We start from the raw sequence: 288,358 nt of genomic DNA on the forward strand, positions 1-288,358 counted from the left end.
GGTTGGTAGGACATGTTCTGAGGCATCAAGGGATCACAAATTTAGCATTGGAGAGCAGCGTGGAGGGTAAAAATCGTAGAGGGAGACTACGAGATGAATACACTAAGCAGATTCAGAAGGATGTAGGTTGCAGTAGGTACCTGGAGATGAAGAAGCTTGCACAGGATAGAGTTGCATTGAGAGCTGCATCCTAACTGATCTTCCTCGAATTCGGCTTCTACCAGTTATTTTCATTCTTCTGTAAAGAATTCGTGTTAGTAATTTGCAAAGATGACATATTAACTGATAGTTCGGTAACTGTCACACCTATCAGCGACTGCTTTCTTTGGAAGTGGAATTCTTCTTGAAGTTTCAGGGTAGTCCACCTGTCTCATTCATCTTGCATACCAGATGGAATAGTTTTGTCGTGGACGGTTCTCCCAAAGCTATCAGCAGTTCTGGTAGAATGTTGTCTACTCGCGGGGCCTTTTTTTTAGAAATTGGTCTTTCAGTGCTCTGTCAAATTGTTCGCGTAGTATCATATCCCCCATCTCATCTTCATCTACGTCCTCTACCGTTTCTATAACGTTGCCTTCACGTTCATCTCCCGTGTGTGGACCTTCTACATTCTCCTTCTAAATCTCAGCTTTCCCTTTTTTCCTTAAGACTGGTTTTCCATCTGAGCTCTTGATATTCATACAGCCCTTTCCTTCAAATGCCTCTTCAGCTTACTTGTAGGTGATATTTCTCTTTCCTCCAGTTAAATATCTTTCTAAAACCTTACATTTGTCCTCCAGCCATTCCTGCTCAGCCATTTTGCACTTCTTGTCCATCTCATTTATTACATTCCAGCACGGCCATTTCCGTCGATATTCGTTATAGTGATCTAACTCGTTTGCTATCTTCATCAGGTTCATTTTTAATCAATCAAATTACAATTTTAAAGTGTCAGCATACAGCAGTAGTAAAGACTGCAGCATTTATGCTAATGCGTGGTGTCTCTTCTTTGGGACCTATTCGAAAGAACAGACATCACGCGGAATCAACAGCTATGATACATATTGCGGCGGCGCGGTTCTCTCCGTCTCTTTACGACCGACCTGCACCTACTTGTGAACATTGTCTCAGCATATCATCAGTAGGGAAGCCGAGTGAAACCTATTGTACTTCGACGTGAACCAGGCTGCAATTAAAGTCACTAATCTACGTTTCGGGAGAAAGTTTTCACACGAAATGAAAGGTTGGAAATTTTGTCCTAAATTAATATATTCCGAAACTTAGGTGAACAAGTATCACTGCCAAGCCCGTGCTAGTCTTAACACAGTCACTCACAATCCCTTTCACTCACGTTAGCAAGTTTATGATGTTGCATTTCCCGAAAACGTAATAGCTACAAAAATACTGATTGTTTTTGATTGAGAATGCTCGCCAAATATTAAGTCTGTCGGTACCAAATGCAGTCACAGTTTTTAGCCACCAACCTGCTCAATACGCCACGCGGAATATGTCTTTTCTCGTCACAAAATTCACTTAAAAATTCCGAAATTTCTACACGCCCATCGGAATAATTATGCAGTCACTTCACCACACTTTTGATGTATGAAACACTGCTAGATCGGGCAACTTGTCGTTTCCATAGGAACTACTACTACACACGTCCGAACTGTTTCATGGCTAGGCTCCGACTCCTCTCTAAATACTCTGTCTTCTCTACTAGCAGAGATAGGCGCGCGAAGAATACTGCTTTACCATCGGTCAGTTTACTCAACAGCCAATAGCAAAACAACATTCTCCCGCGTCAGTCCGCGCTTTTCATCAATAACCAATCGCAAAATAGTAAACCTAACGACTGCACTTTTTACCGACGTAACTATCTAATATGCTGAAGTTTTGTTTATGCGTAAAGTTAGTTCAAAATGGTTCTAATGGCTCTGAGCACTATGGGACTTGACGTCTGAGAACATCAGTCCCCTAGAACTTAGAACTACTTAAACCTAACTAACCTAAGGACATCACACACATCCATGCCCGAGGCAGGATTCGAACCTGCGACCGTAACGGTCGCGCGATACCAGACTGTAGCGCCTAGAACCGCTTTTTTTTATTTTTTTTCCTTTTTTTTGTTATAAAATGGAACTAAAAAACAAGTGCCACCGCCACTTTTAATCCTATAACAAAAAAGTTTGGGCCACTTCAGGCGTTGGCTCCTGACTAAACCTACCCCAGAGAGCTGCCTATATACCAGGGGAAATATGGGAAATCAAGGTTAGGGCTATCCTGACAAACAAAACAAAATCTTCCTTTTTCTGAATTTTATTTTAATTTTTTTTGCTTCATATTTATTTATTTAATTTTTATTTTATTTTTTTATTTTTTTGTGTGTAATTAATCAGAGGCCTTCTGCGTCCCGCTGGTAATATGTTGGGTCACGTCTTCTCGAAATTGATGTGTTCCGTTCAATTGTTCAGAAACGTTCATTGGTTCAAATAGGAAACCTTCTCTCTTGGCTTAACACATTCCAGCTGCGAGGCGGCTCGTGGAAAGCACTCCCAAGGAAGTTCGAGAAAAATTGTCTGTATTTTGGGTGACGGACAACGACATAATGACGGTCATTGAGGTATGTCCAAAAATCTAGTACAGAGTCTACAGTTTGTCCAAATAAGTAGTGAATGGCATGTCCGCGAATCCAATTCACAGCATTGGTCTTTGTCCGAGGAAAACATTCACGTTCCGGAAATAATAATGAAAGGGGAGTAATCTGATCCGGAATGTCCCGCGTTAGAAAAGCCACAATACGTCGAACCAAGTGCCAAACCTCCGCCGCCGGTCCGCAAAAAAACCGATGTTCATCATTGTCTGGCACTCCATACGTGGAGCATAGAGGTGATTGGGCGAGGTGGATACGATGAAGGCGAAATTGGTTGATTTGCTTACCATTGACAGTTAGGTACCAGACAGATTGAACATTCGTGTCAAGGTAACAGGCGAACACCGCGCGCCATACATGACGCCAGTCAACCTGGGGGAACTTTTGTTCAATCGGGTTAGGTGGACGACCTAATTGGAGGACATTGTATACTGCCTTTGTCTTGAGTAAAAGCTGTCTTGGTAAGGTGAGGCGTAGATAACTGAGTTCCAGAAAGAAGTACCGGATATAATGGAACTGGGCCGGAACATCCGAGATCATCACTGGGGCTGACAGTGAGACCGGCGAGTATGCCGACAGGAGGAGACCAGTGAGGCTCGTTGGGCAACGTGTCCATACCGTCATCAGGGAGCTGACAAACAGGGCGCGAGCTCTATCCGGCACGTGAAACAGACCTATCCCACCTCGTTCACGGGGAAGAGTAAGGGTTGCATAGTTAACTTTGAACAACAGCCCAGAGCTGACGAAAGATGCCATCGCTGCCAACATGCGACGTGCCACAGTAAGCGGGAAAGGTAGAACTTGTGCTACATGGGGAACTCGGGATGCGATATATATATTGACATAACGAGCTCGTTGGAGAATATCTAGGGATGGAAGGCGATGGTCCATAAGACCTGCTCTGATCATTAAAAGGAGGCGTCGGCAGTTGATGGTGGCTGAACGCCGGAGATCGGATGAAAAATATATTCCCAAACAACGAATGGTATCAACGATGGTGAGAGGTGTAACGCACTCCACGGGAAGTCCCGTGCCAATGAACATTACTTGTGACTTACGTACGTTTAAAGAGCTACCCGACGCCTCACCATAAGTCGCTACCCACGTCAAAACAGCTCGAACCTCGTCGGCATTACGTAAACAGATGACTACATCGTCAGCATAGGCCGTGCAACAGAATCGGTAGCGATCTATGGACAACCCTACCAAACGTTGTCTTAGTCCACATAGCAAGGATTCCAAGGAAAAGGCGTACAAAATTGCTGATAGGGGGCAACCTTAACGTACAGATCGACCTATTATTATCGGTGGAGTGAGTCTGCCATTGTACATAATCCTGGATGAGGCACCCCGCAGAAGGCGCATCGCTACCGTGATAACGGCGACTGGGAAACCCATATGGTGGAGAACGGCCGTAAGGAACGAATGGTCAACCCTATCAAAAGCTTGACTAAAGTCCAAAGACGCAAGTGCCCCAGAGAGGCGTTGTGCCTGGGTAACGGCGATCATATCCCTGTAGCGGCATAAAGCCGTGCGAATACACTCCTGGAAATTGAAATAAGAACACCGTGAATTCATTGTCCCAGGAAGGGGAAACTTTATTGACACATTCCTGGGGTCAGATACATCACATGATCACACTGACAGAACCACAGGCACATAGACACAGGCAACAGAGCATGCACAATGTCGGCACTAGTACAGTGTATATCCACCTTTCGCAGCAATGCAGGCTGCTATTCTCCCATGGAGACGATCGTAGAGATGCTGGATGTAGTCCTGTGGAACGGCTTGCCATGCCATTTCCACCTGGCGCCTCAGTTGGACCAGCGTTCGTGCTGGACGTGCAGACCCCGTGAGACGACGCTTCATCCAGTCCCAAACATGCTCAATGGGGGACAGATCCGGAGATCTTGCTGGCCAGGGTAGTTGACTTACACCTTCTAGAGCACGTTGGGTGGCACGGGATACATGCGGACGTGCATTGTTGCCGGGTGTTGGCCCTGTGTGCCTCGGTCGTATGCAGTCCTGATTGTGGCGCTCACCTGCACGGCGCCAAACACGCATACGACCATCATTGGCACCAAGGCAGAAGCGACTCTCATCGCTGAAGACGACACGTCTCCATTCGTCCCTCCATTCACGCCTGTCGCGACACCACTGGAGGCGGGCTGCACGATGTTGGGGCGTGAGCGGAAGACGGCCTAACGGTGTGCGGGACCGTAGCCCAGCTTCATGGAGACGGTTGCGAATGGTCCTCGCCGATACCCCAGGAGCAACAGTGTCCCTAATTTGCTGGGAAGTGGCGGTGCGGTCCCCTACGGCACTGCGTAGGATCCTACGGTCTTGGCGTGCATCCGTGCGTCGCTGCGGTCCGGTCCCAGGTCGACGGGCACGTGCACCTTCCGCCGACCACTGGCGACAACATCGATGTACTGTGGAGACCTCACGCCCCACGTGTTGAGCAATTCGGCGGTACGTCCACCCGGCCTCCCGCATGCCCACTATACGCCCTCGCTCAAAGTCCGTCAACTGCACATACGGTTCACGTCCACGCTGTCGCGGCATGCTACCAGTGTTAAAGACTGCGATGGAGCTCCGTATGCCACGGCAAACTGGCTGACACTGACGGCGGCAGTGCACAAATGCTGCGCAGCTAGCGCCATTCGACGGCCAACACCGCGGTTCCTGGTGTGTCCGCTGTGCCGTGCGTGTGATCATTGCTTGTACAGCCCTCTCGCAGTGTCCGGAGCAAGTATGGTGGGTCTGACACACCGGTGTCAATGTGTTCTTTTTTCCATTTCCAGGAGTGTATTATTATCTCCTCCCAAAGATGCTTGGTCTGGCGACACAACATATCGGGCAACGTTTTTAAGTCGTGCTGCCAAAAGGCGAGTGAAGATTTTCATATAACTGTTAAGGAGGGTGAGGGGCCGATAATCACTGATATTGTTGCCACCGTGCGGTTTATGTACAGGAATAATAATTCCTTCCATGAAAGCGTCCGGCACGGGTACTTCCGGAGACATCAGTCCCCGACAGATGGAGGTGAAGGTGGACTCTAACAAATCACGGAAGGTGCGATAAAATTCGAGGGGAAGACCGTCGGGTCCTGGGGAGCGATTGATGGTTCCTGCCCGGATCGCATCGCGGACTTCCTCATCAGTCACCTCCGACATCAAGTCAATCGCCGCATCTCCTGGGATACCACCGAAGTTGAGCTGTGAGACTTCCTCGATCAACTCTGGGGAATGTGGAATTGCGGCGTAGAGCTGCCGGTAGTGGGCGTGAAGCACATTCCCTATTGCAGATTGGGTTACGTAGCGACGCCCTTCTTGATCCGTTAGGGCGTGAATCAATTTTCGGCGTCGATTTTGTCGTTCTTGGATGATATGGTACATCGACGGATGTTCATGAGGCATGCGATCAGCAGTACGAGATCGTACTATCGCTCCTTCCAAATGCCGTCGCATGAGATTGGAGATTTGGGCCTTAGCTTGGTTCATCCTTGTATGGCGCTCAGGGGAGGCTGGCATCGTGGAGCATTCTCGTAGGATCCTGTAGTAAAAGTCCATAGTGCTCTTCCTCCAGGCGACAACATTTTTGCCATACCGGATTAAAGTTTTTCGAAGAGCAGGTTTTGCACACTGGATCCACCAGGGTATGGTAGACGGATACGTGGGTCGGCGTCTATTACATGTAATCCAAGTGTCTTCTATTAGAAGTCGACAGTCAGGTGAATTAAGAAGTGCCGTGTTCAGTTTCCATAAACCACGTCCGTGCCATACTGCCTGTCTTGTGAGAACAACATCACAGAAGTAAGCCTCATGGTCTGAGAAAGCAACAGGACAGATTTCAGCCTGTCGAGTGTGTTGAATTAGGGATCGCGAGATGTAGATGCGATCCAGTCGGCTAGAGGAGTGCGCAGTGTAGTACGTAAAGCCCAAAAGATCACCGTGAACATGTCTCCACGTGTCGACAAATTGTAGCCGCGTGACGACTGTTTCCAGAGCTGCGCATGGTGAGTGACGCGGCAATTGATCCTGAGGTCGCTGGGTGCAGTTGAAGTCTCCACCCATGACCCAGTCATCGTGTGGTCCCATAAAAAGGGGTGTGACTTCATTCGCGAAGAAGGCATTGCGTTCACGACGGTAGCTGGAGCCCGACGGCGCATAAATGTTAACGATGCGTACACCAAAGAGAGTAAGGGCCATACCTCTGCCGCTGGGGAGGTATAGGACATCTTCGGCAGGAAGACCTTCGCGTAAGATGATGGCAACACCACTACCGGTGTCCGAAGCGGGAGAAAGATGCACCGTGAAGCCATGTGGTGGTGAAAAATCGGCGACATGCACTTCCTGAAAAAGCGCAATATCTATGTCAGCATCATAAATCATATCGCGGAGGAGCGCTAGTTTGTGGGGCGCACGAATGGTCGCGAGGTTAATCGTTGCGACACGATATTGCTGGTGTTGGAGTCCCACAGGCACAGGTGGGGCTTCTTCTTCAGGAGCGAGAGGTCGTCGATCTTGCCGGTCCGCTGAAGAGGCTGCTATTGTGGAGAGTTTGCGGGCGCGGGCGCAACCGATGGGGGTGCCCCATCATCAGCAGCGTCCACCCCAGTCCCTTCGATCTCCACGTCGTCTGCCCAGGAGACTGATACTGCGGTAGGGCATCGGCTGTGCACGTCATCCACGTGGAGAGGAGACGTAGTTTTCGTCTCATCAGATAGGCTTTCTTCAACGTCGACCTGTGGGGGCGACGGCGTCAGTAAGGAGGGGTGTTCGTAGCCAGTGGTCGCCTGTGGCGGGTCTTTCGCATCAGACTTTTGGTCATCAAAGAGCGGTTTGTCGTCCATCTTCGGGTCTGCATCCCTGGTATCCATCCGTAGAATGGATTCATCAGGGGGTGTACGGCTACGTTTCTTTCTCTTTCGTGTCGACCCTTGTTTTCTAACATGTCGTTCAGAGTCCGATTGCGGGTGGCTGTCGTCTGACTCTGGACCAGTCTGAAGGAAAGCAGAAGTAGGTACCACTCCCGGATCAACGTCCATGTCAGTAGCATTTTCAGTCACAGTGCTGCGATGATTCGGCAGGTTAGGATCTGGCGTCTGGGGCACCTCAGAAGGAATCTCAGGAGCGGTTGCATCTACCTGATCAGACGACGTCAACGGAGCAGGAAGACTCTGTGTAGACGTGCTACCTTCCTGGGCAACCTTGGCGTATGTGACAGGGATCTGAGTCATCACCGCTGGGGACGCTTCCTCGCCGACCGGCGTCTGGATCAGGCGGCGTCGCATGCAGGCGGATCGGACGTGGCCTTCTTGTCCACAACCCGCACATGTTCGGGGTTGGCCGTCGTACATGACAATGGCTCGCACCCCGCCAATGGTCAGGTATGATGGAATATGTTTTTTCAGTTCAATTTTGACCTGACGCACACCATTAAGGACATGGTAGGTCGTGAAGGTTTGCCATTTTTCCTCTACGTAACCGGTGACGTTACCGTATGGTTGTAACGCAGAGACAACTTCGTCCTTCGGCACTTCAAAAGGTAGTTCAAACACCCTAATCGTGCGTTGACCGTACTCTGCGAGTTCAAGTGTTACAGCTCCGACGTGGCCATCAGAGAATTTGAACTTAAGTCCATTGGCATGGCGGCGAATAACATCTTCACACACCTCGGTGTTTGTCATTTTAATATGAACGACACTACTCGTGATCGAAAAATGGATTCCGATAACGTGGTTAGGATCTAAACGAACTTCTTCACGTATGAACGTTTCAACTTCATGTGCACGAGGTCGCGCATGTTCAGCTGGGAAGGAAACTTTAAGGGTCGCACGGCGGTAAGCGCTCGACATGTTCACGGTGGACGGACACAAGCCTTAAAGCTACGACGCGGAAGTAAACAACGCCTGCAGTGGAGCACTGGCCGGCGCGCGGGGCCGTCCGCACGCTGCCACGGCTGAGAGCCGACTGTGTCCTGAATTAACTTTCCCTTTACCATTAACTTACTTTACAAATCTATTCTGTAAAAATCCCCTTTGTCCACATCCATACTTCTTCGAAATGTTTCCGCACTAAATCCCACTACATAACTCTTTAAACAATTATCTTCGTATTACCCGTAAACCACACTTACGCATCACTCTTACTGCCAAAAAACACATTTATAACATTTTACATACAGATAAAGACATAATAACGCTTTATGAAAATACTACAACAGTTTATGAAAAACATTCTATTACTTTAATGCACTCTAGTGGGCACAATCGAAACTAAAATCACAGTCACCCTATCCAGTATTGTCCTCTATCGGCTGATACATAAACTACGTGCGCGTCCAGTCTCGCGTCACCATCTGTCACTATCCAGCTCTGATGTACATCTCCCACTTAACCGCCTCCAAAGCAGGATCGGTATACGGCGCTACGCCTCAATATTAAGTAAATTGTCAGACGTTTTTAATACGTCGAACACTAAATATTCCCTATGGGCGGTAAGGTTCTTGGCGACAATTTGGATATGAAGGTTTGTGTCATACGCTGGACTAGTGCAGATGACCATCGTCGGGGAGCATTGGCGTAACGGTAGACGTCACGTTCTTCCAATGTTTTGGAGAGGCATAATGGTGTCACTCCTGGCTCCATGGATTGGGGAGCCAACGTGTAAGACTCCGAGCCACAGCTGGTGGTAGTTGTGAGAACTACGACGGTAGAGCAGTACGACCCCTATACAGGGTGGTCCATTAATAGTGACCGGACCAAATATTTCACGAAATAAGCATCAAACGAAAAAACTACAAACAGAACTTGTCTAGCTTGAAAGGGGAAACCAGATGGCGCCATGGTTGGCCCGCTAGATGGCGCTGCCATAGGTCAAACGTAGTACGTAAAGAAATATGAATGTTTTAGTTGGACCACTTATTTCGTTTTGTGATATATGGCGCTGTAATGGTCACTAAGGTATAAGTACGTGTTATCACGTAACATTCCGCCAGTGCGCACGGTATTTACTTCGTGATACGCAACCCGTGTTAAAATGGACCGTTTACCAATTGCGGAAAAGGTCGATATCGTGTTGATGTATGGCTATTGTGATCAAAATGCCCAACGGGCGTGTGCTATGTATGCTGCTCAGTATCCTGGACGACATCATCCAAGTGTCTGGACCGTTCGCCGGATAGTTACGTTATTTAAGGAAACGGGAAGTGTTCAGCCACATGCGTAACGTCAACCACGACCTGCGGAAAATCCACGATGGCTGCAACAGCGATAACTTGGCTGGTTAATGTATGGTGCGGCATTATGGAAGGAAGGATCATTGGACCCCATTTTATCGATGGCAATCTAAATGGTGCGATGTATGCTGATTTCCTACGTAATGTTCTAGCGATGTTACTACAAGATGTTTCACTGCATGACAGAATGGCGATGTACTTCCAACATGATGGATGTCCGGCACATAGCGGTTGAAGCGGTATTGAATAGCATATTTCATGACAGGTGAATTGGTCGTCGAAGCACCATACCATGGCCCGCACGTTCACCGGATCTGACGTCCCCGGATATCTTTCTGTGGGAAAAGTTGAAGGATATTTGCTATCGTGATCCACCGACAACGCCTGACAACATGCGTCAGCGCATTGTCAATGCATGTGCGAACATTACGGAAGGCGAACTACTCGCTGTTGAGAGGAATGTCCCCACACGTATTACCAAATGCATTGAGGTTGACGGACATCATTTTGAGCATTTATTGCATTAATGTGGTATTTACAGCTAATCGTGCTGTAACAGCATGCGTTTTCAGCAATGATAAAGTTCACAAAGGTACAAGTATCACATGGGAACAACCGAAATAAAATGTTCAAACGTACTTACGTTCTGTATTGTAATTTAAAAAACCTACCTGTTACCAACTGTTCGTCTAAAATTTTGAGCCATATGTTTGTGACTATTACAGCGCGATCAATCACAAAGCGAAAAAAAGTGGTTGAACTAAAACATTCATATTTCTTTACGTACTACACGTATATGTAATAAAAAATGGGGGTTCCTATTTAAAAAACGCAGTTGATATCAGTTTGACCTGTGGCAGCGCCATCTAGCGGCCAACCATAGCTCCATCTGGTTTCCCCCTTCAAGCTACACAAGTTTCGTTCTTTGTAGTTTTTTCGTTTGACGCTTATTTCGTGAGATATTTGGCCCGGTCACGATCAATGGACCACCCTGTATATCAGGCCAATTCGGACATTCAATCTGTCCCAGAGCCAGTATCCAGCATATCGAGGGCAGTCACAACAGTTGTCAGCCTGCTTGCCTCCAGGAAAGGATATAAGGGCCTCATGATACCCTTCCCAGCCGAATCCCTGTACGCATCCACACCAGAGGAGGTGCAACGCCATACTGATGACGGAACTCGTACAGGTAAGTTATTTCTAAATTTGACTCGATTTTTTAAACATGGAAATAATATTTTCTCTTAATCCGTGAAGTTTATTTCGTTTTGTTCTCCCTTCTAGGTTCCTTAACTTTTTTTGAGGCAGTGTACTTCCGAAACATTTTTACTTTGACTATATCGACCAACCTTGCTTTCTCGACAGCACAATTCAGACTCCTCTTGCTGTACTTTGTCGTTCCCCAACTTGAGGTTGAATAACTCATTATCTTCCTTTATACCACTCCAAATCACCTTCTTCTAAGCTTCGTTTAAACTTAAGCCGTTTTCTGGTGTTGTGTGCTGTCCATTTGTTTGAGTAGGTCTTTGAAGTTATCGTCATATCAGGCCACAAGTTTGTCCTCGTACCTTTACCCTTGACGCCTTGCTTTGTTATTACTCTTCCGAACTTTTCGTTGGCAGCTGTCATTGATTCTTTGACGTATAAGTTGAAAAACAGCGTTGATAAGCTTCCACTCCACGTTACACTGAGGTAAAAAAAGTCATAGGATACCTCCTAGTATCGTGTCGAACCGCCTTCCACCCGACTTAGTGCACAAATTCCACATGCCACGGACTCAGTCACTGGAAGTCCCCTGAAGGAATATAGAGCCATGCTGTCTCTGTAACCGTCCATAATCGAGACAGTGCTGTCGGTGCAGCATTTTGTGCACAAACTGACTTCCCGATTATGTGTGCGATCTGGGTGGCGAAATCATTCGTTCGAATTGCCCAAAATGTCCTTCAAACCAGTCGCTAAAAACTATGTCCCTGTGACATCATGCAGTTTCATCCATAAGAATTTCATCGCCGTTTGGGAACAAGAATACATCGGTCCCTGCGAATTGTCTTCAAGTAGCCAAAAGTAACTATTTCCACTCAATTATCGGTTCGGTTGAAGGAGAGGACCCACTCCATTCCATGTAAACACATTTCACACCATTATGGAGCCACCACCAGCTTGTGTAGTGCCTTGTTGAGAACTTGGGTCTGCAGTCTGGAACCGCGAGACCGCTACGGTCACAGGTTCGAATCCTGCCTCGGGCTTGGACGTGAGTGATGTCCTTAGGTTAGTTAGGTTTAAGTAGTTCTAAGTTCTAGGGGACTAATGACCTCAGACGTTGAGCCCCATAGTTCTCAGAGCCATTTGAACCATTTGAACCAGAACTTGGGTCCATGGCTCTGCGTCACTCTCGAACGCTACCATCAGCTCTTACCTACTGAAATCGGGATTTATCTGAAAAGACCACGCTTTTCCAGTCGTCTAGTGTCCAACTGATACGGTCAAGAGACGCTCCGCAGGCAATGTCGTACTGTTTAGCAAATCCACTCGCGTCGGTCAGCTGCTTCCTATAGCCTATTAACGCAAAATTTCGGATACGTTCGACGTACGTCCACACAGGGTTCTGTGCTTATTTCACGCAGTGTTGCATGTCTGTTAGTACTGATAACTCTACGCTAACGCCGTTGCTCTCGGTCGTTAAGTGAAGACCGTCACCACTGCGTTGTTTGTGGCGAGAGGCAATGCCTGAAATGTCGTATTCTCGGCACCCTCTTGACACTTTGGATCTCGGAAAATTGAATTCCGTAACGATTTCTGATGGAATGCCCCATGCGTCTAACTCCTGCTGCCACTCCGCGTTCACAGCCTGTTAATTCCCGTCGTGCAGCCATAATCACATGGGAAACCTTTCCACGTGAATCACCTGAGTACAGACGACAGCTCCGCCAATGGTCTGCCCCCTTATACACTACTGGCCATTAAAATTGCTACACCACGAAGATGACGTGCTACAGACGCGAAATTTAACTGACAGGAAGAAGATGCTGTGATATGCAAATGATTAGCTTTTCAGAGCATTCACACAACGTTGGCGCCGCTGGCGACACCTACAACCTGCTGACACGAGGAAAGTTTCCAACCGATTTCTCATACACAAACAGCAGTTGACCGGCGTTGCCTGGTGAAACATTGTTGTGATGCCTCGTGTAAGGAGGAGAAATGCGTACCATCACGTTTCCGACTTTGATAAAGGTCAGATTGTAGCCTATCCCGATTGCGATTTATCGTATCGCGACATTGCTGCTCGCGTTGGTCGAGATCCAATGACTGTTAGCAGAATATGGAATCGGTGGGTTCAGGAAGGTAATACGGAACGCCGTGCTGGATCCCAACGGCCTCGTAACAGTAGCAGTCGAGATGACAGGCATCTTATCCGCATGGCTGTAACGGATCGTGCAGCCACGTCTCGATTCCCGAGTCAACAGATGGGGACGTTTGCAAGACAACAACCATCTGCACGAACAGTTCGACGACGTTTGCAGCAGCATGGACTATCAGCTCCGAGACCATGCCTGCGGTTACCCTTGACGCTGCATCACAGACAGGAACGCCTGCGATGGTGTACTCCACGACGAACCTGGGTGCACGAATGGCAAAACGTCATTTTTTCGGATGAATCCAGGTTCTGTTTACAGCATCATGATGGTCGCATCCATGTTTGGCGACATCACGGTGAATGCACATTGGAAGCGTGTATTCGTCATCGCCATACTGGCGTATCACCCAGTGTGATGGTATGGGGTGCCATTGCTTACACGTCTCGGTCACCTCTTGTTCGCATTAACGGCACTTTGAACAGTGGACGTTACATTTCAGATGTGTTACGATCCGTGGCTCTACCCTTCATTCGATCCCTGCGAAACCCTACATTTCAGCAGGATAATGCACGACCGCATGTTGCAGGTCCTGTACGGGCCTTTCTAGATACAAAAAATGTTGGACTGCTGCCCTGGCCAGCACATTCTCCAGATCTCTCACCAACTGAAAACGTCTGGTCAATGGTGGCCGAGCAACTGGCTCGTCACAATACGCCAGTCACTACTCTTGATGATCTGTGGTATCGTGTTGAAGCTGCACGGGCGGCTGTACCTGTACGCGCCATCCAAGCTTTGTTTGACTCAATGCCCAGGAGTATCAAGGCCGTTATTACGGCCAGAGGTGGTTGTTCTGGGTACTGATTTCTCAGGATCTATGTACCCAAACTGGGTGAAAATGTAATCACATGTCAGTTCTAGTAGAATATATGTGTCCAATGAATACCCGTTTATCATCTGCATTTCGTCTTCGTGTAGCAATTTTAATGGGCAGTAGTGTACCTTGTGTAGGCGATACTTTTGCCATCTGTATATGTGCATATCGCTATCCCATGACCGTAGTCAAGTCACTGTGGATCGTTATTGGCCTTCCACTTACTTTACCCAAATCTGGGGTGGGTAGAGATTGTACATTATTTGTCTGACAGTACCTTGTCAACAATAGCTTATAAATCGAAAAAATCTTATTTCACCTCACACTATCAATGACTTCCTCTATGTCCGTAAACACTGGAAAGATATCCTTATGATTCTACAATCTGCCTTCCATTACTAAGCGCAGAATCGGAACTATTTCTTTGGTAACGTTTCCTTTCCTGAAGTCAAACTGATCTTTTTCCGGAACGTCTTCAGGTTCAATTCCTAGTCCTCTGTACGTTATTTTCGCTGGCTGCTCGTAAGTATCACTTTTCACTTCAATGGTCTGATCGTTTCCACGTTAACTTGCATGTGCCTTCCTCTTTGATTCGATAGGACTACTACTTCTGGATATTGACATATCATATAGTATATTTCAATTTTCAAAACAAAGCTACAGTTGCCAACAATTATTCTTATATTTTGTTTCCGTGTCAAGAAGATGCGACACATTGAAAAATTAATCATAAAATTCTTCTACTTAATTTGTAAGTATTTATTTCAGTAGATAAAGCGCATTTGAAAAGACAGTTTCCCAGGCATGCATTCATTTATTATTCAAGCGCCTCCGGAGCGTTGTCATCCTTACAGAAATTCTATCTGTGGAAAGTACATGATTCCTTTAGACAAACAAACATACAGAAAAATTCCTTTAGAGCGTGTAGATGCTTGGTACACCTAATACGTTGAGCTGACAAAAGATATTGGATACTTCCTAATATCTTGTCGGACGTCCTGTTACTCGGCATATTGCAGCAACTGGACGCGTCATGGGCTCAATAGGTCTTTGGAAGTCCCCTGCAAAAATATTGAGCCATGTTGCCTCTATAGCCGCCCATAATTGTGAGTGTTGCCGATGCAGGATTTGGTGCACGAACTGACCTCACGATTACGTCCCATGTTCGATGGTATTCATGCCGGGCGATCTGCGTGGCCAAATCATTCGCTCGAGCTGTCTAGAATGATCTTCGAACCAATCACAAACAGCTCGGTGACATGTCACATTAGCATTAACGCTAATTACATCATCGTTTGGAAACATGAAGCCCATGGTTGGATGCAAATCGTCTCCAAGTAACCAAACCATTTCCAGTCATATATGGATTCAATTGGACCAGAGAAAACAGTCCCCTCCAGTAAACGCAGCCCGTTCAAATGGTTCAAATGGCTCTGAGCACTATGGGACTTAACATCTGTGGTCATCAGTCCCCTAGAACTTAGAACTACTTAAACCTAACTAACCTAACATCACTAACCTAACATCACACACATCCATGCCCGAGGCAGGATTCGAACCTGCGACCGTAGCAGTCGCGCGGTTCCGGACTGCGCGCCTAGAACCGCTAGACCACCGCGGCCGGCAAACGCAGCCCGTATCATTATGGAGTTACCACTAGCTTGAGCAGTGCCTTGTTGAGAACTTGACTCCCTGGCTTCGAGGGGTATGCGCCACAATCGAACGCTACTATCAGCTCTTACCATCTTAAATTGGGACCCGTCTGACCAGGCCACCTTTTCCCAGTCGTCTAGGGTCGAACCGATATGGTCAAGAGCACAAGAGAGGCGCTATAACCGATGTCTTGCTGTTAGCAAAGGCACTCGCATCAGTTTGCTGCCGTAGCCTATGAACGTCAGATTTCGCCGCACTGTCCTAACGCATACGATTTCTGCGGAAATATGATGAGGTTTTGCTTGTCTGTTAGCACTGACAAATCTACGCTAACGTCGCTGTTCTCGGTCGTTAAATGAAGCCCGTCACCTACTGCGTTATTCGTGGTGAGAGGTAATGTCAGAAATTTGGTATTTTCGGCACACTCTGTGGATTTCGGAATGTTGAATTCCCGTGTATCTAGGTCCAACTATCATTCTGCGTTCAGAGTCTATTAATTCCCGTTGTGCTACCATAATTAATCGGAAATCTTTTCACATGAATCACGTGAGTGCAAACGACAGCTCCGCCATTGCACTGCCCTTTTACACCTGGTGTACGCGATACTCCCGCCACCTGTATTCGTGCATATCGCTATCCCACGACTTTTGTCGCCTCTGTGTAATCTTACTGTTTGGCTTTACATGGAATGGCAACAAAATTTCCTTCTCACGATATTTACAGACCGGGAGTACTGTTTATAACAGAGTGCGCTCATACTCAAAGACGATATTATTCGTTCAAAAAATATCACAGTGCAAACAGACATTTCACTTTTCTTTTGTTGAGCTTTGTCACCAACGAACTGGTTAAATTTCACTAAACTGCGTCTTTTTCATTTGGCTCAGCGCTATCAGGCGCACGTCTTTCAGTATCCGGCTGTTTTAGCCCGATAACACCAAGATGCTTTTTATCAGTAGTTACCAGCCTATCGTACGACTTATTCGTTTTACACGATAACCTGACCCGGATCTCAGGTGCAGCTGTATAAGAGCGATTTCTGCAGTCGTGTACGTTCAAAGAGAATAAACACGACCTGCAGAAAACGCCTTGATTAAGACTGCAAGTGTACTGAAGGTGAGTGCTGATGTTAAGAGTGTTGTTCATTCGAGTTTTGTTTGTCATCTTACTTGCAAACTTGTATCTATCCATTAATTTGCCTAACTATTGTATTGAATCACGAAAAAGATTGGTTGAACAACATGTCGCCTTCATTCTCGTTGTGGATTCGGTAGACGCTTTTGGCGAACGGTCACCGTAACCATCTTGGCTCCCATGCACGCCTCAAGGACCAATCCGTATCCCCACATGTCACCATGTCTACGCTTCTGTTTCTCACAACTTACCTCGATTCTCGCAACAGGGTCACTTAGACAAACGTATCCAACCTACACTCCTGGAAATGGAAAAAAGAACACATTGACACCGGTGTGTCAGACCCACCATACTTGCTCCGGACACTGCGAGAGGGCTGTACAAGCAATGATCACACGCACGGCACAGCGGACACACCAGGAACCGCGGTGTTGGCCGTCGAATGGCGCTGGCTGCGCAGCATTTGTGCACCGCCGCCGTCAGTGTCAGCCAGTTTGCCGTGGCATACGGAGCTCCATCGCAGTCTTTAACACTGGTAGCATGCCGCGACAGCGTGGACGTGAACCGTATGTGCAGTTGACGGACTTTGAGCGAGGGCGTATAGTGGGCATGCGGGAGGCCGGGTGGACGTACCGCCGAATTGCTCAACACGTGGGGCGTGAAGTCTCCACAGTACATCGATGTTGTCGCCAGTGGTCGGCGGAAGATGCACGTGCCCGTCGACCTGGGACCGGACCGCAGCGACGCACGGATGCACGCCAAGACCGTAGGATCCTACGCAGTGCCGTAGGGGACCGCACCGCCACTTCCCAGCAAATTAGGGACACTGTTGCTCCTGGGGTATCGGCGAGGACCTTTCGCAACCGTCTCCATGAAGCTGGGCTACGGTCCCGCACACCGTTAGGCCGTCTTCCGCTCACGCCCCAACATCGTGCAGCCCGCCTCCAGTGGTGTCGCGACAGGCGTGAATGGAGGGACGAATGGAGACGTGTCGTCTTCAGCGATGAGAGTCGCTTCTGCCTTGGTGCCAATGATGGTCGTATGCGTGTTTGGCGCCGTGCAGGTGAGCGCCACAATCAGGACTGCATACGACCGAGGCACACAGGGCCAACACCCGGCATCATGGTGTGGGGAGCGATCTCCTACACTGGCCGTACACCACTGGTGATCGTCGAGGGGACACTGAATAGTGCACGGTACATCCAAACCGTCATCGAACCCATCGTTCTACCATTCCTAGACCGGCAAGGGAACTTGCTGTTCCAACAGGACAATGCACGTCCGCATGTATCCCGTGCCACCCAACGTGCTCTAGAAGGTGTAAGTCAACTACCCTGGCCAGCAAGATCTCCGGATCTGTCCCCCATTGAGCATGTTTGGGACTGGATGAAGCGTCGTCTCACGCGGTCTGCACGTCCAGCACGAACGCTGGTCCAACTGAGGCGCCAGGTGGAAATGGCATGGCAAGCCGTTCCACAGGACTACATCCAGCATCTCTACGATCGTCTCCATGGGAGAATAGCAGCCTGCATTGCTGCGAAAGGTGGATATACACTGTACTAGCGCCGACATTGTGCATGCTCTGTTGCCTGTGTCTATGTGCCTGTGGTTCTGTCAGTGTGATCATGTGATGTATCTGACCCCAGGAATGTGTCAATAAAGTTTCCCCTTCCTGGGACAATGAATTCACGGTGTTCTTATTTCAATTTCCAGGAGTGTATTTAATGCAACAATCACTCGCTCTTGAATAACAGTACATTGCCAATGGCGGCTCGTGATTTCATATTCTGGGTGTTCAGAAATTGTTATATTCAGGTACATGTAAGAGTGTGAAATAAATAGCATCTGCTGTATAACTGTTACGCTTATCAACATATTTATACAATTACAGCCACTGTCAATAATAATAATATAAATAATAGTATCTGCGTCATACCAGTCGCGTATGCGCAAAAGCTCCTTCAAACCAGCACAGCTTAAAGTGTGCTTGCGACCCTGATGCCAAGTTTCACGGAATCTAGAGGAGTAGCAATGTGGAATAGTGCGGTAGATTTAGTGCCGTGTACTTGAGGTTACTGCATCATACTAAGGAATATTACTGGTTAGACGTTACTAACGTCATTAAAAGGCCAATTTTTTTTTTTACAAACAAAAAGGATTTGCACAAGACAACTTGAAGATTCCTGGCTTCACTGTTTTAATGCCATAGTTCACTAGTTGTTGAAAATCTAGCGTTATCAGTGCATCTTCATTTCTCTTTATCCAATCGACCGAGAGACAAAACCTAATATTGCTTGAGAATGTCCTTTGTAGCTGCAGAAGTATATATATATATATATATATATATATATATATATATATATATATATATAAAATCACAGAAAGTTTTGCATCACCTCGGTTCCGAGGGCTCCGGATCCTGTAGAGAAAATTGGAACAGAGATCAACATAAACATCATTTCTGCCCTTTTTATTCCTCGCGAAAACCACACATTGCATGTCGTACCACCAAACAGCGAGACCTACAGATTGTTCCACTCCTCAGTGGCAATTCGACGTAGATCCCTCAGAGTGGTTGGTGGGTTACATCATCCATGAAAGTCCTTTTCAATCTATCCCAGGCGTGTTCAATAGGAACATGTCTGGAGAACATGCTGGCCACTCTAGTCGAGCGATGTCATTATCCTGAAGGATTTCATTCACAAGATGTGCACGATGGGGGCGCGAATTGTCGTCCATGAAGAAGAATGCCTCACCAATGTGCTGCCGATATGGTTGCACTATCGGTCGGAAGATGGCATTCACGTATCGTACAGCCGTTATGGCACCCTCCATGACCATCAGCGGCGTACATCTGCCCCACATAATGCCACTCCAAAACAGCAGGGACCCTCCACCTTGCTGCACTCGCTGGACAGTATAAGGCATTTAACCTGACCGGGTTGCCTCCAAACACGTCTTCGACGATTGTCTGGTTGGAGGCATATGCGGCACTCGTAGGTGAAGAGATCATGATGCCAATCCTGAGCGGTCGATTCGGCACGTTTTAGGGTCCATCTATCCCGCGCTGCACGGTGTCGTGGTTGCAAAGATGGACCTCGCCATGGACGTCGGGAGTGAAGTTGCCTATCATGCAGCCTATTGGGCACATTTTGCGTTGTAACACGACGTCCTGTGACTGCACGAAAAGCATTAAACATGGTGGCGTTGCTGCCAGGGTTCCTCCAAGCCATATCCGTAGGTAGCGGTCATCCATTGAAGTAGTAGCCCTTGGGTGGCCTGAGCGAGACATGTCATCGACAGTTCCTGTCTCTCTGTATCTTCTCCATGTCCGAACAACATCGCTTTGGTTCACTCCGAGACGCCTGGACACCTCCCTTGTTGAGAGTCATTCCTGATACAAAGTAACAATGCGGACGCAATGGAACCGCGTTATTGACCGTCTAGACATGGTTGAACTATAGACGAGCCGTGTACCTCCTTCCTGGTAGAATTCAAAAAAGTTTCATTCTTTTATTTTCCCCAGTTACCAAAACTCCCTAATATATATATATATATATATATATATATATATATATATATATATATATATATATATATATATATATATATGGTACATGTATTCTTAGGAACAAAAATAATATACAAAAAACAATGTCATCTATTTTAAAACTTAAGTATAATACCGCAGAAACAAACCTGAACTTTTATTCCATTTCTTTGTGTTTTGCTTTTGACTTGGCAATTTTAAGACATCCTTACTATTCCATAAATATTCGTGCATTTCGGAATAATGAAGATCATAATTTTCAAGGCAGAGAAGAATACTTTCAACAGTATCAACTGAAATTTTATTTCTCTCGTCCGTCTACTGTACTTCCATCAAAGAAAATGTTCTTTGCACGCTACTATTGTCTACTGGTATAGAAAAAAGGTACTTGCACATGTTTTTCCAGTATGGAGACTGTAATCAAAAGTTGGAATGGTTGGACTATAGTGATTTGGTTAATAAAAGTGCATCATTCTTTAATTTTCAAATATTCCAGCAACTTTTACAGCTTTCCATTTATGTATTTTTTACATATTCATACACAAAAACACCAACTATTTTTAATGGTATTGTCCACAGTTTCAAATAATCAGTCACGTTTTTTTTTATAAATTTTTGCTACTACTTCATGAAAGATGTGAATTTGTTTTTTTTTTTTTTTTTTGGAGATTACTCCATTTTCTTTGCATTTAGTTAACACTGTTTTACCTTTAGAAGGTAAAAATTGAAATTTCAATTTTTCCATTGCGATTTCTCTGTTGATGTAATAACATTTCTATATGACTTCCTCTTTCCTCCTGTTTTTAATACTTGGAAATGAAAGGTGCTATATTGCTATGAAGAAACCTAAGACAGACCTCACTGAGAGAATATCTGAAGAGGTCTGGTACAAAGGTGCTTTTTCTTCTGATTAAAAAAAAAGGAAAAGATTTTAAGGCGCCGAACTACTTTATAATAGGCTCGATTGCTGGTAACATTAACATCCATCTCGTTTTAGAATGTGAAAGGGGAGTTTTATGTTCTATATTAACAAATTCACACAAACTGTTTAGCCTTTCATCCTGACAGTGAATATGTCAAAACAATTAAACAATTTTTGAATTATTTTATCATTGTCACATGATAATTAGTTTTCAACACGTTACCTTCCATTCAGAAGGTTGTTGCACACAGCGACTGTTCTATTGACTTGTAAATAATAGATTTCAGCTATCAGTCATCAATTTGATATTTTATTGGCAGATCTAGTTTTCAGCTAGAAACTAGCCATTCTCAATGCACTATCATTTTTGAGCAATGCATGTAATGCCTGTTGGTCGGGTTTCATCCACACTTCATTGAATACTCATTGAGAATGGGTAGTTTCTAGCTGAAATCTAGATCTGCCAATAAAAAAATCAAAAGGACGACTGATAGCTGAAATATATTATTTACAGGTGATAATAAGTTAGCTGCTGTTTGTAATGGGTTGCGTAGTATATGAGCAGGGCATCAAGTTATTTCAACATCTGCTCCAGTTTCTAGTTTTAGTTTATTATATACGTTATTAGTACCATGTCTCTCTTGTCCTCAAAAATTGTTGTTAGCACTGCCTCCCCAAATCCAATGCATTTCTTCACATTAATTTTTAAATCATTTAATATCTGTCCACAAATATTGACCATCATATTTGGGGTGTCTCATCTTAAACTTCCCAGTTAATGTACGTTTGTGTCTATGTTGGTAAAATATTGAATCAAATGTGAATTTTTCGTTTTTATGGTTATTTGCGTCGGTCCTAATAATATAAAACGAGCAGCTTTGAAGTTCACTACGAATGAGATCAACTGAATGAGGTGCAAGAACTTGCTTAATCGAACATGTTTTTGTTCCGACTGAGGCACACTGAGTGGCAATTTTTGTTTCATTAAATATTTTTGGTATTAACATATTAAGGCTGTCTGTAGAAGTAAAAGACTGATGTTTACTGGCCACGTGGTACGCAAAACACTTCTTCTTTCCAACGTGATCCTTTGTATCTGTGGTTCCTCCATGACTGATACTTAAACATGTTTTACAAGTTTGCAGAAGGTTTCATATTCTGTTGTGCTTTTTGTTAATAATGGAATATTCCTCGCTATATCTGTCGAAAATTTTGCACTTTCCTTTTAAATTTGGGACATGGCTGGAAAAGACAGCAATAACCCGAACCTCTGCGCGTACGATTGCAGAATAAGTGTTGCGAGAGCATCACTGTGAGAAACATGGCCCGATGCGAGTCTAGTAGAGAGGTTGCTATCTGTTCGACAGTGCAGACATTGTTAACAATGAAAAAGGCGATAAACCGGGACATTTGAACGTCTCAGAAAATGTAGCCAGGCACCGGGACTTGTAATTCAAAACACATGAATTACCAATTAATTTGGACATATGGCGACCCCAAGCAAACCATTCAACACCACTAAACTACTGTAAATGAAACATCAGAAGAGACAAGTTATTGTAACAGGAATTAGTGTTTCCACCGACAAATACAATACACTCCTGGAAATGGAAGAAAGAACACATTGACACCGGTGTGTCAGACCCACCATACTTGCTCCGGACACTGCGAGAGGGCTGTACAAGCAATGATCACACGCACGGCACAGCGGACACACCAGGAACCGCGGTGTTGGCCGTCGAATGGCGCTAGCTGCGCAGCATTTGTGCACCGCCGCCGTCAGTGTCAGCCAGTTTGCCGTGGCATACGGAGCTCCATCGCAGTCTTTAACACTGGTAGCATGCCGCGACAGCGTGGACGTGAACCGTATGTGCAGTTGACGGACTTTGAGCGAGGGCGTATAGTGGGCATGCGGGAGGCCGGGTGGACGTACCGCCGAATTGCTCAACACGTGGGGCGTGAGGTCTCCACAGTACATCGATGTTGTCGCCAGTGGTCTGCGGAAGGTGCACGTGCCCGTCGACCTGGGACCGGACCGCAGCGACGCACGGATGCACGCCAAGACCGTAGGATCCTACGCAGTGCCGTAGGGGACCGCACCGCCACTTCCCAGCAAATTAGGGACACTGTTGCTCCTGGGGTATCGGCGGGGACCATTCGCAACCGTCTCCATGAAGCTGGGCTACGGTCCCGCACACCGTTAGGCCGTCTTCCGCTCACGCCCCAACATCGTGCAGCCCGCCTCCAGTGGTGTCGCGACAGGCGTGAATGGAGGGACGAATGGAGACGTGTCGTCTTCAGCGATGAGAGTCGCTTCTGCCTTGGTGCCAATGATGGTCGTATGCGTGTTTGGCGCCGTGCAGGTGAGCGCCACAATCAGGACTGCATACGACCGAGGCACACAGGGCCAACACCCGGCATCATGGTGTGGGGAGCGATCTCCTACACTGGCCGTACACCACTGGTGATCGTCGAGGGGACACTGAATAGTGCACGGTACATCCAAACCGTCATCGAACCCATCGTTCTACCATTCCTAGACCGGCAAGGGAACTTGCTGTTCCAACAGGACAATGCACGTCCGCATGTATCCCGTGCCACCCAACGTGCTCTAGAAGGTGTAAGTCAACTACACTGGCCAGCAAGATCTCTGGATCTGTCCCCCATTGAGCATGTTTGGGACTGGATGAAGCGTCGTCTCACGCGGTCTGCACGTCCAGCACGAACGCTGGTCCAACTGAGGCGCCAGGTGGAAATGGCATGGCAAGCCGTTCCACAGGACTACATCCAGCATCTCTACGATCGTCTCCATGGGAGAATAGCAGCCTGCATTGCTGCGAAAGGTGGATATACACTGTACTAGTGCCGACATTGTGCATGCTCTGTTGCCTGTGTCTATGTGCCTGTGGTTCTGTCAGTGTGATCATGTGATGTATCTGACCCCAGGAATGTGTCAATAAAGTTTCCCCTTCCTGGGACAATGAATTCACGGTGTTCTTATTTCAATTTCCAGGAGTGTATTATAGAATCAGTATTCAGAGCATAAAAAACAGAAAAAAATCCGAAGTAAAGTCAGGAGCAATATAAACATGGTACAAAGCGTGTCCAGCCAGTCAGCTGCGATGTCAACGGTGCCTACTCTTTGCCTATATAGGTTCACTATGTGAGTGAATGACTATGCCACCTAGTGATAACGAGTTCTGTATTACACAGGAATTCATAAATAGAAACAAATCAGTCAGTTGTACAGAAAAATACTTTCATTGTCCAATATGTAGCCATATAACTCATCATATATAGAATAATACCTACAAGACAAAGAGTATCTGTTTGTACATAAATGATGTCTAATCATATCTAGTGAAGGCGGGTCTGGAGACGCCACGAACACCTGCGGGGTGCCAACCTGACTACTGAGCGCCATATGGCCCGACAAACGGGAGTGATGTTCCGAGGTCCCATTTATTTTCATAGCAGGACCCCTTTGGTTGTCATCCGCAGCAACCTTACAGCACCGCCATTCTGAGCATACATTTCAGCAAGATAATGCCATTCTGCACACGGTGTGAATTTCCAGTGCTTGTCCTCATGCTTGCCAAACTCTACCTTGGCTAGCAAGGTTGCCATATCCCCCCCACCCCCCCCCCCCCGCCCCCCACACGCACACAACTGAAAACGTTTGGAGAATATGCGCAGGGCCCTTCAACCAGATTGGGATTTTGACGATCTAAAGTTCAAATTGGAGATAATTTGGCACGGAATCCCTCACGAGGATATCGAACAACTTTATCAAGTAATGTCAATGTGAACAGCTGCTTGCATATGCGCGAGAAGTGGAACAATGCGTTATTGATCTGCTCAATTTATGAAGTTCTTTCCATTGAATAAATCATCCATTTTTTCTGAATCTGTAATAATTTATTTGTCAGTACATGTACAACACATGTGCCGATTTTTGTCCCATTCGGCCAGTCGTTTGTTTTGTCTTACATGACACGTAATGCACCCTGACGGTACCGTCAGGTCTCGCTGGCTGTAACTTTGTACATGTACCATCATCAGGCATGTAAGTGATAAGAGATTCTACTCTACTTGGGATGTAAATTGACCGCCAGTGTGCATGAAACTTCGTGCTCAATGTCGTTGCCTGACCTGGTAGTGTATATAATAGGCGTAAACAGCATCAGATGGCGAGTGATCACCATGAAGGATACGGAGATGCCTCTTGTTCGTGTGAGGCACCGTTATCAACCACTCTGAGTTTCAAATGAGCCTAATCATGGGTCTCCATTGGGTGCCTGGTCGAATTGTGCAATATCTAGTTTTGTGGAGCATTCGGATGTCACGGTGGCCCGATACTAGACTGCATGGATCGTGAGGACAGACGTACTCGACGCTAAGGTTTCAGTCGACCACATCTGACTACAACAAGGGAGAACAGCTATACTGTGCACCAACCACATAGCGCATTGTAATCAGAGAACAAGTAATTCGAGAACAAGTAATAGATTCAGACGTACTCGACGCTAAGGTTTCAGTCGACCACATCTGACTACAACAAGGGAGAACAGCTATACTGTGCACCAACCACATAGCGCATTGTAATCAGAGAACAAGTAATTCGAGAACAAGTAATAGATTCAGACGTACTCGACGCTAAGGTTTCAGTCGACCACATCTGACTACAACAAGGGAGAACAGCTATACTGTGCACCAACCACATAGCGCATTGTAATCAGAGAACAAGTAATTCGAGAACAAGTAATAGATTCCCTGTAACGTTCTGTGTCGTCCCACACCATTGATCGGAGACTAGCAGCAGACAGACTAGTGAATTACCATTGTCTGCATAGGCTGCCGTTATCACCACAACAGAAACAGCTGGGTTTAGGGTAGTACCGTGCCTAGCAGTCATGGATTGTTGTTGAATAGCGTTGCATTGTGTTTAACGATGAATCGTGGTGCCATACTTCCCTCGATTACTGTCGTGAATCAGCGTGGTAGCGACGCGTAGAGAGGATCTATTCTTCCTATGGTTTGAAGAGGAACAGCAGTGGTACTCCTGACGTCATGCTGTGGGAAGCCGTTGAATATGATTTCAGATCATGACTAGTAGTCACTGACGGAACTCTCATAGCGCAACAATATGTCAAAGACATCCTCTGTCCTAATGTGCCACTTGTCACGCATAAAATCAATGCATGGGTGCATATTTTTACGTGTCTTTATGATGCTCAGCTACTGCCCAGCCCAGCATGATCCGCAGAGTAGGAGGACATGAAAGTGAGATGGGGAGGAGGAGATGGCCAGTCAGTTGGGGAGCAGGGATGTACAGAGAGAGAGAGGTGTAGGAAGAGTTGGGCAGACGGAGGAGAGCGAGGTGTGGGAGATGGGTAGAATATAGAGAGTATTGGTCAGGAAGCGGGGGAGGAGATGGAGAGAGGGATTCTGCAGGAGGAAATGGAGAGAAAAAGGAGGGGAGAGGAGACAGTCATAGAGAGGGGGGAGAAGAGATGGACAGAGCTAGGGGGAGGAGAAAATGAACAGACGGGCAGAGAAAGAGATATACCGAGAAAGGGGAGTAGGATCGCGAGAGAGAGAGAGAGGGGTGAGGGGGAGACTTTTGTAATATATGAGTCGTACAGGTACATGAGCGAAGACGTGGCTAAAAGGATAGTACATATCAGATAAAAGCGATGCTATCGCAGTAACTACGGTGTTAGCTTGAACTAGCAACTGCAAACAGCACATGGGAAGTCGACCACTCCGTTGTGAGGAGGCACTATTAGGTAGTGGACGGGCGGCCATAGTGTGGCAACGTTGTTGTGCCACGAGTCACAATGGAACAGTATCTCTAGAGCAGTTGTTCAAGACATTGTTCAGAATGTTCTGAAGAACAGAAATATGTGTGCAAAATTTGCCCCATTACACCCTGACTGCAGAATGAAAACACCGATACGTGAGCGCCTGCCACGATTTGACTAAAACGAAATACGTGAATAAAATCAACGCGGTTGGCGAGGCTTTATGTTATCAATAAGAACCAACCACAATAGACAAAGTGCAGAAATTGACATGAACTGTCAACGCTTTGACAATGTAACCAACAATGAACCCAGTGTGACGCACAGTATGAACAACATCAGACATAAGGACTTCTCCGGCAGTTCCAAACGGTTGTATGAACGTTCTGTGTCTTTTACTCTAGTAGGAGGAGACTATTCAGAACACCTGAAGCATCCAAACGACAAGCTTAAGTTATCTTCATTTTGTATTAATCCAGTCTCGAAATTTTTCGGAATTCCGTAGTATATATATACTGAGGTGACAAACGACACGGGATAGCGACTTGCACATATACAGCTGGTAGCAGTACCGCGCACACAAGGTATAAAAGGGCTGCTCATCGGCGTGGCTATCAGCTGCACTCTGATGACTCCATTGAAAAGGCTTCCAACCTGATTACGGCCGCACTAATGAAATTAACAGACTCTGACCGCGGAGTGACGGTTGGAGCTAGGCGCATGGGACATTCCGTTTCACATATGGTTACAGAATTCAGTATCCTGCGATCATCTGTGCCAAGAGTGTGCTGAGAAAATCGCATTTTAGGCATAACCTCTCACCAAAGAAACGCTCTGACCGACGGCCTTCACTTCGAAAGCGGCGGCGTTTTGCATGGTGGTATCAGTGCTTACAGACAATCAACACTGACTTAAATAACCGGAGAAAGCAATGCAGGACGTACGACGAACGTATCTGTTAGTATAATGAGGCGTAATATGGCGTTATTGAACTATGGCAGCAGACGACCGACGCGAGTGCCTTCGCTAACGGCACGACATCGTCTGCAGCACCTCTCCTGGGCCCGTGACAGTATCAGGTGACTTTAGACGGCCAGAAAAAGCGTGGCCTCGTGAGAGGAGTACCGATTTCAGTTAGTAAGATCTGATAGTAGGGTCTGAGTGTAGTGTAGACCCCACGAAGCCATGGATCCAAGTCGTCAACAAGATACTGAACAGGCTGGTGGTTGCTCCGTGATGGTTTGGGCTGTGTTTACATGGAATGGTCTGGGTCCCGTGGTCCAGCTGAACCGATCATCGCCTGGGAATGGTTACGAACCGCTTCTTCGAGGTCATATGAAGCCATTCGTAGACTTTATGTCCCCAAACAAGGAGGAAATTGTTATGGAAGACAATGCAACATGTCACGGGGCCCCATTTGTTCGCGACTGGTTTGAGGATCACTCTGAACAGTTCGGACGAACAATTTGACCACCCACATCGCCCGACATGGATCCTATAGAACATTTATGCAAGACAATTGAGAGGTCACTTCGTACATAAAATCCTGCACCGGCAGCACTTTCGCAATCATGGATGCCTATGGAGCAGCATGTCTGAATATTTCTGCTGCGTACTTCCAATGACTTGTTGAGTCCATGCTCCATCGAGTTGCTGCACTACGCCAGGCAAACGGAGGTCCGACATAAATGTGCAAGTGTGTGTGATTTCCTACGGGACCAAAATGCCGAGGTCATCGATCCGACACACACACCCATGCCCGCGGGAGGACTCGAACCTCCGGCGGGAGGTGGCGTGCAGTCCGTGACATGGCGCTTCAACCCACACGGCCACTCCGCGCGGCTGGTCCGACACGATATTCGGAGGTATCCCATGACTTTTGTCACTTCGGTGTGTGTGTGTGTGTGTGTGTGTGTGTGTGTGTGTGTGTGTGTGTGTGTGTAGCATATGAAAAAGAGAATCGATGTATGCCTGCAACATGGCATAGAGGCTGTTTCTCGCAAAGAACACCGGACTAAAAATCAGTTATCCCGAGGAGATATCACTTCAATGACGTGTAACAAAGCCTCTAACACTGAAAATAACGTCAATTCGGTGGGGAAGGGAGGCCATAACGTGCTTCTGGTCGTCCGTATACATTTGAAGGCAACTAATAATTATAAGTAAACCGATTGCTGCGTTTCGCCCGCTGTTTCAAACAGCCACAGACGTGTTATTTGGGATTAAGAGGAGTGTCTCATCCGAACAACCGAGGTGTTCGTGAAGTCAGGAACGTATTCAACCCTGTAACACGGCCCTTCTCGTCTTAGCGGACGGGAGCATCTACAACATACTCATGTTTAATGTGGACGTTAAGCTTTTAGGAAGATGAATTAGCAGGAGAGCCGGAAAGGAAAAGATCTGGAATGTAAGCAATGGCACAGGAAACCTTGAAGGGCAGAGGACAAGGAGATTGGCAACCATTGCTGGAGACAAACAGATGATGCACACGTGTATTAACAATGTCAGTGATGTTAACCCTCTGCATCTCATTAAGTCATTTGTACGTTTTATTCATAGATGACACTAGACATTGATGAGTAGCCCACAATTGTCAATATTTTCACTTTCAGGCCATAGGCATTACGCCTGTCCCGTCTTCTTGCGTCTTTGAAGACATTTATTTCCACAGAGAACATATTTTATGACTTGTCGCGGTGATCGCCGGTCTGACAGTCTTTCACATCGTCCTTCTGTTTATCTCTATTTATTTCTTTATTTGTTTACATAATCTAATCATATTTGGTCTTTCAGTCCCTCTCTTACACCGGACCAGGGTTTCATGCATACAGCGCCTTTCTTATATCACAGTTACCCAAGACATAACAATAATTTTAAGAGCAATAAAACGATCTGAGTGTCTGTAGAGACAATTTGAATAAATAGTACTGACCAACAGCTAATAAACGAAAGTTGGTAGGGGTGTTTCTACACCTGAAAGGTGATGTCTGATCAAATTTCGCACTAGTCGCATAAAAATGGCGCTAGTAGGGCCACTGTGAGGATGCAGAACAGGTTTGCTGTAAATACACACTGTAACGGTCGTGAACGTTAGTACCTATGAGACTGGACATGCTGAGTTGATGTTAGTCAAGAAGTCCTTTCAGGCGACAAAGACTCCATTATCATCATCTCACTCAGTCTGAACGAGGTCGTCTAATAAGGCTACGAGAAGCTGGATGTTCCTTCTGCGATACTGCAGAAAGACTATGGAGGAATGTAGCCACTGTACATAACTGATGGCAGCGTTGGTCACGAGAATGAACGGTCGCAAGAAGACCGGGATCCGGACGCCCACGTGGCACTGCCGACAGCAAACACCATCTTGTTCGGCGTATGCCAATGGCGTATCGTACTGCAATTACAGCAGCGATTTCAGCGGCAGTTGGCACTACAGTGACACAACGAACTGTTACAAATCGGTTACTTGAATGACAGCTCGGTGCCAGACGACCTGTAGCGTGTATTCCACTGACTCCGAACCACACCCATTTTCGACGTGAGTGGTGTCGAGTGAGAGCTCATTGGAGGGTATGGTGGAGCTATGTTGCGTTTTCTGATGAAAGCTGAATCTGCTCGTTGCCTCTGATGGGCGTCTGTTGTTTAGAAGGAAACCAGTAGAGGGCCTGAAACCAAGCCCTCTCCGGGCTAGATACGTTGCACCCACATCTGGGGTGCGACTTCATATAATAGCAGGAGCACCCTCATGGTCCTCACGCACTCTGAATGCAAATTTGTAAGTCTGTTTGCTGATTCGACCTGTTGTGCTGCCATTCATGAACAGCATTCCATGGGGTGTTTTCCAACGGGATAACGCTCGCCCCACGCACCGCTGTTGTAACACAACTTTCTCTACAGACTGTCGACATGTTGGTTTGGCCTGCTTCATCACCAGATCTGCCTCCAATTGAGCATATATTTGGCGTCATTGGGCGACAACTCCAGCGTCATTCACAAACAGCATTAAGCGTCTCCGTTTTGACCGACCAAGTGCAACAGGCATGGAACTCCATATCACAAATTGACATCCGGCATCTATGAAACACAAGGCATGCACGTTTGCATGCTTGCTTTCAACACTTAGGCGGTTACACCATTATTAATGTTCCAGAATTTCACATTTGCAATGGCTTTACTCGCGCTTACATTAAGCTGTGATCTTGCAAAGTTAATCACTTAAATATGTTACCTCACGTATTCTCGAACTTTCATTACTTTACATTATTTACTTTTTCGTGTTGAGATTTTTTCTTTAAGTGTATTTTGTAGCCCTATAAATTCTTTTTATATTTCTCACCATTTTGTACACCTATACGTCCTTTTCATATCTGTCTTTATTTTAATTTTCTTATTATTATTATTATTGTTATTACTGCAAGTATTATCATTACTGGAAGCATCAATAGTAGCACTGCCAGTATTATCTGGCTACTGAAAAGGTCATCGAGAAAGTGGGTGAACGATGAAGTAGGGTACAGAGGACTTTCCTCGGCAGGGAACGGGTGTTTTGCCGTGTTATTCAGGCAAAAGCGTTAAGGTCGAGGAGGGATTTGAGGATAGAGTACGCTACTAAGGCAAGAGAGGAAATAGTGTGTGTGGAAATCCCTCCGCTTGTCTGCTCGTAGCCGTATGATAGTGAAACATGATTAAAAAGCTGAATCTCACTGTTATATCGAACACAGGCATTCATAGCCAATTCCAGGTGCTGAGGTTTCCAGAGAAAGTCATTGCAGGATAACATCGCTGTAATCGACAATTGGAAGCATAAGTGTTTGCACAAGTTTCTTTTTCAGATCAAGAAGGAAGATCTTTTTTACGTTTTTTGTAGGGCATGGACAGATTCTGATACCTTTGTGCCGACTGCAATTATGTGCTCAGTTCAATTTTGATTTTCATCTATTATTACTCCTGAACTCTTTGCTGTGGGAGAGAAGTTGATATTGGTCCCATTTAATATTAAAGAAGGTAGGAATTCCCTATATTTCGGGCTAATGAACATAGAATGACCAAATAGTACCGCTTGTGTTTTGGATGGGTTTAGCTTTAACGCTATATTCTATGCTCATTTTGATAATGCATGCAGTTCAAAAACTAGAATTCTTGGTAGGTTTACTGGTCTTGCACTAAGATACAATAGGAGGTCCTCAGTGTACATGTGATATTTGCAACGCTACAAAACTGATGATACAACATTGACTTACAGTGAAGAAAGCATAGGAGCTAATACCGAGCCCTGTGGCCAGACGTCTGGTATGAGCAAAACCACTCCACTGTGAACTTTAGGCTGCTGAGTTTGGCAACTAAAATGCCATAGTCGAAAGTGTCAAAGACTTTGCTAAAGCCTAAGAAGAATCCTGTGCATTCACTGCAAACCTGTGCTCATCTGTTACCTTTATTATGGAAGCCTGATTGGTATTCATCTAGTAGGTTGTTTGTAGTTAAGTACTTTGTTAGCTGCTAGTGGACTACATGTTGTAAGATCGTGTATAGTGCAGGAAGGATGCAAATGGATCGGTAATCATCGTTTATTGATTCAAAGTCTCTGTTTACATATATAAATTTTTTATTTTAACTAATTATATACATCCCTTCACAATTCTTAGTACCTCATTTCAGATGTTTGAATCTTGTTTCTCTGTCATTTGATGAGGGACTAGTTTTCAGTGCCGTGGGTAAGTACATAAGTTGTCATAGTTCCATAAAATTCAAGTTTAACTTCTTTCCTCATTTATTTTGAAAGTTCTGTTTACAGTACCATACTCATACAGGAATTTTACAATTTTTATGTACACCTTTAGCTTATAGATAACTAATTTAATTTCCAAGATATTTAAAACGTTTTACTTTTGCATTATCTTTTAACTTTCCAAAATGGCCAATTTTTAATCATGTGTATCCGTCTCGTCCAAAATCCCTTACTTTCGTCTTCTCAGTGCAGAGCTACATGTTATAATATTGGCACAGTAAGCTCAGCTTGCCATAGCGGTTTCCAGTTTATGCTCATCGTCATAAATAATTACTTGGTCATCAATCAATAAATGCTGTGTGGGTTTCATTATCACACTTCGTTCTTTTCTATTGCAGTTGTTATATTATGAACAGGTTTTCGGTTCAAAGTCTGGCCTTTCTAAAATCACATTGATTCTCTGACAGAAATTCTTCATTTGTTAATATATTTTACTCTTCTACAGATCGTTCTGGTGATATATCGTATCTACGTCATATCCTGACAGAATACAGGTAGAGTCTGGTTTCGCAAACAAGGGACACAGATTGGCGGGATTGGCCCTACAGCTACCAGTATAAATTTTCTGTGTGTGGCGTCTCTCCTTTTTATGTCTTGTCGTTTTTCCCTGCCTTTTTGTTACGTCACAATTTTTGACAGTATGTCTTCCTGAGTTCATTTTGTTACCTTCAGCTTTTTATTTACGAAAGTATATGTGAAGCACATTTATTTCTGAGATCAAAGCAGATGTTATTCTACCAAAGAGTCTCAGTATTTGTCGTCGAGTTTTAGGGTTACATGTTGCAGGATGGGTTATCGAGAAGTGAGTCCAGAACTTGAGGCGATAGCAGTGAAGGAGCTGAATGAGGACCCCAAGAGGAGAGACCAGGACATCCAGCACATCAAGGACTGGCTGAGCAAGCAGCCGCACCTCAGGGCACGCGACGGTGAGTGACGTCACACTGCGGCCAAACTGGCTGCTGCACGGAGGAGAAAGCACGTCTTTAGGTGTCTCCATTACAGGCACGTTGAGCAGCCTACAGTTAATCCCACAACACTGGCCAATGTTCCCCATTTGGAGAATTCTACCCTATTTGTTGGTTGTAGGTCGTGTTCTAAATTTAGAGCATTCTGCCCTGTTTGTTGGTTGTAGAGCATGTTCTAAATTAATTACTGTCGTTGTTCTACACTGAGATAACAAAATTCATGGGATACCTCCTAATATCGTGTCGAATCTACTTTTGCCTGAGTAGTCCAGCAACAGGAGGTGGCATGGACTCAACAATTCGTTGGATGTTCCCTTCAGGAATACTGAGCTATGCTGCGTCTATAGGCGTTCTTAATTTTGTAACTGTTGCCGCTGCACGACTTTGTCCACCAACTGACTTCTCCATCATGTCCCATAAATTTTCGATCGAATTCATGTTGGCCGTCCGGAGTGGCCGTGCGGTTCTAGGCGCTACAGTCTGGAACCGAGCGACCGTTCCGGCCGCAAGTTCGAATCCTGCCTCGGGCATGGATGTGTGTGATGTCCTTAGGTTAGTTAGGTTTAATTAGTTCTAAGTTCTGGGCGACTGATGGCCTCAGAAGTTAAGTCGCATAGTGCTCAGAGCCATTTGAACCATTTTTTGAATTCATGTTGGGCGATCTGGGTGGCCAAACCATTTGCTCGGACTGTCCAGAATGTTTTTCAAACCAGTCGCGAACAGTTATGGCCTGGGACATTACACAGTTTTTTTTGGAATATGAAGTCCGTGAATCGCTGTAAATGGTCAACCAGCTGAACATAGCCAGTTTTAGTCAATGGTCGGTTTAGGTGGACCAGAGGACCCAGTCCATTCCATATAAACACGGCCCACACCATTATGGAGGCACCACCGGCTTGTACAGTGATAGTTGACAATTTGGGTCCATGAGTTCGTAGGGTCTGCACCACACTTGAACCCTACCATCAGCTCTTAGCAACTGAAATCTCCTCTGCAACGGGAAGACGAATCACGTTGAAATTTATATAATATATTTTGATGCCCGCAACCTCTCACGTCAAAACCTATAGCGTACTTCCCGTTGGTCTATAATCATGAGATTTGACAAGAAGCAAGGTTTCAGTGTACAAGTAAAGAAAAAAATCCAAAAATTTTGAATTTGTAATTATATCACAAGGGAAAAAAAATGGCATTTGATATCCGACTGTCCGTCCGTCTGTTAGGTCCTTTTTTCTCAGGAACGGGCTGCCATATAAAGTTGAAATTTATGCCGCATATTAAATTCTACTCTCACTTGGCGCTGTAATGAATGGAAGCTTCTGAGTCAATACAACCAAAAGATAGGTTATTTACGTCACGTATTTTGATACTCTAAAACTCACTCATCAAAACCTAAAGGGTATTTCGCCTTTATCTAGAATCTTGAAATTTGTCGGGAACAAACGTTTTCAGTGCCAGCAAAGGGAAAAAATTAATAATTGTTAAGTTGTAATAATATTATATGAAAAGCATATTTATTTTATCATTTGTTGTCTGACTTCAGGCTTGAAATTAAAACATTCTCAGAAGTCTTGGAATCCCTGGGACCATTGTCTTTGCCAGTATCAATGCCGATAACAGGTAAAAACCGAGGAGATCCTCCATTCACGGAATGGATGAACTATCTGTGTACACTATTATTTTGTACGAAACTCTCACTGCGTGAGTTGGTTTGTTCAAACACGTTTTCAACCAGTTTCTTGCAATGTCACTGACTTCAGGAAACTTATTCTTTAAAAAAAAAAGTACAACTTAATGTTTTGGGCAGATGCCAAAGTGCACCTAGTCGACCCACACGCAGAAAGATAAAACACCGAGTGAATAATGGCCTACAAGATCTGCAAACATTAGGCTCTCGTGCACGTTTGAAACGTCCACTCTCAGCGTGAGACACGTCTTACGTATGAAACTTCTGTATTAAATTTCTTTTCTGCTTCTATTGCTGGATCAAATGGGCAGTTGAAGCTTCTACGTTATTTAAGTCTGAAACAGCTGAGTAAAACCAAACGTACTGAGCCTACTTTCTCTTTACTTATTCTTATCATGTCAACACTGACCCACAATATTCTACCGCAACGCAATCTGACTGCTCAAAAAATATTACAACCTGACATCAAATAATTAATTCAAAAGAATGGCCCTGACTAAAAAGAAATTTTAACAATAACCTATACATTTCATTAAGCACTTACCTCACAAAAATCTTCATTACAAGAACTACTGCAATACAGCGAGCGCCAATACTGCCAGCTAAATATAAGATTCTAACTACTGAAGGCACTACCTTCTAATAGGGATGTGGCTAGAAAAGGAAAGATTTTGTTGCGGCGCAAACAATGTATTTACCTTAATAATGTGGCAACCAGTTCAAAAATCATAAAATATATAAACGTCTGTGACATCCAGTTCTACAAGATTATATAAAAAAGTTACATTTCCATGACGGACACACGTCCAGATCGTCCGTTCGAGCTAACACTTCAAACCTCTAACCTCCATCACCTCTATTCTCTCCCCACATCCATCACTGCTGGCTGTTCACCTCAAATGCCCAACAGTACTTCTATCACTGCTGGCGACTAACTTCCAACCGCCCAACACTACTGGCGATTAACTTCCAACAACGAGTCCGACCAGCCACAGAGTCTCTTACAAAGAAAAACGCAGTCAGAGATCCAATGCAAAGCGCTACACAGCGCTGCCAACACAGAAGCAGCCCACTTACACGTATAGTTCTCCATCCCGTGTCATTCTCTTTCCACGGCGTATACGAGGATTGAAAAATGTTTTCCGAAAAATAGAGGACAGCTAACATGTGTATTTACAGGCAAATTCGTAGATTACAGCCCCACTAGAGGCATGCGGCGTTGCTTTGGTGTTTGTACTACTAATCCACGTTGACTTTATTGCATATATGAGCTTTTAAAGTCCTAATATAAATCCTTGCATCGCTTAAGTTCGATGCAGAATTTTTCTACTGACTAATATTATTGATAAACTTACCTCCCACTGCTTTGCTCACATAAAGCGTATGACCTGCAGAGATTTTTTTGTTTTTTGTTTTTATTTAATCGAATTTTTATTTTGTTCACAAACTGCAGCATCTTCTAAGCTGTTCACCTTAATTAAGTCCCTATAAGCATGGTTTCTCTGATTGAAAAGCAATTCTGGTAACTGTAGTCCACAGTTTTTGTTAATCAAACTTTTTGTATTCTTGTGCAGATATTTCCACAGCAACTTTCATCTCTTAACAAATATTTCTTTATACCTAACCTACAAGTGATATACCAATTTTCATAAATTTACATTTAACGTTTTTTTAAAATTTAATGAAATATTTTCTTAAAAATTTTCATCATCTACTGCACGTCCATAGGGTTTGAATTTTCAGATACACTGAAACACGCATTTTTTTATTATTTCTAACCGAAAATTCACATACCAATTGCCATAGATGTTGCCTTAAAAATCCTTTAGTAGTTCTTTAGCAATTACTTATTTTCAAAAAAACTTTCACCCACTACTTTACACCCTTAGTAGCCGAATTTCCAATAATGCAGAAACACGTGTTTTTTTCTGACTGAGAAACCAAATAGCAGTTTTCGTATTTCTAGCTTCAAAATTCCTTTAATAGCGACATACTTTCAAAAAGTCTTTCATTCACTATTTCAACCCCTTAGGAGTGGAATTTCGGGCAGTCCCTTCTGGAATTATGCCTACAGTATAAGATTCACACCCTCTCCAAACTTCAGGTTTTCATTCCTAGTGGTTTGATCTGAGCAACGATGAGTCAGTGAACCAGTCTCACCCTATTTCTTCCTCTTACGGGCTGAATTTCCAAAAATCTCCAACTTACGTATGTTTTATTTCTAACAGAGAAGCCAAATACAAGTTTTCATAGATTCATCTTCAAAAATACTTGCATAATGAAATATTTCTAGAAAAACTTTCATCCCAGGTTTTACTCCCATAGGGGGTGAATTTCCAAAAAGGATGACACGTTTTTTATTTCTAATTGAGAAATCAAATTTAACTTCTCATAGATTCAGCTTTAAAAAATTGCTTTCATAATGAAACACTTTCATAAAAAATTTCATCTCATATTTCAACCCCGTAGAGGTACAATTTCCGAAACTACTGAAACACGTATTTTTCTTTTATTTGCAACCAGAAAGTCAAATACCGATGTTCATAAAAAGCTTTCACCCACTATTTAACCCCCATAGGATTAAATTTCCAGAAATGCTGAAACATACATTTCTTTACTTCTGACGGAGAAACCAGTTTTGGTAGGTCTAGCTTCAAAATTGCTTTCATACAAACTTTTTCAAAAAGCTCTTCATCCCTTCTTAAATGACGCATAAGATCCACACCATCTCCAAATTTCAAGTTTCTGTCCTTAGCGATTTCGGCTGGGCGATGTTGAGTCAGTCAGTCAAAACACAGCCTTTTATATATAGAAATATCCTGGAGTGTCTATCAATTTCAGCTCATTATAAGTAAACTACACAGATCAAAACTTTTTTCTCATAACATTCTCGCATCTCCCGTGTTCCCAACAGTTTCCTACAGTTTTGTTGGTATCCAGAGTATTGGCGTTCATGACAGGGCTTTTCTTTTCCAGATGACCAGTGGATTTTGACGTTCCTGCGTGGCTGCAAGTTCTCCTTGGAGAAGACGAAGCAGAAGCTGGATATGTTCTATACGCTACGGTCCGCCCTTCCAGATATATTCATCAACCGCGATCCATTTTCACCAAAAGCCCAGAAATATCTATCTTCAGGGTAAGTATCATTGACTACTCGACTTGACCTGTTGTCATGTATTCTATTTTACTGCTGTAGTAAATGCGCTCCATTTAGTATATTTGAATAAAAAAGACTCATTCTACCCCGTATGTCCATACCCAACACTCCAAAAATAAATAATCCGTTTAGTGACCATGACCCATGAACCATGGACCTTGCCGTTGGTGGGGAGACTTGCGTGCCTCAGCGATACAGATAGCCGTACCTTAGGTGCAACCACAACGGAGGGGTATCTGTTGAGAGGCCAGACAAACGTGTGGTTCCTGAAGAGGGTCAGCAGCCTTTTCAGTAGTTGCAGGGACAACAGTCTGGATGATTGACTGATCTGGCCATGTAACACTAACCAAAACAGCCTTGCTGTGCTGGTACTGCGAACGGCTGAAAGCAAGGGGAAACTACGGCCGTAATTTTTCCCGAGGGCATGCAGCTTTACTGTATGGTTAAATGATGATGACGTCCTCTTCGGTAAAACATTCCGGAGGCAAAATAGTCCCCCATTCGGATCTCCGGGCGGGGACTACTCAAGAGGATGTCGTTATCAGGAGAAAGAAAACTGGCGTTCTACGGATCAGAGCGTGGAATGTCAGATCCCTTAATCGGGCAGGTAGGTTAGAAAATTTAAAAAGGGAAATGGATAGGTTAAAGTTAGATATAGTGGGAATTAGTGAAGTTCGGTGGCAGGAGGAATAAGACTTGTGGTCAGGTGACTACAGGGTTATAAACACAGAATCAAATAGGGGTAATGCAGGAGTTGGTCTAATAATGAATACGAAAATAGGAATGCGGGTAAGCTACTACAAACAGCATAGTGAACGCATTATTGTGGCCAAGATAGATACGAAGCCCACGCCTACCACAGTAGTACAAGTTTATATGCCTACTAGCTCTGCAGATGACGAAGAAATTGGTAAAATGTATGATGAAATAAAAGAAATTATTCAGACAGTGAAGGGCGATGAAAATTTAAGTAATGGGTGACTGGAATTCGTCAGTAGGAAAAGGGAGAGAAGGAAACATAGTAGGTGAATATGGATTGGGGGTAACAAACGACAGAGGAAGCCGCCTGGTGGAATTTTGCACGGAGCACAACCTAATCACAGCTAACACTAGGTTCAAGAATCATAAAAGAAGATTGTATACATGGAAGAACCCTGGAGATACTGACAGGTTTCAGATAGGTTATATATTGGTAAGACAGAGATTTAGGAACCAGGTTTTAAATTGTAAGACATTTCCAGGGGCAGACGTGGACTCTGACCACAATCTATTGGTTATGAACTGTAGACCAAAACTGAAGAAACTGTAAAAGGTGGGAATTTGAGGAGATGGAACCTGGATAAACTGACTAAACCAGAGGTAGTACAGAGTTTCAGGGAGAGCATAAGGGAACAATTGGCAGGAATGGGGGAAAGAAATACAGTAGAAGAAGAATGGGTAGCTTTGAGGGATGAAGTGGTGAAGGCAGCAGAGGATCAAGTAGGTAAAACGACGAGGGCTAGTAGAAATCCTTGGGTAACAGAAGAAATATTGAATTTAATTGATGAAAGGAGAAAATATAAAAATGCAGTAAATGAAGCAGGCAAAAAGGAATACAAACGTCTCAAAAATGAGATCGACAGGAAGTATAAAATGGCTAAGCAGGGATTGCTAGAGGACAAATGTAAGGATGTAGAGGCTTGTCTCACTAGGGGTAAGATAGATACTGCCTACAGGAAAATTAAACAGACCTTTGGAGAAAAGAGAACCACTTGTATGAATATCGAGAGCTCTGATGGAAACCCAGTTCTAAGCAAACAAGGAAAAGCAGAAAGGTGGAAGGAGTATATAGAGGGTCTATACAAGTGCGATGTACTTGAGGACAATATTATGGAAATGGAAGAGGATGTAGACGAAGATGAAATGGGAGATATCATACTGCGTGAAGAGTTTGACAGAGCACTGAAAGACCTGAGTCGCAACAAAGCTCCGGGAGTAGACAACATTCCATTAGAACTACTAACAGCGTTGGGAGAGCCAGTCCTGACAAAACGCTACCATCTGGTGAGCAAGATGTATGAGACAGGCGAAATACCCTCAGACTTCAAGAAGAATATAATAATTCCAATCCCTAAGAAAGCAGGTGTTGACAGATGTGAAAATTACCGAACTATCAGTTTAATAAGTCACATCTGCAAAATACTAACACGAATTCTTTACAGACGAATGGAAAAACTGGTAGAAAAAAAATGGTTCAAATGGCTCTGAGCACTATGGGACTCAACTGCTGAGGTCATTAGTCCCCTAGAACTTAGAACTAGTTACACCTAACTAACCTAAGGACATCACAAACATCCATGCCCGAGGCAGGATTCGAACCTGCGACCGTAGCGGTCTTGCGGTTCCAGACTGCAGCGCCTTTAACCGCATGGCCACTTCGGCCGGCCAACTGGTAGAAGCTGACCTCGGGGAAGATCAGTTTGGATTCCGTAAAAATATCGGAACACGTGAGGCAATACTGACCCTACGACTTATCTTAGAAGACAGATTAAAGGAAGGCAAATCTACGTTCCTAGCATTTGTAGACTTAGAGAAAGCTTTTGACAATGTTGACTGGAATACTCTCAAATTCTGGAGGTGGCAGGGGTAAAATACAGGGAGCGAAAAGCTATTTACAATTTGTACAGAAACCAGATGGCAGTTATATAAGAAAAATGGTTCAAATGGCTCTGAGCACTATGGGACTCAACTGCTGAGGTCATTAGTCCCCTAGAACTTAGAACTAGTTAAACCTAACTAACCTAAGGACATCACAAACATCCATGCCCGAGGCAGGATTCGAACCTGCGACCGTAGCGGTCTTGCGGTTCCAGACTGCAGCGCCTTTAACCGCACGGCCACTTCGGCCGGCCGTTATATAAGAGTCGAGGGACATGAAAGGGAAGCAGTGGTTGAGTAAGGAGTGAGACAGGGTTGTAGCCTCTCCACGATGTTATTCAATCTCTATATTGAGCAAGCAATAAAGTAAACAAAAGAAAAGTTCTGAGTAGGTATTAAAATCCATGGAGAAGAAATAAAAACTTTGAGGTTCGCCGATGACATTGTAATTCTGTCAGAGGCAGCAAAGGACTTGGAAGAGCAGCTGAACGGAATGGATAGTGTCTTGAAAGGAGGATATAAGATGAACATCAACAAAAGCAAAACAAGGATAATGGAATGTAGTCGAATTAAGTTGGGTGATGTTGAGGGAATTAGATTAGGAAATGAGACACTTAAAGTAGTAAATGAGTTTTGCTATTTGGGGAGCGACATAACTGATGATGGTCGAAGTAGAGAGGATATAAAATGTAGACTGGCAATGGCAAGGAAAGCATTTCTGAAGAAGAGAAATTTGTTAACATCGAGTATAGATTTAAGTGTCAGGAAGTCGTTTCTGAACCTATTTCTATGGAGTGTAGCCATGTATGGAAGTGAAACGTGGACGATAAATAGTTTGGACAAGAAGAGAATAGAAGCTTTCGAAATGTGGTGCTACAGAAGAATGCTGAAGATTAGATGGGTAGATCACATAATTAATGAGGAGGTATAGGACATGTTCTAAGGCATCAAGGGTTTTAGTATTGGATGGCAGCGTGGAGGGTAAAAATCGTAGAGGGAGACCAAGAGATGAATACACTAAGCAGATTCAGAAGGATGTAGGTTGCAGTAGGTACTGGGAGATGAAGAAGCTTGCACAGGATAGAGTAGCATGGAGAGCTGCATCAAACCAGTCTCAGGACTGAAGATCACAGCAACAACAACAACAACAGTGCCAAATCGATCCATAAAATAAGTAGTTAGTGTACGTAATGCGGCAAGAATCGTATGAAACCGCTAGACAGACGAATGGTCTTCACTAACGCCTGCGGACGAATCGCTGGCGTGAAACGAGAGCTTAAACTGTGCAATATTTTCGCAGCCGAGTGAGATGACGCATTGATTAACACACTTGACTTTGATAACATGGGTTCAGGTACCCGCCAATAACGCTATATTAAGGTGCTTCTTTAAAAATGACACGGCCTATTTACTTCTGAGCCCTCTCCAATCGTAGCTTAGATTACGTGTCTAATGATTTCATCTCCAACGGGGCGTTAAACTCTCATATTCCTCCCTTTTTTTCCTTCCTTACTTTTGTTGACTGTGAAGTGGCTAAGAAATCTATCCTGGCTGGAAGTAAAGCAAGTACGATACTGATTTTGAAGCTATACCAAAAACGACTGAATGCCGTGCAGTACTGATATAAGTGAAGTGACCTATCGTGGCAGTTAAGTTGCTAAACGAATGACAATGGAAAACTGCTGTCGACCTCGACAGAAACATAGCCAAAATAAGAACATGGTTAGTGAAGAAGCCTAAAAAAACTCATCTCATTTGGTTCTGAATGGGTGAGCTGTAACCACAGCAGTAGTCAGTGAGAAGAAAACTGAAAATAGTCTACGGTCAATGTACGTAAACGGCAGATGAAGTTGTCATATAAGTCGTGAAGTACTTTTGACAACCATGAATATACCGGGTGTTTATAATTAAACTTTCAGTATTTAACATGTCATAACAAAGAAACCAATTACCGTACGAAGACCAAACGTGGTAGCATTAATGTCAAGGACATGAGGAAGAGATATAATGCATAATCAACTCAACTGAAACATTTTTAAGGCCGGCCTTGGTGGCCGTGCGGTTCTAGGCACTTCAGTCTGGAACCGCGTGACTGCTACGGTCGCAGGTTCGAATCCTGCCTCGGGCATGGATGTGTGTGATGTCCTTAGGTTAGCTATGTTTAAGTAGTTCTAAGTTCTAGGGGACTAATGACCTCAGATGTTGAGTCCGATAGTGCTCAGAGCCATTTGAAACATTTTTAACGAGCTCCTACGGTATATCATACCCTTACTTATCGGTGCCATTACTGCTACAAAAGAAGCTCAATATGGCGCCCATCAGTGACCAGAAGAGTCTCAAAGCGCAGAACTGCATTCTGCACAGCAGAACGAAGCATGTCCGTAGGTATGTTGGCTACCTCTCTTGATATGCTACGCTTCAGATCAGTACATGTGTGAATGCTCCCCTGGTAAACTCTGTTCTTTTCAAGTATCCCCACAACCAGAAATCACAGTGAGTGAGATCAGATGATCGTGACAGCCAAGCATTTGGAAACGATGGGCTAATAATTGGATCGTTTCCAAATGTACTTCGGAGAAGCAGATGAACTTCAAGAGCGATGTGCGGTGGGGCCCCACCTTGGATTAAAACTCTTCAGTTCAATGGGTCTGGGACCTGTATGGCGGGTATGACATGCTGGCATATCACAGTAGCGCTGGCCAGTCATACTGTGCGTCTTTTGTCCTCGAGCGCCAAACTGTTCAAAAGAGAATGGCCAATAATGGAAGTAACCGTGAAGCCACACCATACGGTGACACGTTCACCATATAGAGGAATTTCATGCACTGTGACTGGAGGTGAAGATCCCCACAGTCGGCCATTCTGTGTGTTCACCTCACCCTTCGGAGAAAAATGAGCTTCGTCTGGCCATAGGATGGTCCAGGGCCAGCCCTCGTCAACTTCAGTCTTTGCGAGGAAGTGGAGGGTGAAGTCAACACGTTGTTGTGAGTCCTGTGGTGCAAGCTGCTGTATGATATGGATCTTGTACGTATACCATTTGAGAATGGTTCGAAGCACCTTCCGTACTGACAAGGGAACCTCCCCATCGCACCCCCCTCACATTTAGTTATAAGTTGGCACAGTGGATAGGCCTTGAAAAAATGAACACAGAACAATCGAGAAAACAGGAAGAAGTTGTGTGGAACTATGGAAAAAATTAGTAAAATATACAAACTGAGTAGTCCATGTCAACATATGCAACATCAAGGACACTGGAAGTCAAGGAGCGCCGTGGTCCCGTGGTTAGCGAGAGCAGCTACGGTACCAGAAGTCCTAGGTTCAAGTCTTCCCTCGAGTGAAAATTTTAATTTTTCATTTTCTGTTTATGTTACAAACTCTTATGTTTTCATCACTTTTTTGGGAGTGAGTATCACATCCACAAGAAAACCTAAATCGGGCAAGGTAGAAGAATCTTTTTACCCATTCGCCAAGTGTACAAGTTAGGTGGGTCGACAACATATTCCTGTCATGTGACGCACATGCCGTCACCAGTGTCGTATAGAATATATCAGACGTGTTTTCCTGTGGAGGAATCGGTTGACCTATGACCTTGCGATCAAATGTTTTCGGTTCCCATTGGATAGGCACGTCCTTTCGTCTACTAATCGCACGGTTTTGCGGTGCGGTCGCAAAACACAGACACTAAACTTATTGCAGTGAACAGAGACGTCAATGAACGAACGGACAAATCATAACTTTGCGAAAATAAAGAAAGTAAAATTTTCAGTTGAGGGAAGACTTGAATCAAGGACCTCTCTTTCTGCAGCTACTCACGCTAACCACGGGACCACGGCGCTCCTGAGCTCATATACTCATTGATGTTGCCTATCTTGCACATGGACTACTCAGTTTGTATATTTCACTAATTTTTTTCACGGTTCCACACAACTTCTTCCTGTTTTCTCGATTGATCTGTGTTCAGTTTTTCAAGGCTTATCCACTGTGCCAACTTATAACTAAATCTGAGGGGGGTGCGATGGGGAGGTTCCCTTGTGAGAACCACGGGACGTTCAACTATTGCGACACACCACGCGCACTGCCAGACGATCGGGAACTGCGCGCAGCGCTGTCTACCATAGTAACAGCGATTTCATCAACCACCTGTGGTGCAACCGGTCATTGGCCTCTTCCCGGAGCGACGCCCAGTTCTCCAGTTGATTCGAACTTCTCCATGATGCTCCGCACAGCAGACGGAGAAAGGGGACCCTTCCAAAATCCTTTCAGCCGGCGATATTCTCGAAGTTGAGCTGCAGCATTACTGTTGTTTTCATAACAGAGCTTCACCGATAATGCCCTGCTCCTTTTGACCAAGCTCATGTTGACACGCCAGCAAGTGCACTGCGACTGGTAATGTGTGTGTAAGATTATGAATCACGATGACTGATCACGGCACCTGGTGGTCATAGTTAGAAGTGGACGGCGGCGTATGGAAATCATGCACCCCATATTCTGGACATTAATGCTGCCATGTTTGTTACTTGTGTTAAATAGGGAAACTTTAATTATAACTACCCGGTACTTCAAGCTCATGCAAACTGGTTACTACACAGACAGCAGAAGGAATGAAGCTGATTCGAATGGAATCGCCTTAGGTAAAGGCACATCAACGTTGCTGAGGATAATGATCGGCGACCCTCTATACGAACAACCAGTCAAATATCCAACAGAGGCACTTACATGTTTATACTTGTTTTATTACCAGAATGGATTCGGGATAGAACATTCAAAACTAAACCCCTATTTTAACCATAAACCATAGTCGTGATAGGTGATAGAAAACTTTCGACTGGTAGTGTAATTAGGTGTTTTGTTATCCACAATATGCAATGACTGAAGATGATCAAATACTCTAAACGAGAAACACAGTTAAAATATAGATCAAAATATAAGTTGTTTCAGGTAGCGGTCACTGTAACGTATCCTTCAGATACAACCGACAAACTGCAGGGACGGATTCCTGACTGGAAATGAAGGAAAAAAGGTCCTATGAACTTCTGTCAGGAACTGGGCGGCGTGCGTGCAACGACAACAAATCGTCCCAGAACACAGTACAGAGCTGCATGGCATCCACGTCACAACAGATGTTCAGAGTGGCTTCCATGGGATTGCAGGTGATATAGATAGCAGCGGTTGTCATGCAGGATACACTTATATATACTTTGTCTTACACTATGTTGGTGGTCCACTTGCCTGGAGCTTGTACTAACGTTATATAAAGATGGTATCTGCTCTTTCAGACGTGTCCGAACGGGGACAGTTGAAAATGTGTGCCCCGACCGGGACTCGAACCCAGGATATCCTGTTTACATGACAGACGCTCTATCCGTCTATGCCACCGAGTGCACAGAGGAAGTGCAACTGCAGGGATTTATCCCCGTGACACCCACACTCCCAACTTAATGTCCACACACTACATTCGTAGTGCCCCTGTCCATTACACTCATTACTCGCGGCAGTCCATGTTACCGAGTCCCCTAAGAGTTCGGGCAATGAGTGTGCATCCGCACATGTCCGAGAGAACAGATACCATCTTGATATAGTTAAGGCTAACCGGCCATTGACCTCCTGTGAAGATGCACACGCATTGCCCGAACTCTTATGCGACTCGGTAAGATTGTCTGCCGTGAGTAATGAGTGTCATGGGCAGGGGCAATACGAATGCAGTTTGCGGACATTAAGTTGGGAATGTGAGTCTCATGGGGAGCGTGCAAGGGATAAATCCCTGCAGTCGCGCTATTCATCTGTGCCCTCGGTGGCTCAGATGGATAGAGCGTCTGCCATGTAAACAGGAGACCCCGGGTTCGACATTTTCAATTCTCCCTGTTGATGTATATCAACGCCTGTCGACAGCTTAAGGTCTTGATTTAATTATCGTTTCATTGTACTAACGTTCGTTTCAATACCCTGCAAATCCAGTCCTCCAAATCTGAAGTACGCACAGGCTGCCATCTCCCTGCACGATCGTCTGTCTGAAAGGACCCATGATAACTCATTGTTGTGAGATGTGGTTGATGTCTACGAGGGTACTTGTTTCGGTACAGCCGTGTTGCCCCTCGACCGTTTCCATATGCTTGGCCGTGCACAAACACAATCTCGGCTTGTTCCCGACAGGAACACCGGACCATTCTACTGCTTACAGTACACTGCGTCAATCACACAGCCTTCAATGCACAAGGAACAAACGGTATGTGGTCAGAGCAATTGTCATTCGTCAGTGCCATTTACAGTGGCAATGATTCATTTCCGGGCACATGTTCATAAGACCTTTTTTCCTCCATTTCAAGACAAGAATACGTCTCTGTAATGTGTCGGTTTTATTCATGTTCACCCCGTGTAGTTACTTAGTGTTGCAGCATTGTCCGCACATCACTCGTCATTAAAAGTAAGACAAAAGGCATTCGAAGCACTAGTAAAAGTATTCTTGCCCTGAGAACCGAAGAACAGCCAATGCAGGTCGCAGCACTGCGACTGGGTGCTCGTTGACCACACAGGAACTTCGGACAAAAACATTAATAACCATCAACGAGACCTCACGTTCTTACCGCAAAACAGCTGCTAAAGCCTTGACAGACAGTTATTGGCATCTTGGAAGACGAGAATGCCCCTAGCGTACTCATCAGGAAGATGTGGAAGATAGTTCAAAACTTCGTCACCGAGAATATTACGAATACATATCTTTGTCCATGTTCAATTCACTGTAATCTGGATGAGTGGGTCCAAGTCATGGTACTAGAATCACTCAAAACTCTTAACACAATCACCTCCAACCTTGAACTACACCCGAAAGACACTATGGTTTGAACATTGGACCGTCGGTGATCTCGACGCCTTGTCATGTGTGATCTCGATTCTTTGGACCACACAACACTCTTTCAGTCAGCTATAGTCCAATTTTGTATGCTGTTAGGCCCATTGAAGATATGTAGCTCTACATGCCGCCGCGACGAATGGCGTCTTGGGAAGTGCCTGACGCCAGATATCCGTTGCATTCGGTTCCCTTCGCAGTGTTCGGTCGAAGACTGGTTGAGATGTATCTGCTTTCGCTGACAGTTACTGAGAAAGCATGATACTTGTCTCCGATCCGTATCGCTTATGACATTTTTATGACCGTTGTTGTTACACTGAATCACTTGGCTGCGAAGGATAAATTTGTTTTAGTCTACGTCAAACATCTACACCTAAATCTGCACTCTGCAAACCACTGCGATGTGCTTGGCAAAGCGTACGTCCCACTGTTCCCGTTATTAGGGCTTTCTCCACCGAGCGAGGTGACGCAGTGGTTAGCACACTGGACTCGCATTCGGGAGGACGACGGTTCAACTCCGTCTCCAGCCATCCTGATTTAGGTTTTCCGTGATTTCCCTAAATCGTTTTAGGCAAATGCCGGGATGGTTCCTTTGAAAGGGCACGGCCGATTTCCTTCCCAATCCTTCCCTAACCCGAGTTTGCGCTCCGTCTCTAATGACCTCGTTGTCGACGGGACGTTAAACACTAACCACCACCACCACCACCGCTTTCTCCCGTTGCATTCACGTATGAAATGCGGAAATAACGGTTGTTTAAATTCATGTATGCATGCAGTAATTATTTTAATCGTATCCTCTCGATATGCAGGAAGTTGTAGTATATTCCTGGAGTCATCATACAAAGCCAATTCTTGAAACTTTGGTATTACAGTTTCTCGGAATAGTTTCCATTTATTTCCAAGAGTATGTCAGTTCAGTTCTTTGAACATTTCGGTGACACTTTCCAGTGGCTCAAACAAATCTGTCACCATCCCTGCTGCCCTTCTCTGTACACGTTCGATATCCCCTGCGAGGCCTGTTTAGTACGGGACCCATACAACTGAGCAGTATTCTACGACGAATCGCGTGAGTGACCTTAGGTAGTCTCCTTTGGGGACTGTTGCGTTTCTCTACTTTTGGGGCAATAAACGGAACACTGCTACCTGCTCTACACACGACTGAGCCTATGTGATCGTTAAATTTCACGTCCCAAATAAGTGCTACACCCAGGTATTTGAATGAGTTTACAGATTATAACTGTGACTCACTGATATTTTATTCATAGTATACTAAGTTTTTACATTTTGTGAAGTGCACAGTTTTACATTTTTGAATATTTAAAGCAAGATACTAATCATTCCACTACTTTGAAATCTTATCATTGTCTAATTGAATGTTTGTACAGCGTCATTCAGACAATACGTCGTTGAAGATAACTGCTCAGCTAGAAAAAGTATAAGGTTTGCTATTAACATTGCTCGCAATGTCATTAACATATAACAGCAACAAAAAGAAACTTAATACACTTCCATGGGGTACATCAGAAGTTACTTCTACATTTTTCGACGACTCTCCATCCAAGGTGACATACTGCCTTTTCCCTACCAAGAAATTTTCAGTCCAGCTACATGTTTCGTCTGATACCCCACATGACTGGCAACTGGAGTAAAATAATAACTGAATCTTTTTATCGACCTCCCAATTCACAAGATACAACTACTGAAAGCTTCAAAGAAAACATGAGTTTGATTTCAAACACGTACCCGACTCATACGATTATAGTTGTTGGTGACTTTAGTTTACCCACGATATGTTAACAAAAATACATGTTTAATTCCGGAGGTACCCATAAAACATCATCCGAAATTGTGCTAAGCACATTCTCTGAAAATTATTTCGAGCAGTTAGTTCATGAGCCCACGCGAATAGTAAACGGTTGTGAAACCACGCTTGACCTCTTAGCAAAAAATAATCCTTAGCTAATAACGAGCATGAAAACAGATACAGGGATTAGTGAACACAGGGTTGTGGTAGCGAAACTGAAAATTGTAACCCCCAAATCCCTCAAAAATAAACGAAAAATATACCTATTCAAAAAAGCAGATAAAAATTCACTTGACGCCTTCCTGAGAGACAATCTCTCCTTCCAAATTAACCATGTAAATGTAGACCAGATTTGACTTCAATTCAATGAAATAGTATCGGCAGCAGTTTTAAGATTTATACCAAATGAATTATCAAACGACGGAGCTGATCCTCTTTGGTACGCAAAACGGGTCAGGATACTTTTGCAGAAACGACGAATAAAACATGCCAAATTCAAACGAACGCAGAATCTTCGACATTGGCGATCTTTTACAGTAGCTCGAAATTTTGCGTGTACTTCAATCCGAGGCGCTTACAATTGTTTCCACACCGAAACTTTGCCTCGAAAAAGTATGCTAGGGGCAAGACAGAATCAATGCCTTCTCTGCGCGATAGCAACGGAGATACTATGGAAGACAGGACTGTCAAAGCAGAGTTATTAAACACAGCCTTCCGAAATTCCTTCATCGAAGAAGACGAAGAAAATATTCCACAATTCTAATCAAGAACAGCTGCCAACATGAGTAACGTAGAAGTAGATATCCTCGGAGTAGTGAAGCAGTTTAAATCACTTAACAAAAGCAAGTCTTCCAGTCCAGATTTTACGCCTGTCAGGTTCCTTCCACAGCATGCTGATAGAACAGCTCCATACTTAACAATCATATACAACAGTTCACTCGACGAAAGATCCTTGCCCAAAGGCTGCGAAGTTACACAGCTCAGACCAATATTCAGGAAAGGTAGTAGAAGTAATCCAGGCCTATATCATTAACGTCGATATGCAGCAAGATTTTGGAAGATATATTGTGTTGGAACATCTAAGAAAACGGTCTATTAACACACAGTCAACACGAATTTAGAAAACATCGTTTTTGTGAAACACAACTAGCTCTTTACTCGCACGAAATGTTTAGTGCTACTGACAAGGGATTTCAAATTGAATCCGTATTTCTGGATTTCCGGAACTATTTTGACACTGTACCACACAAGCGGCTTGTAGTGAAACTGCGTGCTTATGGAATATCATCTCAGTTATGTGACTGGATTCGCGATTACCTGTCAGAGAGGTCACAGTTCGTAGTACTCGTAATTGACGAAAACTCATTGAGTAAAACCGAAGTGTTTTCTGGCGTTCTCCAAGGTAGTGTTATAGGCCCTTTGTTGCTCCTTATCTATACAAACGATTTTGGAGACAATCTGAGCAGCCGTCTTAGGTTGTTTGGAGACGACGGTGTCGTTTATCGACTAGTACAGTTATCAGAAATTGCAAAACGATTTAGAAAAGCTATCTATATCGTACGAAAATTGGCAATTAACCCTAAATAAAGGAAAGTGTGAGGTCATCCAGATGAGTGCTAAAAGGAATCCGATAAACTTCGGTTACACGATAAATAAGTCAAATCTAAACAGTGTAAATTCAGCTAAATACTTAGGAATTAGAATCACGAACAACTTAAATTGGAAGGAACACATAGAAAATGTTGTGGGAAAGGCTAAGCCAAGACTGCGTTTTATTGTCAGGACACTTAGAAAATGTAACAGATCTACTAAAGAGACTGCCTACACTACGCTTGTCCGTCCTCTTTTACAATACTGCTGCGCGTTGTGGCGCCCTTACCAGATGGGACTGACGGAGTTCCTCAAAAAAGTTCAAAAAGGGCAGCACGTTTCGTATTATTGCGAAATATGGAAGAGGGTGTTACTGAAATGATACAGGATTTGGCGAGGACATCATTAAAACAAAGACGTTTTTGGTTGCGGTGGATTTTTTTTTTAATCTGAAATCTTAGTGATAACTTCACACGTGGCAAATTCTGTTTGGTGTGTGTGTGTGTGTGTGTGTGTGTGTGTGTGTGTCTATGTGTGTGTGTGTCGTGCTTTGGAAAATATGGTAATGTACAAATTACATAAGTGTTGGATATATTTTGGAATATTCGAAAAATACAGTCCTGCAACTTCGCAACAAAACCGAGCGGAATTTTCGACGGCACCTACACACCAAGAATATTTCGCCACAGTGGAAGAAAAAATCGAAAACTGATGATTATGTAAAGTGTATCTTGCAAATCATGTGAATAGCCGTCTGATGATGAACTTGCCAGTTCGAAACCGGTTACGGCGCAATTTACCTATAAAAATAGCAGTATTAATAGTGGCTGGTTCCTGTCTTCTTCTTTGTAAGAATTAACTTACATTATTTTGTTGACGCCGAGCTACATAGGGAGAAACCATTACAGTAACAAAATAAGGTAATCGGAGCTCGCACGGAAAGATATAGGTGTGACTGGCAGAGTATCCATGTAGATGTATATGTAGATGACCTTACTTTTGATAACAAGCGCAGGTGTTGCACTGAGTCTAATATTTTTCGGATATCGAGAGATACTGCGTTTACCTGACTGCTTTGATCGTTGGCTTTCAGGATGTCATGTGAGAAAAGTGCGATTAGGTTTTCAGACGTTCATTATTTCCGAAATCCATGCTACTTGGCATTGAGTAGGGCGTTCCTTTCCTGATACCTCATTATTCTTGAGCTCAGAATACGTTCTGAGACCCTACAACAAATGGATGTCAACGATATTGGCCTATGTTAATAGATCGTCAAGACGGCAGCTTCATTCACGGTGTAGTCGTGGGCACGTCCAAATACGAAAGCTTCTTTCTGTCATTCTGTCACGTCTCTACGTCAACCCACTTTACTGCGCAGTATCCAGAGATACAGACCACTTCAATGTCAAGGCTTACGTCAGCGATGTGCCACGTGACCGTATGGTACCAGACCAGCACCATTGACAGCGCTCCAAAATGACCAGTACGCTCTTCTAACGCGGAAATTAACATTTTGTCCAATGTGTTTAGATAGTGGTGCAGGAAGTCGCAACGTAGATCCCATTGGTTGTTTAGATTAGCTCTAGTCACTATAGGACATCCTACCTGTGTGCAATTTCTTATCACTCCTGAGTCTCGCTCTAGTGTGGTGCGTTCCCATTGTCAGGGTAGTGGTGGAGCTGCCTCGGAGATCGCCAGAGGGCCGCCGCGTCATTATCTGGAGGCCCCGCCTCCTGGCCCCTGGATCTCTGTCAGCGGAGGACGTCAGCAGGGTGAACTTCATGAACGCCGATGCGACGCTGCACGAGGACGACGCGACCGTCATCTGCGGGGAGGTCACCATTCAGGATTTCCAGGGGACGACCATGGCCCATTTCGCCTCCTGGACACCTTGGCAGATGAAGCGTATCACCACTTGCTTCCAGGTACCTTTCACACTTTTGCTAATCTAGAACATAATACGAACATCCAGAATGAGATTTTCACTCTGCAGCGGAGTGTGCGCTGATATGAAACTTCCTGGCAGATTCGAGTCTCGCTCCGGCACACAGTTTTAATCTGCCAGGAAGTTTCATAACACGAAAATACCAAAGAAGTTGACTGCAAGCTTGTTGCCTCTCATACAGTCTATTATTTGGTGCTTAGCTTCTTCGGGATTTAGGCTGCTGGTCTGTCACACTGCAACACCAGCAACAATAGTAAAAGACAAAATTTTACATCTTGTGCGTATCCTTTATAGTAGGAGTAATACACCATACAGCATGTAGCACTACCGTATGGCACAGTATGAGGTAACGTGGTTTTCCGGTTTTTTTTTCTTTTTTTAGTCTTCTGACTACTTTCATTTGCCGGACGCATTCCAATCTCTGTCTTTCTCTACAGTTTTTACCCCATAATGCTCCCTCTAGTACCATAGAAGTTATTCCCTGATGTCTCAACAGATGTCTTGTCACCCTGCCCCTCTTTTTGCCAGTGTTTTCCGTTTGTTCCTTTCATCTTCAAGTCTGCGCAGAACCACCTCATCTTTCCTTACCTCATCAGTCCTCCTAATTTTCAACATTCTTCTGTAGCATCACATTTCAAATGTTTCGATTCTCTTCTATTCCCGTTTTCTCCCAGTCCATGTTTCACTACCGTTCAGTGTTGTACTCCAAAGGTACTTCCTCAGGAATTTCTTCCTCAAATTAAGGCCTATGTCTGAAACTAGTAAATTTCTATTGGCTTAGAATACCCTTTTGCCGGTGCTAGCCTGCTTTTTATGTCCTCTTGCTCAGTCCGTCACGTGTTACTTTGCTGCCTAGTAGCAGAACTCCTTAATGTCAAGTAGTTCATGAATACCAATTCTGATGTTAAGTTTCTCGGTATTCTCATTTATGCTATTCCAATTTATGTAGTTCTCAGTACTTTCGTCTTTCTTCGATTCACTCTCAATTAGTACTCTGTTCTCATTAGACTATTCACTCCATTGAATAGAGCCTGTAATTTTTATTTACTTTGACTGAGAAAAGCAATGTCGTCAGCGAATATTATCGCTGATATCCTTTCACCCTGAATTTTACTCCCATTCTTGAACCATTCTTTTATTTCCGTCATTGCCTCTTCGATGTATAGACTCAATAGTAGGAGAGCAAGACTACATCCCTGTCTTACGTCATTTTTAATCTAGCACTTCGTTCCAGGTCTTCTACTGTTATCGTTCGCTCTTAGTTCTTTTACATGCTGTATATTCCCCGTCTTTCCGTACAATTTACCCCTATTTTTCTCAGAATTCCGAACATCTTGCACTATTTTACATTGTCGAAAGCTTTTTCCAGGTCAACAAATCCTATGAACGTTTCTTGAGTTTTCTTCAGTCTTGCTTCCACTATCAACCACAACGGCAGAACAGCCTCTTTGGCGCCTTTACCTTTTCTAAAGCTAGGCTGATGGTCATCTAACTGGTTCTCAACTTTCTTTTCAGTTTTTCTATAGACTGATTTTGTCGGCAACTTGGATGATGCATGAGCTTTTAAGCTGATTGTGCGATAATTCTCGCACTTCTCGCCTCTTGCAATCTCCAGAATCGCATGGGTAAGGTCTTTCCGCAAGCTGCACTTATCTTTAGGCTTATCTATTGGTTTCAACAACAAGTGCACTTTCAAGCCTTAGTACTGATGGTACAGTATAAGAGATTAATCAATTTGAAGCACGAAGTATGCCAATTTGAAGCTCAGTTTCAGTCTTCACGTAACTAAGGGTGGACAAAATAAACCGAACCCAAAACATTTACATAGATCTAGAGACAGGCAACTCAACTTACATCATCCACACCTGGGGCAGATGATGTAAATTAGGTTGCCTTTCGTAAGGTGCATGAAATATTTTCTGGGCCAGTTTTACCTTGCCCACTCCGCAGTATAGCAAATTAGACTGCAGTGGTACTTCAGACTCTATATTCTTTCCTTTTTTGTTCTTGTCTTTACAGGATGGTTACCCGCTGAGAGCCAAAGGACTCCACATGATCAATGTTCCATCGGGCTTCGAGAAACTCTTCTCATTATTTGAACAGTTTTTCAAGGAGAAGATACGGAAAAGGGTATGTATATAGGAAATCATTCCATTTACTCCTGAATGACAACAATAATACATGAAAAACACAAATAAACCTGTTTCACTTCTCAGCTTCCATTTCAGAAGTAACAGGCCAGAAATCTATGCACAGCCTGATAACAACAGACATGTAGTTTTATTTTAATACGTCGACCTTCCTTCGTACGTGAATAATATGCAGGGCGTGCCCGAACGCCACCGAAAGGATAGTTTTCGGGGACATTTTGTGAATATTTCAGTATAAGAGACCTTCGTTCTCTAGGGGTTCGTTACAGAGAAATTGCATTTCGTTTTATTTTTTATGTCATTCCATGTCTATTTTACCTGTAAAGTACTCTGGAGGAAAATTAGCTCTCAAGTGAAATCTGAAAATATAGATTACAGAATATTATAAACATTTATATTCGTAAAAATGCTGGATAATCTTTAGGGAAAAAGATAACAACTAAAAGTGGGAGCAGCTGTAGAAAGTATGCCTACTATAACAAAAAGTTGGTGAAAGACTTTCATTCAGACTGAAATATCAGATATTCGCGTTACAGTTACTGAAATATTCATAGACAGAAAGTTTTTTCACAGCTGCTCAAAGGAAGGTGCATACAATTATTCTGCTTAATATCCACGATGAATCTTTTATTCTTCAGTAACATTTATGCTGCCGTAAAAGCTTCACCTTCATTACATACTTCAGCTGTATCCTCAATTGAAAGCCGAACCCAGATCTTGCACAGTTTAAATTTTTTGCGAAGTTTAATAAGAGCGTGCACTCTGTTGATGAGTGCTGCGTACGCACTGGATACTAACTTTAGGCTGTTACTGAGATATTCTTCGTTCGACAAGAACGTACGGTTCACAAATTTACGCCTTAGTGCAACACAGAGGAGACTTTAAACATTTTGCAGGACAAACATTTTACTTGATCGGTCAGGGCGAAATGGAAATCTCATGGTGATTGAGGCTGAATACAATCGTGAAAAAAGAAAAGAAGACAGCTTTATCGGAGTATGTGGATACAGGAAAAGAGGGTGAACTTGGAATCATATCAGCTGAGTCCTAAAATCACACAAGTAGTAAACGCTGGAAAATCCAAAAATCTATGGACTATCTCGCCACGGTAACCTAATGGTTTGGATCCAAATGCTGAACTGTGAAACAAACTTTAATGCAATTACAGACTTTGTAGGTCAGCTGCTAATGATGAAATATAGTTATAGATAGCCTTCTAGGGATTAAACATCAACAAATTAAAAATTTCTAAATTATATTTTCGCACATTAATTGCAATTTTATGATGTCCACTATTTCAATTATGGCTTGGGGGATTATTTTCGTGTGCAAAGTCTCCAAAGTCGACATCGTAATAGCGGACGCAGTGAACATAATTAAAATCGAATGGTGAAAATTTTATGATTTAGAACCATCAAATCAAAAATTATCACCTGCATTTGTTATTATAAGAGGCAGTGAGCGACGGGTCGGTTAAGCAACGCTGATTGTGATACGTGACTGGAGGAAAAATGGAAGTTAATTTAATAAATTAAGGCCAAAGAAACGACTTAGATAGTGTATCAGAGGAAATTCGCTGTCGGAAAGTATGGCAACACCAAAAAATTATTAACGTAAAGCAGTAAAATTTCAGAAATACATTGGTTTTTAGTGATTAACGTAGAAAAATCACGCGTTAATGCAAGCGTTAGATAAGCCACTACGAGTGTGGCATGCTGGTGCGTTAATAACCAGTGAAATCGCCAGAATGTTCAATGCAAGCATGCAAACATGAATGTATTGCGTTATACAGATGCCGGATATCGCTCCATGCCTATTGCACTTGGTCGGTGAATACACGGACTGTTAATACTATTTGTGAATGCCGCTGGAATTATCGTCCGATGATGTACCATATGTGATCGACTGGTGTCAGATCTGGTGATCGAGGAAGGCAAGGCAACACGTCGACACTCTAGAGCATGTTGGGTTCCAACAGCCGTATGTGGGGGAGCGTTAACCTGTTGGAAAACCACCTTGGAATGCTGTTCTTGAACGGCAGCACTATTTGTCGAATCACCAGTCTGACGTACACATTTGCAGTCAGCGTACGTGGGATAACCACAATAGTGCTCTTGCTGCCATACGAAAAATGGTTCAAATGGCTCTGAGCACTATGGGACTTTACTTCTGCGGTCGTCAGTCCCCTAGAACTTACAACTACTTAAACCTAACTAACCTAAGGCCATCACACACATCCATGCCCGAGGCAGGATTCGAACCTGCGACCGTAGCAGCCGCGTAGTTCCGGCTGAAGCGCCTAGAACGGTTCGGCCACCCCCGCCTGCGCTGTCATACGAAATCGCATCCTAGACCACATCTTCTGGTGCAGGTCCAGTGTGTCTAGCACGCAGACAGGTCCTTTACAGATCCTCAGCTGTCCTCCTAACCAACGCACGGCTATTGGGGGCACCGAGGTAGAACTAGCTTCGTCAGGAAACAAATCGGACCTCCACCTTGTCCTCCAATGAGCTCTCGCTTGACACGACTGAGGTTGCAAATGACTGTGATTTTGGGGCAGTTGAATGTGCGCTACAGGGCGTCTGGCTTGGAGCTGTCCTTGAAGTAATCGATTTTTAACAGTTCCTTGTATTGATAGGCGACTCCATGGAGTGTTGTGTGCACCACGACCAAATAGTGGATAGAATTGGAAGGAAAATCAGCATTGGCCGAATTTTGTTGTTTGATTGTCAGCAAAATCGATTTTCAGTCACTTAGTGACCATCCTCAGTGCTATAATATACAATTAACTTGGTAGGCACTAGTGTCAAGCTATAACCACAAGCTTAGAGCGATCACATATGGTTCAAATGGCTCTGAGCACTATGTGATCGCTCTACGCTTGTGGTTATAGCTTGATACCAGTGCCTACCAATTTTAATTGTATACTATAGCACTGAGGATGGTCACTAAGTGACTGAAAATCGATTTTGCTAACAATAAAACAAGAAAATACGGCCAATGCTGATTTTCCTTCCAGTTCCTTGTATCATCTGGGTGCCAAATGCTGCTCAGATGCAGTACGATGCACCAGATTCATACTCGGAAGATTATCGTCTTTCCTCTCGGCAGTGCCATGTGGCCGACCGGATCCCGGCCTTCTTGCGACAGTGCATTCCCGTGACCACCACCACCAGCAATCATGCACAGTGGCAACATTCATGCCAAGTCTTTCTGTAACGTCGTAGAAGAAACACCCAGCTTCTCGTAGCTCTATTACACAACTTCGATAAAACTCAGTGAGGTGGTGATAATGGCGTCTTTGTCATCCTAAAGGTATTCTTGACGAACATCAAGTCACCATGTCCAGTGTCAAAGGTAACTAGGGCTCACGACCGTTATAGTGGGTATTTAAAGCAAACATGATTTTCATTCTCACAGCGGTGCTGTTAGCGCCACTATTAGGTGACTGGTGGGAAATTTGAATAGATACTATCTTTCAGTTAAAGAAACACGCCTACCGACGTTTGTTTACGTCGCAAAACTCCTTCTTGGTGTTGCGACTTTCTTTCAATCAGTGTATTTCAGTATATGGATGAGATAAAGGACTGTAAAAAATTCAAGACTCTACAGGAAGTTCTATGGCTGAAAGCGAAAAACAGTGGAATAATCTTCGCGAAGGGAGACGTGGTAACCCTGTACTGTATTTTGATTTCGCGAGAATAATGGCAGACATTGGAACTAAGCAATTTAAGCTTTAATGTTCCTCCGCCAATGAAGTTATGCGATCCAAAATGGATCTTTCATTATCCACTTAAGTGTGAGCTGTTCTGAAACTTCTAGTAAAGTTACAGCTGTGCGCTGGACAGTGACTGGAACACGAGTCAGATATCAAGGCAGAGCTCACAACCCGCCCTCACACCTTTACGTCTGCCAGTATCCCTCTCCTGCTTTCCAAACGTCACAGCTCACACGCATGCCTAGGGGGACTAGCACTCCTGCTTGATAGGATAGGTTCTGGGTTCGAATGGTGGTCCGAACTATAGATTTGACCTGCCATAAGGTTTCAGATCCTTAGATCCATTGGCTTGCCTAAGGAAAGGATGGGGAGGGAAAACTGTCATGGCCATTTTAAGGGACCGATCCAGCTATTTTTCTTAAGCGATTATGTAAACCACGAAAAAGCTAAATGGCTGGAGGAAGATTTGAGCTGTGCGAATCCGGAGTATCACTGCGATAGCTTCCTTAGTGATAGGTTTAGATTAAACAAGGTGACAACTTTTAGTGACATAGCTCTACATATACCAAATAAGAAATGAATTATTTACAATATTATTCAAGTTGTGTTGAAATAAATGAAAAATAATTTGCGCAATAAAATTTAAGGAAAATGGTTACCCTCACAGTGTCTACTAAGAAAGTATGACAAAAAGAGCCTTTTTTAGTTAGCTAGCTAATTAGTTTGGTCCCCCACATATCCTTTACACAATGATAATGGCGTATTAACATGTGCTAGACAAAGAAGGAAAATAAATATATGAAGGCGCTCCACTTACTTTATGCTTATCACATATATCTGTAGTAAAGTGTGGCACGAAATAAAATTGTACCTGACTCCCTACCACAGGCTCAGAGATCATTTCTGAAATAAGGATCGTTCCTTTGATTGTTCACAGTCCAAGTTTTTTCAGGAATTTGGTGCTTCGCACAGTTATGCTTAGAGCTTCTTGAATAGCAATCATTAGTGCTACTCATTGCCAAAGCTCCCTGACTAATTTTGAAATCGTATTACATGCAAATTTAAGTCAGAAATAGGCTGCGAATTTACGTAATAACGTGACCTGACTGCAATATTAAGAAAGCATGACCTAGAACAGAGAATTACTTCACGCAACGTACTTAAGGCATGGTTTGACGTAGCAACGAAGTCCACTTTCATTTGGATGGGATCGTCAATCAGCAAAATTGGCGCATTTGAAAAGTCTCTTCACCCTCAAAGGGTATGTGTTGTGCAATGTCCAGTCACGGAATAGTCGGTGTGGTATTCTTTGATGGTACGGTGACTACCGAATGGTACAAGAAGGTTTTGGAAGACGAGTTCATTCCCATTATTCATCGTAACCCTGATTTGGACAAGATACGGTTCATGCAAGCTGGAGCTCGACCCCACCGAAGCAGGTGAGCGTTTCATGTCCTGGAGGAGCACTTTGGGGATCGCATTATTGTTCTGTGGTACTCAGAGGCCACTGTCATGGCCGGCCGCGGTGGTCTCGCGGTTCTAGGCGCTCAGTCCGGAACCGCGCGACTGCTACGGTCGCAGGTTCGAATCCTGCCTCGGGCATGGATGTGTGTGATGTCCTTAGGTTAGTTAGGTTTAAGTAGTTCTAAGTTATAGGGGACTGATGACCTCAGATGTTAAGTCCCATAGTGCTCAGAGCCATTTGAACCATTTGAACCACTGTCATGGGCCTCGATTGGCCGACATATTCTCCTGATCTGAACACATGCGATCCCTTTTTGTGTGAGTATATTACAGACATTGTGTAAAGCAACAACCCCAAAACAATTGCTGAGCTGTAAAGAGCCGTTCAGGAGGTAATCGACAGCACCGATGTTCCGACACTTAAGAGCGTCATGCAGACTTTCTCTATTCGTCTGCGTCACATCATCTCCAATGATGGCAGGCACATCGAACAGGTTATAAGCCAAATCCTAATATCTGTAGTGACGTTCACATGATCAATAAAGTGTGTGCACGCCATAGTTTATAAATAATTTACGTTTCTTTCATATAATTCAGTAATTGTCGCCCAGTATAATGAGCATAGCAAGCAGTTAATTGATTTGTAAGAATCTGCCTAGCCATAACGAGCATCTGAATTTATATGAGAAACATGTAAGCAACGATGCTTATAGTTTCGCTGTATAAAATGGTCGTCTTTTGCCTAGTGTGTTAACATACCTCAAACATATAGACGTTGATGTTGTTGTTCTTGCTGCTGCTGTGGTCCTCAGTCCGAAAAATGGTTTGATGCAGCTCTCCGTGCTACTGTCCCCTAGAAGCCTCTTCATCTCCAAATAACTACTGCAACTTACATTCTTCTGAATCTGTTTTCTGTGTTCATCGCTTCTCCCTCTACGATTTTTACCCCCCACACTTCCCTCCGATACTAAACTGGTGACCCTTACTGTCTCAGAATGTGTCCCACCAACCGATCCCTTCTTCTAGTCAGGCCATAAATTTCTTTTCTCCCCAATCTTATTCAGTACCCCCTCATTAGTTACGTGATCTACCCATCTAACCTTCAACATTCTCCTGTAGCACCACATTTCGAAAGCTTCTATACTCGTCTAAACTGTGTATCGCCCATGTTTGACTTCCATACATGGCTGCAATCCAGACAAATATCTTCAGAAAAGACTTCCTAATACTTAAAACTATATCGCTGGTAACAAATGTCCCTTCTTCAGAAACGCTTTCCTTGCCATTGCTACTCTCTACTTCATCCATCTTCAGTTATTTTGCCGCCCAGATAGCAAAACTCATCTACCACTTGCAGAGTCTCCGTTTCTTAACCTAATTTTCTCAGTATCATTTGATTCAATTCGACTTAATTCCGTTATCCTTGTTTTGCTTTTGTTCATGTTCATCTTACATCCTCCTTTGAAGACATTGTCCGTTCAACTGTTCCTCTAAGTACTTTGAGTCTCCGACAGAATTACAATGTCGTCGAAAAACCTCAAAGTTTTTACTTTTTCTCCCTAAACTTTAATTCCTAGCCCAAATCTTTCTTTAATTCGCTGTACTGCTTGCTGAATGTACGGATTGAATAACATCGAACATATGCTGTAACCCTGTCACACTCCCTTCTCAACCACAGCTTCCGTTTTGTGCCCCTCTACTTTTATAACTGCTTTCTGGTTTATGTACAAGTCGTAAATAGTCTTTCGCTCCCTGTATGTTACCTCCACTACCTTCATAATTTGAAAGAGAGTATTCCAGCCAGCATTGTCAAAAGCTTTCTCTACGTCTACAAATGCCGCAAACGTAAGTTTGCCTTTCCTTTATCTATCTTTTAAGATAAGTCGTGGTATCAGCATACTCACGCATTCCTATATTTCCCCGGAATCAAACTGGTTTTCATCAAGGTCGGCTTCTACCAGTTTTTCTTTTCTTCTGTAAGGAATTCGTGTTAGTAGTTTGCAACCACGACTCATTAAACTTATGGTTCGATAATATTCACACCTGTCAGCACCTGTGTTTTTTGGAATTGAAATTATTACATACTTCTTGAAATCTGAGGGTATATCGCATGTGTCATTCATCTTGCTAACCAGATGGAAGAGTTTCGTGTGGCTGGCTCCCCCAAAGCCACGTAGACACAGTTTCATAGCATTATGAACTGCAACTACGTCAATTCCTAACTTACGTTCTGTTCGGAAAAGCATGCAAAGGAATACGGTGAATACTGTTCTCTGTAGTAGCTGAATAATGTGATGTCGTTCGCCGAAACAATTTAAAAAGAGTAGCTCTCTTTTGTGTCTTTGTGAAAAGGGTGGTCTTCGATCAACAGTGCAGAATCAGTTTTCTATGAATTCGTGCGAATAGTAGGGCATTTAAACTCACCACATCCCTTCCCTATGATCTTCACTCAATCCTTTTCGCCGGTCGTTGTGACCGAGCGGTTCTAGGCACTTCAGTCTGGAACCGAGCGACCGCTACGGTCGCAGGTTCTAATCCTGCCTCGGACATGGATGTGTGTGATGTCCTTATGTTAGTTAGGTTTAAGTAGTTCTAAGTCTAGGGGACTGATGACCTCAGATGTTAAGTCCCATAGTGCTCAGAGCCATTTGAACCATTTATCAATCTTTTTCGGTGTATATACAGGGCATTTCAAAGTCTTTGACTCGAACGTCTTTGCGTGAAAATCTCTACTTCAAACCTAACAATACTAACTAGGAAAATAGGCACGTATCTGAACGTGATTTGAGAGTGAATAACAGACTCTGCGAATGTGTTCAAATTCTTCACAGCCATACCGCATCTTACCATACGCTATAGCCAAATGCCACCACACCTGACTAGAACCCCAACTCACTTTTTACCTTTCAAACACATTCACCTGCGCTCGCAACGAGGCGCGCTCATTTCTGATTGGTTTGTGGAACCGAAAAATGAGACAGTGCTTTCCGACCAACTTACTGAACATGTCAAAGAAAGTTATGCTTGCGGAAATTGATAGCTCAGTACAGAAAGTATATTCGCAGTATAATGGGAGTTAACAACAAGCGAAATAATTTAGTAGTGAAAGTAATAAACCTGACTGGCAAGTTTCAACTAGAGTGAGCAATCTACTTCAATTACCATACCATAAAAAATTTTGCAAAAGTGAACAATAACAACCTTTTAAAGTGCATGAAATCAACATAAATGCACGTGAGAATATCAATTATGTCATTTAATTTTTGTATGTATTTTTTGTAATAGACGATGATGAAGTATCAGAAGTCAAACGGCTGTTTTTACTACATAGCGTCTGTCTTCACAAGTCTCCTTTCTCTTGTTTGTAGATTCTCTTTGCAGTGGTACGGTGACTGAGTAACTTCTCAGTCTTGTCTTTGGCTTTGTTTTGCTGCGCGTGGAAATCTAATTCACTATCTGACAGATGTACTACATTTTGCAGTTGTGATTAACTGCAGTTTACGTAACACAATGAATCAGACAGATATCTTAATTGACTTTTTCTTGGTTGACTTTTGTAGATCTTTGTCCACGCTAATCTGGAGTCTCTTTACAAACATGTGCCGAAGGAAATACTGCCGGAGGAATATGGAGGAGACGCCGGACCGATCGACAAGATACAAAGTAAGTAGGTGGCTTTCCATATGATAAACATTTCCTCTGCTGCAGTCATTTGAAGAAGACTCTGCTTTATTTTTATTACCCAAACAAACTTACGTGCAACACTCCCTGCATACCAACTCTGACATTTTATTTATTGTTTCTTTCTTTGATACTCCGAAATCATGACAGGAAGACGGGAAGAGTGTAATTTACTTAAGATTATTCTTATCATTCTGGAACCAGCTAAGGGCTGCGACTCTGTTGGAAAGTTTATGTTGTTGTGGTCTTCAGTCCTCAGACTGGTTTGATGCAGCTCTCCATGCTACCCTATCCTGTGCAAGCTTCTTCATCTCCCAGTACCTACTGCAACCTACATCCTTCTGAATCTGCTTAGTGTATTGATCTCTTGGTCTCCCTCTACGATTTTTACCCTCCACGCTGCCCTCCAATGCTAAATTTGTGATCCCTTGATGCCTCAAAACATGTCCTACCAACCGATCCCTTCTTCTAGTCAAGTTGTGCCACAAACTTCTCTTCTCTCCAATCCTATTCAATACCTCCTCATTAGTTACGTGATCTACCCACCTTATCTTCAGCATTCTTCTGTAGCACCACATTTCGAAAGCTTCTATTCTCTTCTTGTCCAAACTAGTTATCGTCCATGTCTCACTTCCATACATGGCTACACTCCATACAAATACTTTCAGAAACGACTTCCTGACACCTAAATCTATACTCGATGTTAACAAATTTCTCTTCTTGAGAAACGCTTTCCTTGCCATTGCCAGTCTACATTTTATATCCTCTCTACTTCGACCATCATCGGTTATTTTACTCCCTAAATAGCAAAACTCCTTTACTACTTTAAGTGTCTCATTTCCTAATCTAATTCCCTGAGCATCACCCGACTTAATTTGACTACATTCCATTATCCTCGTTTTGCTTTTGTTGATGTTCATCTTATATCCTCCTTTCAAGACACTGTCCATTCCGTTCAACTGCTCTTCCAAGTCCTTTGCTGTCTCTGACAGAATTACAATGTCATCGGCGAACCTCAAAGTTTTTACTTCTTCTCCATGAATTTTAATACCTACTCCGAATTTTTCTTTTGTTTCCTTTACTGCTTGCTCAATATACAGATTGAATAACATCGGGGAGAGGCTACAACCCTGTCTCACTCCTTTCCCAACCACTGCTTCCCTTTCATGCCCCTCGACTCTTATAACTGCCATCTGGTTTCTGTACAAATTGTAAATAGCCTTTCGCTCCCTGTATTTTACCCCTGCCACCTTCAGAATTTGAAAGAGAGTATTCCAGTCAACATTGTCAAAAGCTTTCTCTAAGTCTACAAATGCTAGAAACGTAGGTTTGCCTTTTCTTAATCTTTCTTCCAAGATAAGTCGTAAGGTCAGTATTGCCTCACGTGTTCCAACATTCCTACGGAATCCAAACTGATCTTCCCCGAGGTCAGCTTCTACCAGTTTTTCCATTCGTCTGTAAAGAATTCGCGTTAGTATTTTGCAGCTGTGACTTATTAAACTGATAGTTCGGTAATTTTCACATCTGTCAACACCTGCTTTCTTTGGGATTGGAATTATTATATTCTTCTTGAAGTCTGAGGGTATTTCGCCTGTCTCATACATCGTGCTCACCAGATGGTAGAGTTTCGTCATGACTGGCTCTCCCGAGGCCATCAGTAGTTCTAGTGGAATGTTGTCTACTCCCGGGGCCTTGTTTCGACTCAGGTCTTTCAGTGCTCTGTCAAACTCTTCACGCAGTATAATATTTCCCATTTCGTCTTCATCTACATCCTCTTCCATTTCCATAATATTGTCCTCAAGAACATCTCCCTTGTATAAACCCTCTATATACTCCTTCCACCTTTCTACCTTCCCTTCTTTGCTTAGAACTGGGTTTCCATCTGAGCTCTTGATATTCATACAAGTGGTGGAAAGTTTATAGGACTACAAATGTTTCAAACTTCACTCACTTACAGAACGAAATGATAGTTTCATTCGAGGCAGTACACATACACACAGGAATTGTGCCCACTAGAAAGGTGTTCAGTAGCATGAAAGTTAACGTTGAGACATCCACTGTTGACACTTGGTTTTCAAATGTACCTTTACAAAGGAAAATCCATAAATACTCCCCCAGTTTAATCGTCGTATCACCGCAGACATGACTGTTTCAGATATTAGTGTCAGTGGCATTGAGAAACATCTGAAATCGTTAAAACTGAGCAATGATTCAGGTCCCGATGGAATCCCTATCAGATTCTATGCAGAATACGCTTCTGAATTAGCCTCACTTTTAACTATAGTCTATCATACATCCCTCGATCGAAAACGGTTGCCCAGTAGTTGGAAGGGGGGACGTTTCTACAAAAAACGTAGTAGAAATAACAGTCATAATTCTAAAATTATTTTCCAATATATTTTACATCAATCTGTTGTAGAATCTTAGACGTATTATGAGCTCAAACATAATGTTTTTTGATCGGAAGGATCTCCTCCGTGTTAACCAGTATGGATTACGGTAACACAAGTCACTTGAAATTCAACTTACGCTTTTCCCGGATGACATCTCTAACAGTATTGATCAAGGTAGTCAGGTACATGCAGTATTTCTTGACTTCCGAAAAATGTTTCACTCACAAATAGACAATATTAACTAAAGTTCGGTCATACTGGGAATCAGACAAAATTTGTTACTTAATTGAGCACTTTTTCGTAAGGAGGGCGCAAAATTTTATCCTGGGTAGACAGTCATAAAGCAGAAGTAATTTCAGGCGTGCTCCAGAAAATTAAGTTGAGAAACTTGTTGTTCATGTTGTACATTAATGAACTTGCAGGCAGAATATTAATAGCGATACCAAACTTTGCAAATGATGCATTTATCTTCAATGAATTACTGCCAGGAGAAGCCTTCACAAATATTCGGACAGTTCTCGATGATGTTTCAAAGCGATGCAGAGAGCAGCAACTTACTTCAAACATGCAGAAATGTAATATTTTACACTTATAAAAATGGAAGAGTTACAGTATCCTAAGATTTCAGTATCAACTAGTCACTATTGGTACAACTCATTGACACCAATACTTGGGAGAAAAAATTCGTAGAGATATTAAATGAAACTGTGAAGTAGGTAAAGCAGGTGGAGTCTACAGAAGAGATTGCTTACTAAACAATCCTGAGACCCATTCTTGAATATTGCTCAAGTGTGTGTGACCAGTATCCAATACTGAACCGACAGAAAGATGGTCAACGCGAATATTCACACGTTTTATGAGGTTTGATTACATTGGGTCACAGCTGTGCGCAGCGACTGTATTAATTTTAAGGAGTAAATGGTGCAGCAATCAGTCGCAAATAATGTTTATTGCATATCCAAATTACGGTCTCTGTGTGGCCATGTTCACTGTTTGTTGGAGTATTTATGTCAGAGGTTGGGTGAGTTTAGACTCTCAACCTTTAGATTAATTTTTTTATCGAAGAAATTCGCCAAACAGTCGTACAAATTGAGAAGTTACTTTATTTTATTTTCGGTACCAGTTTCGGCAGTTCACTAAGCCATCTTCAGTCCCTATATGCAACTCTCAAAAAAATAATTGATTTTGACGTACTGGAAGCACATTTTCCTGGATGTCGTGAATTCTCAGGTGCTTCCTTCGGAGGCTTGATTGCATATGGGGCCTGGAGATAGCATAATGAATTGCCGAAACTGATAGCGAAAATAAAATAACTTATCAATCAGCGCGGCTGTTTGTCGAATTTCTCTGTCAAATATTTGACCAGCCGCTCTACCACGTCCACGGTAGAACAACAGAGACATTTGACATGAATAGTCCACTTGGGGCTATGTGCTGTATGCAGTTATGTGGTTTTAATGTTTTGACTTACATTTCTACACTGAAGATGACCAAACAGTGGCCGAAATATGGATATGTAATAAACATTATTTGCGGCTGATTGCTGTACTGTTTCTTATTTAATTCGCACGTTTGTTTGACCCATATGAAAGAGTTACTAAGTTGAAAAATCTGAACTGGCCGGCGCTTCAAGATGTCAACTATGCCGTAAAACGCTACTTACGAAATATGTAGAAACAATATAAATTAAGGAATCTATTGAGCCTTATATAACGACCACGTAGTGACTGTGAAAAGAAACTTAGCCTAATTACAAAGGCATCCTAGCAATCGCTTTCACCTATTTGTGGGTGTAGAATGCAAATAATATACCGGGTGATCAAAAAGTCGGTATAAATGTGAAAAAATAAACCATGGGATAATGTTGATAGAGAGGTAAAAATTGACACACATGCTTTGAATGACATGGGGTTTTATTAGAACAAAAAAAAAGTATTGCTAGACGCTTGAAAGATCTCTTGGTGATGATCGTGTGCTCAGCTGCCACTTTCGTCATGCTTGGTCTCCCAGGTCCCCAGACCTCAGTCCGTGCGATTATTGGCTTTGGGGTTACCTGAAGTCGCAAGTGTATCGTGATCGATCGACAGCTCTAGGGATGCTGAAAGACAACATCCGACGCCAATGCCTTACCATAACTCCGAACATGCTTTACAGTTCTGTTCACAACATTATTCCTCGACTACAGCTATTGTTGAGGAATGATGGTGGACATATTGAGCATTTCTTGTAAAGAACATCATCTTTGCTTTGTCTTACTTTGTTATGCTAATTATTGTTATTCTGATCAGGTGAAGCGCCATCTGTCGGACATTTTTTGAACTTTTGTATTTTTTTTTGGTTCTAGTAAAACCCCATGTCATTCCAAGCATGTGTGTCAATTTGTACCTCTCTATCTACATTATTCAGTGATTTATTCAGTTTTCAAATCACCTGGTATAAATAAAATAACTTAAAAATTTTGTAAGCTAACATTAATTCCTCGTCCTAAATGAACACAATGATGCCAATAGCTGCTCCTCTTTGCAGGTGAGTGGAGAAGCCGCATCGAGAGGAACGCAGCCTTCTTCAAGGAGGACGACAAATACGGAGTTGACGAGTCGAAGCGGCCCGGAAAGCCCAAGACGCAGACCGACCTGTTCGGTGTCGAGGGATCCTTCCGGCAGCTCGCCGTAGACTGATGGAACGAGATGGGCGCTTCCTGTGTCAATGTCCAACCGTTTACGCTCTGCTATTGCATAAGGAACAGCATGTGGTATATTTCCGGGTTCCTGCCAATGTATGTCTTACAAAACTGTAACATAAATCCTCTTGAAAATATAAGCTTTCCTAAACTCAATGCTATTCTCATTCCTTTACCTGTTGTGCGTTATCATATAAGTGTGTTTTCGTATGTTCATTAGGGAATCGCTTGTATTTGGCAGTGCCCTATTGACTAAGCATCTGTGCAGTATGAACCGGAAATCCCCGACAAAATAAGGGACCAACGGTTTCCTGTGCATCGTAATAACTGTGATTTATTAGGTTTGTTACACCAGTCACTTTTGTTTCGTGAAAATACCTTCACAAAAGTTCATTCGAAATGTTATAGCATGTGATCACCAAACTGTACAATAGCAAAACGTAGAGTGATGCGCGTATCTACAGATTCAAGACTACTGCGATGTGTTTGACGGCGCCGGACTTCGGGTTCGCTCTGTATACGCGGGGTGTTTCTTCTTCCTTTCCCTGTATACTACTCCATTTTCCAATCAGTGAGTTGAGAAGCCGCATCGTGAGGAACGCAGACTTTCTCAACCTCGTACACCCTCCCCCCCCCCCCCCCCTACCACCCAACCAATCTGCTGATATATTTTGTCCCCTTCCTTTTAGTTTGCGTCTTAAACTGGCATGTAAACCTGAATAATCAATGTATCCACAAGCTGACACTCTAATGCGGAGGTCATCCATTACAGACGGTAGCAGAAGCTCAGATTTAGGGAGAACGAAGTAAGGAATAGGCCGCGACATTGCCAAAGGAACCATCGTAGAATTCTAATGAAGCGATTTAGGGAAGCCATGGAAAATCTACATCTAGACAGCTAGACAGTGATCAGATCCACCGTTGTGTGGAATGCGAGTCTGTTATATCACGACTGCGCCACATCGGCCGGTTCAATGCTACATTATTTGCTGCGTCCTGTGCGTGTCAGGAGATTTTCTATCCAGCCTCAAAAGCTAGGTAATATTCCACAGAACGTATTTTTTTAAAGGTTTTGACGCGGCGTTGCATTAAACGTTTAGTCTTAATACCGATTAAGACTTGTTTTTCCATCTGTGGCACAGAGGATATCACGTGCAAAGAGGGCGAATTAAGTTTTGCGTGATCGATGTTCTCGGAATTCCTATTGATTTCCAAAAAGTGATATTATTCCAAGTATAATGTAATTTTTCATCTCAGAATATGTTCCACAAGTCTGCTAGAAATAGATGTGAATCACATACGGCGATAGCTCTGTGGATCAGTTATAGAACTTTTTCTTTTTATTAAACATGTGTGACCCGTGTTCTCTGTTTCAATCACGGGTGGTGCATCTGTGCTCCAGCGGAGTGTGACAGAATCCTTCAGTGGACTGTGTTCACAAATATCCACAGGCATAGCGTAGACTACTCCAGGAAAAGAACGTGTGTATCGCCAGAGAACCACAAACAAGACTGAACGCACACGGTGTGGAGTAAGGGTTTTTGACCAGCGGGCAGTGCCAATGATCTGCTTGCCGCGATGCGGTTTTCCCGACGGCGAACGGTTCACCTTCACCGAGCCCAGCGCTGCGGGCTGCAATTAGCTCCGGGTTAAAAAACTTCCTGTCCGGGATCTGCTTGCTCACGTAATGGCCGCTTCCCGCCGTTACAGGCTCGCAGGTGCGTCACCTTCAGAGTGATCAACAATAGACGTTACGCAAGTTCCACAAGATGTTGGCCTTGTTGGTCGTCCATATATCAGGATAGACACGCTTTCTTCAACGTATAAGGAATTCATTGTTTGATTATCCGTAGGAAACTATGAGGGGTCATCAGCTAGGAATACCCACGTTCCCAAGTGGCACTAAGGTACTGTAAATACTGTTTATAGACATGCACACGTAAGCAAACAACAATTGAAGACGCATATCAACGCTTGTTGATGTTGCCGCTGCCGCGCTTGCGGCTGTGATGGTCTTCTCTCCGAAGACCGGTTTTATGCAGCTGTACACGATAGCCTACCCTGCGCAAGACTCTTGATATGTACATAACAGCTGCAATCTATATCCACTTGAACTTCTTAGCGTATTCGAGTATGACCTCCGTCCACAATTTTACCCCCATACTATTTTCCATTACCCAACAGCTAACTATATGCCGGCCATGGTGGCCGAGCGGTTCTAGGCGCTGCAGTCTGGACCTGCGCGACCGCTACGGTCGCAGGTTCGAATCCTGCCTTGGGCGTGGATGTGTGTGATGTCCTTGGGTTATTTAGGTTTAAGTAGCTCTAAGTTCTAGGGGACTGATGACCTTAGAAGTTAAGTCCCATAGTGCTCAGAGCCACTTGAACCATTTTTTTTTTTTTTTTTTTTTGCTAACTATATGATGCCTCAGAATGTATCCTATCAACACCACTCACTTCTTTTAAGCAAGCATTGCCACAATTTTTTTTTATTCTCCAATTTATTTAGTACGTCATCATTAGTTACTCGATCTACCGATCTAACGCTCAGTATTCTTGTGTAGAAACACATGGTGAAGGCTGTACTTCACCTGTCGGTTACAGATACTTACTTTATTCAGTTACGCACAACTGGCCTATGTTGGCCTCACAGGCCATTCTCGAGGAAGGTAGGAAGGAAGGAAGATAAGAGTTTAACGCCCTGTCACAACCATGTAATTACAGTTCGATCGCACGCTCGCTATAAGTTAAAGGAAATAGGTCGCACCCTTTTAAAGGAATCATCCCGGCATTTGCATGTAGTGATTTAGGGGAACCACGATAAAGCTAAATATTGATAGTTGGTCGCGGATCTGAACCATCGTCCTCCCGAATGCGTGTCCAATGACGTTCTAAAGTGTTGTCTACAAAAAGACAGAACAAAGATGCAGAAAGTTTATAGTGGCTTACTGACGTACAATAAACATCTGTTAAAAGGACAATGTAAAATTCGTAACTACTCGTGTCAACATAAATGCATCCAGTAGTTGTGAAGGCGAGTAGAATGTGCACTGAATACAGTAGTAGTCATCATAGAAACTATTGACATTTATGTGCTCATTTTCGTAGTTGAAAGCCAACTATCAGCTCTGTCCGTACGGGAAACCAATAGAGCAAAGTATACCCACTCAATCCAGGGAATTTAGTATGCGATTTTATTGGGATAGGTTGTGAATCTGAGATCATGTTGACTGAAACATAATTGATATGCTACCTCGTGAAGATTATTGCTACGGGTTTTTCAGTCGTTTCTAATCCATCGGGAGAGAGCCAGTCACTTGTGCACGTAATTGCCTTATCTACTTCCACTACCATGTGATGCAAGTTCTCCCTTCAGGAATATATACAGATGCCGTCCGCATATTATAGTATTTTCGTGGGCGGAAGGATAAGTTTCGAGATGTAGTGTATAAATTATAGCAATTAGGAACTGAACCCTGTGATAGAGCAATATTTAATAATGTCAGGGCAACTATTTTTGTCTTTGAATCTGACTGCAAATTCCTTTTATGAACTTTGCTGGCATTTCCCTATCCCGTTTTGGGTTCAAAATGGCTGTAAGCACTATGTGACTCAACACCTGAGGTCATCAGTCCCATAGATTACTTAAGCCTAACTAACCTGAGGACATCACACACATCCATGGCCGAGGCAGGATTTGAACCTGCGACGGTAGCAGCAGCGCGGTTCCGGACTGAAGCGCCTAGAACCGCTCGGCCACAGCTGACGGCTCCCGTTTTGGGGATAATTTATTTATCTGCACTCAGTCATATGCTTGATAAGTATCCAAGAATGCAGCAAATAATCTTTCTTCAAAAGCTTTAAGTATGCCAGTAGACAACAGGGTTAAGTTATCTACTGTCGCTTTGCCTTTCCTGCAACCAAACTCAGACTGGTAGAGCGTTCTTGACTCCAGCCACCAACTGGAATTTTTTTACTAATCTTTCCAGAGTTTTCCGTTCACAAAATGATAGTGCTATTGGTCTAAAAGATTCGGCAATTGAAGGATCTTCATTGGGCTTCAGTATAGGAATAACATGTGTTTCTCCGTCTGTAATCAGCTCATCCTGGCAACGTGGCTGATTCAATATTTGCAATAAGACAGTTGGGGCTTCCACTGAATAGTGTACGCATTCAACACAAGGACGTTTTTTGGAATCTGCATGCATTTCACCTGGCACACTTCGTGGCGCTGTTTTACCTACAAAGGTTTCCAACACGAAATATTATCTGTTATTACAGCGGAACGTAGTTGTTTACAGCGAGAAGCTTTTACTTTCTTCCATACGTCCGTTATACGAGATCTGTTACCAAGCCAAGAACAGTAAGCTATCGTGGAGGCTTCCTTAAAAAAAAAATACCGCTTAATTTCGGCCTTAATGCGTTTGTGCTTCAAGTAACTATGCAACGTGTGATGTTTCCCGCACTCCGCTAATGCTAGACGCCTTCGACCTATTGGTCTTAAACGTCCTGATTCCACTGAACCGTTGGGAGGTGGTTAGTTCTTATTTTTCCTGTATTCTGTGGAATTAAATATATTGCAGCACTATTTATAATATCCAGGAACGAATAATATTTTTTTCTGAAATTTTGTCTTACGTCCACCCAGTGTAATTTTTTTTAATATAAGTATATTACGATCAACATGCTTTTTCAGATTCGATTTGTTTCTACGTTGTTGCACTACTAAACTACTAAAATTTTACTGAAAATACCCAGTTTCAGTTCAGTCGAAGAGTGACCTGAGCCCAGGGCACGAATTTTCACGCTACAGTAGTTGTCAAATGAGAGACGCCGCACGGAGTGGCCGCGCGGTTTGAGGCGCCATGTCACGGATTGCGCGCCCCTCCCGCCGGTGGTTCGAGTCCTCTCTCGGGCATGGGTATGTGTGTTGTTCTTAGCATACGTTAGTTTAAGTAGTGTGTAAGTCTAAGGACCGATGACCTCAGTAGTGCGATCCCTTAGGAATTCACACACATTTGAAATGAAAAACAAGGCGACCGTAATGTATTATCAACAACTGACCACTTTCATAGTGGTAAATCAATTATTGTTACCGATAGACTATTCAGTATTATTCAATTGTTGCCGTCTATATTTCCTAATAGTTCGGTTCCACGTGCGTCATTCATTTCATACACCCACAAATGTTGATGTGCGTTATTTCCATGTAGCAAGAATGGAAGTGACAACTGTCTGAAGAGATTATTCCAGAAAGATGTGCTTATTCTTCGACAAGGAGGTTTATATATCGACGAAATACAATTGACCTATTCTTGTTTTCACTACCGCAGCAATTCGCTCGACGAGACCTGGCGGAAGTCTTCATGAAAGCGAATCTGTTAGTGGCGAGCTCTCCTCTTCCATCTTCTCGATCGTTTCTTAAAATCTCATTTATCAAAAGCAAATATTTAGCAGTATTTACATAAGTGTGTTCATATATCGATGCCGGCCGGAGTGGCCCATCGGTTCTAGGCGCTACAGTCTGGAACCGTGCGACCGCTACGGTCGCAGGTTCCAATCCTGACTCGGGTATGGATGTGTGTGGTGTCGTTAGGTTAGTTAGGTTTAAGTAGTACTAAGTTCTAGGGGACTGATCACCTCAGACGTTAAGTCTCATAGTGCTCAGGGCAATTTGAACCATATATTGATACATGTGTTGCAGATGTATATGTGACATATCTATATAGACTGGCATGTTAGAGGTTCTAAATGTTAACAAAAGACTGCAGTGTGAACAGGGTGCTGAAGCTATTAATGCGCCTGCAATGTGTCGTAGTATTAAGGACAGGGAGAAGGAAATTTCTATATTGTATTCGGATGCAAAATAATTAAAATATATAGCTTCGAGAGTTGTTTCAAGCGGATAAAATAAGAAAACAAGACGATATGTCACTATTAACTAAATAAAAATGATAGCAGTAAGAAGGAAAGGTAAAAAGTTCTAAAAGTTGTTTGCAACAGCAGAGAAATAACATGGTGTAAAAAATTTACACAATTACACAAAATGTAATCAAAAGATGGACAGAATGAGATTTTTACTCTGCAGCGGAGTGTGCGCTGATATGAAACTTCCTGGCAGATTAAAATTGTGTGCGCCGAACGAGACTCGAACTCGGGAATTTGCCTTTCGCGGGCAAGTGCTCTACCAACTGGGCTACCGAAGCACGACTCACGCCCAGCCCTCACAGCTTTACTTCTGCCAGTATCTCGTCTCCTACCTTCCAAACTTTACACAAGCTCTCCTGCGAACCATGCAGAACTAGCACTCCTGAAAGAAAGGATATTGCGGAGACATGGCTTAGCCACAGCCTGGGGGATGTTTCCAGAATGAGATTTTCACTCTGCAGCGGAGTGTGCGCTGATATGAAACTTCCTGGCAGATTAAAACTGTGTGCGCCGACCGAGACTCGAACTCAGGACCTTTGCCTTTCGCGGGCAAGTGCTTTACCAACTAAGCTACCGAAGCACGACTCACGCCCAGCCCTCACAGCTTTACTTCTGCCAGTATCTCGTCTCCTACCTTCCAAACTTTACACAAGCTCTCCTGCGAACCATACAGAACTAGCACTCCTGAAAGAAAGGATATTGCGGAGACATGGCTTAGCCACAGCCTGGGGGATGTTTCCAGAATGAGAATTTCACTCTGCAGCGGAGTGTGCGCTGATATGAAACTTCCTGGCAGATTAAAGCTTCTGTAAAGTTTGGAAGGTAGGAGACGAGATACTGGCAGAAGTAAAGCTGTGAGGGCTGGGCGTGAGTCGTGCTTCGGTAGCTCAGTTGGTAGAGCACTTGCCCGCGAAAGGCAAAGGTCCCGAGTTCGAGTCTCGGTCGGCGCACACAGTTTTAATCTGCCAGGAAGTTTCATATCAGCGCACACTCCGCTGCAGAGTGAAAATCTCATCCCCCAGGCTGTGGCTAAGCCATGTCTCCGCAATATCCTTTATTTCAGGAGTGCTAGTTCTGCATGGTTCGCAGGAGAGCTTCTGTAAAGTTTGGAAGGTAGGAGACGAGATACTGGCAGAAGTAAAGCTGTGAGGGCTGGACGTTAGTCGTGCTTCGGTAGCTCAGTTGGCGCCGGCACGGTAGCTCAGCGTGTTCGGTGAGAGGGTTACGCGCCCTCTGTAATAAAAAAAACTGAGTTAATCGATCATCAACGACCTTAAACGGATGTCTTACGACGTCCGCCCCGAGCAGACACAACGAACGGAAACGAACAAAATGAGATTTAAAAAAAAAAAAAAAAAGGTTGGTAGAGCACTTGCCCGTGAAAGGCAAAGGTCCCGAGTTCGAGTCTCGGTCGGCGCATACAGTTTTAATCTCCCAGGAAGTTTCAAAAGATGGACAGTTTATAACCTAGTATCATAGATGACATATGGTCTAACGTAAAAATATGCTACCAGCTGTTAAAACGACGTCACATGATGAAGCGAGTAATAGTATGTATGACAGAGTACCTCATAAAATATCTAAAGTTATAAAAGTTTTGAACAGTAGCAGTTTGGTGCAGCAATGAAGTGACAGGGTGCGAGATTTATATACAAAAAAAAAAGAAGTTATGCAGCACTCCAGTTCCCAGAACTCCCGAAGATAGACGCTGACTGTGGATATTGTATCACAGACACAGTTCCTTTGACTGTTCAGAGATGTCACTAAACCCGCCCAAAGATGTAAACAACCATCCATGAGCAGCGCCTATTAGACGGAGGGGGTCCGACAGCCGATCAGTTCCAGTCATTCCACCAGGAAGGAGGTATATGGCTCGTGTTGTCTGCAGTTCAACCATGCCCACACGGCCGTTCGATCGCGTCTGCATTGTTACTTTGTGCCAGGAAGGGCTCTCAACAAAGGAAGTGTCCAGGCGTCTCGGAGTGAACCAAAGCGATGTTGTTCGGACATGGAGGAGATACAGAGAGACTGGAACTGTGGATGACATGCCTCGCTCAGGCCGCTCAAGGGCTACTACTGCAGTGGATGACCGCTACCTACGGATTATGGCTCAGAGGAGCCCTGACAGCAACGCCACCATGTCGAATAATGATTTGTGCATTCACAGGACGTCGTGTTATGACTCAAACGGTGTGCAATAGGCTGCATGATGCGCAACTTCACTCACGACGTCCATATGAGGTCTAACTTTACAACCACGACACCATGCAGTGCGGTACAGATGGGCCCAACAACACGCAGAATGGACCGCTCAGGATTGGCATCACGTTCTCTTCACCGATGAGTGTCGCATATGCCTTCAACCAGACAATCGTCGGAGATGTGTTAGGAGGCAACGCGGTCAGGCTGAATGCCTTAGACACACTGTCCAGCGAGTGCAGCAAGGCGGAGGTTCCCTGCTTTTCGGGGTGTCATTATGTGGGGCCGACGTACGCCACTGGTGGTCATGGAAGGCGCCGTAACGACTGTATGGTACGTGAATGCCATCCTCCGACCGATGGTGCAACCATATCGGCAGCATATTGGCCAGGCATTCGTCTTCATGGTCGACAATTCGCGCACTCATTGTGCACATCTTGTGAATGACTTCCTTCAGAATAACGACTGGAGTGGCCAACTTGTTCTCCAGACATGAAACCTATCGAAAATTGAAACATCCCCTTAGAAAAATTTATAAATGACAGTGCTGGAAAACCTCTACGGTATTTGATTTTCAAACAGCTGAGCAGAACTCAACGTACTCAGACATTTCTCTCTGTACTTATTCTGATCAACACTAAACTGACACACAATATTTTTTTAGCGCAACGCAATCTGACTTTCAATAATCCCTACAAAAGAATGGCCCTGACTAACGATAACCTACACCTTTCATGAATCACTTACCTCACAAAAATCTTCGTTACTCAAACTACTGCAATACAGCGTGCGCCAATACTGCCAGCTAAATAAAAGATTCTAACTACTGAAGGCACTAACTACTGATAGGCATAGTTAGCAAATGAAAGATTTTGATGGAGAAAAACAATGCATTTACCTTAATAGTGTTCAAAAGTCGTAATATATATATCACTTCATAACATCCAGTCTTACAAATTTCCTTTTTCTGACGGACACACGTCCAGATCGTCCGCTCTCAAAACTCTGCCGTCTCTCTCCCCACATCCACCACCGCTGGCGGCTCACCTCCAACTGCGCAACGCTATGCGCTGTTCACATCCAGCTGCCCAACACTACAATAGAGAATATTCCAACAATGCAAACCAGCCACAGACTGCACACAGCACAGATAGTGATTTTCATACAGAGCGCTACGTGGCGTTACCAACATAAAAACCTAAACAGCCTACTTACAAAATGGCTAGGATAGATTTAAAAGGGCTGTTTATGGGCGACATAACCCACCAACCACTCTAAGGGATCTACGCCGAATCGCCTTTGAGGAGTGGAACAATGTGGGCCAACAGCGCCTTGATGAACATGTGGATAGTGTGCCACGACGAACACAGACATGCACCAATGCAAGAGGACGTGCTATTGGGTATTAAAGGTAACAGTATGTACAGCAATGTGTACCACCGCCTCCGAAGGTCTCGCTGTATGGTGGTACAACATGCAATGTGTGAATTTCATGAGCAATAAAGAGGGCAGAAATGATGTTTATGTTGATCTCTATTCCCATTTTCTGTACAGGTTCCGGAACTCTCGGAACTTATTTTAATGGGTATATAACGATCAATACAGAGTGTCCGGAAATTCCTCTTTACAAACTCATAGGTTTTGTAGAGAGGAGTTAGTACAGAATATTTTAAATAGGCATCCATGTCCTTAAACATACCGTTTCCATACTACGGGCGTTTGAACACATGTTTGCTAGGTAGGTATGCAACAGGGTAGTGATGTGGTTATCCACAACGTCCGACTCCATCGCATACCCTTTTCGCCACAGTTACGCAACGGCTTCGAGAAAGGGCTCCCTTCACCGTAAGCAGGCGTGCCTGCCGTGCTCCAAGGAAAAGTTGCACACCCGAACTGGAAAGAGCCGTGCTGCACCACGTTTCCTTTTTGTTTCTACGGTTATTAATGATTGGAGCTGTAAGGCAAATAATGTGCTTGCGTCATGCCTAATGAATTACTTGCAAAAGTCGTCGTGTTGCCAACATGTTTTCAGAATGGTTGTAGCACGGAAACGGTACATTTCAGAACATACGTTCCAATTCGCAATATTACCATAAGTCCCTTCTCTACGCCCTAACAGTTTGTAAGGAATTGCCGAATACCCTGTATAGTATTAAACTATGGTCTGGTTATAATCTAGTATCATGGCCTGAGGTCGTCCAACGTAAAATGTTCCTTCGGTGGCTTAAAAAGCTAGGGGATATCAGCATAGTCCAGTCAGCTTAAAATGGTTAAATGTTAACACATGCGTGATGTTACTAGGTATTAAAATGTAAAGGTAGGTTATTCAGCTGACAAAAACATATTCAAAATCTTCATAACCATGTTCCATATTAATATGTTTTGGTTGCTATTATCAAACCCTAATTAAATTTAAAGTACTTATAACCTATAAAGGTCCGCAGCTCGTGGTCTTGCGGTAGCGTTCTCGCTTCCCTCGCACGGGGCCCCGGGTTCGATTCCCGGCGTGTTCAGGGATTTTTCCTGCCTCGAGATGACTGGATGTGTTTTCATTATCATCATTCATCCCCATTACGGTCGGAGGAAGGCAATGGCAAACCACCTCCGCTAAGACCTTGCCTAGTACGGCGGTGAGGGTCTCCCGCATCGTCCCCTACGCTCCTCGGAGTATGGGACCTCATCGTCATGGTCAACCTAAAAAGTTACAAAAACTGAGGAAGACATATGGCATAGCGGACCTGAAAAACCAGGCTAAGCGACAAGACGGATCTTAACCAGTGGATTTGGTTCAGAAATCAATAACAATCTACGTTCATAATCACCTCTCCATTCATCCTATTTGCACTTTAGTATATTTGGTGCACTTGGCTCTTACATTTTGTAATTTATATTTCAGTCACAGGAACTGGTGCATCAGTGAGGGGAATCTCTTTATTAAGTGCCACTTTTATTTATTGATATCAAATATCCGGGTTTTGCATTATCAACCTGTCCCTCACGAACGTGTACAAAGCTGTAAAAACACAAACTTTCAATAAAAGCACATCGGGTTTGGAGTCTACTGGGGATACGTAGCTCACCATCGGATTGTTCACATTTCCTCATCGGTCAGTCTAAATAGGCATAATGAATAATGCAAAGTGGTTAGTCTCGTAATTGAATTATAGCTATTTTTCAGGTCTCAGAGCATTATAAATGTTGTCGAATGATGTTAGGCCATTACTTTTTTCCCATTTAATGCAATATAATCGTGTATACTTTGAATACTGCACGCACACAGGTATAGAATGTAGTGCCGAATAAATGGAGTGTTCCGAAAATAGTCACTTGTATGGTAATTCACCCGCATTTCAATCACAACCATCTATTCCTGTATTTGCTTATGCAGCCAGATTGCAGAGCAACTGTGCAGAGGCCGACTGGTTAGTGAAAAGCTACTGTTTTGTGTAGCGACTTAACAAGAACGCGCCTGATAGTTAGTTCTTCATGAGAACTTACGGTTATGATTTTACTTTCCCAAATATGACTGTCGGAACCGTACACATTTTCCTTATCAGTCGATGTTCTTTTTCGTTGGCGTATTTTATTTTTCACACAGTTGCATGTCCTGTTTTTTTTTTACTCAGCAGTGTTAGCAAAGAGAACTTGGGACGTATCACAGTAGTATATACTCAGGTATAACGAATGCTGCTCCAGCACGATCCACTTTTAAAGTATTTTCTGGAACACGTTGAATACCACACGAGAGCGACGTTACTGCAGCCGGTTTCGTCGTCATTCTAGAGCTCTGTCTGTATTGTTTACAACCCACGTCATTTAATTTAGTATTATTCCAACAGACATCCGTATCACTGAAACAAATCGTGTTTCTTCGGAAAGGAAATATTCATGCGCGCATTGAAAAATTACCGCACTGAAGTAATTACACTTATAATTGTTGGTTCTACTGGTAGGTCGACAGAATTTCGGATGGTATCCTTCGTAAGAGACTGACAAATCTACTGCAGAGTTGCACCAAACGCATTTGCGAATGCCACATTTTATTTCTAACAGACTGACGGAAAAAAATATCGCAACAGCAACAAGGAGTTGTGGGACATAAACGAAATTTGGTATGCGTGTCTCTATATCTGAGAGGTGATGTCTATTCAAATTTCACCCACATTGCATAAGTGGGGCCTGTTAGCGTCAGTATGAATGTCGCGGAATACCCACCGCACACCCTTTTTACTTTATATGCATTTTATATGGCATAATATTTTAATTAACTTTATATTGCTTATTGTTGCAAGCACGACAGATAAAATACGATTCTCACTATTAGTTTCTGCAGTTGAAAATATTTTAACTTTATGCACTTTGACCTATTATGTGGGGATACGCACAACACTGAAAGATTTACTGCTGTGGACGTACGGTCTTTAATTTGCAAACTATTTTTATACAACACTGATCTGTCTTGTTAGACATGGAACATGGTATCATTATTGTAACTAAAGTGCGCGTCATATATCTTGGCGGCCGAGTTTAGGTTCGTTCTGCGCATCTGACGTCAGAAAACACAGTCAGCCAATGAACAGAGAACGACGTTGCCAGATCTCGACTGCAGTGCAGAGCACGGACGAGTCTATTCAGTTTTAGAAACGTTCAGTCATAAATACAGTAATAGAACAAAAGCAATGTCTTGACAGCAGACTTTCTTTTATAGAAAGTTTGGAAAAACATTCTTTATACCAATTGCTTCATATTCTATTAATTAATTAAACCAAACAAGCAATAAGACTCCTAATTCAGGCGATAGCAAGGAAAGGGGTTTGTTTGAATCTCACAAACTGCTTTTTCGCAATAAAGAACAGCGGTAATTGTTTATTTCCTATTGTACTTCGACGAAGCGTGAGTAATTCATAGTCATACCAACAGCGTTTATAAGTAGTTGCGTGAGGTGTTACGTCCTTATGGAGTTACACTGTTCGATGAGCCGATGTAGCGGAACGGTTAAGGTGTTAGGCTGCCTAGTGAAAGGTTACGAGTTAGTTCCGTTTCAGCCGCGCTCGCGAGTGGCCGCTGTTAACTGTTGCGCTGCACTTCAGTGTTTACATTGCTGTACTTGTGCTTCGCCGAGTGCCGTCCGTCCGTTAATCTCCGTGTTCGTTCCTGTTCCTTGTGATCTGATCGCTCTTTCTGGTCTTGCTGCTGCTACTTGGAATTTCGGTTGTTTAACCGAAATTGCTTCGCTGGATTAACCATGGCTACAAACCTCAGGAAGAATACTCTGGTATTTGCTTTTGACAAAGAATCCCGTCCTGTTCAGCCGACATCCCTGGAAATAGATGACTGGATTACACAGGTAATTGGTCTAAATTCTGAAACCGTTCATACCTGGCAACTGGATCAGGAAAAATACTGTGTTTTTGTCAAGTTAATCAGTGCTTCGACTGTTGATAAAGTGTTACGAAAGTGGGGCTATGAAGTAGATTTTGTGCATAGAAATGGTTACAAAAGTAAGGTTTCCATCTATAGAGCGGACATTCATTACAAAACCGTTCGTGTCTTGAATCTCCCCATTGAAATTGAAAATGATAAGATTAAGGAAGCTCTTTTAAACTACGGAGACGTTAAATCAATTGCAAATGAAAGATGGTCGCCTCGCTTTAAACTGCAGTGTTTTAACGGGGTCCGCTGTGTAGAGATGGACGTTAAGACGAATATTCCGTCTCACATAACTGTTTGTGGGTATAAGGCACAAATTGTTTATACAGGTCAGGAAGCTACATGTCATATATGTAACGAAACCGGCCACTTCAGACAGGAATGTCCGCGGCGAACTGTTGTGCTTAAAAGTAATTTGATACAGCGTCAGAAGCTTACCTTAAATGATCTGTTACCTAAGAATAGCCCAGAACAACTGGTTGACGATGTTAACGCAGCGGGACAAGCTGATGTCTCCCTTCACGATAACAGTCAATTTCCCCCGTTAACAACAAAAGGAAACCCTGTTGCCACTACTCGTGAAACTGAAATGCAACCGAAAAAACGACCTCTGGACATAACTGATAGTTGTTCAGAGGACGAGCTGTCTTGTCCCTCTCCCTCACTTCGCAAGCAAAAACAGTGCGATGAGGAGGCAGAGGAACCTGAAGGCAAAATGCGAATGGAAACTAATGAACAGAAAGATAATACACATACGGTACCAGAAAATGAAAGGGGTGTAAGCAGCATTAATTTGCAAGAAACAACAGGTGCAGTAGCCGATTGCAAAGATCAGAATCTATCTGTTAATAAACAAATTCAGGGAGAGGATGCAAAACTGCAGTCTCCATTTGTTTCCCTCGATCAGAAAGTGAGTGAAATTAATAAACAACGAGGAAGTGGTGGCCAAACTGAAATCACGGTCAACACCTCAGGGCAGGCGCCGGCAACCGAAATTGCTAAAGCGTCTGCTGCTGCTCCAGACAAGCCGCGAAGTAAAATACCGACGCAACCAAATGAGAATGTAGCTCGTAACCAAGGGAAGGGAAAATCCAGTAGGGGCGACCCAAGCCCAAAGAATGTTCAGTCCGAAACGGTTGTACACGAATCACTGGAGGAAAAATCAGAAAGTTCACCAGGAAATCAGTCTGCTTGCGGTACAAGAGAAAACATCAGAAGTAGAAAAAAAACGGGACAGTAACTAATAAACTGATTGAAGTGTTATTCCATGTTCAGCCTTCCGAGAAAACTGTTACAGCTTAACTGAACCCTGAACCACAGTAAACTAAATTAGTTCAACAAAACAACTACATAGTGACAGCACAATGACGCAATCTTATTCTGTCACCACTATAAACATAAATAAAATCACGACCGGTTTGAAATTATCGGCCCTTAAGGAATTTTTGTACGAATCCGCGACTGATATTGCCCTGTTACAAGAAGTTCTAATTTCGGATTTGGTAATTCCCGGTTTTGTCAGTTACATAAATGTGTCTCCCGAAACAAGTGTTGGAACAGCTATTTTGGTAAGGGAAGGGATTACAGTAAGCGAGGTGGAACGACTGGAATCCGGAAGGGGAATAGGACTAAATGTCTATGATGTGACTACCATCAACTTGTACGCCCCTTCAGGAAGTTCTCATCGAGCTGACAGGGCACGATTCTTCAAGGATGACTTGATATACTTGTTAAGGAAATCACCAAGACAGTTATTACTTGGAGGTGATTTTAATTGTGTTTTAAATCGAAAAGATCAGTTACCTAATTTTAATTTCTCAAGTGAACTAAAACAATTAGTTACTGGTTTAGAATTAAAGGATATATGGGAAATCAAATACCCCTCCACTGTTGAGTTCACTTATGTCACGGCAACATCACGTAGCAGGATTGATAGACTATATATTTCTAAAAATCTTGTAACTTCCGTGACAAAAGTAGAAACCATTCCTACGTACTTTTCAGACCATTCAAGTGTCTTAGCTTGCATAAATCTAACAAGACAGCCGGTTCGCCGATTCAAGAATCAGTGGAATTTGAACACTTCCTTGTTAGTTAATCATGATTTAGAAGATCTGATTAGAGAAACATGGGCAATATGCCTGCGAGCCCGTAGTAGATATGCCACTGCTATTGACTGGTGGGTTAAAATGGCAAAGCCAAAGTTGAGGAAAGTTCTTATTCAATACAGTGCACAGAGCGCAAGGGAAATGAAATGCACTATAGAGTATTACTATTCCGTTTTGAGAGATCTATATGATCAAGTCTCAGCAGGTTCCTCACTTCGGATAGCAGACATAAAAAAAGTCAAAGCCAAGTTACTTAATATCAAGAGAAGTCAAATGGAAGGGTTGAAAATAAAATCGAAGGCAAATTCGGTGTCAGCAGATGAAACTACTTCCCTATATCATTTAGTGAAGCATACGAAAAACGGGAGAAGGACTTTTATTGAAGAAATTCGAACAAAACACGGCACGATTCTCAGAACCCAGCAGGATATCATGGACGAGATTTATCGCTATTATTGCGAGCTATATTCTGTACATCAAAGTAGTGATGCTTCCTTGGAAGAATTCCTTGACATCCTAGCCCCACAGCTGACAGAAGATGACAACGAAAATTTTCTCGAGGTTGTCAGTGAAGAAGACGTGTATGAGACTCTGTGCGCCTCGCCACCAAAAAAATCCCCAGGACCGGATGGTCTGCCAGCGGAGTTTTACATCCGTTACTGGCCAATAGTAGGTGCGAAAATCACGGACATTGTAAATGAGGTTATTCAGGGTAAAATGATTCCGGCTGAGTTTAAGGAGAGTAAAATTGTTCTGGTGCCAAAAAATAATGGAAACAAAGATTTAAATAATTTTCGTCCAATTTCACTGCTGAATTCTGATTATAAATTAATAGCTAGAGTAATAAACAAGAGAATTTCATGCCTTACAGATAAAATTATTAGTCAACATCAGAACTGTGCGCAAGGCAGAACCATTTTTCAAAATCTAGCGGAATTCAGGGATATCATTGCAATAACTTCTGTAACAAACATAAAGTGTGCTTTATTGTTTTTAGATTTTTATAAGGCGTTCGATGTAGTAAACCATGAATATCTTCTACGGACATTGAAGAAAATAGGTTTCAACGATAGGGTTATACAGCTGATTAAGAACATAGCAACTGGAATAAATGCTAAAATAGCGGTGAATTGTCAACAATCCAGGCCGATGCAAATACAACGAGGTGTTCCTCAAGGAAGTCCTCTGTCCATGTCGCTCTTCGCAATTTCGCTAGAACCTTTCCTCCGACATGTCCATGCTACATTAAAAGGCTTAACATTATCAGGAAACAAAACAGTTATAAGAGCCTATGCTGACGATATAGGGGTCATTATAAGGAATAATGACGAGGTAACCACGCTAGCAACAGTGATTGATTCGTACTGTAGAGCATCTGGAGCCAATGCAAACGGAAAAAAAAGTAAGATGTTAAATCTCAGAGGTTTTGATAATATCAACGTCGAGTGGGCAAAATTAGTCCGACAACATAAAACACTTGGGATCACCCTGACAGCGTGCCCTATGAAAATGACGGCTTTAAATTGGAAAGTTGCAGCAGATAAAGTGCAAGGAGCCATTGTAGAGAATTTAACTCGATATATGAACCAAGTTCAAAGAACACAGTATATCAACTCATGCATCCTTGCTAAGGCTTATTATACTGCCCAACTGTTTCCAATACCGAGAATGATAGCGAGAAGAATAATGTCCAAAATCACAAAATTTTTGTGGAGAGGTGAAGTGTTCAGAGTACCTGCTAAAGTAGCCACTTTGGATCCTAAAAATGGTGGACTAGGATTAACTGATATAACGGATAAAGCCTCTGCTCTTTTTATCAAAAGGCAAGTTAATTTAATAAGAGACTCGCGAGAAAGCATCACCAGCCAACTTTTCGAGATCATTAAACCTCCAAGCCTGCTTCCCCCGATTGACGTGCAGAATATCAACAGTCGCTTACAGCACGTGAGGATTTTCTATGTTGAGTTTAGTTATGTCAGTGTCGAACTCAGGCAGTCCCGACACTTAACATCGAGAGCCATAATGCGGGAACGAAAGAAAAGCGAAGAAAGAAACAAAATAGAACGACAGTTTCCAAACATTGAGTGGACTGAGATTTGGAAAAACATTAGTTCCAATGTGCTCACGTCTAACATAAAAACGTCATGGTACAAGACAGTTAACAACATAGTTAGCACCAATGAAAGACTGCACGCAATCGGACTCTGTGAAACAAATTTATGTCAACAATGCCATCTAGTTGACACAGTAATTCATCGATATACTTGCAGTGGTCACATGAATAGTTGGAAGTGGATCCGGGAGCAAATAGCTCTGATTACAAGAACATCCCCTGAGTATATATCGCTGTCATTGATACACAGGCCTGAAGCACGCTATTTCCCAGAAGCAAAAAATAACGCTGTGTACTGGTTGCTGGGAAATTTCGTTAACTACGTCCTTAACAAATTAGGATCCGATAGCATCATAGAGTTCAAGGTACACATGCTGTGTGAGTTCCACAAAATTAGAAGCTATTCGAATCACAAGAAAAAGTTCGGTAATATGCTAAAAATTGTATTTGAAAGAATGGGCATTGGTTAATATAAAAAAGAAGACTGTGTTGACAGTGATGTATTGTAGTTACCCTAAGGATACTATTTAAGATTTTACAGTATATTTATGATGTGTGCTTTCTCTACTTCAGAGAGTAGTTTTTTGAAATTTATAAGCTAATGTACAGAACTTATGTGCCATTGATATTGTGTGTCTAATAGTGCCAAACACAAAACATGAAAGGTGCATTATTGGCTTATACTAGAAATTTGTAAATAGACAGTTTTTATAGAAATCTCCTTATCGATTTGTTAAAACCATAAGATTCTATCCGATAAATGTAATATTCAATGGCTGGCACATTGCCCTGTTCATTTTTGCAGTGAAAGACTGATTATATAGATCTGATCACTTCAAATACTTAGATCCAATTAATGTCCAGAAAGTGTAGTTGGAAGGCTAGTCAACTTTATATCTCCTTTCCGCCATTCTCAAGTATTTATGTTTAATTTAATTCTTTCTGGTGATTTAGTCAGTAACACAATCTTCTGTTGTCTTTCCTTAATGTCAGCGCAATGAAATGATCAAACCGCTTTGTTTAAATAACTTCATGTATGTATAACTTAGTATGTATTTACAATGTGTAACATTGTTATTTTTAATAAAGGTTTTATTTAAGAAAAAAAAAAAAAGTTCAAACCTTGAGTGGTGCTTAATATTTTCTTTATTTAAAAACAATATTGGAGTGCCTTACTTCACGATTTTTATTCGTTTGAATGAAATTTCTAGTGCTTTGCCTCTTCATTAACTTTTTCGCTGCTGCAGACACGTGCTCCCCGCATTCCGCGCTGTGCGCGATTTTGTCATCACTGCACTTCTCGCCTGTGCAGACACATGGTGTTCCCACTGCTTTGACACACTTATCATTCGATTTCACAAAAACTATTTGGCCAAAAAATTTGATTTTTACACGCCTTCTTGACTGATACCTACCCCCCATAAATGACTTAATTTGTTTTGATGTGTAGCATTAAATGTAGTAAACCATTGCACGAAATTTTGAAGAGTTTGCAGAGGTAAAGTCCATAGCGTATACTTTCCGTATGGTCGATTTTAGTTGCCACAATGTTGAGAATGAAATGTGGACAAGATACCTAAATTTCATATAATATTTACTGTATAACAATATCTCATTTAATTTAAGTACCACATAGGTGTCGTATGTAATATTGAGAAATATTCCGTCTTTCGCGACTGTAATAAAAGTTTTATTTACACAGGGCGCGTTTGGCTTTATTTTAAAGTGAAAGGTGAAAAGGTATGGCACATACACAATGGTATTCATGTTCTATTTCTTGTTTTTGTTCCACAGTCGCAGTTTTACCAATGGTATTGAAATATATCCCTCTTCTGCAACTGTAATAAGCGACTTATTTAGACCAGATGCGTTTCTCTCTTTTGAAGCATCATAAGAGGACTGTATTTTGTGTCCTCCATTGCCAAGTCACCTTTCGTAGTTTTGTGCTGCGGTAGCACAATATTCAACGTTTGTGTTGGCTCATCAGTGTTTTAGCAAATAAATGCTGTTTGTGTGTGCCACACACAAAATTATATTTGACATAGCTCTGAGCACTTCACTGACAGACGGTATATTCAACCCCTAATGTTTTTGTAAGTCCACAGTTTTGTTTAATGTATTTTGTCTACTTCCTTTTGATTGATTGAAGTGCTTTAAAATAAAGCCAAACGTGCCCAGTGTAAGTAAAACTTTTGTTACAGTCGCGAAAGGTGGAATATTTCTGAATATTACATATGACACTTATGTGGTACTTAAATTAAATGAAATATATAGGTATCTTGTCCACATTTCATTCTCAACATTGTGGCAACTAAAATCGACCATCCGGAAAGTATACTCTATGGACTTTACCTCTGCAAACTCTTCAAAATTTCGTGCAATGGTTTACTATATTTAATGCTGCATGATAACTGCGTTGAACATCGAAACAAAATTAAGTCATTTATGGGGGGAAGGTATCAGTCAAGAAGATAGGTAAAAATCTAATTTTTGAGCCAAATAGTTTTTGTGGAATCGAATGATAAAGAGTGTCAAAGCAGTCGGAACACACTGTGTCTGCACAGGCGAGCAGTGCAGTGACAAAATCGCCCACAGCGCGGAATGCAGGGAGCACGTCTTTGTAGCAGCGAAAGGGTTAATGCGGCCGTGGTGGCTTTACTTCATGAACTGCGCGCTCCCCCCTTAACGTAAGCTTGCGAACTATGCTATACTATGGCGCTGCTTCTCTTGGCGCGTGTGTCGTGTGCAACTGGCAACGCAGCAATCTCCCGCATCTAGGCGGGCATGCGCGAGCCGCCAAGATAAAAGAATTGAATTATAATTATGGAATAAAAAAACGGCCTTCGCTACTTTCATCTCTTGAATGCACTGAAAATTACTCTTATTACCTGTACGGAAGTTACAGTATGTTATGTTCGCTAAACGTAAAAGCTGCAGTGTATTTTATTTTATATATGAACACTATTAACTGCCACGACTAAAATGAGAGCACGAAGCTAAAAAAATGAAATTTGATTTTTATGTTATTAGCCAGAACAGGTTTTGCACAGAAGTCTTTGATCACACACAAGTAAAATTTTATCACTCATGGATTATTTACGTAACTGATAACATAATAGCAGCTGCCCATGTCAACCTGAAAATGACATAATAAAATCCACAATTTCCCTCTGAAGTCTCCAGGAAACAAAGAGATAATTTTAATGTACCGTTACATGCCCGCTATATTGCGGGAAAACTGCTTTCATTCAATTTAATTTGAATTTGCCGCGGCAGCGGTTCCCGCGATAGGTGCACGGCTCTGCGTCATGAAGAATTCCTAATATGCTGAAAATGGCTAGGAATGTGGAACGATATCTTGGGCAAGCTAGCAATAAATTATTACACGTAATAATTTTAACAATTTCTATATTCAAAAAATCAGTATAAATTGAAAGTACACACATTTAACAAATATCAGCCTCCAATGGCGTCTTTCTTGATCAAAGGACAAACGAAGGCTACCTAAGCATTCAAGCGAGCGTCACAGGCTCTTACAACTTTAACGGCTACAAGAAGACAGAGAGAGTAATGTTTTAACCTCCACTATTTATAGGCAATTGACGGTGCATCTTTGTAATTATTTTTAATTATCATTGTCTGCTTCGATAGATACATTCGCCGACCACAGACGTTATTTGTGAAATAAGGATACATAAATATTGCACAAACATAAGAATGAAAAATTGTTATTTCCTTTCATACATAATCTACAACCATTCATACAGTAATGAAATAATAATACAGATAAATGTTTATTTTTTATGTATTATAACGATTTTGTAGATGTCTTGCCAGGAGACGTCACATGAGGATGCGAATCAGGTTTGATTTAAATACACACTGTAACGGCCCTGATCGTTAGTTACCTCCGATATTGGATACAAGAAATTGATATTATTCAAGAATTCCTTTAAGGCGACAAAGACGTCATTATCAACATCTAACTGACTTTGAACGAGGTCGTGTAATAGGGCTACAAGAAGCTAGATACGCCTTCTGCGATACTGCAGAAAGGCTTAACAGAGGTGTAGCCACTATACGTGATTGCTGGCAGTGGTGGTTAGGGTGGTCACAAGAAGATCGGGTTCCGGACGGTCACATGCACTACCGAGAGGGAAGATCATCGTGTACGGCATGTGGCTCTGGCGCACTCTACTGCATCTTCAGCAGCAATTCGAACATCATTTGTCACCACGGTGACACAACGAACTGTTACAAATCGGCTACCTCAAGGACAGCTCTGAGCCAGACGTTCTGTAGCGTGCACTCCACTGACCCCAAACCACCCATTTGCTACGTCATTGGTGTCACGCGAGAGCTCACTGGAGTATGGGGTGGAGGTCTAGTGTCGGCAACTTTCCTTGGCCTGCTCGATCACCAGATCTGTCTCCAGTCGCGCACATTTGGGATGTCATCGGACAACAACTCCAGCGTCATCCACAGCCAGCGTTAACTGTCCCTGTACTGGCCGACCAAGTATAGCAGGGATGGAACTCCACCCCAAAAACTGATATCCGCCACCCGCTCAGCACAATGTATGCCCATTAACATGTTTGCATTCAACATTCTAACGGTTAAATCGGTTACTCATATACCAGCATTTCACAGTTACAATGGCCAATCTCGCGATCACATTTACCTGTGATCTTGCTATATTAATCACTTTAATATGTTACCTAGAAAAATGCATTTTCGAACTTTCGCTACTCTACATTAATAATTTTTTTGTGTTGCGATTTATTTTTCCGTCAGCGTAGTAATATCGTCACATCACTACATTTAAAAAGAATGGTCTTTTCCGAAGAAATACCATTCGTTATAGCGACGTTTTTTGGGTGATAACGAAAACAAAATGACAAGGTTCAAACGCAGTACGATAATTACTTGAACTCTGCTATTACACTCGGTTGCGCTAACGTAGCTGATCGAAGACTGCTGCTCTCGTATGGTGTCCGCAAATCGTGCTCCATTGGCTAGCGTTGCTGCCTCTGGATCACGGGGTCCTGGATTCGATTTCCGGCCGATTGGGGTATTTTTTCAGCTCGGGGACTGGGTGTTTGCGTTGTACGCATCATTTCATCATCACTCGTGAAAGTGGCGTGACTGGACTGTGTAAAGATTAGGAATTTGTACGGGCGCTGATAACCGCGCAGTTGAGCGCCCACAAGCTAAATATCATCATCATCATCTCGTATGGTGTTCAACAGCCACGTAAAACTCTGAATCTTCTCTTCATGAAAATGCTTAAAAAGGGACTCTTACTAGACCAGTGTATGTTACAAGTATGTTTTAAAATCGTGCGAAATACGAGCAAAGTTGTTGCCCGGATTAACGTTCATTGTCCGACCGAAAACTTCCGGGACTGAGTTTGCTCCTGTGTATAAGCGACATCAGCACGTAACTAAGGTTGCAGTTTGAACTGACAACAGTAAACAATAGATGTGCGTTCAACCAGTCAATAGTGGGTATACAACAGATTTGCGTTCGATGAGTCAACTGTGAAAGAGGCAGTGTTAAGTAGTGGACGTGCTACTGTACTGAGTCAACACCGCTGTGTCATGTATCGCAAGAGTGCCACATCCCTAAATCAAGAGTTCAAGACTTTCTCCAGAAAATTTTGAACAACAAAAAGTATGTGCAAAGTTTGGTTCAAATGGTTCAAATGGCTCTGAGCACTATGGGAGGTCATCAGTCCCCTAGAACTTAGAACTACTTAAACCTAAGTAACCTATGGACATCACACACATCCATGCCCGAAGCAGGATTCGAACCTGCGACAGTAGCGGTCGCGCGGTTCCAGACTGAAGCGCCTAGAACCGCTCGGCCACAGCGGCCGGCCCAAAGTTTGGTCCTCACTCATTGACTTCACAGCAAAAATAACTATGCAGTGAAGCCAGGTGCGTTTTATTTGAAATTCAAAATGCGGACAGTTATTACTGCCGACGAGACTTTGTGTTATCGATATGAACCTAGCACAGAAGACAAAATGAAGCAACTCACACGAAGTGTCAAGGCTTGAACATTATAAACGACATTCAAAGCAGTGTGACGAGAGAGTAGAAAAACATCACAAATAAGGACCTTCTTGGCAGTTTCATTTGGCTGTATGAACGTTATATGGCTTGCACTAAGGTAGGGGGAGACTCCGAACACCTAGAGGATTAAACCAACCATATTAACTTTTCTCTGTTTCTTGTAAATAAAATCTCGAACGTATTGGGACAGACGGAATATGCTTCCCTTGTCAGTCTCATGATTTGGTACTGTCTGGCTAGAACCGGGGTACAGCAGCAATACACGGTCTGACAAGGGGACCGCGCCTACACGTCATCCTCGATTTCGTCCAAATTTACGGCATACGCAGGGCGTAGCCAGAAATGAAAGTTGACTTAGAAAAAATACATCACTTTTGGCCCGTATTGGGCGAGGCATGAGCCATATACCCTGATGTCACAGAAAGTTTTGGGATAGCGATATGCACATATTCTATACAGATGGAGGTATTCTCCCGTAAACAACGTACAAGAGGGCGATACATTGGCGGAGCTGTCATTTTTACTCAGGTGATTCATGCGAAAAGATGTCGGACATGATTATGTCCGCACGACGGTAATTAACAGACTTCGAACAAGAAATGGCAGCTGGAGCTAGACGCATGAAACATTGTTGTTGTTGTTGTGGTCTTCAGTCCTGAGACTGGTTTGATGCAGTTCTCGATGCTACTCTATCCTGTGCATGCTTCTTCATCTCCCAGTACCTACTGCAACCCACATCCCTCTGAATCTGCTTACTGTATTCATCTCTTGGTCTCCCTCTACGATTTTTAACCTCCACGCTGCCCTCCAATACTAAATTCGTGATCCCTTGATGCCTCAGAACATGTCCTACCAACCGATCCCTGCTTCTAGTCAACTTGTGCCACAAACTCCTCTTCTCCCTAATTCTATTCAATACCTCTTCATTAATTATGTGATCTACCCATCTAATCTTCAGCATTCTTCTGCAGCACCACAGTTCGAAAGTTTCTATTCTCTTCTTGTCCAAACTATTGATCGTCCATGTTTCACTTCCATACATGGCTACACTCCATACAGATACTTTCAGAAACGACTTCCTGACACTTAAATCTATACTGGATGTTAACAAATTTCTCTTCTTCAGAAACGCTTTCCTTGCCATTGCCAGTCACCATTTTATATCCTCTCTACTTCGACCATCATCAGTTATTTTGCTCCCCAAATAGCAAAACTCATTTACTACTTTAAGTGTCTCATTTCCTAATCTAATTCCCTCAGCATCGCCTGATTTAATTAGACTACATTCCATTATCCTCATTTTGCTTTTGTTGATGTTCATCTTATATCCTCCTTTCAAGACACTGTCCATTCCGTTCAACTGCTCTTCCAAGTCCTTTGCTGTCTCTGACAGAATTACAATGTCATCGGCGAACCTAAAACCTTTTATTTCTTCTCCATAGATTTCAATACCTACTCCGAATTTTTCTTTTGTTTCCTTTACTGCTTGCTCAATATACACATTGAATAACATCGGGAAGAGGCTACAGCCCTGTCTCACTCCCTTCCGAACCACTGCTTCCCTTTCATGTCCCTCGACTCTTATAACTGCCACATGGTTTCTGTACAAATTGTAAATAGCCTTTCGCTCACTGTATTTTAGCCCTGCCACCTTCAGAATTTGAAAGAGAGTATTCCAGTCAACACTGTCAAAAGCTTTCTCTAAGTCTACAAATGCTAGAAACGAAGGTTTACCGTTACTTAATCTATCTTCAAAATAAGTTGTGGGGTCAGTATTGCTTCACGTGTTCCCATATTTATACTGAATACAAACTGATCTTCCACGAGGTCGGCTTCTACCACTTTTTCCATTCGTCTGTAAAGAATTCGCGTTATTATTTTGCAGCTGTGGCTTATTAAACTGAGAGTTCGGTAATTTTCACACCTGTCAACCCCTTCTTTCTTTGGGATTGGAATTATTATATTCTTCTCGAAGTCTGAAGGTATTTCGCCAGTCTCATACACCTCGCTCACCAGATGTAAGAGTTTTGTCAGGACTGGCTCTCCCAAGGCTGTTAGTAGTTCTAATGGAATGTTGTCTACTGCCGGGGCCTTGTTTCGACTCAGGTCTTTCAGTGCTCTCTCAAATTCTTCACCCAGTATCATATCTCCCATTTCATCTTCATCTACATCCTCTTCCATTTCCATAATATTGTCCTCAAGTACATCGCCCTTGTATAGACCCTCTATACACTCCTTCCCACTTTCTGCTTTCCCTTCTTTGCTTAGAATTGGGTCTCCATGTGAGCTTTTGATATTCATACAAGAGGTTCTCTTTTCTACAAAGGTCTCTTTAATTTTCCTGTAGGCAGCATCTATCTCACCCCTAGTGAGATTGGCCTCTACATTCTTACATTTGTCCTCTAGCCTGCTTAGCCATTTTGCACTTCCTGTTCATCTCATTTTTGAGATGTTTGTATTCCTTCTTGCCTGCTTCATTTACTGCATTTTTATATTTTCTCCTTTCATCAATTAAATTCCATACTTCTCCTGTTACCCAAGGATTTCTACTAGCCCTCGTCTTTTTGCCTACTTGATCCTCTGCTGCCTTCACTACTTCACCCCTCAAATCTACCCATTCTTCTTCTACTGTATTTCTTACACCATTTCTGTCAATTGTTCCCTTATGCTCTCCCTGAAACTCTGTACAACCAATGGTTTAGTCAGTTTATCCAGGTCCCATCTCCTTACATTCCCACCTTTTTGCAGTTTCTTCAGTTTTAATCTACAGTTCATAACCAATAGATTGTGGTCAGAGTGCACATCTGCCCCTGGAAATGTCTTACAATTTAAAACGTGGTTCCTACATCTCTGTCTTACCATTATATAATCTATCTGATACCTTCTAGTATCTCCAAGCATTTTCCATGTATACAACCTTCTTTCATGATTTTTGAACCAAGTGTTAGCTATGATTAAGTCAGTCTCTGTGCAAAATTCTACCAGGCGGCTTCCTCTTTCATTTCTTCCCCCCAATCCATATTCATCTACTACGTTTCCTTCTCTCCCTTTTCCTACTATCGAATTCCAGTCACCCATGACTATTAAATTTTCACCTCCCTTGACTATCTGAATAATTTCTTTTATCTCATCACACATTTTATCAATTTCTTCGTCATCTGCAGAGCTAGTTGGCATATAAACTTGTACTACTGCAGTAGGCGTGGGCTTCGTGTCTATCTTGGCCACCATAATGCGTTCACTACGCTGTTTGTAGTAGCTCACCCGCATTCCTATTTTTTTATTCATTATTAAATCTACTCCTGCATTACCGCTATTTGATTTTGTATTTGTAATCCTGTATTCACCAGACCAAAATTCTTGTTCTTCCGGCCACCGAACCTCACTAATTCCCACTATATCTAACTTTAACCTATCCGTTTCCCTTTACAAATTTTCTAACCTACCTGCCCGATTAAGGGATCTGACATTCCACGCTCCGGTCCGTAGAACGCCAGTTTTCTTTCTCTTCATAAGGACGTCCCCGCCCGGAGATCCGAATGAGGGACTATTTTACCTCCGGAATATTTTACCCAAAAGGACGCCATCATCATTTAACCACACAGTAAAACTGCATGCCATCGGGAAAAATTACGGCTGTAGTTTCCACTTGCTTTGAGCGGTTCGCAGTACCAGCACAGCAAGGCCGTTTTGGTTAGTGTTACAAGGCCAGATCAGTCAATCATCCAGACTGTTGCCCTTGCAACTACTGAAAAGGCTGCTGCCCCTCTTCAGGAACCACACGTTTGTCTGGCCTCTCAACAGATACCCCTCCGTTGTGGTGGCACCTATGGTACGGCTATCTGTATCGCTGAGGCACGCAAGCCTCCCCACCAACGGCAAGGTCCATGTTTCATGGGAGGGGGGGACGGACACACATTCCATTTCTGAAATCGTTAGGATAGGAAATTTAATATTCCTAGATCCAGAATGTCAAGAGTGTGCCGAGAATACCAAATTTCAGGCATTACCTTCCACCACGGATAATACAGTGGCCAACGGCCTTTCTTTTAATGACGGGAAGCAACAGCGTTTGCGTAGATTTGTCAAAGTTAAGAGTCAAGGTACACTACCGGAAATAACCGCAGTAATCAATGAGGGACGTACAAAAAACTTATCTGTTAGCATAGCGCGGCCAAATTTGGCTGGAAAACCATGGCCTGATCAGATGAATCGCGATTTCATTTGGTAGGAGCTGCTGGTAGGGTTCGAGTGTGGCGCAAACCTCACGAAGCCGTGGACGCAAATTGTCAAGAAGCCACTGTGCAAGCTGGTGGCGGCTCCATAATGATGTGGGCTGTGTTTACACGTAATGGACTGGACCCTCCGATCCAACTGAACTGTTATTGACTGGAGACAATGTTCATCCGTTCATGGACTTCCTGTTCCCAAACAACCATGGAATTTTTATGGGTGATAATGCACCATGTCACTGGTCGATAATTGTTAGTGATTGGTTTGAAGAACATTCTGAACTACTCGAGTGAGTGATTATGCCACACGGATGCCATCGAACATTTACGGGACATAATCGAGAGGTGAATTCGTGCACAAAATACTGCACCGTCAACACATTTGCATTTACGGATGCCTGTAAAGATATCTTGGATCATTATTTCTGCAGGGGACTTCCAACTTGTTGTGTCCATTCCACATCGAGTTGCTGCACTACACTGCGTAAAAGGAGATCCGTTACTATTTTAGGAGGTATACGATGACTTTTGACACCCCCGTTTATGTTGACGTGATTTCCAGGCAGCGGTTGGCGCAGCGGAAAGAGTAATTCGCAGATCGTAGGGTCGAGTGTCTATAGGAATACTTTTTTATTTGCAAGTTTTACGACATTTATTGTACAAATAAACCGAAATGTACTGTATTTATTAATACTTTCCTAAATTAAATGAAAGGCAAAGGTAAGTTAGGGATGGCAAATAAATTTCCAGGAAGCGATTGTAACTCATAGGTGAGAATCTTTTAAATAAAATTAAATGCTTTTATTCTTCTGCAGCTAATGATTTACACTTTCTGGGATGATATTAATTGTGAAAACAGGGGAAGCAGTAATTTTCTCGGCATCTTGCAATGTTTTAAAGGGCCCGTTTCATAGCTACATTGTTGTTTTAATGTTCCTATTGGAAAGCTGACTTGCTTAACATTCATAAAAGGTTCTTTCTCATCGAACAGTTTGACAGCAAACCGCCATTAACAAACTCCTGTACGCTCGAATTATACTCCTTACTTGGAAAGTTATTTCCCATGTTTTTGTGAATGATGTAAGTACAATTCTTTCATGGATACTGATTTGCAATAGCAAATTTTCCTTTTCATGCCTTGTTTCAAAATATAAATAAATAGAATATAGTGATCATTATTTTTTGTATGGAGCATATATATAATATTAGACCAGAAAATTTTTAAAAAATAATATTTTCGCGTAGGGAGACGACTCCATGGCCATCGTTCTGTAATCTTTCCACTGCGCCAGCCGCTGTCTGGAACCTACACCAAAATAAATGGCAAGATCCGTGCCGAAAATCTTATTTAGGAAAAGCTATTGGTCATGAGGCGTTCCCACTTCTGACACTTCCATTTCCGTTCAAGCCCTGCATTTATCATAAATTCGTACGAAATCTTTGATGATAAACAGGAGCGGTCCCCAGGAAGGCCAAGGAAGACCTCACGAGACATTCAACCAAAGTCATCATATTGCCATCCAGGCTAGACAATATACTCTGCAGATGGAGAGAAGATAATTGAGATCGGCAACCACCGAGTGAAATACTGTCCTGAGAATCTACACTGCGTTGTTGCAAGTGATCATGGAAGTGTAGACTTTAAGAAGTAACAGTGATGGGTGGAATTACCTGCTTTAGCGGAAACGCTGCTGATGTACTGCCCGACGCCAAAGGAATCCAGCAGACTATGGCTGTTGACCGGAATACAATGAGGGCCGTTACCGCAGCCGAGACAACCATCTACAAGTTAAATGCCCAAAAATAAAAGAACAAACGGAGAACAAATTCTGTAGTGCATGTGGTAGATTAGTAGCTGGGTAATTGGCTAAGGATTTAACTTAGGTTTGTAGTAATATATATGTGATTTGTGTGGTCTATTTTAGATTTTCAGATAATAGGCTGTAATTGTGAAGAATAAAGAAATAAATAAAAATAGGTGCCGTCCCTTTGTGAGATGTGCAGTGTCTGCATGGAGAATTGGAAACTGCACGGAGGTCGGCAACACTGCAACTGCCAGCGCTACATGGCACCCTGGGTTACTGCAGTGCTAGTCAACGCACAATTGCCTCAAATCATTTCCGTTCGGCCCTCTTTCCCAGGTTGAAAGCCGGTATCGGTCACACGGCCGGCAGCAGCACCCATTACGTGCCGGAGATAAGGCGCGGTCGCCTATCGATCTCCTGTAGTCATCTTCACTTCTCTGAGCGATAACGCAGGCTCCACTCTAGCTCTTCGGAAGACTGTCGTCAGGTGTGTTTCTGGAGACAGCCTCTGCAGCAAACGGAGGACGCATCACTCAGGACACGCTACAGTAACAGAGAGTGTTTAAGGTGAGTTGCGACTCGTACAATTTGCCTGATAACGGTATAGAGGACTAGATGTTTACGTCTAGTAATGCTTCATGGGATTTTTGTCCATGAAACGATCTTCAGTCTCATGTACCTAGTGATCTCTGCTACAAATGGACGTCTAGCACCAGCAGTCTCAGCATGTCGGTAAAGGTTCTCGTAGTTCGCCTAATTTTAACGTGGCGGTCTCGAAGTGCCAGGTAAACGTGAAAGATAATAGCTGCCGCTCTGCTTCCCCATTAGTGTAGTACATGGGATGTTACGAATTTCAGGAGAAGATCGAAATGAACTGTATCAAAACTGGTGTGAAAAAGGTAGCAGCCCCGCAATGTCAATTCTAACTTTCATAATACTGACAACCTCTCAAGGAAAATGATGATATCTATCGGTATGATGAATGGAAAACACCATTTGAATCACTAGTTATCTTTTATTAATAATGAGTGATTTTCATCTGATTAGCATATCATCTACAGATCTAAACCGGGAAAAGAAAAAATGTGGTCTGACAATACAAACATTACATATGTGTAACACTACAAATAAAACAGATCATCCAAAAGACGCTACAGAATCAGAGAGAGCTCAAGGTGAGTTGCGACTTCCATAGTACGTTTGACCCTAACGTTTAGGTATTTACTTCCACTAAATACGTAAATAACATATTCGTACTTTTGGTATGTAGATGATAAGTACTGCTAATAAATGGAGACAACACTGGTACATAAACAATTCACCAACTGTTAAACAATCGAAACAGAAAACAACAAATCCATCAGTTCCTTACACCTAAAAATAGGCAATGATAATAATCAATATATATCTGAATTTACAGAAAAGCTGCAACTACAGACATTATCTTCAGTAAAAATTCATGCCATACCAGGTTGCATATATGTGCAAACCATACACTTACCGTTGGAAGAATAAGCAATACCAAATGAAATTACATTACTACAACACACATCAAGGACAAAAATTCCATCTAAACGTAGTACTTAAAAGCTACAAAGACCAAAGTCAACATAAATCAGATAACATACATGATGACGAAACACTGAAAAGAGATGAAACACCTAAATCCAAATTGACATATGTACCAGCACCATACGTGGGGAATATATCACACAAAATAAACAGTTTCTTAACGAATACGAAAATACAACTAGCATTTCACACTACCAGTACCTTACGAACGAAGTTGGTATCAGGAAAAAGCGATGGCTTTATCTTTTCTAATTCGGGTGTATACGATATTACCTACGATGACTACTATAGGTTTTAGATCGGACGAACAGTTTCAGTATCAAATTTAAACAATACACTTGAGATTACGAAAGCAACCAGTAAAGTTTATGCCTACACTTAAAAAAATGAAAATCATCGACTAGACATAACAGAAAACGCTCTGGAAAATTCTACATAAGATACCAAAGGGTCAAACCATGAACATTTTGAAAGAACTGGAAAGCTATGTACAGACAAAGATATATCTGAATGACGCCCTAAACGGACAGACGGAACTCAAACAAAAAAATTATCTGGAAAACTTTATTGACACTACAGAAAAAGAAAAGGGATAAACACAACACGATAAACAAAACACAATACACAACATTAACATCACACATCCACATAATGCACAATATCTCCGACAAAAACTGTCTTTGACTGCCTAAGATAATATTAACTTGTAAACATAAAAGTCATTAAAATGATCTGTCATTTGACAACTGACAAAAACTACCACGAAATTTCACCGTTATTCCATAATTCCTTTGCAGAAAGTAAATACGTGTCCAATTAAGAAGACTGCACATGAAAAAACTTGCGCTGCAAGATGATTTATGGACCCCACTACATCTAGATATAAGTATAATATTATAAAATAAAATCTCACAGTACTGTTATAATAGGCGTAGAATAAAATGATGCATAACCGTAATGTCAACACGAACATTTGATAATGGAATATACGACGCAACAAGCTTGTCATGAAGTTATATAATCAACAAGAAATAAGGAATTCGCAGCTAATTTTTTCAAAAGTATAAAGTAGAAAATACCGACAATGGTACTATAAATAACATTAAAACATCACGAACCAAGAGCTGGAAGGGATCGTTTGTCAGTAGTGGTAAGAACGTGACATAAAGCTAAGTAACAACGCGCACAGGATGCGACGCACAAGTCAGTCACCAGTACATTGATTTGAGCTTGGTAATACGCTTCTTCCAGTTCGAGTTTTGATCAGTATGTACACCCAAAAATTCGGAGCATTCTAATCTCCTTATTGTCTCCTGCTCATGAGCTGCAGCAGTTGTTGCTATGATTCAATTCGTTGTACAGAGCTGATTATAGTGCGTTTCCTCAGACTCAAGTAAGACTCGATTTTCAGAGAACCACTAAATAAATCTTCGAAAAACTTCATGAACAGTCTCTTCTGATGCTTTCTTTCTAAACGGATTTATTATAACACTAGTATCATCTGCAAAAAGTACCGATTCTGCTTGTTGAATGTTAAGTGCTTGTTGACACATATAAGGAATAAGAGTGGATTCAAAATTGAACCATGTGGGACTCTTTGTAATTTCTCCCCAGTCTCTAAAATATTTTCCCTTTCCAACATTGTTTGAATTATTCAAGACAACCTTCTTGCTTTACGTTTTTTAAGTATGATTCAATTCCATAAAACTTAAGTTTTTCTAAGAGTATATTGCTTAAGTTTTTAATATTTGGTGGGTGAATGCATAGCCAACGATCTTGCCGCATTAGTTGCACCGGTTCCCGTCAGATCACCGAAGTTAAGCGCTAAAGGGCTGGGCTAGCAGTCGGATGGGCGACCATCCGGTCTGGCAAATGGGGTGCACTCAGCCCTTGTCAGGCAAACTGAGGAGCTGCTTGATTGAAAAGTAGCAGCTCCGTTCTCGTAAACTGACATACGACCGAGAGGGCGATGTGATTACCACGTGCCCCTCCACACCCGCATCCAGAGACACCTGTGGGCTGAGGATGACACTGGGGTCAGTCGGTACCCTTGGGCCTTCATGGTCTGTTCAAGTGGGGTTTAGCTTAGTTTTTAGGGTGGATGGAATCCAAACTGTGATATGCTAAGTAAATTGCTTCTACTTAATTGTGAGACTACTATTCAGTACATTACTTTCGCGAATGTTTTGCAAAAAGATGCCACTAAGGAAACTGATCGATCATTGTTTAAAACGGTCTGCATGTTTTTATCTGATGACTAACTGAAAACCTCAGCTGCCGACAGGTGTTTTTGATATACCTCGATGTGGACAGCTGAAAATGTGTGCCCCGGGATCTCCTGCTTACATGGCAGACGCTGTATCGATCTGAGCCACCGAGGACACAGATGAATAGCGCGACTGCAGGGACTTATCCCTTGCACGCTTCCCGTGAGACTCACATTCCCAACTGTCCACAATTCTACCTATGTATTGTACCTTATAGACATTTGCCCACACACTCATTACTCGCGCACGCTTTGGCTATTCCCGTAAGAGTTTGGGCAACCTGTGCGCATTCGCACAGACGAGGGTCAATGGCTGGGTAGCCTTTAACTATATATACGAAGACAGTAACTTGTTCTCGAAAGAACAGTTACTGTTGATCGCCAAAGCGTGCGCGAGTAATGAGTGTGTGGGCAAATGTCCATAAGGTACAATACATAGGTAGAATTGTGGACAGTTGGGAATGTGAGTCGCACGGGAAGCGTGCAAGGGATATGTTCCTGCAGTCGCGCTACTCATCTGTGTCCTCGGTGGCTCAGATCGATACAGCGTCTGCCATGTAAGCAGGAGATCCCGGGTTCGGGTCCCGGTCGGGGCACACATTTTCAGCTGTCCACAACGAGGTATATCAACAACACGTGTCGGCAGCTGAGGTTTTCTGTTAGTCATCATTTATTCCAGGGAAAAGCTGCACGGTCATCAATAGTAACTGTTCTTTCGAGAACAAGCTACTGTCTTCGTATATATATTTTAATCTGTCTGGGAAACCTCCCTGTGCCAGAGATTACATATGAGGATATTACGTATTTAGTCAGAGCAACTTTTCAGAATTCGGTCTGAGATTCCATCAACATCATATGAGATTTTGTTTTTTAGAATTTTTAACATTTTGTTATTATCACCGAAGAATATTGATGCTACCTCTAGTTGCTTCACGTTTTGTGGAATGACCTTTCTAATAAATTCTTTTGTTCTCAAACTGAACCATTAACCTTATTTTTATTGCTATACTTAGAAAGTGATTTTTGAAAGTACTCGTTGCTTGTGAATTATCAGTCACATTATGTCGTTTAGTTTTACTGTTATGGTATATTCTTCACTGACTGACTGTCCTGTCTCCCGTTTGACAATACCCTATTTACACTGAAGAGCCAAAGAAACTGGTGCACCTGCCTAATATCAAATGTTCAAATGTGTGTGAAATCTTATGGGACTTAACTGCTAAGGTCATCAGTCCCTAAGCTTACACACTACTTAACCTAAATTATCCTAAGGACAAACACACCCATGCCCGAGGGAGGACTCATACCTCCGCCGGCACCAGCCGCACAGTCCATGACTGCAGCCCTCCAGACCGCTCGGCTAATCCCGCGCGGCCTGCCTAATATTGTGTAAGGCCCCTGCGAGCAAGCAGAAGTGCCGCAACACGACTTGGCTTAGCCTCGACTAATGTCTGAAGTAGTTCTGGAGGGAACAGACACCGTGAATCCTGCACGGGTGTCCATAAATCCGTAAGAGTACGAGGGGGTGGAGATCTCTAATGAACAACACGTTGCAAGGCATCCCAGATATACTCAATAAAGTTCATGTCTGGGGAGTTTGGTGGGCAGCGGAAGTGTTTAAACTTAGAAGAGTATTCATGGAGCTACTCTATAGCAATTCTGGACGCGTGGGTGTCGCATTATCCTGTTGGAATTCCTCAAGTCCGTCGGAGCACAATGGACATGAATGGATGCAGGTGATCAGAAGAGATGATTACGTATGGGTCACCTGTCAGAGTCGTATCTAGACATATACGTACGTCCCGTATCACTCCAACTGCACACGCCCCACACCATCAAAGAGCCTCCACCAGCTTTAACAGTCCCTGCTGACATGCAGGGTCTATGGCTGTCTCCATACCCGGACAAGTCCATCCGCTCGATACAATTTGAAACGAGACTAGTGTGACTAGACAATATGTTTCCAGTCATCAACAGTCCAAAGGTGTTGACAGGCCCAGGCGAGGCGTAAAGCTTTGTGTCGTGCAGTCATCAAAGATACACGAGTGAGCCTTCGGCTCCGAAAGCCGATGTTGATGATGTTTCGTTCAATGGTACGCACGCTGTCACTTGTTGATGGCCCAGCACTGAAATGTGCAGCAGTATACGGAAGGGTTGCACTTCTGTCACGTTGAACAATTCTCTTGGTCCCGTTCTTGCAGGATCTTTTTACGGCTCAGAGATGTCGGAGATTTGATGTTTTACCGGATTTCTGATATTCACGGACACTCATGAAATGGTCGTACGGGAAAATCTCCACTTCATCCCTACCTGGCCGGCCGGTGTGGCCGTGCGGTTCTAGGCGCTTCAGTTTGGAACCGCGTGACCGCTACGGTCGCAGGTTCGAATCCTACCTCGGGCATGGATGTGTGTGATGTCCTTAGGTTAGTTAGGTTTAAGTAGTTCTAAGTTGTAGGTGACTGATGACCTCAGATGTTGAGTTCCATAGTGCTCCGAGCCATTTGAGCCATTTTCATCGCCACCTCGGAGATGTTGTGGCCCATCGCTCATACGCTGACTACAACACCACGTTCAAACTCACTTAAATCTTGATAATCTGTCATTGTAGGAGCAGTAACCGATCTAACAACTGCGCCAGATACTCTGTATTATATAGGCGGCTGCAGCGCCGTATTCTGCCTGTTTACACATCTCTGTATTTGAGCCGGCCGGAGTGGCCGTGCGGTTCTAGGCACCACAGTCTGAAACCGCGTGACCGCTACGGTCGCAGGTTCGAATCCTGCCTCGGGAATGGATGTGTGTGATGTCCTTTGGTTAGTTAAGTTTAAGTAGTTCTGAGTCCTAGGGGACTGATGACCACAGCAGTTAAGTCCCATAGTGCTCAGATCCATTTGAACCATCTGTATTTGAATACGCATGCCTACACCAGTTTCTTTGGTGCTTCAGTGTATGTTTTATCTTATTATGCGCATTATCAATTTCTGTAAGGACGTGCATACTTCTGCACATTTTAATGACGTTCCTTATAATTATACGGTATTTTTGTAATACGCAAATAATGTCGGACCTTGACCTATTCTTACCTTCATATAAATTTCACCCTTCCTATTATAAGGTATTTTAATTCCTTTTGTTATCCATGGCTCACTTGTTTTTTAATGAATTTTTTTGATTAATTTTTAAGAAAGCTACTGTCAAATATTGGCAAAAACTCACTGTGAAATAAAATGAATTTGACTATAGCATCTCTTTCTGTGTATACCTCATCCCACACCATCAAGTTTACCATATTTTTAAAACACTACCCCTGTTCTCATTAATAAACCTCACCGCTTGTAAGAATTTGGGTCAGGGCTGTAAGATGCCACATTGTCTATTTCCTGTAATTGTGGCATCCACATAGCAGGAATTTGTATGTACTCCACATCCGTTGTCATATTATCCTAGTACGGATATGTAACAGTAGACTAGTTTAGACACAGATGTTCATATGCATTTTATGAGAAAACATTTATCCTAACCAAAATGCAGTTCTCCGGTACCCTACCAAAATCCGAAATCTGGCATATGTACTCAGTGGTTATAATTGAAGTCTGAGGTCTAATGTGGCCTACAATTATCGTATGGCAGCGAAACTGTGTAGATATGTTAATGCGTTAATGGGAAACCGATTTGAGCTGGAAAACAAATTTCGTGCCATTGTCGCCACCACGTACAAATCTGGCGCTGTACGCTGTTTGTTTGACGGTATGGCATCCACGCTGTCAGCTGACAAGCCAAAACTCAAGTGAACAGTATTGGTAACCAGAAGAGAGACCGAGCACGGACAGTAAATCTGTTTTATGTGAACAGCAGCAGTTATGGTGTTGCATTGAGAGCATCGCCAACTTAAAGGTCTGAGGAGAGGTCCGGCGTCATTAAAAGGTTCAAATAAGATGATAAAGAAATTCGAAAACACGGGTGAGCTTGGTGTGGCATCTGGAAGAGGAATTGTTCTATTCCGTTGGAAGTCATTCACGAGGTTACCATTGCTGTAATTGACCATGCAATGCGTGCCACGAGTGGCGCTAGTTCTCACGAAGTATCACGAGAATTGTCCATGTCATAGTCAATAGAACGCGAAGTTTTGCGGTCTATTTTACGCCAGCACCGGTAAAAGGTCCAGACGGTACAGAAAATGAAACCCCATGATCCGCAGCAACGTCCTGAGTTTGCTCTTCGGTTTCTGACACGAACAGAAGTTGATACGTGGCCGGGCAATATTCTATGGAGTGATGAGGCATATTTTGCACTACAAGGGGCAGTGAATACACAGAAATACCGGATTTGGAGATCTGTTAAACAGCGTGATTTGCACGATGAGTCTCTGCACTCGCCGTATGTTACGGTGCAATGCGGATTCACAAGCATCTTTATTCTCGTTCCGTCCTTCTTTGAAGATGAACTACGTCAAAGCTGAACTGGGTACGTATATGATGTTTGCCCTGTGTCGAATGTTTTTTCGCTACCTTGAATTCTTCGTGCTGTAACTCTACGTAAGTAGTGTTATTGTTCAGCAGGTTACAAAAGTGACACTCGTCGCGCTTTTGTTTGGCAAACACATACACAACAAAATTAAAATAATTTTTATATGCCATACGCAATCGAATCCACCCACTTTTGTAGTGCCCAGTACGTAGCAAAAAGCCAACCGTTCTGAGATTAGCACAGGTGAGATTACTTTAACTATTATTACCAAACTCGGTTAGACTCTAGCGACTGACAGTGACTTTAAGAGTCAATAACATCCACGGTTTACGTGTAAACACAAGGCACCAGCATTATCACTTTCAAACCACGTATACGTAACAGATTCAATTACGTATCGTATTATCAAAACTACTACTTTATTGGCAATTATATTTTTCGCAAATACTCTCAAAAACCACTTTACTTATTATAGCTAAGCTATTCTCTGTAGGAAATCACTGTAATTAATACAAAATAGTACCTTAAATTTAATTAATCCAGTAAAATGTTACGGACTCGTCGGATTATTCTCATATCCTATTACTGATTGCCTAATATAGTGAGACAATTGTTAATATAACTCGGATTTAATTGATTTAATACATTTTGTACGTAATTATTTTTCGAGTCCTGTACTTTAGCTTAAAAATATATATTATCTTTTGTTGACTCAAATATGTGATAAACTTTCTCATTCGGATGCCACTATTACGTAAATAGCGCCTCTCATCTAGAATTCTTAGTACTAAAATATTAACGATAATTTCATTTAATTTTATTTTTTATCTCGCTTTGGATATACTTCCTATTAAATCTGGCCCTTTTTCGCGGTCGTTTGACGTAATTAATTGACAGAGAATGATTAATACCTTTGATTCAAAATTCTGTTACACATCATGCGTACTTATCGTAGCACTGTCCGTGCGGGTGGGAGAGTTTGCGTGTTCCTGTGATGCTGAGAGCTATACCGGTGGTAGCGTGGCTGCTGGCAGGTTCAACCTAGCCGGTCAGGTCTCAGCAGAGGAGCCAGACGAAGTGTGCCTCACAACGACCTACCGTCCCTTCCTCCCTTTCCCTTCCAGTCCCTTCCCTTTCCTTCTTCCCCTCTGTCAGTCTCTTCATTGGTGTAGGAGGCGGGTAATATCGATAGGTAAACACTCACGGCTTCTGTACCGACGAAGCAAGGCACCTGTGATGTGCCTTAAGGGCGTATGTCAGGATACTTCCAGTGGCATATGGCCATTCACTGCATCCCCTCCCTCTTGCCAGTCGTATCGGCCCTACGATCCACTGCCAACCAGAGGCGGAGGACGAGGGAGTGGATCTGCATCTGCGCATCTGCTTGTCCACTTTAAATACCTTCACGCGCAGATGACTCCGGCAAAGTTTCAATGGACTATGAGCTTTGAAAGTCCAGCGGCGATGGAGTACTGATGGTGAGCCAAGGGTTTGGTGTACCTGCTACCAGAGACCCAGTGTGGCTTTCGCCCAAACAGAGACACAGTGGATGCCATATTTGTTGTCAAACAAATGCAAGAGAAAAGCTTAGAGCAACATCGGCCTTTGTTCATGTGCTTTGTAGACCTGGAAAAAGCTTTTGATCGTGTCCCACGGGAAGCTCTCTGGATCATACTAAAGAAAACTGGGTGCCCTGACAAAATTGTCAGTTTGATTCGGCAGTTTCATGAAAACATGATGGCAAAAATCCGCCATGAGGACAAGCTCTCAGAACAGTTTCCCGTGACATGTGGTGTAAAACAAGGCTGTGTTCTGGCTCCCACATTCTTCTCACTTTACTTCGCAGTTGTTATGAGAGACGCGACCAAAGCCTGTAGTAATCAAATTAGTCTCGACACAAGGACAGACAAAAGTGTCTTCAACATCTCTCGCCTCAGAACAAAAAGTCGCGTAACCAAACTATCAGTCTTAGAGATTCTCTACGCGGATGATGTATGCATGATGGCTAATTCTTGCGAAACTCTTCAGACTTACATAAATCTGCTAAATGCCTCCTGCAGAAGATTTGGCTTAGCCATTAGCATCACTAAGACGCAAGTTCTCAAACAGCCACTTAGAGGTCTTAATGCAGATGATTCCAGTATTGAGATAAATAACAAACCCTTGCAAAATGTGTCAAATTTCAAATACCTGGGAAGCCAAATTAGAAGTGACAACAGCCTGACAACTGAAATCGCAGCGCGTATAGCCAGCGCAGCCTCAGCCTTCGGTAAGCTTAATGACCGAGTATGGAAATCACATGATCTCAAACTACAAACAAAAATTGCAGTCTACAAAGCAGTAGTATTATCCACCTTACTCTATGCCTCGGAAACCTGGTGCTGTTACAAAGCTGACATTAAGAAGCTAGATAAATTTCATCTTCGATGTCTGAGATCAATTCTGCGCATCAAATGGGAAGACCGTGTCCCAAACACGGAGATTTTGCGCCGCGTGAAACTGGCTGGTATTGAAGCTTTAATAATGAAACATCAACTGAGATGGAGTGGTCACATAGTACGCATGGATGACAGTAGGCTGCCTAAAGCGGTGTTCTACTCGCAGCTCTCGTGCGGGAAGAGGAGGAAAGGTGGTCAACACCTGCGATATAAAGACACCATTAAACGCCACCTTGCAGCCTGTGGCATTCCAAACAACCGTTGGGAGGAGCTAACATTGCGCCGATCGGAGTGGCGACCAACTGTACATAAGAGCATCGAACAATTCGAGCAAAAGCGTCTAATGAACCTGGATGCTAAAAGCGAGTTCCGAAAATCTCAGCTCAAGCCTGTCTACACGTATACTTACAACTCTGCTGGTCAACTTCACTGTGCTTCATGCAACAGGATATTCAAAGCGAAATTCGGATTCGCGAGCCACATCCGAGCCTAACACAACAAGGACAGAGAAGACTGACGGAGTCGCTGTCGCCGGACACGGCGAGGAGGACATCATCATCATCATCATCACTCGCTGATAGTTTCTCATATGTACAGTTGTGCTCAAAAGTATCCGAACGACCTGAATTGCATTTCGCCTGATTCGCATGCAACCCACATAACGCAGCTGTCTAGCAGCTCCTCTAGTCGCTCCTTGGTACAGTCGTTTGGCTATTGAAAATGGCTCCAACAAGTCACCACTAGAAAACTCCGCTCTGTATCGCAATAATTCAAGATGTAAAGTAATACCACGATACTACAAATATCAGAGAACACCTTATCACAGATAAGACTGCCCTTAAGGCTTGTAAGCTCACATTTAGTGCAATAAATGACATACCTGAAATGTTACCACTCTCATTACTACGTCAGATAGGTAATGCACGTAGTAAGTTCGTCGTATTCATGATTTCCTCTTCAAAGTAACAGACCGTACTTGTTATTTAACACAAAATGGTATTCCAAATTTAAGTTATTCACGAGCAGCTAATTGAGAATATGTATGAACTTCAAATGACACGACGAACCGTCTCGTTCTGCATTTGGATTCAAACCCAGGTCATGCTGACTAAGATTTCGTGACTGACGGAAACTAACTGTCATTCATGACTAGGCATACAGAGAGCGATATACCTCGATTTTAGACAGTATCAGTTAGCAAATATCAACTTTAAATTACATAACGTAAACATTTTTAACGGACGCGAATTCCTACCCAGCATCTATTGTCCCTGTTAACGAACTACGAGAGATGTTAAATATTGCTTCTTCACAAGTAACTTACTTGAAATGCCGTGATGTAAAGCTTTGTGCTGGACAGGGATTCGAACCCAGAACCTAATCGGATTGTTATCGAAGCACATATCGGATTTTCGCGGCAGTAGCTAGATGTTTTAACTGAAATGACGAGACGAAACATTAATTTTTTCCTTCCCAGGACTCCAACCCGGAACCTATCGCTGTTATATATTAGAAAAAACGAACGTTAAATATGGGTTTGTTACATCAGCAGCGACATGTGAGCATGTTTGAACTAGAAATAATATGACGAAGAGTTCTGTGGTGTCACCGCCAGACACCACACTTGCTAGGTGGTAGCCTTTAAATCGGCCGCGGTCCGTTAGTATACGTCGGACCCGCGTGTCGCCACTGTCAGTGATTGCAGACCGAGCGCCACCACACGGCAGGTCTAGAGAGACGTCCTAGCACTCGCCCCAGTTGTACAGCAGACTTTGCTAGCGATGATATACTGACAAATACGCTCTCATTTGCCGAGAAGATAGTTAGCATAGCCTTCAGCTACGTCATTTGCTACGACCTAGCAAGGCGCCATTACCAGTTTATATTGAGATTGTAATTATGTATCATCAAGAGCGATATTCTCCAATTATGGATTAAAGTTAAGTATTCCAGAAGCTATGTACTATTTTTGGCTACTATAATTCCTTTAATTGTTCCAGACCTCACGCCAGTCTGCGTGAGCTTAAACGCGTGCATTTCGGCCTCCTCTAGCAACACGGTGTTGGCTCTTCTGCCAACACATCAAGTTCAATGCTGACTCGGAATCGAACCCCACACATACCGTTTGTTGACTACACACAAAGAGACGTCAGCTACAGAATTTTTCTCCACCAGCAGCTCGGAATAACATCCTTGAACTTAGAGTGATCTCTCAAATAGTTCTGTGTCTCACTGGGAGTCAAAAACGTCAGATATCGTTAGTGCTGACAACGAATGAAAACGCATTAAAAATCAAAATTATTATCCATCAGCAATAGGTGTTCTCATGCTAGAGCTTGATAATACATAATGAAAACTTTAGTGCCGGGCCAGCATTCGAACCCATTCACGCGCAATATGTGGAGATGTTGAGGAATCTGCAGTTTTGAACAAACAACAAATTGTAGTCGAGTTGTATTGTCACGAAGGGATCAAATTCCGCGTTAAGGGCGGTCTGAGTAGCATTCCAAGTTCAGAACCAATTTTATCGACATACAGAAGCTCAAATAAGAGATGGAATAAGGGTCCTGTGACCCTACATAGCGTTTGTTTCGTCACTATAAATAAATAACTAGTATAAGAAAGGTTACTGGTGACAGAGTTCCCACATTTCGCCACTCCTGACTTTATTGTGGTGCAACCTAACGACTACTTGGTAGAGAAGGAATATCATGTTTAATGTGAATTTCGGACCGCAATGCCATTATACCTTCTTCACTTGGCGAAGCCAGAAGAGAATAGAATCTGTCTCTCCCCATTAAAAATCATGTACAGAAGTTGGAATCGAACCCAGACCATCATCATAGGAACCCATCATCAATCCAACACACCACCAAAACATCTTCTGTAGGACTCATTTTTCTTTCATAACACCGTTGCGGGACACTCGATGAGAATTATGACACACAGGCTCCCTGTAGTGGTTTGCAGCATGTTCAGTACATTCATTTACTTGGTTGAGCGAATCGCCATGAACTAGCTGCCTCGGCTACCCAGTGCACACATTCGACTCTATTTTGTAATCACCGAAATAAAATCATGTAACTGCCGCCTACACAGAACTGCCAACAGTGTAGGATGCAGAAATTTAAAGAGGAAGTGTTCCTTTCCATTTTAGCTACTCTATTGCGCTATCTGTTCGTTGAAAACGTCGTGCAGTGCAAAAGAAAAGCTGTAACTGTCTGTCTCTCAGAAGTCTAGATCCGGCCATATGCATTATCTCACAGCACTGTGGAATGCGGAAGATCTGGAAGAACTATTATTGACTTGTGGAGATGCTGTAGGTATATGACAGCTAGTAGCGTCACGGTAAGTGTCACGCACCGTAGGTAAGATGTCGCGAGTTCCATTTCAATCGTTCCTACATTTTTTACAACGCAATTCTGCTGTCTGCTGAAGTTACCAATTTAATGGATCTTTGAACATAATTACCTTCACTTCTCAACACATGTGGAAAAAGGGCTAACTTCTGCGACATTTTGTTCTTCTCAGGTTTAATAGACGGCCAGGCAGCAGATGCATCTCGAAGCTTTTGTATTATGTATGGGGAGAGCGCATCGTGCCAAAATAGTCAGAAAAGCATATTCTACATTAGCTGTCGTCTGGTAGTGGCATTTAATTCTTCTTCAAACCTTGTTTGACAGCTTTAACTCAGAACAAGCTTTCTACATGCATGTAATCAATAAACTGCATGTGCAATGTCAGAGTCTTATAGATCACATCAGAGAATTCGCATATATCATTGATTATTAATTTATCTCTCATGTTTAGTATTGTTTTAACAACACTAAAAGAAACCTTACGAAAATTGTGCACTGTATTAAAATAAATGAAATAAAACTACGCACGATAACCTTACGACGAAAGTCTGTTTTGATAAAACTGAGTATCTGTACACAAGCGTGTCTCTATCGGCACAAATTAGTAAAATACTACTCACTTAGATTTCGATTGGGTCGGTGTTTAATTGGTATGCTGTGTCATACTCAACAGGTATGCAAATGTGGCATTTCATAAATAAAGTTATGTATTCCTAGAGACCCAAAATTTGCTTGTCAGCAGCGGAACGAGGCGTTACCTGTTGTGCAGCATTGTTAGTTTTTCACCATTGCACTATGAGCTGAAAGTATTTTCTTGCGATTTCCTTATCGATGTTTGATCTGACTGCTTGTAGCTCTTTCACGGAAGGGATAAAAACGTTGCACTCAGCGAGACTGGAACTGCGAACCATAAAAGACGCGTTTTCAGAGGTCAGCACGTTACCACAGAGCTAGCGAAGAGGTATGTGTTGCCAATTTCTTTTACGAGGCCAATAGTGTCTAGAACTCGTAAACCCCTATGTAAAGGACGAGTTTAGTTGCGATTTACACATGCAACGACTTTCCTGAGCTGAAAACCGTAAATGTACAATCTTTTGTCACACCTGAAGCGATAATAACTCAGATTATTCAATGGAAATGACAGGAAAAATCAAGTGAACTTTGAGGCTTAATTCCGTGCCCACCAGGAAGTAACTCGTCGATCACAGAGTTGCCAAATATATCTTGCCTTGTTGCCAAATCTCAGTTACAGTACTAGCAGGAAGAAGACGAACCGATGTGATCCTACAGCGGGCTGGGAAGTGACCACAGCTGGCGTTTCAAAGACGCGGCTGCGACGGCTTGGAATACGTAAAGCGTCTGAGTCGCATTTCTGTAACTAGTTACTAATAATACTCAGAACTGACTGCAAACTAAGCATCATAAATCAGTAACTCTCACAGTTGTTTTTATATTTCTTTCGTAACTGTACTCAAACCTAAGAAACTCATTCATGGACGTTTTCGTGCCTAGCCGATAGTCGAGTACACCAAACAAATAAAAATAAAAAACAAATGTGTGTGTGTGTGTGTGTTGTGTGTGTGTGTGTGTGTGCGAGAGAGAGAGAGAGAGAGAGAGAGAGAGAGGGAGAGAGAGAGAGAGAGAGAGAGAGAAATAAAGATAAATAAGAATGAGAGAGAGGGTAATAATTGTTGTATAGAAATTGAATACCGGTATGGAAAGAAATCTTTCATTAAAATAACACGTTCCACAGTATTACAAAGTGTCGTATTCATGATCTATGGAACAAGTATTAATCCAATTTAATCTAATCAATCATATTGATGACTAGCCATGAAGAGTCATGAATTAACGAAATTTTCGCCAATATCAGTAACCAAATCTAAACTTGAAAATAAAAGACGACAGTTTTTGTAATAAACCGGGACTCCTATCAAGACCCTTTCATCCCTGTTAACTAACCACGAAAGATGTCTGATATACCTCCATTCAGAAGTAACAAAGTGTGTATGCATTTAAAGGTGATGTGCATGATGTGAAGTTCTGTGACGGATTTACGAACACAACAAGCAATCAGATTGTTAACTAAGTAAAATCAAATGTTACGTATCGGTTTTTCTTACCAGCTGCTAGGTGTTTGAATCTTAAATAAGGATACAAAGTTTTGTGCCTGAGCGACAATCGAACCGTACTCCTATCGTTCTTCTTTACCGTCCACGAATGTACCTTAAGTATCAATTGCTTACTCACCAACAGTATGATGTGTGTGTGTTTGACCAGAAATTTTTGGCAGCACGTGAACAGACATTAAAAATACATGTTAATTTTCACTAGCAGGTCGGTGTGCACGTGACAGGGCTTGAAATGAAGTTATGAATATTTTTTAACTAACCACGAAATATGTCTGATATACGTCCATTAAGAAGTAACAAATTGTGTATGCATTTAAAGATGAAGTGCATGATGTGCAGTTCTGTGACGGAGATACGAACCCAATCGGATTGTTAACGAAGTAAAATCAAATGTTACGGATCGGTTTTTCTTACCAGCTGATAGGTGTTTACACACACGTATACAATTCAATGATGGCTTGCAGAAAATATAGGCGAAACACGTATGACGCTAAAATTGTGTTTTATTCAGTTGCTGTCAGACGGTCCATAAGTAAAAATTATCAATATCCGTAATACAACTTACTGTGTCGAGCTACCAAGAGAATTTGATGTGTAAAAGTTTTCTCCTGATTTCGTTCCAAAATTTTCTGGAAATTCGCAGCCCCATAAAATAAATCAGAAAAGAAGCCTGCATACCTCTTAGACGAAATACTTACGCAGTGCTATCAGACGAAAAGATCAACCTGACACAAACTGTGGGAAGTTTGTTTTACAACCTTTGTACCTGGATAAAGAGCTTTTCCTATTTGAGATATCTGTGAACGTTGCTGCATAAGACGATTTAAGAAGAAACTAAATTTCTTCAGCTACCCTACTGTTTAAAGAAATCGTCTTAACGGCACTAGATCGTGGTTTGTGAATCGTTTACCGGTCGTACTCTGCCGCATTTCGCTGGTTGGAAGGCAAAAATCGAACTGACAAATTTCACACGAGGAAAAGGGGGACGCAGTGTCTCCCACTGGAAGGTCATGTTGTTTTATTTAAATGATCACAAAATCAGGTAAAACGAACTGTGCCGGCCGCGGTGGCCGAGGGGTTCTAGGCGCTTCAGTCCGGAGCCGCGCTGCTGCTGCAGTCGCAGGTTCGAATCCTGCCTCTGGGCATGGATGTGTGTGATGTCCTTAGGTTAGTTAGGTTTAAGTAGTTCTAAGTTCTAGGGGACTGATGACCTCAGATGTTTAGTCCCATAGTGCTCAGAGCCACTTGAACCATTTTTTTTTTTTTTTCAAACGAACTGTGGAGGTGGTCAGTATAAGCACATTACTGTTGTCAGTATGATGTTGCACCGCCCAGGGCCTGTAATGATAAAGGGCCCGTTTAGGTCAGTCATATTGTATACAGAAGTGGAAGAGAGAGCACCACTGAATTCTACAATCCGTATGCATTGCATACACACAGAAATTACTGTTACAGTGTACTAATGAAGCCCAATGAGTGAATTGCATATTTTACGATGAGAAAGAGCACTGGGAAACAGTCTTCGCTACTTTAGGTTACTTAAACTGGTGTCACTCTGAGCTAGAATTTGTGGTCAGCGACTAAGGGTAAGGACAATGAGTCAGATGCGGGTTTTGCAACTGTGAAATACTTTCCTACATTATAGAAGCGAATATTAAATTTGAACTAATATTCCGAAAATTTTGAACTTGGATAGCTTAGAATGAAAATCTTTCTGTTTATTGCAAAGGAATACAATTGCTTTTATAAAACATTCTCTGTCATACTCAACTCGAAACAGGTCACGTCGACGAACTCATATGGAAAGAACTGACAGCGACATATTTCGGAAGGCAGTAAGATCCCTTGGCTTTTGGTTTGGCAGTATTCGACAGCCATTTCTAGCCGCAAGTAAATGAAGAAAGGCAGCGCGTTTTTGTTATCATGTAACGTCTCCATCAATTACTTTAGTTTTAATGTAATCTACGAGTAATTGCTGATGTTTCATATTAACATGAAAAGGATTCCGTAGACAGGGAAAGAACCTGTTCTTGGGCAACTACTTCCATAATGACCAAAAGGAATTAAATGATCTTCAGGCACATGAGTTCCAGCAGCAGTATGATAGTAATGATAGTAATAAGTACGGTAATAATTGAATTATCCTGTAACTTCATACTTTAGAGTGGATTTTCTCGAAACTAAGATATTTCCTGAATTAGTGAAAATTTCAAAATGGTTTCACATCGAGGCTATGGTGCCTAGAAGAGTCCTTACATAGTGCTGACGTGAGAATAGAATAGCATAATCTCCGCGTCAGAAGCTTCCTTCTACTTAACCATTTAACAGACTCGCATTTTTTTCCAACGTGACTAATTTTGTAAGCTAAGCACATCATCTGCTACAGCACACTCCTGGGGCTGGGAAATGTGGTCTGGTGGAACGAACTACCACAAGTGCAATGCGTGGATACAAGCATTTACTTTTAAGAGGCACAAACAGATTTACTTTATCTCTGGTAACCTCAATAGAAAGACGTTATAATCCAGAATCCGCATTAAACATCACGTTCCTCCATTCCCAACTGGACACAGACGGTCTGCTTTGGTAAATGACGTAGGCGGAGGTCACTGTAAACAGAAATTCTGTCGCCAGTAAACTTACTTACATTACAAAATTTTATTTTATTTGATGAACTGATAGCCATTTAAAGGAACAGGGCTCTTATTTTACTTGTACTTGATTGAACTAGAGACGTTGAAAAATTTGGTGCTGGACTATGATTCGAAATCGTATCTCCTCTTAGTTCAAATGGCTCTGAGCACTATGGGACTTAACATCTATGGTCATCAGTCCCCTAGAACTTAGAACTACTTAAACCTAACTAACCTAAGGACATCACACAACACCCAGCCATCACGAGGCAGAGAAAATCCCTGACCCCGCCGGGAATCGAACCCGGGAACCCGGGCGTGGGAAGCGAGAACGCTTCGTACGACCACGAGATGCGGACTATCTCCTCTTTTGAGGATCTGAATCTCTCGGAACAGCTTAGTTCAATCATTTCGTTCCTTTCTCCAAGACGGCAGTCTTCTCTAGATCACCTCCAAAGGTAAGTATGTGGGTCCGATTACTGACCCAGTACAAAGATATTCATAATTTCATTTCAAGCCCTATCACGTACACACCGGTCTGTTAGTGAAAATTAACGAACATTTTTCATGTCTGTTCATGTGTTGCCAACAATCGCAATAGGTGTCGTTATTTCTAGTCAAACACACACACCTCTTACTATTGGTGAGTAAGCAACTCATACTTAAGCTATATTCGTGGATGCACGGTAGGTGTGAAGTTCGATTGTCGCTTACGCACAAACGTTTGTATCCTAACTTTAGATTCAAACACCTAGCAGCTGGTAAGAAAAACCGATACGTAACATTTGATTTTACTTAGTTAACAATCTGATTGCTTGTTGTGTTCGTAAATCCGTCACAGAACTTCACATCATGCACATCACCTTTAAATGCATACACACTTTGTTACTTCTGAATGGAGGTATATCAGACATCTTTCGTGGTTAGTTAACAGGGATGAAAGGGTCTTGATAGGAGTCCCGGTTTATTACAAAAACTGTCGTCTTTTATTTTCAAGTTTAGATTTGGTTACTGATATTGGCGAAAATTTCGTTAATTCATGACTCTTCATGGCTAGTCATCAATATGATTGATTAGATTAAATTGGATTAATACTTGTTCCATAGATCATGAATACGACACTTCGTAATACTGTGGAACGTGTTATTTTAATGAAAGATTTCTTTCCATACCGGTATTCAATTTCTATACAACAATTATTACCCTCTCTCTCATTCTTATTTATCTTTATTTCTCTCTCTCTCTCTCTCTCTCTCTCTCTCCCTCTCTCTCTCTCTCTCTCTCTCTCTCGCACACACACACACACACACAACACACACACACACACACATTTGTTTTTTATTTTTATTTGTTTGGTGTACTCGACTATCGGCTAGGCACGAAAACGTCCATGAATGAGTTTCTTAGGTTTGAGTACAGTTACGAAAGAAATATAAAAACAACTGTGAGAGTTACTGATTTATGATGCTTAGTTTGCAGTCAGTTCTGAGTATTATTAGTAACTAGTTACAGAAATGCGACTCAGACGCTTTACGTATTCCAAGCCGTCGCAGCCGCGTCTTTGAAACGCCAGCTGTGGTCACTTCCCAGCCCGCTGTAGGATCACATCGGTTCGTCTTCTTCCTGCTAGTACTGTAACTGAGATTTGGCAACAAGGCAAGATATATTTGGCAACTCTGTGATCGACGAGTTACTTCCTGGTGGGCACGGAATTAAGCCTCAAAGTTCACTTGATTTTTCCTGTCATTTCCATTGAATAATCTGAGTTATTATCGCTTCAGGTGTGACAAAAGATTGTACATTTACGGTTTTCAGCTCAGGAAAGTCGTTGCATGTGTAAATCGCAACTAAACTCGTCCTTTACATAGGGGTTTACGAGTTCTAGACACTATTGGCCTCGTAAAAGAAATTGGCAACACATACCTCTTCGCTAGCTCTGTGGTAACGTGCTGACCTCTGAAAACGCGTCTTTTATGGTTCGCAGTTCCAGTCTCGCTGAGTGCAACGTTTTTATCCCTTCCGTGAAAGAGCTACAAGCAGTCAGATCAAACATCGATAAGGAAATCGCAAGAAAATACTTTCAGCTCATAGTGCAATGGTGAAAAACTAACAATGCTGCACAACAGGTAACGCCTCGTTCCGCTGCTGACAAGCAAATTTTGGGTCTCTAGGAATACATAACTTTATTTATGAAATGCCACATTTGCATACCTGTTGAGTATGACACAGCATACCAATTAAACACCGACCCAATCGAAATCTAAGTGAGTAGTATTTTACTAATTTGTGCCGATAGAGACACGCTTGTGTACAGATACTCAGTTTTATCAAAACAGACTTTCGTCGTAAGGTTATCGTGTGTAGTTTTATTTCATTTATTTTAATACAGTGCACAATTTTCGTAAGGTTTCTTTTAGTGTTGTTAAAACAATACTAAACATGAGAGGTAAATTAATAATCAATGACATATGCGAATTCTCTGATGTGATCTATAAGACTCTGACATTGCACATGCAGTTTATTGATTACATGCATGTAGAAAGCTTGTTCTGAGTTAAAGCTGTCAAACAAGGTTTGAAGAAGAATTAAATGCCACTACCAGACGACAGCTAATGTAGAATATGCTTTTCTGACTATTTTGGCACGATGCGCTCTCCCCATATATAATACAAAAGCTTCGAGATGCATCTGCTGCCTGGCCGTCTATTAAACCTGAGAAGAACAAAATGTCGCAGAAGTTAGCCCTTTTTCCACATGTGTTGAGAAGTGAAGGTAATTATGTTCAAAGATCCATTAAATTGGTAACTTCAGCAGACAGCAGAATTGCGTTGTAAAAAATGTAGGAACGAATGAAATGGAACTCGCGACATCTTACCTACGGTGCGTGACACTTACCGTGACGCTACTAGCTGTCATATACCTACAGCATCTCCACAAGTCAATAATAGTTCTTTCAGATCTTCCGCATTCCACAGTGCTGTGAGATAATGCATATGGCCGGATCTAGACTTCTGAGAGACAGACAGTTACAGCTTTTCTTTTGCACTGCACGACGTTTTCAACGAACAGATAGCGAAATAGAGTAGCTAAAATAGAAAGGAACACTTCCTCTTTAAATTTCTGCATCCTACACTGTTGGCAGTTCTGTGTAGGCGGCAGTTACATGATTTTATTTCGGTGATTACAAAATAGTCGAATATAGAGTCGAATGTATGCACTGGGTAGCCGAGGCAGCTAGTTCATGGCGATTCGCTCAACCAAGTAAATGAATGTACTGAACATGCTTCAAACCACTACAGGGAGCCTGTGTGTCATAATTCTCATCGAGTGTCCCGCAACGGTGTTATGAAAGAAAAATGAGTCCTACAGAAGATGTTTTGGTGGTGTGTTGGATTGATGATGGGTTCCTATGATGATGGTCTGGGTTCGATTCCAACTTCTGTACATGATTTTTAATAGGGAGAGACAGATTCTATTCTCTTCTGGCTACGCCAAGTGAAGAAGGTATAATGGCATTGCGGTCCGAAATTCACATTAAACATGATATTCCTTCTCTACCAAGTAGTCGTTAGGTTGCACCACAATAAAGTCAGGAGTGGCGAAATGTGGGAACTCTGTCACCAGTAACCTTTCTTATACTAGTTATTTATTTATAGTGACGAAACAAACGCTATGTAGGGTCGCAGGACCCTTATTCCATCTTTTATTTGAGCTTCTGTATGTCGATAAAATTGGTTCTGAACTTGGAATGCTACTCAGACCGCCCTTAACGCGGAATTTGATCCCTTCGTGACAATACAACTCGACTACAATTTGTTGTTTGTTCAAAACTGCAGATTCCTCAACATCTCCACATATTGCGCGTGAATGGGTTCGAATGCTGGCCCGGCACTAAAGTTTTCATTATGTATTATCAAGCTCTAGCATGAGAACACCTATCTGCTGATGGATAATAATTTTGATTTTTAATGCATTTTCATTCGTTGTCAACACTAACGATATCTGACGTTTTTGACTCCCAGTGAGACACAGAACTATTTGAGAGATCACTCTAAGTTCAAGGATGTTATTCCGAGCTGCTGGTGGAGAAAAATTCTGTAGCTGACGTCTCTTTGTGTGTAGTCAACAAACGGTATGTGTGGGGTTCGATTCCGAGTCAGCACTGAGCTTGATGTGTTGGCAGAAGAGCCAACACCGTGTTGCTAGAGGAGGCCGAAATGCACGCGTTTAAGCTCACGCAGACTGGCGTGAGGTCTGGAACAATTAAAGGAATTATAGTAGCCAAAAATAGTACATAGCGTCTGGAATACTTAACTTTAATCCATAATTGGAGAATATCGCTCTTGATGATACATAATTACAATCTCAATATAAACTGGTAATGGCGCCTTGCTAGGTCGTAGCAAATGACGTAGCTGAAGGCTATGCTAACTATCTTCTCGGCAAATGAGAGCGTATTTGTCAGTATATCATCGCTAGCAAAGTCTGCTGTACAACTGGGGCGAGTGCTAGGACGTCTCTCTAGACCTGCCGTGTGGTGGCGCTCGGTCTGCAATCACTGACAGTGGCGACACGCGGGTCCGACGTATACTAACGGACCGCGGCCGATTTAAAGGCTACCACCTAGCAAGTGTGGTGTCTGGCGGTGACACCACAGAACTCTTCGTCATATTATTTCTAGTTCAAACATGCTCACATGTCGCTGCTGATGTGACAAACCCATATTTAACGTTCGTTTTCTCTAATATATAACAGCAATAGGTTCCGGGTTGGAGTCCTGGGAAGGAAAAAATTAATGTTTCGTCTCGTCATTTCAGTTAAAACATCTAGCTACTGCCGCGAAAATCCGATATGTGCTTCGATAACAATCCGATTAGGTTCTGGGTTCGAATCCCTGTCCAGCACAAAGCTTTACATCACGGCATTTCAAGTAAGTTACTTGTGAAGAAGCAATATTTAACATCTCTCGTAGTTCGTTAACAGGGACAATAGATGCTGGGTAGGAATTCGCGTCCGTTAAAAATGTTTACGTTATGTAATTTAAAGTTGATATTTGCTAACTGATACTGTCTAAAATCGAGGTATATCGCTCTCTGTATGCCTAGTCATGAATGACAGTTAGTTTCCGTCAGTCACGAAATCTTAGTCAGCATGACCTGGGTTTGAATCCAAATGCAGAACGAGACGGTTCGTCGTGTCATTTGAAGTTCATACATATTCTCAATTAGCTGCTCGTGAATAACTTAAATTTGGAATACCATTTTGTGTTAAATAACAAGTACGGTCTGTTACTTTGAAGAGGAAATCATGAATACGACGAACTTACTACGTGCATTACCTATCTGACGTAGTAATGAGAGTGGTAACATTTCAGGTATGTCATTTATTGCACTAAATGTGAGCTTACAAGCCTTAAGGAGGGTCTTATCTGTGACAAGACATAATACAAATTTCCCAACCTATGAGTCGTTAGCGATTGCCAAACAAAATATGAATTACATCGACACCTCCGCTCGGAAATGACAATAAACCTACAACCAACAACCACCAAATAAGCACGAATTCTATCACCTTAGATTCGGCCGGCAGATTTGCTAATACCCTTTCACGGAACTGTAGAACGAACCCCTAAAGTCCAAATAAACTAAATTCCACAGGAATTATTCAGCATCACCAATACACAGCTGTTCTGCACCAGCTTCTAACTCAAGTAGGCGATCTCCCAAATTCATGTAACTGCATTCGTGGCTTAATTAATCAAATTCTAACATGCGGAGTTTCTCGGTTAGGAACGCTACTAAATTTCGCAGATAATACAAATTTTGGAACGAGCTAACTGCCACCTCTCTCAACAGTTACACTTACCGATCCGGGCAAACTGTTTCCCAGTATTATCTCCCGTCGGACGATCTGCTGCGTCGTGTGGCAAAACGGGGACTCAACAAACTGTCTGACAGTGTCACAATCTCCAGGAACCGTATCACAGACAAAATGCAACGGTTTTTTGACTTCACAATAATTTTCACATTGTAGAGAATGGCTCTGTCGGCATCGTATAGCAGATAGATATCTCTGATGGTGGACATCCCTAAACTTTGCCTTTCCCGCTGCCTGGTCTCTGCTTTACTGCACATCTAATGGGTTTTGCAGCTGTTTGTCGATCTGGATATCTACAACATACATACAAAAATGCTGAGACAACAAATAGGACATGATTACATTAAAACCATTCGTATTTCTTCCCTATAACTCACGTGACATAGCTCACATGTGGAGGCGGGAAACGTCTTCCAATGTACGTCAAATATGACGCAGTACAAAAAGGAGTACATCCAGAGGCCCTGTCAGGTGTAACGTAACGTCTGCGTGTTACCAAGGCCTCCCTGTACAGTATGTGATTTACGCTTTGGAAGAGCGCAGCTGCGTGCAAACCACAGTTTTCATGAACTCGCCCAGTGAAAGATCTGCATCATGCAACTTTCCACGAACTTGTTATCACTAGAGGTTTTCCAGATGCATCGCCCACGAGATCACCCGATCTGAATCCAAGTGACTTCTGGTTGTGGGGATATCGAAAAGAACGCGTTCACCAGGGACACTTTCGGTCTCTACCTGATCTGAAGGCCAGTATACAGGAACACGTCGTCTTACGACTGTACTACCTCGTCGACGTCTCCGGTGGTCACATTGAACGAATTGTGTCAGCAACGGTTAATGAGAATATTAACATTATGCCTTTCTCACTTGTTTGAACTTTTTCGCCCACGTCCCGTTCCTAATTCATTACATATGCTAACATTTCTATACGTCTTTCTTGCAATCGCAGCTCCAGATTTCCACCTGGTGACCAAAATTGGACTTCGTTTTTTTCCAGCTTACATCGTTTTCCCATTAATGCATTAGAATATCTACTGAGTTTCGATGCCATACGACAATTACAGCCCACACTGGACTCTGTGAGTAGCTGCACTTTAATTATAACCACCCGGTATTAACTTCGACTGAGTCTGTGCGATTATTGTGCTTCATATATATTTACGGTTGTGAAACTTGGACAATTGGAAGAGAAGAGAGAAGACGGCTAGAGGCCCTGGAGATGTGGTGCTATAGAAGGATGAAGATCAGCTGGAAAGCCTAAGTAACAAATGAAGTGCTTAAAAGAGTACAGGAAACCAGATCTCTGTGGAGGCACATCCGAACAAGAAGAGACAAACTTGTAGGACGCATCCTACGATACAACATCATTGCACCAATAACAGAAAGAGCTAGTGAGGGAAGGAATCGGCGGGGCCGACCAAGGATATCATACATGCAACAGATCACGAATGACGTTGGATGTAACACATACGTGGAAATGAAGAGGAAGGCAGACAGAAGAGACGAATGGCGCTCTGCTGCAAACCAACCTCAAGGTTGAACACTAAAAGAAGAAGAATATATCTACTGCCGGCCGCTGTGGCCGAGCGGTTCTATGCGCTTCAGTCCGGAACCGCGCTGCTGCTGCGGTCGCAGGTTCGAATCCTGCCTCGGGCATGGCTGTGTGTGATGTCCTTAGGTTAGTTAGGTTTAGTAGTTCTAAGTCTAGGAGACTGATGACCTCAGATGTTAAGCCCCATAGTGCTTAGAGCCATTTTAACCGTATATTTACTGCAAAGTAATGAGATGCAGACTAATTCCTGTTGTGAGTACGTCACCATGTATTCAAAAGCTGCATCTGACGTGAACATTCCTTTAGATTGGCTAAACTGTGTAAAACGAAACTGTATTGAAGAGAAATTTGTGTGAACTGGGAATACGAAATTTAAGAACTCGTGGGCTACGGATATTTTGAAGTGTGGCTTTAGCTTTTCTACAAACGAGGTAACTGCCTTGTCACGAGATGAGGCGCACTATATCGTGCGACAGGAGACTTATCTGCTGAAGTCCAGTGCAGATACGTGGCCGTCGTCGCGCCCTTTGTGCTACGTCCTCCGCTGTTATTGTTATATAACTTCTTCTTATCGACCGGCGGGGAAAATCATTAAGACCCTGACTCAGCAAACAACTGAGTACTACTGGACGACGTAGCGCAAGGCTGGCACCTGAGTGACTGCGACTTGCTTCTCCGTAGGGGATACCAGTAACCCACATACGAAAATATGTAAAATTTAATTTTTTTGAAGTCGGCAAAGGTGTTCCTTCCGTGTAACATTTGTACAGGGTGTCCAGAAAAGGACTCCCTGATTTCAAAATTAAATATCTCGAAAACAAAGATCGATAGAGGAATGCAGTAAACGGTATGTTTATTGTGAAAGCTGTAAGAAGTTATACAGCAGTTTGAAATAATAGTTACAAAAGCTGCTAACAGATGGCACTGTAATCGCCATACGTAATGCCTCGTATAAATAGTGATCCGAAGCCCAGAGCGATCAGTTCCACCATTGAAACGTGAAAGGAGGTTAGCGTACCGAAGGAAGAGATTAAAACCATGTACTCCATTGAACAACGCGTTTTTCTGGTGCTAGAGTACCACAGGTAGCAGCAAGAGAGGGGAAGAAAACCAATGTGCACTCCGTGTGCTTACCGGGGGGAGTCATTCCAGATGTGGAAAGGGTCCTTCCGGATGCCATGAAGGGTACAGGGTGCACCCATCTGCAGGTGGTCGCTCATGTCGGCACCAATGATGTGTGTCGCTATGGATCGGACGAAATCCTCTCTGGCTTCCGGCGGCTATCTGATTTGGTGAAGACTGCCAGTCTCGCTAGCGGGATGAAAGCAGAGCTCACCATCTGCAGCATCGTCGACAGGACTGACTGCGAACCTTTGGTACAGAGCCGAGTGGAGGGTCTGAATCAGAGGCTGAGACGGTTCTGCGACCATGTGGGCTGCAGATTCCTCGACTTGCTGCGCCATAGGGTGGTGGGGTTTCGGGTTCCGCTGAATAGGTCAGGAGTCCACTGCACGCAACAAGCGGCTACACGGGTAGCAGGGGTTGTGTGGCGTGGGCTGGGCGGTTTTTTAGGTTAGATGGCCTTGGGCAAGTACAGAAAGGGCAACAGCCTCAACGGGTGCGGGGCAAAGTCAGGACATTCGGGGACCAAGCAGCAATCGGTATTGTAATTGTCAACTGTCGAAGCTGCGTTGGTAAAGTACCGGAACTTCAAGCGCTGATAGAAAGCACCGAAGCTGAAATCGTTATAGGTACAGAAAGCTGGCTGAAGCCAGAGATAAATTCTGCCGAAATTTTTACAAAGGTACAGACGGTGTTTAGAAAGGATAGATTGCATGCAACCGGTGGTGGAGTGTTCGTCGCTGTTAGTAGTAGTTTATCCTGTAGTGAAGTAGAAGTGGATAGTTCCTGTGAATCATTATGGGTGGAGGTTACACTCAACAACCGAGCTAGGTTAATAATTGGCTCCTTTTACCGACCTTCCGACTCAGCAGCATTAGTGGCAGAACAACTGAGAGAAAATTTGGAATACATTTCACATAAATTTTCTCAGCATGTTATAGTCTTAGGTGGAGATTTCAATTTACCAGATATAGACTGGGACACTCAGATGTTTAGGACGGGTGGTAGGGACAGAGCATCGAGTGACATTATACTGAGTGCACTATCCGAAAATTACCTCGAGCAATTAAACAGAGAACGACTCGTGGAGATAACATCTTGGACCTACTGATAACAAACAGACCCGAACTTTTCGACTCTGTGTGTGCAGAACAGGGAATCAGTGATCATAAGGCCGTTGCAGCATCCCTGAATATGGAAGTTAATAGGAATATAAAAAAAGGGAGGAAGGTTTATCTGTTTAGCAAGAGTAATAGAAGGCAGATTTCAGACTACCTAACAGATCAAAACGAAAATTTCTGTTCCGACACTGACAATGTTGAGTGTTTATGGAAAAAGTTCTAGGCAGTAGTAAAATGCGTTTTAGACAGGTACGTGCCGAGTAAAACTGTGAGGGACGGGAAAAACCCAGCGTGGTACAACAACAAAGTTAGGAAACTACTGCGAAAGCAAAGAGAGCTTCACTCCAAGTTTAAACGCAGCCAAAACCTCTCAGACAAACAGAAGCTAAACGATGTTAAAGTTAGCGTAAGGAGAGCTATGCGTGAAGCGTTCAGTGAATTCGAAAGTAAAATTCTATGTACCGACTTGGCAGAAAATCCTAGGAAGTTCTGGTCTTATGTTAAACCAGTAAGTGGCTCTAAACAGCATATCCAGACACTCCGGGATGACGATGGCATTGAAACAGAGGATGACACGCTTAAAGCTGAAATACTAAACACCTTTTTCCAAAGCTGTTTCACAGAGGAAGACCGCACTGCAGTTCCTTCTCTAAATCCTCGCACAAACGAAAAAATGGCTAACATCAAAATAGGTGTCCAAGGAATGGAAAAGCAACTGGAATCACTCAACAGAGGAAAGTCCACTGGACCTGACGGGATACCAATTCGATTCTACACAGAGTACGCGAAAGAACTTGCCCCCCTTCTAACAGCGGTGTACCGCAAGTCTCTAGAGGAATGGAGGGTTCCAAATGATTGGAAAAGAGCACAGGTAGTCCCAGTCTTCAAGAAGGGTCGTCGAGCAGATGCGAAAAACTATAGATCTATATCTGTGACGTCCATCTGTTGTAGAATTTTAGAACATTTTTTTTGCCTGAGTATCATGTCGTTTTTGGAAACCCAGAATCTACTATGTAGGAATCAACATGGATTCCGGAAACAGCGATCGTGTGAGACCCAACTCGCTTTATTTGTTCATGAGACCCAGAAAATATTAGATACAGACTCCCAGGTAGATGCTATTTTCCTTGACTTCCGGAAGGCGTTCGATACAGTTCCGCACTGTCGCCTGATAAACAAAGTAAGAGCCTACGGAATATCAGGCCAGCTGTGTGGCTGGATTGAAGAGTTTTCAGCAAACAGAACATAGCATGTTGTTATCAATGGAGAGACGTCTACAGACGTTAAAGTAACCTCTGGCGTGCCACAGGGGAGTGTTATGGGACCATTGCTTTTCACAAAATATATAAATGACCTAGTAGATAATGTCGGAAGTTCCATGCGGCTTTTCGCGGATGATGGTGTAGTATACAGAGAAGTTGCAGCATTAGAAAATTGTAGCGAAATGCAGGAAGATCTGCAGCGGATAGGCACTTGATGCAGGGAGTGGCAACTGTCCCTTAACATAGACAAATGTAATGTATTGCGAATACATAGAAAGAAGGATCCTTTATTGTATGATTATATGATAGCAGAACAAACACTGGTAGCAGTTACTTCTGTAAAATATCTGGGAGTATGCGTGCGGAACGATTTGAAGTGGAATGATCATATAAAATTAATTGTTGGTAAGGCGGGTACCAGGTTGAGATTCATTGGGAGAGTGCTTAGAAAATGTAGTCCATCAACAAAGGAGGTGGCTTACAAAACACTCGTTCGACCTATACTTGAGTATTGATCATCAGTGTGGGATCCGTACCAGATCGGGTTGACGGAGGAGATAGAGAAAGTCCAAAGAAGAGCGGCGCGTTTCGTTACAGGGTTGTTTGGTAGGCGTGATAGCGTTACGGAGATGTTTAGCAAACTCAAGTGGCAGACTCTGCAAGAGAGGCGCTCTGCATCGCAGTGTAGCTTGCTCGCCAGGTTTTCGAGAGGGTTCGTTTCTGGATGAGGTATCGAATATATTGCTTCCCCCTACTTATACCTTCCGAGGAGATCACGAATGTAAAATTAGAGAGATTAGAGCGCACACGGAGGCTTTCAGACAGTCGTTCTTCCCGCGAACCATACGCGACTGGAACAGGAAAGGGAGGTAATGACAGTGGCACGTAAAGTGCCCTCCGCCACACACCGTTGGGTGGCTTGCGGAGTATAAATGTAGATGTAGATGTAGATGTAGGTTAGTAGAGAGTCCTACGGCAACAAGGCGAAGTTTTCAAGCACGATTTAATGTTCCAAAAGGACCCGATGCGAAAACCATTCGTACGCGCTTCGCAAAATTTCAACGAACAGGCAGCGTAACTGATGATCTAGTGGGGCATGTTGGGCGCAAGCAAACCGCAGTTATGCCTGAAAATATCGCCACAGTTTCTGGAATTATTCAGCGAAATCCAATGTCATCTGTCCGTAGAATTGCATCTGAGACTGGTTTGAAACGTTACAGCACGCAGAAAATACTGAGAAAGAGCCTACACATGTTTCCATTCAAAATTCAAACGCACCAGGCCATACGCGTACGAGCTGTGCAACAAAGGGTTGCCTTTGCTAATCAGATGCTCACAATGATTGACAGTGAAGGATTTGATGTTTGCTGCATCTGGTTTACAGATGAAGCACACTTCCACCTGAATGGATACCTGAATAAGCAGAACTGGTGATTTTGGGGTTCCAAAAAGCTATATTGGTGTGAAGCAAAACCCCTGTATTCTCCTAAAGTTACTGTGTGGGCTGCAGTATGCAGTAGAGGCAATATTGGCCCTCTTTTCATTCGAGAAACGGTCACTGGTGCACGTTACGTTGCAATTTTTGAACAATTTGTCGCCACACAGCAAGCGTTAGAGGATCGACCAGGTACTGGATGGTTTACGCAAGATGGAGCCCGACCACATCGGACCGAACAAGTGTTTCGCTTTCTTGAGGAATACTTCGGGAATCGAGTCATTGCTTTGGAATATCCCAAATTTACTGGTGCAGGCATGGATTGGCCTCCATATTCGCCGGATTTGACTCCCTGTGACTTTTTTTTGTGGGGCACAGTGGAAGACATGGTCTACCCGAAGCATCCCGCCACGCTGGACGAGCTTGAATCGGCGATCTCTGTGGCATGTGAATCCATTTCGGTTGAGACACTACGAAATGTGATGGCGAATTTCATTCTTCGTTTGCGCCACGTCTGTAGTGCCAATGGTGAACATTTTGAAAACATTGTGATGTGATTGTTTGCAAAGATTGTTTTCATACGATTATTTCACTTATGTATGCTGATATGAGCTGTACAGCGTACAGCGCCATCTGTTAGCAGCTTTTGTAACTATTATTTCAAACTGCTGTATAAACTTCTTACAGCTTTCACAATAAACATACCGTTTACTGCATTCCTCTATCGATCTTTGTTTTCGAGATATTTAATTTTGAAATCAGGGAGTCCTTTTCTGGACACCCTGTATGAAATGGCCTATAATATAAAAACGGTCAGTAATGAACTCCTATCACGGCCGTCTCTTCAGGATACGAAATGTTGTTGAACTGCATGCACTCTCTCTCGTAAGCACTGTCGTTGCACACAACACTGTGGTTTCAAGATACGCAGTACACAATCTCTACGGCATCGACACCCCGTGACATCGGGAGAGCAATGTATGATGTCCTACGCAGAAAAGTGGGATCCTAAATTTCTCGTTTGGCGCGCTGAAGTGTTTCTTGAGCAGCCAAAGCAACAGGCAGCTATGCATTGCCTGTGAGGTTGAAAAGTCATATTTGAAAGCTATTTCTCTGAAGACTGTCGAATATCTTACTTACATTACATTTCTTTTTACTTGTCAATATTATCTCGATGGTTCTGACGTTCTTGAATCAACATTGGCCTACTATTGACCGAGTGAATAACTCCTTATAATTCTGTTCTCTTCATTTCTGGTTGGTTTCTCTCGCCCCCTTCCCTAATTGTTTCTACTAGAGTAATGTATCTGCTTTCTAAAATACATGGTGTTCGGAAATTGCCGTTACAGTCATCTGGTACCTGTAGAAGGGAGTGAGTACATAATACTGTATTTTGAATACGAACCCATGTCCAAAACCGCCGTTCAATGATGCTACAGAGCGTCAAAGTTGTAGGCACTGGCGAAGGTAAACGTATGTATATGCACCGTGATACTGGAATGATGTCACAGACTTTTTAGGATGACACGTACTTAAGCATCCCGTCTGATCACCTGCATCCATTCATGTCCATTTTGCATTCCGACGGACTTGGGGACTTCCACCAGGTCAATGCGACATCTCACGCGTCCAGAATTGCTGTAGAGTAGCTCCATGAATACTCTTCTGAGTTTATACACTTCCGCTGGCCACTAAACTCCCCAGACATGAACATTATTGAGCACCTCTAGGATGACTTGCAACGTGCTGTTCAGAAGAGATCTCCATCCCCTGGTACTCTTACGGATTTATGGCCAGTCCTGCAGGATTCACGGTATGAGCTCTCTCCAGCACTACTTTAGACATTCGTCGAGTTCGTGCCAAGTCGTGTTGCGGCACTTCTGCGTGTTCGCGGGGGCCCTGCGCGGTATTAGGCAGGTGTACCAGATTCTTTGGCTCTGCAGTGTAGATACATTTACAGGTGCCGGTGCCTATAGCTTGGAAGACGTTTCCTAACATCTATTCAGAATATTATATGGTCACTCCTCTCTACAAATACTAGACGTTCGTACCGGGAATTTCCAAAGACCCTACATAAGTACTTTCTTTCTTGTTTCTGTTTAGCGTGCCTTGCTCTTCAATGTAGATTTCGTTAAGGCCGACCCTGATGTTAGCAAGCTATTTTTCATACGAACTGACTTTTGTGCTAGGCTTGTTAAATATTCAGTGGAAGTGTCCGAGGAATTTAACACTTTACATTCACACAGGGTCTTACGTTACGCCACATGCCTTGCACAGTTTTTAGCCGTTGAGAAGCCGGTAACTACTACCGCTTTCCTGACTTATAGATGTATCTTTCGTGCCTGCGATTTCACATAGGAAAAATATCAAGCGTAGTAATCTCATGACACGAAAGATATGAGCTTCCAGTATCTTCTCCAACCTTTGTAGTACATAGATTCACAGATTAGAGCGCACGAAATCATCTGTCTTCTGGATATGAGCACGATCAGATGAAGTCGCATGCCTTCCTGGTAGAGGGTCAACGTCCACTGATTAAAGACTGCTTCTGAATTAGAATCATACTGAACACTGCATTTGATCCAGAACATCATATCCAGAAGCTTGTTTTATAATCTAAACATTGCTGTACTTTTCCTCACTTTCATGAAGAGTTCCCGTTGCATCATTCCTCCTCTAAACGACAAACTGCAAAAATCAGCATGAAGAATGTAACGTAATTCCCTAAAATAGTGCCGTTCGGGAAGCTGAAAAAGAGATCAGTTATGTGAAAGCCATTTTATTGTTTCACTGTAATTCGAAGATTCCCTTCAAAGTCTAGTAAACGATGCAATAGACAGTGGGGAAAGGACTGTGACAATCACGTACCACTCGACTGAAAAATATTGACGAGAGAGTGTTGAAGAAGAGAAGAGAAGAGGCTGAGAAGTGGAACAGGTTTTATTTATGATTTTCAGTGCTGCTCTGCTTCTTTGCGTCTAAGCTTAGATGATGATGATGATGAAGTCCCAAACTCCGTGACGGAGCGTAGGGGAACGATGCGGGAGACCCGCACCTCCGTACTAGGCAAGGTCCTAGTGGAGGTGGTTTGCCATTGCCTTCCTCCTACCGTAAATGGGGATGAATGATGATGATGAAGACGACACAACAACACCCAGTCATCTCGAGGCAGGAGAAACCACTGACCCCGCCGGGAATCGAACCTGGGACCCCGTGCTCGGGAAGCGAGAACGCTACCGCAAGACCACGAGCAGCGGACAAACTCAGATATGCACTGTTAAATAATTGTTGAACTTCTGGACTGTGGCAGTATTGACGTAGAATCATTGAGAAGGAACACGTTAATTCTTAAAATTTAACGATCTTGCTGAGGTTTCAAACTCCTGTGGGTATCATTCATTCTTTTTTCATTGTTTGCGAAACAAAGACTTTGTTTTAATCTCCGCAAAAAGAAATACAAATGAGACGTACAGACGACGAAACATGTATGGAAACACAAAAAGTTAAAGTCTAACAACGCAGTGATGGAGTCTTTTTAAAAAAATATATTTAAAACTATTTTTAAATTTCTCTAAGAAACCTCGCGTTAGTGACATTAAACCTATTTAGTATCTTAAAATCAATTTCATATTGCAGTATGACGTCTTTAGTTAAGGTTGAGTAGCCGAGTAACACAATGGTCAGTTAGAAGATTTGTTCGTTGACATTCTGAAGGTATTTGATGTATTACCTCACTATTGCCTAATTATTAAGGTATGCATTTACGCAATATCGCAGGACAGCCGACTGGATAGAAGCTTTCATATCAGGTAAAACTCATTGTGGCATTTTATGGAAACTTATCGAATTAATTAAATATAATATTTTCCAGAGTTGCAGTAAAGCTTTCGCTATATTTTCTGGCTTTTGTCTGTACTGTCTCAGAGTTAAGTATGGTTTTTGTAGCTACTACAAAAAGATATGGGCATCAAACTCCACTTTAAGTTTTTACAAACAATGTTCCTTCGCTCCATATTTATTGGTGTCCATTAAAACCAACAAGGGCTTTCAGATTACTTTGCCAGTCAATTCATAGCAACACGAGGCAATTTATGGAATGTTATAGCTCGATATCATAATCCAGGATGCTGTCAACTGGAGAGATATGTAGCTTGTCTAAGAGGGATGCAGCTGAGGAAACCAGCCCGTGCACTGCTAGTACGTTTATGGACCTGATCTTGTAGTGTGACAAACCAAACACGAATATGTCCATAGGAGCACTTTGAATTCGTCAGTAACAGAGTGCCAATGCAAACGTTTTAGGCGGGAGATTCTACAGGAATTGCTTTTTGCATGAAATGAAGCGTCACTTTTAAGTTTCCGTGAATAATTCTCTACTGAACGGTTCGCCTAGAAAAAAAAATCCTCCTAAAAATTTGAAAGATTAGAGTGAATGGAGAAAATAACAGGTGCCTATCTTCCCTGTCGGTGAAACAAAGAAAGCGAATAGCAATGGTAGCACACACTCTCTGTCTAACACTACACGGTACGTAATGACGAGATCACCAGGGAATGCCACGTAAACATTTCCCAGACAAAAACTGTCGCAGGATGTTTACTTCCAGACATTTCAAGACGTACACGTCGATTACCATCTGTCCGGTGGAGCACACATGTGCACACAGTTGTCACCAATCAATGGACGTCCATTTGCAGTACTGGCGTGTAAATTCAAGCCTTAATCGCTGATGAACAGCAGTCAGCATAGGTACATGAACCACGCGTCTACTGTGGAGGTTTATGCTCTGCAACCTTTACTGAACGGTCGTTGAGCAGTCGCTGCTGGTAGCCCCTATATTTATCTGGGCCGTCATTTACTCAACAGCAACACGTTTATTCGTCCATACACATCTCCGCAGCGGTCGTTCACCCCTGTCATCTATAGTCTGTGGTACATCACAGTTGCCTCGACACCATTTTTCCATGCACGGTCTACGTAACAACAGTGGCTTGCGAACAGTTTACAAGCTTAGCTGGTTCGAAATGCTTCGCCGGCCGCTGTGGAAGAGCGGTTCTAGGCGCCTCAATCCTGAACCCCGTTCCTGCTACAGTCGCAGGTTCGAATCCTGCCTCGGGCATGGATGTGTGTGATGTCCGTTGGTTAGTTAGGTTTAAGTAGTTCAAATGGTTCAAATGGCTCTAAGCACTAAGGGACTTAACATCTGAGGTCATCAGTCCCCTAGAACGTAGAACTACTTAAACCTAACTAGCCTAAGGACGTCACACACATCCATGTCCGAGGCAGGATTCGAACCTGCGACCGCAGCGATCGCGTGGGTCCAGACTGAGTTTAAGTAGTTCTAAGTTTCGGGGACTGATGACCTCAGATGTTAAGTCCGATAGTGCTTAGAACAATTTGAACCATTTTTTTTTTTTTGTTTGAAATGCTTCAACCCTTGACCCATTAGCCAATGGTGATGACCTTTTTTGGACATCAGATAAATATCTCCGTATCCGCATTTCAAAACGACTGCACTGTTTTTCCCATCCCCTCATCACTGCTAGTGCTGCTACGTGTCGTCCGTAAGTTGTTACTGTTGTGAATTGGCAGGAGCCAATTCACGGGGTGCGGAGGAAGCCGAAAGGCACGCGTTTAAGCTCACGCAGGCTGGCGTGAGGTCTGGAAAATGACAAGGAAATTAGAACTTAGAAAAACGGACGCAGATGGTGAAATACTTAAGTTTAATCCATACTTGGTGAACATCGGTCTGACTGTACATGCATCCCAAGATAAATAACAAATGATAATGGCGCCTTGCTAGGTCGTAGCAAATGACGTAGCTGAAGGCTATGCTAACTATCGTCTCGGCAAATGAGAGCGTAATTTGTCAGTGAATCAATGCTAGCAAAGTCGGCTGTACAACTGGGGCGATTGCTAGGAAGTCTCTCTAGATCTGCCGTGTGGTGGCGCTCGGTCTGCAATCACTGACACTGGCGACACGCGGGTCCGACGTACACTACCGGACCGCGGCCGATTTAAAGGCTACCACCTAGCAATTGTGGTGTCTGGCGGTGACACCACAGTTACTACACGTTGGCGCCGGAAAATGGTTCAAATGGCTCTGAGCACTATGGGACTTAACAGCTTCGGTCATCAGTCCCCTAGAACGTAGAACTACTTCAACCTAACCAACCTAAGGACATCACACAACACCCAGTCATCACGAGGCAGAGAAAACCCCTGACCCCGCCGGGAATCGAACCCGGGAACCCGGGCGCGGGAAGCGAGAACGCTATCGCACGACCACGAGCTGCGGATTTGGCGTCGAGCATACGATGTGGTCACGGTAATGTGACTGGACCGTTTAGACGGTTATAAAATAACAGTAATCAAATGGATCCAAGACTATTTTATATTCTGCAAATTTTAAACACTGACTCTCCGTGTCCCTCACTGCGATTATATCACATTTCATCACAAAGTAGCAAATACTACAAACAGCGAAGCCTAGAAGAAGTACGAGCTGCAGCGATAAAGTCAGCAAACGCAGGAAATGTGTGGTATTCATCAACGAGCTCTGTGGCTGTCTGCTAGAAGTCAGAAGCCACCAGCACACGTTATTGTTCCGCTATCACTCAGATCGTAGGCTAGGTCGACGACCTAGAAAAAGGACGTTCTCTAACACAGAAAAGCAACGCATTAACAAAAGTTATTCAGGTACGACGTCCAACCTGAGTCTAGGAGTTTTTGCGCGTTCGTTTAGGTAAATGCTGGGATGGTCCTCAGTCTCCGCCTGAGAAAATGCAGTACACAAACAGTTAAGAGATGGTAACGTACTCAACATAGTTTACAGGACTGACAGATAGATGGCGAGCACCACTTCCGTCCTTTAGGTTGACCGACGATTGTGGCGGCAGGGAGGGCATCTGACCACAAACTTAAATAAAAATAAATTTACAAAAATCGCGAAAAACAGTGGACCCCGTGCGACAGGACCAACCCTACGAAAGGTTGAGAAGGTTTTCGGAGGAGTAGATTAGTGTTTTCCCGCCGACAACGAGGTTATGAGAGACGGAGCACAAGCTCGGATTTTGGAAATTTGTGGTAACGTCTCATGGGACCAAACTGCTGAGGTCATCCGTCCCTAAGCTAACGCACTACTTAATCTAACTTCAACTAACTTACGCTAAGGACAACACACACACCCATGCCCGAGGGAGGACTCGAACCTCCGACGGGAGGAGCAGCGCGGACCGTGACAAGGCGCCTGTGACCGCGCGGCTACCCCGCGAGGCAAACTCGGATGAGGGAAGGCTATCGGCCATGCCCTTTCGGAGGAACGATTTTGCGATCTGCCTTAAGCGATTTAGGGACATCTCGGACAACCTAAATCAGGATGGCCCGACGCGAGTTTGAACCGTCGTCCTCCCGAATGCGAGTCTACTGTACAAACCACTCCATTGGCCCGCTCGGTAAGTAGGTTTCACTCGATTACATAACATATTTGGTTCGTAGTAGTTGCAGATTAACTAGATAGTTATAGGTGTTGTTGTACAAGAACGTGCTGAAGAGTAATGTTTCCGACATTTTATGTGGTACCTCTTAAAGAGTTTTAAATAGAGCAAATGTTATTAACACTCCACATATTTATTCTTCATGTCTACATATTTATTTCTCCAAATAGTCACTCTGGTGACGAATAATTTTCTCCTAACGAGAGACCAGTTTTTGATACCGTCGCAGTAGATGCCCTGTTCCTTGACTCCAGGAAGGCATTTGACGCCGTCCCGCATTGCCGTGTAGTGAAAAAAATACAAGCATACGAGTATCGGGCGAGATTTGAGACTCGTTTCACGACTTCCTTGCAGGCAGAACTCAACACGGCGCTCTTAACCAAATACCGTCAGATGTAAAGATAATTTCCGAAGTTTCCCCAAAGAATGTGACAGGACCGTTAGTGTTTACAATGTATGTAAATAACCTAGTGGAAAGCGTCGGAAGATCTTTAAGACTGTTCGCAGATGATGCGGTTGTCTATAAGAAAGTATTAACGCCAGAAGACAGTAGCGATTTGCAGAATGACCTGCAGTGGACTGATAAATGGTTCATGCTCTAGCAGTTGACCCTGAACGAAAATAAATGTAATATATTGGGCATACTTACGAATAGAAATCCGCTACTATACAACTACATTATTGATGACAGTAACTATCGTAAAATATCTAGGAGTAACTATCCAAAGCGATCTTAAGTGGAACGACCACATACGACAACTCGCGAGAGAGTCATAGGAAGAATCTCAATATTGTATGTAACTGATCCACGGCGGAAGTAGCTTACGAGGCTATTGTTAGACCGATTCTTGAGTTTTGTTCATCCCTTTGGGTCCCTTAGCGGGTAGAACTAATAAAAGAGAAACAGAAGATGTAAAGGAGAGCGGCAAGTTTCCTCACGGGACTGTTTAGTCGGCGCGAGGTGCTCGAGGTACACAGCAAGTGGCAGTGTTACAAGAGAGGCGTTGTGGGTCACGGAGAGGTTTACTACTGAAATTCCGAGAGAGCGCTTTGCGGGAAGGATCCAGCAAGATATTACTTCCTCCCACAAACATATCACGAAATGACTACGATGAGATGATTCGGGAGCAGAGCGATACAGAGACATATCAACAGTCATTCTCCCCGCGTGCCATTCGTGAGTGGAACAGAGAAGAGAGAATCAGTTGGCGGCCGGTGTGGCCGAGCGGTTCTGGGCGCTTCAGTCTGGAACCGTGCGACCGCTACGGTCGCAGGTTCGAATCCTGCCTCGGGCATGGATGTGTGTGATGTCCTTAGGTTAGTTAGGTTTAAGTAGTTCTAAGTTCTAGGGGACTGATGACCTCAGAAGTTAAGTCCCATAGTGCTCAGAGCCACTTACAGAATCAGTTAGTGTTACCAGAAGTACCCTCCGTTAGGTGGCTTCCGGAGTATGACGTAGATGTAGACTTTGGTGACAGCTCCACAATCTCACTTCTGCTTGCAGCGCTTCATGCCTATCATTGTGTAGCCCTCAAAGGCGTTCTTTCAACTTCCGGAAACAAATGAAAACAGGATGAGGCTAAATCGCGTCTGCATAGCCGGAAGATGTTCTGTACCTGAAAGAAAGTGACTATCAGTATTAAAAGTGCGACGTTAAGCTACACTACACGATTTTTATATATTCGTAAGGAACAGCACGTATTGTGCGATAAACAAATTCGTAGTCCGTTTGTTACCTCCAGAAATTAACTGGTGTTTCATATAAGAAAATTAGCAGGAAACTAAGACATTCCGCTTAGCCACTGAAGTTTTGCACCTGGTAGACCATATAAACGTAGAAAAAATATGAACTAGTAAGTAGTAAAAAACGACAAATGGGAGGCAAATGTAAAGATCAGAAGGGGAGATGGACGAATGATTTAATAAATCAAACAGATGACTACATACAACTAGAGAGACTATTCTTGTCCTCCAATAGGCGAAATCCCGTGTAAATTAATCTCCATGATTTAATTACGCCAACTAAAGCCTAAAGGCCTATTCAAATCTAATCTCCTGACTATGATGACAGAAGAAGTTGTCGAACATTCGAGGTCGCCGTATCTACCGCGGCAAGAACTTTGAAGAATTTATGCGAAAATGTCGCCGAAAAAACTACGATCTCAAGTGAACTGTGTAATTTATTGTACACTTGTGTTGTTTCCTATGTACGTCTGCACTGTAACTGCTGTTGCAAACGAAATAAAACAATATGCAGAACGATTGCTTAATGATCGTGTCTGAGGCAACTGATGCAAGGGAAATAAACTTATACGCTCACTCGTCAGCCGACCTAATCTTCTTTCCCAGTTCTGACAACTGTTACAAGTAAAATAAACATTTCAGTTTACTGGCATGACACCAAGATTTTTCAGTTTCTTCTGCTATTACGGATAACAAAGTATCTGGCATTTCCTGACCAATCAGCAACTTCATTTCTTCAAACTAGCCCATGGTGCCAGCACATACAGTTATTTTCCAACCTACTTCCTGATCGTTTGTCATTTATTTTTTCAGTTCTTTTGGAAACTATTCGGAGCAAATTGAATTTCTCTCGGTGTCGGCAGGAACTGACGTATATTACGCGGTAATTACATTGCACAATATACTGAACGAGCCTCAATATTTTTAAAGTTCTGTAGTCTCCTTCGAAGTATTACGCAAACCGTCAATACAGTTCGAAGACAGTATTGTGCAATACTGAATATTGCATTCAGAACGCAGAATACAGTGCAATAAATATTGAGCGTGTGATGGCCTATGTCTCGTTGATGAGGAGTTGTAAGAGATGGACCACAGACTCGCGTTGCGGAAAAATGGGAAAGGAAGTCGTGTGCTCCCTTTTCTTCAATTTTACTGATTTAAGGAAGAGACGGATAACGTAAACCTGAATGGCCGGATCGGGATTTCTACTGCCCCTCTCCCAGATGTGAGTTGAGCGTTTTACCAATGCGCCATCTCACTCGGTACATGACTCCATAAAAGCAACACGAAAAGTGCTTGACAGCGGTAGGTAATTTGCATCAAGTATCATGAAATTTGTTATTTCGTAGAATACTTTGAAGATCTTTCTGCAAATCATTGGCATTAGACTTACAGAGATAGAAGAAGTTGTAGGAGAGGTTTAATTCGCTTTCAGAAAGTGAAGAACAAAATAGCACCCTAACAACGGCATCATGAACCATTGTCCAATTGTAGCGCGTAATTATTTTGTATCGACAACCTATTTCGGTCAAATCACCATCTTCAAAGCAATTTGGATTTTGCGAGAGTAGTTTGAAAAGTTCTCGAATTCACAAGCAGGTGTCAGTGCTAGCGCAACGAGGTTCCCACGAAACAACACACGAACAGTGAGGTGAAAGAAGTCATGTGGTACCTCCTAATCTCGTATGAGACCTCCTTTTGCCCGGCGTAGCAACTAGACGTGACATGGACTCAACAAGTCTCTGGAAGTCCCCTGAAGGAATATTGAGCCATGCTACCTATATAGCCGTCCATAATTGCGGAAGTGTTATCGGTGCGGGATTTTGCACACGAACTGACTTCTCGATTATGTCCCATATCTTTTCGATCGGATTCACATCAGGTGATCCGTGTGTCTAAATCATTCGCTCGAAACGCCCAGAACGTACCTCAAACTAATCGCGAGCTATGTGTCCCGGTGACACGAAGGTCTTCAAGTAGCCGAACATAACCATTTACAGTCAATAAACGGTTCAGTTGGACCAGAGGAGCCGGCCATTCCGTGTAAACACAGCCAACATCATTATGGAGCCACCATCTGCTTCCACAGTTCCTTGTTGACAAGTTGGGTTCTTGGTTTCGTGGGGACTCCGCCACACTCGCACCCTGTCAGTAGTTCTTACCAACTGAATTGTGGACTCATCTGACCAGGTCACGGTTTTCCACTCACCTAGTGTCCAACGATATGGTCGCGAACCGTGCTGCAGGCGATGTCGTGCTGTTAGCAAAGGCACTCGTGCCAGTCGTCTGCTGCGTCAGCCCATTAACGTCAAACTTCGCCGCACTGTGCTAACGGATACATCCGTCGCACAACGCATGCCTATTTCTGCGGTTATTTCACGCAGTGTTGCTTGTGTGTTAGCACTGACAACTCTACGCAAACGCCGCTGTTCTCGTTAGTTAAGTGAAGGCCATCGGCCACTGCGTTGTCCATGGTGAGATGTGATGCCCGGAACTGGTATTCTCGGCACACTCTTGACAACGTGGATCTTGGAATATTGAATTATCTAACGATTTACGAAATGGAATATCCCATACGTCTAACTCCAATTACCGTTCAGCGTTCAGAGTCTGTTAATTCATGTCGTGCGTGCATACTTACGTGGGTGGAAATTACAGCTCCATCAGCAGACTGCCCTCTTTGTGTACACGATAGCACCACCATCTGTATATGTGCAAGTCGCTATCACATGACCTCAAGATGATCGCTTGCCCAAAACTGGTACTCGGTGAATAAATACCATCTGCATCAGCTTTTAGTGGTTGCTTATATTATTCTTCAATTTCATTGAAGCTGTGCAGCGCTGTTTACAGAAAACATTTTGAACGAGTGGATGGTTCCAGTCTTCCAACGATAAGGTAACGTAACGTATGTGGCGTAAGCTCGTGATCGGTCTATTGGCTTCACTGTAGGTGGGGAACAGCATTTCCGCGCCACGGCAGTAGGAGGGACAAGGTGACAAGCCTACAGTCCTGACCCCTTTTACCCCCAGGAATGAGCCTCAGTGCACATTTGATAACAGGGTGAGGAGATCTGGAACCGTTCTGGTGGGGCTGGGACGAGGAAAATTCTCAGCCCCTATCCAGGATTGAACTAGGGACCTCCGTACCCAGAGTCGAGTGCTCAACCCGCTAGACCACCACAGCTACAGTTCTGCCTATGGTAATATCTATAACTCTAGAAATAATTAGAGCCCGCAGCTCGTGGTCGTGCGGTAGCGTTCTCGCTTCCCACGCCCGGGTTCCCGGGTTCGATTCCCGGCGGGATCAGGGATTTTCTCTGCCTCGTGATGGCTGGATGTTGTGTGCAGTCCTTAGGTTACTTAGGTTTAAGTAGTTCTAAGTTCTAGGGGACTGATGACCATAGATGTTAAGTCCCATAGTGCTCAGAGCCATTTGAACCATTTTTTTTTTTTGGTTGAAATAATTAGAAATTATGTTTCACAGTAATTGGTTTACAAAAAGCTTTCGGCTCTGTGAACCGATAATTTAGGATTAGTCTATCGAAGAAACTGGGGTTTGACTTAGAAGAAGATCCTTCCAACTTTATAATGAACAGAAGACAATAGTAAAAGTGACTGTGAAAATGAAGCCAAGACGAAGAAGGCAAGCGGTCGAGAAATCATATTGCGTAAGGGCAGCGACTTTAGGTCAGTACAGATAAAATAGGGTACTAGGGCCTTATCCATTTGGAGACACTTTTGGCTTTCTCCAATAATATCTTTGTTTTAATGTCTTTCTCACCCCCCCTAATTACCTGGCATCAGCAATGATCTACCGACAGCTCGACATAGTCAAATACAACGAAAAGGCAAAATACCTTCGTGTCACATTAGACAGAACGCTGACATACCATAAACACTTTCCCTGCACAACTAAAGAGGCATGAACACGGATGAACTTGGTGACGAAGCTAGCAGGTAGTACGCCGGAGAATCCCTCTGGAGCAAAATATTGCGCACCAGTTTGGCTCAGCAACGCCCATTTGAAGAAAGTTGACATTAATTCAGTGTATCTGTGAGGACCATTAGTGCCACGATCAGGTCTAAACCTATATACCGGCTTCCAGCTCAACCGACCATCTGTCGAGCTCAGCTTCGTCGAAAGATCGTTTTCTACAACCTTTGTCAACAAATTTCCAAAAGGCCTCAAATCCAGAAGACCAGCATATGAGCGAGGAGTCCAAATGCTCTTCACTGAATTCAACCGGGGTACTGAGTGCAAACGTGAATAGGAATACCAGAAATCACAAACTTATTGACAAACCAACTGTTAAAGTTACAGGGCTTCATTATAACAGGGAAGCGTTGGTACAGCTCAATAGATTCCGGGCTGGAGAAGGTAGATGAAACACAATTTGCACAATTGGGGCTTTTGTACTGATAGTACGTGTGACTGTGGTGGTATTCAGATAATCATTGTAAATGAGTGTCCTAACAGATGTTTCCCTGGTGTGATGAAGAATCTACATGAAGCATCCGACGAGGCGCTGCACTGTATTGACTGTTCCAACATCCGAGTATAGTCTTGGCGCGTTGAACGTTTATTTAATATACATAGTTGCACATGTGATGTATTTTTTGCTGTAAACAGTTTTGTTATTATAACTGATGCATACCATAGTCATAATAACAATAAAAATTCTGAAAAAGAGATATTTGTTAAGTGTTATAACGAGGACAAATGTAAGGTGTTGACAGATGTGAAACTTACCGAACTATCAGTTTAATAAGTCACGGCTACAAAATACTAACGCGAATTCTTTACAGACGAATGGAAAATCTGGTAGAAGCTGACATCGGGGAAGATCAGTTTAGATTCCGTAGAAATATTGGAACCAGTTTGGCAATACCGACCCTACGACTTATCTTAGAAGATAGATTAAGGAGAGGCACACCTAAGTTTCTAGCATTTGTAGACTTCGAGAAAACTTTTGACAACGTTGACTGGAATATTCTCTTTCAAATCCTGAAGGTGGCAGGAGTAAAATACAGGGAGTGAAAGGCTATTTGCAATTTGTACAGAAACCAGATGGCAGTTATAAGGGACATGAAAGGGAAGCAGTGGTTGGGAAGGGAGTGAGACAGAGTTGTAGCCTCTCTCCGATGTTACGCAACCTGTATATTGAGCAAGCAGTAAAGGAAACAAAAGAAAAATTCGGAGTAGGTATTAAAATCCATGGAGAAGAAATAAAAACTTTGAGGTTCGCCGATGACATTGTAATTCTATCTGAGGCAGCAAAGGACTTGGAAGAGCAGTTGAACGGAATGGACAGTGTCTTTAAAGGAGGATATAAGATGAACATCAACAAAAGCAAAACGAGGATAATGGAATGTAGTCAAATTAAATCAGGTGATGCACAGGGAACTGGATTGGGAAATGGGGCACTTAAAATAGTAGATGAGTTTTGCTATTTGGGGAGCAAAATAACTGATGATGGTCGAAGTGGAGAGGATATAAAATGTAGACTGGCAAAGGGTAGGACAGCGTTTCTGAAGAAGAGAAATTTGTTAACATCGAGTATAGATTTAAGCGTCAGGAAGTCGTTTCTGAAAGTATTTGTATGGATTGTAGCCATGTATGGAAATGAAACATGGACGCTAAATAGTTTGAACAAGAAGAGAATAGAAGCTTTCGAAATGTGGTGCTACAGAAGAATGCTGGAGATTAGATGGGTAGATCAAACTAATGAGGAGGTATTGAATAGAATTAGGGAGAGGAGGAGTTTGTGGCACAATTTGACTAGAAAAAGGGATCGGTTGGTAGGACATGTTCTAAGGCATCAAGGGATCACCAATTTAGTATTGGAGGGCAGAGTGGAGGGTAAAAATCGTAGAGGGAGACCAAGAGATGAATACACTAAGCAAATTCAGAAGGATGTACGTTGCAGTAGATACTGGGAGATGAAGAAGCTTGCACAGGATAGAGTGGCATGGAGAGCTGCATCAAACCACGTATAGGTGCCTCTAATATGTCATAGGGTCACATTGTTTGCCTCCATGGCATAGACTAGAGGGGAAAGAAGATTGTTCGAATACTTGTCCTAAGTGTGGCATATACACTCCTGGAAATTGAAATAAGAACACCGTGAATTCATTGTCCCAGGAAGGGGAAACTTTATTGACACATTCCTGGGGTCAGATGCATCACATGATCACACTGACAGAACCACAGGCACATAGACACAGGCAACAGAGCATGCACAATGTCGGCACTAGTACAGTGTATATCCACCTTTCGCAGCAATGCAGGCTGCTATTCTCCCATGGAGACGATCGTAGAGATGCTGGATGTAGTCCTGTGGAACGGCTTGCCATGCCATTTCCACCTGGCGCCTCAGTTGGACCAGCGTTCGTGCTGGACGTGCAAACCGCGTGAGACGACGCTTCATCCAGTCCCAAACATGCTCAATGGGGGACAGATCCGGAGATCTTGCTGGCCAGGGTAGTTGACGTACACCTTCTAGAGCACGTTGGGTGGCACGGGATACATGCGGACGTGCATTGTCCTGTTGGAACAGCAAGTTCCCTTGCCGGTCTAGGAATGGTAGAACGATGGGTTCGATGACGGTTTGGATGTACCGTGCACTATTCAGTGTCCCCTCGACGATCACCAGTGGTGTACGGCCAGTGTAGGAGATCGCTCCCCACACCATGATGCCGGGTGTTGGCCCTGTGTGCCTCGGTCGTATGCAGTCCTGATTGTGGCGCTCACCTGCACGGCGCCAAACACGCATACGACCATCATTGGCACCAAGGCAGAAGCGACTCTCATCGCTGAAGACGACACGTCTCCATTCGTCCCTCCATTCACGCCTGTCGCGACACCACTGGAGGCGGGCTGCACGATGTTGGGGCGTGAGCGGAAGACGGCCTAACGGTGTGCGGGACCGTTGCCCAGCTTCATGGAGACGGTTGCGAATGGTCCTCGCCGATACCCCAGGAGCAACAGTGTCCCTAATTTGCTGGGAAGTGGCGGTGCGGTCCCCTACGGCACTGCGTAGGATCCTACGGTCTTGGCGTGCATCCGTGCGTCGCTGCGGTCCGGTCCCAGATCGACGGGCACGTGCACCTTCCGCCGACCACTGGCGACAACATCGATGTACTGTGGAGACCTCACGCCCCACGTGTTGAGCAATTCGGCGGTACGTCCACCCGGCCTCCCGCATGCCCACTATACGCCCTCGCTCAAAGTCCGTCAACTGCACATACGGTTCACGTCCACGCTGTCGCGGCATGCTACCAGTGTTAAAGACTGCGATGGAGCTCCGTATGCCACGGCAAACTGGCTGACACTGACGGCGGCGGTGCACAAATGCTGCGCAGCTAGCGCCATTCGACGGCCAACACCGCGGTTCCTGGTGTGTCCGCTGTGCCGTGCGTGTGATCATTGCTTATACAGCCCTCTCGCAGTGTCCGGAGTGTATTTTCTATGGCCAGCAGGCACACCATATTCACTACTTTATTTAGCATGGTCAATACATTCGATTAGCTAGTACTACCCTTAACTCCTGTCATTGTATAGGAATGTTAGCAACAGTATAATTTCTACTATGAAAATGTAAGTTCTTGCATGGCACAATTCGTAATTTTCTTGTGCTGATGTTCATGGCACAATTGTAAGGTTTTGCAATTTCACTCACGTCTTCCTGACATAGTTCGGTCAATCTGAGCGTATCAAAGATTTGTAGTTGTGGTTTCCTTATCATTAGTATCATCCAGGGGTTTGCAATTTCACTCACGTCTTCCTGACAAATTTCGGCCAATTTCAGCATATCAAGGCTTTTTAGTTGTTCAAAAAAAATGGTTCAAATGGCTCTGAGCACTATTGGACTCAACTGCTGTGGTCATAAGTCCCCTAGAACTTAGAACTACTTAAACCAAACTAACCTAAGGACAGCACACAACACCCAGCCATCACGAGGCAGAGAAAATCCCTGACCCCGCCGGGAATCGAACCCGGGAACCCGGGCGTGGGAAGCGAGAACGCTACCGCACGACCACGAGATGCGGGCATTTAGTTGTAGTATAATTATCTTTTGTATCATCCATTGTATAGCGCACATGTTGCTGTTTATGAAATTGAATCTCATATACACGACCGCGTGAGCGTAAAATGATCTGCATTTTAAGAAATATTCTAATACTGTCCGCGTCTCTGCTCAGTCTCTAATAATCTCAATGTCGACGGAGCGCTGCACTCTATGCTTCCTTCCCTTACAATAGTGTGCTCTATTTTGGGAGATTATTATTCATTTGTAGAACCAATAAAAATGAAAAATTAAAACATTCTTGCAAATTGCGGACAAAAGCAAAACTTGGTCTGTGTAAGACAGTATTAGGTGAAGACCGTAACGGATGGACTTGATTAACAGACGTAAGTGAATAATTTACAATACCCACCACAACCAAATGAATATAATAGTAAAATGGCTCAGGCGACCAGCGTAAGACTGCAGGAGTTCGGGGTTGAATCCCTGTTGTGCAAGGATTTTATTCTGTTACATGTCGCTTCTTTCACCTCTGCTAATTATTCGTTATTGTGGAAAATGTCAATTTTTACTGTGACTCAGCGTCCTGCTGCTAGCTGGGCTAGTTCGTTCAAATGTGGGAGGAAGACGCTGATATACCACCTCCAATATGAACTTAGGGAAGTTCAGACCGACTTTCGGACTTAACAGCTTTGAAAGGCCAATAACAGCAACCGTAAATACACCAGTATCTTACACTGCGAGGGGTTTACGCATATCGACTGCAGCACCTTAAAATGGTTCAAATGGCTCTGAGCAGTATGGGACTTAACATCTATGGTCATCAGTCCCCTAGAACTTAGAACTACTTCAACCTAACTAACCTAAGGACATCACACAACACCCAGTCATCACGAGGCAGAGAAAATCCCTGACCCTGCCGGGACTCGAACCCGGGAACCCGGGCGCGGGAAGCGAGAACGCTACCGCACGACCACGAGCTGCGGACGCAGCACCTTATATAGGTACACGTTTTAGCTAGAATTGCAGGTCCAAACTCGTCATTTCAGGGCTAGTATTAGTCATACTGTATGCTTGTCAACCCCCAAGTATACAAACGTGGTCGAACCTGACCAACCAGTATCGCCCATTTTCTGCGACTGAAAACCTTAAAAGCATACGTCTCTGACAGGAAACAAAAGGTCCTAATAGGACCGAGTCCTGTATTAAGCTGTCAAGCATAATCCAACTGGGAATTTATTACTGTTGTGTCCCACAACGTATCATCTTAGCGTCCTTATTTTGTGCAAAATGGTTCAAATGGCTCTGAGCACTATGGGACTTAACATCTATGGTCATCAGTCCCCTAGAACTTAGAACTACTTAAATCTAACTAACCTACGGACATCACACAACACCAAGTCATCACGAGGCAGAGAAAATCCCTGACCCCGCCGGGAATCGAACCCGGGAAACCGGGCGCGGGAAGCGAGAACGCTACCGCACGACCACTAGCTGCGTACCCTTATTTTGTCTTGCGTATATTAATAACCTGTCATGAGTAACTTTACCAAACACCAAGTCTTATTTGTTTGTAGATGATGCAATGAAATGCAAATCACGTCTAGTTTTTGAAAGATTGGTTAATGGAATTTTCATGGACACTGATAAATGTTTTCTAGCTAGTACTCTGTCACTAAACTTTAAAAAACGTGGTACATGCAGTTCAGAACATGCATGAGATTTCTGTCCAGTTTATGCCTAAAATATGAAGACAAGCAGATAGAAGAGTTTGACAGTGATTATAGCATAATAAGAAATTCAAATGTGAGGAACGATCTCAAAACTGATGAAGTGTCTGTACTAGTCATTATTTGTCAAAACTAGCATACTTCGCTTACAAGCATTCCGTAACGTTATATGGGATGAGATCAATTTTAGGGTAACTCATGAAGTTAAGCTGAAGTTTTCCAAGTTCAAGAATGTGCAATACGATTTACTGGTGGTGAACCCGCGAACGTCCTGCAAAGGCTTTTTCGAGACACTGTGAACTCTAACTGCTGTTTCATAATGTACAGGCTGCCATAGAAGGAATTGTCAATATTCAGTGACGTGACAGGAATGATAACTCGAAGCAAAGAAGTCCAGTAAACCAGGAAGAAATGTTATGTATACAGGTGCTCTAAGCTACAGACCTTAAAAGCTATAAGGACTCATACATCTTTACTACTATGAAATGCATCTGTTCTACTAAACCAGTGCTAATAGTTCTTAAGGTATGCATTTTAGAGTCCATGTTTACTGGACCATTTCTTCTTGTTTTGTTCCATAGTACCTCTTCCCAAAATATGGAAAGCAAACAGCTTTCATTAGAAGACATTCGTCTCGCAATACCGAAGATGAAGAAGTGCTAATAGCTCTAATGTATACCTTATAGGGCCCACGTGTAACATTTTTGCTTCGAATTATCGTTCCCGATATATCCCTGAATACCGATCATTCCTCCTGTGGCACCCTGAATTAATTCCCTAAAAAAAATTTGTCATAAATAATATATTTCTTTTCCAAACCAGCAACTCAGTTCATGGAATCATTACTAGAAATTTGAATAATCTTTACAAAGATTTGAAGCACTTACTTTTTTCGAGAAACGTGTCCATTACTCAGGAACACACGCTTTCAGTACCTTACTAGTAGTCATAAGACCATTATCTCTTAATAAAGTTCAGTTTAAGAAGAGTCTAAATCATGTATTAGTGACAAACTTCTACTCCACTGACGAATTTCTTAACAGAAGTGTCGAATGTGTAGATAAGTTATTAATAATTATTAATAATATCAAATGATGTATTACGCAAAATCTGACTCCTTCACTTCTTCACTGCAGTAATGCGACCAATGTCTCATACATAAATGTTGCAAACCGATTTTTCTCTTTGATGGTGCATTGCTTCAATAGACTTGTACACTGACGGGAAAAAATCACAAAAGCAAAGAATAATTAATATAGAGTAATGAAATTTGGGGTACGTATGTGTAGTTAACATATTTAAGTGATTAACATTGCAACATCACAGGTTAATGGAAGCGTGAGATAAGCCATTGCAAATATGACATACTGGTACGAGGCCTATCCACAAAGTACATTACGTTTTCGTTTGTGCCCGTTAGGGGCGGGGCTAGCGCGGCCATCTTGGTGTCATGCCATTCCGCCACTCAGTCGGCATCCTGCCGTGCTAGTGAGACGTTCGTGCTGTACTCCGTTGAGTTCCTGTGACAGTTTGAAATGTCAGCGTTAATTGAAAATGCCGCGAAGTGTGAAGTGCGTGCTGTAATAAGGTTTCTGACTGCAAAAAACTGTACACCGATAGAAATCTATCGGCAGCTTTGGTAAGTGTATGGGGACAACATAATCACTGAAGGTGGAGTGCGTCAATGGGTCATAAAATTTAAAAATGGCCGAACTAACGTTCACGACAAAGAGCGAAGTGGAAGACCCAGCATAGTGACTGCCGAGCTTGTCGAAAAATTCGATACCGCGGTCCGTGAAAACCGTAATTTCACAATAACGGAACTCTCTATGAGTTTTCCACAAATTTCACCAAGTTTGTTGCACGAAATCATTACCGTTAGTGGCGGAGCTAGCGCGGCCATCTTGGTGTCATCGCATTCCGCCGCTCAGTCGGCATCCTGCCGTGCTAATGAGAGGTTATTTACCGAAAAGCTTGGTCACCACAAGTTTTGTGCAAGATGGATACCAAAGATATTGACAGAGATTCACGAAAATCAGCGAATGGCTGCAGCGTTAACGTTTTTGGACCCTTACGACAAAGATGGCGACTCATTACTCGATCGCATCGTTACTGGTGTCGAAACATGGGTTAAGCATGTGAACTGCGAGACAAAATTGCAGTCAATGCAGTGGGGGCACACAAATTCCCCCCAAAAAACCCAGGAAATGCATGCAGACAATGTCGGCAAGGAAGGTGATGGCGACTGTCTTTAGGGACAGAAAAGGTGTGATTTTTGTGGATTTCCTGGAAAGAGGCACTACAATAAACTCTCAAACGTATTTGCAAACTCTGTACAACCTCAGAAGAGCAATACAAAACAAGCGCAGGGGAAAGTTAGGCTCAAAGATCTTGCTGATTCACGACAACGCCCGGGCCCACACGGTAAATGCCACTCGTGAAGTTCTCGAATCTTTTAAGTGGAAGTTGTTTACTCATCCGCCGTACAGTCCCGACCTGGCACCGAGCGACTTCCACTTATTCCCAGCAATGAAGAAGTGGTTGGCTATGCAGCGTTTTGATGACGACGGACAGCTTCAAGAAGAGGTAGCCACGTGGTTGAAGGTGCAGGCGGCCGAATTTTACGACGAAGGAATTTCCAAGCTCGTCCATCGCTACGATAAGTGCCTTAATTTGAATGGCAACTGTGTAGAAAAGTAGTATTTAAGTGTGGCTTTCATCTGTATACAATAAAAAAGTTTTCCAATACTTTATTTATTTTTAATTCGAAAACGTAATGTACTTTGTGGATAGCCCTTGTACATTAATAGCCGGTGTAATCGACATATTGTTGAATACAAATACACAAACTTGCGTGTATTGTTTTGTACAGATGCCGGATACTAGTTTGTGGAATGGAGTTCCATGTCTGTTGCAGGTGGTAAGTCAATACAGGGACGGTTAATGCTGGTTATGAATGATGCTAGAGTTGTCGACCGATGATGTCCCACATGTGTTCGATTGGAGACCAATATGGTGATCGCAGGCCAAGGCAACATGTCGACACTCTGTAGAACATGTTGTGCTGTAACAGTGGTATGCAAGCGAGCGTTATCCTGTTGGAAAACAGCCCCTCGTATGCTGTTCATGAATGGCAACACAACAGATCTAGTCATCAGATTTACACACAGATTCGTTGTCATGGTGCATGGGATAACCACGAGAGAGCTCCCGCTGTCATACGAAATCACATCCTACACGATAATTCCTGGCGTAGTTCCAGTATGTCCAGCACGCAGACGGCTTGGTTGCAAGTTCTTATCTGGCCCCCTTCTCCATCAGAAAACACAACAGATCTCTACCCTTCCCTCCGATTAGCTCTCGCTTGACACCACTGAAGTCGCGAATGACAGTGGTTTGGCGTCAATGGAGTGCACACTACTAGGCGCCTGGATTGGACCTGTCCTTGCAACAGTTCTCTGGGTGGTGCCAAGTGCCGCTGAAATTGCTGCTGAAGATGCAGTACGATGCGCCGGAACCATAATCCGAACACGATGGTCTTCCCTCTCATTAGTGCCACGTAGCCGTGCAGAGTCTGGTCTTCTTGCGAACGTACGTTCTCGTGACCACTGCTGACAGCAGTCATGTACACTGCCTGTATTCCTGCCACGTCTTTCTGCAGTATCGCAGAAGGAACAACCAGCTTCTCGTACAGGATCTTGTTCAAACTCGGTGAGGTGTTGATAATGGCATCTTTGTCACCTTAAAGGCATTCTTGACTAACATCAAGTCACCACGTCTAATCCCAAAGGTAACCGACGACCATGTGTATGTAAAGCAAACCTGATTTGCATCCACATATTGGCGCTACTAGTGCCATTCTTATGTAACTAGCACAAAATTTGAATATATATCGTCTTTCAGATGTATAAACAAGCCTATCAACTTTCGTGTACGTCGAAAAACTCCTTGTTTTGTGACTTTTGTTTGGCATTGTATATGCACCTCATTGTATTGTTCATTTACATTTTTTGTGAAAAAGCATCGCAGGGTAGCCGTGCGGTCAAGCGCCTTGCTACGGTTCGCGCGGCTCCCCCTGTCAGAGGTTCGAGTCCTACCTCGGGCGGGCATGGGTGTGTGTGTGTGTGTTGTCCTCAGCGTAAGTTAGTTTAACTTACATTAACTAGCGTGTAAACCTAGGGACTGATGACCTCAGCAGGTTGGTTCCATAGGAACTTTCCACAAATTTCCAAAAAAGAAAAATTGTGAAAAGTTCGTTATTACCGTTCAAATAAAAATATGTTTAAGACCTTCTCTTTTTTTTTACTAAATCCGCGTCCATCCACATTAGCATATCTCTTTGCTTAAGACACGAGGCGATAGAGCGGTGAGGTGACGCTGGGGTGGGGGGAGGGCTGAGCACAGCTCATTCTAGTCGCAGTAGCCAATAGCCAGAAATATGTCACACTTGTAAAATACAACCAGCACAATACATAAGACATTTCAAATTCCTGTCCGGTCATTCAGATTTAGGTGCCTCCAGCGTTTTGCTAAATCACTCAAAGTAGATGTCGAGATGGTTCCTTTGAAAAGAATGTACCTGATTTTTTTACACAGTCCTTCCCATACCGATCTTGTGTTGCGTCTGCAATGACCGAACCCTCGCCGAAGCTAGAATCCTAACATTTATTCTATTAAAGTCAGCTCAAGACTTTTATCTTTTCGTCGCTTGCTAGATTCCATGGTCACTACACACTTCCTTTGTTGATCATCGAATTTATTCCTAACTGCAATAATACGAAAGTATGCTGAAAAGTAATGTCTCCGAATTTTTTATTCTTTTCTCAGTATCGGTTGATGTACTGGAGACTTCAAGCACACGACTTTGTCAACTTCCCCGTTTCGCTGGAGCAGGCTGCAACCTTCTGTCACTAGAGGGCTCCGAATTTTAGCGGATAACACGGTGGTGTCTAATGTAATATGTTGGTGCGTGAGAAACAACATGCTGTAATCGACTCAATAACCGCATGAAACGTGCCTCAAACTGAAATCTACAGAAGAATTAAATATGTGAAGGTGATTGTTGTATCATCATCAGTAATGTGGGGCGTTCGTTTGTTTGTGTTCGTAATAAGAATGCTTCATCTGTCTCCAAAACTTAAAGAACACAGAGCACTTCAGTTTCATAAATCAAGCGGTGATTCCGTCAACAAAGTCAAAACACCCTACAGTGACGATACCAACAAACTGGTCTCTCGTTGGGATAAATGTGTTCGTCGCCAGCGTGACCATACTGAGAAATAAACAGGTAGACATGAAGAATACAAATGTAAAATGTTAATACGCTTTGTTTTATTTAAAAAGCTTTGCGATTTTCACATAAAAATTCAGAGACATTACTTTTCAATATGCTCTCGTACACAGCAGTACAGTATTTTTCATTAATTGTTTGTGAAAGAAACAGGAACTCAGTTTTAAAATTAGTGCGAAAGCAGTTGTCGAATCTTGCTGCTAAGTATCGCACAGTTTTTTCCTATAATCACGAACTACTTGTATATTTGTTGTAAAATTTGTTACTGCTTCTTGTATTTCTGTTTTGACTGCATCTGCTACAATTACTTAAATTTCTCCATTTGCAGTGGACCTGAAATGTCCGACTAGCATGAAACGTTCAAAACAACACTGAAGCACAGGCGTGTGTGGTCTTCTAAATGACAGACACTTCTTTGTACTCAAGGGGTCTGGGTGAGACGGTTTGCTGAACGCTGAATATATTACGATACGAATCACTCCAGGCTGGATAGATTACGAAGCCTGTGCCTGTAGGAAAACTTTCGCATTCGTGATGGTAATCCATGGGCTGATAAAGTCAATCGCAAACTTAACGCTGCACTGTGAGATCGTAACGTCAACAGCCTGATGTGCAAACATGCCGCAACAGGATATTCCGTCTGTATTCAGGTTAAGAAACTTAAAGTACCAGACATAACAGAATAATTTCGGATTTTAAATGATATTTACTAAGCTGACTGTCAGACATGATACGAGTTTAAGTTGCCCGAGTTATGTAGACGTTCTTTCTGACTAATAACAACTGCAGTACCTACTGCGGTCAATACACACTCTCTGACAATAACACATAATCGGACGTCAATCGACTTCGCACACCTACACACCATCGGCAGGTATGTAAAGGATTACGTTTGCAAGTGTCTGTGACTGGTAAAACGGCCACCAGACTGCATTAACGGTGTACGTGTTTAGTGTTGTTACCGGGCCTGGTAGAGTAAACATAAGTTGGGTGAAGAGCATCAGATGTTGAGTGGTCACTGTGAACAACACGTACATACCGCATACCCGTATGAGACAGCATTGTTACCTTGTAAAAATGGTTCAAATGGCTCTGAGCACTATGCGACTTAACTTCTGAGGTCATCAGTCGCCTAGAACTCAGAACTAATTAAACCTAACTAACCTAAGGACATCACACACATCCATGCCCGAGGCAGGATTCGAACCTGCGACCGTAGCGGTCGTTCGGTTCCAGACTGTAGCGCCTAGAACCGCACGGCCACTCCGGCCGGCGTATTAGCTTGTACCAGTGTTTATAATGGTCCTCATTGTGGGTCTTTGTTTGGCCAGCTGGTAGAATCCTGCAATATCCAGACTTGTAAGGCATTCGGATGTGCCAGTGGCCCCATGTTGGACAGAATGCAAATGTGAGGGCATGCGTACCTGTCGCAAACACAAATGGCTGCGTTTGGGGTGCCGCCATGACTGGGAAACAGGGACTGCTGATGAACGACGTCATAATGTGTTCATCGATGAATCGCAGTTCTGTGCTACTGCGGATGGCCATTGTCGGTAAGTATTGTAAGCGCCCCGGTGGTCCCGGTCGCCTACAGTGGACTGGAAGCCCAGCGGTGACCTCTCCAGTTGACAGGATGCTAGGAAATGACTGTGGATGCGTCAGAAACGCCAAAGAAACATTATTAATTCATGACACCTTTATTCCTGCCGAGTACAATGTGCCCGCGTAACACAGGCTGACTGAGCTTGGTGATATCAACGACCTTCCCTGAGTCCACGCTAACTCGGAGCGATGACAGCAGCTCCAGGCCGCACCTGTCTTGCTAGCGCAGCGCCGCGTGCTGTGACGTAGCGGTGGAATGCCCTTACTTGGCCGCGCATGGCTGGTGGCGCCCGGCTGGCCGGCCGGCTCGGCTGCAGACAGCAGGCCGCTGTGCGTAGGAGGCTCCGGGTTGGAGTCCTGGCGCTGTCGGCATGAGAAGCGTTTCATAGTGCGGAGTGTACTCTATCCCACCCCATCTTCTTCCCTGCTCCTCCCGGTGGCTCGTCTGCAGTGGACGGGCAGAACAGGCTGCAGACCCCCAGCGTCGTCGGCTCACCCGGTTGTGACGGCAGATGCCCGACACAATTTTGACGACGGCTCACTGATGTGGTCAGCACTGGCAGCGAGCAAGCCCGCCGCGATGTCTGCTAATCCTGGGTTGATGATTGATAGCGGCAGCAGAGAGGATCAGAGCTGGTACTGTCCCCTCACGTCTGCTGCTGGATGGGCCGCCCTTACTGCAACATCTCCTTAATAAAGATTAACATGTCGATCACCAAGCTGAGCGCTATGCAGCATCCCAGTACACACCTAAACTGCAAGTCTAACTGCGAGTCCCTTGTTGCTATCAAAGATGGCGTATTTAAAGGAAGCACGAGCGACGTCCTGACGTCATGCTCGTTTGTAATGAACGCATTCGTTCCACTTATACTGCTGATTTATCTGTCGTACTCGCCCCTTAGGTGTTCTTGTGACAGAGTTACGTGTTGTTACGGCAGACTTAAGCGAAGTTATGAAATGCAGTACAGCTGACGCTATACCTCTGTCTTACACTCTATGAAAGTCTCCGTCTAACACAAACCCACGTGCTAAGCGATTCTCTCTCGCCTGTTGTGTGTAACCAGGCCACTGCCCCTGAGTGACGACACATTCCGATACATGTGCAATCCTCTTACCTCTTGGCTAACCTACTGCCTCTGGCTCTCGGCATAGACAACGAAACTTTGACCATATTCCCCGTTTCCAACTCTTTACCATTCCGCGACACTACAGTATGGCGGCGACCTGGGAAGAGGCTCCATTCTTACAATGTATTGGAGAAGCAAATCGGTGCGTCATAGTTTTCGGGAGCCACTGGGTAATACTTCAGGTTATGGCTGGAAGTGACTGAGATAACATTTTCGGCCCAACGGTATGTAACGGACGTTCTTTTTCGACAGGAAAATACCCGTCCACAAAAGGTCTATGAACCATAATACTGAGTACTCCCGTGGACTGTGGAATCCCCAGCTGCGACGTCGTCTCCATCTCCGTGCCAGAATTCAGGATATAAAGGACCATTTGCAACAGGTGTGGCCTAGCTTGCCTCAGGGGAGGACACGACGGCTTCATAACACCTTCCAGAACGAATCAGAGCATGCAACCAGGCTGGAAGAGATACAACGCCATACTGACAAGTGGGCCCCTACTGCCAAGTTCTTGGGAAATTTGACTCAATATTCTTATCACTGAAATAACACCGCCTATTTTGAACCTGTGTTGTTTAATTTCGGTTCCTGGTCCCCTTCTAGGTGGGTCACGCAGTGTAATAGTGAGCTTTATCTTGAAAGGAAACTGTACATCAATATACACTGGCGTCCAAAATTACAGAAACAATCGCTATTTCCCCACCTTGTATTTAATACAGGTTATAATCATACAAGGTGTCAACAGATGTCCGTGAAATCGTGTTCTGCATGAAAGTTGGCCTTTGGGTCGACGGACAAGCCCGCCAATGACGACATCTGGGCATCTATCAAAAGGGGTAGTGTCTCCCGGGTAGTCCTACATCCACACTGGCAGTGTATACAGTCACAGACTTAGTGGTATGGCACAAAGAAGACGCCTACCAGACTTTCTGCGGTGTGGGGCCATGGGAAGAATGGAAGCAAGACAATCGAAAACTGATGTGGCCAAATGGCTTAATATGAATCGTTCTGTTGTTTCTCGAAAGTGGCAACAATTTATAGAGATCAAAACACTATACCGAACACCAGGGCAGGACTGACCATGTGTGACATCAGGAAGAGAGAAGTGTTATTTGTCTGTAAGAGCACGACGGTACGGCCTTACTACTGCACGGCAACTGGCATCTGACCTTGCAGCATCCGTTGGACGAGTTGTATCGAAATATCTTCAACATTTCCCGGTCCTGTCAGCAACTGTATAAATATTAATTTTAATTTTAATAATGAACAGCCTCAGTTGCACCGTTTACCTAGAAATATACCTGTTTTTCAGTCGGGATAACCCAACCATCTTCAGAATAACAGTATCTATCGTTTGTCCATAGTGGACATCGTCAAGCTAAAACGACAAATCCAGTACAGCACTCGTGGCTACCTCATCGCGGTCGCGAAGTGGGGCCGAGTCAGTGCCAGGTAAGTTTTACATTCTGACGATAAGTTATGGATTTGTAGTTTTAGCGTTACGATGTCCACTATGGACAAACGATAGATACTGTTATTCTGAAGAAGGTTGGGTTATCCCGACTGAAATCTAGGTAAATTTCTAGGTAAACGTATGAAACATCCCCTTAGAAAAATTAAGAATGACAGTGCTGGTAAACCTCTTTCGTTATTTAATTTTCAAACAGCTGAGCAAAACTGAACGTACTCAGACATTTCTCTCTTTACTTATTCTGATCATCGCTAAACTGACACACAATGTTTTTAGCGCAACGCAATCAGACTTTCAATAATCCCTACAAAAGAATGGCCCTGACTAACAATAACGGATGCCTTTCACGAATCACTTACCTCACAAAAATCTTCGTTACTCTAACTGCTGTAATACAGCGAGCGCCAATACTGCCAGCTAAATAAAGGATTCTAACTACTGAAGGCACTAACTACTGATAGGCATGGTTAGCAAATGAAAAATTTTGATGGAGAACAAACAATGTATTTAGCTTAATAGTGTTCAAAAGTCATAATATATATAGCAGTTCACGACATCCAGGCTTACAAATTTCGTTTTTCTGGCGGATACACGTCCAGATCGTCCGCCCTCAAGACTGCCATCTCTCTCCCCACATCCACCACTGCTGGCGGCTCACCTCCAACTGCGCAACGCTACGCGCTGTTCACATGCAACTGCCCAACACTACAATAGCGAATATTCCAGCAATGCCAACCAGCCACAGATTGCACATTGTACAGTCAGTGATTTTCATACAGAGCGCTACGTGGCGTTACCAACATAGAAACCTAAACAGCCTACTTACAAACGGGTGCAACTGAGGCTGTTCGTTATTAAAATAATAAGAGTTGTATCGAGACAAACGGTGAGAGAAGGCTTCAGCAGAGTGGCCTTTACTGTCGCAGACATGCTGTATATATACTTCAGATGCGTCTTCACAGAAGGGAACGTTTAGAATGCGGTCGTCACCATACTAACTCGACGTTGAACAGTGTACCAATATTCTTTTCACAGATTAGTCCCGATTTGGTCTGGAGAGCGATTCTCCAAGAGTTCACATCTGGAAGGAACGTTGATCACGATTTCTGGATCCAACCATTGTGGAAAGAGACCGATATCGAGGAGGACATCTAATGGTGTGGGCAGGGATTATGTGGACCACTCGAACGACACTTCATGAAATTGTACACGTGATATGGAAAGTTTTAACTGCTGTTGGGTACGGTGACGAGGTCTTGGGAGCTCATCTGCTGTTGTTGCGAGGTGGTGTGGTCCCAGACTTCGTATTGATAGACGATGTAACAGTTCTGTCACTAAATGTAACTGGATTTTCTCTTTCGATGCTAGTCATTTGTCAGGATGAGCATTCCTGCAAAGGGCATTTGATTCTAAAGCATTATACCAGAGTGAAAATACTAAATAAATTAATTTTTCTCTCTTAACAACATGTGGGCAGAGTGGGTTCTTCCTTGGCTCGGGTATGAGGTGGAATGAAACAGCATTTTTACATAAGATAACTTTTATTGCAAGTTTCGTACAACTGTTCCCTTACTCGATGTTCTGGCTCAGAGAACGGCAGCCGTGTCGTTTGCGAAGCCTTCTGCTGCGGCAGCGGCGGCGTCTGATTACGCGTGGCAGTGTGTATCTCGTGTCGCCGTCTCGCCCAGTTCACTGGAGACGCGCAGCGCGAGGTGGCCCGTTTAATTATTGCGAGCGAAGTCGTGCATCGGATGGTGATACCTTGGATGTGGCGTCCCAGTGTTTCTCTTCTCTAAGCGGCCGCGTGTGTTGTGCGTCGGCCAGCGGAGCGGCGCGGCGGGGGAAGGCCAGTGTCCCGGACTCGAACGTCTCCCACTTGCCAGTCTTCGGCTGTCAGATCTCCATCCTAGCTCACAGGTGACTGCTGATGTGAGGCCGTCCTTCCCGTCCTCACGAGTCACCCGGAGGCTGCTGCTTGCTATTCCATTACAGCGGCAGACTTGGTGCATCTGTGCATGAAGTAGTCTCTTCTTGCATGACGGTCTTCAGCACCGAAACTGACTGAAAACTACTGCTACTCTTCTTCACTTCCTCCTTCGTCCCTCGGGCCCACTGCGTCTCGCGTATTTATTCACTTCAGTTTACTGGAGGTGAATGACTTCACGGTTATTGCCTCTTCTGTCACGTTGAAAAGCTTCTCGAAGAATCTTCTTAACGTCGGTCATTGGCTCTTGGAATCTAGGCGGGGGCCTGTGATCACATGTGACAACTGAGAAACACGTGAGCCGGTCATTGCCTCTTCTGCCACGTTGAAAAGCTTCTCGAAGAATCTTCTTAACGTCGGTCATTGGCTCTTGGAATGTAGGTGGGGGCCTGTGATCACATGTGACAACTGAGAAACACGTGAACCGGTCATTGCCTCTTCTGCCACGTTGAAAAGCTTCTCGAAGAATCTTCTTAACGTCGGTCATTGGCTCTTGGAATGTAGGTGGGGGCCTGTGATCACATGTGACAACTGAGAAACACGTGAGCCGCTCATTGCCTCTTCTGCCACGTTGAAAAGCTTCTCGAAGAATCTTCTTAACGTCGGTCATTGGCTCTTGGAATGTAGGCGGGGGCCTGTGATCACATGTGACGACTGAGAAACACGTGAGCCGGTCATTGCCTCTTCTGCCACGTTGAAAAGCTTCTCGAAGAATCTTCTTAACGTCGGTCATTGGCTCTTGGAATGTGGGTGGGGGCCTGTGATCACATGTGACAACTGAGAAACACGTGAGCCGGTCATTGCCTCTTCTGCCACGTTGAAAAGCTTCTCGAAGAATCTTCTTAACGTCGGTCATTGGCTCTTGGAATGTAGGTGGGGGCCTGTGATCACATGTGACAACTGAGAAACACGTGAGCCGGTCATTGCCTCTTCTGCCACGTTGAAAAGCTTCTCGAAGAATCTTCTTAACGTCGGTCATTGGCTCTTGGAATGTAGGTGGGGGCCTGTGATTACATGTGACGACTGAGAAACACGTGAGCCGGTCATTGCCTCTTCTGCCACGTTGAAAAGCTTCTCGAAGAATCTTCTTAACGTCGGTCATTGGCTCTTGGAATGTAGGTGGGGGCCTGTGATCACATGTGACAACTGAGAAACACATGAGCCGGTCATTGCCTCTTCTGCCACGTTGAAAAGCTTCTCGAAGGATCTTCTTAACGTCGGTCATTGGCTCTTGGAATGTAGGTGGGGGCCTGTGATTACATGTGACGACTGAGAAACACGTGAGCCGGTCATTGCCTCTTCTGCCACGTTGAAAAGCTTCTCGAAGGATCTTCTTAACGTCGGTCATTGGCTCTTGGAATGTAGGTGGGGGCCTGTGATTACATGTGACGACTGAGAAACACGTGAGCCGGTCATTGCCTCTTCTGCCACGTTGAAAAGCTTCTCGAAGAATCTTCTTAACGTCGGTCATTGGCTCTTGGAATGTAGGTGGGGGCCTGTGATCACATGTGACAACTGAGAAACACATGAGCCGGTCATTGCCTCTTCTGCCACGTTGAAAAGCTTCTCGAAGAATCTTCTTAACGTCGGTCATTGGCTCTTGGAATGTAGGTGGGGGCCTGTGATTACATGTGACGACTGAGAAACACGTGAGCCGGTCATTGCCTCTTCTGCCACGTTGAAAAGCTTCTCGAAGAATCTTCTTAACGTCGGTCATTGGCTCTTGGAATGTAGGTGGGGGCCTGTGATCACATGTGACAACTGAGAAACACATGAGCCGGTCATTGCCTCTTCTGCCACGTTGAAAAGCTTCTCGAAGAATCTTCTTAACGTCGGTCATTGGCTCTTGGAATGTAGGTGGGGGCCTGTGATTACATGTGACGACTGAGAAACACGTGAGCCGGTCATTGCCTCTTCTGCCACGTTGAAAAGCTTCTCGAAGGATCTTCTTAACGTCGGTCATTGGCTCTTGGAATGTAGGTGGGGGCCTGTGATCACATGTGACAACTGAGAAACACATGAGCCGGTCATTGCCTCTTCTGCCACGTTGAAAAGCTTCTCGAAGGATCTTCTTAACGTCGGTCATTGGCTCTTGGAATGTAGGTGGGGGCCTGTGATTACATGTGACGACTGAGAAACACGTGAGCCGGTCATTGCCTCTTCTGCCACGTTGAAAAGCTTCTCGAAGAATCTTCTTAACGTCGGTCATTGGCTCTTGGAATGTAGGTGGGGGCCTGTGATCACATGTGACAACTGAGAAACACATGCGCCGGTCATTGCCTCTTCTGCCACGTTGAAAAGCTTCTCGAAGGATCTTCTTAACGTCGGTCATTGGCTCTTGGAATGTAGGTGGGGGCCTGTGATTACATGTGACGACTGAGAAACACGTGAGCCGGTCATTGCCTCTTCTGCCACGTTGAAAAGCTTCTCGAAGGATCTTCTTAACGTCGGTCATTGGCTCTTGGAATGTAGGTGGGGGCCTGTGATTACATGTGACGACTGAGAAACACGTGAGCCGGTCATTGCCTCTTCTGCCACGTTGAAAAGCTTCTCGAAGAATCTTCTTAACGTCGGTCATTGGCTCTTGGAATGTAGGTGGGGGCCTGTTATCACATGTGACAACTGAGAAACACATGAGCCGGTCATTGCCTCTTCTGCCACGTTGAAAAGCTTCTCGAAGGATCTTCTTAACGTCGGTCATTGGCTCTTGGAATGTAGGTGGGGGCCTGTGATTACATGTGACGACTGAGAAACACGTGAGCCGGTCATTGCCTCTTCTGCCACGTTGAAAAGCTTCTCGAAGGATCTTCTTAACGTCGGTCATTGGCTCTTGGAATGTAGGTGGGGGCCTGTGATCACATGTGACGACTGAGAAACACGTGAGCCGGTCATTGCCTCTTCTGCCACGTTGAAAAGCTTCTCGAAGAATCTTCTTAACGTCGGTCATTGGCTTTTGGAATGTAGGTGGGGGCCTGTGATCACATGTGACAACTGAGAAACACGTGAGCCGGTCGGGCGATGCCCTGACGGCTGATTCGACAGCGCCCGCTTATGTGGGGAGGGCGATAGCTTCTGAACTTGCTGACTTCACGGTCATTGTCTCTTCTGCTCTGCTGCTCTGCCCGCTGTTTGCCAGCGTGTAATTCTTATAAACTAAACTAAGTTTTTCATTTATTTTCTAATTTCTCTAATTTATTTACTTATCTTAAGTACTACTCAACATTCCTCCACCCTTCAGAGAAATTCGCCCTCGAATTTACCACTCAACAACGACAATGCTCGACATCACAGAAAACGGATGGTTGATGTTTTCTGGGAAACGGAAATTGTTGCACGCATGATGTGACCTGCTAGCTCTCCCAATGTCTGGGATGCACTAGGAAGACGGGCTGCATCATGTCAGCATCCACCAACCACTCTCCGAGACTTGCTCTGCGGAAAGAATGGGCGTTATTGCCTCAACATGAGATTGATGATATCATTCACAACATGCCCTGTCGTTTTTGGGTCTGTATTGCTTCCAGAGGTGGTCATACTCCATAATGAGCACATTAATCAGTTGTCAGAATGTGTGTGCAAATCCGTTAATTTGGAGAAAAGGGAGAACATTTTTGTCTGCCTTTGGGCATGTAACAGTTGTTTACGTTCTGAATTCTTTTCATTGTTTCTACTTTACTATTGCCTGTTTATACTGTTTTGTGGTAAAACAAACGCAACCTTGCCAAATTTCTGTTTGTTGCTGTAATTTTTGACACCAATGTATTTGGATACTGAGCCTGAAAAGTGGATAAGCTGGCTCTGCAACATGACATTGAGTTTATGTAGCTCGTATGATACACACGTAGCTTGTGACTAATATCAACTGCTGTACCCACTGTAGTCAAAATAACAGTGAGCTATATCTTGAAGAGAAACTGTCCATCGCTATACATGAGCAGGTAACACCAGATGTACTGACAAGAGTCATAGCTTTCTGGCTGTTGGTAAACTAGTAGGACTCAAATGTATCCTATTATTCAATATTTCGACCTATAGAAGCCGTCACCAGTTTCGCAAATTATGGTCTTCTGATAGTGATTTTATGACAGTACACAGTAAGTTTAAACGTGTATAGACAGGGTGTAATGAACGATACCGTCAAATTTCGAGTGGTTCTAGAGGGCGTCTTGAGCACCACATTCAGGATAGATAATCACGTTTCGAAACGCCATCCAACACCTGGAAGTAAATGTGCGTCTGTCGCTGAAGTTCCACAAGCTGAACTCGCAGTGGGCTGGGCTTGGAAGCTTTCTGGGCGGTAGAAGGCGTCGAAAGCGCCCAGCAGTTCTGTAGAGTATACAAATTAACGTTAAGTTTCGAAGAGGTGGCCCAGCGACAAGTGTCGACCCCCATAACTTTGACACTCAGTACAACCATTGGATGACCTATTGTGGACATGGTTTGCTGTCCTCAATCTGTTGCTAGAGATACCCTGTATCACTCCTCGAAGCTTGCCAGTATTCTTGTGTTATACCCTGTACATCGCACTTGATTCTAGTGGACGTTCGTAATTTGTATAATTCTATAGGTGATGTACTTTAATTAAAACTGTGCTCAACAAATTAATTTAATTACCATAGGTTGGCTCGGATGAAATCTGAGTCATGTATCAACTACAATGTAATTAAAAAAAGGAGAGAACCGGACTATGAAATAAAATAGGATTCTAAATCAAACCAATTTAGTGCAATCGTTCTGCTGTTTACATACATGACTATAAATTTGACTACAAGATCTAAATGAAGTTCAGGAACGCCAACAACACAGAATGAATGGTCGCTTAAGATTTGACAAGCGATTGTCTTAGCAATGACCGGAAGGTGATGTGGACGTGTGGAGTTGTCATCCAATGAATCAGCGGTAAAACCAGAAACACGCGGTGGCTGTTCAGTGATGGATGGGATTGTTAAGTGAATGCTTAACGAAAACATGCATGCTCTGTCAAAGGATGAAGAATTAATGAGCCCCCAAACCTCCCACGAAGTTACAAGATTCGCAACTGTTCCTCACTCAAGCACCTGCTTGCTTGCCGTCAACGAAGAAGTCCTCACCCTCCGACTACCTGGGAATAAGTGAATCCTGGTCGCTCTCCAGACTAAGCCTTGCTTCACAGCCTTCACAGCTTTCAGTGAGCTAGCGAGATGGTTTTACGATGTTCTTCCCAATGGCATGGTATTAAAGGAACCAACAAGCTCCCGAGTTAGCAAGTTTTGCAGTATTAATCTATAGAAATACGCAGCTCTTAAGAACTCTCTCTAGCATCACGTCTCTGCAGTTTTCTCACTAGCCAGTACGCTGGACTGTAAACGAATAACAAGTTCACTGCCAATTTTCAACCATGTCCTGGTTATATCCTAGCGAAGAGCATATCACGAAAACGGAGGTCCTTTGTCAACAGTGAAGGTCGACTGCGTAGTCTTCATAAATCTGCTACTCGGCCCGAACTCAACTGTTCGGCGCCGGCCAGGGTGGCCGAGCGGTTCTAGGCGCTACAGTGTGGAACTGCGTGACCGCTACGGTCGCAGGTTCGAATCCTGCCTCGGGCATGGATGTGTGTGATGTCCTTAGGTTAGTTAGGTTTAATAGTTCTAAGTTCTAGGGGACTGATGACCTGAGAAGTTGAGTCCCATAGTGCTCAGAGCCATTTGAACCATTTTTTCAACTGTTCGCCCGCTGTGTTATCTGATTTTCTCAGGAAGTCGGCCAGGGCACACATAGCGTGAAGTGCATTTTGTGAACCGCCATGCTGCCAGCAGTAGGGCGAACACAAGGCCCAGACTATGCTACGGTTCGCTTGATTAGCGGACAGCCGCACACGCAGATTAACATAACCTCTGTCTGTGACACTCAGGATCACACCACCTCCTGGCTCCTAGGCTGCAAGCGTACTTATCTCTGAGGACCTCAGGGGATTTTAGCTACACGGTTCATAGGCAGAGTCTCTGGTGGGTTTCAACACAATTACAGAAATAATTACATGTAACTTCCATTAGAATAAAAAAAGAGAAAAGTAAGATATTAATTGGCGTCCTAACCTCCGCGATTACCGAGGTTCAGTTCTATAAGCGCGAGCATTTTCAATTGATGTCGGTCAATCTCAAACCAAACGAATTTAAATAAAATATGAAAATGGAACGTGAGACGAGTCAGTCCAGCAATAGACGGTCACTCATCATCAGCACATACTTCAGTCTCTCCGTGATATATTATTGATCTTATCTGTTCTTTCTTCAGCGTATTCTAAATCCCAAACATACTGCAAAAATGCTTCTGTACCAAGCAACCCACAACGAAAAGTATTGCAGCCACTGAGAAACTTGGAAGGGATGTCTCAGAGGAAACACTATGGTGAGTTATAAGGCTAAGCTGAGCAGGCGGTTTCAACGGCACGGAGGCATTCTAGTCTTGTCTGGGTCTTCCTCTCGGCGCTTTCCGGGCATAGCGGCGCTGCAGTGGACGACTAATGAATTAAGAAGCTTTGAAGCCCCTTTCTGTTTGTCACTTTCAGTTTACGTATTGCATTTGTATAGTGAGATTCTCACTCGCATCAGGCAGCTTGGCGTAACTGTAACACATTCAGATCTTTAATGTACACTAACTGTGTTAGATCTTAACGTTTGTTAATCGATGAGGTGGTCAATTTTCGAGTTTCCGTTAGTCCGTCCGAATAGTAGGGCCTTGGAAACCATCACACTCTCGTCTAGTAAAATTCTTCGAGCAGTTTCTAATGCAAATGCAATTCTTTTTAGCAAATTCTTTCTTTTGAGGTGATCTGTTACACCACGTGTTTCATACACACACGATTTTAAGCTGTATTATAGCAATCACTATGTTTTAGATGAAGTAATTATCACTTTAATGAACAGTGTTGGCAGATGGGATGCACTCAGCCCTTGTGATACTAATTGAGGAGCTACTTGACTGATAAGTAGCGGTTCTGGTCACGAAGGCTGACAAAGGCCGGGAGAGAGGTGTCCTGACCACATGCCACTCTATATCCGCATCTACTGATGCCCGTCGGCTGAGGATGACATGGCAATCGGACAGCATCATTGGGCCTTCCAAAGTCCGCTCGAATGGAGTTGAATTTAATTGCTACTATTGTAATAACAAATGTTGGATTTTTATATAATTTTTCTAGCGATATTGTTGTTTCTTGATAGTTACTTGATTTATTAATATCTATAGTTTCTGAATTTATTAATAAGTCTATAGTGCGCATCTTTACAGACTGTCTGCCTTCAGCAGGAATACCAGTCGTAGTGCGCCCATATTATAATCAAAGTACACGTTTCTCAAAACTGCAATAAGCAGCAAACTTTGTAGTTTCATTGCACACTTTTCATAGCAGTCAGTATGTCAGAATCAGGAGATTCATAGAGAGCTGCCGGTATGTCACCTTATGTACAATGTCATATGTATCTGTAGATATCAGATTTCTCATTTAAAAAAGATTAAACACAATAAGCCATGCCTGCTCACTGAACAAAACTTGCCTATAAAGTGGGTTACCTATTATTACAAGTGTGTATGGACATAGAATTGATTCAAATGTTCATTTATTCTTTCGGTGCGCAAAGTAAGCTGAATTAGGTATTGAATAGAATTGGGGAGAAGAGAAGTTTGTGGCACAACTTGACTAGCAGAAGGGATCGGTTGGTAGGACATGTTCTGAGGCATCAAGGGATCACCAATTTAGTACTGGAGGGCAGCGTGGAGGGTAAAAATCGTAGAGGGAGACCAAGAGATGAATACACTAAGCTGATTCAGAAGGATGTAGGCTGCAGTAGGTACTGGGAGATGAAGAAGCTTGCACAGGATAGAGTAGCATGGAGAGCTGCATCAAACCAGTCTCAGGACTGAAGACTACAACAACAACAACAACAACAAGTAAGCTGTATCTCTCCTTCTATATGTTCCTTTCTTTTTAAAATTACAGTCAGTTAGCCTTACAAATCGTTTTTAGGAACTAAACTTTACGTCAAATAGTGTATTTATTCAGGGCATGCTTCTGGATGTATATTTTCACGTACTCCGAATACTATTGTTATTCATCCAAATCCTATACTGCGTGGCAAGGTCGCTTTTCATATTACTGCGTCTTGTAATTGCGCTTTGCTGTTTCATACACGCACCTATCCTTGTTTCAGATGGGTTACCGAGAGCTAAGTCCGGAGTTGCTGGCAAGAGCCCAGAAGGAGTTGAATGAAGACCCGAAGAGAAGAGACCAGGACATCCAGCACATCAAGGACTGGCTGAAGAAACAACCGCACATCAAGGCGCGTATGGGTGAGTTGAAACTGAAGTATCTATGGCTGACGAAGTGTACTTCAGGCTGATTAGGTTGACCACTTCATATTTAGGCGGAATATTTCACCCTCAATATGTATGTAAATCTCCTCTGTAAAAACTCAGGTACGATAGTAATTAGCCCATGTAGGGTGTTAGATAAAAGGTAACAAACTACTGGAAGCTATTTCTTTGGCCAAACGCAAATAATCTATGTACAAATAAATATGATTGCAACTTGTCTATATCGAACAGCTGTGACATGTTACTGAAAACTTCTTTGTCAAGAGCTGTGGATGGAGAAGCATGACCGAAAAGTAGGGTTTAATTCGGAAAGTAACTTTGAAATTCGCAGCAATATTGCTGCGACAACCAGAGACACAATGGACCAGTTAAGTACGTCACGAGTGTAAAAACAGCTACAGTGATAGACAAAACAGTGAGATTGGCTACATACATTGTTTGTAGCTGTATCGAGTTTCCAGGAGAATCTTTCATTTTCTAACAACGCAGCATTCAGATGTAGGTTATAATTTTATTTTAAGAATAACCATTTGTTATGGGAAGCAAAGAACCCAGTGCTAGCCGTCTACTTCGACAGTTAGTGAGACTCCACACGCAAAAGATCTGACTTCAAACAGTGTGTTATCAGTGATAGGTTAGCAATCATGATTGTATTAGACAATGATCACCACAGGCAAAAAATGCCACCAAGAAGGCTATGAGTGAGTGTTTGGTCTAACTGATAAACCGTTCCTAACGATCTACTTGGAAGACGAACTGATAACATCTAGTTCAAATCCGACAAAAGCAGAACGAATGTGGTTTAAGTTCAAAGACATCATATACCGAAATATGGTTGAATACATACGAAGTAAAGCAATAAAAGAACCACCTTGGTTTAAGGATAATAAACGGAGAAATTATGGAAAATGGACTAATACACCCTCACTACAAAAGAAACTACACTGACATGACAATACAAAATGTAACTACAACTTGAGCATCCGCAAAAGGGTGACGTATAGAGCTTTTGTAAGTAGGCTGTTTAGCTTTTTATGTTGGTAACGCCACGTAGCGCTCTGTATGAAAATCACTGACTGTGCTGTGTGCTGTCTGTGGCTGGTTTGCTTTCTTGAAATATTTGCTATTGTAGTGTGGGGCAGTTGGATGTGAACAGCGCGTAGCGTTGTACAGTTGGAGGTGAGCCGCCAGCAGTGGTGGATGTGGGGAGAGAGATGGCAGAGTTTTGAGAGCGGACGATCTGGACGTGTGTCCGTCAGAAAAACGAAATTTGTAAGAGCGGATGTCATGAACTGATATATATATTATGACTTTTGAACACTATTAAGGTAAATACATTGTTTGTTCTCCATCAAAATTTTTCATTTGCTAACTACGCCTATCAGTAGTTAGTGCCTTCAGCAGTTAGAATCTTTCATTTAGCTGGCAGTATTGGCGCACGCTGCATTGTAGTAGTTTGAGTAACTAAGTTTTGTGAGGTAAGTGATTCATGAAAGGTATAGGTTATTGTTAGTCAGGGCCATTCTTATGTAGGGATTGTTGAAAGTCAGATTGCATTGCGCTAAAAAGATAAATAAATAAATAAATAAATAATAAAAAAAATTGTGTGTCAGTTTACTGTTGATCAGATTAAGTAAAGAGAGAAATGTCTGAGTACGTTCAGTTTTTCTCCGCTGTTTGAAAATCAAATAACGTAAGAGGTTTACCATCACTGTCATTCTTAAATTTTCTAAGGAGATGTTTCATACTTTCGACAATTTCCCCTTCTGATCCTGGCGAAAGATCTGTCATAGAATCCTGAAAAAAGCATTCCATATGCGAATTCAATAAGCGAATCCTAATATCCCATTCATTCTCTGGTAGATCAGTCTGGTGTTGAAACTGAAGACAGCAGACATAAAACCAAACTCTTAAATCCTCTTTAAAAATGCATTCATGTATGGGAATACAACCAGGCCAATGTTAGGTAGCCGCACACACACACACACACACACACACACACACACACACACACACACATACACACACACACACGCACACACACACACACACACACAAACGAGAGACAGTGAGATAATTTCCCCTCAGCACGAGAAAGGCACCAAGCTTCTTCAGATTTTCTTTTAGATGTTTCAATGAAGACTCAGAAATTAGCGCCTTTCTTTCCTCATATTCATCGATGATCCACAGTATAGCAAATATTCCCTCAAACCTAGGAAAAAGAGCGAAGGACATTTCTCTCTGCAAAAAGACTGAAAGAACGCATGCACAGAATTACTGACTAATATCGTTAACATCTATCTGTTGCAGGATCCTAACGTGTATTTTAAACTCTAATGTTACGACATAGGGTGAGCAACAGTATCAGACCGCTCGCCGACGAAACGGTTTCCAAAACATTATAGTCCTTGGATGATCATAACAAAATGCAGAAATATTTGGACAGAAGTTCCATTTAGTTTAATGAATGGCAGGTCTCTCTAAACGTGGTTAAGGTGAGATAATTCCTACGAAAAAGAAACTAAGACCGACAATATCCGATTCCAAGATTAGTGATCATCTGCCCCTGAGAGGCCCCTGTGTTCAAGGATAAATGCATTTGAGACGACTAGACTATTTATTATTTGTTTAATTTTCTGTCACAGATGCATACCTCTAATGGCGACTACTTTCGAAGCTGAGCGTTCATTCTCAAACCATTGCCTGCATTTTCAATATTCGATTGTGACGTAATTCCAATGGAACAGTCCAAACACTTGTTCATACACCGGATCAACATTGCGTTATTAGACTACTCGTTCACGTATTCCACCCAAGCGAAATCTGTAAACCTGCAGACTAGCAAGGAATTGGTGTGCGGTATGGGACATGTATCTGTCGGCGTACGACAGCTGCAGACTTTGCTTGCAGATGACCAGTGGCTGCTGACGTTCCTGCGCGGCTGCAAGTTCTCGCTGGAGCGCACCAAGGAGAAGCTCGACATGTACTACACGGTGCGCCGGCACCTGCCAGAGCTGTTCGCCGACCGGGACCCCTTCTCTGCCGACATACAGAAGATCCTCTCAGCCGGGTAAGCGACCATCCGAACAGGCTTGACGGAGAGCTCTCTCATATTGCTCGCTCTGGATGAGCAGTTTAGCTCCACTGTAAGTACCTATAACTAGCTTCACGTATCTCGCTCCCATTAATACCACATGTGCCTCAGAACATACTTAACCCCTCATTAATATCGTGGGTAGCAGTGAGCAGAAATTTGCAGCGATACCTTATAGCAGCTCTACTTGAGAAAAAGGACAGGACAATGTAAAACTACGGATCCTACTACGTAACTAATACACTTACATACCTACATATCTGATGATTTCCTCATAATAAGACCAACAGTAGTATAGCAAAACAATGGCTCCCTTTCCTTGCTTCCTTCTCTTGTATCACAGATCAGAAATTTAAATCCGTAGCGGTCGCGCGGTTCCAGACTGAAGCGCCTGCAACCGCTCGGCCACTCCGGCCGGCGTAGTATAGCAATTACATGCTACGTTAATTACGAATTATAAGTCCTACGGCTAACTGTTTTGTGTAGTCATATTCAAAACTTGTTCAGTTTTACAGGAAAATCCTTATTTCATCAATTACGATTTTACGTGATCGTCTGCTCCTAGTATAAACTATGGAGTAATAGTGGTGGGTTGCAGGTAAAACAGTTTCCGTCCTGCACAAGCATTTAATGAAAGCCACAAATGTTATCCCGGAAACCTAAGATTTTACAGAAAAGAGTCATCAAATTGTAACGGTATTGTAATTTTTACTCCAGTAAGGAATACCCTATGGTGTAATTTATGGGCTCCCTTTCCTTGCTTCCTTCTCTTGTATCATAGATCAGAAATTTTAATCTAAATTTGGGGATTCCTATCGGTTTTCCTCTACAGGTTTTAATTAGTAAACGAAACCTGGTGTTTATTCCTCATAGAAAAATGACGTCATTTGTTCACTAACCACAAATATTTTTCCTTAAAAGATTAATTTTATATTTCAGGAAGACTTTAGACTGCAAAGTAACGAGAAAATTTTCAATTAGAAAATGATTTTCATTTTAAAAGAAGACTTTGGTTTCCAAAAACGTCCTGGTTGCTAAGATTACTTTTTTATCTCCTAATAGGTTATATGTTTCAAGAACAATCTAATTTTGCTACAAGAGTTTTAGTTTTGGAGACGTCTTCTTAAAAATGTGTATGATTTCAAGAATGTTTTACTGAAGCTTCTTGAGAAGACTGTTTAGTCCACCGCTAAAGACGACGGAGTACATTCTGTCGACAGCAAGGTGGACTAGAAAGGGAGCTCGTGGGCAAAAACCATGATAGAATGGCTTGCTGGGTAGCAGACTGCAAACCGATGAGCCTGCGGATAAATCCTCAGTCAGTCTTAGGATATTTGTTTGTCACTTACCACTTCTGTCGTCCTGGCTATGATTTGTGTGTGTGTGAAACATAGCAAGTAACACTTCGAACTAACTGTCTGAGTCTCAAAGGTCGGAAGAAAAGAAGGGCGTGCTCCTACAATGTAATAGGGCCATTTCTAGAAAACCACTGCACTTTCGTCTTTGAAATAAAATCTTAGCAAATTACAATTTATGCAATCGGTGACATTTATCTTTTTTAATGCATCAGTAACGTTCTTTCTATAATATTTCAATTACATGGTGACAGCGTACATACGCTTAAACAGAAACCTTATACTTTGCTCATGCAGTGATGGCACACAAATAAATCGTCTCGTTTCTTCAGAAGGTTTTACTGCAGCAGAACATTTTAGTGGTTGCTACTGAATGTGTGACTGGTTGTGTTTCTGGGGAAATAAGTTTCCTACTTCGGCAAATATATCCTTGTTGCAACGTATATGCAACAAACTTATATAATAACGTCAAGCCACTCTTCGCTTGTCAGAATAAAAACGTTTCTCTCGTCTGTGAAATTAGCATCTACAGCCACGGAAACTTCACAGTACACGCACATAAGTTTATTAGTATGACTATGTGCACAGCAGCAACTAACATAAAATCTCAATATCTTCTTCATCCACATCTAGAATTAAATGTTTCGGATGCTTAATCTGTTTTTGACAATACTAGGCTCATTAAAAATAATTATTAATCATAATGTTTCCAAGAAAAAGGAACCTGAAGGTTTAACGTTCCATCGATGGAAATGTCATTAGGGACAACAGATCACAAACTCTGATTGCGGAATGTTGGCAAAGAAAATAAGTCGTACTCGTTCAAAGGAACGATCTCTGCATTCGTCTTAAGTCATTAAGGTCAATCACGGAAGACCTAAATCAGGATATCTGGTCGGGAATTTGAAGCTCTGTCCTACCGAGTGCGAGTCCAGCATGCTAATCACTGCACCACTCCACTCCGTCGAATGTCTCGACTAACACCTCACTTCAAAACTCATTAACAATAGTTCTGTACTATTGAGTTACCTTATTTCAAACTCTTGCTTACCATAAACGATATTTTGCTACCACGCACCTGACGCGGCTTCCAAATCTGTCTTTTAAAGTACCCGTTTATACTTTACCAAGCAGCAACAGCTCCAGTAATGGCATTAGATGTCTGCGTAAGAGCGAAATGTATCTCTTAGCTCAATCCGCATGCTGAAATTTCTTGAGATCAGTCGCTTAGTAACTGCAAAAATCTTGCGTAAAACTATGTATGAGAAGAGTTCGATGTAATTCGCGCCTGATTTTTGTTCTTTAACCTCCATCCATTCAGCCAAGTTTTTCAGTGACAAAACTGCACCATGTGATAATAGGTTCAACAGATATTGTACATGTTTTGAAAGTTTATTTTTTTTTTTGGGCCCAGATTCTTTATGAGTAACAGAAGGAGACGGATTAAAAAACAGCACAACAATTTAATTTGTTCTTATCTTGGAAGTTGGATACAAAGGGGTCTGTATTGGTGTATAATTGCATTTCAGCAATTTTCCTTTACAATTATGTACGGTGTCTTCAGAGACTAGACTATTTCAGTTCTGCATGTTGGGAATTGTATACATTTCTCACGTCTATTCGCCCAGTTGTCACACACACATCTATTTGAAAAGCATAGTGACTTTTAAACAACTACAGTTAGCTTCTGTCCCTAAGAACTAGTTGTTCAAACTTAAACTTTGTACTGGGAGTAAAATACTGAAATACTGCATAGTATTCCTGTTAATTGCCCCTTCGTTATACCAGTAAGCTCATACCCTCACTCTACAAATTAATATCGTTCTTCCTCGTGAAGTCAAACAAAACGGTAAACTCGAAAGTTTCATCTTGTGGAATGAAAACCACCCCTCGGTATTCTACGTGCAATTTTGAATCATAACAACTTTCGTACAAGTTGCACATTAATCATTATAGTATGTATGGCGACCAGTACACTATCGCCCTCCCAAAGGAGCTATGATTCAAAATTTATTCCATACATTTCACAGCATTGCGTTACGTGCAGATCGTCACCAAGAGCTTAAACCTTTAGGAGACACACTCTGTAAAATTCGTTGGAAACTGCTCAGATATCTTTGGGGGAACATCACTACACAAGTGAAACACTGTTGCAAGACAGCATTGTCAACACAGCAGCACTTAGGAATTTGTGTCAGTGAACTGAAATAGAAAGCGCCAGTGGGTAAAAGACTACTGCTTATCCGAAATGACGTGCTCTTATTCCTATGTAGTTTAAAGAGCTAACGTGGTCTGCGAAAAATTTTACATCTGCTATCTTACCTAGCAGCTACAAATCAGTGTTTTGCAGTAAGGTATTCACTATAAAAATCCTTTTTCTAACATTATATCTGTTCAGCAATACTTGAGTATTTCTTCTACTTAAGAGTTGTACTTTCCAATCTTTTCAGTTGCTCGCCATCAACTTTTACATACAAAACCAACACGTTATCAGTACCAACATGGCGCAACATTCTCGAATATAGGACGTCTTTTACAAGAAGGAGGCGAAAATAACTTTCATTCTAATGTACTACCATTTGCACTGCAATTCACTTTCATTTATTCAGCTTTCGACTCTTCTTTCAGTTCACGTCATGGCTTGAATAAACTCTAGTCGAGTACTCGGCTTGAGCAGTCTAAAGTTTTGTATTGTTTAAGCTTAGTCCCGATCTTTAGGATATTCTCCGCTGGGAGACATTAAAGATGCAGGGCAAAAGCAGTGAAGCCAGGCATCACTGTCGGGAAATCAAAAAGAGTACTGTGAAGCTTGCCTGCTGAATGCTCCGTGTCATGGGGACCAGACGACGTTTCCAGGAAATTCTTTGCCGTTTGTTGGCGGGGTCACATAGTAAAACGACTAACAAATGTTTAGGTCACTACCGCAAATAGTGTGTATCGGGATATATGATACTGCTGGAGCAGGTCAACGTGAAGTTTAATGTACTGACTTCCCTCCTGCTCCTCTAATCCCTTAAAAGAAGCGTAAATAAAATTCGTCGTGTGACTGAGATTAACTTCTTTACTGATTGTAATTAAATATGGGATTGTACTGGCCGACACTGGAGACTCATGAGGGAGCTGCTTTGTGCATTTTTGACGTGGTGTATGTTGGCGGTCAGGACGAATCACTACGTTGTTTTGAACGATTACCGTTCGCTTCCGATTTGCTTCTTTGCATTTAGTTACGTCCGACTTTATTTCTTTGCTTCGAATTCATAGGAAGATCGTTGCCAGACTGTATTCACTTGTTTGGCAATGAGGACATTTACTTTTGCTACCTTCCTTGATTTCATGCTTATGATTTCATGAAAAGAAGTCAGCCCAAAATAATTATTCGACTGTTAAATGAAAAACAAAACGTTAATCTATGCACAACGGATAAGGGTAGGGAGGGCTCAAGCAACCAAAGAAGTTAGATGATATTTGTCTTACAAACAGACACTGTCTATCTTTCACTGACTTTACCAAAATATTTTACTGATTGATTATAATTCATCAATTTGAATAACTAATCAGAATTCGTATTAGAATTGATTTTGGGGCTTAAATTATTGGCTACGAAACCAAAGATTCTCAGCTGAATAATCAATTTATTGCGGCATGCAAGCCATGGCTCATTTAAAAAACAGAACATTATTTACTGTCTTTTTCTCGCGCTGATGACGCCAATGTCTAACGTATCAGTCTTGTAATTTAAAATATGCGTAGGAACAGGGAATGAGCATTGTGTTACTACTGTTGTTTCTATTGCTCTCACATGATCTTCATGCTCGTCATTCATTCTCAGTCTACTGGAAATGCTTTTAATTAAATTCCAACCGAACGTAGTTACTGGCACTATTTGATTTTGACGGGAGCACGCGATAAAATACCGTAATGTGGACCATGGGGTTAAACAGACAAAAATATTCTTAAATTACGCATATATAAAATTTATTACATCCTACTAAATTCTTCACATGCACTTATTTGTCCTGATATGAATTTCAACAAGAACGATTATTTTGCAATCATTCTGCAGCCAACACCACACTGGAAGACAAGGCGGTACACTGTAACTCACCTTAGTCGATCGCTCTTGAACAATAATCAAAACTTTACACGAGACCCACGCAAATTATAGCCTGAATTACCTCAAGAACGTACTTTGTTCATCGATTTGGGCACCGAACTCCATGTCGTTAGTCGGAAATCAATGGCTCTTAAATTTATGTGGATCGTTCTGGGTTTTATTACAAAATTAAATTTCACACGCATCTCCTATCTGAACCTCGCTAAGGACGCAGGTCAAGTCTCCTTGCAGAACTACTCACGCGGCAGTGTGGAGACAATGAGCAGCAGACCAGAAATAAAAAATTAGCAAAAAATTTCGCTCGGGAGTTTACTTAAGTATCTCACACAATTCGTACCCAAAATAATACTATAATCTCCACTACCTTTTGCTGTACAGTGGCGACAACATGGTTATATCAAACACATTGTGCGATGCCCATGCTGCAAAGAAAATTCGATGAATATTTCGCAAACTACTTTACGTTAATTACACAGGCCAAAGAAGGAAAAACTTTTTGCTGAAAATACCTTATTCTTAAGTTTTTAGGGTGAGATATCCAAATACGATACTTAAAAAACTGTATCACTCACCATTTCTTCACATTTTGCAGTTAAATTTATTAAATTAAGCGATTTTTGAAAGAATTTATTAGCTTTTTATGTAGTCAAAATAATTTAAAAAGGAGGTATAGGAATTTAGATGACGTTGGCAGCACTGCTGAAAAACATTTCCTGGCAAAAAAGGTCGATTCTGTTTTTGTGTTAACAGACGGTGTTTTGTTTACTGTCAACCTAACCTCACTTTCCTGTTTCCAGTACATATGCCCAGTACAATGTCTAACCGTGGTTGTAAAACTCTGCTGACAGTGTTTCTTATATTTTTGGTTAATTTGTGATTAAAACACACCAAAGAAACATGACAGACTCTGTGAAAAAGGTTTATCTAACTAACTTTCGATCTAAACTTGGTGATCAAGATAAATCTTGGGCGCCAAATAAGGTATGTTATGTGTGTGTTGAAGATCTGAGAAAATGGTCCAAAAAGGAGAAAAAATCCTTTAGATTTGCTGTTCCTGTGATATGGAGGGGGCCAAAAAATCATTCTGAAGATTGCTACTTTTGCTGTGTTGATATTACTGGTCATGATTCGAAAAACAAGAAGTTAATAAGCTTGCCTAACCCTCCGTCCACCGTCCGACCAGTAGGACATGGTGTAGATTTGCCGGTTCCTGAACCATCAGATGATTTAAATTCTGTTCCAACAGAAGTATTTTCTGATGTACTATCTGATATAGATGAACCAGATGATGATGAATTCCACAGTAACACAGAAAGTCTAGAGCCCAAATTGTTTACTCAGACCGAGCTTAACGATTTGGTTAGGAATATAGGCTTAACGAAAGAAAAAGCTGAATTGCTTTGCTCTGGATTAAAGGAAAAGAACTTATTGGCAGTTGGAATAAGCACATACATATATAGAAAGAGAGAGCAGTAATTTTCCAAGTTTTTTCAAACAGAAGGTGATTTAGTGTACTGCTCAGACATTCCTGGTCTGATGAATGAGTATGGTATTGAATACAAAAAGGAAGACTGGAGGCTGTTTATTGATTCATCCAAAACTAGTTTAAAGGCTGTATTATTACACAATGGTACCAAGGCCGCTGGAACACCAACATGATGGGGTACTACTGTTGGTCACTTCACCGAGTTCAGCAAGCGACTCATCATAGAAGAAGCTACACAAGAAGCTTCAATGAAAAAAGAGAAAGAAAATACAAACCAATTCCAGGTGACAAGTGAAACCTCTATTAACACATATCATTGTTTTAAGTAGTTTCCTGTAAATACAAACCATGCTTATGTTGTAACAAAGTGTTTCATTAATTTTCCCGTTTACCGTATAGCATAGAATTTTATACTATATAATAAAAAGTATATTGCTCGAAAACTATGTCTGACGCAAAAAACTAAGGCTAGGTTTGGATTCAGTTCATAAAAATCTTTGAAGATCAGCTATCAAAGTAAAAAAAAAGTTTTTCTAAAAATATTTTTCGTTGTCCTGTGTTTTTAAAGGCGAGATAATTGATGACAGAATTCAAATAAAACCAAACGTGGTGAAGGCACCTCGACATCGACTTTGTATTACTGTATTCTGTGCTCCATGCTCTCGACAAAATACCAAACTTCTAACCACTGAGTTTATCTGTAAAAGTACTAGAAAAGGTGATCGCCACATAACACTGACTATAATTTTGTTGAAAAGGAACGGACTAGCAATCTCAACAATAATATACCTCATCCTCTTAAACTTTCGAAACTACTTGACGGAGCCCAGCATAGCTTGCGTTCACCCTCTGGCCAGACCAGGAACCAAATGCCGAAAAAATGGCGGAGCGCCCCTAACGGTCACTCTACTCTTCCCTGAGGGCTATCCTACCAACCCTCTAAGACTCTGCTGCTACAGGTGCATTTTTGTCCGCTCCCCACAGTAATTAGCTTGTCACCAAAATCTAGGTAAAGCATGCATATCTTTCCCACAATCAAAACAAACGCTAATTCAATAATTTATAGGAACATAATAAGGATAAGGGAAAAGATTTACGCAGTGAAATAATTAAATAAATCAATACAGTGGCGTCCATGACTTTTCCAGAGGCTCACTGTACCATACCATACTTACAAGAATGGCTAACCACTGTCACAGGGTACAGTGCGACTCAGTAATGAGGCGGAATCATTAGTTTCGTCTCAGTTTGTCTTCTGCACGTAACTGGTCAACATCGGGAACGCAGCCTGTCCGTATGCTGGGTAATACAAGTCGATGGAAACCATCCTCATGTTTCAATGCATCGTAATTAAGAAGAGTATCAAAAATAGGGATAATTTTAGGACTTTTCTAATTAATTAGCATTAACTGAACCAGTATTTTACACTGCCTGGCATAATTAGTGCAGCATCTAGAAGAGGAGAAAGAAACGAAAAGACCGAGAGGGTATGTGCTGTCACCTCAGTGATTCCAAAATTGAGTCAAATTAACAAAGAACTTGCTGGTATGAGCCCTGTTAGCAGTACAATGTTGCACGTCATCTCGCCTAGATGTAAACACTGATTCTGTTGAAAAGGGGGTGTCTTAAAGCTGTTGTATCCACTCCTGAGACTAGCTGGCCCACAGCCGTCACAACTGGTTCATGGTATTCTGGATAGTAGCACTAGGGCGGAGTTGGCGTCCGAGGTGTTCCTACGCATTTTCTATCCGGGACAGATCTGGGGATCTCACTAACCACGAGAATACCTCAGCATCAGTAAGGAGTTCATGGAGAGAAGTACCATCCATGAAAGAACATTGTCCTGTTGGAAAATGGCACCACAACAGTGTCGCATGAAAAGTATCACAAGAGGACGTAAGATGTCCGTGACGTACCGTTCTACTGACAGAGTTCATCCAGTATCAGCACTGACTAGAAATCATAGCTAATGGCTCCATACACTATCACAGCCGGAGTAACACCGACGCGCCTCTTCAGAACGATGGAAGAATGAGACCTCTTCCCAGGTGGCCGCCATACTACCCAGCGATGGTCATGACGAGTACTGCAGAACCGTCATTCACCACTGAAAACAATGCGACGGCATTCATCAACAACACATGCTTTCTGTCCACGGCACCGCTCCGAACGCTGCCGTTTGAGTTTTGGCGTTAACACAACTAACGCATGGGACGATAATTTCTAAATACAGCTCTTATTAGTCTGACCAATGGAATTGGATTACACAGAATGTTGCAAGGATTCCATCATTTGGCCGCCGAAGTGGCCGCGCGGTTCTGGCGCTGCAGTCTGGAACCGCGAGACCGCTACGGTCGCAGGTTCGAATCCTGCCTCGGGCATGGATGTGTGTGATGTCCTTAGGTTAGTTAGGTTTAACTAGTTCTAAGTTCTAGGGGACTAATGACCTCAGCAGTTGAGTCCCATAGTGCTCAGAGCCATTTGAACCATTTGAATCCATCACTTGTTCTCTGATGGTAAGAGCGGATGTAGAGGGGTTAAGATGAGCCTGGTGCACAATATGGCGAACGTCCCTTGTGGTAGTCAGAGGCGGTCGCCTGGAGCCTTAACGACGAATATGACTGCCCTCACGTTTCAGTGTAGTCCAACATCTGGCCATTGTCACATCCAAATGTCCCACAAATATGGATGTTGCACGTTTTGACCAGCCAATCAAATGGAGACCGTCAACGAAGGCCCTTTCAAACTCTGCCAGATGCTGACGGTGTTGTCTCATCCGGATAGAAGACATCTACGTGTCCTTTACAGAGACCACTCAACATATGACACTGTTCACGTCCCTTATCTACCCTACCAGGCATGATAGCAGTATTGAATACGAAGAACACTTGTTTTCTGTGCATGCCGTTCTACCAGTCACAAACAATTACAACTCTCCCGTAATCATTTACATAAGCCCGTTGGTATATATGTGTTACATTGTCATCCAACTATGTCTTCTGCGTGTTTGAATTTTTTGTCAGGTAGTGTATCTGCGTCCTACAGAAGGCTACTTCCCGGATATTCAAATGCTCCAAATGGCCCTGAGCACTATGGGACTACTTAATCCTAACTAACCTAAGGATATCACACACATCCATGCCCGAGGCAGGATTCGAACCTGCGACTGTAGCGGTCGCGCGGTTCCAGACTGTAGCGCCTAGAACCGCTCGGCCACAACGGCCGGCTCCGGATAGTCCATGTTGTAGACTGACACCAGAGATTTTTGAGGTTAACTTCGTCAAATGTAAAACTTTACATTCCCTAAACCATCGTTCACAGTACTCATTGCGAGTAATCTCTGGGAAGTGGAAATAGGTCAACGGTGTATATTTTATTTAAGCATAATCTAATTCGTGTAGATGATGCACATGATGAGAATGTTGTTGCCTGCTAATAATTACCACTGTGCATATCTCCAGGGTGTTAACGAAACTGCCACAGACAGATGCCCAGGGCAGGCGTGTGATCCTGATGAACGTGGGAAAACTTCCGGCCGGAACAGTTTCCGCCGAAGCTGCCTTCCGGACCAACTTCCTGGGACTCGACATATCACTTCTGGAGGACGACGAAGCCATCATCTGTGGTCAAGTGGTCATCCAAGACATGAAAGACATCACGCTTGGCCATATGACTGCCATTACACCCTACTTCATGAAGCGTGTGGCTACCTGCTTCCAAGTAAGTGAAAGTGGCTATCCTCGGACAGCGCGTCTGTATATTCGTGTCGAGTACCATTTGCATCGGTCACGTCCAGTGGTCCCTGGAACTTCTTACACATTATATAGGTTAGTTTACAGCACCATTTTTATATTAGCTATAATTTCCTGACATCTACCTTTTCTGTATTGCCTCTACAGTTCCCGCTCCCATTCCTTCTTAGTTTTACATCTTTTCCGCCTCCCTGAAGGTCCCCATATCCGTAATTTCTAAGGTATTCTACACGGCTATCCATAAAACGTGCAACATCATGATGACGACATGCACATGATTTGCATGTCATTTCAACGGCACACCCTTGGGCGGGAATAACACCATCTACATTCTGGATATAATGAAAGATTATACAACCTGTTCGTCGTTCGGAAACTGCACTTGAATAGTAGCAGTCTTCGAGAAGATCGTGTAATGCCTTGTATGTGAAGGAAGAACATCATCCACAGAGGTCCGCTAACCTTTTCGTCTCATAGGCTACCTGCCAATTTTTCTGTTTTGGGTACGGCCCCTGCCTTACTGAACCTATTTTTTTCCAATTAATCAATTTCAAATTTGTTTCTGACATCTGGTACAGTGCTACTTACTTTGCTAGGTTTCACTGTAGAAGCCCGAGTGAAAATGTTTTTAAAAAGTTGAGCGTTATACATTTATTAATTTAAACAAAACAAAATGCAGATCTGTTACAATTAACAGACAGATGCTTTTAGTGGGGAGTTGAGTCGAACCAGAAGTTTTATTAGCAAATCTGGCTTCAATTTAGTTATGTTTAACCTTAAATATCCTCGGCCACAGATTTTCAAGTTTTCGAAAAGGAAGAAAGAAAGAAAGAAATATTGGCAACCCTAACTGCGCTGAAACCCTTTCTCATGATAGCTCATAATACAAGGTAAGTAAAAGGTATCTCTCTCTGAAGCAAACTGCTGATATCCCTTTCTAAACTGTACCTTCGGTTCTTTTTTTTTTCTTTTTTTGCTGCTTATTCCGATCAGTTGTCTTATAATATGATATCACTGCACGAACTGGTAATCCACTGTGATATTTAAAACACCTTCAAACGTAGTTTCAAAGTCTCTGTGAATGTTTTGCTTCATTAGTTTCATTCTAACAAGAAAAGCTGAAATTATAGTCTTTGTTTTTGTCAGATTTAAACTCGCACCTTGTAACTGCAAATTAACGTCATTAAATTTAGGATACAAATCTGTTAAATAAGCAAGATCTGTTTTCCATTTAATTAAATATTCTTTCAAAATTGGAATTTCAGCATCTAGAAACAGTCTCAAAAAGTAAGGATAATCTTATCAAACATCAGCCTTTTGACAGCCAGCGTACTTCAGTGTGAAAGGGTAACTGATCACAGTTCGCGTCGTTTTCTTCACATAACTGTCTACATCACATAGAATTCAACGCGTGACTTCGAATTTTGTTCTCTGCGTTAATGTCAAATTGAACAGACTGATGCAGTGTACCACTCAGATTTTTAGCAACTAATGGTTTCGACGGATGACGCAGTTTATTGCAAGCACTCTGGGTACCTTTTGTTTAAACTGACTTGTAAATCCACGATAGCGCCTACATATGTCAGCTGCTCCATCTGCTGCCTCTTAGACTGTTTGATAAAGGGATCACTTAGCCTATGAAATTATCTTTGACATCATTAAATACTGATTCACCTTTGGCGTCTGTTGTCACTGTTCTCGCGAAATCTTCCTAGATTTCTTATCCCACAACAAAACTAATATACTCCAACAACAATGCTTTATAATCAGGTAAAGTTGATTGATGCTCAAAAGAATTCTTTTGGGTATATCATAAGCAGGTTTGTGTGGAACAGTCTTTAAAACTTGTTCAGTGGCTGATAAAATTAACTGATCTCCGACAGTATGTGGTTTTCACATTTTTCTATAAATAGCGAGATAATGACTGTATGTTTTTAATAATTCCCCAGTATGTTATCAGCGACGGCGCGTGTTCATCAGAGACAAGGATGTCGTCAGGAGTGCCCCAGCCCAGAGAATCGCGAAAGGACCGTTATTAGTCTCTCTATAAATGATTTGGCGGGCAGGGTGGACAGCAATGTGATGCTGTGGCGTACGGTAAAGTGTCGAAGTTGAGTGACCGTAGGAGGATACAAGATGACTTAGACAAAATTTCTAGTTGGTGTGATGAACGGGTGTTAGCTCTAAATGTGGAGAAATGTAAGTTCATGTGAATGAGTAGGAAAAACAAACCCGTAACGTTCCGATACAGCATTAGTAGTGTCCTGATTGACATAGTCAAGTCGTTTAAATACGTGGGCGTTACGTTGCAAAGCGGTATTAAATGGAACGAGCATGTGAGGATTGAGACGGTGTATTGCGAGAATTCTAGGAAAGTGTGGTTCATCTGTAAAGGTGACGACATATATGACACTAGTGTGAGCTGTTCTTGAGGACTGCTGGAGTGTTTGGAATCCGCACCAGGTCCGATTAAAGAAGGACTTCGAAGCGCTTCAGCCGGCTGCTATATTTGTTACTGGAAGGTTCGAACAACACACATGTGTTACGGAGCTGCTTCGGGAACTCAAATGGGAGCCCCTGGTGGAAAGGCGACGATCTTTTCGAGGAGCACTATTGAGAAACTTTAGAGAAGCAGCATTTGAAGCTGACTGCCGAAAGAATATACTGCCGCCAAAACATATTGCGCGTAAGGATCACAGAGACAAGGTAATGAAATGTAGTATCAAGAATTGGATCAACAACCTTTATTGTAGCAATCATCATATCATTGCAATTACATGAGAAAGAGTGGTTACAAATCGAGCAATTATATTCAGAGCTAATATAAGGTAATATAAGAAGTAATATACGAAATTAGGGCTCGTAAGGAAGTATTTTCCCTCGTTCTACTTGCGAGTACAACAAGAAAGGACTACCAGTGGTACAGTGTACCCTCCGCCACGGACCGTAAGGTAGATTGCGGCGTTTCGATATAGATAGTTTCGTAAGTCGTGCCCTTCCACTAACATAAGCGTATACCACTCTTTTCAATATTTATCTCCATACTCTACACCTAGTAATCTTCCACTAATTTTCTAAACATTTAATCTATGTTCTTTCGTCTTCTTCATGACCAGCTACAATCAGCTGGTCGTCTGCAAACAGTAGAGTATATATACTCCAATTTCTCACTTTAAAACATTTTCTTTTATTTTTGTAGTCATGTGTTTTTAAACTGACTTTGGTATCGATTGGCCAACATAAAGCCATCTTGGAAATTGGACACCCCCAGAAACATTAGTATTAATATCAGACAAAAGATGTTCAGCGTACCGATAACAATTTTTTGGTGAATTTTGTAGCGTGTTGTATGAGTTCTCATATCCGTAGAGTCTCAATCAGGTCTCATCCCAAGAAAAGAAACACTTAAGTTCCACATGTCCCGATGCCGTTCATTCATAAACCTCTTGAGTAACTGAACACAGACAGGTTAGCCTGAAAGATTTATTTTACGCACATCAGAAAATTTATAAGGATAAACAACCAGGTCCTTTTTGATAACACTCTCTTTCGACACTTTTAATCCCACTCGCACAGCTAACCAACATTTCATTTTTCTGGAGTTCTTTCAAGGCTATTTTTAACTTGAGAAAAGTTTTCTGTCTTCAGACGCGTTTCATATAGTTTTCTAATGATGTCTTATCTGTTTAGCTGACGTTGTCACTAAATACCGACATTATTTTTCTTAGGCAATTTTGTTGTGACCACACCGTAGCAATATCATTTCTTTCTTGCCAGTGCTAACATCTGCATCCGTATAACTCCTCGTCCAACACCAGGTATAATCTGTAATATACACATCAGTCTTTATCACTTCCAGCTGTTTTCGTCTTTACTAATTCCACCACCACTACTGAAATGCATGACATTTATCGTACCGCTTGTCAATTTTCTGCCGAATTTCATCTTTCTTCTTTATCTTTGCTTATACCACACGTGTTTAACTGTTCTTTAAATACTCATCGCCACAGAAATCGTTACACCTAGACGGAAAAAAGTGATTAGCAGTACCGTTTGCCAGATAGTTAAAGATCTGTAAGAACGAAAAGTAAGAGTCAATTTGTTGTGCGTAGGCCATACATTTATTCCCCTATGCATTACACCTCAGAATAAGATATGAAGACATTATGTTTACCACCTAATTCGTATTTCTAGTTACTTTGGGCAAAATGCTGTCATTCGTCGGGCGTGAAACATAAACAGCTGAGGATAGCACAAAAATTGTGCCGCTTGGTGCAGTGCATTTCGAATTTCATAAACCCATATGTACATGAAATACATGACGCTTGAAAATCTGATTGCCATAGTTTTATGTTATTCTACACTGTTATGTTTTGCGCCTGTAAGATATCGATGTTTGTCGAAACAAGTTACATAAACATAGATACAATCATATAGCAGTTCTGATTGTAAACACAATGTTGATTTCGAACTTTAAACGGTGGAAGCTTTGGAAAACAGTCTAAGGCAGTAGTTTCAGTGTGCTCTCGGACCACCGTGATCATTCCTGCGACTGAACTTTCTCACGTAGTTCTAGCACATTTACACGTTTCTGAAACATTTTGGCGTTTGCAATCACCTGGGAAACAACACGTTATCGAGATATAAAACTGCTATTTTACGGAGATTTCCAGGACAGGAGTACGATACTACGAGCGATTTTTTTATCTTTTGCCGTGGGTGCGGTGGGAGATGAACAGAGGAGATGCAGATTTATTTCTTTTCTCCGTGAACTTAGAGAACTGAACTGAGACGAGATGATGACGGATGACAGCACACTGAGCAAAGCATTTTCTGATTTCTTATCGTTGTCTTTTAGTGATATTCACCCTGTTTGTGACTTGTAACACTGTCATGAACCATTCGAGATCTGAAGCTGGCTTCTAAGGGTCGAAACCGCCGATGTCTCTGAAATAATTAACCAGTACTAAATCACAAACTGTAACTATTTCTCTGCAACTCAGTATGTCTGGTATTGTTGTGCATTATTGTTCTGACTACTGCAGCAACGTAACCTGTAATTCACTTGTAAGTTTGTGCACGATCGCATTTATTTGCCTGTGTGTAACTTGTGCAAAAAGTTGTAAAAACAGATTGAAAGGAGTCAACTTTGCATTGCAAACTGCTAGATCTTTTCTTTCCACTGAACAGTTAACAGCACCATAGTGCTGCTGAATTAACAAACTATTTTCAAGAGATAACAGTCTTGACTTTAATGGGAGGCTAATGCCTTTTCTGGCTTTTTCAGGAGGCCTACCCTCTGCGACCCAAGGGAACGCACGTAATAAACGTTCCTCCTGGTGTCGAGAAGTTTATTAGCCTGTTCCAGAGCTTCATGAAGGAGAAGCTGAGACGAAGGGTATGTATAACTTCAGTCTTGAACTGTATTATCCATGTCGCATATCTACATAGTGGCGATCAGCCTTCAAACTGACACGAAAGGAAGAACTAGAAGCCTTCATATTATATTTTCGATTTTTATGAGGTTAAAACTTTTTCCAAGGGTCGTACATATCCTCAGTGGCTCTTAGTGAAAATTTTGAGTTTATTCGACATGAAAGTCACTTCAGTGAACAGAAGTAAAAGTTTGATATTTACGCCGTCCACCTGTCAAAAGCCTGAATAACAAGGCTTTGCAGGGCGGTCCGCTATGAGACTTGCACGAAAAGAATCAATGAGGTTCTGGAAGATACCGACAGGGAAGTGGAGTCACGGCGGCTCCAGTGTTGAGACCATCTGCGCTAGATAGTAACCTAGAAACGACGGAGAGGCTCCGTCCCCACCGCAGCCGCAGTGGCTCGCGACCCCACGAAACCCCCGCCGCTCCACACCAAACCCAGCGTTAATGTGCAGTTCGTGCCCCGGTGGACCCCCCCAGGGAACGTCTCACACCAGACGAGTGTAACCCCTATGTTTGCGTGGTAGAGTCATGGTGGTGTACGCGTACGCGGAGAACTTGTCTGCGCAGCAATCGCTGACTTAGTGTAGCTGAGGTGGAATAAGGGGAACCAGCCCGCATTCGCCGATGCAGATGGAAAACCGCCTAAAAACCTTCCACACACTGGCCGGCTCACCGGACCTCGACACAAGTCCGCCGGCCGGATTCGTGCCGGGGACCAGGCGCTCCTTCCCGCTCTGGAAAGCCGTGCGTTAGACCGATCGGCTAACCGGGCGGGCTTCGCTAGGTTTCTCGGCTGAGGGTCCATGGTACGAACAGACTGATGGAAGCGGCCCCATTGATTCTCTATTGGGTTTATAACCGGAATGTCTGGTGGCCAGGAGGGTACGGTAAACACATCCGATGACCTTCTAATCACGCACCCACACTACAAGCTGTGTGAGACGTTGCATAGCCCTACTGGTAGATGCCACCGTGCCGAGGGAAAACAAACTCAAATAGGGGTGGACATGGTCCCCCAAGGATAGATGCAGACTTGTTTTTACCCATTGTGCCTTCCAGAACGACGAGATCACCAAGGGAATGCCACCAAGACACCGTCCAAGCCATAGCCCTCCCTCCTCCAGCCTGGATCCTTAGTATGATTTTTGCAATGTGTCTGATTTCAGACGTTTCACACCATACACGCCAACGGCCATCTGTCGGATGGAACATAAAACTTGATTCATCTGAGAAGGCCACTTGTCACCACTCAGTAGACACCCAGTTGTTGTACTAGCGTTCAAATGCCAGCCTCCGTCGCCGATGAACAGTGGTCGGCATGGGTGCATGAACGAGACGCACGCAGCGAAGGCCCATACGCAGCAACGTTCGCTGAACGGTCGTTGAGGAGACCCAGTTGATTGGCCTTGGTTCATCCGGGAGGTCAATTGATCAACAGTTGCACATATCCAGAACGAGATTTTCACTCTTCAGCGGAGTGTGCGCTGATATGAAACTTCCTGGCAGATTAAAACTGTGTGCCCGACCGAGACTCGAACTCGGGACCTTTGCCTTTCGCGGGCAAGTGCTCTACCATCTGAGCTACCGAAGCACGACTCACGCCCGGTACTCACAGCTTTACTTCTGCCAGTATCTCGTCTCCTACGTTCCAAACTTTAGAGAAGCTCTCCTGCGAACCTTGCAGCGCACACTCCGCTGCACAGTGAAAATCTCATTCTGGAAACATCCCCCAGGCTGTAGCTAAGGCATGTCTCCACAGTATCCTTTCTTTCAGGAGTGCAGTTCTGCAAGGTTTGCAGGAGAGCTTCTGTAAAGTTTGGAACGTAGGAGACGAGATACTGGTAGAAGTAAAGCTGTGAGTACCGGGCGTGAGTCGTGCTTCGGTAGCTCAGATGGTAGAGCACTTGCCCGCGAAAGGCAAAGGTCTCGAGTTCGAGGCTCGGTCGGGCACACAGTTTTAATCTGCCAGGAAGTTTCATATCAGCGCACACTCCGCTGCAGAGTGAAAATCTCATTCTGGAAACATCCCCCAGGCTGTGGCTAAGCCATGTCTCCACAGTATCCTTTCTTTCAGGAGTGCTAGTTCTGCAGGGTTCGCAGGAGAGCTTCTGTAAAGTTTGGAAGGTGGGAGACGAGATACTGGAAGAAGTAAAGCTGTGAGTACCGGGCGTGAGTCGTGCTTCGGTAGCTCAGATGGTAGAGCACTTGCCCGCGAAAGGCAAAGGTCCCGAGTTCGAGTCTCGGTCGGGCACACAGTTTTAATCTGCCAGGAAGTTTCAGTTGCACATATATTCACTTGTACACATCTCAACAGCCGACGTTCACCACTATGGCATGTCGTGCGCCACAGTTGCCGCGGTGCCGGTTTTAGATAGCGTCATTTCGCCATGCGAGGTGCACGTTAACCTCGGCGGCACGTGGTTTACAGACTTAGCCGCTTCGAAACTGCTTCCAGCCTTGGCCCGAAAGCTAAAGATCATGCCCTCTTGGACGTCAGATAAATCGCTCCATTTTCACATTAAGACAACATCTGCACTGTTTTACACGTCCCCCAGACGCGCGTAATATATACCCCACTGCTAGTGCTTCCACTCGCAGGCTGAGTGGTTATTGCACGTTGATGTCGAACATGGGCGGTAGCCACATTAATATGGCTGGAATGACCACTACCAACATATGACGTGTCATACTGAATGTAACTAGAGTCCTGTCACTTAAAAAGGTAAGACTGTTATCAACCCGAGTGTTCTGCTTCGTGCTTTGTGCTTTAATAGGCACGACCCTGTTGGAAGAGGTGTACCGTTGTCTTCCTCCGACCTTTGAAGTAACTTACGCGGCCACTTAGTGAGGTCCTACAGCTTAACGTGGGCTCCGGCCCACGGGCCAACGTATCCTTTATCTTTGTTATTCCCATCTCACAAAGAATACGTCGTGAGAATTCCAGATTTGTACAACTCAGGGATTCGACCGCTGGTTTCCTGTTTCTCGTGCCCATTAGGCTATTTGATTTCGTCTCCAAGCACGATTCTAGCTTGCATTGCACGATTTGAGAACGAAGGCTATCACCAGAGGCGCACCCTCGAGGTGTGTGGAAATAGCAACACGAGGAAAACAGAATCAAGGGAGTACTTGGCTTATCACGCCACAGAGATATACACTGGATTAAATTCATTGAAAAGAAATAAATACAGTGAATGGAAATGAAGTCAATAGAGATAGATATCAACGAAAACCATACAGAAATTCTGAACGCGCATCGTAATGAATATATATCATGTCAAATGAAATGTTGTCATAGATTTTTGTCACTGCATACTCATTACATTTCACGTTCCGCACATCTGAGTCGTTTGCAATGACATCATATTAGTAAATATATTTATTTATTGCATAGTTTAGTCCACAGCATGAAACTTGTCGTAATATGATATTTTAATTTGAAATCTTCCAAGTGAACTGCTAATAATTTTATTATGTTTCGTACAATACACCTGTTTCGACAATACCGTCATTGTCAAGCACACACGCGAATATTATATACGTACAATGAAATTCATTTTGTTTTGCGATATTTGTATATGAAGTTAATTGTACATGCATACTTACCTTCAACTGGGCGAAACATACATCCATCACTGATGAATCTTTTTGTCAATTGTCGAATTTTTTATGATGGTAAAATATTTGGTAGCTAGTTGACAGTTCTCGATGATAGTATATGCTTACAAACTGGTCATATCTAGTCAGTGGTATTGTTTGAATTCATAATACTAGAAAGACTCACTATGTACATACTACAAGAACTGGAAAAAAATATTCACACGACATACTAACCGGGCAGACCAACTTCCAACATAAATATTGCCTAGAAAATTTTATTGATATTCTGGAATATGATAACAGATAAAAAATAAACAACTAAAGATCACATAAACAACTAAATTATATGCTGTCAGACAATACCGCTGACTGTATATAACAACTTTGTAAACGTACAGCCTCATTGAGAAATGTCAAGTAGCAGCCAAATTACTATGTGAGTGACAAAAGGATTCGTCACTAATGCAGTCTGTACGTCTCGCCCAGCTATACGTAAGTGTACACGTTCAGTTGACTCCATATACAAATATTGCGAAAGTATATGAGTTTTACCAGCTGTTATATCTGCAGGTGTACTTGAAAATGGTAGTACTATCGAAATAGGCCTACTACACAAGGAATAATAAAACTAATAGCAGCTAACTTTAAATATTCATTTAGTGAATTTAATTCAGTTGATACATATCCTCTGTGACAGGGCAGGCCACGATTCTCCTATGACTGCGTTCCCTCAACCCTGTTATCTTAACATACAATGTGTGGTATTTCTTTGCAGAAATCATTACAGGAAAAATTGAAGATATTCAAAATCCGCGTCAGACCTGGATTCATGCTCAAGTAATGCTCACATATCCTACAGGGTAAGGCGACTACTTGCAAAAATCAGGAGACAAGATTTCAAGTCTCGGTAGGATACAAGTTTTCAGCCTACGCGCATCCATAGATTACGGTACGACAGCTTTTACTATATCTTTATGTCGTAGGGATAACACCCTCAGCTGTATCTGTATGTCTTACTTGATTTGAAATTGAGTCTGACGTTACATTACACCATTTTCGGATCCTTGAATTCAGTAAACATATATTTGGTCATAAAACGTAGTGTAGAACAATCTAAACTTACTTTTAAAACTGGTCATTCATTGACAGCATTAAAATAAAAAACTACAATTTCTATATGTACACGTGAGTGTATGATCCCATTCTAATGGAAACACATTCAGCATGTCGTAAACACACTACCCGACCTTAGCTATATGTTACATTTGAAGTTTTTAATACTTTGATGATCACATGCACATACCTGGTATTATTTTCAGCTATATGTTACATTTCAAGTTTTTAATACTTTGATGATCACATGCACATACCTGGAATTATTTTCTTCGAATGGAGTTAATGCAGATCAGTATTAAAAGTAACTTAAGATAATTTAATACTGCATTTTTACATGAACTATGAACCGTGGACCTTGCCGTTGGTGGTGAGGCTTGCATGCCTCAGCTCAACAAACAGCTGTATAGTAGGTGTGCTGCCACAACGGACGGGTATCTATTTTTCCCGAGGACATGCTGCTCTACTGTGTGGTTAAATGACGGTGGCTTTCTCTTGCGTAATAAATCCTAGAGGTATCATAGTCTCCAGGCGGTGATTACTTAGGAAGATGTCGTCATCAGGAGAAACAAAACTGGAGCTTCGAATGTTAGATCCCTTAATCGGGCAAGTAGGTTAGAAAAGAGAAATGGATAGGTTGAAGTCACGCGTAGTGTGGCTTAGCGAAGTTCGGTGGCAGAAGGAAAAGGACTTATGGTCAGATGAGTATATGGTTATAAATACAGAATTAAATAGGGGTAATGTGGGAGTAGGATTAATAATAAATAAGAAGATAGGAATGCGGGTAAGCTACTATGAACAGCACAGTGACTGCATTACTATGCACACGATAGATACTAAGTCCACACTCACCACAGTACTACGAGTTAATATACCATCGAACTCCGCTGGTGATGAAGAGAATGAAAAAATGTATGATGAGATAAAAGAAACTAATCAGACAGTTAGGGCAAAGGAAAATTTAATTGTGATAGGGGACTAGAATTCGATAATAAGAAAAGGAAGAGGAGGAAAAACAGTGGATGAATATGGACTGGGGGAAAAAATGGAAAAGGAAGCCACCTGGTAGAGTTCTGAACAGAGCATAGCTTAATCATCGCTAAGACTTGGTTTAAGAATCGTAAAAGAAGATCGTATACGTGTACGAGACACAGAGACACCATAAGTTTTTAGATTGATTAAATAATGGTTATACAGAGATTTAGGAACCAGATTTGAAACTGTAAGACATTTCCAGGGGCAGATGTGCACTCTGATCACAATTTATTGCTGATGAACTATAGATTAAAACTGTTGAAACTGTAAATTTAGGAAATTAAGGAGATCAGACGTGGATAATTTGAAAGAACAATGTTGAGAATTTTAGAGGGAGCATTAAGCAACGACTGACTATAACAGGGGAAATTAATACAGTAGAGGACGAATGGTTAACCTTAAGAGATAAAATAGAGAAAGCAGCAAAGGGGCAAATAGGTAAAAAGACAATGCCAAGTAGAGATCCTTGGATATCACAGGAGATATTGAATGTAACTGATGAAAAGAGAAAATACAAAAATGCACCAAATTAAGCAGGAGAAAGAGAACACAAAAATCTGAAAAATGAAACTGGAAAGAAGAGCAAATTGGCTATCACAAATGGCTAGAGGAAAAATGTAAGGATTTAGAAGCATATTCCGCAATGGGAAAGATAGATACCGCCTACATGGAAACTAAAGTGGTCTTTGGGGAAAAGAGGAGCAGTTGCTTGAATATCAAAAGCTCAGCTGGAAAACCATTGGTAAGTAAGCAAGGGAAAGCTGAAAGGTGAAAGGAGTATACAGAGGTCTTATGCAAGAGAGATGATCTTGAAGGCAATGTTATAGCAAGGGAAGAGGACGTAGATGAAAATTAAATGGGAGCTACAGTACTGCGAGAAAAATTTGACAGAGCACTGAAGTCCTAAGTCGAAACAAGGTCCCTTGGAGTAGATGACATTCCGTCAGATCTACTAGTAGCCTCGGGAGAGCCAGCCATAACAAAACTATTCCATCTGGTGTGCAACATGTATGAGACAGACGAAATAACCTCAGCCGTCAAGAAGAAAGTAATAATTAAAACTCCAAAGAAAGTAGGTGCTGGCAGGTGTAAATGTTACCGAACAATCAGTTTAATAAGCCATGGCTGCAAAATAATAACGCTAATTCTTTACTAAAGAATGGAAAAAACTGGTAGATGCCGACCTCGGGCAAGATCAGTTTGAATTCCGGAGAAATGTAGGAACGCGCGAGGCAGTACTAACGCTAGGACTTCTCTTAGGACATAGGTTAAGGAAAGGCTAACCAAAGTTTACTGCGTTTGTAGACTAGAGAGAGCTTTTGAAAATGTTGACTACAATACTCTTTCTGAAATTCTGAAGGTATCATGGGTAAAATATAGAGAGCGAAGGACTATTTACAACTTGAACAAAAACCAGATGGCAGTTATAAGAGTCGAGGGACGTAAAAGGGAAACAGTGGTTGAAAAGGGAGTGAGACAGCATTGTAGCTATTCCCCGATGTTATTCAATCTGTACATTGAACAAGCAGTAAAGAAAACCAAAAGAAAAATTAGGGGAGGAGTTAAAGTCCAAGGAGAAAAAATAAAAACTTTGAGATTTGCAGACGATACTGTAATTTGGTCAGAGACAGCATAGGACTTGGAGGAGCAGTTGAACGGGATTGACAGTGTCTTGAAAGGAGAATAAAAGATGAATATCTACATCTACATCTATATCTATACTCAGCAAACCACCGTGCGGTGTATGGCAGAGGGTACGTCCCACTGTACCAGTTATTAGAGTTTCTTCCCGTTCCATTCACGTATGGAGCGCGGGAAGAATGATTGTTCGAATGCATCTGTCCGTGCACTAATTATTCTAATCTTGTCCTCACGATACGCGGTATGAAGGGGGTTCTAGTATATCCCTAGAGTAACCATTTACAGCCGGTTCTTGAAACTTTGTTAATAGGTTTCCTCGGGATGGTTTACGTCTCTCTTCAAGAGTCTGACATTTCAGTCCCTTCGGTAGATCTGTAACACTCTCCAATGGATTAAACAAACCTGTGACCATTCGTGCAAAACAAGGATAATGGAATGTAGTCGAATTAAATAAGGTGATGCTGAGGGAATTAGATTAGAAAACGACGCACTTAAAGTTGTAGATACGATTTGGAACGTTGGTAACAAAATAACTGATAATGGCCAATGTAGAGCATATAAATGGTAGACGCAATGGCAGGAAAAGCATTTCTGACGGAGAGATACCTGGTAATATCGAATACAGACTCAGGTGTTAGGAAGTCTTTTCTGATGTTATTTGTCTGAAATGCAGGCATGTGTGGAAGTGAAATGTGAACGATAAACAGTTTAGACAGGAAGAGAATAGACGCTTTTGAAATGTGGTACTACAGAAGAATGCTGAAGATTAGATGTGGAGATCACGAAAATGATGATGACGTGCTCAATAAAGTGGAGGAGAAAAATATTTGTAACACAGTTTGACTAAGAGGAGGAATAGGTCGATAGGACACATTCTGAGACATCAAGGGATCACCACTTTAATACTGGAGGGAGATATGATAGATAAAAAATCGTTGAGGGAGCCCAAGGGATGAATACAGAAAGCATATCCTGAAAGATACACACTGCAGTAATTATTTGCAGATGAAGAGACTTGCACAGGATAGAGTTACCTTGGAGAACTGCATCAAACCATTCTTTGGAATGAAGACCTCAACAACAACACGATAAAAGGTAAGTATAGTGTTTTCTGGGACCCGAAGATTGTCAAATGTAACATCGAAATCGTTTATAAATAAAAGAAAACCTTTAAATGCAGTTAACGGTATCATCCCTACTAATAAAGGCAAACTTTCAATTATCACGACGAATTAATTACTCTGCTTGTTCAACACATCTGAGTGCTTTTTACTTTTATTACATGTCACTGCATTTTCATTGATTTCATTCCCAATAACCCATTCATGCACTTAATTCGGTTCATGTTCCTTCCTTATCTGTGACTCCTACCAGAGCTTGTAATATTCACAAACGGTAATGTAATGCCTTTACGTTTAAATATTTCGTGCCGAAATACGGAAGACGGAAATCAAAGTACGTCACTAGCTCCATTAATAACACAATGACTCTGTGACACGGCGAGCAACGTACAAAACATCGTGCATTTCCTTAGCGAAGCACAGAAGCTAGACAGAGAAAACAAATGTCACATACCAGTGGCCAACGGAATGTGGCTAAAATAAGAGAGTTCGGTTGAACAACTTCATACCCAGCCCCGACACAAGATATAAACCATTTTGCACTTTACTCCAAAAATCTTGAAAGAACATGAGGAATTTTTAAATATCCTAATATGGAGAACGTGAGATACAATTGTCGATCAGCTCTTCAATAGGCACACGTTTCCGTAGTCATTGCTAAGTGCCGCTTCTAATCGTGTAAAGAAGGACTTCGCTGGACTGAGAGTAACTGGAAAAGAGTGATTTTGAGCGATGAATCACGCTATACCCTGTGGCACTCGTATCGAGGGATTTGGGTTTGGCGAACGCCTAGAGAAAATTACCTGCCGCCATTTACCGTGCCAACAGTGAAGTGCGATGGAGGTTGTGTTATGGTATGGGAGTTTCTTTCACGTTTAGGGTACATCCCCTTACTGTGCTTCAGAAACGCCTAGAGAAAATTACTGCCGCCATTTACCGTGCCAACAGGGAAGTGCGATGGAGGTTGTGTTATGGTATGGGAGTTTCTTTCACGTTTAGGGTACATCCCCTTACTGTGCTTCAGAAAACGCTAAATGCGGAAGGATATGAACACATTTTAAAGCATTGTGTACTACGTACAACAGACAAACAGCTCGGAGACAATTATTTGTATCGGCATGACAGTGTACCCTTTCATAAAGAATCATTTGATGCGCAATGGTTTTTCTAACAATAATATTCCTGAAATTGACTGACCATCCAGGGACCCGATCTGAACTCAACTGAACACCTTTGGGATGAGTTAGGACGTCGACTTCGCTCCAGGCCCAGCGTTCAAAATCTATACTGTATCTGGTTTCAGCTTCTGAGGAAGAATGGACTGCCATTCCATCACAGACATTCAGATACCTCATTGAAAGTGTGCCCAGCAGAGTTCAAATTGTCATAAAGGCGAATGGTGGACACAGCCCATACTAATTTACGTATACTTTTGATGAGATAATGTATTTTAAGTGCACTTACGAACTTCTCCACAAAGTATGTATAGACAACTATGTATAAATAAACAACTTATTGTGTTTCTTTGTTCGGAAAGCAGAAGAAGGCGTTACGTAAATGAGTAACGCATTCGCTACAGTATGAGTTGGAATTCCACAGCAATTTATTTCAATAGGATATAAGAATGCTGACAACCGAATCTAACTTCTGAAATTTAATCTAAAACTGACAACTTCGGCCTGCCACCAAAAATAAAATAGCTATTAATAATATAATTCTTTAAAATAGTATCTCATTAGCAGTTCCCTCTGTAGATTATCTGAATGGCTGGTTTGGAGGATTGCAGAGCTCTATGCTACAGTAAGACAAATGCATTCGAGTGTAAAACAAATAATTATTTTCGTTTTCCCAATACCCATAAAGAAAAAAAAACGTATTATGTAAGTAACTAGGGAAATTTCTCAGGAAAACTAACAGGTTTTTATTTATTTTTTCTTAGAAGTTATTGTTTTCATCTTGTAGAATGCTGACCTGCACCCACTCATGTATGTCTGGATTACGTAAATTTATGGATTTACAGAGCAGAAAGCAGTGTTGCACATTTACGTAGTTCACACTATCTGCTTGTTTTTCTACTGATGTATTAATGGACTACTGGAAATATCACACAATTGCAAAATATACAGTTTGTTAACGAATAATATGAACACAAATTCTAGAAGCAAATAACATCGATAAAATTGAAATTTGAAGGAACACGAGAGATACTCGGAAACTTGGTTAAAAACAGATATATTACATACATACTGTATTTCAGGTGTTTATTCACTCGAGCATGGAGACGCTGTACGAACATATTCCGAAGAAAATACTTCCTCAGGAGTACGGCGGGGAAGCGGGTCCGATCGAGGAAATGCAGAGTAAGTACAAAAGGTCGTTTAACTGTATTACACTGAGCTAGTTCGTAATGAGCTCAAATGTTCAAATGGCTCTAAGCACTATGGGACTTAACACCGGAGGTCATCAGTTCCCTAGACTTAGAACTACTTAGACCTAACTAACCTAAGGACATCACACACATTCATGCCCGAGGCAGGATTCGAACCTGCGACTGTAGCAGCCACTTGGTTCCGGAGTGAAGTGCCTAGAACCGCTTGACCACAGCAGCTGGCTCGTAATGAGTGATATGCAACGTTATTGTAACTGGCTGAAGAAAAAAAATGTATTTCTCAGAGATGATTAAGACAAAAGGCATTGAACATATACTAACCTAATCGATTGTGGATTGTATAATATACCGGGTGTTTGTCCTAACAGTCGTCGGACGCATTTTGACCGGTGTTTCGAGAGATATTTGCAGTTTCGTTTTTGCAGTACTTAAATGGAGTCAACCCAGACTAATACTGCTCATCATGTATTTCATCGATGTCCAGTGTCCATGTAAAAGCTTCGCTTTGTTTCCCATTACAAACAAATTTATATTTAAAACGGAATTTTACGGGCCCTTTCGACAGAGCGGTCCGACATTGGTCACGTGCGATATTTATTTTGTCGATATTTATTAAGAGGGACAATAAAACACGAAGTACATCAATTTCTCCAACAGCGACTTGGCAGCGCTGCTGCATGGCAGCCGTAGTCAGCAACACCCAGGGCACTATCAGGTCGCGCTGCAGGAGTACTGGTTATACTTCGTGTTTTACTGCCCCTGTTAACAAATGTCGCACTAGACCAATATGGGGTCGCTCTATCGAAAGGACACGTAAAATAACGTTTTTAAATTAATTTTGATTCTAACGGGAAACAAACCGGCTCTTCCCGTCGACACTGGACGTCGCATGAAATACGTGGTGACAGTATCTGTCTGAGCTGACTCCAGATACACGCTGCAGAAACTAAAATGCGTATACAGGGTACGGCAGCCTTCATAGCGTAATTTGACTTGGGTAGTATAATGACGTACTGCAGGAATGCGCGCCAGCTCGTGCCGCATTCGTGTACTAATGAGCTGCCATTTCGAGTGTGACAGTGATATGGAGCGGTGGAGTGCACAGCTTCGTGCCTTTGTTGTTGAAAGTTATTTCAAGAATAACGACTCTGTTAATGCTACCCAGCGTCTAATTCGCCAACGTTTCAACTTGGGACGTCATGGGAAAGTTCCAGATGGACGGACCATTGTGAGGTGGGTACGTGCATTTCGAACAACAGGTTCTGTTTGCAGTGGCAAACCGGGAAGAAGTCAAAGAACTGTGCGGACACCAGAAGCCGTGGAAAATGTTCGTCCTGCACTATTTCGTAGCCTAAAAGGTCTGCTCGTCGTCATGCGCAAACTGTGCATATGCCCGATCGCTCATTCAGGAGAATATTGCACGAAGATTTCTATTTTCACCCATATAAGCTGCCGATTGTTCAGGAAATTACGCCTCGCGATTGGGTTTCACGTGAAACAGTCTGCTTAACCATGCGTGATCTCCTTCGCCAAAATCCACAAGTGTTGCACACAATTCTGATGCCAGATGAAGATCATTTCGAGTTATGTGGTTCAGTGAATAAACAGAATATACGTTATTGGAGTGCTGTAAACCCTCATGAACTGCACGTCAAGCCCTTGCACAGTTCTCGTGTCACAGTGTGGTGTGGAGTTGTTTCCTTTGGGATTATTGCCCCTACTTCTTTGAGGATGACATCGGTGTGGCTGTAACTGTCACCAGTGAACGCTACCTAAAGATGCTGTAAGACTTCGTTCTTCCCCAATTAAGTATGGTCGATGTGGATGTGGAACAAATATGGTCTCAAAAAGACGGAGGTACCTCGCATACAGCCAGAATTTGCATGGATTTTTTGCGAGAGACATTTCCCGGCAGAGTAATTTCCCGTTTTGGTGACATTTCCTGGCTGCCTCGCTCACCTGACCTTTCATGTGCAGACTTTTTCCTTTGGAGCTGCCTGAAGCAAGAAGTATTCCGAACACGTTGTACCGCCATTCCTGAGTTGAAGGATCGCATCAGAACTGAGGTCGGCAATGTCCCAGGGAATACGTTACGCCGAGTTACGGAAAGCTTCCAACGCCACCTAGATGAATGTGTTGTGCAAAGGGAGCATCATCTGACAGGAGTCATATTCAAAAATTAATCCACGCAATCGACAATGACTTAAACATTATTAAATGGCATACCTTTAACTATTAATTGACGTAAAATGTAATAAATAAATTACAGTTACTGCCTGATGGTGTGTTTTTAATGTCCTACTATGAACGCTGCCGCACCCTGTATATGCCGAAAATCCAGAGAAAATGCGACTGACGGCTCCCGGGAGAGGCGCTGTATAATACAGCGCTCTAACAGAAATAGTAAAATTTGTAGGGGATGTAGTTTAAACTGAACGTCCAAAATTATTTATGCGATGTCTGCAGCAGAAGACAATTCACTAACATTACAAAAATTGCAGTTGCCCTGTTTCACAAGAAAGGAGACGGACGAGACATACTGAAACTATTGACCTATCAGCCTCCTCCCCGTTACGTTCGCAATATTCACTAAAATTATTACCACACGTATAGAAAGATCATTGGACTTCAGTGAAGCAAAGAAACAAGCTAGCTTTAGAACTGATGTGACGCAACCGACGACCTGCAAGCCATGTACTAAACTACAGAAGTGATCAGTATGTATGTATGAATTGCAGCTTTGTCTGCAATACATAGATACTGAGAAAGCTTTGATTTCAACTATAGTGCTCAGAACCATTTTAACCATTTTGAATCAACTTCGTCAACACGGAGGAAGTTAACTACTGAAGGAAAGAGCAGAACTAACAGTGAGACCAATGAACTAGATGATGATCTTTTCATTTAAGACATCTGAGCGCGATGGTTGAGTCGAGAGCAAAAGACGAAACCAGATAATTAAAACTAGGCAGCAATGCTTCCCCTAATACATATAGTTTTGGAAACCAAAATTATGGAGGACATCCAAAGTAAGTTAACCGTGAAAGACGACATTTCCACTCTAAACCTCAAGATACAATTAGAATGTGGCTACTTATTTTCGAAATACAGTCAGCTCTCGATAATTCGAAGATCAAGGGACTTCAAAAAAAAGTTCGAATAGTTAACAGCTCGATTTAAAGGAAGTTTCCCTGATAGAGGTGGATGGAATCATGTGAAGTCGAAATAAATGTATCCCCTACAAAAATAAAATTACAAAAAGTCACAGTAGTTTCAATAACATTCGTATCTTTTAAAAGGATAAGTAAAAAGTAACAGCTACATGAGAGACTAAAGGCAAGTTGATTTCGTTTTTCTATTTCATTAATTATTATACACACTGCGTGCCAAAAAAAAATGTAGCACCCAGAAGCGGAGGAGGAAAAGGATTGAAACTTCACGGCTTGAGAATATGCGGTGTTATTTCAGTGATTACAACAATATCGAGTCAAATTTACTATGAACTTTGCAGTTTGCGCCCACTTATCACTAGGACGTTGCACCCCTCTGACCTTGATGCGTGCACTGATTCCGTTGGGAAGCATTTCATATATCAGTTGCATCCCCTGCTGATGTAAGCTACCCCTTATACCCTGGATATTAGTAATGGGACGGAGTTGACGTCCAAATGGCGCCACACATGTTCTAATGGGGACAGGTCTGCGAACCTTGCTGGCAACGGGAGCATCCCAACACAACATAATGCAGCCAGTTCACAGAGACGTTCGCCGTGTGTAGACGTGCATTGTCAAAATGGCTCTGAGCACTATGGGACTCAACTGCTGAGGTCATTAGTCCCCTAGAACTTAGAACTAGTTAAACCTAACTAACCTAAGGACACCACAAACATCCATGCCCGAGGCAGGATTCGAACCTGCGACCGTAGCGGTCTTGCGGTTCCAGACTGCAGCGCCTTTAACCACACGGCCACTTCGGCCGGCCGTGCATTGTCCTGTTGAAAAATAGTACCAATGTACTGTCACATGAAACGTAACACATGAGGATGCAGTATCTCCGAGACGTATCGTGTGCCGTCAGAGTTCCCTGAACCACTACCATCCTTGACCTAATGTCATACCCGATGGCTCCCAACACCATCACGCCACGAGAAAGAGTACTATGGCGCTCCAAAACATTGGAAAAATGAGCCCCCTGCATGTTTCCATACTCAGGGACGATGGTCATCCAAGACAGTACAGAACTGGGGTTTATCGCTAAACACAATGCGACGTCATGTTTCTTGATGATGACCCCACTCGAGATGGGGCCGTTTGTGTTGTGGTGTTATCGGCAGCCTACGCGTGGTACGGGAGGTCCTCGGGTTACTACGACCAATGTTGCGGGATGACACAGAATGTCGCAGGGGTCAATTAATTTGTAAGCTTTTTATGTAATTTATCTGTGTATGAAATGCTGAATATTCTTTTTAAAAAACGTTCTCTGGTTGTAACGTACCTGCTGAGCAATAATTTCTGTTGGTTGGCCCTGTATTACGCGTGTGAACAATGTTGTGAAACAAAACTTTAATCTTAGTGAAACGCTGAATTTTAAACAATGGCAATGAATCTAATTAAATCCCAAAAGAAATTAGTCGTGTATTCGGTGAAAACTATGTAACTGAAACTCAATACTGAAGCATGTCATGAAAGCTACGTAACATGAAGTGGAATATCTGACTTGAAATATAAGAAAATAAAAATACTCCTCAACTCGGAAGAAAATAACTGTTGTGATTATCTTCAATGTTCACTCTAAATGAATCTGCTTACTTAGCACAACAATTAAAAATTCTGGCCACGTACTGTTTGCTTACAAGAATCGAAAGTCAGATCTGCCCTGAAACAAAAGTAACTTACCTCTTGCTCAGCATGCTATTTTGTTGCTGGTATACTGAAGTTCCCGAAGGCAAATAGAAATCATCAAATACAGCAGTAAAATATAATCTACTCACTACAAAATTTTTCTTTGCTCGTCAGAAACAAACTGTGGCTGCGTGTGTCGTAACGTGCAATGCGCACACTACAAAGAATTTAAAACTCTACTAAGAATGCTGGAGAACAGTTTTACTTTAAGGAAAAACGTTATTGAAAAATTAAACTCTAATTACTGTCAAAAAGGGCCTGTAAAACACGAGAAGACCCTAACAATTATGAAATTCACTTATTACAAAAATTACAGACATCTAAACCAACTGTGTTATTCATGACATGATGAAAATAAAATTTCCGAAAATACTTCAGTTTTATTTTGGCAAGGAATCAGTGGTCTTTCTTTAGCACAGGGACTTCCAGTATGCTTGGTCAAGCGCATTTTCTATTCTAGCCAAAGCTGAAAATTTACCAGTCTACTTCCCTTCTAAGGATCTACCAGCGCAACGTTCCCAGTGACGACTTTTCTTCTTCTGGTGTAAGAGATGCATGGCAGCTGATTTGTTACTCCTTGATGAACCTACATTTCTTAAAACTGTTAGAAATCTTCATCAGAGTAACATTTTTCCAAGCCTTACTAGCAACGGCCATACTGTTATTTTGGGCCTTAGTGCTACCTAACACCATGGTCAGAACTTTCTTGAGGTGCAAAGTTTTATTGTTTTCAATTATTCATTTGTCAAATGGTTTAATTTCGATGTGGTCGTCTCAGGAGGAATAAAATCACATTATATAAATGTTGAGTGTTGTTATGAACTTCGCAAATGTCCAGAAGAAAACAGGAATTTCCGCTTCTAGTTTTTCGTTTCTTTGTTCAGCCTCAATGGCCGCTCACTGAGCAATTCTGTTGTCATCCACGCCTTTTTGATGCAGCCATAAGACATAGAAACGATTTGATACTCATGGAACATAGACTGTTAGCAGCTTTCACTATTAGTTCGAATTATCAAATTTAAAAAAGAAATATATTTCCACTTCGAAGTATGCGATCTTTATAAATGTTTGTATGATAATTTCTTACGTCACGATTTCATAGATGCCTAACTTATTTATCTATACATCGTATAGACGTATATATAAATACTGTTAGTCATTTTAAACATAATGAAGTCATCTAACATTTCAATGAAAGTACGTAATTCGTCACATGATTTAAAAAAAACTGTTTAGTGTGTGAAGCACCTCTGAAGATGGTAACTGCTAGCCGAAATAACTATTTTTATGTGTCTATGCGATCGTGACGTAGTAAGTTATTACAAGTGTTAGACAGTCCTCTGTCTTCGAAATGTAGTGTGTCTGGGGGCGGTCTGTCAAGATAATCGCTTCGATTTATCGATTGTACCACAACACACACAATTTCTTCAATTCATTGAGGTTCTTTCAAGGAACTGGACAACTAGTTCGATTTATCGAGAAATTCAATTCATAGAGGTTATAATCAGCGGGAGTCTATTGTAATTAACACAACACAAGATTTTATTTAACACACACTTCTGCTATTTAGACAGAAACGAGCTAACAGTGACTGATTATTCATAACAGTGGCTTACGCCCTTCCCGGATATTCCTCATAAATTCCGTTGCTGGAACTACCGAAATTTGCTAGCTGCGAGACGAGTTCACTGTGCCGCGACTCAGCATTCCGTCATCTCATGGCGTCAGGTCACATGGCCAGATGAGTGAACAGTCCTCAGGCCCTTTGCACAGATTCCGTATCTTAACAGGTTTGTTTGTCTGTTTCAGCATTCGTTCAGTAGCTTGAAACACACTTACTTCCCGTTATCGTGTGGGATTCTTTACAACTATCAGTTCCACACAGCCGGTATCTAAGGCCAAGTTTCCCCGCTTTGTCTCGGGATCCTTTTGTCGATTTCAATATCCGGTAGCTTTTCGCCAAGAGGTTCAAAGTGTTTATCAGCCTAAGTACTTTTATCTCGAGCAGCACAACGTGACATACAACAAATAGCAACTATCAGTTCCACACAGCCGGTATCTAAGGTCAAGTTTCCCCGCTTTGTCTCGGGATCCTTTTGTCGATTTCATTATCCGGTAGCTTTTCGCCAAGAGGTTCAAAGTGTTTATCAGCCTAAGTACTTTTATCTCGAGCAGCACAACGTGACATACAACAAATAGCAGAGATAATTTGGAAGCTTAGTTCTGAAAATAGAAGACTGCTACTCCAGCGAGCGGTTCTCAAATGCGACGCCTCGTGAACTACCATTTGTTGGAGGCAAAGGGATCTCAGTGTGCTGTAGTAAGGGAGTCAGAAGCACAGACAAGCCGTGGCTACTTATTCTTTGACTGCTGAATCCGGTGAGGGCATTTTTAGTTAAAGTTTTTCCTGCAAGAAGGCGGAGGAGTGTCTTTCTCTTCATGCTGCTGTCTGTTCTGGAAATTATTAAACGCATTCACAGAAAAAACTTGGTAGCATTTTTAGACAATGATGGACGCTGTCCGCGAAATCGCATAGCTCAGAACCTCCGGGAGATTTCACCTTCTTTGGCTGACTGCATCACCGTTTACTGGAAGCATATTTCTGTACGATACCTGACTCAGAAAATTAATTTTTTCAGATTAAATAAGTAGAGACTTTCCTTTTTAAAATTAAGTTTGTGCATTTAAGTTAATTCTAAATATTTGTAATTTATTTTCTAAAACTACGCTGACACGATGTTTCCTCAAAAAAACTGTCACTGAAAGTTTTCAGTAATATCCAGAAACTAATTATACCCGTAGAAGATATTCCAACAGTAGACTAATATGGTACTACAGGCAGTTCTTTTCGTTTGAGACGTCGTATTTCAAAAATTAGTTAATATTTTTGTTGTTCCTTTGAATTCTACATATATATCTTTACTCTGCATACCACTGTGAAGTGCATCATATAGAGTACTTCCCTTTGTTCTACTTATTATTCATCCGATTTCATACGAGTATGGTGCGCGGGAATAATTAGTGTTAGTTCAGTGCAAACACAGTATGTTTCAGTAATTGGTTTTTAAAAACAAGAACCTTTAGGAGCGTACATACGTAACAGACCAGCGACAGTTTTCTGCGACAATCCTAGTAGTAGTTGTTGTTGTTGTTGTAAAATTGTGCGTAAGGAGACATCAGCTCCCACATTCAGTGCAAAGAAGTTCCGTGGTTTAATAGCCGTGTTACAAAGTTGCTACGTAAACGAAGCGACCTTCGTCACACGTTCAAGAATAGACAAAACCTATCAGACAAACAAATGCTGAAAGAAGCGAAAATGAGCTAAGGGAGAGGGATGAGATAAGCGTTTAATGACTTTGAAAGTAAAATTTTGTCAACCAATCTGACTAAAAACCCTAAAAGGTTTTGGTCTCATATAAAATCGGTCAGCTGTTCGAAATCACCTACTGTGTCACTCATTGACCTTACAGGCACCGAAACGGATGATAACAGAGAGAAGACCGAAATACGGAATTCGGGCTTTCGAAGTTGTTTCACCGCAGAAGATAGGAACACGGCCCCTCCTTTCAGTCAGTCAGTCGTACGAACGTCGGAATAGCAGATATTTGAGAGAACCGATCTCAGAATAGAAAAGAAACTTCAGTTACTTAGCAGTGAAAAGGCATCATTAGCAGATGAGATACCTATAATATTCTACAAACGTTATGCAAAAGAACTTTCTCCTCTACTAGTAGCAGTTTATCGTCGTTCGTTGGAGCAAGCGACTGGAAAAAGGCTAAGCCGTTCCTATTTTCTGGAACGGGCGTAACGCAGATGCACATAATTATAGGTCAATATCTTTGACGACAATGGGTTGTAGAATTATGGAACATATTTGTTTTATGCTCCAGAATTATGTCGTTTTTGGGGAAGAAAATCTCTTCTATAAAAATCAACATGGATTCGCAAACAGAGATATTGCAAAACTCAATTCCCTCTGTTTCTCCATGACATCCATAGCGCTGTAAATAACGGCACTCAGTTCGAGAGCTTGTTTCTTGACTTCAGGAAGGCAGTTCATATCGTCCTGCACTGCCGGTTATTGAAAAAAAAAATACAAGCTTACCGAATGTCGGACGAGATTTGTGACTGGATACACGACTTCCTTGCAGACAGAACTCAACAGGTCGCTCTTAACGGAACAATATCAATACATCTATAGGCAATTTGCGGAGTACACCAAGGATGTGTGATAGGACCGTTACTGTTTACAATATATATAAATCATTTAGTAGAAAGCATCGGATGCTCTTTAAGGCTTTTCGCAGATGATGCGGTTGTCTATAACAAAACTGAAGTGCCAGATGATAGTATCGATTTGAAGAATGATCTGCAGAGGACTGATGAATGATGCAGGCTCTGTCAACTGATCATGAACGTAAATAAATGTAACATATTGCGCATACAGAGGAAAAGAAAGCCACTACTGTACAGCTACACTATCTTGAAAAATCGCTGGTAACAGTATCTGCCGTAAAATACCTAAGAGTAACTATCCAGATCGACCTTAAGTGGATTGAAAAAGTGGGAATGAGCGTTTGGCGTCATTGGCCGGGAGGCCCCTTGCGGGGCAGGTCCGGCCGCCTTGGTGCCGGTCGTATTACAGTCGACGCCACATTGGGAGACCTGCGCGCCGGATGAGGATGAAATGATGATGAAGACAACACAACACCCAGTCCCTGAACAGAGAAAATCTCCGACCCATCCGGGAATCGAACCCGGACCGGTAGGACGGCAATCCGTCACGCTGACCACTTTTTTTTTTTTCTTTGTTGATCGTTGTGTTTGGTCGTTGCGGACGTCACATGACATCCGTTCAAGTTCGTTTTGTTGATCCTTCCACTCAGTTTTTTATTACAGAGGCCAACCAGCTCTCTGACCGAACACGCTGAGCTACCGTGCCGGCACCACTCAGCTATCGAGGCCGACTACTTAAGTGGAATGACCACATAAAACAAATAGTGAGAAAATCAGCTGCCAAACTCAGATTCATAGGAAGAATGTCAAGGAAAAGTAATTCATCCACGTAGGAAGTGGCTTACAAGGCGATTGTTCAACTGCTTCTTTAGTGCGGTTCATCAGTGTGGGACGCATACCAGGTAGGACTGATAAAAGAGACAGAGAGGTTCCAACGGAGAGCGGCGCGTTTCGTCACGGGATCTTTTAGTCGGAGCGAGAGCGTTACAGAGATGCTCAACAAACTCCAGTGGCAGACGCTAGAGGCGTTGTGCGGAACAAAGAAGTTTACTATTGAAATTTCGAGACAGTCGGACAACATATTACTGCTCCCACATACCTCTCACGAAATCTTCATGACGAGTTAATGCAGAGGCTTTCCAACAATCATTCTGTCCCACGCCCCATTCGCGAGTAGAACAGGGAGGGGGATCACTTAGATTTAAGTGAGGACTGTACTACAACTCCACAGTATTTCTCCCATAAGGGTCGTGAGGAGAAAGGAAATAGGAGTAAACCATTGAATTACAGACCCATATCACTGACCTCAATTTGCAGTAGGATTTTGGAGCATATACTGTACTCTAACACCTTGAAGAAAATGACTTATTGATACAAAACCAACACGGAGTCAGAAAATACCGTTCTTGTGCAACACATGAAGTAATGAGTGATGTCGACAAGGGATCTCAGATCGATTCCATATTCCTAGATTTCCAGAAGACTTTTGATACCGTGCCTCACAAGCGTCTATTAATCACATTGCGTGCATATGGAGCGTCGTCTCAGTTGTGTGACTGGTTTCGTGATTTCCTCTCAGAGAGGTCACAATTCGTAGTGATAGACGGTAAATCATCGAGTAGAACAGAAGTGAAATCTGGTGTTCCACAAGGTAGTGTCATAGGCCATCTGCTGTTACTGATTTACATAAATGATCTAGGTGATAATCTGAGCAGCCCCATTAGATTGTTTGCAAATGATGCTGTAATTTACCGTCTAGTAAAATCATCAGACGATCCGTTCCAATTACAAAATGACCTAGAGAGAATTTCTGTACGGTGCGAAAAGTGGCAATTAGTACTAAACTAAGAAAAGTGCGAGGTCATCCACATGGGTACTAAAAGGAATCCGATAAATTTTGGGTATACGATAAATCGCACAAATCTAAGGGCTGTCAGTTCGACTAAATACCTAGGAATTACAATTACGAGCAACTTAAATTCGACAGACCACATAGATAAGGCGAAACAAAGACTGCGTTTTGTTGGCAGAACACTTAGGACATGCGACAAACCCACTAGAGAGACAGCCTACATTACACTTGTCCGTCCTCTGCTGGAATACTGCTGCGCGTTGTGGGATCCTTACTAGTAGGATTGACGGAGGACAACGAAATAGTGCAAAGAAGGGCAGCTCGTTTCGTGTTATCGCGCAGTAGGGGTGAGAGTGTCATTGATACGATACGCGAGTTGGGGTGGCAGTCACTGAAACAAAGGCGATTTCCTTTGCGGCGAGATCTATTTATGAAATTTCAATCACCAACTTTCTCTTCCGAATGCGAAAACATTTTGTTGACACCCATCTACGTAGGGAGAAATGATCACCATAATAAAATAAGAGAAATCAGAGCTCGAACGGAAAGATTTAGGTGTTCCTTTTTCCCACTCGCCATTCGAGAGTAGAATGGTAGAGAAGTAGTATGAAAATGGTTCGATGAACCCTCTACCAGGCACTTAAGTGTGAATCGCAGAGAAACCATGTAGAGGTAGGTGTAGATGTAGACGTGATTACATTAATTATAGTATGCACAGAGACGTTTAAACAATCATTCTGCCCGCGCTCGATACATGAATGGCACTGGAAGAAGCCCTTATATCTTGTACATCGTCAAGTACCCACTCCCACGCAGTTCACAATGGTTTCAAGAGTATGGATGCAAGCCAAGATAACAGATGCATGCACAAACTAATAACACTGAATGCATCCAATTAGCTGCCTGTAAAACAGATCGACATTGGCACCACTTGGGAAAATTCATAAAGTGCTGCTACGTACTGCAAGATCAGAGTGACATACAGTGGACCCTTTCTACCACCCACTTCTCCTTTGCATTATACATTGTCCAGATACATCAGTGTGATCACCTGTCAAAAATCTGAATAACCACCTTCCGCAGGGCAGACTGCCGCGAGACGTGCAGGAAGAGAATCATTGAGGTTCAAGAAGGTACCGACAGGTATATAGATCCATGCCGATTCGGATACTGTGGCCAGAGCTGCCCTACGTTTTTCGACTGAGGATCCATGGCGCATATAGCTCGATCGAGGTGGTGCTAAAATTTCGCGATTGGGTTTTAATCTGGGGACTTTGGTGGTCAGGTAGTACGGTAAATTCTTCCCGGTGATCTTCGAACCACGCACGTGCGCTGCGAACTGTATGACACGTTGCGTTGACCTCCTGGTAGGTGACATTGTGCCGAGGAAAAACAAACGTCATATAGCAGTGGATACGGTCGCTCAGGGATAGATGCATGCTTGTGTTGATCAATTGTGCCTTCCAAAATGACGAGATCACCCAGGGAACGCAACGAAAGAATTCCCTAGCTCATAACGCTCCCTCCTGATTGCAGGGTGTTTGCTTTCAGGCGTTTCACGCCGTACACGCCAATGGCCATCTGCCCGAAGGAGTTTAATACGTAGTTCATTTGAAAAGGTCACCTGTTGCCACTCAGTGGGCATATAGCTGCGGTATTGTCGTGCATATTCCCGCCTTCGTCGCTAATAAGGGTCGTCAACATGGGTGCATGAACCAGAAGACTGTCGTATTTGAGAAGACGATGTTTCAAGCCCCCTGGTTCATCTGGGCGGTCTACACCTACATCTACATGGATACTCTGCAAATCACATTTAAGTGCCTGGCAGAGGGTTCATCGAACCACCTTCACAATTCTCTATTATTCCAATCACGTATAGCGCGCGGAAAGAACGAACACCTATATTTTTCCGTACGAGCTCTGATTTCCCTTACTTTATCGTGGTGATCGTTCCTCCCTATGTAGGTCGGTGTCAACAAAATATTTTCGCATTCGGAGGAGAAAGTTGGTGACTAGAATTTCGTGAGAAGATTCCGTCGCAACGAAAAACGCCATTCTTTTAATGATGTCCAGTCCAAATCCTATATCATTTCTGTGACACTCTCTCCCGTATTTCGCAATAATACAAAACGTGCCGCCTTTCTTTGAACTTTTTCGATGTATTCCGTCAGTCCTACCTGGTGAGGATCCCACACCGCGCAGCAGTATTCTAAAAGAGGACGGGCAAGCGTAGTGTAGGCAGTCTCCTTAGTAGCTCTGATACATTTTCTAAGTGTCCAGCCAATAAAACGCAGTCTTTGGTTAGCCTTCCCCATAACATTTTCTATGTGCTCCTTCCAATTTAAGTTGTTCGTAATTGTAATACCTAGGTATTTAGTTGAATTTACTGCTTTTAGATTAGACTGATTTATCGTGTAACCGAAGTTTAACGAGTTATTCGTTATTTAGGGTCAACTGCCACTTTTCGCACCATTCAGATATCTTTTCTAAACCGTTTTGCGGTTTGTTTTGATCTTCTGATGACATTAATAGTCGATAAACGACAGAGTCATCTGCAAACAACCGAAGACGGCTGCTCAGATTGTCTCCCAAATCGTATATATAGATAAGAAACAGCAAAGGGCCTATAACACTACCTTGGGGAACGCAAGAAATCACTTCTGTTTTACTCGATGACTTTCCGTCAATTACTACGAACTGTGACATTTCTGACACGAAATCATTCACATATCTGAGACGATATTCCATAAGCACCGAATGATTTTCCGTAAAGAATTGCCAAAAGTAAATGACAAAAGAGAAGGAATTGGTTTGGATTACGTGAATGAAACCAGCTTATGGTGCGTGAGAAATAAAATTCCTGATTTATCAGGAAACGCCAGGTACCTCGTAGTCCAAAATAATAAAATAAACTGTAGATCATGAAGTCATAGACGTAAGCAGTAATGTTTAAATTATTTGTTGCAGTTGTCAAAACTGGCTAATAAGGTCCGGTCAGTTGTCCAGTGAGCGTACACTTTTATTTATTTATTTATTTATTTATTTTTGCATCGGTTGTCACAGCGCAGACATAACATCAGTAAGTTTTTATTCCGCGTAATTGTTTTATTTCGTTTGCAAAACAATTATTACAGCAACGAAATACATAGAAAACAGCGCACTTACATGATGAGTTACAAAGTTCTCATTCTAAATTTGTAATTAGTTGTTCTTGTGGATTAAGAATCTATGTTCGTGCACTGAAATGTTCACTGGATGCTTTTCAGACTTGTTTCATCAGTTCCGCATAATTTCTGCTTGTGTTCTGCGAAGCTGGCAACTTTAGCGCAACGTATGCGAGTTCCAGGTCGTCCAGCGCCGACATGTACATTATGAAATGATCTTTTACAAAACACAAGCAACTCTATCGCAAAATATGAATGGTCCAGATAGTTTACCACTGACTTGTACTCTATGAAACGATCTTTTACAAAACCTAAAGAAATTCTGGTCATATGCAAAGGCCGTTAATGGCACCAAAGATAGCATCCAAGCAATTGTGCATGAGACAAACACTGAAATTCAGGGTAGCAAAGCAAAAGGAGACATGCTTCCTTTACAAAGGAAAACCAATGCGAAATACCCCAATGTAATCCTCTTACCCCAGAAAAGATGAGTGAAATTAGTGTTAGCTGTAATGGCATTGAAAAACAACTGAAATCATTAAAACTGAAGCTCCAGGGCGACATGGAATCCCCATCAGATTCTGTAGTGAATTTCCGGCTTTCTAAATTTTATCCATAATCTATCGTAGATCCTTCGAACAAAAAGCCGGGCCCAGAAGTTGGAACAAAGTGCAAGTTACACCCGTCTCCATGAAGGGTAGTCGTCGTGTACCACAAAACTACCGTCCAGTGTCCTTGACATCAATTTGTCATAGAACCTTAGAACACATTCTGAGCTCAAACATAATGAGATATCTCAAACAGAGTGACCTCCTCCATGCCAACCAACATAGATTCCGAAAGGATTGACCATACAAAACTCAACTCACACGTTTCTCACATGACATACTGAAAGCCTTGGCTCAAGGCAGCGAGGTAGGATCAGTATTATCGATTTCCGAAATGCATTTCGCTCAGTTCCACATCCATGAGTATTATCAAAAGTGCGATAGTATTTGGTAGGGACAACGTAGCAAGTTATCTTGATACCTGGTGCTTATAATTAAAGTGCAGCTACTCACTGAGGTCCAGTGTGGGCTGTAATTATCCTAATTGTATCACTAATTCACAGTTGGAACCAGTAAACTCATGCATATACCTGGTAGTAACACTTTATAGGACATGAAATGGAATGGCCGGCCGGAGTGACCGAGCGGTTCTAGGCGCTACAGTCCGGAACCGCGCGACCGCTACGGTCGCAGGTTCGAACCCTGCCTCGGGCATGGATGTGTGTGATGTCCTTAGGTTAGTTAGGTTTAAGTAGTTCCAAGTTCTAGGGGACTGATGACCTCAGAAGTTAAGTCCCATAGTGCTCAGAGCCATTTGAACCATTTTGAAATGGAATGATCACATAAAGGTAAAGCAGGTGCCAGACTTGGGTTTATTAGTAGAATACTAGGGAAACGCAACCAGTCTACAAAGGCGATTGCTCACAAGCCACTGATGGAACCTTTCCTAGAATATTGCTCAAATATGTGCGACCCCTGCTAAACGAGAATAACGGGGGATATTCAACTTATGCAGAGAAGGGTAAAGCGAATGGTCGCAGGTTTGTGTGATCCTGGGAGGGTGTCACAGAGATGCTGAAGGAACTGATTTGGGAGACTCCTGAAGTTAGACATAAACTATCCCAAGAAAGCATGCTTACAAAGTTTCAAGAACAAGCTGTAAATTATGACTCTAGGAATGTACTACAACTCCCCACACATTACGCGCGTATGGCTCCGAAGGGAAACATTAGATTAATTACAGCCTGCACGGAGACATTTAAATAATCGATCTTACCGTGCTACGTACTTGAATGAAGCGAGAAAAAAATCCTTTATGACTGGCACAATGGGGCGTATCCTCCTCTGTGCACTTCACAGTGCTTTGAAGACTATCGATGTAGATGTAGATGAAGGATGAGTACTAACAGATGCTTCCCGGAAGTAAATATTGCGCAGTATTGTTGTGTCGTTCTTGGCCTGTCACTTCCGTGCAAAATACTGACACAATATTATTGTGTCAGTAATACTGAGTGTTTGAGGGGCAGCTTTAAATTTGCCTTTTCGAGGAGAAGGGTGTCTGCGAAGGGGAAAGATGTAGCTTTTATTTAAGAATAACTCAATGACATTACTCAATACTACAAAAGGTTAGTATGCCTACGTTAACTACGAAATACAGTGTTTATGTTACGTAATTGCGTAATAAACAAAAGAGATAACTGTAACTGACTCGTTAACATGACGCTCACATCGTTTCTCGCTCATGAGTTCTAGTGTTTATCCGCCTCGATAAATGCTGTGTAGTACACACCTGATACATCTGACATTCGCCATTCGTCTACAGACGTTAAGGTAACCTCTGGCGTGCCACAGGGGAGTGTTATGGGACCATTGCTTTTCACAATATATATAAATGACCTAGTAGATAGTGTCGGAAGTTCCATGCGGTTTTTCGCGGATGATGCTGTAGTATACAGAGAAGTTGCAGCGTTAGAAAATTGTAGCGAAATGCAGGAAGATCTGCAGAGGATAGGCACTTGGTGCAGGGAGTGGCAACTGTCCCTTAACATAGACAAATGTAATGTATTGCGAATACATAGAAAGAAGGATCCTTTATTGTATGATTATATGATAGCGGAACAAACACTGGTAGCAGTTACTTCTGTAAAATATCTGGGAGTATGCGTGCGGAACGATTTGAAGTGGAATGATCATATAAAATTAATTGTTGGTAAGGCGGGTACCAGGTTGAGATTCATTGGGAGAGTGCTTAGAAAATGTAGTCCAGCAACAAAGGAGGTGGCTTACAAAACACTCGTTCGACCTATACTTGAGTATTGCTCATCAGTGTGGGATCCGTACCAGATCGGATTGACGGAGGAGATAGAGAAGATCCAAAGAAGAGCGGCGCGTTTCGTCACAGGGTTATTTGGTAACCGTGATAGCGTTACGGAGATGTTTAATAAACTCAAGTGGCAGACTCTGCAAGAGAGGCGCTCTGCATCGCGGTGTAGCTTGCTCGCCAGGTTTCGAGAGGGTGCGTTTCTGGATGAGGTATCGAGTATATTGCTTCCCCCTACTTATACCTCCCGAGGAGATCACGAATGTAAAATTAGAGAGATTAGAGCGCGCACGGAGGCTTTCAGACAGTCGTTCTTCCCGCGAACCATACGCGACTGGAACAGGAAAGGGAGGTAATGACAGTGGCACGTAAAGTGCCCTCCGCCACACACCGTTGGGTGGCTTGCGGAGTATGAATGTAGATGTAGATGTAGATGTAGATCTGAGTAAACCCTTTTACACTGGGTGGTTATAAAGTGCAGTTACTCACAGGGGTCCTGTGTGGCCTATAACTACCGTATGACAGCTAAACTTGGTACATATGCTAATATGTTAATGCGGAACCAACTTACGCTGAAAAAAATTAATTTAGGTTGTGGGTATGAGCAGCGAATTTGTCACTGTACACTGTATGACATCCAACTGTCATTTCACAAGCTATAACGCGAGTGAACAGTGTGGTTATCGAGAAGAGAGACCGTGCGCTGTTAGTGGAACTGGAGAGGCCCGATGTCATTAAATGGTTTAAAGGAGATGATAACGAAATTCAGAAATACAGGTAAGCTTGCTGTGGCAGCTGGAAGAGGAGTGCGTCCTATACAAGTGGAGGTTATTTCCGAGATTTCGGTTGCTGCCGTGAGAGCTGTCCATTGCGTGGTCAACACTACGAAAAGTTTTGTACTCTATATGACACTGGTACCTGCATAAGATCTACGAGGTTGCTAACTACCATGAGAACTGTTCAAATGAAAATGGCTCTGAGCACTATGGGACTTAACATCTGAGGTCATCAGTCCCCTAGACTTACAACTACCTAAACCTAACTGACCTAAGGGCATCATACACATCGATGCCCGAGGCAGGATTCGAACCTGCGACCGGACTGAAGCGCCTAGATCCGCTCGGCCACAATGGTCGGCGAGAACTGTTCATTCCATGGTCAAGAGTACAGAAAGTTTTGCAGTCTATTTGACACTGGTACCTGCATAAGTTCCAGACAGTGCGGCAAATGAAACCACACAATTCGCAGCAAAGTTTAGAATTAACCCTTCGGTTTCTGGCATGGATCGAAGCTCATAACATGTGGCTGGGTATTCTATGAACTGAGGAGCCACATTTTACTCCACAGGGTGCAGTGAATATACAGAACTACCGAATCTGTGGTTCTGTTAAACTACGTGTTGTGCGCCAAGAGCCATTGCACTCGCCTTATTTGACTGTGTGATGTGAATTCACAAGCCCCTTTATTCTCGGTCCGTTCTTCTTTCAAGGGAATACACCCAGAGCAGCTGTGAGGTGTACCTTAACGTCTGCACATTATCAATAATTCCTTGTACAGCACGTTATGCCTGCTTTGGAAGAGCGCAGCTGTGTGGGAACCACTGTTTTCATGCAAGATGGGGAAGCGCCTCATGTCGCTTACCCAGGGAGAGAACTGGTTAACGCAACATTTCACGAAGGTCTTACCTCAGAGATTTTCCAAATGCATGGCGTGCAACGTCAACTGATCTGAATCCATGAGATTTTTGACTCTGGGTGTATCTAAAAGAACGCATTTACCAGCGTCACATTTGATGTCTACCTGACCTGAAGGCCAGTATACATGAACACGCTGCTTGTACTCCACCGCAGCTACCGCGAGCAACTACCGATCACCTAGCGTGGTGGCGCAGTCGTTAGCACACTGGACTCGCATTCGGGAGGAAGACGGTTCAAATCCGCTTCCGGCCATCCTGATTTAGGTTTTCCGCGATTTCCCTAAATCGCTTCACGCAAATGTCGGGATGAAAGGGCACGGCCGATTTCCTTCCCCATCCTTCCCTAATCCGACCTTGTGCTCCGTCTCTAATGAGCTCCAACTACTGATCACTTCGTTTTATGGACGCAGCATATCATCAACGTCTCCGGTGCTCATATTGAACAAATTACGTAAGTGGCAGTTAATAATGAAATCAACGTTACGCCTCTCTCACTTGTTTGTCCTTTTCTGCGCACGTCCCAGTTCTAATCACACACATATAGATACATTTATATACGTTTTCTTGCATTCGCAGCGCCAAGTTTGTACTTGGTGGTCAAAAGCGGAACTAATTTGTTTCCATCGTAAATTGTATTTACGTTAACGCATTAGAATATCTACCAAGTTTCGCAGTCATACGATAATTACAGTGCACAATGAACTTCTTTGAGCAGCTGCAGTTTAATTACAATCACCCAGTACATGCCGCTCCTTGCCCATAACTGCACCGGCTAAAGCTGTAAACTTTACGTTGATATAATGATGTGTAATAAAATCAAGTAAAATAGGACCCATCACAGCTTTTTTTTCACTTACGTCTTTCCCGTTTCCTTCTTAGCTACTCTGATGACCATTGTGAAATCTTCGTTTTTCTTTTTAAGTCCAGCTTGTTCGTCCACGTATTTTTAAGGTCTCACTTCAGAGTTATCTCTCCTTGTTGTACCAATATTTTGCACGTTTTTTTGTGCTAGTGATATTACTAGGCAACAACAATGTTTTGCTGTCGTGTCTCAGGTTTACTACCCACTATGTGACGACTCTGCTTCATTCCAGATGCCTGGAAGGCTAAGGTGGAGAGCTACAGCAGCTTCTTCAAAGAAGACGCACAGTACGGCGTGGACGAATCGAAGAGGCCCGGCAAGCCCAAGACAATGACCGACCTCTTTGGATTGGAGGGATCCTTCAGGCAGCTATCGCTCGACTGAAGTGCCAGCGGACGTGCTCTCCCACACACCCCATCGTGTTCGTGCATCGTCTACTATTCATCAACACAAACATATTTTAACGAAGAACTCAGGAGTTGAGGGCACACCTGCTATGTACACGAAAACGACCTTACTTGAGCAATCAGACTCGAAATCTTACTGATATCAAGAAATTTTTCTTTCATTGTCAAATCGCATGAAGGTGAGAGGAGGAACAGAAAAAAACGGGACACAGTCACCATTTTCTCGCTGAATCGTCTCCTATTGACAGAATTTAAAATTTTCAATTGAACGTCCCACCAAAAATGTTTAGTTACAATTTATTATGGGTAAGCTTAGTCGAATTTACTTTCACTATTGTCTAAGCTTTCTGTTTTCGAAAATATCTCGATTGTTACAACTTCAGAATATACTGTTAATGTAATGATAATTTTGTAGCTTTTAAGTACCACAACTAAATCTCGTGATCAGTAATTTCCTCAACTTCTGTGTACTGTACAAGCTCTGTTACTGCTGGTCACCATTAAAACTGGGTGAAAGGTAGCCTGTTTAAGCCCTTTCGGACATGAAAATCTGAAGGTTATAGTCAGTTAAATTAGATTTATGGTCATGGCAAAAACGGCCGTTCCCACTTTACGTAAGGGTCAATAAATATATGTTGATACTACTGCTAAGGACTGTTTCTTAAATATTCTGGATTTTTGAAATTTACAAAACAAAAGCTGAAGTATTCAGATCACATGGCCTTCACAGTTTTACAGAAAAGTAACAATGTAACTTCAGATGCTGTTTTGCAACTGCCCTTCTGAGTAACTTGTCTGCTAGAATGAAATTTTTTTTTATGTGTACTACAGCCTCCTGATTTTCCAGAGAAGTTGTGGGGTATTTTATAGGAAAATATAAATGCCAGTTCAGGGCAAAACCTAAGCAGTTGGACAATAATCGGCATTAGGTTCTTTTCTAGTGAGCTGCTCACGTGCTTGTCTATGTCAATGTGATTGTTGTGTTTCGTTTCTGTTGCATCTTCTGCGTATGAATGACAAAAGCTGTTAGCACCTGTAATATGATACAAATAAATGGTGTCAGTATTGATTTAACTCGTTTTCTTTGTTTTAAGATTTTTAAATGTATGTCACCGAAATAAATCTTTATGTGTAACTTATTAGTCATTCTTTTGGTAAATTATCTGAATATCTAGATTCAGTTTGCAACAAACCAAGAAGCAATATTTTTTATAAAGCTACATAACGAGTAATAATTTATTTTAAATCAAACTTAATATTTACAGGTGTAGGAATATATTTTCTTTCAAAAATACTGTCACAACCTACTAATCTGATGAACTGCAGCTATATAGTAAAACTGAGTAGGCAATAACTTTTTCCAGAGTATCAGCATTCTTCCAGATTTCAAATACTTACCTAGGCTTGGGCAACCATTGCACTGTATCTGGAGTCGCCCTACTGCCCCCTCAAGGCTGAGGGGCCCAGGGCACCAAAAACAAAAAGAAAATAAAACCAAAAAAAGCTTAAAACATAAATAAAAAATGAAAAACTAGTCAAACTGAGCAGACATAACACACATAGTTAAAAGACCTCAGAAAGTCACTTGTAATTGAATTTGAAATGGTTTAAATTTCTTGATACATTCAATGAAGATATTTATTGCACACAATACTGAAAGCTAAGTTTGGTAGCAAATGGGAACAACTGATAATCTTGATCATGTCGAACAACACAACTGGCACTAATGTTAATGAGTATGAAAACCACCTCAGCTCTTTTGTTGCACATTTATTATGTTACTATTGGTTTTGTTCATAGAACATCTTCAGGTCACCGAGCTGTGCTAAAGTCATGACACAAATGGTGGTTAGTGTTTTTACGTCTCGTCGACAACGAGGTCATTAGAGACGGAGCGCAAGCTCGGGTTAGGGAAGGATTGGGAAGGAAATCGGCCGTGCCCTTTCAAAGGAACCATCCCGGCATTTGCCTGAAACGATTTAGGGAAATCACGGAAAACCTAAATCAGGATGGCCGGAGACGGGATTGAACCGTCGTCCTCCCGAATGCGAGTCCAGTGTGCTAACCACTGCGCCACCTCGCTCGGTCATGACACAAATGGTTCAAATGGCTCTGAGCACTATGGGACTCAACTGCTGAGGTCATTAGTCCCCTAGAACTTAGAACTAGTTAAACCTAACTAACCTAAGGACATCACACACATCCATGCCCGAGGCAGGATTCGAACCTGCGACCGTAGCGGTCTCGCGGTTCCAGACTGCAGCGCCAGAACCGCGCGGCCACTTCGGCCGGCTCATGACACAAATGTTCCAGTTCTTATATCTGATGTTAATGTCTTTGCCATGCACTCTCTAGCAGCAGTCATGCGTGTCCACATCTATATGGATACTCTGCAAATCACATTTAGGTGCCTGGCGAAGGGTTCGTCCAACCACCTTCACAATTCTCTATTATTCCAATCTCGTATAGCGAGCGGAAAGAATGAACATCTATATCTTTCCATACGAACTCTGATTTCCCTTATTTTATCGTGGTGATCGTTCTGCCCTATGTAGGTGGCTGTCGACAAAATATTTTCGCATTCGGAGGAGAAAGTTTGTGATTGGAATTTCGTCAGAGGATTCCGTCGCAACGAAAAACGCCTTTCTTTTAATAAGTTCCAGCCCATTCTGTGACACTCTCTCCCATATTTCGCGATAATACAAAACGTTCTGCCTTTCTTTGAACTTTTTCGATGCACTCCGTCAGTACTACCTGGTAAGGATCCCACGCCGCGCAGCAGTATTCTAAAAGAAGACGGACAAGCGTAGTGTAGGCAAAATTGTTCTCAAATGGCCCTGAGCACTATGGGACTCAATTTCTGAGGTCATTAGTCCCCTAGAACTTAGAACTAGTTAAACCTAACTAACCTAAGGACATCACACACATCCATGCCCGAGGCAGGATTCGAACCTGCGACCGTAACGGTCGCGCGGTTCCGGACTGAAGCGCCTAGAACCGCTAGACCACCGCGGCCGGCTAGTGTAGGCAGTCTCCTTGGTAGGTCTGTTACATTTTCAAAGTGTCCTGCCAATAAAACGCTGCATTTGTTTAGCCTTCCCCGCAACATTTTCTATGTGGTCTTTCCAATTTAAGTTGTTCGTAATTGTAATGCCTAGGTATTTAGTTGAATTTACAGCCTTTAGATTAGACTGATTTATCGTGTAACCGAAGATTAACGAGTTCCTTTTAGCGCTCATGTGGATGACCTCACACTTTTCGTTATTTAGGGTCAACTGCCACTTTTCGCACCATTCCGATATTTCTTCTAAATCGTTTTGCAGTTTGTTTTGATCTTCTGATGACTTTATTAGTCGATAAACGACAGCGTCATCTGCAAACAACTGAAGACGGCTGCGCAGATTGTCTCCCAAATCGTTTATACAGATAAGGAACAGCAAAGGGCCTATAACACTACCTTGGGCCACACCAGAAATCACTTCTGTTTTACTCGATTACTTTCCGTCAGTTACTACGAATCCTGACATCTTTGAAAGGAAATCGCAAATATAGTCACATAACTGAGACGATATTCCGTAAGCACGCAATTTTACTACGAGTCGCTTGTGTGTTGTTGTTGTTGTTGTTGTTGTTGTGGTCTTCAGTCCTGAGACTGGTTTGATACAGCTCTCCATGCTACTCTATCCAGTGCACGCTTCTTCATCTCCCAGTACCTACTGCAGCCTACATCCTTCTGAATCTGCTTAGTGTATACATCTCTTGGTCTCCCTCTATGATATTTACCCTCCACACAACCCTACAGTACTAAATTGGTGATACCTCAATGTCTGAGAACATGTCCTACCAACCGATTCGTTCTTCTAGTCAAGTTGTGCCACAAATTCCTCTTCTCCCCGATTCTATTCAATACCTCCTCATTAGTTATGTGATCTATCCATCTAATCTTCAGCATTCTTCTGTAACACCACATTTCGAAAGCTTCTATTCTCTTCTTGTCCAAACTATTTATCGTCCACGTTTCACTTCCATACATGGCTACACTCCATACAAATACTTTCGGAAACGACTTCCTGACATTTAAATCTATACTCTATGTTAACAAATTTCTCTTCTTCAGAAATGCTTTCCTTGCAATTGCAGGTCTACATTTTATATCCTCTGTACTTCCACCATCATCAGTTATTTTCTCCCCAAATAGCAAAACTCCTATACTACTTTAAGTGTCTCATTTCCTATTCTAATTCCCTCACCATCACCCGATTTAATTCGCCTACATTCCATTATCCTCGTTTTGCTTTTGTTGATGTTCACATTATACCCTCCTTTCAAGACACTGTCCATTCCGTTCAGCTGCTCTTCCAAGTCCTTTGCTGTCTCTGACAGAATTACAATGTCATCGGCGAACCTCCATGGATTTTAATACCTACTCCGAACTTTTCTTTTGTTTCCTTTATTGCTTGCTCAATATACAGATTGAATTACATCGGGGATAGGCTACAACCCTGTCTCACTCCCTTCCCAACCACTGCTTCCCTTTCATACCCCTCGACTCTTATAACTGCCATCTGCTTTCTGTACAAATAGTAAATAGCCTTTCGCTCCCTGTATTTTACCCCTGCCACCTTCAGAATTTGAAAGAGAATATTCCAATCAACATTGTCAAAAGCTTTCTCTAAGTCTACAAATGCTACAAAAATGGGTTTGCCTTTCCTTAATCTAGCTTCTAAGATGAGTCGTAGGGTCAGTATTGCCTCACGTGTTCCAACATTTCTACGGAATCCAAACTGATCTTCCCCGAGGTCAGCTTCTACCAGTTTTTCTATTCGTCTGTAAACAATTCGCGTTAGTATTATGCAGCTGTGACTTATTAAACTGATAGTTCGGTAATTTTCACACTTGTCAACACCTGCTTTCTTTGGGATTGGAATTATTATATTCTTCTTGAAGTCTGAGGGTATTTCGCTTGTCTCATACACCTTGCTCACCAGATGATAGAGTTTTGTCAGGACTGGGTCTCCCAAGGCCGTCAGTAGTTCTAATGGAATGTTGTCTACTCCCGGGGCCTTGTTTCGACGTAGGTCTTTCAGTGCTCTGTCAAACTCTCCACGCAATATCATATCTCCCATTTCATCTTCATCTACATCCTCTTCCATTTCCATATTATTGTCCTCAAGTACATCGCCCCTGTATAGACCCTCTAAATACTCCTTCCACCTTTCTGCTTTCCCTTCTTTGCTTAGAATTGGGTTTCCATTAAAGTTCTTGATATTCATGCAAGTGGTTCTCCTTTCTCCAAAGGTAGCTTGTGTGGTACAGTGCCAAAAGCCTTCCGGAAATCCAAAAATACGGAATCGAACTGAAATCCCTTGTCAATAGCACTCAGCACTTCATGTGAATAAAAAGCTAGTTGTGTTTCACAGGAACGATGTTTTCTAAACCTGTGTTGACTGTGTGTCAATAGACCATTTTCTTCGAGGTAATTCATTATCTTCGAACTCAATATACGGGGTGTCCGAAAAGTCTTTCCCTGATTACATAAATTGATAACTCAGGCTAGAAGTAAGATACCAATATGAAACTGGTGTGTAATTGTTTACAAATTGTCAAAGTTTTTTTCACACATCAGTAAACTTCGACATGAGCACCCTTGGTAGCACGTAGCACATCTAGGCGATATTCAGTTTTCGTCCACACATTAGCCAACATCACTGGAGGGATCGATCCAACGACTGTGGTTATCCGTTGCCGCAGGGTTTCCAGATCTGGTACATGTGTTCGGTAGACCTCGTTCTTGACATAACCCCATAAAAAGAAGTCTAATGGGATTATGTCAGGAGAGCGTGGAGGCCAAACCGTTGACCCGTCACGGCCAATCCATCGCCCAGGAAAGGTCATATCGAGATAGGCACGGACGTCCAAACCCCAATGAGGCGTTGCACCGTCTTGCTGAAACAAGACATCGGGGTGACACTGAAGCAGCTGAGGAACAGCACACAGTTGCAACATGTCCAGATACACTGCAGATGTGATGGTAGCCTCAGCGAAGAAGAATGGCCTGATAATTCGATCGTGCAATAGCGCGAACCAAACATTCACCTTTGAACTGCCTCTGGTGCACTCCATGACCTCGCCAGGGGTTTGTGAACCCCAAATGCGCACATTATGGCGATTCACTACTCCACTGACAAAAAAGGTCGCTTCGTCGGAAAAGGCAATTCGTCTGAGATAACCATCATCGTCCTCAATACGTGATAGCATTTCGACCGCAAAGTCACATTGACGTTTACTGTCATTGGGCAACAAGGCCTGAACGATTTGCAATTTGTATGCACGAAACAATAAATATTTATGTAAAATGTCTTGGCATCTGTAATTCACGTGAGGCTCTACGCACCGATTTCTTCGGACTTCGCAGAAAAGACTGCCTTACAACTTCTACCCTGTCTGCTGAGGTTCTTGGTCGACAAGGCCTCGGAAGGTCAGCAACCGATCCTGTGTTCTTGAACTTCTCATACCAGGCTTTAATGCTCTTGACATCAGGTGGATTCCTTCCAAATGTTGTCTGGAAGTGTCTCTGCACTGTGGTTGGTGATCGTGTCTCATGGTACCATAGGACACACTGTGCCTTCTCCTGATTGGTTAACATGGCTTCTTGGGCACTGCACCTCATCCACTACTTACGTACTGCGAACTTAAAACAGAAAAAAAACTTTGATAGTTGTAAACAATTCGACACAATTTTTGTATTTGTATCTTACTTCTAGCCTGCGTTATCAATTTATATAATCAGGGTAAGACTTTTCGGACACCCTGTATGTTCTAAAATCGTGCTGCATATGGACGTTAACGATATGGGACTGTAATTTAATGGATTACTCGTAATACCATTCCTGAATATTGGTGTGACCTGTGCAACTTTCCAGCCTTTGGGTGCGGATCGTTCATCGAGCGAATGGTTGTATATGATTATTAAGTATGGAGCTAATGCATCAGCATACTCCGAAAGGAACCTAACTGGTATACAGTCTGGACCAGAAGACTTGCTTTTATTAAGTGATTTGAGTTGCTTCACTACTCCGAGGATATTTACTTCTACGTTACTCATGTTGGCAGCTGTTCTCGATTCAAATTCTGGAATATTTACTTTGTCTTCTTTGTGAAGGCATTTCGGAAGGCTGTATTAACTAAATCTGCTTTTGCAGCACTGTCTTCGATAGTATCTCCATTGCACTGTCTTCGATAGTATCTCCATTGTTATCGTGCAGAGAAGGCACGAGAAGGCACTGAATATTGTGTGTGTGTGTGTGTGTGTGTGTGTGTGTGTGTGTGTGTGTGTTATTGCTGGAAAAAGACTAGTGCTCAAAAGCTAGTGTGAATGCTGTTTTACCATTACTATTAAAATATTTATAGTTTACGTGACTCATCTGTGACTACTACTATTTTCAGATAGGGTTCGTATCTTGGTTACTGTACAAATAGTCTTAAATTGTTGGATCTCTGGGTCCCAGAATTACATATAATTTGTGCTGTAATAAATAATTTACTAACCAAATTATTCACTGTGGTAACAGAGAAATAATTCACAGTTATTAAAATGTACTAGCATATACAGCTACATGATAAGTGAAACAGAAATAAAGCTGCTGCTATAAAAAAGTGTTGCCTTATTAGTTATAATAAATTCCCTATGGTTTTATTTTCCACTGGTAGGAAATCATAATATTTAGTTGATTATGTCAATATAGTATTCATGAAAAATATGTAATTAGCTTCATATAAAGTATTGGTAAGAAATGAGTTTCACCCAGTTTCTCATTGACAAATTCACACATTTTTGAAGGCAGATCTCACAAGGAAAAGGGTAAAATTAGGAAATGCTACAACAGAGATCAGCCATTTGTGTCACCATTTTATATCGACAATAATGGTCATTAATGTCACATAAGTTATTTCATTAATAAAAGACATTCATAATCTTCCATACATCTTCAAAATGATAAGAGATGTCTGTTTCAGTAGTAGTCATTACAAACAATTGGGTTTCTATTCTTATTTTACTATGTACTTTATACATACAAGGATTTTCAATTTGAGAAACAATATGTGTAATGATGTTGTGATTTGTCCTGTGACACTACCAAGCAATAAACCTCCAATGTAATATTCAAGCCTGAGAAAATTTAACAATATATTAAAAAAACAGTTTTTTCTTTATTCATTCATTCATGTGTCTCTGTCATCAATTACTATTTATTAGTTGATACACTCTGCCAATGTTCATGTAGACGTTTGAAAATAGTATTTGAGTCATAGCAACAAGGCCTCACACAATGCATGTCATGCACACAATACTGACATGCACTGAATGACAAGGGCACCAGCACAATAGGTTTTTTTGGAGGGGGTGTGAGTAAGATCTGCAGGCATGGAGTATTTTTAATATTTTGGAAGAGTAATGATGACTCTTAAGTAGCCATAAGAAAATTCCATTGCTGACCATGTTTAAGACTTATATAATGCCGAATTTTCCTTCATTTTCTTCAAAGAAGAAAACCTGACTACACTATATGTTTTCCTTTACCTGACAGCTATGGGAAGGGGCAGCCCCCCCCCCCCCTTCATCCCAGGTATGTATGTCCTTGCTCCATGAAGTTGTGTACCATCTGCTGAATTCAGTGCTAAATGACACACAAGTGAACAGGACTACTACGTTCCACTTTCTGTGCATTGGTACATTGCTCAAGCTCATATCGACTTATGCATATTAAGGTATATACATGCCATCAAAGGGCAAACTTCAGTTGCGATACAGTTAAACTATAGCAATAAAACTTTAACAATAAAAATCAGCAGTATGTGAGTAAAAGAACCATTAATGAGTAATACATCCACCCACTCTTGTCAAGGGAAATTGTTAATTGCTTCTGGACATAGCTCCTCATCAGCCTGGAATCATGTGCAAATTTTGGTCAGTAATAAATTAGGTACTCTACCCATCATTGCACTTTGTCACATTCTTGACTTCAAGTCCCCAAAACATTTTGTACAAGTCATAAGTATTAATACCCTGCACAAGTCTCCCTCTGTTGAGGGGGATTGATAGCTTAAAATTATTTTCTCAATGGTTTTGTAGTCCATAACTGGCAATCTTTTGCATGGCCTACATATGAAACCAGCCTATATATTTCAGCACAGAAGCAGCTCCTCCTGGTAAGGTTTTCCCACAGGTCACATCTCTTTGTGTGACTCTGGTAACAGCCTGTTTGGAAACAGACTCACATCTTGTCCGGAGAGATACTGCCAAAGCACCAAGATGGCAGTCTCTGGACTTGGTTCTCAGACTGGCAAGATGTGTTTTCTCCTCCCTCCTTCTCCTTTACTACTTTCTAGGCCTTGATCCATCTCAACTGTGCCATAATGATCCCTCCAATGGTACACCACAACCCAGAGTACTGTGCATGGCAGAGGGTTCCCTATACCATTACTAGTCATTTCCTTTCCTGTTCCACTCACAAATAGAGTGAGGGGAAAATGAATGTCTATACACCTCCGTGTGAGCCCTAATTTCTCGTCTCTTATCTTCATGGTCCTTACGAAAATGCATGTTGGCAGTAGTAGAATCATGTGGCAGTCAGCTTCAAATGCTGGTTCTCTAAATTTCTCAATAGTGTTTCTCAAAAAGAACATTGCCTTCCCTCCAGGGATACCCATTTCACTTCCCAAAGCATTCCTATAACACTAACATGCTTTTCAAACCTACTGATAACAAATCTAGTAGCCCACCTCTGCACTGCTTTGATGTCTTCTTTCAATTCATCCAAGTACAGATCCCAAGTAAGTCATTGAAGTGGCATCATCCAAAAAGATTTGCTCTAGGCTGCTGAAATACATCAGTCTCCCACTCAGTGATGCCATGTTATCACTTCCATTGTATATTGAAAATAAAGACTGTGTACTCCACAAACTTGACATTGTGAAGCCCTACAAGAATACAGTATTTTGCATGTTATTTTTAGCCATTTTCCATTGTTTATTTGTTACCCAGTAGTGTATCTCCCACAAAATCTGCAGACTGAGCTCCATGAGCTACCACTACTATGGACAAAGCCTATAATAATGTAAAAGGGAAACTTGTGCAAAAGTCTTATCAGAGGATGGGATAAGTGGAAGGGTGCAACAGAATCCAGGAATTGTATCACAGTGTTGGAAAGTTTAAGAAGGAGGTGAGGGTGGATCATTCTGTAAAACAAACTGTTGGTTCCAGGAAGAGTCTTTCTCTCTGCTGTCGTGTGTCTATTGTTTGCATTGCACTGTACTAAGGAACAATGTATGGTTCTGAAGTCAGGTCCCAGATTATCATACTTTCTTTGGCTGTGAAGCATCAGATGGTTCAGTTTAGTAGAACTAGAGACTGAAAAAATGTTAAAAGATAGGAGGAGATGGAGTACAGCATCAAAATATTCTAGCAGCGGTATTTGTTTCGGTAAATGTAATAAGTAACTTGTTCATGGTAAACTTGTTAAATCTTATACCAATAAACTGTCAAACTGTTTTTGTATACAATGAGCAGTGCAAGGAGAACTGCCATACATTTATTATATCATTTATGCATGCATTCAGGTGAAATTTAATGAATGCATCAGTTTATCCATTAATTTTCACTATGTAATTTAGCATATTTGGGAAATATTTCAGTCATGAACAGATCAAGCTACCAGATTTTAGTGATAAGCATTTTTACTGAACACACACTGATAATATAATGATGACTTTTGCAACCAACTTTTTAGTATGTGGTGAATCTTTCAGGTTATATGTTCATTGTACATGAAACACTTTTCCATTTCTGGCATTTCAACCAGAGGTGAGCTGGACATCTTCAGAGTTGCTCCTGGTTACACTAAGCATTGCTGACTGACGGACAGACATTAGAGAGTGACAGAAATAGCATAAAAGTGGAGTGTGTTAGAAGGTTATAGGCTATTGGCATAGGTAATCCCTGTCAGAGATCTAACTCAACTGTCAAACTTACCTATTGATGCTGTAGAGCTACTGTCCATATATCATTACTTTTCATGGCTTCTTCTTTTCTGTTAAAATTCTCCCCATCAGTACGTATTTCGATAGATTCTCTGTATAGCCATATAGCCATTGTAAATGGTTTCCTGGCCAAAGAGCATGGTCCGCTGCAGCTGATTTGTCTAGTTTTCGTAGTCAAAAATATTTTTGTGTACCTTCAATTTGTAGTTCCAGCGTAGACCTGTACACACATCCATGGAGTTGTATATATTTCCACATACCGGCAGAGAAGGGCATTTATACTTTAGAGATTTGAAGAACTGGGTGCATCTGAAGGGCTGTCCAATACAACTGTGGATGAAGACTGACTCATGGCAGAGGAATCACGAAAAATGATCAATGTGTTATAATATCCCTTGGCCCGTTATAGCTGATGATAGTCATCGTTCAACGACCTTTCTAGTGCTACTGGTGGCACGTTTCGCCTGCACGAGTGAAATATTTATTCCGTGACTTAGAGTTGCTCCATGACAAGTGAAGAAAGTAAGAAAATCGGAGTGTGATGGGACTTTTTTACGAGACGGGATAACGAGAGCACGTGTAGGAAGTGTGTGCGATGAAACAGTCATTGTTAGCCGCCATATAATTTTTTTTTAAGATTTACAAGCGATATTTAATGTTAATGTGGATTTTAGAAACAGCTATAATACAATCTCTTGCTTTCCAAAGGTAATTGCGCATATTTAATTTTGATCAAAAGATTCTGTGATGAACTATTATGTACTACGAACATGCTTCAATAACATGGTCAAAAGCATACAGAAAGTTTTCTCTACTAAAAAGAACTCATTTCACTCGCAGACAATCATCGAATTACCAAATGCGAATGGAAGTGTTCCAATTCAAAAAGATCCCCCAGAAGTCTCAATTTCTCTTACATTTCAAGAATTTTCCAGGCAACCGTCGGGGTCGGTAGCTGCTTCTACACCATGAGAGTAACTTGTCTACGTGTACGAAATTACGTACGTTGTTGGGGGCCGTCGACGCCGTACGGAACATAGTACTTCACAGACATACAAACAGAAACACTACACACACTAGTTTAATAGCAACGAGTTTAATATTACCAGCTTGAAAAATATTAATTTCCTCTTTTGACCAGTAAATATAGTGAAGTGTAAACTCCACTAGTTTTAATAAACCAGGAGCTCCTATAAGTGAAATCATGAAGAACTGCTCCAATAACAGATGGTGCATGGTATTAATAGCAGGTACCAGTAATGTTTTTAAAAATTATCTCAAGGAAGTATATGATACTTCAGGAAAATGCTGATCTTACTTGAGAAGGAAAAAAATGTTTTAGGAATTCTGCACAGATATGACCTTCCAAATTTCTCCTGTGTAAACAAAGAGACTGAGAAAGCAAACAGACTGTACTCGTGAGTGCAGACTTCCTCGGTGAATTTCATATATGAAGCCTTCACTCTTCATGTGTTGTCAGCCGAGTAACATCATCGACTCGTAACAACGTTTCAATGAAATGCATCTCCATCATCTTTGCCTGAAAATGATGGAGACGCATTCCATCAAAACGTTGCTACGAGACGACGACATTACTCGGCTGACAACTCTCGAAGACTACATATAAGACTGTACTCATATTACAAAGTCTGCCAATCCTTTCACAACATATTCTTTCTACTCACAGGGGATATAGACTATGAATCCTTTACCGGACGTGATATGCATCTTAATGAGAGGGGGAAAAACTGGTAAAAAAATCATGGAAATTATGAAGAATACTCATCATACAACTAGTTCAGCTGCCAGACAATCCCAACAGTTCCAGAAAGTGCTAATCATGTTCATACAAAGTGCACTGAAGTGTCCCAAACCTCAGGAAAATCAACAGAGAATTCCTCTCAAACTGACAGTCCACAAACAGTGTCGATACCACATACCTCCCTAGGAATGTGTCCCACGAAAATTCATGCTAACACTTTGAAGTTGTAGTCAGCAGTTCCAACCTCTCCTACAGAATCAAACACACAAGAAACAACACCGGCAGCAGTGTCCAAAGAGGTGAGCAGAAGAAAAATAAGAGCCTCTTTTCCATCTGAATGATATTTTAGCAGAAAGCAGACCAAGATATAGCACAAAATAAAGAGAGTCAGGATGTTATTTGAGGCAAATGATTCATCGGATATGACAAAGTAGTATTAATAAGAAAAACAAAACCAATTTTCTCCCAATTCACATAACACATCATAATGTTCAATCACTTACCAACAAATTACAAGAACTAGAAATAATACGAGGCTCTGAGCTAAAGGTTGATGTTATCTGTGTAATGAAGCACAGAAACTGTAAATATATTTGGTTTTCTCCTAAGCAGTTCATTCTACAGATCTCATTATAAACATCTACCTCTGCAAAGCGGAATCTAAGGTATAAAGAAATCCAAATACATTCTCATTTGATTAAGGAAAAAGTATTTGAAATGAATTTACTGACATCCAGCTTACCATTGTAACTGTATAGAAAGCATCTGATGCTGACTTTAGGGACTTCCTGGGTAAATTTGAAATGATGTTGATTTATGGTGACTTTAATATTGATTTTTTGAAACCATCAAAATGAAGAGATGAATTACTGAACATGGCAAAGAGGTTCAATTTAATCCCCACAGTAAATGCACCAACAAGAATCTATAACCATTGTTAAACAGCACTAGACCAAATTTTTATCCAAGAAACCCACTCTTCATACAATAATAAAGTAGTAAACATGGCTACAGTGATCATGAGGCTCTGTAGCTAACATTGAAGTGATGTGATCATAATGACCAAGTGCAGGGATCTCAGTGATGGTAATATAGCAAACATTTGCCAGCTATTAAGTCAGGAAACGTGGGATGAAGTGTTCAACAAAACAGAAGTAATTAGGATGTTTAGTAACTTCCAATGAACATATCAGTACTATTTTTGCATAGCTTTCCCACTTAAGCAGCATAATTCAAACCTGCTAGAAGCAAAAGTTCGATCACTATAGGTATAAAAATCTCCAGTGCAAAGAAAAGATTTCTGCAATCATACAAAAAACAAAATACTGTTTCATTAGAGATGCAAAATTACATCAGAGAGTACAGTAAGATATACAAGAAAGTTATTAAAGATGCAAAAAAGTGATACTTCAGCAAAATAGCAAATGATTTCATCCAAACTAAATTTTAAACTCTTAATATGCACCACACTGGAAACTACATTTCCTCAGTGGGTCTATGCGGTGTTGGGCCTCTTCTGTTCTTGATCTATGTAAATGATATTAACTACTGTACTATAAATTCCAAAATGGTTCTGTATGGCGATGATATGTCCATTGTGTGTAAAAAGTAATCATGTAATGATGTAATGAGGCCAAGTGTAATAATGTGACAAAAGAAATTGTTCAGTTTTCTAATGAAAGCCCCTTAAATGTAAGCACCAGTAAAACATGTTTGATGGAGTTTAACAAAAGTAGTTTGAATAATGAAATTAAATTATACAATGGCAACGCATTGGTAAAGAAAGAGCCTAGTGTAAAATTCCTTGGTGTACCAATCCAAAGCAACCTGAAAGGGGACATACATATTGACTCCTTAGCAACTAAGTTGTAAAAATATATATTTGCAATCATTACTACTAGCAAGTTCTATAAAGACACTGCAGTCCTAAAGACTGCATACCATGCTCTTTTCTCTTCTCACTTGAACTACAGTATTGAAATTTGGGGGCAAGCTAGATAAGCTACTCATTCTTCAAAAAAGGGGTGTGAACAAAATATAGGGAATCTTGTTGCAACTTGTTTCAAAAAATAGGGGTGTTAACTGTTATAAACACATATATTCTAAAATCCATATTGCTTGTGAAAAGACTGCACCCACACACTTTTTCAGATTTCCACCAGTACAATACTAGAAATAAAGAAAGATTTTACATTGGCAGCCACAGAACAGCACTTTACAAAAAAGGGTCATAGTGCGCAGGTATAAAATTAGCTAACGCACTGCCTAGTGCAGTCATGGCTTTTCCTACAGTTAAACTGAAACATCAGCTTAAGAAATTTTTAGTAAAACACCCTTTCTACAAATTAAAAGAGTACCATACTTATATGAAGAACAGCAAATGCTTTGTGAAATTATGTGAATAGAAATCAGTAAATATCTTATTGTAATTTTGTTGTAAATTAATGAGATATTCAGAAAAATGTGTTTTGTGTATTGTACAAATAACTTTAATTATTACTGTTTCTTTGTACATGTGCAGTGTACCCTTCGATGTTGAATAAAGCTATTATTATTATTGTTATTGTTATTATGAGCTCAAACTGGCAATTAGATCATTAAAGAGACCTTCATGTGGTTTTGATGATATTCTGTGCCATGTTATAAATCAAAAAGGATATTATATTGTACAAGCACTGAAGCATATTATTAATCACTCCTTCTTTACTGGTCCATCTCCAAATCTGCTTAAGGTTGCGGGAGTAATGCCCTTGCACAAAAAGTGGGCCACAGACAATGTTAACAATTAGAGCCTCAGATTAGCTTAGCTTAGTGGCTTCTCAAAGATTTGGGAAGCTCTTTTACAACAGTTTGCTAGAGTTTACTAACATAAACTCCTTGCTGTCAAATCATAAGCATGCTTTCAGGCACGCAATATCTACACCCACAGCAATCTATGAATTCCTGCATGATATCCTAAAAGCTACAGACGAAAAATAAATGGCTACGGGAATCTTATCAGACCTATCCAAATCAAGTGATATTATAGATCACTCGATTCTATTACATAAATTGGAGGACGACAGTTCAATCCCGTCTCCAGCCATCCTGATTTAGGTTTTCCGTGATTTCCCTAAATCGCTTCAGGCCAATGCCGGGATGGTTCCTTTGAAAGGGGACGGCCGATTTCCTTCCCAATCCTTCCCTAACCCGAGCATGAGCTCCATCTCTAATGACCTCGTTGTTGACGGGACGTTAAACACTAACCACCACCACCACCATAAATTGGAAAGAAAGGGGAGTAGATGTATTCCAATTGAATAGGCCATATCTTCCTAACTGACAACAAAAAGTTGTTCTTAAACAGGACAAAATTACTGGAAACATAAGAATGACATCATACACATTCAAAAAAGTTACAATGAAATATGGTGTGCGACAAGGGTTGACATTAGGTCCAATTCTTTTCCTTTTGTATATAGATGACTTGAATGAAACTGTCCATTCCAAACAGAAAGATTTATTTGCTGATAAGAACAGTATTTTGATTACTGGTATAATTCAAAAAGAACTTCACACATCTACAGACACGTCATGGCTGGAGCTAACACAGTGTTTTGAAAGAAATAAACTTATTATAAACACTGGAAAAATGGTAGCCAGAAACTTTCATATGCAACAAAAGACCACTCAATTAAAAGAAATTACGAAATTTTAAAATTGGTTGATGATGTGAAATTCTTAGGAATATATCTGCAGAGCAACATAAAATGGAGCACACATTAAAATTATTAAGCTAAATTGTCATCAGTCTCTTATATCCAACAGATACTTAACACAAGGTGTGACAGAGAAACAGCAATACAGGGATATCATGCACATTTGCAGTCAGCAATCAGATGCAGAATAATATTCTGGGGGAATGCACCCTGTAGTGAATCCATATTCAAAACCTGGCAACAGAAAGAAAGAAGGTTTGTGTTTCCTCTATTATCAACAATAAAGATACTGAACATTACATACCTATTCATATTTGAAACGATGGTCTATACAAGAGAATATTTCGGAGCATCCAATGCATATCAGCAAAACAGCTCTGTGCACAGTCATGGAACAAGAAACAGCAATAACATCCATGTCTCATATGCCAAGACATCAACCTTTCACAAATGTGTTCTTCATAAAAGTATGCAATTATATAACCACCTTCCTAACTTCAAATTATTAAAGGAAGAAAGCTTGTTAATAAAAAAAAGCTGAAGTCATTTCTGATAAATCACAGCTTGTACTCCAATTTAAATGGAATCTCATAACATAAATTTATCAAACATAATGTAGCAATCACCTGTTTGGTAAATCACAATACTTGTATGGAAGATATTGTATTTCATTTGCATTCACCCCAAACTTGTGAAAAATTCTATTATTGTGGTTCTGTATATAATATTTGTGTTTACATCAAACTTGTCCAAAGCAGCAAATGTGATAAATCCTATTACTGTATATTATTGTGTGTGTGTGTATATATATAATCTTTATCTCATCTGCAGTCTTTATTGACTTGTCCTAAGTGTGTACAGGATGTCGCAGAATCAGAATTAAATAAATAAATAAATGAAAAAATAAATAAATAATATCATGTCAGAAATGAAAAAGTTTCATGAATCACAACAAAACAATCTATAAGATTCAAAGATACACCAACTACTGAATACACAATAAAGTTCAAATTCATTATTGTCTGTTTTGTTTTACTTTCTCTGCAAAATATTTCTTTTAAATGTTTTGATCCATATTTTATGCAACACAGAGAAAAACTCCTGGTAAAATTCGGCAGTGGAACTATTGTACAGGTGTATTAATTATTGGTATTGTTTGCTTCTCAGTCTCGAGTCAGTTTATTATATTGGAACTGAGAATATGTTCAAGGCTTCTGCAGCAAACAGAATTTAAGGATACTGGTTCACAATTTTGTGGGCCCATTCTTTTACCCTTCTTACATACAGGAGTCATCCATGCTTTTTTCCAGTCAATTGAGACTTTGTGCTGGGTGAGAGATTTATGATAAATGTCTAAGTTAGGCAAGGGAACAATGTCATAGAATCCTCTTTGTAAAAACAAATTGGCATTCCACCTAGATTTGGTAATTTGTTCACTTTCAGAACTTTCAGTCCTACATCCCAATCGCTCCCTCATTCACTGCTTCCTTTCCCACAACATCATCTATGCATGCCCACCCACCCTCCAAACACACTGTTACTTCCCTTCCGCATCCCCACATGCACGCCCTCCATCTACACACACTTTCCACCCACCCTTACTGCTTGCAAAGTGGGCGATGTGCTATACCATATGCTCCTGTACTGCACACTAGGACAAATCACAGTTTTACCATGCAGCATACTGATCCCTGCTTTCCACAGCAACACACAGTGGAGATTGTATTACTTGGCCCACACTGTGCATGTCCCACTAATTTCCTTCTCCACAGTATTGTCCACCAGCACTAACCCACATACAGACACGTTGTTTGTACTGTTAGGTCATAAGGTCACTGCCACATATTCTCACTCCTGCAGTTTTCATGCCCAATAGGGTGTCCAACCAGCAACCCACTATTACCTCTCCCAGCATAGCAACTATGAGCACTTCAGAGGTGTCAGAACTTTGCATGTGTCTGTCCACACTACAGAACCAGTTGACTCAGCTGGCCAACTGGGCAACATGCCGACTATGCAGACCGACTCCCACATTGTGTGACAGCTCAGTTGCAGGTCCACACCTATGGTTTGCTTCCATTGAGGCAGTTTTCCAAGGGTGCTCTATCATAAGTGATGAAATGAAATTTGAGATGGTTGTTGGCTACCTTGACATGAGCACCGCCATCACCACTGAAGTCCAGAATGTTTTGTAACACCCACTCCCTCTGGCAGCTACATTTAACTGAAAGGGCACCTCACATCCAACTCTGCGCCTTCAGAGCTGCAACATGTATGTAAGCTGTTATCATCCAAGCAGTATGGTGTCATGCGCCCCTACCCTGTTAATGGATCACATCAGAGTACTTGCCATACTACATATCCTCCACAGGGGATTGCTCCTAAATTACTGGCTTGTGCCCCTTCTCACCCCCGTATAGGCTGCCCTGGCCTTGCACATCCATTTATCAGTAGGCGATGCAACATTCTTCGCCAAAAAGCTGTTCAGAACCCTGAATTCCTTTCTGGCTGCAGTGCAGAAGACCAGCTATCACCCTGCAGCTTCGTCTGGCAGCTGCCAGCTTCACAGCTATTTAACCACCCCTCCTGCCGCATCCCAAGCCCCTACATGTGTGATGTCACTCGCACCATCTGCTGCTAACGACTGTCCACCCAGCACACACGTTCCTAACGTCTGCCAGATTCTCGTGTGCCTGAGCTCTGAGACAGCAGCACTTAAGCATCACCCACCTACACGTTACACAATCACTGCCAGGTACTGACTGCTCCCACCCACGCAATACTGGTCCAGATGAAAACAGCTGCCCATACCGACGCAGTTCAACCACCCCTCTGATGACCACTGTCAACTAGGTACAGCTTGCTGGTACCAGCAGGTGTTTGGTGAGAGCACCGCCAACTGAAGACATCTGTGCTCCTCATTCCCAAATCTCGGCAGCCACTGGCAGCAGGCACATGCGGTTCCTGTAACACTTCACAGCGCACATTCATACGGGATCTGAATGATGCTGGTTCCCTGTCCACTACCTCATCAATGCCAAGTCTAACATATCCATGTTTCGCCGAAAACTACTCCTAAATCCCAGCCCCCCTCTCCCCTCCTCATCACTGTCGGCAACAACTCAACGGTCCCTACTTACTGGGTGCATACCCACTCGATTTATGCCTTTAGCTTGAATGCTTGTGGACCTTCACAGTCGTGGATGTTACTGACCTCATGCTGGGCGCCAAGTTCCTCGATTTACATCTGTTGACCGACATAGCGAAGTGTCCTTTAGTCTATAGAACCTCTGGTAGATCCATCTGTTGGCAATTTCGGGCCAATACACTCAGCTTCTTGCAGAATTTCACCTCCTCATTTACCCACCCAGTGGCCCCCAGAACATTCAGCATGATACTGTGCATTACATCGCCACTAGCCCTGCTTCCCCAGTTTTCTGCTAGACTCGCCCCCTTGTCTTCCACAAGCACAAAAATGCAAACTGCATAAAAGGAGTTTAAAGAGCTGGTTTCCACTGATATTCTTCGTCCTTCCAAAAGCCCTAGGGCCTCAGCTCTTTACCTCACTCCTAGCGAGACTCCAGGAGCCCTTGCAGTGATTACTGTAAACTTAACGCCTGCACTATCCCTGATTGCTATACTGTCCCACTCCTCCACACCTACAACAATGCCATCTCGGAGTTACTATTTTCAGTGAGACAGATTGTACTAAAGCCTGCCCACAAAACCCAACCTGAGCGAGGTGGCAGAGTGGCTAGAACACTGGACTCGCATTTGGGAGGACGATGGTTCAATCCCGGGTCTGGCCATCCTGAGTTAGGTTTTCTGTGAAGTCCCTAAATTTCTCCAGGCAAATGCCAGGATGTTTCCTTTGAAAGAGCACAGCTGACTTACTTCCCTGTCCTTCCCAAATCTGATGAGACCAATGACCTCGCTGTCTAGTCTCCTCCCCCAAACAACCCAACAAATCCCAGTCACTTCAGAGGACACTGAGAAGACAGTTATAATCACATCTTCAGTTTGTTTGAGAGTGCATTCATGACATTCAGCCTCCAAAATATTGCACGAACTTGACAGAGACTTTTGTACAGCATCCTCAGGGCGCACTGGGGTGTTTCATCTGTAACATCATAGCTTAGACATTACATACCTTTTGTTGATTCATTTAGCTTTCTATTTTGTTCAAAATCCCATCATTGAACTTCTGTAATTAGTGTACGATTAATTCAATGCTGTAATGAAGTATAGTCTCTGTAATGATCTTTTGTCTTCCTCATATAATCTCTTTGGTTATCTTTAAAATTAAATAATTTTATTTAAATAATTTTGTGAGAATTACCAATATATGCAAATGTTCTGTTATATTTAAAATGTTTGTTTGCATTTATGTAAACTACTGACCTTCACTTAGGGTTCTTAGTTATTTTGTATGTAAAAGGTGTTGTGGTTCCCCTCGGGAACAGAACTGTGTAGCGAGCGCAAATTGTGGTTGGCCTAGGTAGGAAAGGTGGAACCGAGAGTCAGTCGGGGATGAGCTACCAAACTGTCAACTGCTCATGTAAAAGTTGTATAATGTGCTGGTGCCGAGAGAGGCTTTCCGTACCGCTTTCCGATGCCTCGAATAGATGGATAAAGAGCTGGAACTATTCTGGAATTGATATGTATAATCGCCATCAAGAAATGACAAGAGTCCAGCAGTTCTACCTGCAAATCCACCTACCAACATGCAATCACCACCACATTGTGCAATCACTGTAATGGAACACTATAGTAATGTACAGTGAAGGATCAGCCCATTGGTTGTTTTAGTGTGCACAAATATAAGGTAACTTATACTCAAACTCTTATACCTACCTTGATTTTTTTGTCCCTAGTCACACAACCACTTAGGGTCCTTCCCATGCTAAAGTGATTACCGAGTGTCCTTCCTGATAGAACATTAAAGCTCAATGTTTTAGCAGAACTGAGTAATATAGTGAATAATGCTTGCTGAAAATAATTTTTCTATTAAAACTGCTTATTAATATTTTGTTGCCAACTTCTAAAGTGAATGTTCTCAAAACTGTGGCTTATAGAGTTTTGCAAATCAAATGATCTGCTGAAAATCGCCCAAAAGTGAGTTATTGTCTTATAACCACATCAAGTTGTGTTCTACTGCAGTAAAAGTTGAGGACTATTACTGTTAAAAGTTATATCTTCATACTCATTAAGAGCTTGTTTCTTTGGTGTATTGAAAGTGTGGTAAGTTTGCTCTGCTACAGTGGTCAAGATTAAAGCCCCCCTCCATTGAAAGTAGTTTAAATGCACAGAGTTACTTAAATATAGAAAGTTTCTATTACTCTTGCTATTCAAGTGAAATTCTGTACAATATTGGGTTCCTCTTGTGTATTAAAAGTGCATATTAATAGTGTAATAGGATCCACAGTGTATCCTTTATGCTCATGATAAATAACAATTAATAGAAAGACCATTATCTATGAAAACAGTAACTTCTTTTATTCAAAATTCAATGAGAAATTATATGTTAGTGAAATACATTTAACTTTCATTCAAAATAAAAATTTATTTAGCTGAGAGAGACTTAACATATGACCAGTTCATAATTTTGCAGTGAACTACATTTATAATTTTTTGTCAGATAAGAAAATGTTTGAAAAGTAATATTGAACCTATGTCCATTTTATGATTCTACAGTGAATATTAATAGTAATGTTCTCGAGACCATTCACTTTGACTAAGTCCTCAAGGTAATAGCGTGTTTTGTTATCTGTTATATTTATGCAAATACTTTGTTCTGATCTGGTAGCTCCAACTTTAACGTGAACATACTGTATTCAGGTGCCAGAGTTCACTGCACTCGTGTGTGGCAAAGTATAGGTTGTGTTTGTCCATTAAAGTTACTCATACCTAGTTTCTTGAACAAGAAAAGTCAATCATTATCTTGCCTAATTAGGCTGGCGACCTTTTCTTTATTTTTTGAACAGTGTAGATGGGTAAAATACTGTTTGTTACTGTTTAAATATTTACGTAATTTTGACTTTCACTTCTGATAAGCCACCTCTGTTAGGTACAACACAGTCAACATAACAAAATTCCTCTCAGAGGGGACTGCTCTGCTTCTTTATACTATACTTGCTTGAATAAAAATAATTTCATTATACGAACTGCCGCCCACTTTGAGGTTATAGTATAACAGTAGCAGACGGTAGTGTTACACACCCACCTAGATGATATACCCATCTACTCCAGGGACCTACTGAACACCACCAATACCCAGACGAAATTTTTCCCCGCCTACAGAAAGCTGGAGTGATTCTCAACACTGAAAAATGCGTTTTCGGGGCGAGTGAAGTCGAATTCCTGGAACACTTATCCTCTACCACCAGCTACCACTCCCACCCCGACATGATATAGGCAGTAATGGACTTTCGACTCCATACTACGTTCAAAGGGCACCGGCCGTGCATCGGCATGATCCTTTCTGTCACCATCTGAAGGACACTGCTGCCACCCAAGAGCCCATTACTACAGCACTCCGTCCCTTGGACCCAGGCCATTGGACTTTGTCAATGTAGTTCTTGTGACCCACCACCGCACTAGTGCCCCCTCGTAATTGTGGTGGATGTGAGCCAGACAGCTCTCTTGGCGATCTTACAGCAATGCATGGACAATATCTGGCAACTGCTAGTCTTCTTTTCATTCTAGCTCACTGATGCATGTCGCCATTGGGGTGCACATAGCTGTGAGCTACTCGCAGTCCAATGTCGCCTGCTATTTCCGACCTTCAGCTGCAGTTTTCGCAGGAAAGACATAGACCAGATCTCACCCTGACAGTTTTGGCTACAGGAGTACTTCACACAATTCACTACCAACATCCAACTCTATTACCTAGCCCTTGGACTACAATACTCTAGCTGCTGCTCAGGAGAGTGACCCAGACCTAACCCATGCCCTACATAATACTGACTCTGGCCTGAACCTACAGCTAAGATCCATACCTGGCTCTGACCATAGATTTGGTATGACATCCTCATGGATCCTCCACAATCTGGTGGTTCCAACGATCACTCCCACTCTTTCGCCCTCCTGCCTTTCAAAAACTGGAATTTGACAATGTCCATGCCCTTGCATACCCAAGCATCTGCATTTCTGTCACCCTTCTGAAACAACATTTTATCTAACTGGGCAGTCAATATGACTGCAGCAACTGGGCCCGGTCCTGTATTCTGTAACCACATGTCATCATTGGATGGCATGTTTACTCCCCAGCAGGCACCTTTTCCCCCACACAACACTGGTTTACATGTATACACCTTGACATTGTCAGTCCACTACCCTCCTCCAATGGCTGTTGATGTCTGCTGACAATTACTGACTGATTTATGTTCTGGCCTGAGACCACCACTGTCCCTGACTTTTCAGCTGAAATATAGCTGTAGCCTTAGTTCAGAACAGGGTGTCCCTGCTTTGGATGGCAGGATGACATCACTTCAGATTACAGGTGTCAGTTCAACTCCATCCTCTTCCAATCACTGATAGTCTCCTGTGGCTGCAGTTTCTACTATACTATCAGCTGCAACCCTGCAGCTAAGTAAGTGCTGGAGCGGTTTCACCATACACTTACAGTTGCTCTTACATGTTATTCTTCTGAATGGTCTGCTGCACTATCCATGACACTTCTAGGCCTGTGCATTGCACATAAAACCAACCTGGGAACTTCTGCTGCTGAGCTATTATATGAACAGCCACTCACCACTCCCAGCAATTTTTTTAGAATGAACCCCCCTTCCCACCAACAGCATCATACCACATTTCATCCAGCAGCTCCACAGCTTCATAGCCCAGCTGTGACCAACAACTCTGCAACATCACAGCATGCACACACATAATGCTTTCATTGGACATATACCAGTCACTGCTCCACTCACAGTATTCAGGCCCACAGTTGGCAAGGCATTCTCCATTCATCTGAACAGGGCTGCAACAACCATAGCCATAGACAGGCTCAAGCCAGCCTACGTCCTGGAGATCACTCCAGCCAGTGAGCACAGCACAATTAAGGTGGAGTTGTCCCCACCCACCACTGGCCCTAGTCACAGCACCACTAACACTGCTTCGGATATGACACAGGCCAACACAGTCCCACACGATGTTCCCAACATGCCACTGGCTGACGCCCACCTTGAGGCCGTGTCCAATACACCGCTAGTGGACACCCCCCTGATGCTGCTTCCAGTCTCTTGTTGTCTGACTACAAGACTGATATACCTTTCAGTGCCTTGGACACTGATGTCACAACTGCACTGGCCTTTTCACAGCTTCTGTTCGATGCAGACGCCTCTTCCCCCCATAGGCACCCATCACTCCTGACAGAGTGCTGTCACCACTGATGCTATCATCTTCACCATAGGAGCAGCGCTGCTATTTCCCACAGAAGCTGCCTATGCCCCTCCTCTCCCCAGAAACCACAGCATGACTACAAGCACAACAGTAACAATCCATGCATGCACCCCAGAAAGCATCCTTGGTCAGCTCCATACACACATCCAAATGGTTGGCACTGGTGTTTTTCTTTCAGAAAGGGGAAAATGTATGGTGACTCCTTCTGTTTGCATCCATTTTCAGCAGCAGACAATGGGCTGCACCAACTAAAAACCAGCTATCAGCAAAGCTCCTGCTGGCCATGATACTACCACAACTCCCTCGCTGGTCACTTCCATCACAGGTAGAACTTAGACTGAAATGCTTTGTGGGGCCATGCACACTGAACCGTCACTTGAGCAGTCTCTTCTTCTGCTTCAGTGAGGCAACATCTCCCTGCAGACTGTCCAATGCAGTGCTGTTTAGCTTATGTCATCAGCTGTCGAAACTTCACCAGTTCATGCTGCTGCTGAAGATGGATGCAGACTGCAGTGTAATGATGTAGTTCAACGAGGTGAGTTTATTACTGTTTCATTCCCTGCCATTTTGGCACATGTTTACTGCCAAGTGTGCCACTGAAACAAGTTTTCTCTCCAATCGCATTATCTCCTCTGACAGAAAGATGAGTTTGGCTTACTCTCAAACTTTTTCCAATGGATACATAAGACTTGCATACAAATGTCATCCCAGTGAAAGCCTCCTTTAACGCCCACTTCACAGTGCTTGTCTTCTCGTACCACCAGATGACATCCCAGACAAAATAATATTAACTGCATTGTAGTTTGCCCTGTTCAGAGACTCCACCAAGAGCAAGGAACCACTCCCCACCCTCCCCCCTTCCTTTGATTAAGAGGTTGTATTTCACTGAATTATATTGTAGTAGTTAGCTTTTAGAAATAAATATCCCACAAATCAGCTCACATACATCTTTCAGTACACCTCATTATTTGTTTGTGTCTTTACTAATTAGCATGTCTCTATTAACATGTTGCCTTTAGGAGCAAAGTAGTAAACCTTTAAATCATTCCTTCAAAATCAAACTCTCTGCTAGGCAATCTTTCCATGCCATTCAATAGTTCTACAACCTTTTTAGTCTCATCTAGAAAAATTAGTACCTGTTACTACCTCTTTTAACTTCATGTTCTGATTTTTTTTTTGAGTCCCTTAAGCCTTTGTGACCCATAAGTTAAAGACCCCAAGAAAACATTCTGCCCCATCTTACATGTCTGATAAAAATAACATGACTGAGTTTCCGTTTTTATAACTCTGACTTAATTTTTGTAGCTACAGTAACTACTTACCTTCTCTGAAATTTGTTCCCTTCTATCTTTGCATTTTGTATTTCCATCATGTCATGCAAGTAACACTAGGTCAATTCCGCTAAATCAGAAAGTATCGTGAGTTATTTAAGTGAAGCAGACTTGTGAATCTGTGCATTATCATCAGATCCTGTACATGACATAAATCATTTTTCCTCTAATTTTCTGTTCAGAATTGTACAACATGACAAACAGTTTATTATTGTGAATATTCATTCAAAATAATTATTTTTTTATTGTTTTTATACAGCATCTGTGTTTGCTGTAACAAAGAAAAAAAATAAACCATGTGGCATTTAAAGAATCAAATCTTTTTAGCTTTTCTGCAGATGTGTTTTAGTAATTGTTGATACCCAAGCATTACATGGTAAGAGAAAATGTAGCACTGCATTATGCTAAAATATCCTACGTAATTAGAAGTTTTTGGTGTATTTTATTTATTTACTCATTCATTCATTCATGGTTTTTCTCCCAATGATGTCGCATCAGTCATCACAATATAACGAAACTAGCAAGTGAGGTGGTGCAGTAGTCAGCACACTGGGTTCACATTCGGGAGGATGATGGTTCAAACCCGCATCTGATTTAGGTTTTCCATGATTTCCATAAATCACTTCATGCAAATGCCAGGATGGTTCCTTTGAAAGTGCACAGCCAATTTCCTACTCTAATTCAATGGGACCAATGACCTCGCCATTTGGTCCCCTCTCCCAAACCAACCAAGCAACCAACTATAACAAAACTAAATATCTCAGATACACACACACACACACACACACACACACAGAACATAGAAGTAAGCTGTTATGAGGGTAGGATAGATGAGTTGTGAAACTGATGAAGGAACCTCGTAGCATTTGCCTGAAATGATTTAAGAAAACCAAGGGGAACCTAAATCAGGACTGCCAGTCAGATCAAACTCCATCCTCCCAAGTGTTTGGTCATTATCAGAACAATTACATTGCTCCCATTCTGTTGGTCCCTTTTGTACAGTCTTCTTTGATTTACACATAACTTGCTCCAGATAAGTTATAATAAAAAACAATGTTTTGTTCTTCATTGCTGCAAACACCAAGGGCATTCATGGATGATTCCTGGACCACGAACATCCAGCTTATCCAGTCTCTTCAGAAAACTCACACCAGTCCTGTTAATATGCAACTATACCCCAGCAACACCACATCCTCTCCCCAGTCCACCAGCGAAAGTGAGACAGCATCCCCCATGATAAGTGAGATGTCAACCTTAAGAAAATGACAAGACATTACTTTTATGCCCTACAGATGTTGCCACATGATTTTCTTGTAAAGTCATTATTCTGTGATCACATATTGTACTGAAGTGTAGTGTTGTAGTTATCCCCTTTCATTATTAACCACTACTTTCCTTGTATAGTATGCACTGCCAATAAAGAATCTTTTAGCTACCTTTTTTAAAAAGGTGTTATTTAGTCATTTATTTTTTTATTACCACTTCAAGTTCCATAGGACCAAATTGAGAAGCAAATCTCCAAGGTCACTGAACATGTCAGTACATGAAATTACAACATAAAAGTAATAACAGATAAAAATAAAATGTTTATGAAGCCTAAAAAAGTGAGTCCGTAAATTTAAGTAAATGCAGTCAACAATACTTTTTGAATGAACTCCTCGACAGAATAGAAGGAGTGACTCTTGAGGAAACTCTTCGGTTTCAATTTGAAAGCTCATGGATTACTGCTAAGATTTTTTAATTCGAGTGGTAGCTTACTGAAAATGGATGCAACAGTATACTGCACACCTTTCAGCATAATAGTTAAGGAAGTCCGATCCAAATGCAGGTTTGATTTCCGACAAGTATTAACTGAATGAAAGCTGCTTATTCTTGAGAATAAGCTAATATTTTAAACAAGAAATGACAGTAAGGAATATATATCTATATTGAGAGGCCAATGTCAAATTATCCAGACTTGTGAACAGGGGTCGACAAGAGTTTCGTCGACTTACACCACTTATTGCCCGAACCGCACATTTCTCAGCCAAAAATATTCTTTCAGAATGGGAAGAGTTACGACAGAATATAATACCATATGACATAAGCAAATAAAAATAAGTAAAGTAGACTAATTTTCAAGTCCAACAATCACTCACTCTAGATACCGTTCCAATAGTAAAAATGACAGTGACAGCATTAAGTCTCTGAACAAGATCCTGAACATGGGCTTTCCATGACAGTTTACTATCTATCTGTACACCTAGAAATTTGAACCGTCCAGTTTCACTAATCATATGCCCATTCTGTGAAACTAAAATGCCAGGTTTTGTTTAATTGTGGTGTTAGAAACTGTAAAAACTGAGTCTTACTGTGATTTAGAGTTAGTTTATTTTCTATAAGCCATGAACTTAGCTCATGAACTGCACTATTTGACACTGAGCCAATGTTGCACACAACATACTTTACTACCAAGTAGTGTCATCAGCGAACAGAAATATTTTAGAGTTACCCATAATACTAATGGGTATGTCATTCATATAAACAAGGAACAGTACTGGCCCCAACACTAATCCCCTGGACACCCCATACTTGACCATACCCCACTCAAACCCTACATCACAGCCATTCTCCACATTGTGAGTAATGACCTTTTGCTGTCTGTTCCTAAAGTTAACCAACTGTGAGCTACTCCCCATATTTCACACTGGTCCAACTTCTGTAGCAATATTTTGAGATCAACACAATCAAACACCTTAGTTAAATCAAAAAATATGCCTAGCAGTTTGAAACCTTTTGTTTAACCCATACAGTACCTCACAGAGAATATAGCATTTTCAGTTGTTAAGCGACTTCTAAAGCCAAACAGTACATTTAATAGCAAATCATGTGATATAAAATGATCAATTATCCTTACATACACAGCCTTTTCAATAACTTTAGCAAACACTGATGGCATAGAAATAGGTCTAAAATTGTCTACATTATCCCTTTCTCCCTTTTTATAAAGTGGCTTTGCAACTGAGTACTTTAATCGTTCAGGAAACTGACCATTCCTAACGAAAAAATTATGAATATGGCTAAATACAGCGCTAACATATGCAGCACAGTACTTTAATATTCTGCTAGGCACTCCATCATAACCATGAGAGCTCTTAGTCTTCAGTGATTTAATTATTGACTCCATCTCCCGCGTGTGTGTATCACAGTGGAGTCTTTCAGACATCGATCTTGGAAAGGCATTTGCCAAGAGTTATATGATTTCCTGTAGAAGGTAAATTGTTATTTAATTCACCAGCAATGCTCAGACAATGATTGTTAAATACTGTACATATATCGAAATATTTTTACTACGAACTGACTTTATATCGTTGGCCTTGTGCTGCTGACCAGACACTTCCTTCACAACTGACCATTCAATTTTAATTTTATCCTGTGAATTAGCTGTTCTATTTGCATACCACATACTCTTTGACTTCCTAATAACATTTTTAAGCATCTTACAATACTGTTTGTAATGGGCTACTGCAGCTTGATTGTGACTACTTCTAACATTTTGATATAATTCCCACTTTGTTCTACATGATATCCTTATCCCACCAGTCAGCCACCTGGGCTACCTATTACTGCTAGTACCCCATTTAGAATGTTCTAATGGAAAGCAACTCTCAAAGAGCATGTGGAATGTTAAGGAATGCATTATATCTATCATCTATGTTATCGGCACTATAAATATCCTGCCACTCTTGTTCCTTGACAAGGTTTAAAATCTCTCTATTGCTGTTGGATTAACTTTCCTACATAGTTTTTAATTACATGTGCCAAACCTTTTAGTGCTACAATTTGTGAATCATGGTGTAAAAGGCCATTCGTGCTTTTACTAACAGAATGCCCATCTAGTAATGAAGAATGAATAAAAATATTGTCTGTGGTTGTGCTACTGTTCCCCTGCACCCTAGTTGGAGAGCACACAGTCTGCATCATATCATATGAATTTAGGAGCTCTACCAACATCCTTTTTCTTGCACCATTTACATTGAAGTCACCACATATAACTAATTACACGTACTTCCAACAAAGCGAATCAAGAGCCCTCTCTAGCTTGATCAAAAATACTCTGAAGTCTGAGTTAGGGGATGTATAAACAACAACAATTAGAAGTTTAGTGTCACTAAATTCAACTGCCCCTGCACAACATTCAAATATCTGTTCAGTGCAGTGCTGTGATAGACCTATGGATTCATGTTTTTCATTTCCTTGGATAACTTATTAAACAATTTTGTTCCCTCACAGAAAATGTTGTTTTGAGTTTTTTGTTTTTTTTCCCCTTGGTCAATGTAATTCCGAACTGGCTCTTTTTCCATTGTCATGTATAGAACTATTAGTGAAATAATTAGAAATGTTTTCTCTGAATTGTACAACAGATTGGTAAATGTAGTCACTTGGTGCAGTAAATATACTCAGTTTTTGTATGTAGTTCTTTGCAGTTGTTCTCACTATGACTAGTTGTAATTCTTAATGCCCTTTTCTGCAGTTTAAAAACTGTGTCCATTTTCTGTGCTTTATTCCAAGAAAATAATCCCATAGCTGAGAACAGTTTGTGGGAATTGTAGGTCACAAGACACTGGTTGCTACAAAATAACAATAGAACTGTACGAGCACAACACACCGATTATATTTTTACCAGTATCTTTGTGTTCATTGCACATTAATTGAAAATCCATATTTATCCCTAAAAGCTTTACACTTGTTACATGATCAACAGATTTATCATCTATATTTACACAGCAGAGTTGTTTACCCTCTTCATGCTTTAGTGTTCACTCTATGTTTTCTTTATGTTCAGTGTTAACTTATCAGATACTGCCACATTGTAAACATCCTTCATGATTTAATTTGCTTGGTCTAATCAGAGTTCTGCTGTTTTATCAGCGACTATAATGTTGCTATCATCAGGAAGATAACTTTTTCCTCCATGTCTTATACTCTCTGTAATGAGACCTATATGTACACTGAGAACAGAATTGGACCTGACACATTACCCTTTAGAAAACTTATGTTTATGTGTTTAATGTCTGACAACTGTTTTACTAAAACTGTAACGTCAGCAAATGTGTTAACTATCTCTATATTTTGCACCCTGTTTTCCAGACAAGCTTGTGATTACTTGTTCACTATTCCTCTTATACTTTGTGCTTTAGTCATACTTAGTATTATATAGTTCATTAGTTTTATGTTCCATGGATAATTTGTACCATCATTGTAACAGTGTGAAATGAGTCATTTTACATTCACATTACACATTCATATGTAAATATAGATATATGCTGACTATTTACAAATGTTTTCTTTTTTCTTTCCTTTTTTTTATTCAGTCATTGGTTAATAATTTCAACTCACTACCTTTTACGTATCCTTCTACAGAATGGAAGGAGTTGCTAAGGAGCAACTATTTTGGTTTCTTCTTACATTCGATAGGTGACCAGAAGTTTTGATGCAGCATTGTGCACTTTGTTTTGTGCTTATGATGAACTTAATGTAGAGTAATGAGCATCATTTTTTATCCTGTGATTGTAATTGTGTACATAATTGTTCCTTTTGAACACACTTCCTGAGGGAATAAATTTACTTTCAGCCAGTACTAAAATTGCCCAACTCAAACAGATGTCAACAAGGTGGTTGTGGGTCAGCACATATTATTCATACAGCATATGTTTGAGCGATGAACACTTTGAGAAGGAAAGTTGAATTACTCCAAAACACTACTGCACGTAACATTACTGAAGAAAGTATGGAAAAATATGTCAACTTACTGATTTGTCTCTCCTCAAGATTTTCAATGATTAGAGCTGTAAATGTGGTTGAAGTACCTGTAAGTCACTTTAAGAGTTCCAAAATGTATTTTCATTTTTTCCAGTTGAAATTCCCATCAATATGGGTACTTAAAATATATGAAATTTCCATTCTATTTATTATTTCCTCACCGTGTGTTATGCCTATCTCTGGAGTGGTAACTCTAGATCTGCAGAATGAAATAGGTTGTCTCTTGAAAACTGAGATTTGAGATGATTCTCAGAGAAGTAGTCACTAGTTATTTCAAGAACATTATTTCCCATTTCTTCTGTTGCTGTATGTATGTTTTGCAATATAAGTGTCACCTGCAAAAAGAATTAATTCTGCTTGTTGTACATTAGATGGAATGTCATTTACATATATGAGAAACAATAGTGGGCCTAAGATCAAGCTTGTGGAACCCTGTAAGTGATTCATCCACACTCACAAGCATCTCCTCTGCTTACATTGGTCGAATTATTAAGTACAGCTTTCTGCATTCTTTTAGTGAGCTATGACATTGTCCATTGGTTGGCTATATCATTAATACCTTAAAATTTCAGTTCATCCAGGAGAATATTGTTGTTCACACTGTCAAATGCCCTGATACAGGTCACAAAAATACCAACTGGTGCTGTCTTGTTATGTACTGCTTGTAAAATCTCATGACTAGAGGTATAAATGGCATTCTCAGTTGAGCAACTCTTCTGAAAACCAAACTATGATTTACCAAGAATATTGTTGTTGCTCATGTGGGATTCATGTCCTCAAAAATTTTGTCAGATTGTAATGGGCCAGTAGATACTGACGTCTCTTCCATCACAAGGAGGATTTAACAATGGCAAATTTCTATCTCTCTGGAAAAATGCATTCCGTTAGTGATACATTGTATATTTCAGAAAAGACAATGCTTGTTATATGGAAACAAGTCTTTAGTACTCTGTTGGAAACACTACCAAATCCAGATAGGCTTTAATTTTTGAGGTTATATATAATTTTCTTAATTTCATCTGGAGAAGTGAGTGAGGCCTACATATGTTTGAATTTTATGTAATGCTTTTCAACATACTGTTCCGATTTTTCCATTTAGCTGTTCATCCTATATTTTTTTGTGCATTTACGAAATGATTATTACATGTGCCTGCTACACATCACTGATTCTTTATAGCTCTTCCATTTAAGTTAATAGTGGATTTATCTTGTTTGTGGCTTGGTGTCCTGTTTCTTGTTTTACTACATTCCATACAGCCTTAAATCTGTTGTCAGAATTACTAATGTCTGACATAATGTGCATTTTTCTTGGTCTTTAAAAAAATTCATAGCAAATTTGTGTGGTTTTTATGTCATGGTACAACTGCAGGATTATTAGTTGTTCTTGCCAATAGAAACATCTCCCTTTTCCCTTCACAAGATACATTATTCCCTCTAGTAATCCATGGTTCTTTACACAATTGTTTAGCGACCTTTCTGATAAAATTATGTAGAGAGCTATTTTCAAACAATGATATGAATTTATCATGGGATAGATTAAATTTTATGTCAGAACATGGTTCATTATAAATTTCACCATGGTCATCATTGGTCAAACAACTTTAAACATTTTTGTCATCAAATCACTAATTATTCTAACTGATTTCCAGTGAGGAGTATCCATACTGCAGGGCATTATGTTATTGATCCTAACTAACTGTACATCATGCTCAGAGAGAGCATTTGTTGCTGGATATACATTATTTTCTTGTTTCGAGGTTCATCAAAGAAAACATTATCAATTGGGGTCCTAATGTATTTATCCATTTATATTGGAAAGTTAATTACCGGGTTCAAATTGTAGGATCCAATATCATTTTTCCTATCAGAATACCTTAGGAAATCCACTTTGAAAACACCACAGGTTATTAGCTGCTTATTCCTGTCTGATCTGAGTGGAAACAAGGCTCCTGGAGTAGACAACATTCCATTAGAACTATTGATAACCTTGGGAGAGCCAACCATGACAAAACTCTACCATCTGGTGAGAAAGATGTATGAGACAGGCAAAATACCCTCAGACTTCAAGAAGAATATAATAATTCCAATCCCAAAGAAGCAGGTGTTAACAGGTGTGAAAATTACTGAACTATCAGTTTAATAAATCATGGCTGCAAAAAAAATACTGACACGAATTCTATATAGACAAATGGAGAAACTGGTAGAAGCTGACCTCAGGGAAGATCGGTTTTGATTCTGTTGAAATGTTGGAACACACAAGTCAATACTGACCCTATGACTTATCTTACAAGATAGATTAAGGTAAGGCAAAAATACTTTTCTAGCATTTGTAGACTTAGTGAAAGCTTTTGACAATGTTGACTGGAATACTCTCTTTCAAATTCTGAAGGTGGCAGGGGTCAAATATCGGGAGGGAAAGGCTATTTACAATTTGTACAGAAATCAGTTGGCAGTTATAAGAGATGAGGGGCATCAAAGGGAAGCAGTGGTTCGGAAGGGAGTGAGACAGGGTTGTAGCCTATCCACAATATTCAATCTGTATATTGAGCAAGCAGTGAAGGAACCAAAAGAAAAATGCGGAGTAGAAATTAAAAGCCATGGAGAAGAAATAAAAACTTTGAGGTTTGCTGATGACATTGAAATTCTGTCAGAGACTGCAAATGACCTGGAAGAGCAGTTCAATAGAATGGGCTGTGTCTTGAAAGGAGGATATAAGATGAACATCAACAAAAAGAACTTGACGATAATGGAATGTAGTCGCATTAAATCAGATGATGCTGAGGGAATCAGATTAGGAAATGAGACACTTAAAGTAGTATAGGAGTTTTGCTATTTGGGGAGCAAAATAACTGATGATGGTCGAAGTAGTGAGGATATAAAATGTAGACTGGCAATGGCAAGGAAAGCGTTTCTGAAGAAGAGAAATTTGTTAACATCAAGCATAGATTTAAGTGTCAGGAAGTGCTTTCTGAAAGTATTTGCATGGAGTGTAGCCACGTATAGAAGTGACATATGGATGATAAATAGTTTAGACAAGAAGAGAATAGAAGCTTTCAAAATGTGGTGCTACAGAATACTGCTGAAGATTAGATGGGTAGATCTTGTAACTAATGAGGAGGTACTGAATAGAATTGGGGTGAAGAGGAATTTGTGGCACAACTTGACTAGAAGATAGGATCTATTGGTAGGACATGTTCTGAGCAATCAAGGGATCACAAATATAGTATTGGAGGGAATCATGGAGGGTAAAAATCGCAGAAGGAGACCAAGGGATAAATACACTGAGCAGATTCAGAAGGATGTAGGTTGCAGTAATTACTCAGGTTCAAATGGTTCAAATGGCTCTAAGCACTATGGGTTTTAACATCTGAGATCATCATCAGTCCCCTAGACTTAGAACTTCTTAAACCTAACTAACCTAAGGACATCACACACATCCATGCCTGAGGAAGGATTCGAACCTGTGACCATAGCAGCAGCGCTGTTCCGGACTGAAGCGTCTAGGACCGCTTGGCCACAATGGCTGGCTAATTACTCAGGATAGGGTAGCATGGAGAGCTGCATGAAACCAGTCTCTGGACTGAAGACCATAACAACACAACTCATGTTTGATAGATAGCATAGTAGGGAATCCATATTCCTAACAATTTGGAATTTACCAGTGGTGATCTATCTTCTTCTTCATCCTCTCGACATCCACTCCTGGATATAAGTCTCTTCCAAAGATCTCCATGTTGATCTTAGCTGGGCATTTTGGTCAGTTTGAAGTTGTTCCTGGCCATGTGTCCTGCCCAATGCCACTTCAGTCTCACTATCCCTTTGACAACATCATAGACCTGGGTATGTCTCCTTATCTCATCATTCTTGATCCTGCCTCTTGGGCTCACTCTAAGAACTGCTCTCTTTATTGCCCTTTGATAGACCTGCAGTCAATTTGTACAGCTTGTTGTAAGTGTCAACATTTTGAGCCTGTATGTTGCTACTGGCAAGATGAAGGTGTCATAAATCTTACTTTTTAAATTAACAGGGATTGTCAGTTTATGGAGAATGTAATAAAGTTTATCAAATTCCATTTAGATGAGACCAGTTCACTGTGTGATCTCTACTCCTGCCAGTCTCTTCCAAGTCTAATTTCATGTCCCAAATAAATAGAAAACATAGATGGAAAATGTCTCAGCATCTTTGCTTTGAAGATGATATCACCTTCTTTAACAGCAACACAAACAAACTGTTAAAAATTATATGAGAACCCAGAGATGCCTCCTGAGCTACAGGCCTCAAAATTAACCTTCGAAAGACCAAAGTAATAAGCCCTGCAAATATTACTCTCTGCATCAGAAACCAGTATTTTGTTACAATGAAATTTAACCATTTTCTAGTATTAATTCACCAGTATGCACTTCTATGTGCTGATCACTACAAAATCTACTACTTTCAATATTCCTAAACTTGTGTTCTGTCTTACTATAAGTAATTTTCTCACTCTAACCTCTACCTTCATTTAGACTGAAGGCAAAATACATCAAGAGACATCCCTGGCATGCATTGGTGTAATATGCAAATTACAAAATACAAGCACAAGGCAAATTTTTGCAACATGGTGAAAAAGTCCTGTTTGATAAGGAATAAGTTACATAGCTTGTCTCTTGTATGTAGTCATCACAGAGTTTGTTTTAGTTGGCCCAACATCTATTTGGTTCATTCCTACTTTATGAGGAGAGATCCAGGTTCTCCAGTTTATGTATTAACTTTAGAAATGGAACACTGCAGAGCTTAATTGGGCTTAATTATTTACATAATTTTTTGCTTCCATGACACATCACACACGTGATTATTTTTGAGAATGCAGACAGTGAAACTAGCCTGTAGTTTGGAATACTCTTTGCATTATCCTTCTTTAGAAAAGGACAGCTCTTGCATACTTTAGGTACTCTGGAAATAGAAACTGCAACTTCACTGATGTCTGCTGACTTCTTATTTTCTTAATTTCTGTATTGTCTTCTTACCTTCAACCTCTGTTGTCAGAAACAACCTCATGGTGCTTGATGTGTAAGTCATTGTTGATGCTACATCAGTTTTAGGAAGATTTTGTTGCAACCTCTCCGTAATACCAGGATAGTCATTTACAAAGTTTGGCAATTCCTGAGGATTTTCTATTATTCTACCCCCAGATTTTATTTGTATGTTATTATATTTGTATCTGCTTTTTCCAGTTTTGTGTTTTACAAAATGTCTCACAACCTTGCTTTTACTTCCTGCATTAAATGTTATTTGCTCACTGAATGATTTTTTTATCAGCAAACAGCACCTCCCTGAATATTTTTGATGATAGTAATCTAGAAGTGTGGATTAGGGTAGTGTTGCTGTAAAGAACTGAAAGATTTAAGTGTCTGGGAGGACTTTCTAATATCCACTGTTATCTATCTATTTTCCCTAGCTGCTGCAGTTCAAGTGTATTTTTTGGAAAGATCTCTCAAATATTAATTTAAACAATCGACAGAATTTACAGAACTTACAGTCTACACTGTTTTCCTGGTATACTTCATACAAGGTTTGATTTTCCCAGTGTCCTAGAAAAAGGATGTATTTTACAGTCCAAGAAAATCCTTTCACAGTCCTGCACCAAAAAGACAGCTGTATTCAAATTATAACTACCACAGTATGCAATACCACTCAAGAACCAAGACAGAAAGTGGGAGTAAAATTTCATTCCAAGTTAAATTTTTAATTCTGATCAGTGACATGTGATGTAATGTTGAAGAAATGATCAATACTGGAATACATTCGTGGTGAAATCTATGCCCATGTGGAGTATTTATGACATTTAATTTCAAGTCACAGTTTCCCCTCTTCCTAGTGTTGTTAAGAATATATTGGTAATTGCATTTCTGGAGTTTATGTCCTTCTAGTATTTCCTTTTTTAGTTTTTACCATCCATTATTTTACACATAAATTTATAGCTGTGAAATGATACACTGATGACAAAATACAACATTAATTTGTTTTGTCAACTTTTGGAGTGTACTGGCAATAAATTTGTGGAATCCCAATGGAACATCTTCTACTTCATAGATTTTGAACACCACATCAGATAATCTTCTAATTCCTGCATTTACCACTGTTTTAATGTACCCTGAAAACTGCTACTGACTAATTTGACTATTTAATATATAAATTTCCAAATTTCTCACTGAGTGTTCAGAGAATAAAATAGAATGAAAGTTAACAGTCCTGAAAATGACAAGAAATTCTAACAACTATGAGCCATGCTTAACACAAGGGACTTTTTAGTTTCTTGGTGTAGGTCTGCTCATACGAATGGCTTGTGGCCTGACTCCCTGCAGAGATCATTCCAGACAGGGAAAGCATTCATTCACAGGCTAACCTCATCTGCTGCCAAAAAAAAATCTGACATGGTTTGTGAGTCCAGAGGTACGACCAGCAAACCACAGGCTGTTGAGTAAGGCAATACTCAAAGAGAAAGAGCCATCATGGAGGAAAAAAATAACAGAAAGATTGACTTCCAAACAAAGAGAAATCACTGAAAGACACTACATTCCACTCATATAGCTGTAGATTGAAGACTTGTGTTACAATAGTGGTTCTAAGTGAAATGTTGATAATGGATTGTGCACACTATGATTTTACAGTGCCTGACTATTGACATTAGTTTGTTGCTACTATAGTTCTTAACTCAATCACATTACACATGTTTTTCTAACATTTTTGTAAGAATCCCTTTCAAAAGCTGTATTTCTTTGAATTACTATTTCTTGAAAGTTATGCTAAAGTAATGTATTATCAGCAGATGTAAAGAACTTATTATTTCTCTTATTATTACTACATTAAAAATTAATTACTTTTTCAATTGCAAATTTATAGTTATTACATTAAACATCAGAGGAAGGCAACGGCAAGCCACCTCCACTAGGACCTTGCCTAGTACAGCGGTGTGGGTCTCCTGCATCGTCCCCTGCACTCTGTCAAAGGGTATGGGACTTCATCATCAACATCATATTAAACATGTTACTGGTGCAATATTACAATTATAATAATTGTTATTAAAATCACAGGCATCTGTGGCATGTTAAAGGTGGGGCGGAGAGTAACTAGTTCAGCAGGAGACAGGGGAGAGACTAACGGACCTTGCCACTTCCCTCCCCCTTCAATCGCCTTCCTCACCAGAACTGAATCCTACCTCTATCAAATTTAAACTGTATTACCAATATCTTGAATGTTAAGTCCCTTCTCCCCCTCTGTCATGGTACAGAACAGCTTTTCTCACTTAATACAAAAGGACCTGTAATTCTGCTACTGTAAGCATAGCTGAGAAAACTGCGTATGTGTTTCAAAGAGAGCAAAACATAAACTTTTTTTTTTTTTTTTTTTTTTTGCTGTCACCCACATGACCACATCAACATCATGAAGTGGACAAATCTCCAGCTGCAACATAGATTATAATATAGAAAGCTGAGCTCCAAGTGAAACAGTGTTATATGTTGCAAAAACACAAAGTGACACATATCAGAGCAGTTTAGGTAACCCTAACAATCTCATTACTGTTTTTTGCCAAAATATCAGAAGTTTCAGAAGTAAATTAGATTTACCATTTGTAAATTTAGTTGCTATGGATCTTGAAACTGATAAGCTGTTGTTAACTATGCAAATGTTTTGCATCTCACTTAGCATCATTGAACTGATAGGTATGATGTTGTGGAACAAGTAGGGATAAAAGTGGTGATGTAGTTTATACGAGGGTTGGAACTTTAATATTGGCAACTATTTATTTACAGCTCGTACAAAATTGATACATATTTCAAAGATTTACTGACCTACAAAGTAGTCACCAGCATTGTGTATAACCTGTTGCCAGCGATGTGGAAGTTGTAGGATACTCTTAGCAGTGCGAGTTGTGTTGACAATTTGAGTGGAGCAATCTATTGCCCAAAAATTTGAAGCAGTTCTGAAGTGAATGCCGTGAAGTGTTTCCTTCAGCTTAGAAATCGAATTGAACTTATGAGGGCTTAAGTCAGGGGAGTGCAGTAGGTGGTATAGCACTTAGCAGCCCCATTAGTCAAACAAATCAGTAACAGCTTGCACTGTATGTGCTTGAGCATTGTCCTGCAAAATGATGGTCAGGTCCTGAAGAAAGTGTCATTACTTCTGTAGGCTGTATTCCAAAAATGAACAGCACAGAGACAGAAGTGCTGACACTTTCTGCAGGACCTGGCCATCATTTTGCAGGACAATGCTCAATCACATATAGTGCAAGCTGTTACTGATTTGTTTTCCAAAGAAGAGTTTCAAAAGCTGCTGCAAAAATAATGTGCTAGCATTAAAACTCCAAAGTGCAGAACACTGAAGCCAGATGCTATATCAAAATTCTATGAATTTTTCAAGACTAAGTTGGACAAGACCTAGATCACCTTGAATATAATGGCATTATAAGTTCAGCTACTAACATCCAACTGTTGTGGTACACAAACCTAATTGCACATTCAGCATTTGCAGTGATTTTAAGATGACAGTCAATGTGCAATCAGCTAGAGATTCATATCCAATTCTGAAGGTGGAAGAATGAATGTTGCATCTAAATTAGCTACGAGCATAAATTTTGCAAAACCAAATTAAAGGAGGTTTAATTACAAATAGCTCTGGATGAGGAAAATCTCTTTCTTATGAATAATCTGTTTGGATGTACAAGAGACTGCCCTCTGGCATTGGCAGGGCACCAAGTTTATACCAGCCATACTTACAGCAGTTAATTAGGAAAACAACTAATGCTGTGATATAATTGCTTCAGGGAAAAATCCTGGAGAACTACTGCATAACTCCACACGTATATTTAAGATTCTACTGGCATGCAATTTAAAATGCAACAAAGAAAGGTGCATACTCTTCCAGCCAGAAGTACTGTATTTAGAATATATTCTGTCATGAGCAGACATCAGGCCTACATTGCAACACATTGAAGCAATTAACAACCTTCCAACTCCCAAAGATCTCAATCAGTTACAAGCTGTTCTGGCCCAAATTATTACCCACAACTCATTCACATTCAGCACTCATTCGCAAACTGCTAAGGAAACGTCAATGAAAAGGAACTGAATCGAACTCAACCAGTGAGTTAAATGGGTATTTGACAAAATGAAGTTCACAAGATGCAAACTGGCCAACCACATACTGTCCAAATAACATGTTAGCTACTTCTTCAGATGTTCCAAATATGGCATAGACACAGTTTCATCACACAGACAAAACTTGGTTTGGAGAGGTTGATTGTGTTTGCATCCAAAATGCTAACATTCACATTTAAATTTATCTTTATTGATGGTGCATCACCTAGGTAACTAAATGGACCATTTTATGCATTATATGAGCGGTATTCAATAAGTGATGCAACTTTTTTTCCCTCAGCCAGTATCGGTGGAAAAATGCAGAATTTTTTATGGGACATTGTGGAATTCATGAAGTTCCAGTAGGTAGTGACACTATATGTAGCCTTCAAAATGACATCAACAATGGAGTTGCATTCAAAGCAGATTGCTGGTGTAGAGTTTGTTTTGGCTGAAGACCAAAGCATCGCAGATCATAAGTGCTTGAAGAATGTCTACCTGGCAGTGAACAAAGGAGTGGTGAGGTGTTGGATGAGGCTTCCGTCATCATCACAACCATGTCACACAAACCTGTCCAAGCTCCCACATGCCAGCTGGCCTCACACAGCTGTGCTAGCCTCAGGAAATCAAAGGAACAGCTGTAGTGCATTTGTCACCACAAGAATGCAAACAATGTTCTTGTTCCCCATGATAACACAAGGCCTCACACAAGACTGCAATTTACTGGACTGCTCTTCTTAATCCACTATACAGCCCAGACTTCACACCTTCTGGATTGGCCCAATGAAGGAGACAATTTATGGTACTCACTGCATTCACTGTCATTGTTTGTGTCACTCAAACCTTACAGGTTTCAGATCCACTAAGTTCTTAAGACCAAATTTCTTCCTTCACTTGGGTAAACTAAATATAATGCATTTGGGTGTGGTATGCTCATTCCCTCAAACAGACCTTCATACATATAAAAAATATTGATATTTCATTATTTATCTCCCTGGATTTTTCATACTTCTTAACTAACACTCCTGTTTTCGTGTCAAGTATCTATATCTTCTCACCATGTCTTCTCTCTCTCTCCGCTAGTTTACTTTCCACAAGCTGCTTCATCCCTTTCTCTTTTCATGCCAACATAGTTCATCTCTACAGGGAAAGCCAGTTTCTTCTCCACAAAACTCAAAGCTCTCTCCTTTCATTATCTCACAAAGAATAAATCCTGTTAGATTATGAACTACATTATACATTATATCTTCAATATTCTCTATAATATCCCCCTCTCCCTCCAGAGCTGTGATTGTGCCTACAGTACTTGTGGCACAACTGTCCAATTTCTCTCATACAATGCCCTGCAGGATTCCATGCTGGATGGTATGCTGAGGTATATACTAGTGTTATTATGTGGCCAGTAAGACCTTCCTTCCATTTTTACATGTAAACTGTGACCCGTTACCCGAAAGTGTGGCTTTTAGTTTACCAAATTCGACAAAATAGTCCTTTTCTAACTTAATCAAAATCGTTTTGCCCATTGCTTTACACAAGGGACAGAATTTTATAAATTTAGGGAATACGTCCAATACTACAAAGATATATGCAAAATATCCTTTTGTCTTTGGGAATAGGCCATAAAAGTCCACTGCAACAATTCCATCAAACCATTTGGTTTATGACTTAGCATGGGAAGTCTAGATATTTGGTTAGTAACTTTGGCTCTAAGACCCTTGTCACGCTTTAATGCAGTTGTTTACTTTCCTTATCATGTTGTCAAAATTATGCGCTCAGTTAGCTTTGTGTACACTTAGTACTTACATGTTCAAAAATCAAATGGAATATAATCAATTGTATCATTTATGTTCTCACTGGCCAACATACCTTCCAATCTTCGCAATTTTCATTAGATCACCTAAACAAAGCTCCATCATGTACGTTATAGTATTTTGACAGTTTATCGTAATCATCTGGCTTACAAAAGTCACATTTCATCATCTTCCATATCTCATCCTAATTCTGATACATTCTCATATATGAACAAATGCTTTCTGTTTTCTTCTCTCCCTGACCCTTTTATACAAAATAGTTTTACATCATCCTCATCTACATCTTGTCCTACCTCACCATTTTCTCACAGTGGTAGCCCTGGTAATGCATCACCTACTTTGTTCTGTGCACCATTCAAATACTTCATATCAGTTTCAAATTGTTTCATAAACACTGTCCACCCTATCAACTGCCAATGCATTTGTCTAAATTTCTTGAAAAAATATAAGGGCTCGGTGATCAGTGTAAATGATAGTTTTGTCTCCCTACAGATAATCTCCGAACTTCTTGACTCCCAAAATTATTACCAAAGCTTCACATTCCATCATGCAGTAATTTCTCTCATGTCCAATCAGTGACCTGCATGTGAAGGCAATTGTCCTACAATCTTATTTCTCATCATCCCCAAAATCTTTAAACAATTCTTCTCCAATGTCATATCCTATAGATTCACTCCCTAGACAAAAATGCCAACTTAGATCAGGATGATATAAAATTCTGTCTTCGTTGAAAGCCTGCATAAGATGGTTAAAAGCTTCCTGACACTCATCTGTCCAAACAAAAGCTACATTAGGACTTAACAGTCTATTCAAACATGGGTTATTCAACACTTGTTCAGATACAAAATTTCTATAAAAATTACACAAACACAGATATGACTAACTGTCTTCAATTCTTCAGAGATGGACATTCCTTAACTACTTCCACCATCTCAGGATCAATCCTACCAAAGAATTTTATTTCATTTCTCTCAAATGCACACATTTTAGGCTAATGGTCATGCTCCCTTCTCTCAAAGCATGAAATAGTTCATTCAACAATCCACAGTGATCTTCCCAAGATTCAGTGACAACCAAAAGTCACCCATATACACTGTTATTTTGAAAGTCGACCCCAGTAATAATAGTTGGTCTGGAGTTCATATGAACACGGATACGCTAATATTCAACCCAAATCTAACCACAGTATATGGTAACTCTTTCTGTTCACCAGAAAGACAGTATACTTCCTATACTCAGCTGCAAGTGGAACTTGCCAGTAATGGGCTGTCAAATCAAGACTGGTCATGTAATTTATCTTGTAGAATTTTTGCAATATCCTGTCTATATTCTCTGGGCGATCAGTCTCTCTACTATCATATTCAACATTCTAGCATGGACACTACCATCCTTTTTACCCATAATGACCAGTGGACTATTGTATTCACTCTTACTTTTCTCTGTAACCTCACACTCTGTCATCCTCTCACCTTCTTTGTACTCTGCTCCTGTCATGGCAAACAGTATAGAGAAAGGTTTCCTTGCAAAAGGTTCAAATGATTTCACATCTAATTTGCACTCAAAGTTCTTAACGTCACCTACTTTATCAGAGAATATCTCTCTGTTCACCCATAAAACTTCTCACAACACCTCTATCTGTTGCACATTCAATCCTTCTATTTTCTGCAATTGGTTCTTCAATTCTTCCATTATTCCTACCTCGTCTCCACTACCATGACAGTCTAGGTTCAATTCTAAATCACCAACATCAATCTCAATTGTAATTACATTTATTTTTAGTAGTCCTACTAAACTCTTATTATCCATTACCACTCCATCGAAACTTACTTTCACTTCTGACTCTTCACCATCAAAACTGATAAAACCTTCTCCACAATTTATCTCTGCTCTGCATTCCATTAATTGATCCCTTCCTTAAAATAATATTAACACTCAGACCGATTAGCACACAAAATTTTGGACCAGGCTTATGCCCCAAGTTCAAACTCCACAATAATTTGACACTAAACAGCTTTACTCAATTTACCTGTACCACCACTGTTTACAGTCCTGATACTGGCACATCCATTACTTCATTATTGTCCTTTATTAAATTACCAAATTCTTTAGCTAGTGCACTAATATCACTACCTAAGTCCTAAAGAGCTTTTTCTTCTCTGCCATTGGCTGTTATTGTTACAAACTATTGTCCAACTTTAATATTATCAACCTCCTCTTCCTCGGGTAATAAATCTCTCTCAATATTGTAATGTCCACAATCACTAAAACCTTACTTCGAATTTACTTCTTCAACTGACTTTTTGAATTGCACAGAAACTTATTTCCATCTCCTTACAAGTTACCATTCCCTTACCGATACCAATGATGAACACATTAACCTTCTTCTTACACATCTGTATCTCTATCACTGTTCACAGAATTTGTAAAAGTCTCCCCTTCAACTTCTCCTTCATGATTATTTTCCTGCAAGCTACCATGCAACAGAAATGCATCCCTTTGTATCTCTTCTTCTTCTTCAACTTCACAACTATGCTCATCAAAAGAAGTTTTACATCACCTGGGTTCCGAGTGTTCTGGTACCTCTACAGAAAATTGGAATAGGGATCAACATAATCATCATTTCCATCCTTTTCATTGCTCATAAAAAAAAACACATTGTATGTTGTACCATCAAACAGCGAGACCTTCAGAGGTGGTGGTCCAGACTGCTGTACACACTGGTACCTCTAATAACCGGTAGCACATAATCTTGCATTGATGCACGCCTCTATTTGTCACAGCATACCATCCACAAGTTCATCAAGGCACTGTTGGTCCAGGTTGTCCCACTCCTCAATGGCGATGATCCCTTAGAGTGCCTCAGAGTGATTGGTGAGTCACGTTGTCCATAAACAGCCCTTTCCAATCTGTCCCAGGCATGTTAGATAGGGTTCATGTCTGGAGAACATGCTGGCCACTCTAGTCGAGCGATTTCGTTATCCTGAAGGAAGTAATTCACAAAATGTGCACAATGGGGGCGCGAATTGTCGTCCATGGCGACCAATGCCTCGCCAATATGCTGCTGATGTGGTTGCACTATTGGTTGGAGGATGGCATTCACGTATCGTGTAGCTGTTACGGGGCCTTTCATGACCACCAGCAGCATACATCGGCCCCACATAATGCCACCCCATAACAGCAGGGAACCTCCACCTTGCTGCACTCGCTGGACAGTGTGTCTAAGGTGTTCAGCTTGACCGGGTTGCCTCCAAACACGTCTCCGACGATTGTCTGGTTAAAGGCATATGCGACACTCATCGGTGACGAGAATATGATGCCAATCCTGAGCAGTCCATTCGGCATGTTGTTGGGCCCATCTGTACAAGTGCTGCACGGTGTCATGGTTGTAAAGATGGATGTCGGGAGTGAAGTTGCGCATCATGCAGCCTGTTGCACACAGTTTGAGTCATAACACGACATCCTGTGGCTGCACAAAAAGTATTATTCAATATGGTGGCGTTGCTATCTGGGTTCCTCTGAGCCATAATCCGTAGGTAGCGGTCACCCACTGCAGTAGTAGCCCTTGGGCGACCTGAGTGAGGCACGTTGTCGACAGTTCCTGTCCATCTGTATCTCCTCCATGTCCGAACAGCATCGCTTTGGTTCACTTCGTGACATCTGAACACTTCCCTTGCTGAGAGCCCTTCCTGACACAAAGTAACAATGTGGATATGATCGAACTGCAGTATTGACCATCTAGGCATGGTTGAACTACAGACAACATGAGCCGAGTACCTCATTCCTGGTGGAATGACTGGAACTGATCGGCTGTCGGACCCCCATCGTCTAATAGGCGGTGCTCGTGCATGGTTGGCTGGCCGGGGCGGCCGAGCGGCTCTAGACGCTACAGTCTGGAACCGCGTGACCGCTACGGTCGCAGGTTCGAATCCTGCCTCGGTCATGAATGTGTGTGATGTCCTTAGGTTAGTTAGGTTTAAGTAGTTCTAAGTTCTAGGGGACTGATGACCTCAGAAGTTAAGTCCCATAGTGCTCAGAGCCATTTGAACGATTTTTTGTCGTGCATGGTTGTTTACATCTTTGAATGAGTTTACTGAGATCTCTGAACAGTTAAAGGGACTGTGTCTCTGATACAATATCCACAGTCAACGTCTATCTTCAGGAGTTCTGGGAATTGGGATGATGCAAAACTTTTTTTGATGTGTGTACATTCACCACTATCTCTTTCCTCACTATCAACACTTTCAATCTGTATTATTTTATCTTCCTCTCTCACTTCCCAAAACCTCTTCATACTTTTCAACTCCATCAAATGGCTCTGAGCACTATGGGACTTAACATCTATGGTCATCAGTCTTTTCAACTCCATCATACATGTGGGAAAGCATTTCCATAAATGAAACCGCTAACTCTACAAAGGAAGCAAGATGGCGGCTAGTGTTGATATACATAGTGTTCACGCGAAAAAATGTGAAAATTACACCGATAAAAACAGCGTGTGCACGAATTGTAGTGATGAAATCAGAAAGTTAAATGATCGTGTAAGTAGTCTGCAACTAACCATTAATATTCTGATGAGCGAACTAAAAAAATTTACGTCCGGGAAGTGTGAACCTACATCAAACTCCCCTCACAGTAACCACGAAATTCCAGACATCCGAGCTGAATATGAAACTACGAATACGCGGAGTGATACATCCAAAAGAATGCCTAACAACTCGACTACTGTTATGAAAGAAAATGAAACTGAAGGACCTGAACACTTGCATGATCTAAACATCAAGTGTTTGTCCAGCGCTGATACTAAATTGTTTGGCTGTAACGCCGGTGGGCCTTCTAAACATGCAGAGAAACCTAAACGAAGAAAAGTAGTTGTGATGGCAGACAGTCATGGTCGTGGATTTGCTCGCCTTCTGAACGGTCAGTCCAGTGTACAAACAATCGCTTACATAACGCCTGGTGCTTGTATGTCGGAAGTTTGCAAGCATGTACGATTCGCAGACGTTGCTGACTTATCCTCTGAAGACTTTGTTGTGCTAATTGGTGGGTCAAATGACGTATATAAAAACGAAACACACAAAGCAAAACAAGAACTAAAAAGGTGCTTAGGACAGTTGACACACACAAATGTTTTAGTGCTGAACATCCCACATCGGCATGACTTATCGTCTTGGTCATGCGTAAATAAAGAAATAATCAATGCCAACCAACAAATTTCATTACTTTGCAAACATTTCAGAAATGCAGAGCTCGTAAATGTTAACAATATTGGGCGCAGATTCCACACATTACATGGATGGCACGTTAACAACATGGAGAAAAAATTGCTCGTCGGAAAAATGTAAGAAATTATCATCAAAAGGCATCAAACACTCAAAAGCAAAATCATCCTGGATTGGACCCCAAATATTCGAAGGAAACAACGCCAGCAAGTCCTCACTCACCAACATCAACAACTAAAGAAGGAACAAGGTGCCTCCAATATTCAGGCACAGCAACAACAATCAATGCAGTAACAGCTCTACCAACTGCAGACCCAGCTCTAACACCAGCAGCAATATTATCAACAGTAGGATCAGCAGCTGAACAACTACTAGGGGAGCCAGACACAGAATAAAATTCTGTTGCAGATGATAATAGAAGAATAGGTGCAGTCGGGGAAAGAAAAGCAGTACTTCCAGCACACATGAATGATTTTCTATTGGCAAGGTAAATGTAAGTGACCAATTAAATATGCCGAAGTCTAACAATATACCACAGCCTAACAAATCCTTTACTTTCATACTGATTCATCAAAATGTCCAATCATTGCTAAATAAATAAGTGAAGTTGAAATTTTATATACTGATGAGCTAAAAAGCGCTTCTGTATGTGTATAACTGAACAATGGCTGCCTAAAGATGCAATGTCAGTCACAAAACTTGCAGACTTCAATCTTTCATCATCATTCTCTAGAATTACATACAGTCATGGAGGGTCATGTATATTTGTTAAAAGTGGCATTGATTATTGTAACATAAAACCCACTGAACTGTTAGCTGAAGAGAAAATTTTTGAAGTATCCGCAGTTGAACTCTCTGCATTAAAATTAATAATCATCTGTGCATATAGGAGCCCTGATGGGAACTTAAATGATTTCTGTCAACTAGAAGCAGCTTTAAATACTATAAAAAACTTAAACAAAATAGTGATCATATGTGGAGATTTTAATATTGATTTTCAAGAAATCTCAAAAGACCAGCAAAGCTTGATGACCCTACTGGAAACATATAACATAAAAGCCACCATAGACTCTCTTACAAGAGTTACACCAACAACTAGCTCAACAATTGATCAGATATTAATAAACACAAATGTAAATCACAATTTCTGTGCCGGAAATCTTAATACTGGTTTCAGTGGTCACTATGCACAGTTAACTGCTTTGCACACCCCAAGCGAAACGACTGAGAAAGAGGAACTTGTAAAAGAAGCAATAAAATTCAATAACAACAAATAAACTTTTTTATACAGAGACTAAGTGAGGAAACTTGGTATGAAGTGTATACTTGTGAAAATACTAACAAAAAGTTTGAAAAATTCATGGAAATCTTCATGTCATACTTTGAAGCTGCATTCCCATTACAAAAACAAAAAATGTCAACCTAAATTCAAAAAGAACAAATGGATTACAACAGGTATTAGAATCTCTTGTGCAGAGAAAAGAAGATTATACAATGTAGCACAGACACAGAAAATGCCTCATGAATTTCATTTGTACCTGAAGAATTACAAGAGGATCCTCAAAAATGTTGTAAGGAAAGCTAAGACAATGGTAAATGACAAATACATTGAAAATTCAAAAAACAAATCTAAAGCTATATGGGAAGTTATAAAAAGTCAAACAACAAGTGAAACTAAACAATATGAATTTATGTTATGAAGGACAAATTATTTCTTGCCCAACAGAAATTGCAGGGACCTTCAACAAATATTTTGCAAACGTACGTGAACGGTTGGTGAGTGGACTGGAAGAACACAACAAAATATCACCTCCATCATCCAGTAGTGTGCGAAATATGTCTACATCTTTGTTCCTTTCACCCACAAATACTGAAGAAATTTTATCAGTTCTAAAAACCTTGAAAACGGGGTACTCATGTGGAATTGATGGAATACCAGATGCAATTATTAAAAAATGCTGTCTTGCCTTAGCTGAATCCTTGACACACTTGTGCAACAGCTCACTGGCACCAGGAACCTTTCCTTCATGCTTGAAAACAGCAAAACTGAAACCACTGTTCAAAAAAGGAAATTCAGAATGTGTTTCAAATTATAGGCCTGTATTTTCAAAAATTTTAGAAATTTTTTTTTTATAAGAGATTGTCTGATTTTCTAAATAAAAATAAAATTCTCTCTCCTCCACAGCATGGCTTCAGGAAAGCCTATTCAACTGAAAGTACAATATTTGAATTTCTTAATGAAATCTAAACTACACTGGATGCAAGTGAGTTTGTGACAGGCATATGTCTTGATTTATCTAAAGCTTTTGACGTCATTGACCATAATGCCCTACTGCAGAAGCTTGACCAATTAGGAATTAGATGTATATCCAATGAGTGGCTCAAGACATACCTATGTGGTCGCAAACATGTGGTTGAAGTGCAATATACTGACCATAACAAAATCCGCTACTACTATTCAGGACATGAAAATGTGAAATATGGCGTCCCTCAAGGATCAGTATTAGGACCCATTCTGTTTCTCCTCTATGTCAATGATCTTATGTACAACAAGTATTGCCCAACTACCCTCCAATTTGCAGGCGATACAAGCTTCCTTACTAGTGGTAAAACATAAGAAAAACTAAAAGACTCCGCTATCCAAACAATGAACAGTGTAGAACAGTGGTTCAGCTATAACAAGCTAATTATAAACAAAGAAAAGACAGTAGCACTGAACTTCTATAATGTAAGATGAAGACGCTACCCAAACATAGAAATAGAACTTAGGGACAGAGTTCTTGAAAGTATTGACAGCACAAAATTTCTGGGACTCTGGCTCCAGAACAACACAAAATGGGAGGTACACATTGAATATTTGCAAAGAAAACTAAGCAAAACCTGTTACATGATACGGATCTTAAAAACTGGTTGCAGCAAAGCCAGCCTGTTACATGTATACTACTCCTATGGGGTAATGCAACAACAAATATTAAAATTTTCAGGATGCTAAAAAGAATATTAAGAATTATTGAAGGGGTAAACAATACGAAATCATGCAGATCCATATTCAAAAAACTGTCAGTTCTTCCTCTTCCTTGCATTTTTATTTACGAAACACCAGTTTTCATCAAACAATATATTGACAGACACCCAGAAATCTTATTAAAAATGAAGATATACATGCACACAATACAAGGCAAAAATCTGACCTTCATATGAAACAGGTGAGAACATCATTGCGCCAAAAAGACACACTACATACAGGGATAAAGATTTTCAATAATCTACCTAACCATATTACATCAGCAGGTAAACTCTGTAGTTTTAAGGCTGAAATAAAGGCATATTTAGTTGATCATTGCTTTTACAGTCTGACAGAATACATAAAAGCCAAACAACAAAATTAAATATGCATTATGAATATTCTACTTTCTATGTTGCCTGTAATGTTTGTTGTATGTATGAATCTTTGCTAAATTACTTCAATATCTAGTCCTCAGGATTGCAATACAAACTGTATTTTATCTTGAAAATACCTAACCATTTCCAATATCCTTGTATACATTCTATACATGTAGGATTTGAAGGACTAAATAAATAAAATAAATAAACTTCTACAGCTAACTTCCGGCACTATCTCTTTCATCACCAAATTCAGACTTCCCCATCTCCTATCATCATTACTAGTTTTACCCATATTATTTATTACCAAACTTCTTGTCTCACCAGGGCAACTTGTAACATTGGTAGATCTGAACATTTGACCTACCCCAGTATGGGCCCTCTGTTGTGGGATATCATTTCTCATCTGAAATTCTCCTGTTCTATCATGACCTCTACAGTTATCTCCAGAACTTATTCAACCTCTTGCTCCCCTACCTCTCACTTTTAGTTGTTTCACTCTGTTAGTCAGCTCTCAGTTCTCCTGGTACCACTAAAGAATCTTTGTTTACAGGAAATGAACAATTTGTTTCTCATTTATCTACATCTCTCACTCTATTCAAGAAATCTTTAATATTATTATTATGACCTATCAATTCACATATTTTGTTAGGACATAACTTCCCCATTAATGCTTCTGTAGTGGTGTCCCTATTATTCTAAGTACTATCCAAATTTTTCATTTTATTGAACCACAAGTCACAGCATTCTTGCATATTCTCCCTATTTCTCCTATCAAACCATGGAGCTTCTTAAAAGCTTCTGTTAGGCCACTTTGTTTCTCACTGGAGCAGTTCTCCCAGAAAGGCCGACACAAATTCCTCAAAAGTTTCATATTTACCAGGTACATCTGCTCCCCAGTCTAAAGTTTCTCCTTTTAAACAAGCACTGGCCCTCCTTAACTTATCTTTCTCAACCCATTCAATAGTAAACTGACTTCTCAAACCATTTATAAAACACAATAATTTATTTATGAAATAAATAAAGGATGCAGATTCCTTTAAGGTCGAACATTATATTACTAAAACTGCTACCATTTCTCACATGTACTACCACAGCTCAAGCTTCACCACTTCTATCTTGTATTGTTACCCTATTTACAGTCACAGAAGTGGCCCTTTTATCTTCTTCCACTTACACCTTAGACTTTTGGCATTGTTCCTGGAAAACTTGATCACAATATTCCTCGACTTCTATTTTTCTTTGTTCCCACTTTTCAGTTTGGGCTTCAACTTTTTTATCCCAGCATTCTACCTTTTCCTTTATAACATTCTCGAACTTCACCTGTTTTTCATTTAATTCAAATTCTGTTTCCTTAGATGTCTCTAACTTCAACTCTGAATTTATCAACATTTTTCCTTCCAACTTGAACTCAGGCATTCTCTTCTATAACCCATCTTCCAAATCCCATTTAAAGTCCTTCAAGCTTTGTTTGAATTTTTGATTTAGCTCATTTTTTTGACTCCTCAACCATTTGCTAACAGTCTCTAACTGCCCATTCACTCGCTTCCTCAAGTTCTCCTGCCCTTCTTTCATTTCTTTGCTAACAGCAAAGCCAAGATATTACCTATTTCATCTTTCTCATCTAATTCTCTTTTCATACTTGGTTCCTATTTAATGGCTGATCCTCTCTCTACATTTTCCATAATGGGTCCTGTATCTTTATCTCCCACCTATTCACTTCCCATATCTAGAAACTAGCTACATGTTCATCCTCTTTGTCATTTTGTAAACCCAATGAATATAGAGAAATAAAAGAAAATGACCCTTTCCATTAAATTTCGTACTTCGATACAGACATTAACAGATTCTGTCAGGACATCATTAAAATGACACTGTCGTGTTACAACACGATCGACATATAACGGATCAGAGGGCATCGTAAAATGTAACTGTATCAAGTGAAACAACACAGCTTGTACCTGGACTGGGCTAGAACTGACCGTGTTTGAGTGCAATACTCTGATCCGTCTCCCCTAAATTTACCGCATCCAGAATTATTAAGTTAACTGGAACCTGAAATACTATACTTTTCTTCAGTTTGCCTGAACATTACATTCACACACACAAGTAATTATCCAAAAAACTATAACAACTCGAATGATCACCTATTAGCCCAAATCACTGATGAAATATTCTCCTAAAATAACTGAACAACTCATGGTGTGCTCCTATTTACTAATGCAATTCCAGTAAATGCACAGCGCGCAAAATTCATCGGCATGGCACAGTAATTGGTACGAGTTAAATGCAGAACAACAAAGGATGCATACGTAGGTAAACACTCACAGGCTACATAAATAAAGAAACACTGGCAATTAAAAGCAAACGAAAAGAAACAAAAACTGTTTAACTCTTATCTTATTAATATTACTAACTACAGTTTGCAGAAATGACTGCCTCGGAAATTATTAGGTTTGCAAAGGCATTATAGTTATAAAAATAAATAATTAAATGAAAGAAACCAAGTTTTATCTATTGTTCTGAATGTTATTTAAAATGAAGCTGAATATTATTACAATATGACAGTTTAAAACTACGTAAAATGATTAGCTAAGAAAGATACTGCTATTCCTACGTAAAGAGTTTTTACATCACTGATTAGAACGATATTGTTTGCAGTGTTTCTTAGCCGGTGTTCCTTCAAAACGGTTTCCACTCAGCTGATGTTACCGTTGTCGACATCCACGTCGTTAGTCCACGATTCTTGAGTGAGTAATCCAAGATAATTGGTGTCGTCTAGCTGATCTCCTTGTTCGTGAGCGCCAATTGTGAATGTAACCGGTAGTCTACGCGTTTGCCGAATTAATTCGAAACTGCATACAACGATGAGAATAAAGTAACCGTCTTTCCATTAACGTGTGACGTACTTAACACCAATAATGTTGATTATATACTTACGCTCTCGGAGTATGGGACCTCATCATCATCATCACCACATACTTGAGAAACAGTTTTCAGATTTTGTAGTTTGCGGTCGCGTTGCGTCATTTTTCATAGTATATCCGTCCGCACTACGAAAGGGAATCATTAGTCTGCGGTTTAAACCGAACATTGAGTACCATGTAGCCTACATTTAAATCGCTCCATGCAGAAAGGGCTTCAGTTACAAAATAGTGAAAATGAGATTATCATGGAAATCGTATCTTTGTGGCTGTTCCCATCATTCTGAGCAAAAATGTATTCCGTCCAGTACTTGGAAATCACAAACTGAACCTTTTTGTTTTGAGTTATAAGCAGAAAGGAATTCAGTCCAGGACTGAAGCCCTTCTTGCTAAGCAACTGCACTTCAGCCACAAAGATAGACACTTCACACGGAAATGTTAACTTCAATGTGCACAGCATGTTGTCTAACCTGCACAACTTAGTCAGTGGAGGGAAACAGCTGAAAGTGTACGTTGTTAACCTACACATTCGTTTGTTGACAATATTTCCAGTTTTATTTCCGAAAGCGATGGAAGGCGCCGCTGGATCACGACAAGAAGAAAGTAGACAAGGGAAGAAAAGGAAAAGGAATCCTTCAACTTGGAAGAAGAATATTTCAAAAAAAGCAAAGCTAAAAGGCCAAGAATATACTAACTATAAAGGACAACGCATACCATCTAAAATTACAGGATGTGACTGCAGGTAATTTTTAACTATATTGGATGTTACTGTCAGTTTTTTGAACAATGTAACTAGTGTTTGGGCTAAACTTTATTGGGGATCGTCCATGACACTGCTCTTGTTCACCGCGCACATTTTGGCATCGCCTCTGCTAGTACGGCAGTCAATTGAGAATATGTTTCTATATTGGATTCTTTTATGTTTTCAGGTGTAAGAGGTTCAAGTGCTTTCAAGACATCAGTAGTGATAAAAAGGAATCTATTTTAGTACGGCTTCGTAACTTGCCTTCTAAGAATGAACAAGATGTTTATATTCATCCACTTATAGACATACATAACGTCCATCGACGTCAACCTAGAAAAGACGATTCAATTCGACAAGTCGACAAAGTATTTACTTACCGTGTAATACCAAAAGAAAGGTACGTTACAAAGCATTTCTGGCTCTTCTAGCTTTAAGTGACAAGAGAGTGAAACGACTTTGAAAGCTATCCATATCAGATCAGAGTCCACATGATAAAAGAGAGAAAACTCTCAGTGTAAACACTTTGTCAGCCGAAGTCAGACAACTCATGAGAGAACACACCCAGTAAGAGAAAGCCACTACAGTGGGAGAACAACTAAGTATTTAGACCCAAGATTCAATATTAAGTTGATACATAAAACGTTCTAGGAGAAACATACTGACGTTAAATGCAGGTACCAGACATTTGCTTTGTTTTTCAATGAAAACTACTCCGTGTCATTTGGGCGACCTCAGGTAGATGCATGCTGCTTGTGTGAAGAATTAAAAGTTAAGATTCGAAATTCTCATATTAATGATGCGGCAAAACGGTGTGCAGTGGCTGAGTTGATGGTGCACAAGAGATAGGCTAAAAAATTCTCTAATAAACTTAGGCGGAAACCGAAATGAAAGATAAACACCATGTATTATCTCTGGCGATAGATTTTATTGATTGAAATGTGCAGTGACCGTAATTGCAAATAATTTTGTGAGTTATAATTGTGTTTTGATGAATTTACTGTGCAGCTTCTGTAATCCAAATAAATTGCTATCTGCGGTTACTTTACGCGATACAACTGCACTCACATTGTCATAAGTTAAACTGCCGCCGTTAACACAAAATTTATTTTTCAAATGGTTCAAATGGCTCTGAGCACTATGGGACTTAACATCTGAGGTCATCCGTCCTCTAGAACTTAGAACTACTTAAATCTAACTAACCTAAGGACATCACACACATCCATGCCCGAGGCAGGATTCGAACCTGCGACCGTAGCAGTCGCGCGGTTCCAGACTGAAGCGCCTATACTCTCTCGGCCACCGCGGCCGGCTTCATTTTTCAACACACGGTACCAAGAACGCCATCAAATGATGGAACAGTTAAAGGGAAATCAAAGAATTATTTCAACAATATTCATAACTTCAGTGCAGTATTTGCTATGGGTCAGTTCTGAGGGTAAAAGTTCAGTTTTATGTGGACTGTATCACTTTAAGGTAGATGACTTTTTTAAAAATCACAGATCAGGTCCACCGACTCAGTTGGTAGAATTTTGACCACAGGCAATACTAGTTTAACTAAACACTGATCAACAAATAATTGTGGATGATTTTTGGTAAAATGCCAAATCTAAGGTTTTCCATTCTGTTAGGAAGTGCGTATCATTTTGTAAAGTGCATGGAAGAGGGTACAGCTTATTGTATCATAAATTGTTCCCCATTCCAATCACGCAATGGGTGTACGAAGACGTTATTTAAAGAATTCTGTGTGCCCTGTAATTAGTCTTGTCTTGGACGTTCCCATGCGAATGATACGTAAGGGGTTGTAGAGTATAAATAGATTTCTCACTTAAAGCCCATTCTTGAGACTTTTAATGTAGGCGTAATCAGTAAAATTGCTGTCTACCTGAAGGATCTGCTAGTTTTTACCTGCATCTTCGAAATTCTGTCCCATGGATCGAAGAACCTGTGACCATTTGTGATGCCCTTCTTTGTAAACATGCAGTACCCACTTTTACTCCAATTTGGCATGGATCCCACATACTTGAACAATGCAAGGTGTAAGAAAAAGGTACGGCCAAACTTTCAGGAAACATTTCTCGCACATGGACGGACAAAATGTGTAATATGGACATGGTACTCTTAATTTTTTATTTCTGTTCATAATCACATTAATCATGGAAAACAGACAGAAACAGGGAGTACCAGCATTACACGAAACGTTTTGTTACAGGAAATATTCGCAGTCCCTCTTGGCTGCGTTCAGTTACACTGAAGCGCCAAAGATACTAGTATTTGCATTCGTGTTCAAATGCAGGGATATGTAAACAGTCAGAATTCGGCGCTGAGGTCGGCAACACCTATAAGTGTCTGGCGCAGTTGTTAGGCCGGTTAATGCTGCTACAATGGCAAGTTATCGAGAGGTAAGTGAGTTTGAACGTCGTGTTATATTCAACGCATGAGCGATGGGACACAGCATCTCCGACGTAACGATGAAATGGGGATTTTCCCGTATGACCATTTCACGAGTGAACCGTGAATATCAGGAATCCAGTAAAACATCAAATCTCCGACATCGCTGCGGCCGGAAAAAGATTGTGCAAGAACTGGACCAACGACGACCGAAGAGAACCGTTCAACATGACAGAAGTGCAACCGTTCCGCAAATTGCTACAGGTTTCAAGGCTGGGCCATCAACAAGTGTCAGCGTGCAAACCATTCAACGAATCATCATCTTTAGGAGCCCAAGGCCTTCTCGTGTACCCTTGATGACTGCATGCCACAAAGCTTTACGCCTCGCCTTATCCCGTCAACACCGACATTGGACTGTTGATGACTGGAAACATGTTGCCTGGTCGGACGAGTCTCGTTTCAAATTGTATCGAGCGGATGGACGTGTATGGATATGGAGACAACCTCATGAATCCATGGACCCTGCATGTCAGCAGGGGACTGTTCAAGCTGGTGGTGGCTCCGCAGTGGTGTGGAGCGCGTGCAGTTGAAGTGACATGGGACCCCTGAGACGTGTAGATACCACTGACAAGTGACACGTACACAAGCATCATGTCTGATCACCTGCATCCAGCCGGCCGTTGTGGCCGAGTGGTTCTAGGCGCCTCAGTTCAAAATGGTTCAAATGGCTCTGAGCACTATGGGACTTAACAGCTATGGTCATCAGTCCCCTAGAACTTAGAACTACTTAAACCTAACTAACCTAAGGACATCACACAACACCCAGCCATCACGAGGCAGAGAAAATCCCTGACCCCGCCGGGAATCGAACCCGGGTACCCGGGCGTGGAAAGCGAGAACGCTACCACACGACCACGAGATGCGCGCGGCGCCTCAGTCTGTAACCGCGCGACCGCTACGGTCGCAGGTTAGAATCCTGCTCGAGCATGGATGTGTGTGATGTCCTTAGGTTAGTTAGGTTTAAGTAGTTCTAAGTTCTAGGGGACTGATGACCTCAGATGTTAAATCCCATAGTGCTCAGAGCCATTTGAACCACTTGAACCTGCATCCATCCACGTCCATTGTGCATTCCGACGACTTGGGCAATTCCAGTAGGACAATGTGACACCTCACACGTCCAGAATTGCTACAGAGTGCCTCCAGGAACACTCTTCTGAGTTTAAACACTTCCGCCGGCCACCAAACTCCCCAGACATGAACATTATTGAGCATATCTGGGATGCCTAGAAACGTGCTGTTCAGAAGGGATTTCCACCCCCTCGTGCTCTTACGGATTTATGGACAGCCCTGCAGGATTCATGTTGTCAACTCCCTCCATCACGTTAGTCGAGTCCATGCCACGTTGTGTTGCGGCACTTCTGTGTGCTCACGGGGCCCTACACAATATTAGGCAGGTGTAGTAGTTTCTTTGGCTCTTCAGTGTATTATCAACATCTCCACGACTACACCTTCCCCTCCTCCTCCTCCTCCTCCTCCTCTCACCTGTCCATCGCCATTTTCCCTTTCCATTCACATATTATGTGCGGGACGAGCGATTGTCGATGAGATTCTTTTTGAGTTGTATTACAGTGATATTCATCGAAAAGATTTTCTGCATCCTCTGGGCTGGGCTTGTTGGTGACCCTAAAAGCATCATGCTCTACCAACCACGTTCTGTGGAGGAACATAGCATGCTTTCTTAGAAAATATTTCAACTGTTCTACTATTACATATGTCTTTATGAGCGCGACAAAACATGTTCATCATGCACTATGGAGCTTCTCTTCATTTCAGTGTTGGTGTTCTTAGGCTCCTAAATAATACTCTCTATGATATATGGATAGGAAGAACCGGATCAGTTCTTTGGCCTTCATGCCGCTCCGGATCCAAACCTACTAGCCTATAGTAACATTTGAAAGCTCTTGTGTAAGGAACTTTAGTACAAGGTATGTAGAAGGAAGGCTGTGAAATAATATGCAGTTCTCCAGGGATGCATTAGTGCATTGCAGATTCAGTACGACAGCAGGTTGATGCATGTGTCCTGCCTAATGGAGGGCATTTTGCACATTTAAGTTAGGAAAGTGTTTCATAGTATGTTGATACATTCTTTTCCTGTGTTTCACATAGTTTGTGTGTTGAAAAATTGTAGAAACTGAGCTATAACATGGAAATAAAGGGTTTCTAGACTCATGGCCATATAACATATTTTCTTCTTCTTCGTGTGAGGAATGTTTCCTGAAAGCTAAGCCATAGCTTTTTGTTACATTCTCTATTTTAGATTGGTCACACGAAAGCTCTGTAAGCTGAAGAGACTGACTGCATTTCCTCAACGTCCCTTCAATGAACCGAAGTCTGCCACCTGCTTTACCTACGACCGAGCCTATGTGACTGTTCCGTGTCATATCCATAAATTCTGTCACAGACAGGCACTTGTGTGAGTTGACTGATTTTGTGTCTCACTGATATTTTAGGTGTAGGATAGGACGCTTCTGCGTATAGTGTAACTCGCAGTTTTACGTTTCGGAACAGTTAAAAGCTAGTTGCCGATCTTTGCACCAATTTTAAATCTTATACAGGTCTGCAGCTTTTTTCAGACACTACTTCCTTACAGATAACTACATCATCTGCATAAAGTCTGATGTTACTGTTAGTACTGTCTTCCATGTCATTAACATGTGACATGGACGGATAGGGTTGGAATAGACATCTCTGGGACTAGACAACACGCTGCATCCTCTCTTTCAAGAAATGCAATGGAACGAATTCTTAGAAAAACTGCTGTTAATCTTCAGGTAGGTACAGAGTAATTCGTACCATGAAACGAGAAGAAAAAAGGAAGATAAGGGTTTTACTTCCTGACGAAGAGATTACCAGACGGGAAGTACAAGTTCTGTGTGAGGAAGATGAGAAGGAGGAGATCGGTGTTTAATGTCCCGAAGGCAACGAGATTATTAGAGACGAAGCACAAGCTCTGATTAGGGAAAAAGAGAAGGAAAGCGGCCATGCTCTTTCGAAGGAACCATGTTGGCATTTGTCGTAAGAGATTTGGGGAAATCATGGAAAACCTAAATCAGGATGGCCAGACCTGTGTTTCGGTCATCGTCCTCTCAAATCGAGTCCACTGTACTACCCCACTCTCTAGCTCTGAGTGGACGAGGAGCAAGAGGATGAGATGGAGGGGGGAGGAGGAGAAGGAGGGGGAAGGAGAAGGAGGAGGAGGGGAGGAGGACAAGAAGGAGGAGGACAGGATGAGATGGAGGGGAGCAGAGGGATGAGAAGGTGAGGGTGGAATGTGAGAGGAGGAGGGGGAAGGGAGGAGGAAGAGAAGAGGTAGAGATGAGGAGGGTAAGGGAGAGGGAGGGAGGATGGGGAGGGGAAGATGTGTAGGGGAGGAGGCAAAGGGAGGAAGGGGGAGGTAGGGAGGGGGAGTGGAGAGTGGGGAAGGAAGGGGGAGGGGAGAGAGGGGAGGGGATCAGGGGGATGGGAGGAGATGGAGGAGGGTGAGGGGAGGAGATGGAGGAGGGGGAGGGGAGGAGATGGAGGAGGGGGAGCGGAGGAGGGGGAGGACGAGGGGAAGGAGGAGGAGGGGATGGGGGAGGAAGGGTGGAGGAGGGGAAGGAGGAGGAAGGAGAGGAGGAGGAGGGAGTGTGGAAGAAGAAGAGGAGGAGGAGGAAGGAAATCAGCCACTTGTCTTTCAACGGACTGTCCTGTGTTTGTCTATAAGCGATTTACAGAAAACGAGGGAAGCCAAAGTGGTATTTAAACTGCCATCGTTATGAACACGTGTCCAGTATCTTAACCAATGCGTCATTTCACGCAGTCTGGAAAAGAATAAATAATTTTCTGAGCCACTCAGTCAGTGATAAATACCATTAAGTATTGCATAACTGCTATATAATGCTGTAACAGCTTGCAGAATATCCTGTCTTATCAATAACTCCCCTATGAATGCCGAATGCATTTACTTACCGTTTCAAAACTTCTCTTATTCTTAAGACAAATATTTGGAAAATTTGGAAAATTTATAAAATATTCTATTTTAATTTATCTTTTGCATGTAACATTGTCTTCAGCGGCTCAGTTGTTAACTGCCAGTCTACAGATCCATTGCCATCTGGTTCATCCTGTCAAACCCTTGGATTTTCGTTAGTCACTTATCACTCCTTTCATCTCTGGGAGTGTTCATTGATGTGAAAAACGTCGAGTTACACTGTGCTGCGGTATCCTCTTTAAACTGTAGGTCCCCTTATAAGTGGTTGGGTAAGCAGTGGCGGATTTACGTGTAGGCCCACTAGGCACGGGCCTAGGGCGGCACCTTAAGGGGGGGGGGGGGGGGTGGCATTTTTACGTTTTAAAGTAACTGCGCTTACAAACGACAAAAATTTTAATATTGTTAAACAACTTGATGATTGTTCAAAATATTTTGAAGTAAGCTGTCAGGGCGTTATTATTCCCGAGAATGTTGTCGGCTTCTAATTAACCCTACCATACATTGCCCTGTGAAAATATATGGACCCCTGATAAGCTGTAATAAATAATCCGCAGTTTCTTAAATACTGTAACATCTGTGGGCCTCGGGATGTAAAAACTGACTCTACTTAAATTTCCTGTAGAAATTATGGGTAAGTATAAAGTCAACCCTCCGTTACTGTAATTTATTTGAAAGCTTTGTGGTCTTCAATATCTGAGCTTCGATTTAATTATAACTGTTTAACAAAACATGTTGATACTGAAACACATGTTTATACGAAAATAACATAAGCAGGACATCTAATAATGTGTGAAACACACTTCACAACAGTTTAAAACTTATTTATTTATTTACTTAGTTACTTTTTTTGGCGAAAAAAGAAGAAGAAACCAACTTCAGTTTGTCTCATTTATTGTGCTGCAGCCTGCACGCACGATATCAAAGTTCCCACTCTGTGCAATTGAACAGTACGTGGCACTGCAAATTTTATATTAAACTTCTTAACTAAGCTTTTTTTCTTCGGGAAAAGGTTATTTTTATTTCATGTTGGAACAAAATGTGCATTTTCGTGTAGACATAACAGCAGTGTTCACACAAATGACAACACACCACATCAACTGCCAACAAGACTACTTAAACTGTGTAGTCTGCCTTCTTTGCCCACAGAAACCGCTAAAATGTTATAAGAATAAGTGGGATAAGAGTCGATCCAGCACATCTCACTGCAAGAAATCACAAAAATTATTTGCAAATTAAATTAGAAAGACAGTGTCAAGAATATAAGAATATTCAGAACATATTTGCGTGCCAGCTGAAATACTGGCGACGCGGGAAACAGAAGCTAAAAACGGGACTGTCCCGTTTTCTTTATGAGACAAATTCCTGCCGGCAGGTGTGCTTCTATTGTTCACTTACAACAGAGATACAGGCGACAATGCAATTAAATTATTTTGCATTGTCGTTCTTCCATCAGTTACGTCGAGTAATCCGAGTTGGTCAGTTCATCGCTCCGTGTTTATAAAGGAAATATCTTTGCGCTCATGTGCTGTGTTTAAAGTGAAAAGCTTTCTGCTCACGTGTGGTGTAGTTCGATTGGAACTGGATACAGTGTTTCTTTCTTTCCTTTAACAACACTTTTTTCTTTTGTGTTGACTGTTGGTTGACAATTTTGTAAGTGCTCTAACATGAGTAACAGTGTAAAAAGCAAACGGGCAAAATTTAGTGGGATGGCATTCCGGAAATTATCGAAGGAAAGACGAGAACGAGAAGTCAATGTTCTGTTGGCAGAGTAGATAAATTTTTCACAAAAAATGTTGCTGGTTCGACTTCGAGTTCAAGTTGTACGGATGATATTTCTGGCAGTGCAGCTGTTGTAAAAGAAGTGACGAAATAAAAGTTAAAAAAGAGGAAAAGCGAATTGTTCATGATTTCGAGTTTCGCGAAAAACTAAGTGTCGAGTCAGACATTACAAAAAGAAATAACCTCGTTAGCGATGATCCTGCAGAATGGTGTGTCAATGAATCGACAATCAACATTCTCTTACAATGTGGCATTAATCGAAATTGTAGCTGTGATTTTTCTAATGCAAGAAGATCAATAGGCGATAAAACCAGGTATTTGAACAAAAATATATTTTACTGTATACTTTTAAATGGTACATCAACTTTGCGGTGCTGTTTTTTGTGCACCATGTAAATTGTTCGGAGGTAATGCCGCGATTGCTACTAATTGTATTGCACATTGGAAAAATATTTCTAATATTTTATCTCATCATGAGAATTCACTTGAACACAAAACTTCCGAGTTATCACACTTAACAAGAAAAAAGTCACTTGTAACAGTAGATAACGATTTCGAGTCATATGTTGAGACAGGAAAAATTTACTGGCACAGTGTGTTGAAAAGGGTGTTTGCAGTAGTGAAGAAGCTAACAAGTAGTGGGTTTCCCCTACGTAGACACGTTGAAAGATTCCATTCGTTACATAATGATCAATCTATGATGTCTCTTGAACTTGTAGCCGAGTTTGATCCTTTTCTCGCAAAGCACATTGAACGATATGGAAAGCCAGGGCAGGGACATACAAGTTATCTTTCTTCAACAATCTGTGATGAAATAATAGAGCTTCTTTCTGAACGAATAAAAAGAATAATCATAAGTGAAATAAAACAGGCAAAATATTTCTCTATAATAGTAGATTCTACTGCGGGCATTTCACATATTGATCAATTATCCTTAATACACTCCTGGAAATTGAAATAAGAACACCGTGAATTCATTGTCCCAGGAAGGGGAAACTTTATTGACACATTCCTGGGGTCAGATACATCACATGATCACACTGACAGAACCACAGGCACATAGACACAGGCAACAGAGCATGCACAATGTCGGCACTAGTACAGTGTATATCCACCTTTCGCAGCAATGCAGGCTGCTATTCTCCCATGGAGGCGATCGTAGAGATGCTGGATGTAGTCCTGTGGAACGGCTTGCCATGCCATTTCCACCTGGCGCCTCAGTTGGACCAGCGTTCGTGCTGGACGTGCAGACCGCGTGAGACGACGCTTCATCCAGTCCCAAACATGCTCAATGGGGGACAGATCCGGAGATCTTGCTGGCCAGGGTAGTTGACTTACACCTTCTAGAGCACGTTGGGTGGCACGGGATACATGCGGACGTGCATTGTCCCGTTGGAACAGCAAGTTCCCTTGCCGGTCTAGGAATGGTAGAACGATGGGTTCGATGACGGTTTGGATGTACCGTGCACTATTCAGTGTCCCCTCGACGATCACCAGTGGTGTACGGCCAGTGTAGGAGATCGCTCCCCACACCATGATGCCGGGTGTTGGCCCTGTGTGCCTCGGTCGTATGCAGTCCTGATTGTGGCGCTCACCTGCACGGCGCCAAACACGCATACGACCATCATTGGCACCAAGGCAGAAGCGACTCTCATCGCTGAAGACGACACGTCTCCATTCGTCCCTCCATTCACGCCTGTCGCGACACCACTGGAGGCGGGCTGCACGATGTTGGGGCGTGAGCGGAAGACGGCCTAACGGTGTGCGGGACCGTAGCCCAGCTTCATGGAGACGGTTGCGAATGGTCCTCGCCGATACCCCAGGAGCAACAGTGTCCCTAATTTGCAGGGAAGTGGCGGTGCGGTCCCCTACGGCACTGCGTAGGATCCTACGGTCTTGGCGTGCATCCGTGCGTCGCTGCGGTCCGGTCCCAGGTCGACGGGCACGTGCACCTTCCGCCGACCACTGGCGACAACATCGATGTACTGTGGAGACCTCACGCCCCACGTGTTGAGCAATTCGGCGGTACGTCCACCCGGCCTCCCGCATGCCCACTATACGCCCTCGCTCAAAGTCCGTCAACTGCACATACGGTTCACGTCCACGCTGTCGCGGCATGCTACCAGTGTTAAAGACTGCGATGGAGCTCCGTATGCCACGGCAAACTGGCTGACACTGACGGCGGCGGTGCACAAATGCTGCGCAGCTAGCGCCATTCGACGGCCAACACCGCGGTTCCTGGTGTGTCCGCTGTGCCGTGCGTGTGATCATTGCTTGTACAGCCCTCTCGCAGCGTCCGGAGCAAGTATGGTGGGTCTGACACACCGGTGTCAATGTGTTCTTTTTTCCATTTCCAGGAGTGTAGTAAGATATGTAAACGAGAATGGTAAACCTGTTGAACTTTTCCTTGTGTTTTTACCAAACCCGGAACACAAGTCCGAAAACTTAGCTGAGGCTGTACTAAAAGCCCTGTCTACGAATTCCATTGATATTATTGACTGTAGAGGGCTGTAATATGATAACGCAAACAATATGTTAGGAACCTACACTAGTTTTCAGACACGCATTAAAGAACGAAATCCGAAAGCGCATTATGTGCCTTGTGCAGCACATTCTTTGAATTTAGTCGGCACTAGTGCTACATGCTGTCGGGAAGCATTTTCATTTGTCAATCTAGTGCAAAAACCTTTGTAATCGTTCCTCTGCTTCTACACCGTGCTGGGATAAACTTCTTTCCTTCATGAAATCAGGAAGCAAAACGGTAAAAATTTTATCAAAAATACGTTGGTCAGCAAGAGAGGAAGCATGTGTAAGTCTATATGAAAACTAGGAAAAACCACTTCTGAGAAATGAGGCTTCAGCTCTATTGAATCAACTCAGCAGACTAGAAACAGTATTGATGATGACAGGTTGAAAGGACATACACCAGAGATTTAATAGCGTAAATCTTAAACTGCAAAGTGTAAATATTGATACTAAAATAGTGCATGAACTATATGATTCCGTTGTAGGATTTATTGCATCTATTCGTGGCATGTTCCACTATTATGAAAGTAAATCCATGGAGATCGTGATTTATATAGATTATGAATGCGCGTATAAAAGATCACAAAAACGCGAACTACATGAAGACGAAGAAGCGGACTCTGAGGATTTTTTTCTGACTGGAAGGGAAAAATTTAGAGTCGAAACATTTCTCCCAGTACTCAACAACTTGTGCGCCGAATTAATGAAGAGGAAGGAAAGCTATAGACCACTGTTGGACTCCTTCACAGTTTTCAGTAACCTTAAGAAGAGTTCACCTGACGATATTACTGAACGAGCAGCAAAACTCCAAGCGTCATATGACTCAGATTTAGAGCCTTCCTTCCCTAGTGAATGAGTACATTCCGCGGAATTTTTGAAATCTTTTGAGATTAGTAATATACCAGCCGAAACGAATAAATTTTTACGAAAAGGGTGGTTACAGTCCGTGTTTCCGAATGTTGACATTGCTCGTGGAGTATGGTACTTAACAAACTGTTCTGCAGAGCGCTCGTTTTTTGCTCTTAATAGGCTGAAATCGTAGCTACGTTCTACGTTGTCTGAGGAGATTGAACGCCACGTCCATTCTTCACATCAAAACCCACCTCCTAACTGATAACCGTCTGAACTACGAAGATATCATTAACGAGTTTTCTGCCGTCAAAGTCAGACGCAAACTTTGCTGACTGGTGAGTGTTTGTTTATTCATATTAGTTTTAAAAATTTAAGATTATGATGTGTTTTATTATAACGTAGAGCACATTCATTGGATTTACAAACTACGTATTACTTGTTTAATGTACAATTGCCGATGGCAGAACGCGGAACTAAATCTCTTTTTCGTGCAGACGTGACTGAAGGTGCCCGACAATACTTAACAATACCCGAATGACCCAGGCCGCTCGGCACTGTATAGTCAAGTCATACTGATACTGTAGTATATTACAACTGATGCGTATTCTTGGCGTCTGCTGAAATGTACAGTTGTCGCGGAAATATACGTTATCGGAGAGTACGCTCAGATGAAAAAGTGTTAATAAATAACGTAGTTCAGTTCTGTCGATAAATACGTAAAAACTTTGCTAATACCATTAGAAAGAGCTATGGTGAGAGCAGTAGCTGCAATACAAAACTGTTCAGCCCTTAGATGGATTAAAGGTATTGTGTACACTTGTTATCCAGCATCTAGCTACACAGACCCTAATGCTTTCCACGTTAACTATTAGAGTATAAAACCAATTTGATTTTTCCATACTAGTCTGAAAAATTATGTAATAGCTAATTTTTCGTCTGTATTTAGTTATTAGTTCGTGCACCGAAATCTCTATTTCATTTTCATTTCTTACGCTTTCCTATAGATTCACGTGTTTTTTTTTTATCTGCTACACATTTAAGTTAGTAGATCGTAAAACGACATTTTAATTTTGAAAGCATCTCTGTAAAAGTACGTATTAATTTCTAATTTATGACACGTTCGCTTCAATTTTTAGATCGTAACACTTTTTTTTAATTTTCATTTTCAACGGTTTCGTGTAACACAACATATTAAAAGTGAATGTATGACAAAAATTCGCTGTCTCCTATACGCTTTGCTGAATTTTTATGCCATAAAAGAAAAGTTTTTTTTTCCTTGTGTTCGTTTCTGTTGTCTTTCGACAGAAGAATGTGTTAACACAATGCAGTTTTGCTGCCGTACACCAGTACAATTGAGGAACCATATTACATTTGGATTGAACAAGACTGGACCGCTGACGCGTCCTTCAGAACAACGAATAGCAGAGTACGGAAGCAGCTCACACCACTCCCATCCAAAACTGCAATTGTGAAGTGATCGGTTAATAATTATTATTTAAAACATGTTTTTTTTTGGGGGGGGGGGGCGCATATAATATGGTGTGCCTAGGGGCGCAAAATTGATAAATCCGCCATTGTGGGTAAGTCAGTTCGAAGGTCGGAAAAAGGCAATGGCATAACATTTCCAACAGGACCATGCCCATTAATATACTGTCGCGTTCAAACCAGACCTCAGGTCGATGATAGTTTTAACTACTTTATTGTGTTAGTACTAGGTGCTAAACGTTTGCATTCAACTAGAGGAGGTTAACCCAATTTGATACTAGATGGAAGTTTATTACTGCTGTGTTCAGAGGTGTGCATCAAGGCTT

General features: G+C 42.0%; 2 protein-coding genes and 1 non-coding gene across 3 annotated transcripts; all 3 read left to right on the plus strand.

Moving 5' to 3' along the window:
- Window positions 1–16,747: 16,747 nt before the first annotated feature.
- Window positions 16,748–69,820, plus strand: LOC126203520 (alpha-tocopherol transfer protein-like). The gene is made up of 7 exons (XM_049937843.1): window positions 16,748–16,870; window positions 33,736–33,875; window positions 38,578–38,737; window positions 53,300–53,558; window positions 55,598–55,708; window positions 64,471–64,573; window positions 69,511–69,820. The coding sequence occupies exons 2-7, from the start codon at window positions 33,737–33,739 to the stop codon at window positions 69,660–69,662; spliced, it is 924 nt and encodes a 307-aa protein (XP_049793800.1). The 5' UTR covers window positions 16,748–16,870; window position 33,736; the 3' UTR covers window positions 69,663–69,820.
- A 6,648-nt stretch (window positions 69,821–76,468) lies between these two features.
- Trnas-cga (transfer RNA serine (anticodon CGA)) lies at window positions 76,469–76,542 on the plus strand. Its single transcript has one exon. It is a non-coding gene; the product is annotated as a tRNA-Ser (tRNA).
- A 23,446-nt stretch (window positions 76,543–99,988) lies between these two features.
- LOC126203855 (alpha-tocopherol transfer protein-like) lies at window positions 99,989–220,789 on the plus strand. The gene is made up of 7 exons (XM_049938230.1): window positions 99,989–100,123; window positions 169,452–169,590; window positions 172,525–172,684; window positions 183,125–183,383; window positions 188,703–188,813; window positions 199,623–199,725; window positions 219,566–220,789. Exons 2-7 carry the CDS (start codon window positions 169,452–169,454, stop codon window positions 219,715–219,717), a joined length of 924 nt encoding a protein of 307 aa, XP_049794187.1. The 5' UTR covers window positions 99,989–100,123; the 3' UTR covers window positions 219,718–220,789.
- Window positions 220,790–288,358: the final 67,569 nt, after the last annotated feature.

This window comes from Schistocerca nitens, chromosome 9, assembly GCF_023898315.1.
Source record: "Schistocerca nitens isolate TAMUIC-IGC-003100 chromosome 9, iqSchNite1.1, whole genome shotgun sequence".
NCBI lineage: Eukaryota > Metazoa > Arthropoda > Insecta > Orthoptera > Acrididae > Schistocerca > Schistocerca nitens.

Coding starts and splice junctions, on each gene's coding strand:
- LOC126203855 (XM_049938230.1), top strand. CDS start 169,452: ATGGGTTACCGAGAGCTAAGTCCGGAGTTGCTGGCAAGAGCCCAGAAG. Junction 183,384..188,702: donor GTGTGGCTACCTGCTTCCAA/GTAAGTGAAAGT, acceptor TGGCTTTTTCAG/GAGGCCTACCCTCTGCGACC. Junction 188,814..199,622: donor AGGAGAAGCTGAGACGAAGG/GTATGTATAACT, acceptor ACTGTATTTCAG/GTGTTTATTCACTCGAGCAT.
- LOC126203520 (XM_049937843.1), top strand. CDS start 33,737: ATGGGTTATCGAGAAGTGAGTCCAGAACTTGAGGCGATAGCAGTGAAG. Junction 33,876..38,577: donor GCACCTCAGGGCACGCGACG/GTGAGTGACGTC, acceptor TTTCTTTTCCAG/ATGACCAGTGGATTTTGACG. Junction 53,559..55,597: donor GTATCACCACTTGCTTCCAG/GTACCTTTCACA, acceptor TTGTCTTTACAG/GATGGTTACCCGCTGAGAGC.